The 222,888-nt window shown below is 41.2% G+C and overlaps 7 protein-coding genes and 1 long non-coding RNA gene across 28 annotated transcripts; 3 read left to right on the top strand and 5 right to left on the bottom strand.

The window, feature by feature from the left end:
* The first annotated feature begins 4,153 nt into the window (after window positions 1-4,153).
* Window positions 4,154-15,429, top strand: TAF12 (TATA-box binding protein associated factor 12). 2 transcript variants are annotated; one of them, XM_081335406.1, is made up of 6 exons: window positions 4,154-4,246; window positions 7,149-7,400; window positions 7,679-7,756; window positions 7,956-8,070; window positions 13,490-13,578; window positions 14,235-15,429. In XM_081335406.1, the coding sequence occupies exons 2-6, from the start codon at window positions 7,233-7,235 to the stop codon at window positions 14,268-14,270; spliced, it is 486 nt and encodes a 161-aa protein (XP_081191532.1). In that variant the 5' UTR covers window positions 4,154-4,246; window positions 7,149-7,232; the 3' UTR covers window positions 14,271-15,429. The 2 variants fall into 2 exon arrangements, with proteins under 2 accessions (XP_081191532.1, XP_081191531.1); XM_081335405.1 differs by lacking the exon at window positions 4,154-4,246 and adding an exon at window positions 5,706-5,930.
* A 3,717-nt stretch (window positions 15,430-19,146) lies between these two features.
* LOC308672205 (ras-related protein Rab-39B-like) lies at window positions 19,147-21,932 on the bottom strand. Its single transcript, XM_081334918.1, has 2 exons — window positions 21,532-21,932; window positions 19,147-19,597 (listed from the first exon to the last, which is right to left on the bottom strand). The coding sequence occupies exons 1-2, from the start codon at window positions 21,750-21,752 to the stop codon at window positions 19,174-19,176; spliced, it is 645 nt and encodes a 214-aa protein (XP_081191044.1). The 5' UTR covers window positions 21,753-21,932; the 3' UTR covers window positions 19,147-19,173.
* A 441-nt stretch (window positions 21,933-22,373) lies between these two features.
* RAB42 (RAB42, member RAS oncogene family) lies at window positions 22,374-29,327 on the bottom strand. Its single transcript, XM_081334557.1, has 3 exons — window positions 29,103-29,327; window positions 27,026-28,043; window positions 22,374-24,086 (listed from the first exon to the last, which is right to left on the bottom strand). The coding sequence occupies exons 2-3, from the start codon at window positions 27,289-27,291 to the stop codon at window positions 23,669-23,671; spliced, it is 684 nt and encodes a 227-aa protein (XP_081190683.1). The 5' UTR covers window positions 27,292-28,043; window positions 29,103-29,327; the 3' UTR covers window positions 22,374-23,668.
* Window positions 29,328-30,399: 1,072 nt separating this feature from the next.
* On the bottom strand, window positions 30,400-37,143 carry LOC308671983. 4 transcript variants are annotated; one of them, XR_014027320.1, is made up of 5 exons: window positions 36,570-37,143; window positions 34,246-34,324; window positions 32,033-32,121; window positions 30,945-31,029; window positions 30,400-30,573 (listed from the first exon to the last, which is right to left on the bottom strand). It is a non-coding gene; the product is annotated as an uncharacterized lncRNA (long non-coding RNA). The 4 variants fall into 4 exon arrangements; XR_014027321.1 differs by lacking the exon at window positions 36,570-37,143 and adding an exon at window positions 36,468-36,554; XR_014027322.1 differs by lacking the exon at window positions 36,570-37,143 and adding an exon at window positions 34,646-34,789.
* Window positions 37,144-37,519: 376 nt separating this feature from the next.
* On the bottom strand, window positions 37,520-50,575 carry TRNAU1AP (tRNA selenocysteine 1 associated protein 1). 2 transcript variants are annotated; one of them, XM_081334542.1, is made up of 9 exons: window positions 50,353-50,575; window positions 48,187-48,284; window positions 47,028-47,127; window positions 46,298-46,350; window positions 43,455-43,586; window positions 41,827-41,946; window positions 40,796-40,958; window positions 40,611-40,644; window positions 37,520-39,112 (listed from the first exon to the last, which is right to left on the bottom strand). In XM_081334542.1, exons 1-9 carry the CDS (start codon window positions 50,377-50,379, stop codon window positions 38,961-38,963), a joined length of 879 nt encoding a protein of 292 aa, XP_081190668.1. In that variant the 5' UTR covers window positions 50,380-50,575; the 3' UTR covers window positions 37,520-38,960. The 2 variants fall into 2 exon arrangements, with proteins under 2 accessions (XP_081190668.1, XP_081190669.1); XM_081334543.1 differs by having other exon boundaries at window positions 37,520-39,094.
* Window positions 50,576-50,653: 78 nt separating this feature from the next.
* On the top strand, window positions 50,654-64,896 carry LOC308672293 (CCN family member 2-like; the record flags this gene model as incomplete). The annotated part of the gene is made up of 6 exons (XM_081335100.1): window positions 50,654-50,913; window positions 54,765-54,944; window positions 57,149-57,362; window positions 60,173-60,415; window positions 62,453-62,682; window positions 64,585-64,896. Exons 2-6 carry the CDS (start codon window positions 54,879-54,881, stop codon window positions 64,894-64,896), a joined length of 1,065 nt encoding a protein of 354 aa, XP_081191226.1. The 5' UTR covers window positions 50,654-50,913; window positions 54,765-54,878.
* An 11,505-nt stretch (window positions 64,897-76,401) lies between these two features.
* On the top strand, window positions 76,402-179,448 carry EPB41 (erythrocyte membrane protein band 4.1). Of its 16 annotated transcripts, none has more exons than XM_081335089.1 (24): window positions 76,402-76,577; window positions 127,984-128,421; window positions 129,297-129,530; window positions 132,069-132,173; window positions 132,842-132,884; window positions 135,154-135,229; window positions 135,967-136,185; window positions 136,480-136,567; window positions 137,852-138,004; window positions 139,139-139,236; window positions 141,257-141,429; window positions 142,003-142,119; window positions 144,630-144,743; window positions 146,756-146,967; window positions 150,259-150,315; window positions 150,439-150,480; window positions 151,154-151,216; window positions 155,087-155,266; window positions 167,993-168,457; window positions 169,529-169,657; window positions 170,988-171,089; window positions 172,215-172,295; window positions 172,656-172,766; window positions 174,844-179,448. In XM_081335089.1, the coding sequence occupies exons 3-23, from the start codon at window positions 129,477-129,479 to the stop codon at window positions 172,749-172,751; spliced, it is 2,667 nt and encodes an 888-aa protein (XP_081191215.1). In that variant the 5' UTR covers window positions 76,402-76,577; window positions 127,984-128,421; window positions 129,297-129,476; the 3' UTR covers window positions 172,752-172,766; window positions 174,844-179,448. The 16 variants fall into 16 exon arrangements, with proteins under 16 accessions (XP_081191215.1, XP_081191210.1, XP_081191212.1 ...); XM_081335084.1 differs by lacking the exon at window positions 76,402-76,577 and adding an exon at window positions 76,714-76,729; XM_081335092.1 differs by lacking the exon at window positions 76,402-76,577 and adding an exon at window positions 117,639-117,946 and having other exon boundaries at window positions 127,965-128,421.
* Window positions 179,449-190,231: 10,783 nt separating this feature from the next.
* Window positions 190,232-215,931, bottom strand: TMEM200B (transmembrane protein 200B). The gene is made up of 2 exons (XM_081334519.1): window positions 215,828-215,931; window positions 190,232-192,252 (listed from the first exon to the last, which is right to left on the bottom strand). Exon 2 carries the CDS (start codon window positions 192,195-192,197, stop codon window positions 190,893-190,895), a length of 1,305 nt encoding a protein of 434 aa, XP_081190645.1. The 5' UTR covers window positions 192,198-192,252; window positions 215,828-215,931; the 3' UTR covers window positions 190,232-190,892.
* Between the last annotated feature and the right edge of the window lie 6,957 nt (window positions 215,932-222,888).

Here is a 222,888-nt window from a genome sequence, read left to right as displayed (position 1 = left end):
TTAAATATAGCTGCCCTCCCCCAGAGATGCAAATACCAAACAATAAAAGCAGTTAAAATATACATCAGTGCAGGCAACCCAATTAAAACAATCATTAATGGGGACAAACCAGAAGCCGCACAGCCACATCAACTCCAGGCCTGAGACCAGAACCAAGTCTTAGTGTTTTTCAGTGTCTTAGAAAGGAGGGTGCAGCCATATTTGCCAGCCTTCCAAGTAGATCATGCAGGAAATGCAAGAGGATAAGCTAATTCTATTTTATTGTGAGGCTATACAGGTAGTCCTTGATTTACAACAGTTCATTTAGCGACTGTTCAAAATTACAAGTATTGAAAAAAGTGACCTGTGACTGTTTTTCACACAACCGTTGCAGCTTTCCCATGGTCACATGATCAAAATTCAGATGCTTGGCAACCGACTCATGTTTATGACGGTTGCAGTGTCCTGGGGGTCACGTGATTACCTTTTGTGATCTTTGGACCAGCAAAGTCGATGGGGAAGCCGGAATCACTTAACAACCGTGTTACTAATTTAACAGTTAACAATTGTGGCAAGAAAGGTTGTAAAATGAGGCACAACTCACTTAACTGTCTCGCTTAGCAACAGACATTTTGGGCTCAATTGTGGTTGTAAGTAGAGGACTACCTGTATTTACAGAATCATCCAAGTCTGAAAATACAACTCCCACCATCACCACCTCTTTTTACCACCTGAAAAGTTAGCAGTTTCTTGCTCTGCTCATTATTCACTTGTGGGCTTCCCCTCCTTTTACCGGATTGCTCTCTAGGCAGGGTATCTTCCTTTCGCCTCCCAAGGACATTCCTAAAAAACATCACAGGGGGATGCTGGCCCAGAGAGTGAGGGCTGTGACAAGGAAGCAGATGAGAACGCTTATTAGAAGGACCTGGAGTATACCCACTCCGTTGTATTGCACGGCAGAAACAGTGGAGGATAAGGGGTCCTTCAGGGACCCCAGCCCTATGCCACGCATGGCTTTACAAATAGTGGTCAAATGTGGTTCAACAAGAGTTCCTTCCAGCCCCTGCCGCCATGTCCGGCACCAGGGACCGGTTACGTGGAGAGATTTTCCCGAGGACTGGGGGGGGCGTGGTTTTGTGTGCTGCCTGAATCCCGCAGGCAGGGCTTTGCTTGTTTGTGCGGACCGGTTGCTGGCATGTGCGGCCCGGTACTAGTTCATGGACCAGGGGTTGGGGACCCTTGCTGTAGGTAACATCTGGAAGACCAAAGACTCCCTTGCTGCACTGACAGTGTAGAATACTGTATTTCATGGCCAACATAGAGAAGTTATTTTCTCCCTCAGGAATTTTTTTTCCTCAATTCCTCAGACTAGTCTACAGTCCAGGAACACCCTTGTGGTCTCCAATACAAGTACTAACCAAGTCCAGCCATAGTTAGCTCAAGGCCAACAGATGCTGTTACCTCACTTAGTGTTCACAAAGATGCAGTCATAGAACTATTTGTTGACTTTGTCTGAGGCCAGCTAGCAAGATTGGAAACGGTGATCATGTGACCCTAGGACACTGCATGTCCTAAAGACATGACAAGTGCCCAGCACCCAATTTTTTATGACATTACTCTGGGGGTGCTGCAACACTGATAATGGTGAGGACTTGTCCCTTTGACAGTCATAAGTGTGAGGATTAGGGCTAAAGTCACTTTTCTCAGTCTGAAGTGGGAGGATGAATTATACTGGACGGTACTGGGTGAGATTCTGCCAGTCCCTCTCTCTCAGCCCTAGGAATGAGGCAAAAACAGCCTCCGAAAGCCACCGCTGTTATTCAGTCGCGCATGACTCTTTGCGACCCCACGAACCACAGCACGTCACCGCGGAACAACGCTGACGTTCTCATCCTCTGACGTCTCCCTTACCTTTTCTGCCTTTGATAATTTCCAACATCCGCACTCTTCCCATGCTTCCTGTCCTCATTTATCGTCCAGAACGAACTCAAGCCACGTTTAACAACGGACCAGGCCAAAATTGTTATTCAACAGCTATGAAGCGGGGAGCCGGAACAAGCGATTACCAGCTACCCCCCTTTGCAAAAATTATGCTTCCGAAATCTCTTGATAGCGATTCCGCACGGAAAGGAGCAAGCCGCAGCCACCCCTCTCCATGTGCTACTCACAGCAGAAGCCCTTTTTTAAGCGCGCGCTTGGCGAGCGCCGCTGCAATTTAATCCGCGACATTGTTTTAGATCACAGCGAGAAGGGTACCAAATTACAGCCACTCTAGTCCTCTCCACGGAGATTTGACTTAATACGTGTTGTTAACGACGGTTCTAAATCCGGTTTAATTTTAAAACACGGCAACATTTCTCTTTTTCTAGCTGATATGCAAATTAACGCGCGGAATTCTGGGTAGAAGGGCTGGGAGTGAGTTTTCGGAGTTTAGACAGACCTGTCAAATAGATTTAGCGCGGGAAGTGGAGGGGATTTACCTTCTCTAATTAATAGGCGCACCAGATCGGGCTGAAAAAAAATAAAGTGTCTTTGCTGGAATAAATCAGTTCCGCGGAAGTACAAGGCAATTCCTTTCAAAGTAAATCGTGTTCATCTATATTTGTCTCCTGGTGTTTTTTTTCACTTGAAAGTTGGCTTAACTTTAATGCACAGGGGGACCTTCCGAATGAAAGCTCGACTGCATTCGCACAATACCTTGACCCACGGCCGAATGGGCTCCACTTCTTAGATTCGTGGGGCTGGCTGCGCCATAAACCGATGGCATGCCTGGGCTGCATAACCAAAAGGGGCTCGTCTAGTTTGCGATTCAGTGGGTCGTGCGAACGCAGTTCTAGCTCATTTGGAATTGGAACCGCAATCTCCCTTCTCCAAATCTTGGGTTATATTTGAGGAATGCTGGTATTTCTAAGTTCTAAGATGGCGGCGCCTGGAATGGCTGCGGCTGCATTGGCTTTTGAAGGTGAATAGTTTTGGGAGGGATAGTAAGGGCTATAGGCCACATGATCAGGAAGATTTTAATGCATTTGAGCAACATGGTGGAACTAAGGTAACATATGACATACGACCGACAATCTTTGCTGGCCTGGTGAGTTTCTAGTTGTTTTGGAACTGTTGGTGAGACCGTTAAAAGTTGTTGGCGCTGTTTGAATTTGTTCTACCAGCAGCAAGATCTGACTGCTGGCCCAGTGATGGATTCTACTGCAAATTAGGGCTGTTTCCAGAGGAGGCAGAGGAGGAGAGGACCTGGAGCTTATGGGGCGAAGGAACTGGAGGAGGCTGTCGGCAGGCCCAGAGGAAGAGAGAGAGAGGCTTTTGGAGGAGTTGGTGGCGGCAGCAGCAGCGTACTCCAGGGGCGAAAAGAAGCAAGGCCTCTTTAAGGAAAGGGTGGAAGAGTCAGGATCAGAAAAAGGAAAGAAGGCGAGGTTGTCAGAATACAAGCGAATTTGAGGGCTAATCCACATGGAGCCCCATTTCCATCTGTCTTGTTTGCCATCGTTCACTCCCTAGAGACTAAAATGGACAATGTGAAATTTGAGCGGGCCCCAAACAAGGAGTATATATCGGAGGTGGTGAGCCTTTGAGAGCTGTATGCAACGAAATTTCATTTTGACGTATGCCGATTGGTGTACATTCAAAGTGACAATAAAATTGTCATCATTTATTTCCTTTTCCCAAAATATTCGTGCAAAATCCATCGGTTTCCCTCATTCTTCTCTCTTCTCTGTTCGCACAAAATGCTTAGCCTGCGGACCGAAGTCGGCACAATGCGCTGAAGAATAACTAACCCAAAGAAGTAAGTTCACCAAAAATAACTAATCTCAGGTTGCCCAAATGAACCTCTTAAAATTGACAGTTCCCCTGGACAGGCCCGTGCTGCGAGCGGGCAGTGCTGTCTACCGGGGCAGAACGAGAGTCTTCTTCTTCCTCGCCCCGGTTTGGCGGGGTTCGCTTCTTGCACAGAACAAGACGCTGAAAAACTTCCCCGCGGGCGCTTGAACTACAACTCCCGCTAGCGGCGGGAGTTGTGGCGCTTGCGCAGTCAAACCAGGGCCGCCCAACGATAGAAGGGCAGAAAGGGACTTCCCCCATTGGTGGATGAGCAGGCCAGTTGGCGCGCGGGCTGATAAAAGGGGCGTCTCCCGACACTTCCGTGGCTTCGAGGTCGTGACCCCGGAAGTGTTCTGTAGGCGGAGACCCGCTGAAGGCGAAGGCGGCTGGCTGCTCGGCTAAGGGAACCCGGACGCTATGAGAAGCTGAGACGCCGGTGAGTGACAGAAACAGCGTGGTGGTGGCCGGGAGGAAACCCCGCTTAAAATAAGGAGAAAAAGGAGTCGGAGATGGCCGTTTCCACGTTAGTGTTCGGCGTGGGCGCCATATCTAAGTGTAGCCCAAGGACATCCCCCCACGCACACACACACACACACACACACACACACACACACACACACACACGGACCTTGAGGTAGGCTGGCCTGAGCGGGGTGCCTGGCCTCCAACCTCCCGTGGCTGGCTGGCTGGTTTCGGGGGGGGTGTAACTTATTCACACGCTCACACACTGTCAGCCCGATACTCCAATACTTGGGTTCTCTTAAATCGGGGGTCTTCAAACTTGGCCCTTTTAGGACTTGTGGACTTGCAACTCCCAGAATTCCTCAGCCAGGCACGCTGGAAGTTGAAGTCCACAAGTCATAAAAGGGCCAAGTTTGAAGACCCCTGTCTTAAATAGACTTCCTGCCCTTTTCCTCTTGACTGCAAGCGTCCCCTGCTTTCGTAGGTCTTCGTTTTCAAACACCTGTATGTCGCCTTTTATCCTTGTGTATGTGTTTTGAAAAATAATAAATTGTCTCTTAGTGCAGGGAATTGAAGTCCACAAGTCTTAAAGTTGCTAAGGATGGAGACCCTTGTGTTAGTGCATTATTGTTATCGGTACTGTATTTTGTGGTAGTCCCATGTGTACACCTACTCAAGCAACGCAGTGTGGGAAGTCAGCTCCCCAGAGAAGGAAATATTAAAAGGGCAGGAAAATACATTTCCTAAAAAGAAGTTTAAAAAGGCAGAAAAGCATGCCCAGGTTTTCTTAATAGCCCCAAGTCTCCCTCCCCCAAGCAGAAACCAACTCTATAGAAATGCAGATGTAAACCATTCAGGAAGGTTGAAGCTAAGAAGACTTCTAAAATCTACATACCCTGCCCCCAGGGAGGTGGGCTGGGACAGACAACCAGCAAGAATCCTAGAGGGGCACACCTAGGCTCAGGATAGAATACGTGACAAAGGAAATACAAAGCTTGAAACAGGAAATAACTCCAGACAAAAGAGTATAAAAACCCACTACCCACATGTGCTCACTCTCTCTTTTCCTGTTGGATCCATCCTTCTGTCTGGCTTTCCTCTGCAATGAACTACAACCTTCTTCCCAAAGCAGTTGCCATGTTTATTCCCCGCTTGGAGGAACCATGATGAAGACTTTTCTTCGTACAGCACAAAACTCATTAATAATAACCAAAGCTGTTTAGTCACTTTGAACTTTTAATTACTTGATGAACATAATATCACCGAGATTGTCTTTGGGTAACTGCTGCTTTGATTTCTGTAAACTCATGCTTGTGTTGTCAATGATATCATATTGAATTTGGCAAAATGTTTGGAACAATAACCTCCAAGATTATAAGACCATTTTTAAAGGAGATGTAGGAGGAAAAGTCCTCTGTTCTGGTGGGGTTTTTTTGTTTTGCATATCAAAGTCTCTTGTTTTTCAGGCTGGAGGCAGTATTGCAGAATGCTCTGAAAGAATTTGATAAGTTTTCACAGCCAGGGAGCAACTGCTATGTAGGTTAATTCTGACTATTTACTTGCAGGAACATTTTTTTTCTTTTTTGAAAATGGCCTCTCCATTCAATGGCCCCACAGCAGTTTCTGATGTAATTAAAGATCTAGATACTCAGATAGCTGTAAGTAAATTGGCTTGAAGTGACCATTGCATGGCATGCTAGCATCATAATGAAAAGCTGAAGGTTTGTGTTTTTTTAATTTTAATCTTGCCAAGATTGAAATCTAATGGTAAACAAACTTTGCAAGAATATATTGCTTTCTTGTTAATTAACAATATAATATGATCTGTGTGTAATTTCTTAAGTCAAGACATTGAATATGAGACTAAATCTTCAGAGTCCTTGTACAAATTAGAATTTAGGTTTGGTTTATTATTCTATCAATCTCTCTGTATTTTAGCAATTCATTCTTGTTGGAACCATTGAATATTTTATAATTATCCCCTATCCAGAAGAACCTAGTTTTAACTTGGTTTTAGGACAACAGTTAATCCATGAATGATAAATTGGATTGTACCTACTTACTGTGCAAGAAACATAAATTGTGAAACTTTCAAATAGGTGAGATTGAAGAAAAAGCCAATAGTCTGTATGTGTATTTCTTTAAAATAAACCTGAAAGAAGATACGTCTTCCTGGGAAATAGATATTGAGAGAGCCACGCGAAATCAGAGAGAACGCTTTCTATGCAAACCAGTATCCTAGCACAATGTGAATGAGGCAAAGTAATTAAACTTTGCCCAGTATTGGATAGGAAAGAGAATCTAAAGTTTATTCTGGCTTTGAGCTCCATGCCCTTCCTCGCTTTCATAGCCAGCTCTTTTTAATGGCAGATGGGTTCTCCTTTGACAAGAAATATTTGATTATATTGAAAGCAGTTCTGGATTCTCCCTCCAAAACTTAGTATTATTGTCTTTTTATCACAGTGTGTTGAATAAAGTAAATGCATGATAATAAGAATCAAATATTAACATTGTAATATTCTAAATATTCTTTTGTTTATTATTCTGCTTGGATCTTCTTGTTAAAATTGAAGTAATAAAGATTATATTGAACTTGCTATTTTTGATTGTACACATACAGCATGGTTTGGTCTTGAAGTGGTGTTACAAGGTGCAGTGTTAAAGTAAACTAATACAGCCTGAGCTGTATTAATATACTACTAACATGGCTCAGGGGGAAAAAAACTAAGAAATGGGCTGTTTACAATACTTGCTGTATTTTCACTGATAAGTTGCTTTTCTTAGTAACAGGTTACTGAACTCAATTAACATGTCCAAGATACTGACATTTCAATCTACACCTTGTTTTTAATTTTGAGGCCTGTTTCTTCTTCTAGCTGGTTGGTTTGGGTCCACATAATCCAAAAAAGAAGCAAGATCTGGATAAGCTCTATGACCTCAAGACTAAAGCTCAGCAGATTATGAACCAGTTTGGTCCGTCTACCTTGATCAATTTATCAAACTTTTCTTCAATCAAAGCAGAAGCAGGCAATACTCCTCCTCATAGTTCCATGGCAAACAATACCTCTGTGGCAAAGATGCCAGGGACCCCCAGCAGTGGGGGGCGCCTCAGTCCTGAAAGTAATCAGGTAATTGTCCAGGATGTGAAATGTAGTCAGCACAGCTGGAGGGCTCTGGGTGGAGGTGGCTTTAGAGCAGGGGTGGGAAACTATGGTCCTTTTCTGACTTGTGGACTTCAACTCCCAGAATTCCTGAGTCAGCCATGCTGCTTTAGAGGATCCACTTAGGGGTACTATCGTATATGTTGCTGACTGGAAGTGCTTCTAAGCAAGATCTTTTGATTTTAACTGCAGAGAAGTGACTATAGCAGAATGAACCTGGTAAAATATGCTAATATTTTCTATAGATATTAACGAAGAAGAAACTGCAGGATCTGGTTAGAGAAGTGGATCCAAATGAACAGCTGGATGAAGATGTGGAGGAGGTTGGTCTTAGCTGAAATGAGCATCACAAACGTCTAAGCCTCTCTGATTAAAATGTGCCGTTTTATTCCTTCTAATTTTTCGCTTGGGGATGTGTGTCTGTGTCTTAAGAATGCTCTGTCAGTACCTTGAATTATCAGAAGAATAACCTTCTGAAACAGCAGCAGCCATTCTTGCTGATGCTGAATTCCATTTTGACAGATGTTGCTGCAGATTGCTGATGACTTCATTGAAAGCGTGGTGACCGCTGCCTGCCAGCTTGCACGGCATCGCAAGTCTAACACTTTGGAAGTAAAGGATGTCCAGCTGCATCTTGGTCAGTGCAAAGATATAAATGTGTCTACTTCATGATAGCTGCCAGCTAACTTTATCACTTTTGGATTGTTTTGTCCATAACCTGCAGAGCTATGTAACCTAGGCTACATTGCAGGAACAATCACTTTCCCCTCCAATTATGTTGATACTGTGCCATCAAGTTGTTTTTTTTTATTTATTTATTTATTTAGTTGCATTTGTATACCGCCCTTTCCCTGAGGACTCAGGGCGGTTTACAGGGAATTAAAAATCAAAACATACAAAAGTTAAAACCAGTTAAAAAGTATTAAATTCACCCTGTACACTAAAAGCCCCAAATTAAGATTTTCTCCTCAGCCTGGGCCCGAGAGCTCAAAGAGCCAGGTCTTCAGGCCCCGGCGGAATGATCGGAGGTCGGGGGCAGTTCTCAGCTCCACCGGCAGCTGGTTCCAGAGGGCAGGCGCTCCCACTGAGAAGGCCCTATCCCTGGGTATCACCCGCCGGCAATCTCTCACCGGCGGAACCCTGAGCAGACCCTCCCTGTGGGAGCGCACTGGGCGAAGGGCGTTTGATGCCGGCAGCAGGTGTTCCCTCAAATAACCCGGACCCAGGCCATGTAGGGCTTTATAGGTAATAACCAGCACCTTGAATTTCACCCGGAGGGCAACCGGAAGCCAATGCAGCTCGCAGAGTAGAGGTGTTACATGGGAGTATCGGGAAACCCCCATTACAACTCGCGCGGCCGCATTCTGCACCAGTTGAAGCCTCCGAGTGGTCTTCAAGGGCAGCCCCATGTAGAGAGCGTTACAGTAGTCCAAACGGGAGGTCACAAGCGCATGAGTGACTGCGTAGGGCGTCTCGGTCCAGATAGGGACGCAACTGGCGCACCAGGCGAACCTGTGCAAAAGCCCCCCTGGTCACGGCTCCTATGTGATCTTCAAAATTGAGCCGTGAATCCAGGAGGACGCCCAAGTTGCGAGCCCTATCAACGGGGGGTAACACCTCACCCCCCATCGTTAGAGGTGGAATAACTTGGTTAACCCGAGACGCCGATATGCACAGCCACTCAGTCTTGGCGGGATTGAGACGAAGCCTGTTTCTCCCCATCCAGACCTGAACCGCCTCCAGGCACCGGGACATCACGGAGAGGGCATCACTGGGTTGGTTCGGGGTGGAAAGAAAAAGTTGGGTATCATCAGCGTACTGGTGATACCCCACCCCAAAACCACGAATGATCTCGCCCAGCGGCTTCATATAGATGTTGAACAGGAGAGGCGAGAGAACCGACCCCTGAGGGACTCCACAAATGAGAGACCTCGGGGCGGATCTCTGCCCTCCTGTCAACACCGACTGCGAGCGGCCCTGGAGGTAGGAGGAGAACCACCGTAGAACGGTGCCTCCCACTCCCAACCCCCTGAGACGCCGCAGCAGGATACCATGGTCGATGGTATCGAAAGCCGCTGAGAGATCTAATAGGACCAGGACAGAGGAGCAACCCCTGTCCCTAGCCCTCCAGAGATCATTCACCAGCGCGACCAATGCCGTCTCCGTGCTGTGTCCGGGCCTGAAGCCCGATTGGTACGGGTCCAGATAATCAGTTTCCTCCAGGAACAGAGGGAGCTGATGCGCCACCACACTCTCAACAACCTTCGCCAGAAAGCGAAGGTTGGAGACTGGACGATAGTTATTTAAAACAGCCGGGTCCAAAGCAGGCTTCTTGAGGAGGGGTCTCACCACCGCCTCCTTCAAGGCGGCAGGGAAGACACCCTCCTTCAAAGAAGCAGTTATTACTGCATGGAACCAGCCTCGTGTTCCCTCCCGAGCCGCATAAGCTAGCCAGGAGGGGCACGGATCCAACAAACAGGTGGTGGAGCTCAGTCTCCCCATGATCCTGTCCACATCATCAGGGGAAACAGGGTCGAACTCAGTCCAGATAACATGCTCAAGACCGCCTGATTCCTCCACATCAGACTCTGCCCAGTCAGAGTCCAAGCCGGTCCGGATCCGAGCGATTTTGTCCGTCAGATGATGACTGAACTCCTCGGCTCGTCCCTGCAAGGGATCCTCCCTCACCTCCTGGTTAAGGAGGGAGCGAGTCACCCTAAACAGGGCGGCCGGGCAATTATCTGCGGACGCGACAAGGGCGGCAAAGTAGTTAGACTTCGCCGTCCTTATCGCCGCAAGATAAGACCTTATAAAGGTTCTTAACTGCAATCGGTCGGATTCGGATCGGCTGGATCTCCAACCGCTCTCTAGACCTCGTCTCCGACGCTTCATCTCCCGGAGCTCCACAGAGAACCATGGAGCCCAGCGGGATCTGCGCCGAGTCAGAGGTCGCATGGGTACAACACAGTCGAGTGCCCTGGTGGCAGCCGTTTCCCAGGCCTCCACCAGAGCATCGACTGGGCTGTGGGTAAGGGTGATAGGTATCGGCCCAAGCGCCCTCTGGAACCGGTCCGGGTCCATTAGGCGCCTGGGGCGGAACCACCTGGTCGGTTCCGCCGCCCAGCGGCGGGGGATGGCATGATGAAAAACCAGCCTCAGGAGGTGATGATCTGACCATGACAGAGGGGTGATGGACGGAGAACCCCCTCCCAGATCATCCAACCACTGTCCAGACAGGAACACCAGGTCGAGAGTATGATCCCCCTCGTGAGTAGGGCCCTCAATAACCTGGGTCAGGCCCATGGCTGTCATGGAAGCCATGAACTCCCGAGCTAACTCCGACGACCCCCCCAGTGATGGCAGGTTGAAGTCACCCAGGACTATAAGCCTGGGGAACTCCACCGCCAACCCTGAGAGGGTGTCGAGCAGCTCAGGCAGGGCTGTTGCCACACAGCTGGGCGCCAGGTATGTGAGCAACAAGCCCAACTGAACCCGAGGACCACATCTCAAGAGGAGGGATTCACTCCCGGCCATCTGGACAATGGTGGCCTCCCGGGGACACAAAGTCTCCCGAATAACCACTGCCACCCCACCACCCCTGCCCTGAGCCCGTGGCTGGTGCAGCACCCGGAAACCTGGCGGGCATAACTCGGTGAGAGGCACCCCTCCCTCCGAACCCAACCAAGTTTCCGTGATGCACGCTAGATCCGCACATTCCTCCTCGATCAGATCACGGATGAGGGGAGCTTTGTTAACTACGGATCTAGCGTTAAAATAGACCAACCTGAGCTCGGGCCTGATCACCCTCATCCCCGGGTAGGAGGGTGCTAACCGGAGGGTCGGAGCGCGCCACCGCTCGGAGATAGCGGGGGCGCGATCCCAGATGTTGATATGGCCCTCCGCGCAAACACCTGCTGCCATTCCCTATCGCCGTGGGGATTTGAAGCCCCACCCCCACATTCCCAGAACCAGCAGCCACCTCCCCCGACCCCGTCCCGTCAGGACCTCTAACAGGACCAGACTGAGTGCCGGTTAAAGATTCCCTCCCTCCCCCCCTCCCTCCCCCTCCCTAACCTCTTAAAATAACCGGCTAAAAATTTTATCAGGGGCCTCTTAGCATGTCTTGACTCGAGGCCCCTATCTAAGCCCAGCCACCTCTCGGAATCCCAAAGCTTGGGATCGTCATTAAGGGGAGTATGGAAACAGGCGACAGGTCGCGCCCATGAGGCAGGAACTGCCCTAAGGGCATACAAGTCCGCTTCGGAGTAATAATAAATCATACTGCGCTGGGATAGTCTTTTAGGGCAGATGTTGTGTCCAAAGGATCGCTCAATGATGGTGTATAGATGGTAAAAAAAAAGTCCAGTAGGCACATCTCCTAGTCTGCAAAGCCATCTCAGCTCTCACCTGAGATGGAAATCCAAGGGACAACCTCAGTCGTCCTCTCACTCCGGCTGAGGAGTCCAATCAGGAGCAGAGAGAGAAAAGGGGATCCTGAGCCAGGGCCACCCCAACTGGTCTCTCACACCAGTGAGGTGGTTACTGGCCAGTCCAAAACCGTCCTCCCACCACGGTCCGGTCCCAGCCACACTGGACTATCAATAGGAGGGATCTTAATTCCCATCAGGTATGGAGCTAGCCATAATGCCTGCCTGTCAGCAGGGAAAGTAAGAACAGGCAGGCCAGGCCTCTGTCAATCCTCGCATCTCCGGCCAGCGCCACCAGTCCGGGGGGGGGGGGGAGAACAGGAACATTCTTTCCCAAGCACCCATCCGCCAGTCCAGGCAATCTTCTAACGGCGGAGAGAGGCAATCCCAGCAGATGTATTAAGTCCGGGAATTCGCCAACATGTCCGCCGGGGCCGATGACCAGGCCCACCATCTGCAGCCACCATCCGGGAGGAGAAAAAGGCTCCGCGCCGCCAAAAACGGCGCCAGCCAGCTGATGATCGTAAGAAGATCTCTGACCGGTGGGGATCGTCGCCGCTGCCCCTCCGACAAGCAGAGGGTATTCACGGCAAACAGGCAGAGGAGGGAGGGCAGGGCAAGGCGTCCCGGACTTCTCGGCGCCATAGCAGAGAACAGCAGGTCGGCAGGCAGGCAAAGTCTCAAACGCCGCTAGTTCAAATCAGAAGCCGCTAGCTCGGAGGGGGGGGCTCAGCACCACAAAAAGCAGCGCCCAGCAGCTGTTTTAAGTCCCCCAATCCCCAAAGTCGCCTTGGCAAGTCAGCAGAAGAAGGAAGCAAGGCAAGGCATCCCGGACTTCACATCGCTGTCATAATGCTCAGCGCCATAGCGAAGCTCAGCAGAACGGCAGGCAGGCAATTCTCGAGAGCCGCCAGTTCAGATCAACAAGCTGACAGTTCGGAAGGGGGGGGCTCAGCGCCACGAAGAGCAGCGCCCAGCAGCTGTTCCACAGTCCTCCCAATCCCCCACAGTCCTGCCGATCCACAGTCCTGCCGATCCTCAGCAAGCCGGCAGAAGAAAGAGATCAGACAAGGCGTCCCGGGCTTCATGGCGCTGCAACAGCGTTCGGCGCCATAATAGAGCTCGACAGGTCGGCAGGCGGCAGTTCTCCAGCGCCGCTAGTTTGGAGGGGGGGGGCTCAGCGCCGCAAAGAATAGCGCCCAGCAGCTGTTTATTAACTCCCCCACCCCCAGAGTCGCCTGACCATACCGTGGGCCTCCCTAAGCGAATTCCTTGGAGCCCTCGAAGAGCGCCCGAAGCTTAGATTGCGGCCGTCGCCATCTTGGGCCAAAAAAAAAAAAAACCTAGTGTTCTTGACACCTAGTGACTATATAGAAAGATTTTCTCCATAATCTGTCCCTCAACAGTTCTGTCAAATCTTCCACTGGTGCATTTATTGCCACCGTAGCTGAGTTTGTCTATCTTGTACCCCACCCCACCCCACCCCCACTTGTGCATAGTAGAATATTCATTGCTTTCTAAATGACTGAACCTGCTTCTCATGGCTGTTTATTACTTGTTTAAATTGTCTTCTGCTTATGATTTTATTTCTTCAACTACAAACCACACCGATGCTGTTGCTGCCCCCAGAACGCCAGTGGAATATGTGGATCCCAGGTTTTGGCTCTGAAGAAATCAGGCCCTACAAAAAAGCCTGCACTACAGAAGCTCACAAACAGGTAAGGATCTCTTCCCCTCTCCCCCCCCCCCAAATAATTCACACCTAAGTAAAATGATGCTGTGTGAAGCAGAGGGTTCTACTGTTCAAATTCTACCTAGCCTTTTTTTAAAAAAAATCACAATGCATGCCTAAATCTCTCTTCTTAATTGTTTATATGATTTAACCATAGAATAAATAATAGTATCTTCTGAGCTACACTTTTTCCCCACTTAATACTTCATTGCGGTTCTATTTAAAAAAAAATTGTGGGGAATGTTGTTCTGAACCAGGACTGCCTACCCTGAAATTACTATTTTGACCTAAAAGGGAATAGGTAAATAGAATCTTTCCTCCAAACTCAAAGGGCAATTTTGGAGATATAGAATGATATGCCTTGGGAGTAATTTAAACTGGGCAGAAAGGAGAAGAAACCTCTTTAACTGGAGCCTTAATCAAGCTTGAAAACTCAATAGCTACGGGTATTCTGGAGGGATGGATTCTTGGGTGAATTGTAACATTACCTGTTTGAGTTCCATTAATCATATTCCTAATTTAACTTACCAAGTCTAATGGAAGTCATCCACACATCTCTTTCCCTCATCCCCCAAGGCCATCCACACTTTCCATTATATCAAGAAACCCATGTTCATGCTGTCTTTTTTCCCCCCTTTTCAGAGAATGGCATTGATCCGCAAAACTACCAAGAAATAACTCTGGGAAGAAATCAAAAAGAAAAAAAAGAGACTCTTGTAAGAGAAAAAAAAAGTCTGCCTCTGAAGCTGTGGAGTGTCCTTGAGGTCATCTGTTGGATAATTATTATTTTTTTTGCCATGCTTCACAGAGAAGCATATATTTTCACAGTGCAGCAATAAAGGGTTACTAGAGAAGATCTGCCAAACATCAATAGGTCTCCTCACATCTGTTCCCCCAAAGGAACTTATCTCGAAGCATAGACTTTTATTTTCTCCTCCTATGTGATACACGGTGTCCAGGATTGTCCACGGGATAAAATATATTGCTATTTTTGAGAACAGTATTAGAAGTGGCCATAGATATTTTTTTTCCTATCCCCCCCCCCCCCCACACACACACTTGTAATGTTGCTGTTCAAGGTATTTGGATTTCTTTCAGAAAATGAATGAGGGATCTCAAAAGAAGACCACAGTATTGACAGGAGTGTTTCAGTTGGAAGCAAATTTCTTTCCTTTTTATTTAACAGTGGCCTGGGGGCAAAGTTGAATTCTTTTTGTACCACAAGTCCTGTAAAAATGCAGTAGAAACAGATTTGAGCTACACAATTTTAAAAAAGCAGTCTTCTGGCATGGTTAAACTGCCTTACTGTTCCCAAGATAGTCTCTGACAAACAGAAGTTTGGGTACAATTTGTGGTTTGTTCCTTTTTTCCCCCTGTAAGTGAGTGAGATACACTTTTTGACTTCCGGGAGGGCTCTGCATTCTAAAAGCACACTTGGCACCCAGCATTTTACTGGCATAGAAGTATTTGCTGGCTCAGATATTGTGGTGCATTGTGAAAGCGACTTCACTATTTCTGGAGGGGAAGGTTGTTTCTGAAGCAGACTCTTGCCGAAAATGTATATTCTCCCATCCCACTTCACACTTGATAAGCTATATTGGAGCAGCCAAGCGGTGGGGGCTGTGCTTGGCCAAGACTCTGAATGGAGGGAACAGCCATTGATTTGGGTTCCCCATCCTCATTGTCTTTGGTTCTCTGTATAAGGTCTGACTGCATCAGCTTTGCGTTGAGCCACCCAACAGGGACTTTAAAGAAGAATCTGTGTAAGTTTCCACTAGTTGAAAATGTAACAATAAATGAATACCCTATGTATCTGCTTTTCTAAGGTGTCTTGTGAATTATGCTAAGGCGGCATCCACAGTTATTGAGTTCTTTGAATAAGAAAATGGCATCAACAAGCTAGGTCAGTGGTGGCGAACCTATGGCACGGGTGCCAGAGGCGGCACTCAGAGCCCTCTCTGTGGGCACTCGCACCATGCCACGGAGGTGGCAACTGTCCCTCTTCAACCAGCCGCCTGCTAATTCGCCGAGGTCCCATGTGGCTGAATGCATCCCGGCACGGCTGGTTTCCCTCCCCCACTGTCCCATCCCTCCTGGCCTCACATGCTCTCCTTTTCCCAGGCACGACCCACTGCATCACCTCAGCTGTTGGCCAACCATCCATCTTGGAGGCGGCTTCTTTGAACTGCTGGCGATTGGCTGCGGAGCCCCAGAGTGCGCCTGTCGAGGGGCCAGCAGGCTGTGGCTACTGACGGGCACTGTTGGCCCCCATGTGCTTGCTGGCCTCTGTGCGGGGGCCGATGGTGTCAGGCAGCAGCTGCCCCAGCCCTTGCCTTGCCCCATGGCAATGGCACCCCCACCCTGCCTTGCCTCACTCCACAGGATGAGTCCTGCCTATCGCCCCACCTGCCAGAGACCTCCTCGAGCTCCCCCAACCCTGCCCACCCCCCACAGGTGTTCCTCCTCATGAGCAACATTGAGGTGGGCACACCCACCCAATCTTCCATGACCACCAGAGCCACACCCACCCAGTGGGCCACACCCACCTGGCACCCAGCGATAAGTGGGTTTTGGGTTGCAGTTTGGGCACTCGGTCTCTAAAAGGTTCGCCACCACTGAGCTAGGTGGACCACAGTGCTTCTCCTAGTAGGGAAACCAGCTATGAATGGTGTGAAACATTCACGTTTCCATTCTTTTAGATCTTCCCTTTTCTCAGGGTAATGCTTAGTAGAAAGGGATATTAGCTCTCATTTTATCCTCAGAAACACTATAGAATTGAGAAATAACGAGCAGCCTAAAAGTAACTCAGAACTGCACAGGGGGATTGGAGCTGCATCTTCCCAAGACACAGTCCACTTCTTTAACCCAGTGTTTCTCAACCTTGGCAACTAAAAAAATACGTGGACTTCAACTCCCAGAATTCCCCAGCCATCACACTAAGGAAGTTGCCAGAGTTGAGAAACACTATCTTAAACCAATACAGCCACATGGACGTCTGCTCTATCTCATTGTTAAAACTGCCCATCTCACGTGGGCCCTTTTCTCTCTGCCTCTGGGATTAGCCACTGATCTACACCCAGCTTCTGGCTCTGATCAGGAGTTATTAACTGTGAAGACATTTCCATGTGACGCAGGAGATATATTCATACAGGGCTGTTGATACATGTCTGCTTGTTCATGCGATTCAATGGAAGCTGTAGGAGGCCACATTCATAATCCAGCTTCTAGTGCATTCTTAAGGGCTTTTTTGTTTTTTTTCATTGAAAAAAAGTTGATTAAGGAAAAAAAAGATGGAATAACCACTGAATGGGTTTAGATGAGCACATTTAATCCATCCAGGTGTATTAAGATAGAACTCACACCATTTCTGACCAGCAACCATGCTAGTGATATATATGTGTGGGCTGCACCCATGCACTGAAGTGGATTGTTTATTTTAAATGCACCTGCAAAATCTGTAAGGTGAAATTATTACTGTGGTCACAACAAATACCATGCTTCAGAGTCAATGTCTCCTAATCCTGATATCAATAACTTATAATGCCATTTGTCTTTTCCAATGTCATCTACTACGTAACCGGTAGATCTAAAACTAGGAATCCAAAATACAGCTGCAATGTCTTTAGTGTCTACATTCTTTGTTACTGAAAGCTAAATTAATTACCAATAAGAAGCATGGAAAACTCCTCTTTATGCCTGATTGAACCTGTGAATATTTTATAGTTGTGATACTTAAGTATATCATTTGGTACCCTAGGAAAGTACAAGAGCTTTTTTTTTTAAAAAAATATCAAATTGTCAGTACTTAAAAAGGCGAAGTCTCCTTTATACATTATTATTGCACTGCTGTAGAATTAAGCATGTTTTAACTTGTTAAGTCTGCAAAGTACTTCTTTCATCTTTAAAACTGTTGCGTGTACTGTACTTGTTGGAGGAGAACACAGGAAAATTACAAAGGAAAAGTGACAGTGTGAATGAAACAAGCAGTGCCACGTAATAAAAGTCTTACCTGGAAGAAATTTATTTCAAGCTGTGCTACTTTTCATTTGTTGCTCTGCTTGGCATTAAGAGGGCATCTTAATAGAGATAGCAAGTTTATATGACATGGCACCACCTGCTAGTTCTACTTCTTACTTTACAAAAGCAGAAATCAGTGTTCTCTTTTTTTCTAACCACATGATAAAGCACAGTCTAAAATCTGCCAGTTAAAGAAATTGAAGTAACTGAGTTGGTTACCAATCAGATTAGAAAGTGATATATGGTATTGGGTTTCTTAGATGATGCTTATGTTTGTCTCTTATATTTCAAGCTGACTCTTCACTGGAGTATCAGACACAGCAAATTTTGAAGCAGTGTAAGACTGTTAACTATAATTATACTGGGGACAATATATTGTCACTTGGACATAATGCTAACCATCCTTTAATGTCACAGACTAGTGATGCCGTGCAACATTGTGTCCTGTGTTTATCTGAAGGTGTGAATAGACGAGTACAGATGGAATTCATGAGGTTCACCCTAAACAAATCAAGGTTCACACTGAAAGATTTCAGCCAAGGTAGCTTGAGAATGATGAATAAATAATCACTGGCTCAGAAATCATTGACTAATAGCAATAGCATTATGCCCCATAGTGCTTTACAATGCTGTATGGGCGGTTTACAATATCAGCATATTACCCCCAACAATCTGGGTCCTCATTTTATCAACCTTGGAAGGATGAAAAGCTGAGTCAACATGAAGCTTTTTTTAAAAAAAGATTCTGTATTATCCCCACCACTTCAGTGACAATGGGTAGATTGGGAAAGGACTCTTACCACTGTAAGTAATTTATGGAAACAAATTTAATGAACATGATCCAGTTTTTCAAAGACACAAGATGTAGCTTCTGCAACAGAAAATTATTCTCAGCTCTGATGTGAAGTGCACCAAGAAGCTAGAAGTGTGAGGTAACTGCCAAGGAAAGACAAGCTGAGCTCTGACAGTGAATCCTCGTTTAGTGTTAGAGATATGCAGTGCTTTTTTTGTAAAAGAAAAAGGTGCCGGAACTCACACGTCATACAACCCGCCTTGCCTACCCTACAAGGTTCCATCCAAAAAAGGTGCCGGAACTCCGTTCTGAGCGTTCTATGAGAAAAAAAGCCCTGGAGATATGTATGGAAAGTTGATCACAGCTGCCACACCTAACTACAGTAGGTACCGTGCTCCATGGGTATCCCAGCTTGGTTCTTCATTAGTTCAACCCTAGCCTGGCAGCTACACTTGATCTCTTTTAAACACTTTCTCTACATTTGTGACTTGCAAGACTAAACGAGATTGTAGGCCTCTGTGACGGAGTCTTCAAGACTTGTGCCCACAAGGTAGGCTTACAAAATTTGCTTTGAGCTTTTTCTGCTCTGCAAACCCCATTGTGCACATATAAATCATATTTGACGACTCTGCAGATTGTGAGTACTTAAACCATTAGTCAACAAATCGTGGCTTCACAACCCACAATGTAGCAAGATGTATAAATTCTTTTGCAAAATTGTTAACACAAGAACATTGTCCCAGTGGCACAGTGGTTCTTGTCTTTAGTTAGCTAGCAGGAACACGTCTTTCTCTTTTCCTGAGCAGGAACCTTTGGCTGAACTGGCGATGGCAGTTTGGTTTTCACTCCATCCCACTGTGGACCAGGTTTCATTACCCCACTTTTCAAGGCTTTGTAGATGCCCAGAGTTAACATTTGGAAAACTGCCTCCACATTCCTGCTGCTTTTCGCCGAAGTCTCAATATACTTTGCTTCGAGGGAAACAGCCAGCTTCTCAGCTTCCCTTTGTTTCACCTTCCGTTCAGCCTCCAGATCACTCTTGTTCCCCACCAGCACGAAAACTGGGCAGTGAGGTTTGACTGTGTCCACCACTTCCTGGTGCCAGCTCCTGATGTTCTCAAACGATGCCCGATTGGTTAGGTCAAACATCAGGACACCCCCAGCTGCATTACGGTAGTAAGAACGTGTCACTGATCTACATCACAGAAAGAAAATTTGCTGAGCATGGAAACATTGCAAGAAGCCAGAAATATCTTAAATTAAAGCAGGGTTTTCCAAGCTGTACTTGCGTTCAACGAGAGAATAAGGACAAATCTATCACTTTCACCCAAATGGAGCCAGGAGCATCCATTTCTATTTTTCTTAAGGAAAGTAATTGCTTCCCAGTCAATGAAGGTTATTTTATTTGGCAAAAATATTACCTTTCTAATTTTATTTCCAGTTTAATGTTAGTGCTTTGTAAACATTAATTTTGCATTTACAGTATGCACTTTGCTGTTTAGTTACATTGCCTGGAGGAACTTTCTGGCACATTAATTGGGGCATCTATTTTTGTGAAATTCCAATAACTTTTAATATATACATTTGCATAATAAATACATTAGAATAAGCACAAGTCTCATTTCATTCATTCATTTTCCATCACTTGGCTGTCCTTCTTGATCAGGGATTCTAGATTCTCTTTTTGAACAAAACTCACAACTTCCAGAACCCCCAAAAGTCTGAAACCCCCTGAACTAAAGCATTCAGTCAAACTAATCAAGTTAAACTAAGCTTTGAGGTTCTCTGTTAATGTGTGAATTGTAATATTGCTCTGGTATTTTATGTTCCTTAGGGTGTGGTGGTAGAAATCTTACTCCAGCAGTGCCGTTTTTGGTATCCTTGGGAGTTTCTGACTGACTCACAGAACACCATCTGGAGCATAGAGAGTGAAGTAACAAGGTTGGTGGGGGTTTTTGTGGTCACACGAGTCATAGGGAGTGACTCTAGTTCCCTGTCTCACCTGGATACTTAGATTAAAGCAACTCTGAATGTAAGGTGAGGACTTCTTGTAAGGGAAAGAAAAAAACAACTGGAGTCTTTCAGCTCGTCTGAAACTAAAGAGCTTTGCTCTTTCCCTGGGAACATCTAATCACCAGACTGTTGCAGTTAGTAAGATCCTCATCATGGCGTTGCTCGTTTTATTCTTTTTGTTTTCCTCGCGTGTCCCATCTGTTCCTTTGTTTGCTTATTACTCACATTTACACAGCCACCCTTCTCGGAAACTTGACACTGGGAGGCGTACAATAAAAAAACGACCATAAAAAAATAACAGTGAAACATTCCATAATAAAAAGCATCAATACAGGTAGTCCTCAACTTACAGTCACTCGTTTAGTGACCAGCTGAAGTTTACGGCACTGAAAAACATGACTTGTGACTGGTTTGCACACTGATGACCATTGCAGCGTCCCATGGTCACGTGACCAAAATTCAGACACTTGGCAAGTGGCATGTACTTATGACTGTTGCAGTGTCCCAGGGTCATGTGGTCAATTTGCAACCTTCTGACCAGCAAAGTCAATGGGGAAGCCAGATTCACTTAACCATGTTACTCAACAACTTCAGTGATTCATTTAACAAGTGCAGCAAGAAAGATTGTAAGATGAGGCAAAACTCGCTTAACTTGCTTAGCGACAAAAATTGTTGTCGTAACTCAAGGACTGCCTGTACATTACACCAGAGATCCCCAACCCCCGGGCCGTGGACTGGTACCGGGCCGCAGCCTGCCAGAAACCGGGCTGCGCAAACAAGCGAAGCCCCATCCATGGGATGCAGGCAGTACACAAAACCACGTCCCCTCCGGTTTGTGAAAAAAACTCTCCCCACAGAACCGGCCCCTGGTGCCTAAAAGGTTGGGGACGTCTGCATTACACTGACTGTCTTCATACTTTATGAGAATCTAACCAAAAACAGTGCTGGGAATCTAAAGTTTTTACCCCTCTGAACAATTAGGAAGCAAAGCTTAAGCTTCCTTTCATTTGCAGGCTTCGATTCATTTCATTAACATCTTCCAAGGCGTGGAAAAGGCCCATCACTTCTGGCCCTTTGGCTGAGAGACCCCAGACCAGCCTGTCTCCCAGGACTTACCTGAACCGTTCTTGGCCCGCCGTATCCCAGAACTGCAGCTTGAAACGCAGGCTGGGCTCCATGTCCAGAAAGTGGACATAAAAGTCCACCCCCACCGTTTGGTTCATGGACTCCACAAAGACCCCGTCAGCATAGCGCTTCAGAAGACACGATTTCCCCACCGTGGAATCGCCCAGCATGATGATCCGGAACTGATAGTCCCAGGGGGAATCCACAGCCATTGGGAGGCTGTGGAAGAAGGAGAGCCTCTGGAAGCTGCTATCTTTTGTGTGCCTGTGTCGGTGTGGGTCTGTGGGCGTGCATGCGTGTGCACCGGTGGAGCACAGCGAGAAAGCTCATGCCGGCTCAAAATAAAACAGGAACACTCCCATCCGGGGTTCAACCTGGAGTCCCGAGCAGTGGAAAAAGTTCTCACCCAGGTAGGAAACTGGTTGAGACTTGTTTGAGATTAGCACAGGTAGCTGTTCTCCCTTTGACCGCCTGAGGCTGCAGCTCTCTTACTCCATGTTTGGGCAGGCAGGCTGCTCCTAAGGGGGGCAGGATGTGCACACTCTCCCTGTCCTGCTCCTCCCTGAAAATGGGCCGTGTTTAGCGAAGGCCAAGCCAGGCCAGGCAAGAACACATTTCACCTGCATTCAACAGCCTTCAACAAGGTTTCTTTTCTTTGAGGGACGCTAGTCAAAGTAGCCTCCTTAGGCAGCTGAGTGAACAAAAGCCTCCTAAAACTCAGAGGAGGCATGCTGGCTGAGGAATTCTGGGAGTTGAAGTCCACAAGTCATTAAAGGGTCAAGTTTGAAGACCCCTACTCTAAACCCTTGTTTCCTTCATTTCAAGAATTACACACTGAGAGATCATTTATTGTGATCCAGCATGGAAAAATGGCCAGTGAAGACAATGACAATAAACAAAGCTATACATATTATTATTATATATACAGTATATATACCATTTAAAAGGGGAAGTAAATGTTTTCACATCAGATATTTTCGGGATATTTTTTTTTTAAGTTAAGGAGGTTACATTGTGGAAATGAAGACTTCCTCAAAACATTTGACAACCATAAGATTCTCCCCAGTTCTACACAGCAAAGTAGAAAAAATGAATAATGGAAAGAAGCTGTTTCTAACCTGCAAAATGCAGAACAAGGCTGCACGATGGTGCTAGGATTAGCACAACGGTTTTTACTCCTGACTCAGCACTCAGCACTACATCTGTCTGTCTGCAATCCTTCTCACAACCTGTCCCTTCTATTTCGCATGAAACAAGCTAGCGGCTGGATAAGTGAGGATTTAAAAACGTATTTATTTGAGCAATCTGACCTAGTCTGATGGGTTAGGGTTGGGGTTTTAATATGTTTTTAATTATTGTTTTAAATCTTAAATTTGGGCATTATATTTAATCGTTTTTTAACTTTTGTATTCTGTTTTTTATATTTATTGCCCTGTACACCGCCCTGAGTCCTTCGGGAGAAGGGCGGTATAAAAATTTAATAAATAAAATAAAATAAATAAATATGGGACATGGGCCAGAAAACCTGTCCAGGTTGGGACTACGAGCTGCAATTAACAGGATGGTGATGTGAAAGTGGATCTCTTTCTAGGATGTAATCTGGATTGGTCACCGGGACCGGAGGTTTAGTCTTTCAAGCTTTTGGACTCGTGCTGGAGCCCATCCTCTCACCAGGAGTAAAGAGAGAAATTGGTGAGAGAAAAATTCCCAGAGGTTGGGCTTCAGCACGAGTTCAAAAGCTTGGAAGACTATAAACCGCCCTCTGGTCCCGGTGACCAACCCAAATTGGATCCTGCAACATTATCCTGGTGCATTGCTTTCATTTGTGATGTCTTTGTAGTTTTGATGCTAAAAAAACCCCATTTTTAGCTGAGAATTAAAAAAAACAATGCTCTTTTCTTTTGTATCTAAAACAACGGGAAAATAGGTCACTGATTTTCAACAGGAAACAAGATCTGAGATGAGATCAGAAAGAGTTCTGGAGGATGTAATGAAGTAGTTGGGGGTCACAAGTTGTGGATGGTCTCACTTGGGTAAGGATCAACCCAATGGATTAAGTCTGTGTTTCATCTAAGGAAGAATTCTATTCTGAGTAGCCAGTGTCCTGTAACATCCAGTTCTAACCGAGTTAACACTGGCATGCTTCCTTGGATGGCTTCTTCCTTTGCAGACTGCTTGCTCTCCTCTTATAAACGATTTTCACGCCATCCCAGCCTTCCTGCAGGTCAAACTCTTTGTTTCTCAGAGCCTCGTAGATAGCATTGGTGATGGTCTCGAAAGCCAGGTCTATGTTGGTGTCAGTTTTGGCAGATGTTTCTATAAAAGATGTGCCTAGAGACGTGGCCAAGCCTTCTGCTTCCTCCAGGGTGACCCTGTTCATTGATTCGAGATCACATTTGTGGCCAACTAGGAGGAAAATTACTTTGTCCATCATGTTGGTCACCTCGTTGTACCAATCAAAGATGCTCTCAAAAGACCTTCGATTGGTCATGTCAAAGATCAGCAGCACACCAACCGCGTTCCGGTAGAAAGACCTGGTGATGCACCTAAGAGGGGGGAAAAGGCCAAATTGATACATTAGCTTTTTCTCCAATATATCAGTTAATTAGAGCAGGGTTCTCAACTTTGGCAACTTTAAGACCTGTGGACTTCAACTCCCAGAATTCTTCAGCCAGCATGGCTGGCTGAAGAATTCTGGGAGTTGAAGTCTTCAAGTTTGGAGACCCCTGATCTAGAGGACAGAATTATTCCAGCAGACATTGATCTTTATTGTAATCTATAACAAGATATTCATGATAGGCTACTAATATTTTATAGGGTTTTTTATGTACAACCTTGCTTGACAAATAAATATCCTAAAATAACTCCTGTTACTGAGTTTCTAACTGTGGCCTGTAGAATACATGCTTTTCTAATAGCTATGTAAACTAAGCACTATCCTAAGACTTTTTATTATGTCTGTTATGCTATGGTTGTTATGTTGTCTGGGTCTATGACCTGTGATAAACATCCTACTACTGCAAGATATCAGAGCTATTTGTTGAGGCACTTGTCTGGATACTAACTGTTTCCTTCCATCATGTGCCCACTGACCTTGATCTGGAGTGGTGTTTGCAAAGCAATTTATTTTTTTAGATGTAAATATAGGTGAATTCTATTGAGATGATATACAGGTGATCCTTGACTTCTGACTGTAATATCAGTCTGCAATTTCAGTCGTAAGTCATGATAGTCATAAAGCAGGTCACCATGTGACCTTGTCTGATTTTATAACTTTTTTGGTGCAGGTCATTAAGCAAACCCGTTGGTTACTATGGAGTATTTTTTGCTGGAAATCAGAAGCAAGCACCGGTTCTACACAAGAATGATAGATTACAAAACTTAGTGTTTTATAATGCTTATAACTGCATGCTTCAAATATATCCAATAAGCAGTACACAAAGATGCTAATTGTAACTAATCCAGATTATATTACCAAAATTGCTGTATGTGTGTTATATAAAAAAAGTAAGTAATAGAAACTTGGCAGTATCTTGGTGTGGAGAGGGCACTGAGCCTGGGACATTGGGCATGCAAAGTCATTTGCTCCGGAGCAATGTCCCTGAACAGGTAGTCCTCAACTTACGACCGCAATTGAGCTCAAAATTTCCATAGCTAAGCAAGACAATTGATAAATGAGTTTTACCCCATTTTATGACTTTTCTTGCCACAGTTGTTAAGTGAATCACTGCAGTTGTAAAATTAGTAACACGGTTGTTAAGTGAATCTGGCTTCCCCATTGCTTTTGCTTGTCAGAAGGTCACAAAAGGTGATCACATGATCCTGGGTCGCTGCAACCGTCATAAATAAGAATCAGTTGCCAAGAGTCTCAATTTTGATCACATGATGGTGGGGACGCTGCAGTGGTTGTGTCAAAAAACGGTTATAAGTCATTTTTTTCAATGTTGTTATAACTTTAAATGGTCACTAAATGAACGGCCGTAAATCGAGGACTATCTGTAATCTGGAATATTCCTGCCCCTTCTTTAAAAAATACACCAGAACCAACTAGAATTGTATGAAAACAAAATTACTGTTCCCTTTTATCTCCCAAGGGGTAGTCCCACCAGTGTTTCACAACACAAACAGGATCTGTTGTTGTTAGTTGCGAAGTCGTGTCCGACCCATCGCGACCCTATGGACAATGTTCCTCCAGGCCTTCCTGTCCTCTACCAAAACAGGATCTAGGATCTCCTTAATGACCTGTGACAGTTCATTATCAGATTAGCTTAACCAGTTCATAGTCCATTACTCTGCGAATCTGATGACACAGGTTAGGTCTGTGAAGACCTACAAGTTAATAAATGGGATGTCTTTAAGATGCCCCAACATTGTGTTCTTTTGTCTTCTATCTCCCGATTAGCCTTGAAATCTCAGCTTCAATCATATCGTACACCTCCCAGGTTCTCTTTCTTGCAGCTGCTGGCCCCACACACCTCTTCAGATAACAGATGCCAGATGTAACCAGGAGGTGGGTGGGGAAAGTTCTCAAGGCCAAGTCATTGGGTGTGTGGGGGGGGGAATTAATTCATAACCAAAGCAGGAGTTTGAGACAGTCTTCCTAGGACCCTCCTTAATAAAAGGAGAACTACCTAAGCCTAAAGGGAAGGTGGCTGGATTATCGCATTTTGACGAAAAGGAAGTTATCTAGATCTCCATTTAAATCCTGGGGCAACTCTTAAGAGTGACAATTCCTAAGCTCCACGGTCAACATTCTTCACTGCTTACAGAAGGTCAGTCTATAAATCAGAACTTCAGAAGCGGAAGTCTGCAGTTTATTTGCTGCACAAATATTTTGTGCCTTCTGAGGTTGGTAGCTGAGAAATCCTGGTTTCTGAAGGAAAAGACGTAAGGTTGCTCACAATTTGCCTCCAGTTTCCAAGACCTTATCTCTGGGTTGGTTTACACTCCTGCTGATGTAGCCTGTCAGCTGAAGTTGTGGTCCTCAGCAGATCAGCCAATTTGCTTTTTAAATTTATTATGCATTATCTGGTAGATTGATATCGGTTTTCCTCCCGGAGCTCATAACAATCCTTTCCCATTTTCCCAACAACAATTCCAACAATTGAGAGAATAACTGGTCTAAGTGTTCACTGAAGACCTTCTGTGACTGGGGGAGGGGCTAGAATCTATGTTTCCTTGCTCATCGCCCAACAACTCCATAACAACATCATGCTGCTTCTCACTTTTGGAGCAACGTAAGAATTCAACAACATGGTGGAAATGGCTGGCCATTTTAGGTCTGTGGAGGTGCCAAACCTACCCTTGCTGAAAGGTACCACCCTCAGTGGCCTTCCATTTGTTCTTCTTCGGTTCTGAACGGGGGTTCCCCTTACAACTTGCCCAATGTTTTGACCTTTAGATATCCCTGCTCTGAAACATTTTGACTCGAGGGCTAGAATATTTCAATCTTGAATCATTTAGCACCCTTCTGGGCTCTCCTTACCTGAACCTTTCCTGACCAGCAGTGTCCCAGAGCTGAAGCTTCACCTTGATTCCTGGAGGGAGCTCCATCATCTTGCTGTAGAACTCTACACCCACTGTGGGACATGGGGTCGGGATGAAGCATCGCTCTGTGTATCGCCGCAGCAGAGATGTTTTGCCCACAGTGGAATCACCCAGCAGGAGGATCCGAAACTGGTAGTGCCAGTTGCCACTGGGTGCGTGGGCCGGCATTATCAGCCCCAATTTTGCCTCAGTAGATACTTCCATTGTGGAAAGGTTGACAGTGGGAGCAGGAGAGCAGTCTTGGCATGGGACCTTGAGAAGAACCTGATTATCCCTCCTCTGCTGATCTCAACAAAGTTCTGCTACTGACAGAAGAACTCTACAGGATGAAGATACAGAGGTCTCCACCCTCGAGACTCCCCCTCACACACACCAACTACTATCTCCTCTGGAGCCAAGAGACAAGCCAACCCACCTCTGAGGAGGAATTCCTTTCACTCCTCCTCCCTCAGCTCCACCTATCACATTCCCTTCTAGCTTGGCTTCTCCAAACAACAAAGGTGATCTGATTTCTGTTTTTGAGGGATGATTAGGGAGAAACGTGGATTGCCTTGGACATTATGTGGTTTTAGATTTTTCTTTTCTTTGATGTCCTGTTTTAACCAGAGTCCCCTTTGTGAGTTAGGCGGGGACAATCACTGAATATACAAACACACAAATCTGTTATTTCGGATACGCGTGCATGAGGCACTGTGCCTACTAGACTTCTCTAGAATATCATCTCCAAGCTCTCTGAATTGCTGCCATTGTGGAATAAAGTAGAATTCTGGGACCTCCCAGAAGAGCAGATTTCAAAGACCAGATTTAGAAGGCGGTGGATTCCACTTCTTGTAGAAATCAAGTTCATCAAAGAGGATGTAGATGTTCCATCCTGTAGCAGTTGGGCTTCTTGTTTGATTCAGAGGACCATGACCCAAGCCTGTACCGATGTGGTTTTTTTTTAGGACACTCAAATTCTAAAAGAAAAAAAGGGGAGAAGCTAAAGGAAATCTACCAGTTTTCTTCCCCTTTGCAAATGGACTGTATCACATCCCCCACACAGCTCTTAAGAACAACATGCAGTCTTCCTCTTTTCCTTTGCACGCCAGTCTCTTGAAAATCAGTCTTGCTGTTTTGTTATCTATACATTCTTCCAGGTATTAACTGATAAAACTATTCAGATTTGTAGTAGCTTAACGGAAGACCTTTCTGGAGGACTTTTGTTACTTACAACGCAGCAAACCTTCCTCTCCAAAAGCAGAGCTAATGCAGGACTGGGAAGTCCTCTTCGCCCTTCCCTGCTCTCCTTAGCTGCCTCCACGCTTATCTAATCTCTTCCCCTAGTCATGTGCCAGCAGCTCCTAATATTATGCATGAGGGCTAATTCACTCCCATCTCTTTTGCACATATAGGACAAAAGTCCTTGAGCAAGGGGGGGGGGCTCTTGCTTTTTCTTTCCAACTTGATCTGAAAGGCGTATCTTCCATCTAGCAAAATATTGGTAAAGCAATTTGGAAAATGAGTTTGCCAAGATCATCCAACACCTTCTTAATATCCCATGGTATCAGCCATTATAGATAGCCACCTCTTCCGATGACTGGAGAAGTTGAAACTTCATCAGCAAAGCGGGTGCATTTTTTAAGTTTTTATCCCCTTTGCTTTTTTGATTACTTGAAAACTTTCTCACGCTTTCGTGGCAGGGAACTGCATTACTGATTTTGACTAATCGTGATTATTCAGAGACGCACAGAGACTTTGGGAGACCAAAGTCCCCGTCTCTTCCTCCTTTCACAAAGCCACCATGAAGCCAATTTGTAACCAAGTGGGTTGACCTCGGCTCTTCCCAGCTTACGCCCCAAATCTGTAAACCACATCAAATTTCCTCATCCTCAAACTATACTAGACTATGATTTCCATCCTTGTCAATACCTCCAAAACTGAACAAAAATTTTAGCTTGGTTGCATTCTAACAAACATTCCTCTCTTCCTTCATTTAATGCACGGAGGGTATGTTTTAACCAATTTTGAATGCATACCCCTACTCGGCAGAGAATAACTTCTCCCTCCAGGCTGTAGAGTGGTTGCTTAAGTTTTCCCCAGCAGGCCTTCAGAGACACCCCACACATGCAAAAAAAAATAAAAATAAAAAAACCCCAACAACTGGTTTTGTTTCCTTCGTAACCCAGGTGTGCTGAATTTCTGTCTTGACATAGTTGTGAAAGGCATAGTCCTAAAAATAGAACTGACCAAACAATTACATCAGCCCTCCTGTTCCTTGTTATTTTCAAAATCCAGGTGATCTAAGGATCAACTGTGCATGGAAAGCATCAGGTATCATGTGTCTGTATGCGTGTTTTTTGAGGCTTTGGAATCACAAGGCATGGAGAAAAATGCTGGCAGGTTTGACACTTGCATCCATCCTGCCAGCGTGATGTCAGCTGTGGTTTATAGCTTGTACACTTTCTAAGCATGTCTAACCAACTGCAGTTTGTTGTTAATCCTTGATTTACAGCCACAATTGAGCCCAAAATTTCCATTGCTAAGTGTGTTAATTTTGCCCCATTTTATGAGCTTTCTTGCCACAGTTAAGTGAATCACTGCAGTTGTTAAATTAACATGGTTAAGTGAATCTGGCTTCTCAACTGATTGGTGTCAGGTCACAAAAGATGATTCATACGACTCCAGGAAATTGCAACCATCTTGACTGTCAGTTGCCGAGTGTCAGAATTTTGATCACATGACCACACGCTGCAAGTCTTAAATGTGAAAAACGGTTGTGCCGTTCAGCCCCACTGTAACTTCAGTCACTAAATTTATTTATTTATTTAATTGGATTTGTATACCGCCCGTAAGTCAAGGACTACCTGTATACATTCACATAAGCTGTCTTAGCATCTGTGTGAGACCAGCTATTTAAGCCATCCAGCCTGTATTGTTTGCTCTGATTTACAACCTTCTCTAACATTTATTATGCTGCTCACCTGCCCTATAAGGTGGGCTCTGGGTGGCTTACAAGTGATAAAACATCTGTAATCATGTCTTTTTTTCTTTTTGAAAAAGAACGATGCTTTAATTCAAACCAAGGCACACAAGAAATGTTCAAAAGCAAGCCCACCCAGGCTTCAGATTGTCTTCTGAACCTATTTCAATGAATAGTTGAAATACATTAATTAAAACTTGCAATCTTCAGTACAAGCCAAAGCTGGTTGCCAGTTTGGCTGCCAGGATTCATCTATCTTAGTTTATCATTCACCGGTGATTAAGATTGCCAGGATGCATTTATGTCAAGGAGTGGGCAAGGAGAGAGAACAAGAAGAATGCACAACACAGGGGGGGGGGGAAGACACAATCCTTTTAGTTCCACACAACTATAAAAAAGACATAGCTATTATCAGAAATTTTTTCCAAGAAGTTTCAGAAATTTCTGCTGGAGTTTTTTCCCATCTTCAGCAAGCCCTGGGCTTTTTCAACAGGCCTGTAGCAAATTCCAAGGAAATCTTTGAAGACCTAAAAAAAATTTTTTTTTTAAATTACCAAGTAGGTTTTTTCATTGCCCTCCTGAATCACTTCTACACTATCCCACTGTGTATGCGCCTAGTATCCCCTCTCTGTACTTCCGAATACTAGGTTAGAGAGCAAAGAAGAGATGAAAAGCTTTTGATTTCTGGAAACAAACAATGCCACCAACACCCCTGCCTCATCTCAGCCCCATATCCGCAGGATTCATCCAGCTGTCACCATTAGAAAATGTGTCATCATAGACAAGGCAGAGGTGGCGCAGATCTCATATGCTACACGTTCAGTTACTTAAAAACTGGCTACCGGGTATTACACTATGCAATACAGATCTACGATCAGCAGGAAGCACTGATATTTACATTGCTGTCGTTTGCTGAGCCGTCCACTCCACCAGATGGCCTTCTCCAGAAGAAAAACAGGTGGTCACCACATTGTCCTGTTCTCCTGTAGAAAGAATGTGGGCGCTGATAGTCAGTATACAGTTTTACAACTCATTTCCATAAAATGGTAAATTAAATGCAGTGCACGCTAATAGTAGGATGTTAAAATGAGACATGGAGGAAGGTAGCCTAAAGTTACTATATAGATAGTCCTCAACTTACAACCACAGTTGTGTCCAAAATCTTTGCCAAGTGAGAAATTTGTTACGTGTTACCCCATTTTATGCCTTTCCTTGCCCAATTTGTTAAGCGAGTCACTGCTGATCTTAAATTAGTGACACAGTTGTTAAGTCAATCTGGTTTCCCCATTGGCTTTGCTTGTCAGAAGGTTGCAAAAGGGGATCATGTGACCCTGGGACACGGCAAAATATCATAAATGGGAGTCAGCTGTCAAGCATCCGAATGTAAAACACGTGACCATGGCGATGCTGCGACGGCTGTGTGAAAAATGATCATGTCACTTTTTTCAATGCCGTTGTAACTTTGAACAGTCACTAAGTGAACTGTTGTAAGTTGAGGGCTACCTGTATTCAGTAAACACTTCTATTTAAAGATCCTTTGACCACTTAAAACCTAAGAACGGAAAAGCTGCAATAGAAATATGAGCATCGCTGCTCAAAGCAAATTCTAATTATTTCCCAGAGTACACCAACAAGCCAGCATCGCATTACTTTAGTTCTCCCCAACCTGACACTCTTTTGAAGAGTGGGGACTGCTGAATCTAAGGCGGCCCACTCATACCAAGCACACATTTATGCTTGAAGATGAATTGTGACACGTATGACCGTCTGTTTCAAGGCAGCCCAGTTCAATGCTGGATTCACCCCAGCAAAGATGTTAGGACCAGCTTGTTTTATTTTGCCTCCTTTTTGACCACGAGATCAGTAATTGGATCTGATGGGAAAGGGATAGGGAGGGTCCGGAATGCCACTTTCTTTTCATCCCACCGTCTCTCTGTATCACATAGAAACACCCCCCATCTCCATGAAAAGCATAAACAAGAGTACCTTGCAGGCCGAGCTGCTAGCCTCGACGGCTACAAGGGAAATGAGGATGACGGCATCTTTCCCAATCACCGAGCACTTCCAGACTGTAACTGAAACATATAAAAACACCCAACATCTGAATTAAAAACCATTCGAGATTGTCTGAGGAAAAGCAGGAATGACTGCATTTCATTAGGATTTTAAAAATCCTAAACGTAAATGAGCATTAGAGCCCCCATTTCTAGACAGTTACTATTAAATGAAAATACTACTTGGGGGGGAAAAAAGTCTCTGAATGAAGGCTATTCAGGTTGGCTTACGAACACTGAACAACATGGTTTGCAAGATCTTAAAAAAAAACAACCAAAAACCTCAGATTAAATAAGCCCTTAAGAATCATGGAAACAAAAAGAGAATAGAAAGAAGTTGAAGAGATTATGTTTCATGGGAACCATCTCTAGTTTATACAGAGAGAGAGAGAGAGAGAGAGAGAGAGAGAGAGAGAGAGAGAGAGAGAGAGAGAGAGAGAGAAGCAAATGAATTCCTCAAAAGTCTGCAGCAGTGTTTCTGAACCTCAACAGCTTTAAGTCCTCCTGCCTTGGGCAGGGGTTGGACTAGAAGACCTCCAAGGTCCCTTCCAGCCCTTTTGATTCTAAGTCCTCACAACTTTAACCTTTTATTTATTTATTTATTAGATTTATATACCGCCCTTCTCCCATAGGACTCAGCGGTTCACAAGGTTTTTTAAAACAATACAACAAATTACAAAACTTAAAAACAATTTGACCTTGAATAAAAACCCCAATTAAAATACAATTAAAATCCCAATTAATATTCTCAGCCTGGGCCAGAGAGCTCAAAGAGCCAGGTCTTCAGGTCCCGGCGGAATGAACGAAGGTCGGGGGCAGTCCTAAGCTCCACGGGCAGCTGGTTCCAGAGGGCAGGCGCACCCACAGAGAAGGCCCTCCCCCTGGGTGTTATCCGCCAGCACCCTGAGCAGACCCTCCCTGTGTGAGCGCACTGGATGAAGGGAACTTGATGCTGGCAGCAGGTGTTCCCTCAGATATCCCGGACCCAAGCCATTTAGGGCTTTATAGGTCATCACCAGCACCTTGAATCTCACCCGGAGGGCAACCGGAAGCCAATGCAGCTCGCGGAGCAGAGGTGTTACATGGGAGTATCGGGAGACCCCCATCAACCTTGCTCTAGAAGAGCATGCAAAAGAATAAAGAGGTGTTCAACCCTGTGGGCAGGTTAATGCTTCAGAGTGTAGAAAGGTCGAGTGACATCCTCAGCTACCAATGGCTGGGAAGTCAAAGTCCTTCTCGTCTTATTCTTGCATGTTGTTGGAGACCTTGTGGCTACTGGCTAAACCACAACTCTTGGTTTAACATGCCAACTCATTTTCTTGACTTGAACCAAGGAACTTGGGGATCCTCAAACTTTTGAATAGTGACTTTCTAAAATGATGAATTTATGCTAATCACTTCCCTCTTATGATTACTGCAAAGCAGTTATTTCACTGGGGTGAAGCTAGAGCGCCACCCTGGTGTTGTGCTGGGCCAAGAAACAGGAGACCGTGAATTCTAGTCATCCTTTAGGCAGGAGAGGCAACTAGATGGCTTTGGGCCAGTTGTTCTTTTATCAGTCCAACCTGCCTCACAAGGCTGATGTTGTGGGGAAAATGTCTGGAATTGCACAAAATAAAGATGAGTTGAACAGATTAGAATAGAATGCAAGATATAAACCTAACAAATAAAGCACAGAATGACTTTTATTAAGCTTTGTCTATCAGATTAAAAAAGTGATCACTGCCTCCCCACCTCAATTTGAGATCTCTCGAATTAACTAAGAGGAAGCGTATAGACCAGTATTTCTCAGTCTGGGCCATTTTAAGACAGGTGGACTTCAAGTCCCAGAATTCATATTGGCTGAGGGTGGGGGAATTCTGGGGATTGAAGTCCACACATCTTCAAATGGCAAGGCTAGAAACACTGGTCTAGACCGGGGGTAGGCAACCTTGGCTCATTTATGACTCGCAGACTTCAACTCCCAGAATTCCTGAGCCAGCCCAGCCCAGCTTGGAAACCTCTCCCTTTCCCCTCAGCATGGCTGGCTCAGGAATTCTGGGAGTTGAAGTCCACGAGTCATAAAAGAGCCAAGGTTGCCTACCCCTGGTCTAGACTTACATCGGCTATAACCCTCTGCTGAGGATAATTTGAAAGTGTTCTTACGTCAAGTCGGGATAGGCTTTTAAGAACAGCCATGTCCAGCTCCAAAACAGCAGTCCACCTCATCTCCTTTCCTGCTGAGCTGATGGGAAGAAAAAGAGAATTAGGAGAAGCCAAGCCACTACAGGACTCGGAAATTAGGCAGAGATTTATCTTAATGATTGCTTTTTAAATATTTCCAAGAAAAAAAATGTAAAAATTTGCCAATTGGAAAAATATAATTCATTACTACACCAGGTTTTTTTTTAAAAAAAGGATTATGTCCAAAACTATTACCATCTTTTATTTTTAATTTTGTTCTTGATATAACAAGAAATTACAAAGTATTTTATCTGCAGTTTCTTTCCTCGATTGCAGTATATACATCACCTATAAAGTTAGCTTCTATAAATCCAGAACTCACAGTCTTATGCTGCTTTGCCTTCAAACTACAAAATGCCACCAGTGAATATGGAAAGACATGTATTTTCCCCAAAATGTTGCTGAAGAGTTATGGGAGAATAAACCAAACAGCGACCGTCAAAGAAAAAATATTATTTTAGGCTCCTTTTTGACTGCATCAGCTACAGGTAAGACAGATGCAGCTTCGATAGGGCCATGTAAAAAAAAATGCTCAGCCTTTGCAGGTAAAACAGACAGGAAACACAACATGAGCTAAATTACCTCATTGTAAAGGCTACATTAACAGAATTTTGCAAGTCTGAAAATAGAAACTTCCTCACCACTTTTAACAGCCTGATCCATTAGGATTTGGCCCTTCCTAAACATTGCTGGTTAGGCATCCCGTTTACTGCTTTTTTGACAATTTGCTTTATGCATGATTTAAAACAGCGCGTTGGCTGGGGAATTCTGGAAGTTGAAATCCATGCATTTTCAAGTTGCCAAGTTTGAAACATATGGTTTAGTTTAGATCGAACTCGAAAAATGAAATAGTCCATTCTGCAAGCTGAAAAGCACCGGCACACAGCAACTGGAGGTGGGAATTGCAATCCAACACCTTCAGTGTGGAAAGCCAGATTTGATCTCAAGGCCCAGCTGAGCTATTATTAGCTCCTAGAAGAGTATATTTCTTAACCTTGGCAATTTTTAAGATGTGTGGACTTCAGCTCCCAGAATTCCCCAGCCAGCATGAACTCCGTTAATGGAGATAGCAATGTCCACTGCCTTGGTGGAGCAGTGGGCTAATGCCTCCTTAAGTAACACCAGCTGCCTGCAATTAGTGCAGGTTCGAGTCCCACCAGGCTCAAGGTTGACTCAGCCTTCCATCCTTCCGAGGTAGGTAAAATGAGGACCCAGATTGTTGGGGGCAATAAGCTGACTTTGTAATAATGCCGCTGGGGGGGGGAGCCCTAATAAGCAGGCATATACATAGAATGAAGGCTATTGCTAAGCACATTGATTTGTGTTTTAGATTGTAAGCTGCCCTGAGTCTTCGGAGAAGGGCGGGATATAAATGTGATTAAAATAAAAAAATAAAAATAAAAATAAAATACTACTACTACTACTACTACCTTGGTGGAGCAGTGGGCTAATGCCTCCTTAAGTAACACCAGCTGCCTGCAATTAGTGCAGGTTCGCATCCCACCAGGCTCAAGGTTGACTCAGCCTTCCATCCTTCCGAGGTAGGTAAAATGAGGACCCAGATTGTTGGGGGCAATAAGCTGACTTTGTAATAATGCCGCTTGGGGTGTGTGTGAAAGCCCTAACAAGCAGGCATATACATAGAATGAAGGCTACTGCTAAGCTTGTAAGCCGCCCTGAGTCTTCGGAGAAGGGCGGGATATAAATGGAATTAAAATAAAAAAAATAAATAAATAAAATAAAGGAAGGAAGCAACCTGGTGTACATTCCCGGGAATCTGAAAAAAAGATCTTTTAATGGCACCACTTAAACTACATCCCTAACCACGTTAGAAAAGCAAGCTGGCTGGAGGTCTCTGTGGGCCTGATAGAAGAATCCCCGTTTGAAGACCTTTTCTATGGAAGGCAGGATTCTGCCAATCTAAATGGGCTCCCGCAGATTCTGAGATGAAAAAAAAGGGGGGGGGTTGTATCTGGACGACCTCCTTTTAGATCTCCCACCGCCGAAGCAACGTGGACACGAGAGGGAAGCACCATTCTCCACCCAATTAGGGAATCTCGCGTGAGACAAATGGCAAGAAAGCGCCCAGACTCCGGAACCAAGCCCGCATTTCCCTTCTTCCCGGGGATATAGTATTCTCTTACTTTGAAATTAAGCGGCTAAACAGGAATCGCTTCGAATTAAATAAGAGGATGGCGATGGATGGAGACGCTTCGCCCCGCTACGAAAAAGGGAACCCTACTAACCTGCCTCTAGGTCTCCCGAGTACGGAAAGAACGCGGGAATCTCCGACGTCGCCTTTTATAGCGCCTGTAAACGTCTAATTCGATTGGCTCCTTTCAAAAAAAAAAGTCCCGAAAAGGCTCTTGGGAAATGTAGTTTCTCCAAATCCACGCCAGGCCAGCAGGGCGCACACACTTTCAAGTTCTTACGAAAAGATTTTATTATATCAAAAGAATGAACAAGGGGGAAAAAATGGATAGGCTTATTTCGAACAGTAGATTATTAACACTGAAATTAAAGAGAGAGCAACCCAGTTTGTTCCATCTGGGAAGGCACAAGCAAAAGAGCTGTAAAATATTTGACCAAATGGCTTGGAAAATCGAGTTTGTTGCCTCTTTTTTTGCCAACAGAAAAATTAGACTTTTAGCAACACATTTCAACCATCCCTTGCTGAAAATCAGGTACAAAATTCCTGCACTGCCAATTCAATGGATTCCTGGTACCTTATACACGCTAGGGACCTATTCAAAATATGTATGCCTCCTTAATATACTATAGACATATTTGTGGGTATTTGGATTACCTCTAACTCAGGGGTAGGCAACCTTGGCTCTTTCATGACTCCAACTCCCAGAGTCATGGACTTCAACTCCCAGAGTCATGAAAGAGCCAAGGTTGCCTACCCCTGCTCTAACTAGAGGAAATATTAAACTTCATGTTGGCTAAAGCTGCCATTTTGTGTCCCTGAAAACCAGAATTTGTAACCAAAGTGCAAAGAATATGTAGACTTTTTTTAAAAAAAAATTCATGTTCCATCTACCCATCATTGTCTTTGTATCTAGACAAGAATCAAATCTCAAATGTTCTGCTTGTGGATCAAATGTTTGAGATCTACAGCCTATCCACAATCCCGTGAAAGGACATGTATTCTGATTTTCAGATACAATATTACCTGATGTAAAAAAATAAATCATACAATTCAATATATGTTTACTTGAATATTCCATTTCACAGGTACACAATTTTTACAGGTTATTCTTACCCGGTAAGACTTAGTGACTTGCATAAATTTCTCTAAATTTCTGAATTGGAAATAAACCTTGCTGTAAATGTTCACCTTTTCCTTTCCCTGCAGAAATGAACTAGGTGGACATCCACTGGAGACATTAACACCCATTTGCTTTTAGCAATTTTCCTTTAATCTCACTACAATAAACGCAGTGTAGTCGTGGGATCATCCTATTAACAATACAACTTGTATAGCAACAAGCAAGACACTTCAGGCTGATATGGCCAGTAGTCATACCTAGAGATACTAAAAATGCCAATTATGAAACTGGCCCAGCATTGCTCAAAGCGTCAAAATCCCGGCCTTCGCTGCATCTTATAACAAAGATAATATATAAAGACAGCGTCTGTGTATTCAAAAGTGAGGGAAGCATCTTTTATTCTTCTTTGAACACAAGATTATTTATTTATTCAATATAGTTGCCCATCTCAATCTAATTCACCTGTAATCAGACACTAGGAACTTCTGTCAATAATTGCTGCATTTTAGTTCATTATCTTCATATTAAGACTGACTTTGAATTGCACATCAGTGCAACTCACGAGTGAAATTGTGGATTTTTTTCCTTTTTTTTTCCTAGTAGAGTTCTGAAGTCCTAGGTAGGAAATTCTGTTGCATCCTTTCAGTGGCTCCCAATAAAAATATTCTCCAGCTATGGAGTACACAACTAAAATTTCTCTGATCACCTTAGAGTCTTCATATTAAAACAGAATATCTGATTGTTTTAACAGAAGTAGCCTCTACATGCTTCAAAATAAACAGTTTGTACCACTTTCAGAAACTGCTAAATATTTGTCCAAGTTATTCCATCTGCTCCCTCAAATTTTTTTTCCATACCGCGGTTTTGCTTCAAAATCATTTCTACAGGTTTTTTTCAGCATATAAAAAGAAAGTGCTCACGGAACTGATCCATGAACTGACTCCTGATCCCATTTACCCTATGGAGAACGCACCTTACTGTGTAAAAGATACTTTTTTATTATTATTATAGTTGGAATTAAGATTTCCCATCTTTTTTTATTTAATTCATAAATTAGAACTTCTTGGCTAGGATAAACAAGTCTTGTCTTAGGATCAATATGGGGCAGGTGGGAAGGGAGAAGAAATAAAACTAAGTCCCCAAGTTCTAATTTCATCTCAAATAAGTGACCACAATCCCCCTCTGCTACTATCTGCTGCTCCACGAGTCCAGGAAGAACCCAAAGCCGTCCTCGGCATCCTTGACTTGAGAATCTGGAGGAGAGAGAGGGACGAGTCCGTTTGCAGCTGCAACTTCCATGCGCTTGGCAGGAATCCAAGGCCCACTGGCCCACGGCTCGGAGGGAGCACATCAGCAACACGGCAACTATACAGCTTGCAGCTCTGAAGAAGCACTGTCCAAAGGTTGCCAATGGCATTCTATCAAGGCATCGTAGAGTTCTTCGCTCTGTTCCATAAACTGCTTGTTAGCTTCACTCACATCCATCTGGGGCATCGGATCTGCCAACGGAAGGAAGCCTACATGAGTGAATTTTGGAAGACATTTGTGTGAGTGCTGAAATACAGAATTCTTTGTGGTTTGGGCTGTTGCATCTTGATTTAATAAGCTCCAATGCCAATTTTACCTGCACAGGCAACCTCTTTGAACAGTCTACAAAACCAGAACCTCCAACATTGGTTTAATGTTTTGTCCAAATTGGACGAAACAAAAAAGGACGAAAGATTTCACTGAACTTAGTGCAAAGAGTCTGTTTGCGTAAATAAAATGCCTGAGTATACAGCAACTGGGGAAATAAAGATACAGTTGTGAAAATTGGGCCATTTTCTATGTATTCATCTCAAGCACTGTAGCTTAGGAAATGATGGAGAGCTTTTTAATCCATTTGAGTGTAACTTTTGTTCCTCAAACTTTTGGAGCAAAGTCTTAGGAGAGTTACATACATATAGCAATATCACTTAGACTTATATACCGCTTCACAGCAGGGGTCCTCAACCTTGGCAACTTCAAGACTTGTGGACTTCAACTCCCAGCTGGCTGATGAATTCTGGGAATTGAAGTCCACAAGTCTTAAAGTTGCCAAGGTTGGAAACCCCTGCTTTATAGCTCTAAGTGGTTTGCAAAGTCAGCACATTGCCCCCAACAATCTGAGTCCTCAATTTACTAACCTAGAAAGGATGGAAGACTGAGTCAGGATCGAACTACTGGCAGCAGGCAGAGTTAACCTGCAATACTGTATTCTAACCACCCTGTCACCACACAAGGATGATGCAGCACAATCAAAAACACACTTTTGACCAACTGGGGTTTAATTCCCACTAGCAGTTCTATATTTGTAAATGCAAATACTTGTTGTGATTCAGGGTCAGCCTGTGGGTTCGGCAGTTGGGTCGGACGACTCAGAGGAGGAGGGGGGTGTTGAAGAGCTTGCTGAGGGGGTTGAAGATCTTGCTGATGAGAGCCCTCAGCCAGGCCCCTCCCACCTGGTCACGACGGAGACCCAGCTGTGTGAGCCTGACAGCGTGGATGAAGATGACCCACAGCTGGCCCTGTTCAAGGACGCCCGACGCAGGAGGCAGTCAATCAGGAGTAAACAGAGGAAGGCAATGGGGCACCTCGGAAGGAGGCAGAGAGAAGCCACGCCCTGAACTGTATAAAAGGGGAATGCATGGGAGGGCTGGTTTGCTGAAGGCAACCGCTTGAAAAGCTCCTGTTTCTTGGTTCGTGACTTGTTCCGTTTGTTTTTGTATCAATAAATTTGGCAGGCTTAATTCCAGCCTCTTGCCTTCTTGTAAAAGGGGTTGTCCCTGCCTTTTCTGCAGGGCCGGTAGCAGGCTGGTACGGAACAATACTTGCTTGGATTAGCAAATATATTTACTCATAATACATCTAGAGTATCCAATATTTCAACCTTTTCAAAGCTTTCTGCTGGCCCCAAAGTGATTTGGTTCGAATTGCCAAAGTAGAAAAAGAAACTAATATCTACTTCTAACGAGAAATTACAATAAGCAACCTTACCTTCTAATGCATCTTCACCCACTTCTTCATATGTCTGCAATAGTGAGAATTAAAAATTATAAAGGAATAAAAAAAATTGTTTACTTAGAAGCATTTAACACAAAGCTTTATGAAGACGTACACAAGATAAGGACTGCATAGTCTTGCTGTAAGGAATAATAATGCCTAGAAATCTTTACCCTCACCTGCATGGTACTCTGCGTGTAGCCATATTGTGGGTAGCTGTAGCTGTAACTCCCGGTGTTTTGATCATATCCCCAATGGGCATAATAGTTCTGATATTGCTGGTAGTATTGGTTATAGTTATAGTTGTACATGTGATTGTACTCCACCATCTTCAGCCGGTTACTTGGAAAAGAAACAAGGGTGGGAGATAAAGAGAGAGTCACTGACAAGGATTCTATAACATTTCTGAGCAAAATTTGATCTATGACAAAAATCCTGAAACTGCACTCATGTCATTCCAAGGCCATCAAATCTATATATTACTAAAATGTCTGTCTGTTTGTAACCTTCAATTGGATGAAACGGTGCATCATAAGGCAACGATTTTTGAATCAAGGTGCCTCAAATGGGCTAACTTAAAAGTTTGTATGCAAAATCTTGGACTCAGGCCTCTAAAGGAAATGAAATTTCAAGGATCTTCAGACCAGTTGTATTGGTAAAGTTGTACTCCTTACCGGCTTCCCACAAGCAAAGTCAATAGGGAAGCTGATAGGAAGTCAGAACTTGCTCCCATTGCTTTTTTTGTCCACCTGTGGCCATTCTGTTTATTTGTTTAGGTAAGGAAATATTACTGAAACAATGACTCAATGGGTCACAGGTTGTCCAGTAAATCATAACTGTATTCTGCTGAATAGTGTTTGTGGCAGCTTTATTCACTGCATCTCATTATCTTAGGAATAGGGAAGCTGTGACACTCCACATGGGCTGAAATATAGCTCTCAGCATCTTCGGCGTAAGAGCAGGTTGGCTGGCATTGCTTGGGAGTTTGAAACACCTGGAGGCCCACAGGTTGCCTGAATTTCTACTAAGGCTTCCAGTCAAGTTTATAAGGTGGCTCTCCAAGGAATCCATCCTTAAATTAATGTACTCCTCTAAAACTTTTTGGATCTTTTAGGAAGTCATCATGGCTTCCAACGTAAGGGCAGAACCATAGTGTATGACCCAAACGAGTGGAACTGCCGAATTAAGCCCACCTTCCATCTATACTTACGCTTTTGGTATGGCAACGCTCAACCGTATTGGCTTAGAACCAAGGCCGACAGCTCCCTGGCACTCTACTAGTGCTCTTTTTTGTTCCAGTTCATCTGAGAATTTCACAAAACCATAGCCTCTGTAAAAACACAGAATAAGAAACAGGAAGGTAAAAGGGAAGGCAAGCTTGCATGGAGTCTATGGAGATTCCCAATCATGCAGGTCATGGTAGGCTTGCACTTTCTAAGAAGATCTAGCACAGACATGTCAAACACAAGGCCCGGGGGCCGGATCCGGCCCATGAAGTGGTTTCATGTGGCCCGCGAAGCCATCCTGGAAACAGTGAGGGAACGGCCCCCACTGCCTTGGCCCTGGCCCAGAGACCCTCCTTCTGCCAGAGACCCTCAGATCTGTCCCACTCCTGCCCAGGCCCCCATAGGCACCCTTGATGCGAATGATGTAGAGCTGGCCACGCCCACCCAGTAGGCCATACCCACTCTAGCCACACCCACCCAGTAGGCCACGCCCAACCTGGCCATACCCACCCAGCCCCTTGAGGGCAACTGCAATGCTGATGCGGCCCTCAATGAAATTGAGTTTGACACCCCTGATCTAGCAGAACTATCTGAAGTGCTGTTGGCTTGCTTGTAACACTCATTTTACTATAAAGGGAAATATACGCTCCCTGGAGGCCAGGGGCTTCAAAACATGTTTTAACTTACACTTGATATAACGCAGAGGGAAAAATGACTATATGTCTATTTAGGAAATCATATTTATTACATTAAAATTTAATGACACTGAAAATGTGGTTTTTGTCTTAGCTTTTCAATGCAAATTGTCAGGACTATTCTCTCCTAAAAGGCTTAGCTTTCTTTTATAAAGGCTGACAAGATTCCCTCTATGAGGAATGGGCATGCAAGAATTTTGTTAGTCTAGACCAGGGGTAGGCAACCTTGTCTCTTTTATGACTCATGGACTTCCAACTCCCAGAATTCCTGAGCCAGCCATGCCAAGCAACCAAAATTTGATCATGTGACTGCGGAGATGCAGTCATCAGTGTAAGAACTGGCCAGAAGTCACTTTTTTCCAGTGCATTTGTAACTTTGAACAGTCATGAAACAAATGGCTGTAAGTTGCAGACTACCTACACCAGCATAGCTGACTCAGGAATTCTGGGAGCTGACGTCCATGAGTCATAAAAGAGCTGAGGTTGCCTACCCCTGACCTACACTAAGTACAGATACACGAAAGAATAGCTGCAAATGTTCTGAATAAAATAATCTGTGCGCTAGGATGGATGCTGGCAGGTTATTTTAACTCTGTTGGGCCACTGCAATGAATAAGCCCTCATCACACAGTTCAAAGAGACATCTACCATAATAAATAAAAAAGTTAAAGAGATAATAGTTTATACTGGACGGATAAACTACCGAGGCATCAACACTTTTACACATCTCTTACCTCCATGCCCTGGATTAGCATCTTAATATTACTTACAGATCAGTATAGAATTCCAGCTAAATCTTTTCAGATTTGTCTTAACCATCATATAGAAAGAAGGAGCATTTTTATACAAAGACAGCTTTGCTTCATCCATTGCAAAACAGGAGGAAACAATGCAAAGCACATGTTAGAAAAGCTCACTTGGAAACGCCTGTCTGATCCACGACCACTTTTCCACCCCGACATGATGGGTATACTTTTACAAAAAATTCATATATCATCCCGTCATCAACATCAGGGGAAAGATCCCCAACAAAGAGGGAATACTCTGGGCTGTGGAAAGAAAATAGAGAAAGAATAGGAATTGTCCAAAGGCAGCCGTCAACAAAACTCAATTAGCACCTGTGAATTATTTTTAGGAGATCAGCCAGGAATGTTCAAATTTGGGGTGGGGGGTGGGTACAATGGGCCTGTATTGATCTGAAATCCAGTGGTCGCATTTTTGCAGAATGATTGCAGAGCTTCAACATGTCCCAGCCCTAAAAAGGCAGCTGTGAGGCATATAACCAGTCAAAACACTGAGAAAGCTTTAATATTCAATCATATTTAACACCATCACCATCTAGGTTTGTTATAGTCACCCCCCTTGAAAAATCTGCTCACAGACATTCTTGGAAATAAAAGGTGCCGCTGGAGGCTGGTGTTTTGCTTTGCTGGAGGTCAGTTCCTACCAGCTTTTTTTAAAAGAGAATTTCGAAGTATTTAAGAACTCAGGCCAAAGAATCTGGTAGGTAGGAGATAAATGCATATGGTGCCCTCTGTAGTAAAAACAGGGAACTACAGGGAAGGAAGACAAAATGAATTAAAACCTATTTTAACTCGTGCGCCATAATTTTAAACTTTCTTTTTAAAAATGCAGCAGGAGGCTGTTTCCTTCTTTCTTTTCCAAGAAAATCAATGACAGTTGTAACCTGTAGTTGTGCTCAGTCTAACCAAAACCTTTAAGCCAGTATTTCTCAACCTGGAACTTTAATTTCCGGTGTTTTTGCTTCCTAGGGAATTTATGGGAGTTGAAGTCCATACACCTTAAGGTTGCCAACGTCAAGAAACACTGCTTTAAGCAACTGCTTAATTTCATTTTACATTCTCCTGTCTCTCGATATCTCCAAATACCTATTCAGAAACATACATAAGGAAAAAGGGCTACATTTATTTAGGCACTTGGGTGAAAAATATGCCGAAAAGTTCTCTTTGTGAATTTTCTTAAGGCAAACACTTCCCTTGGAATACCCTTTAGTTTTCAGTGTAAGTGTAAGTTGGAACTGTCCCCATGCGGTATCAAGGAGCTTTCTACCATCTGCTCTCCTGTGATAAGCAGAACTCCCAACAACTTTTCATGATCTGCCATAAGTACTTGTGCTTTATTATAGAAAGTTTCACTTCCTCTATCTTAGTTAACTTCTGAACATTAAATGATAATAGTTTTAATAACAAGATATGGAAGCTATTTTCATGTTCCTAAACCAGGGGTGTCAAACTCACCACGTCATGTGAGCCTTGGTGGAGCAGTGGGCTAATGCCTCCTTAAGTAACACCAGCTGCCTGCAATTAGTGCAGGTTCGCATCCCACCAGGCTCAAGGTTGACTCAGCCTTCCATCCTTCCCAGGTAGGTAAAATGAGGACCCAGATTGTTGGGGGCAATTAAGCTGGACTTTGTAATAATGCCGCTTGGGGTGTGTGTGAAAGCCCTAATAAGCAGGCATATACATAGAATGAAGGCTACTGCTAAGCTTGTAAGCCGCCCTGAGTCTTCGGAGAAGGGCGGGATATAAATGGAAATAAAATAAAAAAATAAAAATAAATGTGACGTGTCATGACGTATCGCAACTTTTTTCCCCTTACCGAAACCGGGGTGAGCGCGGCTTCTGCGTGATGCATCTGGCCCATGGGCCAGCAGTTTGACACCCCCTGTCCTAAGCATTTCATTGAATGGCAGTCTTTACTAATACCAGAAGAAACCATAAACAGGGCTCCAAATGCTTTTACAGTTCATAGAAACAGCCTCAAAGTTTATTGATGTTTCCACCACCCCACACCACCCAAATATAATCTAGACCAGTACTTCTCAAGCTTAGCAATTTTGAGATGTGTGGACTTCAACTCCCAGAATTCCTTAGTCAACATTTTCTCCAGTTTGGAAAGAAGAATGAAATGGCTTTTCTAGAAGAATGAAATGGCTTTGGCATGGCACTGCTTTTCAATGGACTAAAACACGCATGAACTAAGGGCTCAGTTCTTTTGGAATCCAGGCTATTGCTGCCATTGAAACTTAATAGTTTGCAGAGTTTGAAAGGTGCCACAATCCTATTTGATGCTTTAGCTAAGAAAGTGATTGCTGAGGCTGCTATCAGTTAATAATATGCACTGGATAATAGCAGTGTTAGCAACATAAGCTGGAAAAACATGTTGTACAACTGCCAGGGAATTTTCTTTCACAAGCAGGACCGAGTGCCAAAGAATTGAGGCCTTTGAACTATGGTGCTGGAGAAGACTCCTGCCAGTCCCTTGGACTGCAAGGCGATCAAACCGGTCAGTCCTAGAGGAGATCAACCCTGACTGCTCTTTAGAAGGCCAGATCCTGAAGTTGAAACTCAAATCCTTTGGCCACCTAATGAGAAGGAAGGACTCACTGGAGAAGAGCCTAATGCTGGGAAAGGTTGAGGGCAAGAGAAGGAGGGGACGACAGAGAATAAGGTGGCTGGATGGAGTCACTGAAGCAGTAGGCATGAGCTTAAGTGGACTCCAGAAGATGGTAGAGGACAGGAAGGCCTGGAGGAACATTGTCCATAGGGTCGCGATGGGTCGGACATGATTTCGCAACTAACAACAACAACAACAAGCAGGACCACATAACCCCACTGCTTGGGACGCTTGTGTGAGGATTGCCCTTCATGATTTTCTTAGGAAAAATAAGCTGAACATCACACTGGAGCCCCATAAAAGATAAGAACATGGACATGCTTCTCTTACGAGTTTAGCTTACCTGTTATCAGGCTGTTTCCCATATGTGGCATAGTTTAATTTAAAGCGCTTTGTCTGAAATACAAAGTAAAGATGCAAAAACACAATTTAAACATGACAGTTCAATAGAAATAACAACTACAGAGTTTTAAAAAGTAACTTGAGTTTTGCTACACTGTGATATATTTGTACACACTGAAACATGTTACTGTGATAAGCACCTTCCCTTACTATTCTGATTACTTTGACGGACCTAAACACATAACACCATCTTGTGCAGCAAGATGGGTGGAAGGTGACTTTGAGGCAATCACCAGGAGACTGCGAGTTCTAGTCCCACCTTTGGAATGAATATTGGCTAGGTGTCTTTGGGCTAATCATCAAGAGACTGTGAATTCTAGTGCCACTTTAGGCATGAATGCTGGCTAAGTGATTTTGGGCTAATTATCAGGAGACTCTGGAGTTCTAACCCTGTTTAGGAATGAAAGCCACTTTGAGTTGAGCAATACACAAAGAAGGCAGGATAAAATATATCTTGCCTTCATTATTTTTATACACTACTCAAATAATTCAAGATGGGAAACATACTAATACCCCTTCCTCTCCCTATTTTCCCCACAACCCCAGGAGGTGAGTTGGGCTGAGAAAGATGGGATGACGATTTAGAAATTCTAATGACTTAAGTGGGGCTCCCACACAAATGTGGGTGCTTAGGATTTAGCTCGGCTTTTCAGACGAGCTCCTTTACTTACAGGGGTGGCACCAGGAAGGGGCTTCCCGTTGATTTTATGTAAACATTTCTCTGCTGTGGCCAGATCAGCAAATTCTACAAAGCAATAGCCTGCTGGAATCCTGGAAGGAGAAAAATAGGTCATTCATTGCCTGTGTTTGTGCGGGCCAGTGAAAAATGTTGTGGAGAATAATGCTACCAATGTTTACTAGCCACAATAGCTATATATTACCTCCGGTGTCAAGGCAGTACGCCTCTCAAATCCCAGTTGCTGGAAAACACTAGCAGGAGGGCGCTATTGCTCTCATGTCCTGCTTATGAGTTTCCCAGAGGTATCCCCTTGGCCACTGTGGGAACAGAATGCTGGGCTAGATAGGCCTTTGATCCAGCATAATTCTTCTTTATGTTCTGTTTTACTGCAAAGTGAGAGATCAGGACTTGGCAATCATATCTCAAACAACGTGTCAATTATGTTCTGCAAGAGAGGCCATAGAGATGGCGACCAGGATGACAGCTTTTCCAGTAGTGGCAACCTGTTTACAGAGTGATGTTCTCAAGACAAATTAAGGCGGCATTCATATAGATACCAGACTGAAATTACATGCACTTGAAAAGGAATCATTCATCATCTGTCTCTTGATTGCTTTAACAATTTTGGCAGAAAAGTTTTTTTTTTTTGGGGGGGGGGTGCTCCCATTCTTAGAAAGGACTAGGAGAGGGAGCTACAATCAATCAGTGAAGAAGACTGATCTAATGGGCTGACTCTGGATAAGCATCAGGATTAATTAGCAGGGGACCACTTTATAGATGCCCCAAAGTCATAACATGGCTTGTTTAATTTTAGCCTAATGTGGAGTAGGAACCATAATATACCATAGTTTATGCTTCACATAGCAGTTACAATATAGTGGCTTATTCAATAAACCATGGTTAAACAGTGGTCTAGCGCAAGGTAGGAATTAAAGCAGTATCCAAGTCACACAATCTATAGATGGGTTTAAAATAACCTCTCCTTCCCACCAAAATATATGTATATCAATAGCCAATAAATGAAAAACAACCCAACAATCTATTCTGAACATGCACATCAACAGCCAATAAATAAAAAACAAGCAAATAACCCCATCAATCTATTCTGAATATACACATTAATAGCCAATAAATAAAAAACAAATCAATACCCTGTCAATCTATTCCGAATTATCTTCACACTCAAAACTAGTTGTCCCATAGTAGCAAAAGCTCTTGAAATGAAGTTCTCATCCATATAGGGCTCCAGCTAGAGAGAGAGAGAGAGAGAAAAAATAAGAGTAACATAATGCAGCAACAATAAGAATGATATAATTAAGTGCCATTTAAGAGATGCAGCTTGAATCTTCTTGCCTGCAGGAGGCTGTCTAAAGTTATCCAGGAGTACACCTGTTATTAGAACAAGCTTCCTGAAATGAAGCTGCTAAACTCTTTGAAGAAAGTGAAAGTGAAGCTGCAGTAGTTTTCACATTTCCATGCTGTCAAAACATAGCCCCAAGCAAATCAAATCAAATCTAGTGGAACGATGGAAGACCCAAGACATCTGCATGGCCCTCTACTTTGTTAAGCATGAAAACATTTCAATGATAGCTAAACCATCCACAACAGAGATGAAATTCTCTACCTTTGTGTACTGTCTTTTAAAAAATATCTAAAAGTAAGGGAATCACGTAGCCTGTCTCTGTTCCATGAAACAACCCATCGGTATTATAAAACCACTACTGAAATTAAAACTTAACGTGTGTTACTGAAATAAAAACCTTCTTCCTTTGTTGATGTCTTTACTTCCTTCTCCTTTTGCATCCCTATTTGAAACTGAACATGAAAGAGCTCTGTGCTACCTTGAAATCGAACACATTTATGTTGGCATTCATGGGCCACCTCCCTCATTTCAAAGGCACGAAGTGTTGCCGTAGGTGGAGGAGACTACAAACAGGATTACTTCAGGATAGCACTCTGTGCATTTGATGGAAATTGACAGATGGAAATTTGGCCAATGTGCAGATTTTTTAAGTGTTGTCCATGAGTTTTTGGTACGGCACCCAGTATGTTGATTGCACTGGGACCACCATGGTCTATTATTACTATTTAAGTTTATTATGGTAGAGATCCAGACAGTAGTTAAAGTATCAGGCTAGAAAGCAGAAGACATAGGCACAGGGTGGGTGAGTGACCATGGGCCAGTCATTTTCTCTCAGCCCCAGCAAGGCCTTGGTGGAGCAGTGGGCTAATGCCTCCTTAAGTAACACCAGCTGCCTGCAATTAGTGCAGGTTCGCATCCCACCAGGCTCAAGGTTGACTCAGCCTTCCATCCTTCCGAGGTCGGTAAAATGAGGACCCAGATTGTTGGGGGCCATAAGCTGACTTTGTAATAATGCCGCTTGGGGGGCCCCAAAAGCCCTAATAAGCAGGCATATACATAGAATGAAGGCTACTGCTAAGCTTGTAAGCCTCCCTGAGTCTTCGGAGAAAGGCGGGATATAAATGGGATTAAAAAAAAAAGGCGGCAATGGCAAACCACTTCTGAAAAAACCTTGCCAAGGAAGCTGCAGGGACTAGTCCAGGAGTCAATGCTGACTTGAAGACACACATATAGATAGATATACATGTCTCAGAACAGAACAGAATAACAGAGTTGGGAGGGACCTTGGAGGTCTTCTAGTCCAACCCTCTGCTCAAGCAGGAGACCCTATACCATTCCAGACAAGCGGCTGTCCAGTCTCTTCTTAAAAGCCTCCAGTGATGGAGCACCCACATCATTACGGCCACCCCTTTCCAGAAGCCTCTGGGCTTACGACATCCCCCCCCCAAATCAAAAGCCACAGCAAAGACAGGGCAAGCAACCCTGCCGCTGGGAGCCATCCAAGTTCCACCGGCTCTCCCGCTCTGGGAGCAGAGCCAGGATTTGGGGGTCTCCAAGACCACCCCCACCACCCCACCCCAGCAGAGGGGCGCCGTCCGGCTCTCGGGGGGGGAGGGGGCGCTTCTCATTCTTTCTCAAGATCCAACCACCCAGCGACGGGCAACTGCACGACTCCGGAGGGCAGCGAGCCCCATCTCCGCCTGGATCCGCGAGGAACCCCCCCTCCCCGAGAGGGTCTCCTCGCATCCAGCCCCTCGACGGCCTGCGCGGGCCCCGCGGGCCGCCCCCTCGGCTCCCGCCCCGAGGAGAGGCCAGGGGAGCGAGCACTCAGCCCAAGCTCTCTTCCCGCCAGGAGCTTCCAGGGAGGCGGCGGCGGTCGGGTCAGCCGGGCGCCCGCCCCCCTCCCCCGACCCACCCGCGGCTCAGCCCCGCCGCCGCCGCCGCCGCCACTCACGTCTCCCATCCACAGGCTGGCGGCCATGCTGCTCTCGCCGCTCCAGGGCGGCCGGGCCGAGGGGCGGGCGACGGGGAAGCCTGCCCCGCTCGACCCCGCCGCCGCCGCCGCTTCACCGCGCTCCCGCGCCCCCACCTGGCTCTCTCCGCCGGCGCGAGCCCGCTCCCCCTCCCCCCCTCCCGCGCGTCTGGGCGAGAGGCGGAAGAAGGCCGGAGCGGCGGCAGGGCCCCTCCCCCTCGGCGCTGCGCACAGCGGCCCCTGGCGTCGCGGAGGAGTCTCTGCACAGCCTGTGCTTCGGGGACCGGCTCGGCTCAGCTCTTTTTTTGCCTTCTTAGCCGGCCTGAGGGCTCGGTGGGGCCGCTCGCAGCCGGGTGGCCCGGCGTGGTGGGAAAGGGGCTCGGCGGGCGGGTTCAAGGGGTTAAGGGAATTCCCTCTTGCCCCGAAGCTTGGTTGACCTAGCGCCTTTCTCCATGGTGGGATCCGAGGGTAAGTACTGTCAGCTAAGAGAAGAAGAAGAAGAAGAAGAAGAAGAAGAAGAAGAAGAAGAAGAAGTCGTCTGAGGTAGGTTGTTTTATTACCCAAACTAGCACTGATAATGTTACCTAGTTTGGGTAATGAAAGGTCTGCAACGGGGGTCTTCAAATTTGGCCCTTTTATGAGTGGGGGACTTCAACTCCCAGAATTCCTCAGCCAGCGTGCCTGGTTCAGGAATTCTGTGAGTTGAAGTCCACCAGTCATAAAAGGGCCAGGTTTGAAGACACCCCCCCCCCTGGACTGCAAGAAAACAACCAAGTTCAGAGAGCACCGAGGACCTCATCATTTCAAATCTGAGCTACAAATATTCTCCTTTATTGGTTCTTTTCTGCTCTTTCCTTCTACCTTTCACAGTATTATAGACCACTCAAGAGAGTAAATTTGTAGATTAAATTGTTCAATGAATCCAGTCCAATCACTCAATCCAATCTAATCCACAATATTATATCTTAGCTGGTTGTACGACTGTGTTTGCATCACTTTGAAACCATCCTTTACAATTTGCCATAGAATTGTTTGGAACCTGGCTCAATATCCCAAAACAAACAAACTCACTTGGAATTCCAGCAACAAAGTTTTATTTAAAAAGAAGCGTTTGCAAAGGCTTGGTGAACTGAAACACACACACAGGAGTTCAGTCACACCTCCAAGAGCTGTTTGACACATTTTTATATCCTGCTCCGGACGCAGATTCCCCCCTCCCCTATCGCACTCAACGCCCCTTCCCTAATCATCCGAAAACTACTCCGGGCTGCCTAAAACCACTGTCCCTCCCATGTTCCAAGAAGCCCCTTTTGTACACATCCTATCTATCACCAACTAATTTTCTGTTAACAATGCTCTGCTGTATTTCCTCTGTATTCCCTCTGCTTGTGGTTTAGGTTAGCTACAACTTCTGCTTTTCTTATTTGTATGAAATTTACTTGTCAGAGTTTATGACTTTCAGGTGGCTTCTTCTATCGATCTTTAGACTCATTAGAAATTTCTGAATAATAATCTATTCCTTTCAGAATCCAAGGGCTGGAAGGGACCTTGGATGTCTTCTAGTCTTCAGAATGTATTTTTTACTGGTATCTCTGCAAAATACATTGCAACCCATCTCTAATATATTTAGGAAGAAATTGGGTTTATTGGCCAGATACGCCTTGACTAGGGGTCTTCAAACTTGGCCCTTTTATGACTGGGGGACTTCAACTCCCAGAATTCCTCAGCCAAACAACAGAGAAAATCAGTGGAAAGGTCAGGGAAAAGATGAGAGTCCTCCATCTGGATTATATTTACCGGTACATCTGTCTGGACTATATTTACATCTTTCTTGAACTTTTGAAAGAGAATCAATGAACCGGCCTCATGTGGGACTAGAACTCACATCTCCAGGTTTCTAGCCTAATGCCTTAACCAGTTCAAAAAACTGGCTCTTGTAATTACAGGTACCACCTCACCTTTAACCTAGACACAGATTGTTGTTTTGGAATTCCTTTGTGGGTCCTAGTCAGCTTGTCTTATAAATATACTTTAATCTTTTCCGAATGTTAATTACTTGAATTTTTAAGATTGCTTGCTTGCAGACCACTCACAGACACATTTTTTGTACTGCTCTTAGACTAATAAACAGACTGGGTGAATCTCTGCATTCTTGTGCCTAGGGGCAGGGAGGAGATTGTCTTAATGACTGTGGAAACAGATTTTACTTCTTAAGTTTCAGTTGCTGGAGGTTTTTTCATTTTAAAAAACCACCATTGAAGCTGATCTCTTCAGAGTGGATCGGTTTACAGCCATAAAATAAAATGTCAAAAATGGAAAATTCTGATAGCAATGGTGGGAATGGACTTAGAGAGAAAATGGCACCATTTCCCATTACAGCATGTAATCAAAAGCTATAAACTTTTATGAGCTGTCTCCACCTTTCACCCTCACATCCAAGACAGGGGTCTTGTAAAGTACTGGGCCAAATATTTTTCTTTCCTTGACCGTTTTTGGAAATGATTAGCATGGCTGGCTGGGGAATTCTGGGAACTGAAGTCCACATATCTCAAGGTTGCCAAGATGGAGAAACTCTGCCCCATGGCTAGTGTCATATGGGTTGTATTCTCCTTGATCTGCCTTCTTATAAGTCACAGGTGGAGAACTATGGCCCTTTTATGACTTGTGGACTTCAATTGCCTGGGTGTTGAAATCCACAAGTCATAAAAGAGCCATAGTTCCCTACCCCTGTTTTAAAAGAAAGTCAAAGGGACAAATACTGTATCCTGCAAATATTCTGCAAAACAACTAGTGTTAAAACAACACAGAAAAAATCAGTGGAAAGGTCAGGGAGAAGAGGAGAGTCTGGACTATATTTACATCTGTCTGGACTATATTTACATCTTTCTTGAACTTCTTTTGAAAGAGAATCAATGAACCGGCTTCTTCCTCCCCCGTCCACTCTCTCTCCCTTTTCTTTTATTCAGCTTTCATTCAAAGCAGATGGTGGTGTTGGCACTTTTGTATTTGTATCTCAAACAATTGTGGTGGTATTATCTGCCAGTCCTCCTGCAACCTGATCCCTTTGCTAGTTTGGCAGAGAAGGTATCCATATGGCAGCAGTTGGCTTTTGGTTGTTCCCAGGGTTCATTTAAATGATCCTTTTTAGATATTGCTTGGCTGTTGAGGATCCAGTGCTTTAGATCTGAGGTCCCCAATCTATGGGCCGCAGCCCACTACCGGGCCGTGGCCTCTTGGCCGCCGGGCTGCATGAGAAGCTGGGCAGTGCACACATGTGTGTGTGTGCTCACCCCCCCATACCACCATTGCCACAAGTGTTGTGTGGGCAGCAGCAGCCCCGCTAGTATTGCAAGGATGGCAGCAGCGCTGCAAGTGGCAGGTGGGCCGCGGTGAGATCCTCACGCGGGGGAGGCGGCACGATCCTCACGCCAGGGGGCGGCATTGCTCCAGGCTGCTGCGCAAGCCTCGCCCAGGGGTGGCGGCGCAGTCCTTGTGCCAGGGGCAGCATCACTGTGGGCTACGGTGTGAGCCTCGCATGGGGGTGGCAGCGCGAGCGTCGCACCGGAGTGGCAGTGCTGTGGGCCATGGCGTGATCGTGCTGGTGGTAGCATCGCCAGGAGCCTGGAGGTGGCAGCACCACAAGCCTCACACAGGCACCACCATAGCTGAGAGCCTTGCATGCATGCTCGCAGTCCCATTTGCATGGTGCACATGCTCGCAGCCTGTTTGTAAATGCGTGTGCACGTGTGGCCATATTCACGTTTGTGCATATATGTGTAAGGTGCCTGCCCCTCCCTCTCCCACTGGGCCGCCAAAACAAAAAAGTTGGAAACCTCTGCTTTAGATCAGCTGCGCTCCAACAAGCTTCCTCAGATGTACTAGGCTGCAAACCCCATCATCCCCTGCCAGCACTCCCATTCCTTCTGGGTGTTAGCTTGGTATTCTGAGACTTGGTTGCCCCAAACCTCAAGACCCCAGCATGAGAAGTGACTCTGGTTCTTATGCAGAGATGACAATCTTTCTCTATTAAGGTAGCATGCCATTCTCCCAGGGACAAGTTCTTCCAGGCTATGTGAAGGGATGTGCAGGGCAAGGAGAGATAGTGGGGAAGAGGGCCAAAACTGGATGGGACATCCATTCTTCTATGTCCATTCCTTTTTTTCTCTATATAAAGGTAATCCTTGACTTACAACCACAACTGAGTCCAAACTTTCTGTGGCTAAGCAACATGGTTGGTAAGTGAGTTAGATTTGGCAAGCGAAGTTGATCTCTCTTTCCTCTCCCTCCTGCATATATGTGGTGCTATGTGTACATGCCAAGTTCCGCCAGTAGTAAGAATTCTCTGGAGTTCAGAAAAAAATATCTCCTGTGCTCAATGTTTGGCTGTCTTCCAGATTGTCACTCAGTTGAAGACCCAGCCTTCTCTCGGAGGTCTATTTAAAGATGAGTTTGAGTTCATTACTGTTCAGAAGGCAACAGAGAGGGATGCCCAGAGCAGGAAGTTCAGGATGTTTGACAACTCTGGGCCAATCATTATTCTGACCTTCTTTTCATTGGCCCTCATACCTGGATGGGTATGTACTGTATATTTCTATGAAGATATAGCAATGGAAATGGGAGGGTGTAGACTTCTCAAAAGTGCTATTTTGAAAGGCAACTGGACTGGGTTTCTTTTTTCCCCTTGAGGAAGAAGAACAAAATGTTTCATTTCTCATCCAAGAAACTTCCATCAGTTGTGAAGTTGTGAAATTCATCAGTTGTGAACTGATGAAGTTTCTTGGACACTTTTGAGACAACTATGACCTGGATGATTGAGAATCTCCATTTCTTGGATATGATGAGATGTGGTGCTGGCGACCAGCTTGGCTGGCTTCAAAAAAAGTGCTAGACCAATACATGGAAGTTCTGGGAACCTGTGGCTATTAGTCTTGCTGTGATTGCTTCTGAAGGACATCTGCTAGGAGACTTGTGGGCTTCTGTGTGCAGTTGATTGGCCACTGTGAGAACAGACAGCTGGATGAAATGGGCCAGGAGTCCAATCCAGCAAAGTGTTGTTTATGTCCTTATGAAGAAGGAGCAAAGCGTAATGGTAGGCTTTTTTTTAATGGAAATTGATCCCTGCCCAAGCCGTCTTGATCAACCAAACTCCCCCCAATGTGGAATATAAATTCAAGAAATATGCTATTATTGTTGTTATTGTCATGGCATTGTTTTTTTATAATAGCATCATCAACAATGCAGGGTGTCTTACTATGAAGAAGAAAACAAGTCTTCAGGTGCTTAGGGCAGAGGTGTCCAACCTTGTGGACTTCAACTCCCAGAATTCCCCAGCCAGCCATGCTGGCTGGGAAATTCTGGGAGTTGAAGTCCACAAGACTTAAAGTTGCTAAGATTGTACATCCCAAGCTTAGAGGGTGAGGAGTCTAGGAAGCCTCCTTACAACTAGTCCATGTTGTTCAACTTTGATGTGGGCAGAAAACTATGTGTGTTTATTTCACTCAAAAGTCTTGGAATCTCAGAAATCCACTGCTGCTTCCAAACATGTGCTGCCCTTCATAGCCCATTCTTCAACTAATTCCCTCAAATGTGTCTATGAGAATCATCAGTTGGTCCTTGCCAGGGATGAGATGTTAGTTCATTCCCTGAGGTGAGATTGGTCTGCTTCACTGACCTGATGCAAGGGTGTGTGTGTGTGTTTGTGTGTGTGTGTGTGTGTGTGTGTGTGTGGTGGTTGCAACTAAGACTGCAGAGATGGAGCTGGATTCTCTTACACATTTGGACAGTAATGAAGTCATACGGAGCAGGAAGAACATTGACGTGGCTAATTTTCCCACCCTGAAAAGTTCACATTGACCTTGTCAATCCTATTACACCTTGTAGACTGAGCAAGTGAGACTAGAGCAGAGGTCTCCAACATTTTGGGCACCAGGGACCGGTTCCATGGAGAGCGATGTTTCTGTGGACCGGAGGGTGCATGGTTTTGGGTGCTGCCTGCATCCCGGGGATGGGGCTTTGCTTGTTTGTACAGACTGGTTGCTGGCATGCCGCGGCCCGGTATTGGTCCACGGACTGGGAGTTGGGGACCCCTGGACTAGAGCATTATAGAACACAGAAGTTGGACCCAAAAGAGGTGATATGATAGCAATATTCCAATATCTCAGGGGTTGCCACAAAGAAGAGGGAGTCAAGCTATTCTCCAAAGCACCTGAAGGCAGGACAAGAAGCAACGGAGGGAAACTAATCAAGGAGAGAAGCAACCAAGAACTAAGGAGAAATTTCCTGACAGAACAATTAATCAGTGGAACAACCTGCCTCCAGAAGCGGTGAATGCTCCAACACTGGAAGTTTTTAAGAAGAGACTGGATAGCCATTTGTCTGAAATGGTATAGGGTTTCCTGCCTGAGCAGGGGGTTGGACTAGATGACTTCCAAGGTCCCTTCCAATATCATCATCATCATCATCATTAAAGAAGAAGAAAAGATGGCGAGTCCAACTAAGAGCACCCAGACCCCAAATATAGCCGATAAAAGTCCCAACCACCCTAATTGGAGACCTGGGTGAACATCCAGATCTTCTGATCTTCTCACAACACTATTTGGATGTTTCATGTGGCTATCTGGGAGTCCCATCTCTTCTACCTCTTACTTTCTTATTGTAGCCACCTGCCACCCAGGAATTGCTATGCCAGTATCTGAGTGACATTTTAAGAAAAAGAAAAAGAAAAAAGATTTGAGCTCACTGTTACTCATGCACTGCTGGGTCTCTGTCTCTTTTCCAGGTGGCATCTCAGGCATGTTCCTACCCTTGCCAATGTCCCGCACAGAGTCCCCCCTGCCCTCTTGGCAACAGCCTTTCGCTAGATGGCTGTGGTTGCTGCAAGGTATGTTCCTGGCAGCTTGGGGAGCTGTGTTCGCTGCAGGAACCTTGTGATCCCCACAAAGGGCTCCACTGTGACTTTTCCAAAACCCAGAAAGACGGAGGCATCTGCTTAGGTGAGTAGTTTGCTCCTGTTCTTCTCCTTTTACAAGAGCCTAATTTGCACGTCACGGATAGCGATTGTTCCACCCCATTTCTGTGCTGGTCCCCCAACTTCCCCCTTTCTGGGGACCAGTGTGGAATAGCAATGAAGAAAGGGAACGATTGAAGATGTGGCCTTTCCCCCCAAGCTTTTGGCCAGGACAGGGTTGAATCAGGACTCAATAGTATGGCTGGTCTGGCACCTAGTGGGAAGAGTTTTGTTTTGCTCTTTTTATTTGTTGTTGTGTTAGATGAGAGAGATTGCGGGGGGGGGGCAGGCAGGCAGACTATGGCAAAGGAGGAGAGAGTGAAGAATTGGCTGTGCCAAAAACTAATTAGGACATTGATTGTCTATAACAGGGGTGTCAAACTCAATTTCATTAAGGGCCGCATCAGCATTGCGGTTGCCCTCAAGGGGCCGGGTGGGTATGGCCAGGGTGGGCATGGCTAAAGTGCGTATGGCCTGCTGGGTGGGCGTGGCTAGAGTGTGTATGGCCTGCTGGGTGGGCGTGGCTAGAGTGTGTATGGCCTGCTGGGTGGGCGTGGCCAGCTCTACATCGTTCGCATCAAGGGTGCCTATGGGGGCCTGGGCAGGAGTGGGACAGATCTGAGGGTCTCTGGCAGAAGGAGGGTCTCTGGGCCAGGGCCAAGGCAGTGGGGGCTGTTCCCTCACTGTTTCCAGGATGGCTTCATGGGCCACATGAAACCATTTCGCGGGCCGGATCCAGCCCCCGGGCCTTGTGTTTGACATGTCTGGTCTATAAAGACTGAATGTTAAAATAAGCAGGATATGTATAAGCTAAAAATTATTGATAAAGGTAAGAATGTTATTTTTATTTAATTGATATAACAAGAATGGGATTAAACACGAGACAGTAAATACTAAGGGAAAAAGAGAGGAAATATTTAATGTGGTAGTTTGAGACTTGTACTGAAGATACTTGTAGGTCACTGAATTATTGATTAACTCAGCCGCCGCATCGCTTTTTAAATGCTTAAATGTAACATTAGAAAATCAATAAAACATTAAAAAAAGAAGAAGAAGAAGAATTGGCTGTGCCTAGCTTTGAAAAATGGGAATACAATAGAAGGCAAAATATGATAGCATTTTTCAAGTCCCCTGAAAGAATATTGCACAGAAGAAATGTCTTCTGGATCACCCCAAGACATAGGGCCAAATAATGTTCTTAATTTACAGAATGGCAGATTCTTTCTGAACATCAGAAAAAGCTTCTTAACATCAGTTTAGTGGAGCCAACGGTGGGGGGGTGGTTTGGTGGGTTCCTTTCGGTAATGTTTTGCAGGTCAAGATTGGATGCTTTGATTTGGATTCCTGCAGAGAATTGGATCTAATGGTTTTAAGTGACCCTCCCCAATACTCTGAGGCTACAAAAAGCTTGTTCTTTGGTGGGCTTCGGTTATAAGAAGATAGATTTCATCTGCACTTTAAGGGCAAAAGCATTGTCCAGTTTACAGGTAGTCCTTGACCGCCACTGAGCCCAAGATTTATGTTGTTAAGTGAGTTTTGCCCCACTTTACAACATTTCCTGTCACAGTTGCTAAGTGAATCACTGCAGTTGTTAACTTAACCCCGGGTTGTGAAGTGAATCTGGCTTCCCCACCGACTTTGCTTGTCAGAAGGTCACAAAAGGTGATTACCTGACCCTGGGACCCTGCAAACGTCATAATATGAACCATTTGCCAAATCTGTGAATTTTGATCATGTGATGCTGCAACGGTCGTTTATGAAAAACGGTCATAAGTTACTTTTTCTACTGCTGTTGCAACTTTGAATGGTCACTAAACTGAACTGTTGTAAATCGAGGACTCCCTGTGCTGAGATGGATAATGGGCTGAAATAATTTTTTATGTTGTTTCTAGATATGATCTACAACAGTATTTCCCAGCATGGACAATCTTAAGTTATATAGACTTCAACTCCCAGAATTCTTAGCAGTGTCTATGCTGCCTGGGGGATTCTGGGAGTTGAAGTCCAATAGCTCAAAATTACGCCAGTTGGGGAATACTGTTCAATACACTTCCCGTTTCATTGGTTTTACAAAGCCATAATTCTATGTTTCAAGATTAATCTCTTTTAAAAGACTTTAGTGTGTATGCATTCTGTTCAGAGGGGGGGGAAAAACTCCAAATGAACCAAACCAAACTAAAGCAAGTATTCATTCATTTCCAATCAATGGGAATTTGAATGAATGGAAATGCATCTATTTTTGTTTTTATTGCTCTGCAGTGGGAGCATTATTTGGCATGGAAGAAGGAGAACTTTAGTTCATTCAAAGGTCATGAAGAGTAGCCAAAAAGAGAGAACATTAATAAAATTGTAAGTTTTATTTTGTTTGGATAAGTGGCAGTCTGCGTGTCCATCCTTTAGTACAGTATACTAAAAATGGCTACCCTTTGACATGGAATTTGGCAAGCTGGGGACTAATACACCGGAAATGTCATGCCATTTGATTGGAAAATACCAAAGGTTACAGACCTAAGAATACTCACTGGATTGTAATGAAAATGAAAGCAGAGAAAAAGAAGGGAGGAAAAAAACGATTAAACTGTCTAAAACCAAAGAACCACGTCCTGCTATTAAGGATGGATTTGCTGACATTCTACTGCTTTTATAGAAAATATGGCTGTATTTATAATAAAATACTCAGAGCTTTCCATTCTGTTTAACGCTACCCAGTGTAAGTGTGGTGATTGCTTGTGTGCACTATACACGCATTCTGTGTTAATCTCCCTGCTCACACATCCCTTTGTGTTCCTTCTCCAGCTCATGAAGGTTCCTCCTGTGTCGTGATGGGCAAAACCTATCTAAACGGAGAGAGCTTCCAGCCCAGTTGTCAGCTGCAGTGTATCTGCATGGATGGGTCCATTGGCTGCACGCCCCTTTGCGCTGGTGGGGCACGTCTCCCTCCCCCCGATTGTCCCTTCCACCGCTGGGTAAAAGCACAGAACAAGTGTTGCGAAGAGTGGGTGTGTGAAGGAAGCCGTCGAAAGACCCCTGACAAGAAAGGTACGGCTGGCGAGAGGGGAGAACTATGAACAGGGACCGAGAGGAGGCACTGTAATTGCTGAATCAAGGTAGATCTTATGGCTCTGTTGAACTCACCTTGGATGAAGGGTCAAGAGAAAGCCAGGGAAGCCCAAACAGTCTTGAGGAAGAGGAGAATGAGATTGTTTTATGCACTTAGGACTGGTAGAAGGGAGAGGATCATAAGAAGTTATAGAGTGGCCGCTTCCTGTGCAGAACTACGGTATTTGTCAGGGCTGGGCAATGTTGAAGGAAACCTGCGTCGTTGAACAACCTTAAAACAAAATCTTGAAACAGAGCCAGGAGCCTGCCCACCCTCTTCCAAAAAAGAAGAAAAGGGCAAATGAAAAGAGCTCTTCAAGAACAAGCAGAGCTGTCCAAAAGTTGTTTTTTCTTCTTCTTCTTCTTCTTCTTCTTCTTCTTCTTCTTCTTCTTCTTCTTCTTCTTCTTCTTCTTCTTCTTCTTCTTCTTCTTCTTCTTATTATTATTATTATTATTATTATTATTATTATTATTATTATTATTATTATTATTATTATTATTATTATGTTGGAAGGGACACTGGAGGTCATCTAGTCCACCCCCCTGCTCAGGCAGGAAACCCTATACCATTTCAGACAAATGGTTGTCCAGACTCTTCTTTAAAAAAAAGGAGTCCACTAGACAACAGAGAAAAGGGAAGGATCATCAGTCAGAAAGTTATGTAAACTCTTGGCTGAATTCATACACCATGTTAATGTATACAGTATAATGTGATTTGCTTGGATTTGGTTTAATGGACTCCGTTGAGTTGCATTGATACGTCCAGAGCATGACATAGATTTACAACCTGACCACCCAGATATTCTTCTCTTTACAGTCAAGAGAATAGCTTTCTCATCAGTTCAGAGATTTTAACAAAGACGGGAAAAAGAAGCCTTAATTAGCTATTGAATTGAGTCCTGAAAATGAAAACGTCCCAGCTGCTAAGATTTCTCTAATTTTATTTTCTTCCCTTCCAATAATTTTGTTGAAAGAAACCTTAAGAGACTCTTGCTTTGGGTTGAAGAAGCAGTTTGGCGGGTCAAATCCCGAGTGCCGTGTAGCAGAGTGAGCGCCTGTTACTCGTCCCAGCTTCTGCCAACCTAGCAGTTCGAAAGCACGTAAAAAATGCAAGTAGAAAAATAGGGACCACTACGGTGGGAAGGTAACAGCGTTCCGTGCGCCTTTGGCGTCTAGTCATGCCGGCCACATGACCACGGAGACATCATCGGACAAGCGCTGGCTCTTCGGCTTTGAAACGGAGATAAGCACCGGCCCCTAGAGTTGGAAACGACTAGCACACATGTGCGGGGGAACCTTTACCTTTTTTATTTACTCCTTAAAACATGGGTGACAGATGAAAGCTTAGTGTGATGCGTGAACTAGTCCTGTTTTCAAACAAGAGCAGAACAGACAGAAGTAATTCAGGCACACACGCTGTTTAGTGATTTAAACATGACATTTCTGTATATTGGTGCCACCACTGCGAAAACCCTACCACATCTCTTGTACTTAATCTAGTGAATTGGTGTAATGAGAAGAGAGCCTCTGAGACTAATAATAGACATTAAAAATTTTGGAGTAGAACAACATTGTCGCCAGCAATCTCAATGACTTTTCAGAAAGAGATATTTCAGTATCTGTCTCTTGCTGGACAATCCTTTAAAATTCCTCTGTAAGTGGCCAATCTCCCATATGTGTAACTAATTTCTAATGCTGTTCCTCTTGGCCATAAAGTGGATTTTTAAAAAAATATTCACCCCCTCCAATATGGTGCATTATTGCAGGATGAGATGAAGCCAGTGTGGATTTAATTCAATGAAAGTCAAGTCTTTAAATCAGTCTTCTTCAGCTTGGTGCCTTTCAGATGTTTCAGGCTGCCACAGCTTGGCCAAATGGATGAATGAGGTTAAGGCAAGCTGTGTGAAAAAGAAATCACATCTCTTTTACTTTTAATTTTTAGAATTTGCTCATGGAAGTTCTTTTTGCCCATCTCAGTTTACAGGAACAAACTTGCCGAGAAGCATGAGTTAAAGCTTAAGTCCACACTGAATAACCTTCAGGTGAACTGCTTGGTGCAGACCACTGAATGGAGTGCCTGTTCTAAGACTTGTGGGATGGGCATCTCTTCCCGTGTTACCAATGACAACCCTCAGTGCCAATTGGAGAAGGAGAGCAGGCTGTGCTTGGTTCGATTCTGCAATGCCTCTCTGGACAGGAGCATCAAGGTACAGTGGAAATTGAGTGAAGTGGGTGCAAGTGTCAGATATCAACTTCTTCAAGGGGATGGGAGGACAGTTGGCGGGACCAGAAATGATTGAAAGAAGCTGGATAATTTATGTCAAGAATCTCCTGAGATTAATAGGCTGAATTGAACTAATTTTCATTGAGGTGGCAAATATATCTGATTGTGCATTACAGGGAGGAGCTGGATGGCTTTCTTGGACCTGGGGGAAAAATGGCAGAATATGGGCGGGGTTGGTTTGATGGGGGAAGGGGCCAGCAGTGGCATCTTGATAGTCATGGGCAGAGGGAGGGACATATGACAAAAGACAAGGCGGTATCTAGTACTAATTTTGCTTTTCAACTCTCTGGGCTGAACCCCACTACCTGGTTGTCTGATCCTCAGTGGGCCTACCTCAGGCTGCTTCTGCTTAAAGCCTAGTTAGCCTGTAATAAAATACTCATCATTCTGGACTTTATCATATCTCCATGTTTGCTCCCTAGCATAAGAATAAAGGCCCAATTGATTGGTCATCCCAGGCACCTGATGAACCCTATTGATTTTCAGAGGACACATCCCTTTAGGACTTGGTGAATGGTTTGGCCAAGGTCTTAGTCATCTCTTGGAATGAGAGGGGGGCAACAGCCTTGGGTTGAATTGTACCTGTTGTATTCATTTTAATTAGATCAATTGGAAGAGGTTATCAAGGCCCCTCAGTCCAGCCATTGCAGTTTCCAGATTAAAACTTCCTTCACAAATTCTGTCCAGCATCTCCAGCAAAAAGGAAGCTGGAGCTCACGTCTTAGTATGTTTTAGATTTTTTGTAGTTATACATTCTGAAAGATCCTGCAGAGGATGATGGGTTTTTTGCATAATAAACATTTTGTAACTAGAAAACTGAGCTGAGAGAAAATGTGCTTTGAATTGTATTTTTCATATTTATGCCCTGCTTTTCCTCTTATTAGTTCAAGATAACAGTGTTATGGTGTAGATGTTATTCTCGTGATAAACCCATAACATGGCTGAACTGGTTGAGTGGTTCAAAGATCCCAACTAAGGACAGGTAGTTTACAATAGTCAAGGCATTTCTGGTTTCTGGTACTGTAAAATAAAGCATTTTCAGAACCTTGGAGAGCTCCATATAGGAATACAGGTTTGTTTTAAATTAACTGTGAAAATTGTTGTTTTAGCATCTGTCTAACACAGGGGTGTCAAACTGCCGGCCTGCAGGCCGGATGCATCACCAGGAAACCGCGTCCACCCCATTGCCAGCAATGGGGAAAAAGTTCCGATACGTCGCACGACGTCACATGAAGTCGCGAGTTTGACATGTCTGGTCTAAAACCTTAAAACACTGCTTCTCAATCAAGGCCAATTGAAAATGTGTAAACTTCACCACTGAGTGTAGATCACCATCCTCCAGACATTTTATGATTTTTTGCAGTTGAAATCCTGACAACATGTGTTACATACCCAGAAAGATTTCACAAAGCTGTTCGTTATCTGGAGCTGAAATTAGTGTTGATGGTCCCAGTTCCAGCCAAAGTTTGAATATAGACGTGGTAGTCCAGGCAAGACAGTTGATGTTTCCAGAAAGGCAGCTTAAAATCCGCAGATGGAAAAACACAAGGCCAGATTCTCACACACATTGTTTTTCCACTCAATTGCTGTAAAGCGTTGTCCCTTAAACTAAAAGGTCCGGCTTTCACCTGATCATCTCTGGTACCAGAGCCTAGGTCCTCACAGTTGGATCTGCCTGGAATCACAGCTCAATCCTTCTCTCCTTCTTCTGATGCAAAGTCACATATGACAGTTTGGATGGTATGATAACCATCAGGTTGAAAAAGGCCGGGATAACTCAGACCCCATCCAAGCTGACCCATATCTGTTTTTAATTTCTTTTCAGAAAGGGAAGAGGTGCCTGCGAAACCCTAAATCTCGCGAGGCAATCCACTTTCAGTTCACCAGCTGCACCAGCATCCACTCCTATTGGCCCACATTCTGTGGCAGCTGCACGGACAATCGCTGCTGTACGCCACGTATCACCACCACAGTGAAAGTGGAATTTCGGTGCCCCGAGGGAGAGTCGTTTGTTCAAAAAATGATGTTCATCAAGTCTTGCTCTTGCCACTATGACTGTCCTGCAGATAATGATGTCTTTCTGGCCAGTTACCACCGGTCAATGGTAGGGGACCACTTCAAACTAAAGAATCAGTAATGCTGGATCCTGCCCCCACTCTAAGCCCAGCAGATTGAATGTATCTAAAGATGTATTTGCTGATCACAAATGATCCGAGAGGCTTCACGTCCAGAGATGAGTAACGTATATCTGGCGTGCTGCATTCTAAGGGCTAATCTACTTGATTCTCCACCAACCCCCAACCCAATCTTCTCTGAAGACCCAGATTCCATGTTCTTTCCCCTATGAAGTATGGAAAGCACATTGATGTGTCCTATCTACATTTGGTTGCTGAATTCTATACTAGCAGTTGTGCTATATGAATGCCTATCATCAGCTCTTTCCTTCACATAATCTTGGTCATGCACAATGAAGCCCTTCAGAAAAATGTTAGCTCACAATGGCCTAGTGTCCTCTTGCTGCAGATGTTGAACAAGCATGCAGAAATATGTTCAGAAGCTAGTGAAGAAACATATTCAGAAGCTAGTGGCAACGAGAGATTTGGAAAATCTTGAACGATATGCATATGTAAAAAGGTTTGATCCTACAGAATGCCTGATCTGCTGAAAAGCACTGATTTGGACAGCCTACATCTCTGCAGTGGATTCCTTCATCAGGCTATTGGAAGATGTGCATTGCAGTCTTGAAGTGATTTCCGATGACGTTTGTTCTTAGTGATCACACAGTCATTCATAAAATTGATCCAGAGAGTCTTAGCTTTCAGAATAATGGAAGAACAAAGTTGGAAGGGACCTTGGAGGTCTTCTAGTTCACCCCCCTGCTCAGGCAAGAAACTCTAGACCATTTCAAACAAACGGTTGTGCAATCTCTTCTTAAAAACCTCCAGTGTTGGAGCACCCACAACTTCAAGAGGCATGTCATTCCACTGATTAATTGTTCTAACGGTCGGGAAATTTCTCCTCCGCTTGAGGTTGCTTCTCTCCTTGGTTAGTTTCCATCCTTGATTAGTTTCCTTCCATTGCTACCACTTCTCAGCTTTCTAGGTTTTCTTACCACAGTAATTTTCCTTTCATTCTTTTTTCCCTTTCCCATATGTACAAATCCGTTAAGGTGAAACCGAAGAAATAGCTTGCTTAAACTGTTAGTGCTGCTATTGCCTATGGATTGTTTGCAGGATGTAATTACCTCCTGCATTTCCACCCCTGAGTATCTCTAATAACTCTTTGGTTCATTGCCCTTTCAAATATTGATAATTAATTTACTGTCCCCCACCCCTAGCCTTTATATAATTAATTATAATGAACACTTTTTGCTATGGATCACTTTTATTTATCCCTTTTAATACAACTTTATTGAATTTTCTAAAAGTATAAAATACAGCCAGAAAAAGCAAAACGAGGGGTGCAGATGAGAAGTGGGAAAAAAGTATAGAAAAAAGTAACTTCCAACTTTCTTTGATAAAGATACAAGCATGAAATATAATGATGCTTTGAACTAGAGTAAACCATAGCACAGTACTTCTGTAGTCATAAACAGTTGTAATCATCAAATCCTGAGGTTAAAATTTCATTTTTTTTCAGTTTCAAGCAAAACATCTGAAAACATGCAGAAGTGAAGTTAGACAAAACCATTTTTTTAACAGAAGTCATTTCTGCTAACTCCATTAACTTCACCATCCATCCTTCCATTGTGTGTATTTTTATTTCCTTCTTGATGTTTTTCTTCTCTATTTAGAATCTCAGTTCATGATTCAGATGGGTCAGTTCAGGATAACTGTGCTTGCTGCACCTCAAGATGAGAGTATTGAGATCTTTTCAAATTGGATCATTTTTTCAAGCTGATCCACATGGCTGGATTGAATCAACAAATACAAAGTGGATTCTGCGTGGTTTGCACAGGTTTATTTGCAACCATCTGCATCCCATACACAGCCTGGGGAACAAGCATCTGTTGTAAATTCCTAGAAACACCAAGGGGATCTCAGCAGACCGTGAATAAGACAAGGACTCTCAAGGTGAGGTGAAAAGCTTAAGATAGGATGTTGCTAGTACCAAAAATTAAATTTGGGAGTCATTAGGGAAGAAACAGGCAACATCCTCCCCATGTCGTATCAGTATTAATGCTGGGCAGAGTTTATGTTTTATTTTTTTAACATTACCAATGTTAATGTTCTCAAACTACTTACGTCATTTATAATCTGAACTCAATTTTCTTAGTGATTCATTCATATTCTCCCTCCCTCCCTCCCTCCCTCTCTGAATCTGTTGGATATGCTTAAACTACAATGCATGTAGTATCATCACCAGCACTGTCCGCTAGAGGATGCTGTTCATTAATGCTTAGAAATCCCAACTGTATAAGAAATACACCCTCAGCTTGTTTGTTTTTAAACATCTCCCAAGAGCCAATATAAAACCCAAATACTTTAGCAAGTTCTAAATGATCCGAACTGTTCCTGCAGAATAAGTAGCCCTGTTGCTGACTTCCTGTCTTGTCGTATCTGCTTGCAGGCCAGTGGAAAGGCAGACAACCAACCAAAATCTAAAGCCCCAAATGTTGAGCTTCAAATGGCCACAGAACAGATGTGCAAAGCAGCTGCTTGGTTGTTGTGGCCTGAATGTAAGCAGGCTTTAAGGAGGCTTAGCAGCTTATGGACTCTACTCCATCAGCGTATCCTGCTAGAGTGCCAAGCCTTCCGTGCTTTAAGCTGCAGTGCCTGTAGAAAACAGTATTCTGATAGGCTGATGTTGGATGAGGTTATGGAAGACCTGGAAGAAGATATATTCTTGGTAGGTCCTTATTTAGAGCCCTCCACCCCACCTCTTGAATGTCTTGATGCTGTTGCTATTGTCTGTTTGTTCTTAACTTCCTCCGAGCTGAATTGGTACAGTGGCAACCAGGCAGGTTGGCTCCATTAACACAGTTGCTGATAAAATCTGTAGTATTTCATTTCCACACAGGGCAACTTGAAGCCCCTATGATGCCCACAACCAAGACACAACAGGCCTTGTTCCCTTCTGTTCATGTTTATTAGCAACTGGTAAACAGAGATGTATTGCTTTTGACTTTGTAGGAGCAGACTGCCTAACAGCTGGTCGTGAACTAACCCAACTCAACTTGGCAATCAGGAACAACTACATGACTTTCCATGTTTCCTTTTCCTTTCTGATCTTTTCCCCCCCTTCTGGATTCTGTCCTTTGAATAAACCAGTAAATACTCCAAATAAAGAAAAAAACAGCAAGCAACACAGGGAGAAGAAGAGATGAAACCACCCCAGAACATGTTTTCTGTTGCAGCAGACCAACCACATAAGAAGCATTAGGTGCTTGGTTATTTTCTGCCCCTTTGAGACCTTGGCCACCAGGTGACAGTGTTCACTTTGCTAAGCAGAGCAAATAGCAGTCAAGAGTATAAGGTTTCAACTCCATTGAACTGAATTTAACATATTTGTGAGAAGGTATACATAAAGACACATTAGAAACAGCCCTGCATATAGGAAGGGCAACAAGCTCAACCATTCATCCACTGGTTAAAAATAAGAGGTCCTTGGTGCTCTCTGAGTTTGGTTGTTTTCTTGCAGGTTTTCATTATCAAAACATGGTAATATCATCAGTGCTCTGGGCACATTACCTAGGTTGGGTAATGAGCCGTCTGCAAGAAAACAACCAAACTCGGAGAGCATCAAGGACCCCTCATTTCAACCGTGAGCTCTAAATATTGTCCTTTACTGGTTAAAAATAATTTACAGCGTCATGTATGGGACACTTGAGCAAAATGGTAGATAACAATCCCAGTATGACCCAAGTGGCAAAAATCCCATGTTGGATTTTTAAAAACACTTATTCCATGCTATCATTTATTTATTGCATTTACCTCTCACCTTTCTTTAGGAAATTAAAGCATCACTCATATACCCCTCTCACCTTTTTATTCCTAAAACAACCTCCTGAAGTACATTTTGCTGAAAGAGTAATTGACCAATATCGTCCAGGAAATTTTCATGGGTGAAGATAGTCTTCACCTTGGGTCTCCCCAGTCCCAATCCAATATTTTAACCTGTTTGCCTTGGAAGTAAAAACCCAATGAGTCCAATGGAGCAAACTAAGGCATTTTCACTGCTTACTTAGTTCTAAATGACTGAACAAATTGTTGTACAGTAATTAAATCATATCCGACTCTTTAGATACATGGATCATAGTCTGCCAGGCTCTCCTGACCTGCACCGTCTCCCAGGGTTAGCCCAGATTCACATTCCTTACGTCAATGACACTATCTGACCATCTCATCCTCTGCTGTCCCCTTCGTCTTTTGCCTTCAATTTCTCCCAACACCAGAGTTTGTTTTTTTCTTTTCTTTTCCTAATGACTTCTCATTTGGTGGCCAAAGCATTTGTGCTCCAGTATTTATCCTTCCAAAGAGCAGGGTTTTATTTCCTTTAGGATTGCCTGATTTACTTATAGCTCTACACTTTTCACCTAGGCCATAGAAAGTCAACTCCGGGTTTTGCTGCTGCATTGGGCGAGTGGGGAGGGAGAGCTTGCAGCTGTGGCTCATCATTCATGTGCTTTGACATCCACCCCGTTCCATTCCCTGTAGTTAATTATAAGAGAGAGGACTTGGTGGCTTAAGCCGCCCAGCAGGAAAAGTGAGCTTTGCACGTGACTTGTTCCTGCAAGCAGCAGTCAACACACTGCTTTCCCGATAGCCGTCCTCCCAGCCCCCCATCCCAGCCCTGGGCCCCCCTCCAGGCAGACCTATCATTTTCTTCCAGGTTATCCTTCTCTGCATGTGTGTGCTCACCAGATGGGGCCCATCCTGGGTGTGCCAGCTGCTTCTGTAAGGATAAGAGAATCCTTTCTCGGTATTTAGTCCTGAACCCTAGCAGAGCCAAGGGACTTATCAGCCGAGCCCAGCTAACTCTTGGTGGGGACGACAAAGGTCCAGTGTTCAGGCAGCCCTTGTGACATTTTGCAGTTAAAATAAGGCAAGGTAGAAGTGGGAAGTTTCCCCCCCCCTTCCCCCCCCCCAGAGATCTTCAAATGGTGGACCTGTTTGCCAGGGGTTCTGACTTTGCTGAATTAAAAGCAAAGAATTGTTTTGGGGTTTTTTCCTGGCAAAATTCTAATTTTTGCAGAGAGTTCAAAGCAAAATTCAGTCAGTAACTAATTAAGGAACTGAATATACAGTAGCTCTAAGGCAGTGTTTTACAAACTTGGCAATTTTAAGACGCATGGACTTCAACTCCCAGGGAATTCTAGAAGCCCATGGGTCTTAAAGTATCCTAGGCTGAGAAACACTGGTCTAAACTGACTGTAATCCTGCATTAAGCAAAGGACTATTCTGTCCATAGTATCATGCTGCACCAAAGCCTGTGTTAAACTAATTAAATTGTTATTTTTCATGTGATTGAGATGGGTCAACTGGCTCCATTGACTGAAGTTTTGTCTTGGCTACACCCGATTTTGGAACACACATTCTGAGATTATTACTCAGAAAACAAGGATGACCTTCTAAACATTTTACCTCTCTGTTCTTTTCCAGATCAAATATTTGTGATCATAACTGGTTATTCATAATCCGGTAGGGACTTTTTAGAAGCTAGGAAAGGTTATTTCACCTGTAGGGTGTTTTTTTTACTGTTTTATTTAAATAACTTTTTCTATACTCATCTTTTTAAAAGTGGAATATAAATACAAAAAGCAATTTTAAAATAAAAAATAGAATTACAGCAACCTATGGAAAACACATGGGATAGGAAGGCCAACACTAAAAGTTGAATTTTTAATAAAGGTACCTTAATAAAGATAAAAAAAATATACCAGGATTTAGGACCTGGCATACTGCAGAAAGTGTTTATATTTTATTGTTTCAAAGTCAGGCATTTTAATCCTGATGATTTACAGTATTGTAATAGTTTAATTTTTGTCTTAACGGCTTTATTCAAAAAAGCATGATTAGGCAAATTGTAGCCTAGCCCAGTTATATAGTTAGTGTAATTCTCAACACTGCTGAATAGAAGTTAAATGACTACATTGATTTTGTAATAAAGGAAATTACAATTAAATTGGCCTTTCAGCCAGTAGTTTTAAATTAAGCACTATTCCTCTAATGCAGGGGTGTCAAACTGCCGGCCCGTGGGCCGGAGCGTCACGGAGAAACCGCGCCCATCCCATTGCCGGCAATGGGAAAAAGTTCCGATACGTTGCGCGACGTCACGTGACATCGCAAGTTTGACATGTCTGCTCTAATGCAACAGTGGATTTGATTTCCAAGACTACAGTCACCAGACAAAACACGAAGTCAGCTGCACAATGCTCTTATCTAATGCCATACCAAAATCTATCTTCTTTTTTCCTGAATGTTTATATAAACTGGGATAAAGTTTAATATTATTTTAATGCCATCAGAGACAATCTCTAAAACAGGAGTCTCCAACCTTGGCATCTTTAAGACTTGTGACTTCCAATTCCCAGAATTCCCCAGCCAGCATGGGTTGAAGTCCACAAGTCTTAAAGTTGCCAAGATTGGACACGCCTGAACTAAAAACAGGAAAAAACTTGACCGAAGAAGCCTGCTTTATAAGGTATGTTTGAAAGCAGGAAAAAAGGGGAGTCTTGTTAGATTTTTCTTGAAGAGGATATTCCACAGCTGCATGCCACTTCTGCTTAATTTATGATCTGCAGTGCTATGCAACCACAGAAAACAGAGCTGAGTGCCTGGAGGCTTAGTTAGCTGTGGTAGGGGTGTCATGCCAACAGAGCCGAGAAATCAGAAGAAAAAAAAAACAAAAAACCAGCCTGCAAAGGGAGCTGAGATTAATGAGGACAACAGCAGTCTTTTGAAAGCAAATACACTGTACATATTCCAAAACCACAGGATAGATTGGGCTTGAACAGGTACTGTTTTACAGGCCAACCAAATCCTTCCCTCTCCCATAAAAAGTATATCAGGTAATCTTTGACTTATCCCCATTCATTTAGTGGCTGTTCAAAGTTATTGGGGGGGGAAAAAGACGACTTTTTTTTTCACACGACAGCATCTCGAATGAATGAATGAACCTTTATTGTCAAAGTACAGCCATGTATACATTGAGATTGGCTGAGCCTCCCTTCATGCCCCCCCCAACTTACAGTGACACAAACCCTCCATCTTATTACACCATGTGAGCTAATTGCACAACACACCGGCCTCACAAGTCAATCATGCATAAAGTTTATAAAATTATTTCCCGTTCAAAAGCCTAACAGCCCATGGATAAAAGTTGTTCTTCAGCCTGTTGGTATGGTTGCCTATACTCCCGTATCTCCTACCCGATGGTAGGAGAGTAAAGAGGTACCGACCAGTGTAAGTCATCCCTGAGAATTTTCCTCACTCTTCCAAGGCAGCGAGCCCTGGCGAGGTCATCCAGTGGTGTCAGGGAACAGGCCACAATGTCTTGTGGTGTGCTCACCACCCTCTATAATACTTTCCTATCCGCAGCTGTCAGGCCAGCATACCAAACCACAATACAGTGCGAGAGGACGCTCTCTATAGTAGACTGGTAAAAGAGGGTCATTAGCCGTTGTTCTACCCTGTTCTTCTGCAAGACACTCGACCATCGATACGTATTTATAATAGTTGCACTGTTCTGGGGTCATGTGATCCCCGTTTCTAACCTTCCCAGCCAGCTTCCAACAAGCAAAGTCAATGGGGGAAGCCAGATTTGCTTAATGACTGATGATTCATTTAACAACTGCAGTGGTTTGCTTAACTGTGGCATGAAAGGTCATAAAATGGGGCAAAACTCACTTAACAACTCTCTTGCTTAGCAATGGAAATTTTGGGCTCATATACCTGTATAAAGATTGTGATAGAGCTCAGCGGTTCTTCTTGCAGGCGCTAACTGGAACAAAGTAAATGGGGCTGCTGTGAATATATTTACTGTAGTATGTTAAGATTGGCTGTCCGGGAGCCAGTGTGATGTAGTGATGAAAGCACCGGATTAGGAGTAGGAGGGAGGGAGATCCCGGTTCTAATCCTCCCTTAGCCATGGAAGCCAGCTGGGTGACCTTGGGCCAGTCTCTCCCTCTCAGCCTTTGTCTGGGTCACACACAATAGAAAGCTGGCAGACAGCAACCCTCCTTGGCACGTGATTCATGATACGCTTCAGAATTAAAGGAAAAACAATTGGACCCCTTAACTAAACCGGACAGAGACTAAGACACATAAGTTAAAGTTGAAGAGTTGGTTACTTATCACCAGGTTTCTTTATTTGCGCGAAACCTGGAAAAGTGAAAATTGATAGTGCTGTTGCCTTTAAAACAGCAGTCCCCAACTTTTTCAGTTTGGTGGTCCGGCGCGGAGGGGAGAGGGGGTGGTTTCATGTGAATGGCAGGCTTGTTTGTGTGAGCGCACAACTCCATTTCTGTGAGTGGTGAGTGTGCCTGCGAATTAAGCTTCGCGCACGAATGCCAACGCCAGCCGCTTGTGCAATGGGAGCTTTGCCTGTGAGTGTAAGGGTTCACCGTTCACATGAGTGCCAGTACCTGCCACTCACGCCCACTCTTGCGTGGCACAGTTCTGAATGGGCCATGGTCCAGGGGTTGGGATCCCTTGTTTTAAAACAAAGCAAAGGTAGTCCTTGACTTACAACAGTTCATTTAGTAACCGTTCAAAGTTGCAACAGCACTGAAAAAAGTGACATATGGCTGTTTTTCACACTTACAACTGTTGCAGCATCCTCCATGGTCACGTGATCCAAATTCAGACACTTGGCAACTGGCTCATATTTATGACTGTCTCACTTAGCAACAGAAATTTTGGGCTCAATTGTGGCCATACGTCGAGGACTATGTGTATAAGTACCTCAGCTCATGTGGAATTCAAGTTTCTATGGGGTTATTGTGCATTTTATCTTCTTGCACAAAATAAATGGAGCATTTTATTACAATTAATAATTACATACAGCTATAAAGGACAAAAAGGGACGCAGTGTCTCAGTGGGTTAGGACGCTGAGCTTGTCGATCAGAAGGTCGGCAGTTTGGCGGGTCGAATCCCGAGTGCCGCGTAGCAGAGTGAGCGCCTGTTACTCGTCCCAGCTTCTGCCAACCTAGCAGTTCGAAAGCACGTAAAAATGCAAGTAGAAAAATAGGGACCACTATGGTGGGAAGGTAACAGCGTTCCATGCGCCTTTGGCATCTAGTCATGCCGGCCACATGACCACGGAGACGTCCTCGGACAAGCGCTGGCTCTTCGGCTTTGAAACGGAGATGAGCACCGGCCCCTAGAGTTGCAAACGACTAACACGCATGTGCGGGGGAACCTTTACCTTTACCTTTATTTTCTTGTTAATTAACAATATAATATGATCTGTGTGTAATTTCTTAAATATGGGACTAAATCTTCAGAGTGCTTGTACAAATTAGAATTTAGGTTTGGTTTATTATTCTATCAATCTCTCTGTATTTTAGCAATTCATTCTTGTTGGAACCATTGAATGTTTTATAATTATCCCCTATCCAGAAGAACCTAGTTTCAACTTGGTTTTAGGACAACAGTTAAAGCAATGTTTGCAGTTGCCCAGGAAGGGAATTACCAATGCTTTTGCTCGAAAAGGGTTTGCTATGGTTTGGTTCAGTGTTTCTCAACCTTGGCAACCAGAAATCCGCACACCTTCAAGTTGCCAAGAGTAAGAAACACCGATTTAACTAATTGCCCTGCTTGAGAAGGTTTCTGATTCAAGTCTTATGCTTCTCAAACAGAGAAATAATTACTTTTTTTAAAAAAAAAATTCGATCTGTTGCATAAACATCCAAAGGATGGCTTGAATGTATGGGGGGAAAAAACAAGCATAAAAGCTATTTTACGCAGTGCGATGAAAAGAAACTTGATAAAAACCATAAATCATAAAGATAAGCCGGGATTAAGAAGGTAAAGCAACCAAATTCATCATCTTTAACAGATGAAGGCTCAGTTGCCACACACCATGCTGTCAACCGATGACAGCAGATGGCAGGAAAGCTGGCATAAAAAAGAAAAAGGGGGGGAAACAATATTGTAAGCGAGAGGGATTAAAAAGTCCCCCCACCACCACAAAAAACCCCCCAAAACAAAACCCAACAACCACCCGGCTCCTGATTTTGCCCTCACTTTGACGACGGACAGGGCTGTGTGCTTAGCCCCTACCTGTACTCTTTATACACTTACGATTGTGTATCATCTAACCCAGGGGTCTTCAAACTTGGCCCTTTTATGACTTGTGGACTTCAACTCCCAGAATTCCTCAGCCAGCTTTGCTGGCTGAGGAATTCTGGGAATTGAAGTCCACAAGTCATAAAAGGGCCAAGTTTGAAGACCCCTGATCTAACCCATCCACTGCGATAATCAAGTTCGCAGATGATACAACTGTGGTGGGTCTTATTACAGGTGGGGATGAGACAGCATACAGGGCGGAGGTACAAAAACTATCCATATGGTGTAGTAACAACAACTTGCACCTAAACATCGGCAAGACGAAAGAGATGGTGTTAGACTTCCGGAGAAAAAAGGAGGAACCTGCCCCACTTTACATCGGAGAGAACTGTGTAGAGAGAGTTTCCTCCTTTAAATTTCTGGGAGTCTACCTCTGTGAAGATCTAACCTGGAAAGTTAACACAACCCAGGTGGCTAGAAAGGCCCAACAGAGGCTTCACTTTCTTAGGGTCTTGCGGAAGAACAGGGTAGAACAACAGCTAATGACCCTCTTTTACCGGTCTACTATAGAGAGCGTCCTCTCGTATGGTATTGTGGTTTGGTATGCTGGTCTGAGAGCCGCGGACAGGAAAGTATTACAGAGGGTAGTGAGCACAGCACAAGACATTGTGGGCTGTTCCCTGACACCACTGGATGACCTCACCAGGGCTCGTTGCCTTGGAAGAGTGAGGAAGATTCTCAGGGATGACTCACACCCTGGACGGTATCTCTTTACTCTCCTACCATCCGGTAGGAGATATAGGAGTATAGCCAGCCGTACCAACTGGCTGAAAAACAGCTTTTATCCGTGGGTTGTTCGGCTTTTAAATGGGATATAATCTCTGTGAACCTATGCAGAATTGACTTGGGAGGCCGGTGTGTGGTGTAGTTGGTTCACGTGGTGTGGTAGGATGGAGGGTTTGTTGTCACTGTGTGTTGGGGGGAGAGAGCAGGGGGGGGGGAGGCTCAGCTAATCTCAATGTACACATGTTGTACTTTGACAATAAAGGTTTATTATTATTATTATTATTATTATTATTATTATTATTATTATTATTATTATTATTATTATTTATTGTTGTTGTTGTTGTTGTTGTTATTGTTGTTGTTGTTGTTATTATTATTATTATTATTATTATTATTATTATTATTATTATTATTAACTCCGTTTCTCCTTAAGAAAAATGAAAACAAACCGAGGCTTGGCCGCTTCGCCTCTGACGTCACGGCTTCACCTGCGGCACCCGCGAGGTCCGGGAACGCGGCGCCCCTAGGGAAATGAAGGGCAGGACGGCGAGCCAATGGCCGCGGCGAGCGGTGGCCGAGGGGTGGGGGTGGGGCGTGGCCCGGCCGCTGGAGTGACGTCAGAGGAGGTAGGTTGGCACCCAGGGCAGGTGAAAAGGACTCTCCGGAGCGGGAAAAAAAAGGGGGGGGAAAGCGCGGAACTGCGGGCTTTTCCCCGCCTCCTTTAAAGGGGCGAAGAAGTCCAAACTTTCCCACGGCCGTCGGGCTCGCTCCGGCCTGCTTGGCAAAGAAGCTGCGGTGCAGGTAAGGGCAGATGGCGAAGGACAAGGTGGGATACCGACCCGGAGGACTGGGGGAGTTTTGCCCCCTGGAAAAGAAAGAAGGATGCGGAAGATGGCATGGGGATCAGAATGCGGGGGGGGGGGAAGAAACGTTCTCCCTTCCAAGTCTTGCAGGTGGGAGAAAAGGGGGGGGCGCGTGGAAAAGCGATTCCTTCGCCCTCCACCCCTCCCACCCCCAAATCTGGCATTTCGTAGATTATTGGGGGGGGGGCCCGCCCGCATAACTGCAAATTTAAAAAAAAACCGGTGGCGGGGGGGGGAAAGAGATATTAGGCTGGGTGGGATTTCCCCGATCTGAGGGTCAGGCTGGCTCCCTCTTAGGATTAGACCCCAGAGTGTTATCGAGCGGGGGTGCAAACACGCCACCCTTCGCCATCCCGGGGAACTTGTTAACTCGCGTAACCTGCTTTTAATTTTCTTCCTGCCGATGCTGGAATGACTTGGCATTTTGAGCGCCGGGGTGCGGTGACGTTCCCGGTGCCGTTAATCAGCAGAAAAGTGCTTTATGGGGCGGGGGGGGGGTGGGGGGAAAGAAAAAGAAAAGAAGATTCCGAGTTTCTAATGGACGGGGGCAAGGACCGGTGCCTGCGTTTCCCCTGCCTCTGTTCCGGCCGTGGTAGAAGCCCTGTGGCAAAAAATAAAATAAAATAAAATAAAGTCGTGAGTCTGGGGGCATCTTTTCCAGCTGGTAATTTGTAGGAAGTGGCACCAGCTTTGCCGAACTGCAGCTCACTTCATCAGATGCATAGAGCACTCCGTGGCGTTTGATAAAAAGAGCTGCAGCCTATGAACGCGTGTGCCTCTTCCTAAAATTTCTCAATAGGAAAAGATGCCACCAGACTCCTGATTGTTCATGCCTGCTGATCACAAAAATGTTTCTTCTCCCTTCCCTTTGGGGGGGGGGAAAGGCTGGGAAGGAACAGCTGTTTAGCTTCCAAAATCAGCTGATTGGGGTGCCCCATCTCCCAGCTCTTACTGTTGCCACTGCCATCACCATTGTTTTGATTGTGAAAGGTTTATCCCTTGTCGCTCTTGAGTTTTATAAATCCAGCAAATTCCAGCCGAGGAAACTAAATTGCATCAGGTTTACCTTGAGGAAATTCTCCTGGGGAACATCTGGTCTCTTGGAACCTATGCCAGAGCTGGGTACATTTTGTTGACTGGCCTGGAATTCAGCAATCTACAACAGGGTAGAAGGCAAAACAAACTTTTCTTACAGGAGACCTGCCATCCCAACCTTCAGTGCAGGTTCAAGGGCTGAGTAGCTGTAATACCACAACCGGGGACAATGAATGATAAAAGCCATCTTGCAAAGAAACTCATTTGATTATTAAACAAATGCATATGGTCACCCAACTCAAACATATGTGACTTCCCTTGGTGACTTAAAAAATCACAACGTTAATATAAATCCATAAAAAACCCACTTTATGGCAGCAGCAATGCAATATTTATTAATTAAATCTGGTGGGGAGCAGCCTGGGGCAGAAACTAAGAAGGGATCTTGATTTTTTTGAAAGAAACAAGAAATGCTAAGGGTGATTGTCTCTCCAGCACAAGCATTTAGAATCCTGCTTGAGTCTGATGTGGCAACCTCCCTTTAAAAAAAAAGACTTCTGTTACTTTAAAAATTAATGGTAGTTTGGTAATACAGCAGCTTTGTTGACTGGTGGCTGCTTCATTGCATATGTGTAATGTATCCTTAGCTGGCAAGTACTCTACACCCCTAGATGGAGAGAGTTCTCTCAAGTACTAACTACTAATCACGGAGGTGGGATCGTGGATTTGACAACCTCAGGGCAGAACAACCCTGAAACTTAGGAAGCTCTGCAGACCGATTTTTGCAAGGCTAGAATGTGACAACTTTATGGTTGGTTGCACATGGCTGAAGGATCAGTATTCCTAACTAGGTCTCATAATTCACAGCAGCTGCTGAGAAGTGTTCTCATGTAGGAGATACAGGCAGATGTTTAGTCCTGAAAGAATGCATGGCTTGCTTACGTGAGATTGGTTTGGAAGTTCTAATGTTGGATATTGGAACTGCTTATTGTGTAGTTACTGGCTGTCATTTGCATAAGGAGCTTTGCAAACCTGGGATATTTTAATTGGAGCTTTTCCTTCTCAAGCCCTGCTCTATAGATATTTCTCTCTCCTGTGCATTCTGTTTCTTGTTCGTCTCCATTTTTTTTGCTTTTAAAAGATGCAAAAATTCCTTCTCAAGAGAATATGAAGTTAAGAGTATGCCACTAGCATGTTCCACTAGGTTATTTTTTCCCTTGTGTTTTGCCTTATAATTTGAGAACTTCCTCCTTCTCTTGTTACTATTTGTATTACTCCTACACTTTCTCGTTACTCGTCCCAGCTTCTGCCAACCTAGCAGTTCAAAAGCACGTAAAAATGCAAGTAGAAAAATAGGGACCACTACGGTGGGAAGGTAACAGCATTCCGTGCGCCTTTGGCGTCTAGTCATGCCGGCCACATGACCATGGAGACGTCCTCGGACAAGCGCTAGCTCTTCGGCTTTGAAACGGAGATGAGCACCAGCCCCTAGAGTTGGAAACGACTAGCACGCATGTGCGGGGGAATCTTTACCTTTATCTACACTTTCTGGCTTAAATTGTGAGGATGCTAACCCTATAGCATACCTTGTATACCCTGGAGTTTTGCATATCAATTACCTATTTACTAATCTTTGTGCCAATTTTAGTAAGGGGACGGTTATATATTCCCAGAATGCAGAAATTGTATTTTCTTTTTACATTTCTGTTGCACAACAAACATAATCCTAACCAGAGCTGGGTTAATCAGAAATACCAGGGATAGCAGGCAACAGAGGAAAATAGGAAGGATTGTCTGAATGAGGCAGCATGAATTTTAAACGTGACATTGGAACTCTTCAAGGAAGCAAAAGGTCTTGGACTGGCTTCCTATTTAATTTTTCAAAAACTTTTTGTAGCATCAGGGTCAGTCCTGAGATGTGCTTCATCAGTTGTTATGGTTCAAACCCTGCTGCACAACCACACCCAGCCCTGTGGAAAAGCATGTGTAGGTTACATCCTAGGGATTCTCAAGGAAATCACCAGACTTCATTCACACGCTTGGGCAAGGCTGTGGTTTGCTTACTCGTTTTTTTATGTTTATATATTTATATATTATAATTTTACATTCCCAGACAGAATTTAAAAAAAACAAATTATAGCTAATCTTATATGACTTGTAAATCTATGATTTTTAAAAAATCTAAAATGGGTCTGCTTAACAATCACCACATTCACTTAACAACTGTGGCATTTTTTAAAAACAATTGCAGCATTAAGAACCACTGCAAAAACAGTTGCAAAATCAGCCACGGTCACATGATGACCTGCTTAATAACCGCCACAATTTATGACTATAAATTATGGGCTCAGTTAGGGTTGTAAATCAAAGGCTAGTGTATTGGGAAATAAGAGGTAGTGGTACAGTATGTATTTGCTGGGAGGAATCTCAAGATTTTGCAAAAGTTAGCCATGCTGATTAGAGAAGAAGATGCTAGCAGATCTAGATGACGCCAGATAATGGAATGATACAGTGCAATTTTGCTGTCAACAGATGGGAATAAGATTTTGCACTCTTGATTATCAGACATTTAGAAATGGAACAGTTTAGACTGGAAAAAGAAACACATTAAACGTGGAAAGATAAATCATGCAGAATTATCAAAGAGCAATCCTGATCTTTCAGCTGGTCCTTTATATTTACTTCTGAAAATACTTCTGCTCAGCATGTCTTCATTATAGAACAGTGTTTTCAAATTGGCAACTTTAAGATCTGTGAACTTCAAGTCCCTGAATCCCACAGCTGGCTAGGGAATTCTGGGAGTTGTAGTCCACACATCATAAAGTTGCCCAATTTGAAAAAAATTGCTATAGAATTTCTTACCCAACAAAGCTGCTAGCAAGGGGTCAAACAAAGCTAAGGATTCCAGCAGAGAATAATGGCAGGTCACCTTGCTTGGCCTTAAGTCCTTCACTCAGTTGTTTCTCTTGCAAGCCTAGCATCAGGTTCTCTGAGACTGCGGGCTTTTGATTTTAAATTGTAACTTAAAATCCATGTAATCCTATTCTTGTTTGTTTAGAAGTAAATCCTGTGGAGTTCAATGAGACTTATTCCCAGGTCAGTTTTTATAGTAGGCCGGGCTGACCTATGACTCTTCATACTTGAATTCTCTATCATTTTGATGGCACAAATACATGCAAGCTGCCCTTTAAGCCTATCACAAGAGCTTATCCTATTTGGTTTAGATAAATATTTGAGTAGTTGGGGCTGCTTTTTTGGTGGGGGAAAAATGGGTTGTTTGAGAGCTGCATAGGGAAAGTGCACAGCTAACAGACATCATAAGAAATGGAAAGCTGAGATTCTTGGCCTGCTGTTCCCTGGGGGGAGCATTTAAAAAGCATTTGTAGGGATCAGAATTTTTTCCCAGCTTTCACAGTTTTCTTTAGGTTGAAAATTGAGGAAGAAATCACTGTTATTTACATTATAGTCACCTCAAAGTGACTGTTTTGGCAAAAAGAGGAATTTAAAAGCCCCGTTGAGCGGGGATATTATTGAATTCGTACATCAAAAGATTTCAGATGATCCCAAAAGGTCTCGTCAAAAGCAGTGAGTTTTAAACACATTACAGTTGTTAATATTTTTACTCTGGATCATGTATAATCTGTAGCTGTCCCTCTCTTTCCCCTCACCCCACCCCACCACAGTTTAAAGCCTACATCAGTCCAGCCCCTCTATGCATCTAATGGTGAGCCACATGAAAGCTTAAGTTCTCAATGAAACTGGTTACAGCAGTCGGAAAAGGCTGTACCAGATTTCGTCTGATTTTTGCCATTCTTATTTAGTAAGCACTTGGATAAATATGTTTCCAGGGGAATATTAAAAATTTTGCATCAGAAATGCAAATGTCAAAAAAAAAGAAAAAAAAAGAAAAGATGTTTTGGGGAAAAATGCTAAGCAAATTTTGACAGAAAAATGCTATCTATTTTGTCTTCTTAGAAACTTTGAGAAAATTCTGGTTTGGCTCTGACAGTGCTGATTCATCAGCAGTTTTGACATTGCCAGTTGAATGGGCTGCAAGTTGCTTGGAAAATGTAGCCTGGCCAGTAGGCAGACAGAGAGGGGTGGGGTGGGGGGAAGAAGCTGGGGAATTTTTAAACACATTGCTGATGGATGAAAGAGAAAGAAAGAGAAAGAAGCAAATAACTTAGTCATTATCATGTGGCTGCTGATGTGTGCAAATGGATTTCTGTTTAATATTCTTCAAAATGGGAACCGCAACAAAAAGTTGCAGTTGAAGTGCTCCTCTTTTTTTGGCTAACCAGACACTTGTACCTAGCCAGACTCAGCATTCCGTAATGAGGAAGCATGCTCAGTTCTCATGAGCTTGCTCTTATGAAAGGGAAGTTAAACCCCTCCCCCCATTTTAATTTCCTTCTTTTTATTTCTGCAAACTCTGACGTTCCTCTGATGGTGCTGATTCTCAGCAGTTTAGTTCACGTGGCTGCGAAGCATAAATTTTCGGTGGTCTGGGATACTGTAATAAAAATGGATATTTCACGATTTGAATTGTAAGGTGCTTTGTGAATGGCAAATGCAAACCCTAAACTTCAGTTTAACTTGCATTGAAGTATAGCAATGCGTTCCTGAACGTTGGGACTGATGCTTGTATCACCTTTTAAGCTTGTACAAGGACCTGTTTGCATATTAACAGGAGCACAGCAGCTATGCCCAGTTTATCAGAACCAGCAAATTACTTGGATCTAAACATTACTGAACGCTGCAATGCTTAATACTGGCTGCATAGATCCAGTTTTCAACAAGAGACATTCTTGCTGGTTGAATCTCAGCCTTTTAACCATGGAATTAGTCAAATGAACAACATTGCCGTTTAAATTGCTAGCTCTGAAGGAGAATACCCTCTCAAAGAAAAGGAAAGAAATTGGCTGTGCTTGATTACTTACCCCATGTGCTGAGGAAATAATAACAATAACAATAATAATAATAACAACAACAACAATAACAACAACAACAACAACAACAACAACAACAACAACAATAATAATAATAATAATAATAAGTAGTAGTAGTTGGAAGGGTTCTTGGAGGTCATCTAGTCCAACCCTCTGCTCAGGCAGGAAACCCTATACCATTTCAGACAAATGACTGTCCAGTCTCTTCTTAAAAACTTCCAGTGTTGGAGCATTCACCACTTCTGGAGACAGATTGTCCCATTGGTTAATTGTCCTAACTGTCAGGAAATTTCTCCTTTGTTCTAGGTGGCTTCTCTCTTTGGTTAGTTTCCATCTGTTGCGTCTTGTCCTGCCTTCAGGTGCTTTGGAGAATAGCTTGACTCCCTCTTCTTTGTGGCAACCCCTGAGATATTGGAACACTGCTGTCATGTCCCCCCTCGTCCTTCTCTTCATTCAACTAGACATACTCAATTCCAGCAACCGTTCCTTATATGTTTTAGCCTCCAGTCCCCTAATCATCTTTGTTGCTCTTCTCTGCCCTCTTTCTAGAGTCTCAACATCTTTTTTACATCGTGGTGACCAAAACTGGATGCAGTATTCCAATTATGGCCTTACCAAGGCATTGTAAAGTGGTATTAATACTTCATGTGATCTTGATTCTATCCCTCTGTTAATGTCTATGCTAACCCTTCAGACATGGTGCCAATGCTGGGGAAGGGGCTGGGAGCATTTGAAAGTCTTACTATCACTTCATTTTCTTTCCAGAACAAGGGGAATTTGACTGTCAATGCTCTGATGTTCCAGCGGATGATATTAGTTTAACACCAGGACTGCACTGAATACAGATAGTCTTCAATTTACAACCACAGTTGGGATTAGAATTTCATTGCTAAGTGAGGCAATTAGTTAAGGGAGTTTATGCCTGATTTTATGATCTGACTTGAAGAGCTGTGGTGGCGCAGTGGTTAGAATACAGTATTGCAGGATAATTTTGCTCACACTGTCAGGAGTTCGATCTTTGCTCAAGGTTGACTCAGCCTTCCATCCTTCCGAGGTCGGTAAAATGTGGACCCAGATTGTTGGGGGGCAATAGGCTGACTCTGTAAACCGCTTAGAGAGGGCTGTAAAGCACTGTGAAGTGGTATATAAATCTAAGTACTTATTGCTGTTGCTATTTACAATCTTTATTTTATTTATTTATTTATTTATTTGTTTTTATATACCGCCCTTCTCCCGAGGGACTCGGGGCGGTGTACAGAGTAAGGTAGTTATACAGTTAAACAATAGTAAAAGACAATAGTAAAAAACAAATGAAACCCCAAGAGCTATCAGGCCAGGCCGGACTGCTGGAACAGGTAAGTTTTTAAGTCGCGCCGGAAGGTGCGCAGGTCGGGGGCCATCCAGATTTCGGTAGGCAAGCAGTTCCAGAGGGTTGGCGCACCCTTTGCCATGGTTGTTAAGCCAATCGCTGTGAATTATGCAGTTGTTAAGTGAATCAGTCTTTCCCCATTGACTTTGCTTGTGAGAAGGCCGCAAATGATGGTCACGTGACCCCAGGATGCTGCAATCATTATAAATCCCTGCCAGCTGCCAAGCAGTTGAATGTTGATCATGTGACTGTAACATCTGATGGTCGTAAGTGTGAGGACTGGTCATAAGGCAAAAAAATTAAGTACCATTGTAACTTTGGTGGTTAAACAAAAGGTGGTAAGTCGAAGACTTCCTGTATTATACATTATAAAGGTAATCCTTGACTTACAACCATTTATTTAGTAACCATGCATCTGGGAATGGGGATGCTGTGATGATCATAAGTGTGAGGACAAGTCATAAGTCGATTTTTCCCCAGTGCCATTGTAACTTTGAATCCTTGCTAAATGAATAGTTGTAAGTCAAAGTACCAGTACTTCACCACCAGAGGATGGTGGTTATCTGCTAACAGAGCTCCTCTTTTGACTTTACCTATTTATTTATCTCTTTGACGTGTGTTGCTGCCTATCATATGCAGCATAACTCTGAGCAGCTCATAATCAACCATAAAACAATAAAAGCTGTAAGAAGCATAAAAGCCAACAAAGAACTTCCCGTTGACATCCAGCACAACTCATCCCCAGACATCCAGAAACAATATTAAAGGGGTTCCCCGAACCCCATTCTCACCCTGTATCCTAAGACTTGTATGAAAAGCCATTCATGGGTCATGGGAAGGCCATAAGGATGGGGACCTGCCGAATCTGGGATCAAAGTCAGATCTTAAAGGCTTTTCAGAACTCCATATCTCACCTTATTGCAATTTAGGGGCTTGTGAGCATTTTAATTTGCACTGTTGATACAACTGGAGGTGTCCAACCTGGCAACTTTATGACTTGTGGACTTTGCTCCCGGAATTCTTCAATCAGCATGGCTGGCCAGGAAAGTCTGGGAGTTGAAGTCCACAGAACTTAAAGTTCGCAAGGTTAGACACCCCTGAGATACACTATCGCAACAACAAGATTGGGGGTCTGGAGCCCATAGGCAAAACTTAGTACAGTCCAAATTTACACTATGTTAACCAATTAATGCAATTTTTCTCTCTTCCCCTTTAGCCGTTTATCTATTTTAATTTTGTTCAAATGTCCAATGTTATATCTTGTTTTTGTTATATTGGTATAGTCCAGGGGTAGGCAAGCTTGGCTCTTTTATGACTCGTGGAATTCAACTCCCAGAATTCCTGAGCCAGCATGGCTGGTTCAGGAATTCTGGGAATTAAAGTCCACGAGTCATAAAAGAGCCAAGCTTGCCTACCCCTGGTATACAGTAGTCTGTATCAGTCAATGTTATAAATAAGCTGTATTATGACTACCATAGCTGAAAGGCAACAATATAACAGGATACTAATAGGGTTAGTTTGTAGTTTAATTGCAAGAAAATGAAACAGATAATCTTAGAATGTAAATAAATTATTTAAAGAAAATTCAGCATATTTCAGCTCAAAAATCTCGGCTTTTGGGACCTTTTGTTCCAGAAAGTAAATAAGCCATTTTTAGAGGTTTAATACCTACCATTAACAATATAGCCATTGCTAAGTTTTATTATTATAGAATAAAATAAGAACACAGTGGCTTGTGTTGTTAGGATGCTTGGTTGTAGATTAGCGAGCCCCCATTCTAGATCTGAGTGCTAAAAAGAAGCACTCAGGGGTTGCCACATACAAGGGAGTCAAGCTATTCTCCAAAGCACCTGAAACAATGGATGGAAACTAATCAAGGAGAGAAGCAACCTAGAGCTAAGGAGAAATTTCCTGACAGTTAGGACAATTAACCAGTGGAACAACCTGCCTCCAGAAGCTGTGAATGCTCCAACACTGGAAGTTTTTGAGAAGAGACTGGACAGCCATTTGCCTGAAATGGTATAGGGTTTCCTGCCTGAGCAGGGGGTTGGACTAGATGACCTCCAAGGTCCCTTCCAACTGTTGTTGTTGTTCTTGTTGTTATATTTATTTTTTTATTTACATTCCCTGAACTCCAAATAAATCTGTTTTAAAATCAGCAGTAAAACTATTGGGCGTACATGTTCCTTTAAGCCAAATATTTCTCAGTTCCTGTTTTATGTGCATTAGTTCTGGTAAAGAGAATGAATCCAGATAACCATTGACCATTTTTATTTTCTTGTTTTGGCAAAATATACTTAGTAGACTGGTTTGGCAACTGCTCTGAGGCTGCTTTTATTGTAGCTTTTTTATGTGGTAAAAGCTGACAAGTGACTCACTGGGCCAATTGAGTGGAACAAGTTAATTAGTTACAGGAAAGGCCCCAAATCAGTGTGTATAAAAGTCCTTGTGAAAAATCAGTGGAATATTCTAAGCAGCCACACACAATTGAATGGTTGCAATAAAAAGAAGTACAACACATGAGCTTGGGATGGGCCTAAATCAGGAATGTAGCGTTGTGGGATCAAATATGATTTTTCTTGCTTCAGTACAATTGCTGTTTTTTCTCCTGGGACTCCTTATGGATAGGCTGGAAGAGGTGGTTCCTCAATTTGTCTTTTCTCTAAACTCAGAATATTAAGATTAAGGAAGATGGAAGGCAAAGTGGAACCCAAATGTGGATGCTCCATCACTGGAGGTTTTTAAGAAGAGACTGGACAACCATTTGTCTGGAATGGCACAGGGTCTCCTGCATGAGCAGGGGGCTGGACTAGAAGACCTCCAACTCTGTTATTCTGTCCTGTTAAAATCTCTTCTGAATGAAGGCAAATATTCGTGTCCCAGGATATTGTTGCAGGATCCAATCGGCTTCTTGGAAATTCTCTCTCACCAGAATGAGAGAGAAGTTTCCTGAGGATGGGCTCCAGCATGAGTCCAAAACCTCTGCTCCTGGCTGACTGACCCAGATTGGATCCTGCAAATCTCTTCTCTTCCTCAGGGCAAAAAAGCTTTTAGAAAAATTCTTGGGCATTCCTTACTCTCCTGCTGAGCATTATTGTGCAGTCTTGAACTGGTCTGTCATTAAAAGCAGATGGAGCCAAGAACAAAGACCTGGGACAAAATGGAATCAGGGCTTTAGTTTGCAAAAGTAATCGAAACCAAATACCATTAACGTAAAGTTCGTAAACCATTACTGTACATTTAATTTAATTTCGAGATCTTAATAATTTTTCCTCCCACTTAGTTGCGTTACAGATATGATTTTGGAAGGGTTTTGCAATCCCAAGCAAAGCTTTGAAGAAACATAGGCAGCTTCTTGAGTGTGGATGCAGTCCTAGGTTGCATCAACAGAGGGACAGTTTCAAGATCAGGTCAAATGATAGGACTGCCTTTTACTGCCGCGGTGAGTTTCTGCACACTTGGAGTACTGCATCCGGTTCTGCTCACCATGATGCCAAACAGATGTTGAAGACCCTCGAAAGAGTGCAGAGAAGAGCAACAGAGATGATAAAGAGATGTGTAGGCTAAACCATAGGATGAATGATCAAGGTAACTAGGTATGTCTAGGCCAGGGGTAGGCAACCTCAGCTCTTTTATGACTCGTGGACTTCAACTCCCAGAATTCCTGAGCCAGTTGAAGTCCATGAGTCATAAAAGAGCCGAGGTTGCCTACACTTGGTCTAGTCCAGGGGTAGGCAACCTCGGCTCTTTTATGACTCGTGGACTTCAACTCCCAGAATTCCTGAGTCAGCATAGCTGGCTCAGGAATTCTGGGAGTTGAAGTCCACGAGTCATAAAAGAGCTGAGGTTGCCTACCCCTGGACTAGTCTAACAAGGAGAAGGACTGGGGATGATATGATAGCAGTCTTCTAGTCCTTGAAGGACTGTCACAGAGAAGCAGGGCTCAACCTGTTCTCCAAAGAACCTGAGTGGAGGGCCAGAAACATGGGTGGAAGATCATTAAAGAGAAAGACGTGGTCATTCCAACCTTAATCTCAGCCTGCTGTCTATTTGCAAACTTCTTTTAAAATCTGTGGCTAAAAGGGCTTAAACTTTTTTAACAAGCCTTTTCCACAGGGGAACACGTTCTTTTGCAGTCTTCTCCCAAGGGGTGCACTCTTTTGCAAATCCTTTTCCTCTTAGTAACATCTTTCTGTGCATTATTTCCCCAGCCTGTTCTGTTTTGAATGTCAGCTTCTGCTTGCTAGGTGACCTTGGGATATCTGAGAAAGGCCGCGTGTTGTTTGAAATAATAGTACCGCTTTATACTGCACTAGCAACGCCACGCTTGTATCGTTCTGGTCCTCACAATTCAAAAAAGATGTTGAGACCCTGGAAAGAGTGCAGAGAAGACCAATGATGATTAGGGGACTGGAGGCTAAAACATATAAGGAACGGTTGCTGGAATTAGGTATGTGTAGTTTAATGAAGAGAAGGGTGAGGGGTGACATGATAGCAGTGTTTCAATATCTCAGAGGCTGCCCCAAAGAAGAGGGAGTCAAGCTATTCTCCAAAGCACCTGAAGGCAGGACAAGAAGCAGTGGGTGGAAACTAGTCAAGGAGAGAAGCAACCTAGAACTAAGGAGAAACTTCCTGACAGTTGGAACAATTAAATTGCCTCCAGAAGTTGTGGGTGCTCCAACACTAGAAGTTTTTAAGAAGAGATTGGACAGCCATTTGTCTGGAATGGTATAAGGTTTCCTGCTTGAGCAGCGGGTTGGACTAGAAGACCTCCAAGGTCCCTTCCAACCCTATTATTCTATGTTCTATGATTTGGATGGTTACTGTCAAGGATTTGTGACATTTGCTCTTATTGTGGTATGTTAAGTGAAGTTTATACTCAAATAATGACTTGGTAGCCCCACTTAAGAGTCCCTTGCAGATGGAGCCCTGTGGCTGCTATTACGCAGCATTACAGAAATTACAACCAACCATTTAGCGACTGTTTGAAATTATAGCAGCACTGAGAAAAGTGACTTATGCCTGGCCCTCACCTTTGCAGCATCCCCACGATCATGGAATCAAAATTTGGGCATTGGCAACTAGCATGCATTTACAAGGGTTGCAGCTTCCCAGAGTCATGTGATCACCATTTGTGACTTTCCCAGTCTGCTTCTGACCAGCAAACTCGAGAGGGGAAGCCAAATTTGCTTGATTCACTTAACAACTGCACTGGTTCGCTTCACAACGGTGGCAATTAACCAGTGGAACCACCTGCCTCCAGAAGCTGTGAATGCTCCAACGTTGGAAGTTTTTAAGAAGAAACTGGACAGCCATTTGTCTGAAATGGTATAGGGTTTCCTGCCTGACCAGGGGTTGGACTAGATGACCTCCAAGGTCCCTTCCAACTTTTTATTATTATTATTATTATTATTATTATTATTATTATTATTATTATTATTAATGTAAAATTGAGTGTGGATCATTTCATCAACCATCTTGCTTAGCAACAGAAATTCTGGTCCCAATTGTTGTAAGTCGAGGACTACCTGTACACAGGAAACTGCTTATGAGAGAAACCCAAGCTGCCATGCTTAAAATGAGCAGATTAGTATTATTTTGTTTAGGGCAGTATTTTTCAACCTTGACCGCTTTTAGATAGGTGGACTTCAACTCTCAGAATTCCCCAGCCTGCATGGAACTTAACCTCCCAGTCTCTTAAAGTTACCAAGGTTGAAAAACGCCGATTTAGAGTAATGCTTGATTCTCAGCAGGGTATACGAACACCTTAGGCTGGATTTGCGTGATAAAACAGCTGCTAATATCGGCCTGTTGGGAAGGAATGCTCAGATGCCTTCCAGGAAATACATTTTCCAATTACTGTATGAATGCACAACTCCCTGTTTGCATTCGGCTGCCTTGCATCACACCCCGTCCTTAAATTATTTTCCCCCCCACTGCTGGCTGATCAATTCAAGGCTGGCCTTTGCCAGCTGGCAGCAGGTTGAAAACCAGCTCCAGTTTCCTTGTTTGCAATGGATTTGGGGGTGTTTTCACACAGTGCGGAACCTGAAAGACAGGCTCACCAGCTAGGAGTGTTGTTTGCCAGTTGCCCAGTTTTCAGAGTTGAGCAAACTTCCTGGATTGACTTCCAAGTCTGCTTTTCAGAACCGCCGAGGAGAAAGGAGCAAACAGCAGATTTGTTTGTGTGGCTGGGTGCCACTAAGCCTAATCCTTTTCTCAAGGAGACATTGTTGGTTTCTGGCCATGAATTCTCAGCAATTTCATGCCCCTTGGCAAGGCTCTGTCCTCTCCTAGCTTAATGCGTGTGTTGGTGAGTTTCAAGCTGTTTGATCTTCTGAGAATCTCAACTTGTCCGAGCGGCAGACGAGTCGTGTGCATAGGATAATTTCAATTTTTCCAGAGCACTTGAAGAACTCTTAGAGCTAATCGAGGAGGGAAGAATTGAAATGAGATGTCTTCAGGGTAGAATAAAAAATAAATAAATTAAAAGGCACAACGGCACCCGAAGCTTGGCTTGCACCCAGGCAACGCTTTGATTGTAGCGTTGTGAGCAGTACAGATGATCCTCGACTTTAAAAAGTTCATTTAGGGACCGTTCAAATTCCTCTCTCGATGGTGGTCATAAATTGAGGACTATCTATATTTAAAAGATCCTTTTCACTGGGGAAAAAATGAGCCAGGTGCATCCTGTCTCTTCACCTCAATGCCTCCAGGGCCCGGAGAAACCCTAACCCTTCAAAGATAAAAATGGTCGAGCCTTGCTTTCTTCCTTCTCCAACTGTTACAAACAGCCTGGCATAGCTGCAGCTAGTCCTCAACTTACGACCACAATGGGGATCAGGTGGTTAAACGAGTCATGCCTCATTTTTGCCATGGTGGTTCAATGAACAACTGCAGTTGTTAAGTGAATCACACAGTTGTTAAGTGGGTTTGACTCCCCCCCATGGCTTTGCGTGTCAGAAACGGTCTGGGAAGGTCACAGGTGTTGGTCGCATGACGCCAAGATCCTGCAAGTGTCGTAAATCCCTGCTGGTTGCCAAGTGCCTGATGGACATGACTGTAGGGATACTGCCGGGGCTGTAAGTGTGAGGACCGGCCATAAGTCACTTTTTTCCAGTACCATTGTAACTCCAAATGGTCGCTAAACAAATGGTTGTAAGTTTGAGAACTACCTGTAAGCAACAGCTGAATCTGCACAGGTAGGTCCTCGAGTTACAACCACCAATTGAGCCCAAAATTTATGTTTGTTAAGCGAAACATCCGTTAAGTGAGTTTTGCCCCATTTTACAACCTTTCTTGCCACGGTTGTTAAGTCAATCACTGTGGTTGTTAAGCTAGTAACATGGTTGTTAACTGAAATCTGGCTTCCCCACTGACTTTGATTGTCAGAAGGTCGCCAAAAGGGATCACGTCACCCCAGGACACTGCAACCGTCATAAATATGAGTCAGTTCCCAAGGGTCCGAATTTTGATCACGTGATCCTGGGGATGCTGCAGTGGTCGTAAGCGTGAAAAATGGTCCTAAGTCACTTTTTTTCACTGCCGTAAGTATGAGCAGTCACTAAATGAACTGTTGTAAGTTGAGGACTTACCTATATTGCCCAAACCTTTTTGATTCCCTCCCTTTTACAATTGAATCTGTTAGTGGGCTTCTAGCTTCTAGCAGTTTTATTCCTTGTGTTTTCTTAATGGAAGTCCCTTCCTGCTTCTTATTACATAACTAAAACCATCTCCCATGAATCAAATGCAAGTAAATCCTCTTCTTTGAAGCAATTTCCCATTCAGTTTGGCTGAGTAGACCTGAAGAGATCGCAATTGCTATTGGGTGTCCCTGACTTGGGATCGGAGCAAGAGATTTCAAATAGAAATACGATCTCTGTGTAGATCGTATACATGCATGCGCTTTCAGCAATCCTTTGTGATCCCTGTTTTGCATACGGCAGGATTTTTTGTGGGGTAAGAAATACACCTCGGTAACCCTAGGAGAAAGCAAGATCCAACACAACTGAATGAAAGTGACAGTTAATTAATTTGCCTTGACATTTACATAAAATTTAAATTAAGTGTAGTTAATATGATTGCTCCCAAATCATCTAATTACTAATCTTCTTGTAAAACATCAAATATTTGTTAGCAAACTTTTGCAGGGGTACTTGAGGCTTTTAAAGAGCACAAGCAGAAATGAATCCTTACATTGTGCATCTCTCTTTGGGATGGCATCTGTCTGTTGATTCTGTAAAACACTAGGCAGATAAATTGTTCCCAACCAATAAAACACAGACGCAAAATTTTAAATACAGAAAAACAAAATCAGAAACAATTAAACATGAGAACAGGGTATCCACCAAGTTCTGCAAGCTATAACTATAGCTTTTATAGTCCACGTAATCCTTTATATATAACCGAAATGAAGCCTGCCCGTTCTGGTTGTGTGTGTGTGTGTGTGTGTTGTAATCATCATAAAACAGGTCATCCAGGTGAGCGATCTGATTTTATGACCTTTTTGGTCATAGTTGTTAAGCGAATGCAGCAATTGTAAAAGTGGTGCCCCGAAGGTATTAAACAAAGCAATGATTCACTTAAGGGCAGAGCTTTGCCAAAAATGAGAGTTCTGGTTCTTCAGTCAAACCATAATTAAATGAGGTCCCGTAACTAGGGGACATTGACATTGCTATTGCCGAGTGCCTGGCCGCATGACCACAGAGGGGGCCCAACCGTCGGAACTTTGAATCCGGGTCATCCTCTTTTCCAGTAAGTCGAGGACTATGTGTAAGTAGATGCCCAAGTTAGGCAGAAGGAAAGCGGTAACATCTTGATCAAAAAGACAACTCAAATATCTAGCAGCGGGATATGGTGCTATGTAATAAAACAAAAAAAAAGAAGCATCTTTTTGTTTCTTTTTTTAACTAACTTTTTCCCTTTAAAAAAAATATTAAGGCCAAGAGCACAAGGCTAGCAGGGAGGGGTCGCCTTCCGATAAGTATTGATTGTGATGTTGACATTTTTCACATCATTCCTGCTGGGTTTTGTTTTTTTTCCATTGTGTTTCATTCTGTGGCTGGGTGGGAGTTCTCAGGAATGCCTGCAGACCCCCGCCCCCTTTGAATCTGATACCTATTCTTAACCTTTGGAAAGACCTTGCTTTGATCTGGCTGATACAGCGGAAACACTGGCTGACCTTTGCCGCTGAAGGAAGCATTTTTCCCTGTTTCAGGGGGGGGACTGGATGGCTTGATAAGGGTGATAATGGAAGTGTATATTGATCAGACTGCAGCCAGATCAGATGGAAGCAGGGGGCCACATTAAGGGGAGGGGGGAAGGATTGCTAGGCTCCAGAAGCAGCCCTGAGCACTTTAGAATATTAAGTTTTCTGGGCATTTGCTTTGCTGAAGAAAAAAAAAGCCATCCGTATGATTTATGAGGAGGGAAATCGATGTAAGCCACCGAAATAGGTCAGGGCCATTACTTGGGCCAGAGAAAGCCAATTGTAGTGCTGCTTCATTTGCCTTGAAAAGGTCAAAGGGCATCAGGGTGATGGCGCACTGGAAGATAAGATGGACCTTAACTGTCCAGAGATATGATGCAATAGGAATGTGTCTGCTCTGAAACTGATTTGAAAGAAACACTTTGGGACTTGATATGAAGCACAGCTGCTCCCTGCGGATCATAAAAGCAACCAGGTCCTCTGACAAGCCAAGTCAATGGGGAAGCTGGATTCACTTTAACAGCTGCAGTGATTCGCTTAACAATTGTGGCAAGGAAGGCCGTAAAACTGGGCTTAACAAATGTTTCACTTGGCAGCATACATTTTGGGCTCGGTTGTGGTCGTAAGTTGAGGACTACCTCCAGTTGCATCATTCAGATCAGGGAAGCTGGTGTTGGGGTTATTCAACCGAGCAGCCACCCTCTCTGCAGCCAAAGGTTTGGATGCATTTGTCACCCTAAATAATAATCCTCTAATCAAGAATTGCTCTCCAGCAGAAGCTCGGTTCATTTGCAGCCTTAGACGTCGACGTAAGCACGGGCGGAATGTGACCCACTTATTCGCCCCACCTCCCGTCCACGTTGTGCTGTAATGTGACTTGCTGCAGCTGATGTTGTGTCAAGTACACGTGTCGGTGGGGAGAAGACAGATTATCCCTCCTGTGGTCGGCTAACTTGCAAGCAGCTTGCTGCTTCTGGAAGGCAGATGGGCATCTGCTTGGGGATCCCCTCGGAAAGTGGAGAGAAGCGAGCCAAATAGCAAGGCTGGTTCCTACGCTGTGGCTGGGCTGATGTCCAGAGCCAGGCCGTAGTGGATTTGGCCATGGGTTAGTGCAGGAGGTGGTGCTCTTTAAGATGCCGCCACTGCCAAAAGAATGAATGAATATCACCAAGGACTGAACGGGACTTGGATGGGGGAAGAAATAAGCAGATCCCTTTTTCACAAGGACTTTTTTTTTTACTATATATCACGTTTTATCAACAACAATAACATGCAAAACAGAGAATACAGAAAAACATACATCCAACAGTAGTAACAACAAATTGCGTACAAAAAAGAGGGGGGGGGGAAATGGTCCAAACATCAAATAAGTCTCACATTGAACATACAAAAACGAAACGAAACAAAACAAAACCCACTGGATGCTGGATGCTGGAAAGAAAATAATAATAATAATAATAAAAAAAACCCTGATAAATTCTCCTTCACTTACATAATGGGTCTACAAATAGTTATAAGCTTTCTCATCCTTATTTAATGAGAAAAATATATAAACAAATATTTCAGATGAGATCTCTCTATCTAATCCTTTTTACAATGTCTCTTCAATCTATAGATCAGGGGTAGGCAACCTCGGCTCTTTTATGACTCATGGACTTCAACTCCCAGAATTCCTGAGTCAGCATAGCTGACTTGAAGTCCATGAGTCATAAAAGAGCCGAGGTTGCCTACCCCTGATCTATAGAAAAGGGTCTCAATTTCACGCTTCCTTAATCCTCCATAGATGACTTGCCCAAGCAAAATAGAGAGCAAGGCCCGGAATAAGTTTTGACAGTAAGGTAAAGGTTCCCCCGCACAGTCGTTTCCAACTCTAGGGGCCGGTGCTCATCTCCGTTTCAAAGCCGAAGAGCCAGCGCTTGTCCGAGGACGTCTCCGTGGTCATGTGGCCGGCATGACTAGACGCCAGAGGTGCACGGAACGCTGTTACCTTCCCACCGTAGTGGTCCCTATTTTTCTACTTGCATTTTTACGTGCTTTCGAACTGCTAGGTTGGCAGAAGCTGGGACGAGTAACAGGCGCTCACTCTGCTACGCGGCACTCGGGATTCGACCCGCCAAACTGCCGACCTTCTGATCGACAAGCTCAGCATCCCAATCCACTGAGCCACTGTGTCCCATTTAGTTTTGACAGTATCCCTGACTTATGTTTAAAGAAGTTTAAATTAAGTTTCAAAAATAAAAAATCTAAAATACAAAACAACAACACAAAAGGAAAAGGGGGATGGAGACAACAGAGAAAATTTTTAAAAGTGACTTTAAAACCCCCCACTAAAAAGAACATGGGGGGAAAAATTACTTCCAACTCTCTTTAGTAGAGATGTAGTTAAAAAACAAAACAAAAAGGAAGAGCGAGAACTAAAAATATGAGATATACATACCAAACAGTCAAATAATAATAATAATAATAATAATAATAATAATAATAATAATAATAATAATAATAGTAAATGACATTATAGTCTCTTACTCTAAATAAAATATATAACCCATAAATGCATCGTAATATCAATTCCAGAAACACACATAATACTGCTAAATGTTTCTATAGTCAAATATCTATAATAAGCCAACCTCTACTTTAAATTTAAACAGATACACAAAAGCTTAAAATAAAAGGTGTATCTATTAAGCTCCAACAGTACACAACGTTTCTGTAATCAAAACTTATCTAATCATCACATCCCAAAGTAAAACTTTATTTTTATCTTTATCAAGCCCAAAGTCCAAACATGTTTTTCCACGTACAAAGAAAAGCAGTCAAATTATTATCTTTAATCAAAGCAGTCAAATTTCGCCATCTGGGACAGTCCAGTCACTTCACGATTCATTCATTGTGAGGATTTGTATATCAGCATTTCTGCCTTGTCTGTGCGATTTTGATCAGGTGGTTAAAAAAAAAAAGTTTGCAACACCCTCTCTGTTTGAAGATGCCGTATGATATGATGCTGGTCATGTGTTTAAACAGGTTCCTCCAAGCTGAAAAGTCTTCAAATTTCCCTTAAAGCTTCTTTTGCTTTCTTTCCAGAGTCAAACTTGTTTTCCAAACCCAGAAATTGCCTTTTCATTCTAAGGAAATTACCCATTTGAGTACATTGATCCATTTGCTTTCCTGCGTCTTTCCTTTTTTCAGAAACAATGCCAAAATTTGGGATTTCAAAATTGGACTACATTATAGATCTCCTCGCCGGGAGATCTGCATGTGAGAAGACAGTGAACAGCATGAAAAAAACAGGCTGTGATAATAGTTTATACTGTATGAGGAATTTTCCGGGACGGGGGAAATAGTGGGCAAGAGGGAAAAAATGTCAGCACCTTTTTCAGCTTAAAGCCGGCATGCTCAGGACATGCAGCCCTGGATAGGTAGTCCTCGACTTACAACAATTCATTTAGTGACCATTCAAAGTTACAACGGCACTGAAAAAAGTGACTTATGGACGTTTATCACACTTACAAACATTGCAGCATCCCTGTGATCAAGATTTGGACACTTGGCAATTGATTCCTATTCATGACGGTTGCAGTTTCCTGGGGTCATTGATCCCCCTTTTGTGACCTTCTGACAAGCAAAGTCAATGGGGAAGCCAGATTCGCTTAACAACCGTGTTACTAACTTCACAACTGCAGTGATTCCCTTAACAACTGAAAGGTCGTAAAATGGGGCAAAACTCGCTTAACAAATGTCTCGCTTAGCAACAGAAATTTTGGGCTCAGTTGTGGTCGTAAGTCAAGGACTACCTGTAATGCAGTCCCACAAGATTGCAAAAAAAAAATATATAGGAAGTTTGTTATTTATATACTTTAAACTATATTATATATTTTATATGCAGTCCCAGACAATTCTTTTTTATTCCATGAAGCCCAGGCAAGCCAAACGTTTGGACACCTGTGGCTTAAAGTTTGAATATACTGTAATTGGTCTTTGGGACATAATAGTCATAAAATATAATTATAGAAGGGATAAATGTAATCATCAGAATACAGTCATGAAAAGGGTTGAATAAGAAGAGATGGATATTTATCAGAAAACTGATGTACATGAATAGCAGGAGGAGCTCTGAAATCACAGTCACAGCTTTTTGGGCCATAATCCTGTAGATCAGGGGTCCCCAACCCCCAGGTTGTGGACCAGTACCGGGCCATGGTATGCCAGCAACTGGGCTGCACAAACAAGCAAAGCCCCATCTATGGGATGCAGGCAGCACACAAAACCACGCACCTTCCGATTCGTGGAAACAACCTCCCTCCATGGAACCGGTCCCTGGTACCCAAAAGGTTGGGGACCTCTGCTGTAAATGCTCCTGAGGCCAGCCAAGAAACTCTGTCAAATCTATGGCTCTGTGGCCTTTAAACCATTTCCCAGGGAGGCCCTGAACTCTTTGAAAGTGTTGCTGGGGGTTTCCAATGAGAACTAATAGCTGAAATGCACCTTGTCTATTTTCAGCCTCTCTGTGTGTGACAGCATTAGGGATGGGCTTTCAGATACCTACAACATGCCAGCAATGTCACTGGTGTCCTTGCTCCCAAGCTAGCTTTAATAAATACTCGCAAGGGATCTTATGCTGACTCTAAATGTACAGACCCCAAAACGCTCAGTATTATCCCCAGCCTAAATAAACTACCTGGGCATTATCCAGAGATCATGGACATTTGGGTCCTTCTATCTTCTGGCCAATGGCAAGAGATTCTGATCCCAATAGCGGTCATAAGTCAAGGACTGCCTCTGTAAATTAGTAGCAATTCTTCCTGGTTTCGGGAAGGCATGTTCTCAGCCCTAGCTAGAAGTATGGGAGATGGACCCCATATGCAAAGAAGATGCCCTGTCACTGGCTGATATTTCCCCCGCCCCTAAAGAAATAGAAACCAAGGAAGTCTTTAGTTTGGGTGATTCTGTTCATCAGATCCTTTTGCTTGGACTTAGCACGTCCTTGTCGTTTGTAAGCTTTGGCTCAGGGTTTGATATGTAGTGCAAAACCAGCCAGGGGTGCTTGATGCTTATTTAGGAAACATAGTTAAGCAAAACATTTCCTAATACGTTATGCAATTTAGCTCTTGGATAAAGGGCTGATATAAGAAGGAATGTAGGAAGCTGTTTTTGTTAACAAAAGTGACTTCTTCTAGACAAGCTGTGCCTCGTTTTGAGATTCCCAACTAGGAGTCCTGCATTTTAGAGCAATTCAGTCGTTCTCTTCCTTTTGATGCAGTTACTCAGAAGTAACTCCTTCTCCACACTGTACCATCTAAGCAAGCATGCTTGGGGTGGCAGCCATCTGCACCTTTGTGTGTGGTGTGTGTATCTGTGTGTGTGTGTGTGTTCAGTCCTGTGTTTTCTGTTTTGATCCATGCCCGCTGGGACCTTAAGTAATTAATATCCCAAATGGTGCCATGTCTCATTTTACACCAGAAGGGACCTGGATGCAAACTGAGCATAATTTCTTATCCCTTTCATTGTTCAGGCCCAACCTTTGTGGACACTGCCGTGCACATGATTGCCTTCCTTTCTCTCTCTCCCCACCTCCAGCTCTGAGAAACACACACACACACACACACACACACACACAGCTTTGGGTCTTTTCAGCATGATAAAATCAACCCATTATTTTGCCCCGCAGCAGGACTTGTCCCAGCTGCAAAGCTTTTGTTTACAGTAACTTCGTGGCCGGATGCTGCCCCAACCCTAATAGTGCTTAGGTAAGTATTAAAATTGTCGACGGATTAGGAACTGGGGTTGGCCAGCACAGCCATTCACAGAGGATCCTGGCTTTACTTTTTTTTTGCTTTTATTTTCTTGGTCCTGGATCCCTTTTGTCTGCCCTGCTTTATTTCTTGATGCTTACTGGGAGGCGGCAGAGATAAACCATTTGTCATGATGATCTCTTCCCTTCGCCAACTTCCAGGGGCACCTGGCCATCCCCAGTGGGTTGAATGAGGAAACTCATTTGTGCAGCCATGTTTAATTCCCAGGATAGTCTAATCTCTGGCACCATCTGTGTCCCCGCCTGGATGGAGGAGGCCAGAAAGCTCTTGGGATTTCTTCCAAGAGGTGAATGTCAAGAGGGTTTGTTTATTCACTGTCTGTCCAGATAAGATCCCCAGGTCAGAGGAGGACAGTTCTGTTTGCTTTGAAAGAGCCGCTGAGCCGGATCTCAGCTAGCCACAGAGCCTGGCTTTCAGTAACACGCCCAGAGGGGAAAAACGGGGCTTCAACCAAAGCAGCAAAGAAACTTTTCCGGGGCAAGAGAGCCCCAAAAGATCTGTGGCTCCTCCGCTGTCAACAGTCCCATGGTCTTTTCCTCCGGCAATAGCAGGCTTGGCGACCTGCAGGCTTGGCCACCTGCAGGCTTGGCCAGCTTCCTGGATGCGATGGTGGCCTGTAGCGTTGGTGTAGGATGAGAGTTCGTTCTCCAAGCTTGTGGGTTGGTTTCCCAACGTTTTGTTAGCAGGCTGGGTAACATCTTCAGAGGAAAATGAATTCCTTAAATTCCGCTGAATATGTTACCAAGCTTGATAACAAAATGTTCAGAAATCAACCCACAAGCTCGGAGAGCAGACCTCCGCTCTCACAACAGTTTGTTTCATGACTGTTCGAAGTTAACAACAGCACTGAAAAATGGGACTTATGGCCGTTTTCCACACCTACGGCCATTGCAGCATCCCTGTGGTCGCACGATCAAAATTCAGACACTCGGCAATTGGATCGTATTTATGACGGTTGCAGTGTCCCGGGGTCATGTGATCACTTTTTGCGACCTTCTGCCAAGCAAAGTCAATGGGGAAGACAGATTCACTTAACAGTCGTGTTACTAACTTAACAACTGCAGTGATTCCCTTGACAACTGTGGCAAGAAAGGTCATAAAAGGAGGGGGGAGAATTCATTTAACATCTGTCTCACTTAGCAACAGAAATGTTGAGCTCAATTGTGGTCATAAGCCGAGGACTACCTGTACTGTAATTTTCTTGCATTGCTTTATTTTGAGGATACGGTACCTTCTGCCTTTGAAGCAAGAGGTCTCCAGTCCCCCTGGCAGGGAGAGGTGGGGTATTGCTTGAACGTAGTTCATTGTGCAAAGCACCACTGAGTCTTGGTGGTGCAGTCCTGCAGGCTACTTCTGCTGACTGCCGGCTGCCTGCAGTTTGGCAGTTCGAGTCTTACCAGCTCAGGGTTGACTCAGCCTTCCATCCTTCTGAGGTTGGTAAAATGAGGACCAAGATTGTTGAGGGCAATATTCTAACTCTGTAAACCACTTAGAGAGGGCTGTGAAGCACTGTGAAGCAGTATATAAGTCTATGTATTGTTGTTGCTATTTACAATCTTTCCATAGTTGTCAAGTGAATTGCTATTGGTAGTGTTACTTTACTCCAGGGGTCTTCAAACATGGCCCTTTTATGACTTGTGGACTTCAACTCCCAGAATTCCTCAGCCAGCGTGCCTGGCTGAGGAATTCTGGGAGTTGAAGTCCACAAGTCATAAAAGGGACAAGTTTGAAGACCCCTGCTTTATTCTATCTAATGATCGAATGGTGATCCCTGATCCCTGGTTTACTAACAAATATTACTGTTCTTTGTCTTCATGCAATTGTTGGTCCATGGGGAAAGCTGATTTCTTCCTTTGAGAATAATTAGTAGAAGTTTCACGTTCAGGGGCTGAGGACACCTCTTGTTGGCCCAAGGGATGGCTATTAGCTCTTCACTGTTTGCAGGCTTTCTCAGAGCATTTCACTGCATAAACTGCATTCAAGAGACGTTACATTTAAGTCATCAGAGTTCAAGGGAAGTCATAGCTTCCTACAGCAGAAGTGTCCATTCTCCTGCTTAGTGCAGAAATCCATATTACTGCATCCTTGAGAATTGGCTTTCCAGAGCCTGTCTGAAGACAGCCAGCAAGGAAAACTGCACTTCCTCCATAAATCATTCAACTACGCCCTGATGAACTGATGTTGCGTTAAGAAACATTCCTGACATTAAGCCAGAATCTGTGTCCCTTGCTATTTTCTGTATTATGCTATGTCCTGTGTTCTGGAACCAATTAGAAGATTTGGATCGCCTTTTGTATGCCATCCTTTCAGAACTTCGATGGAGGTGGTTATCACCCTTTGGGTGTCTTCTCTCAAGGTTAAACATATTCAGTCCCTCCTCTCCAGTTTCCAATTCTTTTATCAAAAGCCTTCCAAGATAACTCTATTTTAACCAAACTTCTGCAGAATTTGAAATCTACCTAAGAAGTGAAATTACCTCTGAAAATGGGAATGTCACTTGGTAGAATTACATGTGTAGAGACACTGGGCGCAATCAATTTGAAAATATTTCTACTGCAGTTATTTATTTAGAAGATTTGTATTCTACTTTGCTTTTATAACAGAGTTCAAATTCCTAGGCTTCTCAACTGTCTTTTGCCCACAGTGATTAATCTTGGTGGACTTCAGCAGCATTGTTGCCAGGTCTTTGTTGTCCTAGGGTGAATGGCTCCATCATGGCACACCACATGATAAGCTCACATTAGAGTTGGTACAGTGTGCAGATCCAGCCATTCTCAAGAGAAGTCATAATTGAAACAGGTTCTTTGGACCTGCACCATTGCTTTTATCTTGCATCCTGGTTTTGCCCTCTTGGGTTCTTTCCATTGGCTTCATCCCAACAACTCCTGGCTTGCCTCAGATTGCTACACACAGAGAGTCAATCAGGAAGCAGGTGCATCACCAATGGGATTGTGGCGTCTCCGAGCTCATTTAGAATCCTGGTTCATCTGTTGTGATGGTAGACAAAGCCACATGGAAGAGGCCAGCAGCTTAATGTGGCTGGGTTGGCTGTTTTATTTTATTTATTTACGTATCTAATTTATATAGATTTGGCTGTAGCCTTCTATAGGCTGTACCTAGGAGGGTAGAAGGCTATACAGTTGGATGAGTTAGCATGCCAGTTTTACTTTTGATTCATTTTCTCCCTTTTTTTCTTAAAAGTTAGGAGGGACAGCTCCTCAGCAAAATTCCTACCAAGGAAATACAGTAATTTATAGACATATCTTCATATGTCACTCATTTAATTTCTGTTTGGTATAGTCTTCTTTGATCATATTTATAAACGTATGCACACACAGGCACATACATACATATAAATATATAATTTTTTAAAAAAGGATAGTCCGGTATCTCTCGTTGGGTTTTAGTAACATCTCTCTGGAACATTTGAGTCAGTGTTCACTCCTGACAACTAGTTCATACAGCTTTCTTGGCAAGATTTTGTTATTGCCTCCTCCTTACTGGCCCAAGTTCCTTTGTGTTTAAAGAAGGATTAGAATTCATGGTCTGCTGATTTCCAGCCTGGTGCCTTAAGCACGCCACCAAACTAGCATTCTCTGGGACATCTAGTTTTTTTAAAAAACACACACACAAAGAAACAAAAAACAAACATAAAACTCTTTCCGCTTTAAGAATGCTTGTATATATGACTGTTTTTCAAAGCTATATTGCTTGGCTAATAAATATATTGCTTCTCTCACTTTTTCCCCATGTATTCTACACTGATGGATTCTGATGAATTACCTATCGGATTCCTGCAATTGGCTCCTTTTTTGGTGAGTATGAACTTTGTGAAATTCTTAACGAGTTGAAACCACTGTTCCAGAAGCAAAGGCTTTGTTTAGTCGCACTTCTTTATTATTATTATTATTCAGTTCTTCTGGTTTACGTTGTTTAGTCCTTCCTTTCCAATGTAACTGAATGCTTACTGGATTCATTTTTTTATTTTTTTATGGGGTAGAATTCTAGCAAGTAGTTTGTTATTCTACAGCAGTGGATATTTTCTGTTGAATGTTTTCTTATGTAGTTCGTTCCATATTATAAATCATATTTTTGAAAGGGAGAAGTATGTAGTAGAAACATTAATATTTGATCGCTGATTTGCATCATGGAGATTTATATGAAACCTGCCCAGAAAAAAGGAATTTATATTGGAAATCTTTCTTGAATTTCTGTTGTAAATGTAAGTGCCTTATTTATGAGTTACATACCGATGCTTCTGTTTAGCAAAGACAACTGCTCCCATTTTTATTCAGATGTCAGCTGCCTTGGTTTATTCTGTTTTGTTCCAGGTAGGTAGGCTTTAGGATTGCAGCAAAACAATGCTGAAATTCTTCAGGTTCTCCTGACTTTTGCGGATTAGGGAAGAGGCACCTGAGGATAAGGTTAGTGGTGAACTTGAGTTGAACAGATTAATAACAGGCACTACGAATATAGAAGTTTTATTGAACTCTATTCACAAGAATCTGGTCAAATCAAGTTCAACACTAAATTCGTACCAGATAAGGGTCAGTGAAATTCAGGAGAGGTTGGACATATAGTGCTTGTGGGAACGCAATGACTCTAAGCTGATGACATGTTTAATTCCACCCCCCACCCCCCAGCTCTGCCTGCTCTTCTCCTACAGGCACTGAATTGAGGGGAGGAGTGAAAGGGCTCATTAGCCATGAGTGGCTTGTGGAGAGGAAGCGGCTGAAGGGAGATGCTCCCTAAAACTTTGCAGTATTCATCCAGTAGTTGTGTAGTGAGTGTTTTGTCTGGTGAGATTCCTATCTATAGGCGAGTGACAATAAACTTACTACACTGATCAGTTCTTTGAATTGTTTCCGGTTTCTTGTGCCTGATAGAAGATGACAAGTGTTTTTTCCTGTGGTTGGTAATCAAATTGAAGAGATTTGTCAGTTTCAGCAACAAGGGTAAATGCCTTGTCAGTTTCACCTTGAACCTATACCTTTAGGGAAATACTAGCAGGTGCCCCAGAGTTTAGGCAGGGACACGGTCAAAGTGAGGTGGATTTTCTTCTCTGACAGCAGCATGAAAGGGGAAGCTAATGAAACAGATCTGAGTAGGTTCATTCATTCAGACTTTTGGATTCTTCTTTTGCCAAATTTAAAGTAATTCCTTCCTCCACTAAAGAAGTGAGAGGGAGGCATCTGTTTTGTCATATTTATATCTTTCTTCTGTGGAATACAAAGTGTTGTATGTAAATTTATTTTTGGCTGCGCCAAATAGATCTTGTGCTGTTCAAGGCTAACTGGATCTGGATCTATTTAATTTCAACGAGACTGTAGTATCTGGTGCTTTCAGTCTGTTCTTTGGAAGCCCCGACCTAGTTTGCTGATGTGGAATTAATCCATTTGAAAGGGCTTTCTTTTGGACTAAGTAGTAGTGGGAAATGAGAATCTATGATATAACATGATTTGTTTGACTTATGGCCCAGCATGCTGGGTGAACCCAGATGCTGTGAATTGCAAGTCACAGTTGCTGTCTTCCAGAGCCCTGGTGGCACAGTGGTGAGAATGCAATATTGCAGGTTAACTTTGCATTCCACTGCCAAGAGTTCGATCCTGACTGGCTCAAGGTTGACTCAGCCTTCCATCCTTCTGAGGTCGGTAAAATGAGGACCCAGATAGTTAGGGACAATATGCTGACTCTGTAAACCTTTTAGAGAGTGCTGTAAAGCACTGTAGAGCAGTGTATGTCTAAATGCTATTCAGTAGCAAACCACGATTTGTTAAACTATTAATAATTGGATGTCTGAACTGGGCCAGAGACACCATTCAATTTTACTGCCCAAGTTCCTCTGTGCATTTGTTAAATTTCTTTTCTGTATGCATATTTGAAGGAGCAGCATAATGTGCCAGTGCTGAATTTCAATACTAGAGGCTTGTTGCATAACCTTTCCATGTTTATCTGGAAACAGAAGGCTTAGCTGGATCAACAGATGGGCTTTACTCATTGAAGAATGCTGTAGAACTTAAAAAAACACTAACTACCATCCTGTTGATGATGCTAATAATACAAAGCATGAAGGTAGTGTTTCATTGCGAGAAACCTGACCACAATTGATTTCCCCCCCCAAATGTAGTTATTATTTAATTTATGCCAGTTTTTGACTGGTAGTTACATAGATATACATGACTTGTAGCTGAAAAGAAATCTTAACTCTTTACGTTAGGGAAGTGAGAGTTCTTTGCTTTCAGCTTTGGGGAACAATGTACTATATACAGGGACCACAAATCTCTGAACCAGCATTTTCTGCCTAGGAGATTTTCACATGTGTTCTACTACAACTCCCATCATTAGAGCCATGGTAGCACATTGGTTAGAATGCAGTATTGCAGACTAACTCTGCCAACTGCTAGCAGTTCAATCCTGATCAGCTCAAGATTGACTCAGCTTTTCATCCTTCCGAGGTCAGTAAAGTGAGGACCCAGATTGTTGGGGGCAATAGAGAGGGCTGTAAAGCACTATGAAGTGGTATAGAAGTCTAAGTGCTATTACTAGTGCTATTACCAGGGCTTTTTTTGTCATAGAACACCCAGAACGTTGTTCTAGCACCTTTTTTGGGTATGGTAGGCAAGGCGGGCTGTATGACATGTGTGAGTTCCAGCATTTTTTTTTACAAAAAAAAGCACTGGCTTTTTTACCCATAATGCATCAAATCCTGTCTGGGTGATTTGCTGTGGAAAGGCTTAGATTCTGTTTGTTGTGATTGGCATGATAATGAATTATGCAGAAGGAAGCTAGCAATGGCCTCCCTCCCTCCTTCCTTCCTTCCTTCCTTCCTTCCTTCCTTCCTTCCTTCCTTCCTTCCTTCCTTCCTTCCTTCCTTCCTTCCTTTTTGTCTACTCTGGATGGTGAAAAGAAATATAAATAAACTAGCTATATCAATCTTTTAAGAAGAAACAGGGCTGAAAAAAGCCACAATATCAGTTACTCATAAAAACCACACCCACACCAGAGTTCCATTAGCATCCTGTCCTGTGTTCTTGGGGGGAAAAGCCTTCCAGAATGCCAACAAGGTCAGGGCTGCCTCCATCTCAGCACAGAGGCTATTCCACAAGACAGGTGCCTGATGGAGAAGGTAAGCAATGCCCCCAAAGGGACCCACACTACTAGACATAGTAGAATGGGCAGAAATAGTTGCTATTGACTGTTTCTTTACCCCAGGCACCATGGCTGTGGCATCTAAAACAGAGGCACACAAGTAATGGTTGCCATGTTGTGTTCATGAGACAAAAGAGAAAATACATTAAATACAAAGGAACGTCACATCAGTTGCATGCCGTCTCCATTGGCATACTATCTCAGTTACCTCCATTAGCTTTGCTCTGGCCTGCCCACTGCACCCTGAGCGCACCCACTAAAGGGACTGCTAAAGTTCAAGAAGACTTAAGAAGCAAAACAAAAAACAAAAACCTCATCGGACCACGGAACTTGCAAACATTGTTTATGAACAAGTGCACGGATTGCAGCCCAGATGTTTTTCTTAGAAGAATCAGGTTACGTCTTGCCAAGAAGCACGGCTCCTTCCTCTAAGGAAATATCTGAAGTCAACTTTCCGAAAATGGAATTACGGTAATGGCTTCTAGAAAGGACAGCTTTGCTTTTACAGCTTTGCCAGTCTGATAATGAATTGAAAGGATTTGGTTGTGGTGCTAATGAGGAAACAACCTAGATCCACAACGACAACAAAACAGAAGGGAGTATCTAAAATTTGATCAAGGAAAGCTATGATTGACTGGAAAAGATCTCAAGTCACTAACTGGGGTCCTCTGGCCACGGGACCTTCTATTAACCATTGAAATTACCGGTAATCCTTGACTTACAACAATTCATTTAGTGACCATTCGAAGATACAATGGCACTGAAAAAGGGGACTTGATGACCATTTCCCACACTTTTAACTGTTGCAGCATCCCTATGGTTACGTGATCAAAATTCAGATGCTTGGCAATTGGTTCATATTTATGACATTGCAGTGTCTTGGGGTGATATGATCACCTTTTGAGACCTTCTGACAAGCAAAGTCAATGGGAAAGCCAGATTCACTTAATAACCGTGTTACTAACTTCATAATTGCAATCATTCAACAATCAAAGTTGACTTAGCCTTCCATCCTTCCGAGGTAGGTAAAATGAGGACCCAGATTGTTGGGGGCAATTAAGCTGACTTTGTAATAATGCCGCTGGGGGGGGCGAAAGCCCTAATAAGCAGGCATATACATAGAATGAAGGCTACTGCTAAGCTTGTAAGCCGCCCTGAGTCTTCGGAGAAGGGCGGGATATAAATGGGATTAAAATAAAAATAAAAACTGTGGCAAGAAAGATCGTAAAATGGGGCAAAATTCACTTAACAACTGTCTCACTTAGCAACATCAAGTTTGAGCTCAATTGTGGCCGTAAGTCGAGGATTACCTGTATCTTCCTGTCCAAGGAATATAAATGGAGCACCATGGAGAGTTTGCCTTGGTAGAAAACTTATCTTGCCTGGGACTGTAAAACATTTTCTCCAAACTTTGGGTTTTTAACCACTTCACAGCTGTCCTTTGGGAGTTGTATTTTTTTCTTTGCTGAGCTTTGAATGTGAATTGAGGCATTATTTATAGCTACAGGATAGAAGTCTTTTTGCTTTTCATGTTCCAGACCACAAGAGGCAGACAGATTCAATTCTCATTATTTTGTCATGATCTCTGCAGTATTCCCCCCCCCGCTTTTTATAAAATAATCCATATAGCAAAGAGACATTCTGGGTTACCCTGTTTGTTTTGGTAGGAATTGAAGGCAAAAAGACGTTTCAAAGCAAATTTGAAAATGCCTTGGTTTCAATATACTCAGTTACGGGCCAGGTGGAAAGACGACCAGAAAAATGGATTTACAATGACTGATGAAAATTTGATAAAGCAAATCAGGAATCAGGGACCAGCACATATCAAACGGATATATCTTGCATTGATAGAGATTGACTCAGAAACAGAGCTTGTTAAGGATTGTATGATAAAATGGGCCCAAAATATCCAGGAAGTTATCACAATGGACACATGGGAAAAGATTTGGGTGAGGAACGTAAAATTTACACAAGCTCAAAATTTAAGAGAGAATTTTTACAAAATGTTTTATAGATGGCATTTAGATCCCAAAAAGCTTGCAAGTATGTATCCGAATTATCAGCCTAAATGTTGGAGGTGTGGTGATGAAGATGCAACATATTTTCATATATGGTGGACTTGTAAAAAGGTTAAGGCTTTTTGGATAAAAGTCTGGTGGAACATGCAGAAGATTTTTAAACAGAGGATAAAGTTTTGTCCGCAATTTTTTTTGTTGGGAATAATTACAGATGTTACAGTTGTGGACACCAAGTTGATGTTGAACTTAATTACGGCGGCAAGACTTTTGATAGGCCAATACTGGAGGAAAGAGGAACTGCCGACCATAGAGGAGTGGACTTTAAAGGTTTCCGACCTGGCAGAGATGGCGAAGATTTCGGCCTATTTGAAGGATCATTCGCAAGAACGCTATATTATGGAATGGAGAAAATGGATTGATTTTATCCAGAACAAGTATAGGGTTAAGAAGTTTTATGTAGCATTTGAATAAGTCTTCTTTCGTTTTTTTTCCTTTTATTATTTTAGTTTCTTTTTATACATATTTAATATTATTATCATTTGTTTTATCTTATATAAGCTAGAGATTGATGGATTTTAGAGTTTATAATTGTTAGTATATGATTGTTTATGATTGCTTTTTATATATATACCTTGTATTTAGCTCTGGGAAGTCGGGGGGGGGAGGGGGGGAGGGGGGGAGGTAGGGAGGGGGGAGGAGGGAGGGGGAAGGGGGGATTTTTAAAGGAAAACTGTATTTTAAAACTTTTCAATAAAAAAAAAATTAGTTTTAATATAATTATTTGGTTGATACTTTGGACCGAAAAGAAAATGACCATGCACTAAAAAAATCAACTAGGGGTTATATGTACAACTTTCCTCTTCAGTGTTCTGACTTCTTTTATATTAAATTATTAGGTATTGCAACTGGGCAAGGTTACAACCTTATTGGTCAACCTCTGCTAGTAGATTTCTCGGTTTAAATAATGAAGTTAGCAAGTTGTGGGCTTTGACTTACTGTGCTCTATGAACAGAATTAGTGAATGACTATTCTAAAATTTGCTTTAGGATAGCAAACCAGACTTTGAAGCTATTGTTTTTTATTGACTTATTGATTGCAATCCAGGAACAGCATGACTGCAGATGGACATGGTTTATTTCTGCTTTCTGGGCTTGTGTGCTCCTTTTATACTCCTGATTCATAGCAGTGCAAACTAGCAGTTGCTCAATAACGGGGGAATACTTTTTTTTCTGAAATTACTACAATCAATAAATGTATTTTACTTATCTGCAAAATTGAGTTTGTTTTATATTTGTTTTACTCAAGAAGAGATAAATAAATAAACAGACAGCTGATTGTGATATGATTTGGTATCAGCTGTTCATTCTGGAGCCCATGCTGTAAGGCATGAGTTTACTTCTGGCAATTAGAGTGCTCACAGCGTACAGAGGATCAAAAGTTTGTTGTTCCTTATTTTGGATATGGATATGCAAAACTGTGGAGTGGACACCAGGCTGGATGGACATACTATATATATATAAAATACAGTGTTGATGTGGATTTTTTCTCTCTCAGATTTCTAAGGTCATTTTTATCTAAATCTCCTTTTTGGGTTGTATGCCATATTATGAAGCTGGCCTATGTTATACCAGGGAGCGAATCTGCCAGCCAGCTACAGCTCCTGAACCTCAAAGGCCTCCAATAATACAATACTGGTGAAGTTTAAATATGAATTATTAAAATGATCAGTACATTTACTTCAATAGGTTGCACCCCAAGTTTTGGATATTGTAGAACAAAGTGAGAATTCAATCTGGTCCATGAGTTGAATTCAGTCCCATCAGATGGAGTAAACCATATGGAAAAGGAGACCAGATTTAAAACAGCCTTCTGCAAAAGCCCTGCAGTCTAATGTCATCCATTTGTCCATGAAGGAAATAAGCATGAGAAAAAAACATTTCTAAGTGTGATAAGAGATCAGTCAGTTGATGGTATTGACTAATACAACTGTGAGGTTTTCAAAAGATAATTTATCCCCTCTAGCAAAAGCAATAAAGAATCTTTAATAAATTCACTGCTACTTTAAAGGCTCATGAATTGCAAAAGTTTACAAAAATTCTCATTAACATGCCACAGGTCTGTGCTTCTATTTTTAGAAAACTCATAGTTGAAAAATAAAATAGTTTGTATATGATTTTTAATGATTACCATGCTTCACATTCAAATGTTCAAAGGTTTTGAAGTGGTATAGCTTGCCTGCCTCACTCTACTTGTTCATAGGTTTCAAGCCTATTTGGCAATTTAGTACCTTAAGAGGTGCTCAGCCAATTGTCAATACCATAAAAGTATACTGGTTTGTTCAACTAATCATGAGCAATCATGGGAATGCCACATTAACGTAAAATTGAATAATGCAAATGTATTACAAATTGTTGTCTCTGGGCAATGGATTATGTAAGTTAATCTCAAGCAAATCATTATATGGCAAAAAGAAGAAAGGTTATCTCTGAGTCCAAGGCATAATAGGTCTGTTTATTTTATGCATATATTTGGGGCATCTCAGAATTTGACAATCAAGTCAATGGTAGTGGGGGTTTTTTTGTGTTGCTTGTACAGAATTTTGGTTGCCTTGTTGTGGCCTTATTGCCTTTTTTGATAACAACCTGCAGACACCTTTGCCTATATACGGTAGAAGGTAAAATGGGACCCAGCATGGAATAGCTATCATTATCTTTTCTCTCCCGGACTGGCCTTCAGATATAAAAATGAAATAATAAAAATAACTCAGTATTTCTGAGGAATATCTCTGGGGAAATAAAAGTCTTCCAATGTAACCTAGATCAAGCATGGCTGTTTTGCATTTTTAATGCTCAGTCTCCCTCCTTCCCCCAATTTCTTGGAAAGCCTATAAACTTCTCTGGTCTCCCTGCCATACGCTCTAATCCTTTCACCTCTCTCTCCTCTTAATGATTATGCCAGGATCACCACTGTAAACATGTCGTTTCAACCCTTCACTTAATGACCAATGTTTGTTTTTGTGCTAAATGACAAGTTGAAAGAATCTAAGATGCGGCAGTTACGCCTCCTCAAAGGGCATCCATTCAAGAAGCTGACAAGGGCTGGCTGTCTTTAATGTAGTCAAATGTCTTTATTTTAGGAAATCTTTCTAGGAGGCCGCCATTATTAATATGCATGACCAGGAACATTTTTTCCCCCATAAAAGGCCTTCAGCACGTGGGGGGCTGCATCTGCGTGTTTTTCTGCAACATGAGTGGTCTATTGTTAGCAACTACCACCTCCTGGGCTGCTGTCTGTGCAGGAGCCCCAAGAGAGGAGGGAAAATGTTTTGAAATTCCCTGAATGGAGAGTTTGCAGCCAGCTGGCTTTGGCACACAGACCGAGGTGAAAAGAGGACTTTTTTCAGACTTTCTTTCCCTTTTGGCTGCTTTCTCTTCCTGGAAAATAAGTGCATTAAACAAATTAAGCAAAATAGAATATAATCATTTGCACGTATTATTTACATGTATTATTTACACAATTATCAATGAATAATAAAAATATAGAAACAAAGATTAAATTAAATTAATAATATTATTATCTATAGCCCCCAGCTCCTTCGTGGAGAAAAGACAAATAGACTGCCTAAAGCACTGATAGTGTTTTACAGTTATGTATTATTTCAGACATTGATTATGCACATCAAAATAAACATGTGCATAATGTAATAGTGTAGGATTAAAATTAATAAACTGGAGAGTAATGGATTAGATCCAGAATACTCTCAGAATCATTTATTGAGCAGAAGTCCACTCACTGTTTCTTGCTCATAGGAAAGGAAGCAGTTGTCCCCTTTCTTCTGCAGCCCTATTACTGTATAGTGAGACCATATCTGTTTCACACATCTTCCATGGATCCCTCCAAAGCTGATTTTCTTTTCAAAGAGTGTTGATATCAAAGTAAAGAAGGACGGAAGATAGTTCCTCCAACATAAAGGCATTGTTGAATGGAAGATCTTTTAAAGATTGAAGAAACTCTTCTGTTGACAAGTGACTGTTGACAAGTGACAAACTCGAGAATAACAAAATTGTTAACGCACTAAAATACATTGTATTAGTTACTTTTAAACAGAGACAACAGTATATGAAATACATTCCAAAAATTACCCTTTGGAAAATATTTGTCCCGTCTGTCTGCTGGAAGCTAGAAGCAGCAGCAGACAAAAATATCTTGCATGTACCTGCCATAACTCCAATCATTGGTTGACCTGGAGCAGAATGATTCTCTGGCAAGAAATCTAAGTATAATACATTCTTAAAAGGACAGTGTTTAGTTTCCCTTCCAAAAACATTTACTTATTTTCAGGCTTGGCAAATCTCTCTTCTCTGTAACATTTAAATGCAGGGATCACACTTGTAGCATATTTAAACTTTCAAATGTAGAAAATGTCCCTTTTAAAGGACTTCTTACCATCTTCATGGTGCAAGAGGCAACGTGGATTTTGGTGCACTAGAAAACAAAAGCCATTTCTTCAACTGCTTTAATCTGGTCCTTTTAAAGCAAACTTTTATTTTGGTTTAAAAATGGACCAAGCTGTGTAGTCACACAATTCTACTTTGATTGTATTATATATTCTTATGCTTTCAAATAATATTTTTAAAAGGGATTCATGATCTGCTTGATCCCCCTGCCGCCAAGGTCAATCTGAATTTGATTCCTGGGAACTATAAAGGCAATCCATGTAGGATTTTGGCAACAACATAAAGTGATTTGCCATTGCCTTCTTCCAGGGTATTCTTTTCCATTGACTTCTTGGCCTAATCACCAGGACTGGGATTGCCTGCTAGTCTTCAACCCAAGCATTATTTAGCACTTGCCCTGCTGAGCTTTGAGATCAACTCAGCGCTACAATAGAAATAGCTTCATGCAAAATTCTTGGATTATAATCCAGGTCCCCGACTGTGAAATCACATATAAAGGTGGCATTTATCTACTGTTCCTTCAGTGAAATTTCTCAAGCGCTCCAGTTACAACGTTGGCAGGCATGTTACAAACTACTAATAACGCTACGCAAGAGGTACTCAGTACCACAGAGTTCATCCTTTAAATATCTCTTATACAAGGCTGTACAGTGGTCCTCGACTTACAGCCACAATTGAGCCCAAAATTTCTGTCATTGAGACATTTGTTAAGTGAGTTTTGTCCCATTTTATGACCTTTCTTGCCATTGTTATTAAGTGAATCACTGCAGTCGTTAAGTTAGTAACATGGTTGTTAAGTGATTCAGGCTTCTCCATTGACTTTGCGTGTCAGAAGGTTGCTAAAGGTGATTGCATGATCCCTGGACGCTGTAACCATCATAAACATGAGTCAATTGCCAAGTGTCTGAATTCTGATCACGTGACCATGGGGACACTACAACAGTAGTGGGAAAATTAGTCATAAGTCACTTTTTTCAGTGCCACTGTAACTTTGAATGGTCACTAAATGAACCTCTGTAAGTCGAGGACTACCTATAATTGTAAATATAATATGTCAAAATAGAAATTCAGCTATACTTACTTTGGATCAATATACATAAAGTTGCACCTTTCATATCTAGTTTAAAGACATCCATATTGCTAAAGCTGTGCTTTTGAAATATTGAACTGGTTTAGAATAATTGCAGATTATTTGAAAATGTTGCAGTGGAAAGGCTACAGTGAGGCCATACCTGTTTTGTTGATTAGAGAACACTGCAGTGAGGTCCTGTCAATGTCACTTGCTTAGATATTTGAGAATGTAGTAATGAGTATAACAGTTATGGGGTCAAACCTCAACCAGCAAACTCAGGTTTAAATCCACACTTGACCACCAAATTCATTATGTGATATTTGGCTAGTCACTTGCTCTGAGCCCAAGATTGTTTTAGGTGGAATAAAATGGGGGGAGGTCTCCAAATAAGCATGAGACAAAATATGGGATCTACATGCAGTATATAAAATAGTAAATCTAAGGCCTGTTCTCATATTGGACAAATCTATAGTTTATTGATTTTGGTTTTGGCTTACTGTCTTGCGTCAACCCAACCATTATATACTTTGATTTATAGATTACTGCAGTATGCAAAGCCAGTATGAGAGATTAAGCTTCCCTTGTATGTAAAAGGAAGATTAAAAGAACAATATGGAAAGGATATTACAATGGAAAAGAATTCTAATTCTTTTCCATTGTAATAACCTTTCCATATTAAGAATCCTGGAATTTTTGTTTTTTTAACTCTTGTGCGTAGTAAATGGCATGCTGTTTATAAATATTGGTAAAGGTGTTAGGAAAAAAGAGATCATTGGGTTGCAGTGTTGATATGTTCATGGAGGTGGATGTGTATTAGATGCATGTGTAATAATACATGAACTTTCCCCCCATTTTTCGTGAAGCAGAAGCCATGGATGTTTTAATGCTCAGTGACTGGGAGTAAAGTATCTCCTGTGCTGTGACACATACTACAGAGAGCCACCAGGTGCCTATGATAAGGGGATGCATCCTTTTCGTATGTCACCAATGTGAAAAATGCAGATAGCCCTTGCCTTACAAGTGTTTGTTTAATGATGATTCAAAGTTGTAAAGTGATTTACAACCTGTAGTTTCATTTATGATTATTGCCCCACCCCTGTAGTCGTATGATCTCAACTGTGACACTTGGCAATCAGCTTGCATTTACAACCAGCTGCAGCATCCTGCAGTGACAAAGCACCCATTGGGGAAGCTGGATTCATTCAACAACTGCATGATTTGCTTAATGGCCAGCATAAAACTTGTCAAATCAGGTCCAACTTACTTATGACCACAACTTGTGACTGTAATTCCAGTCCCAATTGTAGTCGGAAGTTGAGGACTACCTGTACACAGTTAAAAAACTCATGCAACACCTTTTGCTGCTATAGCAGGAAGGCCAGCTGCATCTCTCTTAAGCTGCCCAATGTGTGTGTGCCTTTAGTACAGCACTCTTCAGAGCAAATATGTGATAAGAAGCTGTTTTTCCCCCATGAAAGCCTTATTTTACAACTTCCTCCTTCCGTTGAGCAAGCTAGTGTTTCAGATTTATGACTTTTTAAAAAGGCATATGCTAAACTTAAATATGTGGAGCCGTTATTGCTTGGTGTTTAACTTGTGTTATGATGCCATAGCAAAGAAAGCTGTAGATATTTGTTTCAAGGAGCTTGCAGAAGTAAAATGCAATAGGAGGGAGGCTCTGCTTCTTTATAGTATGAAGCACTGTTGACATTGTAGTTGCTCCCCAAGATACTGGTAATCCTTTGTTTTATAACCACAATTGGGATTGGAACATCTGTCAACGAGGTAGTTATTAAGTGAGTCATGACCAATCTTTTGCTGTGGTTTTTAAGTGAATCTGACTTCCCTCATATACTCCGGTAGGAGATATAGGAATATAGCCAGCCGTACCAACAGGCTGAAAAATAGCTTTTATCCATGGGCTGTTAGGCTTTTAAATGGGACATAATCTTATGCAGAATTGACTTGGGAGGCCGGTGTGTGGTGTAGTTGGTTCACATAGTGTGGTGGGATGGAGGGTTTGTTGTCACTGTGTGTTGGGGGGGGAGAGCACGGGGAAGGCTCAGCTAATCTCAATGTACACATGTTGTACTTTGACAATAAAGGTTTATTATTATTATTATTATTACTTTGCTAGTGGGAAAGCTGACTGGAAAGATCATCAATGGTGATCACATGATCCATGATGCTGTAACTGTTTTAAGTACATGCTGGTTACCAAGCACCCAAATTCTTATCATGTGACCACAGAAGTGCTGTGGAATCAGTTTTAAGTGCGAAGATTGCAAGTCACTTTTCCCACCCATTGTAACTTCCAACAATTGCTAAACTAATGGTTGCAAACTTGAGGACTATATGTAATTTGTCATGTTGGGTGTAGCAATATTAGGCATTAAGTCCTTACTATCAAGGCTACCAAATGGTGCAAGATTGCATGAGGAATTCAGGACCGATGCAATTAAAAGATCATTTTCTCATAGAATCCAGCACCATTTGGCAGCTTTGATAGAAGGTACTTAATCAAACCTGACGTGCGGCAGACAAAAGAAAGGATTTCACAGAATACACGGTAAATGGATATAGGATATATAGTGCAGATCACCGAGTCGGCGAGGTGACAGGTTTAACAAAAGCCAAAGAAATGGAGCCTCCACATTCAGGGGCAGTGTACCTCTATGCCAAATGCTTGGAAAAACCTTTTTTTTTAAAAACAAAACAAAACAGTAGGCCGACTTTTGGGAGGGAACGGTTTGCTTCTTAAACCTGAATCCTTCACTAGATAATCACCACCTTTTCCCCTTTGGGGTCGAGCGGACCCAGCAGCTCAAGGGCTTAGTTTGAGCTTTGAGCTCTCTGGCCCAGGCTGAGAATTTTAACTGGGGTTTTATTTTCAGGGATAATTTAATCTTTTAATTCTCTTTTAACTTTGTATTTTATATTGATGTGATTTTAAAATGCCCTGTAAACCGCCCTGAGTCCTTCGGGAAAGGGCGGTATATAAATCTTAATAAAATCGAAATCTAAATCTAGTGTTAAGGCGTGCGGAGACTGCCACGGGAAGCTGGATTAATCGAGTAAACCGGGGTTCAGCTTCTCCTGCAAACGCCAAACGCTTTAAGCTGAGCTGCTTTTTGCATCTGACGCAGCGCTTGAGCCTTCTTCTCCATTGGATGCCTCGCTCCCTTCGTCCCCTCAGCTCTTGCTATTATTACACCTTGTCAGCCCCGCCTTTGGATAAAGACGTCGGGGCCGACGAGCCATTGTTATCTTCCTTTTATTTTATTTTTTTTTGGGGGGGGAAAGAGAAGAAAAAGCAGGTTAAGCCCCCAGGGCGACCCACAGAAAAGGCCGCAACTCCCATAGCGGGAATGGAAATTGGGAGGGGGGTGTAAAATAAGAGAGCGCGCCTGCGCGCGCACCTTTTTCTCATAACTGACCCAGATGGCCGTTGGGAGTCATTTATTTTGAAGAGGGCGCGAGCCACACGCGCGCGCGCTCTCTCTCGCTACCTATCTACCCCCCCCCCCACACACACACACACCCCGCCGCGGCCACTGCCGTCTTTCTCATCCTGCGCGCTTGCGCTTTTTTTCCTCTTCGCCGCTGCCGTTCCGTCTGCCACGAAGCCTTCCGCGCGTCCCGCGCTGCCTCGTCCTCTTCGCCGCCACACAGTCTTCTATCTCTCTCTCTCTCTCTCTCTCTTTCTCCCCCCCTCCCCTTCTCGCTCCGTTTGGTTCCCTCCCTCTCCACTGCCGAGAGCCAATGGCCGAGCTCCTGAGGAACTCCGCCTTCTCCTCTCCGCCAATAGAAATTTACTACTATGTTATGGGGCGCGGGGGGAGGGGGAGGAAAGGAGAGCTTGGGTGAAGGGGAGCGGGAGCGCGGTTGAACGAGAGCCAGCCGAGCGGCGAGACCGTCTGGGGCGCGGGGGGGGGAGGAGGCGGGGGCGGCCTTCAACCACTGCCGGCGCCCTCGCGAAAGGCTATCGGCCTCCAGCATCCCCACCTGGGGAGAGGCGGCGACGCAAGCGGCTTCCGTCCTGCGCCCCTTTTCTTCTGCTTCCCCGCTTTACCTCAGCGAGGTGCGTCGTGCTGGCCGAGAGAGAGAGAGAGAGGTTGGCCGACTGACTGGACGGCCGAGGGACCGGAGAAGGCGAAGCGCGAGAGAAGCGACCGGCTCTTCCTCTCTTCCCCCGGCAGGGCGGGGCTGCTGCCGGACGGCCCCGCGAGGCGCTCAGGTGCCGTTGGCCTTTTGCCCGGGCGGTTTGAAAGCGGCGTCTCTCCCTCGAATGAGGTGCGAAAGGAGCGTCCGGCTTTGGTTGCGGTGAGGGGTGGCTGTGGCGGTGGGGCAGCGAAGGTGTGGGACGGAGGAGAAGGGGGTGCATGGCGAGCCGGGGCTGTCTTGGGGGGGGGGGGAGAAGAAGAAGCGTGTTGAGCAGCAGCAGCCGCCGCCGCCGCCGCCTCCCGGTCAGAGGATGGGAGGGGATTATGGGACGACGGAAAACGGGGTGACTCAGTGAGGTGAGCGCGTTGGGATTGAGGAGCGCGCGCGCCAGTGTCGTCGGGCGGCGGGGGTGGGGGGGGGTGGGGGGGAAGAGAAAGAGAGACGAGGTTGAAAGATTAAAAGGGCGAGCTGGCGGGCGAGCTTCCGCGTTAGCCTCCCGCTCTCTTCCCCTTCCATTTCTATCCCTGGTCAGTTGGCTGGCGGGGAGACCGTCTCTCAGATCTTGCATCTTCCCGGGGTTTCTTTTTCTTTTTCTTTTTGTAATGGCACCAAAGGTAAGAGCGGTGACAGTTTTGAGTTTGCGGGGGGGGGAGGGGCCGTCTGCAGTTGTGTAAGCGTTTTGGGGAGGGGGGGAGGAAGAGAGAGACAAAGCTGATCAGGTACAGGAAATCTCTTGCATGCTGAGAGGAGGTGAACGCCGTTCCTTGGAGCTCCTCTTGTTGTTTCTGACAGTAACCTCACGGATTTCAAAATAAAAAATGATAAAGGCCTACTGATACCCCTGATTAAATATTTCCGTTTAACGTTAATAACTGACGCTAGATTGCTTTAATTGTCATACGTCTTAGTCCTAAATGCAACGTTTTGTTTGTCTCTTATTTCGGTTCTATATGTTAAAGAGGGGGGGGGATTTTGCAGATATGTCTTACTGTAATTTAGCTTGATTTCTTTTTGTTGTAAGTTTTTCTAAAGGTCAAAGGATCCTATACCAGATGTAAGATTTTGAAAAAAAAACTTGTTCAATTCATACTGTTCAATGAGATAACAGTATGAATTCTTTTTCATTTATGATAAATTTATGGTAAATAGGATGGGTGATTCTTTAAGCAAGATTGTGATAGTTGTACAAACTTTAACATTGAGATGGTATAAGGAACTGCAACCAAGTTATATTTTGTGATTGGTTTTCTTGCATTTACAAGTATTGTTTTCATTGCAAAACCATATGTTGGTTACTGTAATAGAAACTATTCAGTTAAAAAGTATAACCTGGGAAGTATAAAAATCCCAGATAAAGTCAGTGACAAACCACTGGTAGTTACCAAAGGTCGTGAAATGTTTTGTGGAGTCACCAAGGTTTAAGCTTGTATACCTATGTATTGCAAATGATTTTGGGCACAGGATTAGTTATGTTAATATAATAGTAAATAAAGTACTTCAGTTGCTTTGTGTTGTTTGTAGAAATGTTAACAACCCCACTGGATATACTATTATTTAGCTGTTATTATATAATAAATATTCCAGAACTGAAAGAAGCTTCTTGGATTAGAAGCAAAATGTTTTCATGGAAAAAACAGTCCAGTTGCCTTTTGAAAAGCATCTTTGGGACAACCATGATCTGGATGACTGAGAATCTCCATAAACGCTCCAGTCAAATGTTAAGAGCATAATATGATTTGTAGCTTTCACTTCACTTATATGCCTTGAACACATTTCACTTATGTTGGATTTAAAGCTTATTCTTAAATAATTTAACCTTAATTTGGTGAAGTATTTCAATTCTGATTTTAGGAAAGATTCCCCTCCCCAAACAGTGGGTAAAAAAAATTACCCAGTTTGTCTTAAGTTCACTGGCAGTGTTATCAGTTGTGGCAGCTGTCAGAATTTTGTTTAATGTTGTAATTCTGGGTTAATAAGAGAATTCCAACTATCGGCTTTCAACACTACAACTGTATACTAGTAGATGATTCAATATTGATTAGGCCTAACCTTTTATAAACAACTTTATGAGGCTTTGTCATAAATATAAAATTAGGAGAACCGGAATAAGTTTAAACAGATTAGGGATAAGTAAATATATAGTGCTTGTTATCAGTAACTTATCCTTCAAGGTAACTTATTTGTTATGTGTACTTTAATACTCTTTTGAAGATACCAATAAGAAATTGCATAATTAAGGAACTATGTAAAAATACTTTTTTTTCTTACTATAAGGTACTAGGGCAGGGGTGTCAAACTCTCAATGTCACATGCTGTATCGTGACTTTTTTTACATTGCCGGCAATGGGGTGGGCGCGGTTTCACCATGACGCATCCGGCCCTGTACTAGGTCATTCCAAATTCAGAGGCAGCAATATGAAAAAAAAAAATCTCATATCTTCCAGGACAATGAGAGCTACTTAAAATTCTTTGCCAAAGACACAAATGATAGAGTTGGACTTGATAGCATTTAATCTTGACAGACGATGACTACTATGAAATACAACTTAGTTGCATTTGTTCATGCTCTAATAACATATTTTGACTATTTCAGTGTGTTACAGTAGGTAATTGGAGAGCATCTGAAAACTTCAATTGCTACAAACTGGCTTTCTAACTGGAGCAGAATACAGTGATCAAGTCACTCCAATATTTACACTTTGGTACTGGTTGTCAAATTATTTACCAGATTTGATTGAATGTATTGGTTGTAATCTTTAAAGTATTTGCTCCCCTTAGGAACATACTACTTGCCAGCTCCTTTTAGAAAGGGTGTCAAGTTACACCTTTAATATAGGTTGTCCTCAACTAAGCAAGAAAATTGTTAAGTTAATCATGTTTCCCATTTTACAACCTTTCTTGTACAGGTGTTAACTAGGTTAAGTTAGTAATGCAGCTGTTAAAGTAAATCTGGCTTCCCCATTGATTTTGTTTGTCAGAAGGTTGTAAAAGGTGACTCTGGGACACTGCAGCCATCATAAATACATGCTAGTTGCCAAGGTCCTAAATTTTGATCACATGACCATGGGAATGCAGCAGTGATTGTCTGTATAAAAATGGTCATAGGATACTTTTTCCAGTGCTATTGTAACTTTGGTCATTAAACAAATGGTTGTAGGTTGAGGACTACCTTTACATATTTTCTTATATCTGGTATTGGTTTTTCATGGCCCCATGTTTTTAATTACTAGATTGTAGTTGCGGATTTATATTAACTTTTTGATACATCACATTAGCAATTTGAAGAAAGTAGTATTGAATTTAAGTCACATTGATTTTCAATCTCAGTACCAGTTTTTTTGATGGTCAGGGGTATTGGAATGTTTCAGGCATACACTTAACTCATATACTTCAGTGCAACTTGTCTGAGAGTTAACTTACATGTTTGACATGATGCTGCCACTGCCTCATGCATTATTCTTAGCACATGCATTTTGCTGATGGGCTACCTATCTAGAAGAAGCAGTAATGTTAAAACAGCTTTCTAAGCAAACAGTTTGTAAAATTTCTAGTACTAGAGCAGGGGTGTCAAACTGCCTGCACATGGGCCGGATGTGTCACACGGAAGGTGCGCCCACCCCAGCTCCAACAAGGGGAGAAAAGTCACAATATGTTGCGATGCGTCACGTGACACGGTGAGTTTGATACCCCTGTACTAGAGGAAACAAACTGGTAATCTATGAGGAAATAACACTTTATTATTCTGGTGAAATGGAAATAAAGGGTTAACTGCTACTCATTAGGCAAGCAGCCAAAATGCTAAGGGAACTCGAGTACAGTTGACTATTTGATATAATAAGGGGAAAAAGGAGATAACCATTATAATTTATAAATAAGCAGAGAGAGGTTTTGTTTGTAAAACTCTTAAAACTATATACCGTATTCTGAATTTCATACAAGGTTATTGTTGAATGGAATTTTAATTATTCATAATCATATGGCTCTCTGGCAAAATGAAAGGCAGAATATAATTCAGTTCTCCCCTTAAAAATAAGATACTATGTTATCAGGAAACAAGGTGATAGAGGAAGTAAATTTAGTCTAGAACATCTTTATGTTTGTCATTTTGGGATGCTGGCACTGAGATTTTCAAGTATATTCTCAAAATAAACTTACGGTACATGAAGAGACCTGATTCATAAAATTACCAAGAGTCGGACAAGACTAAATAGGTAACAGCATAATCATCTGTGTACTTAAGACCTTACTGAAGAAAAGAGTTCTGAGCTGTGAAGTTTGTTTGCTTCGTTATTAAACTTGTTACTTATTGCAAGCAACACTGTCTGGCATCTTCTGCAACCGTTTAAATTGTTTTCTATGATATCAAGAGCAAACTTTAAACATAATCCAAATATCTCCTTGATTATGCAAATGTTATTAAAAATGGATATAAATGATATCTAATATTTATATTAGAAAAATTAGTGAATACTGGCCCCTTGTCACCATAAGAAATGGTAGAAGGTTTTAAAAATCTGAATTATAGAAAATAGTTTATGGATAAATTATTTAACATTAATGCTTTGTTATGAAATGGGAAGGATAACTGAACGGCTCAGACCATTGATACAATAATTTTATCAGTGCTAAACCACTTAACAAGGTTAAGGTTAAAGTTTCAAACTATATTCTAGGAAATACAGTTGAGACCAGAATTTCTGTTGCTAAGCAAGGCAATTGTTAAGTGAGTTGTGCCTGATTTTATGACCCTTTTGACACAATTGTTAAATGAATCAGTGCAGTTGCTAGGTGAATCATACGATTGTTAAGTGAATCCTGCTTCTGCCATTAACTTTGCTTATTGGAAGCCAGCTGGGAATTTCACAAATAGTGATCACATGACCTCACTAAGTGTTATATTAAATAGCTAAATAGCTATTTAATATAGCTATATAGCTATATAGCTATAACTAAATAGCTATAAATAAGTATTTAATAGAGCCTGATAAATGAATAATAGAAATGATTTTGTGTTCTATAAATACATTGATTAAATCTTTATAGAGAGCCAGTTTAATGTCGTGGTTAAGGCATCAGGCTAGAAACTGGGAGATGTGAGTTCTAGTTCCGCCTTAGATTTAGATTTAGATTTTATTAGATTTATATACCGCCCTTTCCCGAAGGACTCAGGGCGGTTTACAGGGCATTTTAAAATCACACCAATATAAAATAAAACCCCAGTTAAAATTCTCAGCCTGGGTCAGAGAGCTCAAAGAGCCAAGTCTTCAGGTCCCGGCGGAATGAGCGTAGGTCAGGGGCAGTCCTGAGCTCCACGGGCAGCTGGTTCCAGAGGGCAGGCACACCCACAGAAAAGGCCCTCCCCCTGGGTGTTATCCGCTGGCAATCTTTTACCGCCGGCACCCTGAGAAGACCCTCCCTCTGCGAGCGTGCTGGACGAAGGGAACTTGATGCTGGCAGCAGGTGTTCCCTCAAATATCCCGGACCCAAGCCATTTAGGGCTTTATAGGTCATCACCAGCACTTTGAATCTCACAAAGCCAGCGACTTTGGGCTAGTCATTTTCTCAAGACTAGGAAAGAGGCAAACTACTTCTTAAAAACCTTGCCAAGAAAACCACAGGAACCTGTCTAGACAGTCTCCAAGAATCGGACACAATATTACTATTGTACATTTTCTTTGTAAATTATCAGCTTCCAAAGATAAACGTAATTGTGTTGCTTCATCAGTAACGGGTGTGGTCTAACATTTCAAAGGTTAGGCATATTTTTACTTCCTGTTGTCTTTGCTACATTAACTGTCATGTTTAATACTCAAGAGGCCAGTTTTCCAAATACAGTTTTCTAATGAAAAGAAAAAAATTGCCTTAGCTAAACATAAAATTTGTTTATGAATATTTATAGATATAAACATCAAAACCCTTGTGGTCATCACTGGAGGCTTTTAAGAAGTGACTGGACAGCCATGTGTCTTGCTTGAGCAGGGGGTTGGACTAGAATACTTTCAAGGTCCCTTCCCACTCTGTTACTCTGAACATTCTGAATGTTAATTCAATAGAACGTGTTTAAGTTAATTAACCTGAGTGACAACTAGACAACAGCTGAAGATGAAGATGCTTTCATTGTAGCATAGCTAGAGAAAAATTATATAGTGGCAGTATGTGCTATTGAATATAAAATGGCTCAATTCTGATTGGATTACTTTTGATAAACATTTTTTATCCTTTAAGAACCACAGAATCTTTATTTTCTTGAATAGATCTGTACAGTAGTAAAACACCATTATATTTTGCTGTATTAAATATGCAATATTATACTACCAGAGATGTTCAATATTTGATAGATAAGTATTTATAATATATAATGAAGGAAGTGTAATAGAATAACTGGCGGGAGCCAGTATTTTATTGAGACATTCTTCATTAACCTGATTTGTATTAAAAAAAAATCTCAAAATGGAGAATTCAGAAGAGTAAGAAGAGAAATACACTACAGTGAACAACCTCCATCAAACCAAAGTTTACACTATCAAAACCTAGCATCTTGGCTACTAAGTGTGGCATGAATATGGTATCTAAGAGAATTTATTCTAGACTGAGCTACTATTATATTAATATTATTAATAGGGGTCTTGACTGATGTTGGAGTGAAACTGAGGAACATAACACCACAAATAGAGCAAAAATATTTCTTCAGATTTAAGAGCAATTTGCTTTCCACCTCTTTACATTAGCATCATTCATTCCATAATTTAAATAATTATTTCCCATTTTAAAATCTGAAAAGCAACTTTTTAATCTTATTTTAATTTCAAAATAGAAAAGTAAAGAGCCCTTTGATATGGTTTAGGAGGTTTAAAGTTCAGAAAAAAGTACAATAAGGATATACAGGTAGTCCTCGACTTATGACCACAATTGACCCTAAAATTTATGTTGCTAAGTGAAAAATTTGTTAGGTGAGTTTTACCCCATTTATGACTTTTCTTTGCCTCATTGGTTAAGCGAATCACTGCAGTTAAGTTGGTAACACGGTTGTTAAATGTATCTGGCTTCCCCATTGACTTTGCTTGTAAGAAGTTTACTAAAGGTAATCACATGAACCCAGGACACTGCAACTGTCATAAATATGAACCAGTTGTCAAGCATCTTAACGTAAATCACATGACCATGAGAATGATGCAGTGGTCATAAGTGTGAAAAATGGTTAAGGCCACTTTTCAGTGCCATTGGTCACTAAATGGTCTGTTGTAAGTCAAGTACCTGCAGTAAAATAGTTGTGCATGCCTCTCTGTATCTTTCAGGATTTTTCCTTGCGTTTATTTGGAAAATGATGTGATATAATGTAATTCTCAGTAAACCATGGAGACATTCATTCACTTAATTGAAACCTTAGGTGGAGTTTGTTTGAAAGATACATATCTCACTAATATACCAGTATAAACAACTCTGCAAACAAACATTGTTGTCTTGTGTCCATATTTAAAATGGGAAATATCCCTCCTCCTGGGGATTATGTTGTTTACTTTTTTGAAAAAACAATTATGGCCTTAGCTGCACGTAAGCATATATCTGGTTCTCGACTTCAAAGTTTGAGTGGTAGAGGGATTTGTAAAAACATTCTATTTTGGCTGGTATTCTCCCAAGTTGTTTTGGCATATAGCCCAAAGTATAACTCAGTTTCTCAGTTTTGCACAATATAAACATATTTGTATTAAACACAAGGTGAAAGGGAAGGAGTCAGCATTACAGCTATGGTTGTGTTAGACAGGATAGTATTCCAGAAATGGTTTTTAGCTTCTACATTCCTATGTAATTTCTAAAGTATAAACAAACAGCATTCATTCTATACTATTATAGTTCTATATTACTTTCAAACCGCTTTTCATGGAAATCACAGATAGATTATTTAACTATAACATAGGAAAATAAACTTTGGCAACTAATGCAATTGGATGAGGTTGGAATTTTACAGGTCTGAAGAATGAAATTGCAAACATTTTTATTTGAAATAGTTTTAGGACATTGGAATTGAAATCTGCAATGTATTATATAGTAAGCCCTCCAGTTGCATGATATCATGTATGCTTTTACACTAATAAAAATGTCTACTGATTTCAAGGCTAAAATATAAAATTTGAAAATCTACCTTTTTATCCCCATTTAAGTGGCAATAGTTTAGTTAGATGCACATGGAGCTATTTTGTGCCACATCTGGAGAAAAGCTCCAGTTCAGGACTGAAATTTGGACTACATTACAAGACAGCTGCCATCATTATTGAGTTAATATTTGTGAAACTCATAAAAACTCTAAATATTTTATATAGGTAATTACTGTAATTTACATATAACCTTATTTTTCTATATAGTTATGCTAAACATGGTATCACTTGATAAACTAGCCGCTTTCCAACAAAATCCTTTCTTTAGAAACCTGAAAGATAATCTGTTTTCTTCTCTCCCCTGAAATATGTATAGTTTTATATAGGCAGTATTGTAAAGCTCATTAGATTTTAGTAGCACTCAGTATGATCGGATAAAATTACATTGCTTAAAGGCATACAATGTTTGGTAAAGGGAAAAAAGGGTTGGGTTTTGTTTAGCTTTGCATATTTTTTAGCTTTTATTGTTTGAAGCTCTTCTGTAGAACAAAATGAGAAATAGAGTAGTTGATAGAATGTATTCAGATATTTTCTCTCCTGTTTTGTGGAACCAATTTCTGCCTTCTGCCCTAATAGCTTTGATCCAAAAAATGTTTTCTAGGCAGGTCTAGACCTCTTATGACACATAGTAAAGGTGTCCATGAATTTCCACTTCAGTAGCTGCAGAGGCCAATATAATGCTTAATCTTTTTAGATTTTTAAGAGCCTTCAGACTAAGATATGGAAGTGAAAGAACACCTGATGTCTCATTCTAACCTCCATAACAAGATAATAAAGCAAAGAGGCAGCCAGGTGGATATGCCTTGTTTTGAGGGATGATTTCTCAGAATAAAGTATTGTGGAAAGAATATGTTGTTACTTACCTGCTATTCATCAAATCAGTAGAAATAGTCTTCCTTACTTTCTCCCTGGACAAATACAGTAAATTCTTAAGTCATTGATTACCTGTTTTGATGAACTCTTAATATACCTAATACTTCCCGAGGTTTGATAAACTTGTTTGGCATTTGTTTATTCACAAATGGTTACTCTCCTTTCAGTTTCTTGATTCTGTTGTATTTTCATATCACATTTTGATCTGGACTTGAAGCTTGAGTGTGATTTTTTTAAAATAATATCAATTACTATAATTTATCCCCATTTACCTAGTGTATTTGAGTCTAATAGGAAAGAAGATGAAGGAAATCTACATTTCTTGTTCTTTTAGATATATTGATATGTATTTCTTCCAGAGACATAATTATCTTGGATTTTCCCCTCTATCAAAGTTAGCAGGAAGAGGAAAGTAATGACAGAAATAAGATGGTCAGAAATATGTGCTTTTGTTGTATAACATTACCACCCAAACCTGATTTTATTATAGGTAACATAATTCAGTAGTTTTCAGATTGTCTGTAAATAGGGAATCCAAGTGTATTAAGTTTTCTTCTGAGGAATTCTGTCTGTGGCAAGAAATAGTGGGTTTTGTAATATCGAACACCCAATTTACATGCCTTTGATTATGGCTCTTTCACTGTACTGTTAGTATACTCATTTCCCTAGGTGTTAGTGAACCATCTTCAAGTAGACTGTTGTTTTGTTTTATAAGTAAGAAGCATTCAGAAAGCCTTGAGAGTAATCCACATAGTATACAACAAAGTTCTCAAAGTTAATTTTGGCAATCTTGCTTAAGTCTTCAGTTTTAAAATTTTGCATTGGATTTTATTTTTTGTACCTGATAAACTGAATATTGTGATTACAAAGAATTCACATCCAGTTTATTAAAAATATAGTCGACACCTCAACTTACTGAAATGATGCATTGGAAAAGAATTTTTATGAATTATAAATGTTAGTATTTTTTTCCTGGATTAAGAAAAAGGAGGTAGTACAAAACAGAAAAATGTGGCTTTGTATTAATATTTCATGTCTTCAATTTTATTTTTTTTCTGCCACTAGCAACATGACAACTGAAAAGAGTTTAGTGGCAGATTCTGAGACTCCTAAACAGCAGCTCCCAAAAGAGGAGGAGGTGGTTGCTGAACCTGGTCCCCAGGAATATCTTCTGGAGAAAGCACCCGAGGGGGATAATCCATCCAAGAAGAAGCTGAAAGCATCCAATGGTGACACACCCACCCGAGAGGATCAGAGTAAGAACAAAGAATGCAGTTCTGAAACTCGTGGCCTGTCACGCTTATTTTCATCACTCCTCAAGAGGCCCAAATCTCAGGTATCAGAGGAAGAAGGCAACGGGGCAGGAACAAAAGAACCTGGTGAAGAACACCAGAAAGAGACTGATATAGAAGTTGATCTTGATGAAGAGATTTTGCTGAAAGCCCCAATAGCAGCTCCTGAACCGGAACTTAGGACTGATCCATCTTTAGATCTTCACTCACTCAGCAGTGCAGAAACTCAGGTAAATATCATGTAAATGTAATACGTTCCAGCTGCTTAGATTTCTAGGGAGATTCCTCTTAATATTCTTCATATGACCTTAATTTAATATAGTTTATTTAGTAATTTAGTTTAATATAAATAAAACAGAACATATTTTTATGGGGACTTTCATGAGTTTTATTCCCAGGAAAATATAAATGCTCTATTACACTAATATTGAAACTGCTGTACTGCCTTCCAATTCCAATTCAAGGAATTAACAGGGCCTTCCAGTCCCAATTCAGGGTGCACAAAGTGTCACAAAGCTTGTGTCAAAGATACTTGCAGTTGTCCCCATCCTGTCTTAAATTCTGGCACGGATATATCTAACATCCACAAAATGTCTGCTTTTCCAGTGATCGAGCCATAATTGAAAACAAACTGCCTTTTGAGTTGAGGCATGCTGCTCATTTGCATACGGATTTTAGATACTTTTTATGGTGCTGCTTTATAGTTTTTACTGATTATGTGGGTGCCACTTAGAGACATTTGGCAGTAGGCAGCATGTACATTTGTAAAATAATTAGTCCATATTTTACAACTTTATTTTGAAGAAGTTTGTTTAGGTTCAAGTTGTGAAATGTTTCACATCTTTAAGGTGTAATTTATGGAACAAGGTATTTTGTTACATTTTAAATTATATTGGAAAAGCTATATAATGGCATTTAAGTTTAATACATGTACATGCATGCGTGCACGCACATGCACACACAAACACATATCAATCAGCTAAAGAGTTTCCTGGTTTTAAAATGTTTTACTTGTGAAGTATTTAAGTAATAAAGATTTATAAAATACTAATATAAACACATAGGAAAATGTTTTATTTATGTTAGAATATTTTAATGATTTCAGCCTGCTCAAGAGGATAGGAGAGAAGATCAGGACCAAGATCTAGAGGACATAAATCTTGAAATTAAGGAAGAAAAAGAACAGGTGGAGTGTTCCAATACAGGTGAAAAAAAAGAAAACAAGGGAAAGGTGGAAAAAGAATTAAAGAGTTCTTCCAAAACTGTAAGAAGACTCCGGAATAGCATGCATTGCAAGATTACCTTACTGGATGATACAATTTTTGAGTGTTCGGTGGATGTAAGTATATTTATATATTACTGATTGTTTTTCTGAATTGTAACTATTATGGAGGGGGGGGAGGAGAATGTGATTGGCCTGATCGAGTGTATCTTTTTGAAATGATATAACACCCTATTTTTCCCTATAGTAGCCTAAACAAATCCACCCTATCTTTAAATTACAAACTTCATTTTTTTAAAAATTGCATTGATAAAATAACTGTTTGGAGGAGCCACTATTTTATAATTTGCCCCAGGAATTTGGTTAATTTTTTTTAGCAATCAGTGGCTTTTTATGTTTAATATGTTGGGAATGAATGACATCGGGTGTAAGGCAAAGTGACTTAATATTGGTATGGAAGGAGCTGATTGGAACATACTACAGACGTCTTTGAGCCTAGCTAAAAACATAGTTGTTGCACCTTTAAAGCTACGGATAACAGAAGTTGCATATGATACACTACCTTGTCCCTTTTGCTTGACTGTTGCACAGATTGGGAATTAAGTATTACTGTTCCTTTTAAAAGTTCATTGATATTTTGAGTCACTAATTAAATCTAAATGCATATTTATGGCCAGGTTTTCTGTATTTCTATAGCTGATTGAGCAAAGTCATTGTTTTAATTGACTTTACATGTTTTAGTTAGTGTATGAATGTTACATTATTATATAGTGGTATTAAAAATAGTGCTATTAATATTATTTTACCGTTACTTTATGTGTCTGTACCTTTGAAGTGTAATCTTTAATTCTACATGTAGAGAATGGAAGTTGAACAAAAACGCCAATTTGGAGATTCTTTTTTCATATGGGAGGCTCAGTGGTAAAATCGTGATTTCACTGTCTTACATTCCATCTGTATCATCTTTGATTAAAGATCCTAGGTTGAAGTCCTTGGAGAACTGCTACTAGCAGAGAAGACAACAGGCTGATTATTTAAAGCAGCTTTTTATATCCTTTCAGCCTGACATCTGTTTGTGAGCTGGGAGGGAAAGGCTTGCTGATGCTTGAAGGAAAAAAACCACCCATCAGTGCCTCAAGGAATGCTCCTATATTGATTTATAACCTTTAGACTGTAGTGGAAACTTACAGTTTGGCCATCAGCCAAAATCAGGTTTATGAAATTGTGGAGAAATACAGATGAAATAAACCACCCATAATTCAACTATCTATTCTGTCCATTTAACTATTTTTTTAGTATCAAGTGATTACTAGAACTTCCATGGGTTTGTTAAAAATAGGCTGTGCCAAATAAGTCATTTTTATTTGCTTTGCCAGTTTACAGTGGCAGTTGTGGCAGTCCCAATTGCCATTGTTAGGTGACTCCTGCAGAGTTGCAGCATCCTGGGGTCATGTGCTTACCATTTGCAATGTACTGATGGCTTCTCCAATGACTACTTCTTAGAAGTTAGTAATGAAGATAATCACTGCTGGTCCCATGACTGTGGGAAGGTGTGATCCTCATAATTGCAAGTAGGTCGCAACTGCCCAAATTGTCCCATGACCACTGGAACACTGTGGCAGCCTGGTTGCAGCTATGAGGACCTGCCATAAATGACCCTTGTTCAATGCCATCATCACTTTGAATGGTCGTTGAACAAGTGATTGTTCAATGTGGACTACCTATAGATGGAGTGTGCTTAGACTTCAGTAAGGCATTTAATAACATTAATGATATATATATTGGCTGCCTATCTTACCACAGGGTAACTCACTGCAAGATTCACAATTGGTTAAATATCTGTACCTAATATGTGAAGAAAGGTATGCAAAGTTAGGAGAATTGCTAACATTTCAGAAGATAGCTTCAAGGTTCAGAAGGAACTATACACTTGAATATTGGCCCCTGTCCAACAAATGCTGTTCAGTGATGAAAAATGTAAGGTTCTGAACCTTAGGTAAAGAAAACAGGTACAAAATGGGTGGTACTTGGCCAAACAATAGTATTTGTGAGCAGCATTTGAATGTCTTGGTAGACCATAAATTAAGCATGAGCCAAAAGAGCCATGTAGTCTTGCGTGGCATTAACAGAATTATAATGTCAAGATCATAGAATTGATTATTCCACTCTGCATTACACTGGTCAGACTGCACCAGTGTAGTGTAGATGAAATTACAATTCCCGTAACTTTGATGTGGTCAGACTGCATTTAAATTACTGCTTTAATTTTTTGTCACTACAAGGCAAGATGAATGCTAAGGAACTAGAATACAGAGAAAAGCAGCAAAGATAGTCACAGGCTTAGACACTGTATTATAAGAATTGGATATGTTTAGTTTAAAGAAGAGGAGTCTAAGGAAACATAACTGCAACCTTCCAATACTTTAAATAACTATCCCAGGGAAGAGAGTATAGATAGTAAATGATTAACAGCTTTTATCAAAGAAAGACTTGAGTCTCAAGTATGCTTGTATGCCCATTCATGAAATATTTATTCATTCATTAATTCATTTATTTATCTCCCCCACCTAGGACCAAAGCTAAAAATAAACCTTTACTATAATTATCTGTAATTCTGTATAGAAAAAATGCCAAACTATTTGTATTTTTCTACAGAAACATGCCAAAGGACAAGATCTTCTTAAGAAAGTATGTGATCACCTCAACCTTTTGGAAGAGGACTATTTTGGACTGGCCATATGGGATACCCCAACATCTAAGGTAAGAAAACTTTACACAAAAATATTCTTAATAGGTCATTGGAGGAAATTAATTTGCTTAAATTTGGTGGAATGGTGGGGAAGAACTGAATTTTATTGGGAGAACAGATGATAAAATGCATGCAACCTGACATTGCTAAATTTGTAGAAATTGGCTCTAACACAGAAAGGTACTAAACTGCATAATGCTGCACATACTGGTAGAAGATCTTCTGGATAGATCAGTACCATGGACAGCACCTGTCTCCAATGGCTTCTGAAATTTCTGAGCAGGCCAATGTACTTGCACATACTATATCTACATATATAGATGGAGAGCTTATATAATTGGGGAGGGGGTAGTTGGTAGTTGTGTTTTGCTTCCAACTTGAAAACTGTCCAAAAATTTCCAGGCTTGTAAAATTGGAATTCTGCAACAATTAATATTGATAGTGTGTCTGTGTATTTTTTTTATTTTATTGTTTCTTTATATTTCACTTTATTATTAGAAGATCATTTAAGATCATCAGGAGTTATGTCAATATCTTGATTATGTTAACGTTAGTAATATTTATAATTTTATTCTATTACTATGCTAGTTTTGTGCTGTATTAATGCAGCAATAATACATTTTCACATGATGTTATTTTTCAACATTTCAGATGATAAATATTTACTGTTTTCTTATAGACATGGTTGGATGCTGCCAAAGAGATAAAAAAGCAGGTTCATGGTAAGTGGATTAAGACTTTTTAATACAGTGATATGTATAAATAAAAAGACATCTGATATCAGATTCCTCAAACAAGTAGCTGTTAAAAAGGTTCAGGGTGAAATGCCTATGGATCATCCATAGAGTCATCAAAAAGTGATGAAAGGAATCAGCAAATATATTAGTAAGATCTGCTTTGTAGTTTATCAAGTACAGTAGCTTATTTCTTAAAATTCATTCTACTGTCCAGGTAACTTGCAGCTATAATAAACTGTGAGGTCTCACAGCAGGGTGTTGGACTAGATGACCTCCAAGGTCCCTTCCAACTTATTATTATTATCAGTGCTTTTTTTGTAAAAGAAAAAGGTGCCGGAACTCACACGTCATACAACCTGCCTTGCCTACCCTGCAAGGTTCCATCCAAAAAAGGTGCCGGAACTCCGTTCTGAGGGTTCTATGAGAAAAAAAGCCCTGATTATTATTATTATTATTTGTAGCTTTGTCGCTGGGTTCACCCATCACAATATACCTGGTTTGTTTATCGTTGGCTTAGCTTATTGTGTGAATGCAACAGTAAAAGGGTGGTGTCGCAAATTGGAGGGGCTGGCTTGCAGACACGGAGCAGGAGCCCAGTCAGAACTTGCTCTCATTCTATCTGGGCAAGTGAGCTGTGAACTAGTCCAAAGAAAGCAAAAGAAATATAGTTTTAGAACAAGCCTAGAGCATGAAGTATTAGAACTCTAACTTTATGTGCACAAAGCCATGATTTCCATGCGCAAAGCTGGGTTTCTATCAGTACACATTTTTGCTGTGCCAGCTTTATACCCTGGCATTTTATTGAAGGAAACTAAAAGTTTGTATTTATCATACATTTTGAATGTATAAGCTTAGATTTATATATTAGCTAGTACTTACAACAGTGTTCTGTAATAGACAGTCCTGTTTGGCACTCTACTTGCTTGGGATCAATTATTTCCTCATTTACTATCCAGATATAGACTCTGGTGTATAGATACCTAGCATATAATTTGCTATTGATATTCAATAGGCTAATTAACCTATAATTAGGTGAGTCAGTCTTGTCATGCTTTTTTACATAAGGAAACAATTATTGTTACCCTCAGTTCTCTGGCATCTTAGCTGTGCAGTTAATATATGAAAAGAGAGAGGCCAGTACTGGTGCCCATCAGAGTTATATTTAATTAACTTGGAAGGAATACAGTTACAACCCCGAGCTTTACCACACTTAAGTTGATTAATAATATTTTTTACTTCCTTACATATTACTGGGGGCCGCTGGGATAGAGGGATAAAGCCACATCCATCATGTAGGTGTCGTCGTGAGAATCATAATACAAGGCTTGCAGATAATATATGCAGGTATTGAAGGAAATACACTGCATTTGGGTGGCATCGTAGGAACAATTTGTCATAATATACCAGGGGTCTTTGACTTTGCAGCTTTGATTAGCTGTGACCATTTTTTTTCTTCTGAACAAGGGTTTTCCCTCCCTTTTTGAGCAAATAGTATAGTTTTAGTCCCCAAGATGAGTGGTGGCCTAAAGGTGAAGATGCTCACCTCCCATTTAGAAATTTAAGAGATCAATCCTAGGCAATGACAGATGGCTCTCTATCAGGGTGTAAAGAGAAAATATCTGCTGTGAACACCGCATAGGCATCAAGAAGGTCAACCACCCAGTAAACACTCAGTTCCATTCAGTTGCCCTGACTCCATTCCAAATAAAGGGATTAGACTAGGGTTGTAAAAAGAAAAAAAAAGTACAATTTTAGCAGCAATGTAGCATTTGTTAAACTAATTCTTGGAATGGTGACCCCCTCCAGTTTGGATTGGTCTTTGTTTTCCTTACAAAAGATTGGTGTCTATGATTACAAGCCCATGATATACATTTAGTTGACTCCTTGAATGTGATTTTATTTAATTTTTGGGAATTGAAGTTGTGATATTATAGCTGGTAGGCATAGGATTAAGATACTTTTTTAAGGCAGAGAGATTCTAGGTTTGTTGTTTTATTGTAATTTATTTTTGGTCTATAATACACTGGAGAAATTTTGCTTGGAATGTTTATGTTTATAATTTGTTATTTCCATATCTTCTGAGTGAATTATAGCAAAACTGATGGAAATGAATTCGGTCAAGGAGGAATGGAGATCTTGTGGTTTCCAGATCCCTTCCAGTGTCTGTTAGCTCTTCAGTCAGTTGAAGATAAGAATGATGATTTAATAATTTGCAGACTATTGCAAATTAACCAAAAATCTCACTTAATTTCAGGAGGTCCATGGATTTTCACTTTCAATGTCAAGTTTTATCCTCCAGACCCAGCACAATTAACAGAGGATATAACAAGGTTTGTGATATCATTAAATCACTATTTCTTAACCATGACACCTTTAAAGATGTGTGGATTTCAGCTCTTCCCTAACCAGCATGCTGACTGGGGTATTCTGGGGATTGAAGTCCACACATCTTAAAGTTTCTAAGATTGAGTAAAACTATTCTAAACTAATAGAAAATGCATTTCAAAGATTTACTAGTACGAAAAATAACAAACATAAAATCAAAATACTTGGTTTTGGGTAATGCATATAAAAGATATGTATATAAATATAAATAAATAAAATATATAACAGAAGCCTTAAACTGCAAGAAAAGATGTAATGAGGACACAATTATAGGGGAATAGGTAAAACAGTTTAATGTGCCCATCAGTCTTGGAAGACAGATATATGTAGTGTTATTGGTGAACTTGGCTTCATTATACGTGTCCTCCTTTTTTGAGAGAGAGCTCTATTTTTGTATTCTGACAATTCATCATCTTCACATAACAGAAGAAAATAATAATATTCTGCTACATAATGCTGATCTTGTGCTTATTCCGTAAGGTAGAAAGTGAGCAACCTTATCTTTTATCACGTGTATGCCAAAAACAAGTAATACTTGGTTTTAGGAAGCTTTCTTTAAAACTAAAATGATTTTCAATCCATCTGGTGGATTTTTTAGTTAGTTGCAAGTGAAGAGGTGCTTTGCTGGGTATTGATGCAATTGAATCTTTGAATTCCTTGGTATGATGTTTGTATTTTGCAGGTATTATTTGTGTCTCCAGCTAAGAAAAGATATTATTAATGGGCGGCTTCCTTGCTCCTTTGCTACGTTAGCTTTGCTGGGTTCCTACACAATCCAGTCTGAGTTAGGAGACTATGATATAGATCTACATGGTCCAGATTATGTCAGTGAATTTAAACTGGCCCCAAACCAGACAAAAGAACTAGAAGACAAGATCACAGAATTGCATAAAACATACAGGCAAGTATTACACCTGTCATTGAACAAGTGTTGTAGTATGTGTGCATGTGTGTGTAGAAATATGATTATCTTTAAAACATGGATACAGTGGTAATTATTGATTTCACTTAGGTTATAATCTATCATTATAAGTCAAAGTAAATTATTCCTGAAAATTAAAAATTTAAATAAACTTAGTATGTTGGGTGAACTCAACCAACAGTGAACAGGTTTAATTAAATTTCATGGTTCAGTGGACCCAGGACACCACCTAAGTGCTGCTAAAATGCTATTTTGGCACCTATTTGTTTATAGATCTATGAGTCCAGCTCAGGCTGATATGGAATTTCTTGAGAATGCTAAAAAGCTGTCGATGTATGGAGTTGATCTTCATCAAGCCAAGGTAAGAGAATATATTTGTTTATAATATTTTTATATGTTTGACTTATATATCACACCCAATTGCAACTCTGGTTGGTAAACACAGGATTAAAATCAAACAAACTGAATAAGCAAAATAAGAAAGTAAAAACGAAAGTAGTGGTGAGCAAAAGCAAGCCCAATTCCAATAATAATACAAATAAAAACTTACTGCAATAGATTCACCTAACCTCCAGATTCCATGTCTGAGGAAAGGGCCAGAACTTCAAAATTTTTAAAATACTAGCAGGGTTTGGCGTTCTCCAAATGTAGGGGTATAGCATTCGAAAGAGCAGGTGCTGTAACAGAGAAAGCTTGCTTTCTGGAACCCACCAGATGGCACTATTTAATAGGCAGGCCCCAGAGTATGGGAGATGGGAAGAATCTGTCTTTTTACACACTCTGAAATCCTGCGCATAATCTAACGATACTAATTCTAGCACCCATCTGCCTATGCTCTTGAGTGTTCTAAAGAATGTAGAGCTAATTCAGAGAAGGATGGTTTCCCAGCTTTGCCAGAAGAGATAGAGTTGGCCCTTTCCATAATGCTGTTCTGTTTTTATGTTGCTTCATGTACAAGCAGTAAAGTCCAGAATTAAATTTAGGAACTTTCAGAAGGGATTTTGCCCTTAGTGAAAACACTGAAAAATGACTTGACAATTATGAAGAGAGAGCTTTTATTTATTTATTTATTTTGGGCGGGGCGGGGGGAGATATGCTTGAATGAATGCAAACAATTGTGTCTGAAACTTGTTGGATTTTGTTGGATCAAGGCTAATGTAATAAAAATATGGAACATTTAATGGAAAACTGTATTTGAAGAGAGCATATTACCAAGGTCAGGATTTTGTCAAGAGAACAGTATATAGAAGAAATTAAAAATAACTAGTGCAGAAGTCATGGATAGGGTCAAGCATTTTTAATGTTTAGGAGACTTCTGATGAGGATGGTGTGTTAGCACATCTCTGAAGAAGCAGAAATGATATCATGACTATGACTGAAGTACTGGTGAATAGACTGGTACTATGGAATCTCCCTGGATAAGGGGAGGATGAGACATAGCCTGATTGAGAGGAAGGAGTAAAAAATTGGTTTGTTTAACTAAAGTTAAACAATGTCCTTATCCTTTCCTTTTTATCTCTTCCACTTTCACTTTTTCTGACTTTAGTTTGTACAATCTTTTATTGTTTTTTATTTTTCAAAATATTTTTTTAAATGTTGCAATAAGAACATATGAGTATTATATCCTATTTTCTTTTTTTCATAGGACTTGGAAGGTGTAGACATCACTCTAGGAGTCTGTTCCAGTGGTCTTCTTGTCTACAAAGATAAACTGAGAATCAACCGTTTTCCTTGGCCCAAAGTGTTGAAGATTTCTTACAAGCGCAGTAGCTTTTTTATTAAGATCCGGCCTGGTGAGGTAGGTTATGGGGTAATTTTATTTTCATTCTAATTGAATGTATTTGTCCTATCTTAGAGAAATATTAAGGATAAACTATTTTTCAAATAACAACTTAATCCGGATGCTGAACAAAAATCTATCCACAATCGTGCATATCTTGGTGGATTATGACTTACTTCCTTTGATGCTTCTTATAAGGAAATGTCTTTGGGCCTGGGTTGAATAGTGCAGATGGTTTTATATGTGGCTTTGTTGATTAGAAGCTCCTAATTTGTTGTGTTTCATTTTATGTTAGATATACTTCAATCTACTGTATATCAAATGAACATCTCTTGGATGAATTCAGAGTTCTTGCTATAATAAGGATGTGGATATTGCTATTAGTTATATTAGGTTTGAAGAGTAAAAATTCATTTTAGATTCATATACATATATATGTTCATGATATACATATTTCTATTGATAATAGCATATCTTACCAGTGTAGATGTGTTGTCAGCATTTAAAAAATGTGTCATCTTGTATTGACCAAGCCATGCTGTGATTTTAATGTAAGATCATATTGCTTTTTTCTGCTTTGGGAAAATGTTTTATAGAAATGGTATTTTTAAACAATTTCAGTTAGGTTTGTATCTATTTTAATTCTAATGAAAGGAGTAACTTTTCATAAGCTATTTGATTTGTTAAATGGTAAAAATGAAGTATTCAGTTTCCTATAACAGCTACTTTATGCAGTCAAACCATTATAGTTTCAATGCAGCCACATAGCTGAAATTTTTTAAAAATGATTGTTAGGGTTTTACTTTGTTTTCTATATTTTTACTTATTTCTTCCCTCCTCCTATTTTTCCCACAACCATTGTGTGAGGTGAGCCAAAAGAGAGTGACCGGTCCCTTTCTTCCCTGTTTTATTTTTTCAGGGCTTTTGCCCGTTTCCCCATTGTTGTTTTTTTCATTTCCTTTGTAATTTGCTTTCTTTAGTTGATGGTGATTGGATAACTTTTTCAATAATAGCTTAAATTAAATTAAATTTACTGGCTTTGTTCTTAATGGCTATTTCTCTTTAAAGATTCAATTTTAAAAATGTAATAAATAGTTTAATCCAGTGATAACTTCTGTGCCAATCAAATTTGCTCTATACTATTTTCCATAGCATGAACAATATGAAAGTACTATTGGATTCAAGCTTCCTAGCTATCGAGCAGCTAAGAAATTGTGGAAAGTCTGTGTTGAACATCACACATTTTTCAGGTTTGCATTTGTTTTTTTAATTGCAGGCTAATTAAGAAATGGGTGTTTCTAAATCCACTTCTGATCTGAGTTGGATGAGATCAAATGTGGTCTCATACTTCAGACCTCCAAAGTCCTAATTGGCCAATGACTAGTGGTAGCAGGTGGCTTTGATTTCCCAGTATTTGTCTCTGAAAGTAGGTTAATATCATTAGCAAAGACTCTTCTTTTGTCCTCACAAGGGATGCACAACTCATCCCAAGCATGGAACAGCTGGTATTATTAGTCCTTGTCCTAATCAAGATACAAATATGGTCGGTCCTCATTGACTACTTGTTCAATGACCATTCAAATTTACAATGGTGCTAAACGAATAGCAGTTACAACTGATCCTCATACTTAATAGCCACTGTAGCATCCCCATGTTCATGTGATTGTGATCTGGGCACGATTGTGCCATTGCAGTTTCCGGCTGTCATGTGATCATGATTTGTGTCCTTTCCCACGAGCTTAGGACTAGCAAAGTCAATGGGGAAGCCAGCAGGAAGATGCAAGTCACTGTTACATGAAGTCCTCAATTAGCAACTCATACAGTCCTGCTGGAGAAGACTCCTGCGAGTCCCTTGGACTGCAAGGCGATCAAACCGGTCAGTCCTAGAGGAGAACAATCCTGACTGCTCTTTAGAAGGCCAGATCCTGAAGCTAAAACTCAAATACTTTGGCCACCTAATGAGAAGGAAGGACTCACTGGAGAAGAGCCTAATGCTGGGAAAGATCGAGGGCAATAGAAGAAGGGGACGACAGAGAATGAGGTGGCTGGATGGAGTCACTGAAGCAGTAGGCGTGAGCTTAAATGGACTCCAGAAGATGGTAGAGGACAGGAAGGCCTGGAGGAATGTTGTCCATAGGGTCGCGATGGGTCGGACACGACTTCGCAGCTAACAACAACAACACAGTCCTCAATGATGGCAACTGGACTGTTGACTCTAAAAAAATGCATTCATGATTTTTTTTTAAAGTTTTAACATAAGTAGGCAAAGACTACCTGTATTTCAAATTATTTTGCCTATTTATAGAATGAAATGGAACTTCTGTTACTAACATGGAACAAAAAGCAATTGCTTCAGGCAGAAGTGGATTGAATGGTGGGTGATGGCCACCATAGTCAAGGAAATAGTCAAGGAAATTAGTTGCTAAGGGGATGATTGGGAGGCTTGTTCTTTATTGCTGAGACCACAGTAGAATGTAACAGGTGCAGAGGCCAGTACATTGGCAGTAGCTGAGGGGAAGAGCACAAATCTTTGAATAGCATAAAATTGTTATCTATATTCATAAATGAATAACTAAATGTAAACAGTCAGCTTCTCTCATAATAAGAATGAGCTAATTTGTATATAATGATTCATTACTTCAAAATATACAAACCTGGAGGTAGCCCCTGTTTCCAAAGTTTCTCTAAATAAGAAAGCTTTCACTAATCAGACCAATTATCCTGTACAACCTAAGCTGTCCTCTTGAGAGTTCTTCTTCTATCAAACACTTGCCTCTTTTAGCTAAGCATAGAAAACTAGAAAGGGGGATACTTTAAAATCTCTTACCCAAAGCCCAGAATTTAATATAAATTGTGCTTATTTTATAAGGAGAAGATATAGTCCTGTGCAATCTTACACATGGGGAATTTAATGAGAAATTCTCTTATTAAATCAGTGAAGCCAAATCTGTAAATATATTTTACCAATTGGAAAACAAATTTTTAGAAAACAAAGAAATGTAGCAATCACACATCCCACAAAATCTCATTCCGATCTATATTTACCTTTAAAAAGTAGAGTGAATTCTGGTAATTTGTTACCTCATAGCTTCACAGACAAGAGTGTGCCTTGGGGTTCCTGCTGATGGATGTGAATGGCACTTATAGGGGAATAAAATAATGATACAATTAAGATAGCACTCACTGTTGAGTGGCTGTCATTTTATTTGAGTTGGAATCATATCCCTGGGTTGTACATTAATAACATTAGAATATGCATGTATCTTTTAGATTAACGTCAACTGAAGCGCTTCCCAAGAGCCGATTCTTGGTGCTGGGTTCTAAATTTCGCTACAGTGGCCGGACACAAGCTCAGACCAGACAAGCTAGTGCCCTGATAGATAGACCTGCGCCACAGTTTGAACGAACAGCAAGTAAACGTGCTTCTAGAAGCCTTGATGGTGGTGAGTACCCTAAACTCTCTCCTCTTTATTATAAATTCCAGTCTTAAGTTGGTTCTTTACGGATACTACTGAGTTGGATTTCAGTAATATTTTTCTTAAATGTGTAGTGTGTGATTAAAAAGTGTTATTAGATTCACATGGGAAGTTTGGAAAAAAAATGTGGAGTTGAAAACTGACATCTGATTCTTACCATACCCTGGCAACTCTGTTATTTTGCCACATTCTGGGGGTCATGAGGAAATAACTATGATCTCCTATGTGACTCATTGTTCCTTTTATGTAACATGAATGCCTCATGAAAAGACTTCCATGTTGGTGACATAACATGAAGACAAACAATTTTAAAACGTTCATAAAAGTAGCTTTTAAAACTTCCTTAAACACTTAACAATGCTTAACAATAGCTAACAATTGTCAATTTTAAGAACCATTTCAAATTTGGAGCTAATTCTAACTGAAGGCAGATTAATATAAAATCGAAGAAATCAACAAAGCAGTTAAACTGAAATTTAGCAACTTTTTTTTCTATATACAATGTTTTGTATATTCTTAACATGTGCACAATTTCTTCAGCTAAACGTGGCTCTCAAAAAATTCAGTTCAAACTCGTAGAGGAGGAGAAGCAGGAGGATGTGTTGTTGGTTGGGGTTCCGGAATCAGAACCTGTGGAACAATTTCAGGAGAAGCCAGGTATCACTGTGGGTAGCTCTGATTCTCTCTCTGTCCCTGTCTCTGCGGTGCTTTTTCTATCCTTTTGCGAGCGGAGACATCTTACCTGATTCTGAAATGCTTCACATGTTCTGGGGTATATTTTTCCTCCCAGGAAATCCACCCCCCTCCAATCTCATAAAGGAATAAAATGAGTTCTCGATGATTGGAAAACAAAGCCCTTCCTGTATATTAATACTTAAATTCTTGCATCAATAATAGAGCCACAAATCTCAGTTGCTTGAGAAAATAGTTTGGATCTAAGGTGTCAGATGAATGAAGGAGAACCACTTTCCGTATTCGTTATTATAAAAAAAAAACTTTGCAAAAGAGTTGTTCAATCTCCCTGGGCAGCTGTATTCTTCGGTATGGATAGTTTGTAAGTGCTGTGCTGGAAATCGGCCCCGAGGTCTCTCATTTGTGGAGTTCCTCAGGGGTCGGTTCTCTCGCCTCTCCTGTTCAACATCTACATGAAACCGCTGGGTGAGATCATTCGTGGTTTTGGAGTTGGGTATCATCAATATGCCGATGATACCCAACTTTTCTTTTCGACCCCAAACCACCCCAGTGATGCCCTCGCTGTGATGTCCCGTTGCCTGGAGGCGGTTCGGGTCTGGATGGGGAGGAACAGACTTCAGCTCAACCCTGACAAGACTGAGTGGCTGTGCATTCCGGCATCCCGGGACATTCAAGATGTTCCATCTCTTTCTATGGGGGGTGAGCTCTTACCCCCCGTGGATAGGGCTCGCAACTTGGGAGTCCTCCTAGATTCACGGCTTACCCTAGAAGATCATGTAGTGGCCGTGACTAGGGGGGCTTTTGCCCAGGTTCGCCTGGTGCGCCAGTTGCGGCCCTATCTGGACCGGGATGCCCTGTGCACGGTCACTCATGCGCTCGTGACCTCTCGCCTTGACTACTGTAATGCTCTCTACATGGGGCTTCCCTTGAAGACCACTCGGAGGCTCCAACTGGTACAGAATGCGGCCGCGAGAGTTGTCTTGGGAGTTTCCCGGTACTCCCATGTTACACCTTTGCTCCGCGAGCTGCATTGGTTACCAGTTGTCTTCCGGGTGAGGTTCAAGGTCTTAGTTATGATCTTTAAGTCCCTACATGGCATGGGTCCGGGGTACCTCGGGGACCACCTGCTGCCGGCTTCAACTCCCCTCCGCCCTGTGCGTTCCCACAGAGAGGGCCTCCTCAGGGTGCCTCCGGTCAGGGAATGTCGACTGGCGGCCCCCAGGGGGAGAGCCTTCTCTGTGGGTGCCCCGGCTTTGTGGAACCAACTGCCGGTGGAGCTCCGGACGGCATCGGACCTCCGAACTTTCCGTCGTGGTCTGAAGACCCATTTGTTTGAATTGGCCGGTCTGGCCTGATGGGGGAGCTGGGTTTTAAATTGTCATTTTAGATTGCATTATTGTTTTTAATTGGGCACTGATTTAATCTTTGTTTTAACTTTTGTATAGTATTGTATTTTTATTTATATGCCCTGTGAACCGCCCTGAGTCCCCAGGGAGAAGGGCGGTATATAAATTAAATAAAACATAAACATAAACATAAACAAATGTCATTTATACAATCCTAAAGTTATATTCAAAATTAGGGTATCTTTGGGTTTCTTTTACTGTAATTAAAGCATTATTTTTCATGAGGATTTCATCGTATTTTTAAAAACATTAAGCTTGTCTATAACAGTATAATCTGGCTAGGAAAGCTGTACAAAGCAAGTTAGATTTCTTCCGACACACATTTCAGAGCATATTTAAGGCATTAAATTCAGTCTCAGTTCTGCTGCTTTCACAATGCTTTTTTATTTTGTCATTCTTAATGATAAGACATATTTAGAGCAATTTGTTAAATAGCTTATTTTAATATTGTTCAGATGCAGTAGGATTATTCTTAGATATTTTCTGTTGTATAATTCAGATGTCTAGATTTTTGAGAATTGGTATCAGTTTCTGCATATATTATTAACATTTCATATTATAAGACTGAAGAAATTTAATGGGAGAGTAGTATCCTTTTATAAACAAAGCAGGATACTACATATACAAATGCATACCCCTCGTTCTTCTGGTGTGTTCAGGTAACAGAATGGTGACAGGTTGCAACCTTCAAAATTGTAATATGTTAGAACAGTGATATTAAATTTGCATTCTATAGTTTGTACACAGTAGTACTAGTAAATCACTTATCAAATTGGATAGAGAAGGCAAGTAGAACAGTTAGATTGTTTATATTTAGACCTAATCTAAAGAGAGATTGCAAGCTCATTTCATATCTTCGAAACAGTCGCATCTTTTTTAGAGCTGAATGACTGCTTTAAATGAAAAAAAAATACAGAGCAATGTGTCTATGCATGTATTTACATGCAAAAATAGCTAGACACAACTGACTGAGCTTGGAAGAGGAGACAAAATTCTGTGTACAAGTTTGCTCCTAGTAATTCTCTTTTAATTCTTTGAAGTTTTAAACTGCATTCATAACTTTTATAGCTATACATGTTCTAGACATAAGTACAATAAAAGAAGAGGAGAAAGAAGAAAAATCAGTTGTGCAGGATCTAGAGCCAAAATCGATATTACTTGAAACTATTCAGGAAGAGTCAGGTATCTCAGTAACAACTTATATTTTGTTACTAATATATTTTCGTTAGTGACTAATATTCATTCTTTATGATTTATCTAATCATTCACTAAACTTATTATAGCAATCAATACTTACCAGTAGTATGGCACATAATGGGTAAAGGAGGGCAAGAGGAGAAGGGGACGACAGAGAATGAGGTGGCTGGATGGAGTTATTGAAGCAGTAGGCGTGAGCTTAAATGGACTCCAGAAGATGGCAGAGGACAGGAAGGCCTGGAGGAACGTGGTCCATGGGGTCACGATGGGTCGGACACGACTTCGCAACTAACAGCAACAACAATGGGTAGAGAACTCTAGGAAGCTTAATATATTTATATGATAGACTTGAAATTGTGAAAGGGGGCATTCATAATTAAAGTTGCTCTAAAAGAGTTTATATGAGGTTTAGTCTAATTTTGATAGTATGCATGTGTTTTGCACTGTTTTCCTCCTTTCTGGAACATTGTCAGTGTGAATGAGCATGAACTATGAGTGGTAGCATGGGATAGATCCATACTGAGGGAAAGGAAGTGAAGTACAGATAATCCTCCACTTATACCATTTGTTAGTGACTGTTGAAAGTTAGGGGTCCTTAGCACTCTCTGAGCTTGGTTGTTTTCTTGCAGACATTTCATTACCCAAATTAGTTAAAATGATCAGCAATAATAATGTTACCTAGTTTGGGTAATGAAATATCTGCAAGAAAACACGCATGGAGAGCCCCAAAGACTCCTCCTTTCAACCCTGAGCTACAAATATTCTCCTTTATTGTTCAACGTTACAGTGGCACTGAAAAAAGTTTTTCACACTTTGCAGCAACTCTGTTATCTCATGATCAAAATTTGGATTTTGGTGATTGGCATGAATTTATGACTATTGTAGTGTCATGGGTTCACTTTTTGTGATCTTCCAGCAAGCAAAGACAGTGTGGAAGCCAGCTTCATTTAACAACCATGTTACTAACTTAATAGTGATTCAGTTAACACCTGTGGCAAGAAAGGTCGTAAAAAGAGGCAAAACTCAGTTATTGCTTAACAACGGAAATGTTGGGCTCAATTGTGATTGTAAGTCAAGGAGTATCTCTATATACATTTGGGAATTAGGGAGACTTTAGTAGTGCCAGTTCAGCATTAAAGAACCAAAACAAAATATGGAAGAGAGAGTATCAAAGGTAATTTTTTTAGCTTGAGTAATATCATTTGACGTTGATCAAGTGCAGTATACTTGATTGATGAAATGTGTACTCCAACTTCAAATTAGATTTTGAAAATGTCAGACTTGAGGCAATGTAGTTTTTGAGATAACATTTTGAATAGTAATGAGTGTGTGAAATAAATTAATACAGAAGTAGCATGAAGTACTATTGCTGCTCATTCTTCTGCTGCCTTTAGTTTTCTTAGGACCCAGTCTGAATTTATTGTTGTATCTTGGAGGTGATATAATTTATGTTGTGTTTCACTGTCCCACTTAAGAGAAAGAAAACTGTTAAAGACTATTGTCATGTATTTTGGGCTTTTTCTGCACTATTCTGCACTATTCTCACAACATAGGACATACAGTAACTGAAACTTGCTTTTAAAAAAGCAGCCAGTATTATGACTGGGCCACCCTTTGAAACAAAAATACTTTTAAAAAACAATATTTATAGCTGATAAGGATTTTATGTCCTGTCAGTAACTCAAGTGATCTTGTTTTGCATTTATCACTATGAGTAATAGCAGTAATTAGGTGATGATATATTTCCTGTGATAATTATTTTCAGCAGTTACCTACTTTGTACAGTGACTCTTGAAATAAAGCTTTTTACATAGTGTGTTGTTCACTAACATTAATGTGTGGCTCTTGGTGGTATTAAATGTTTTCCTTAGCATTATTTAAAATAAATTCTGCTTTAGACATGCCAATTGCTTTGCATATCTTTCTTTTGCAGTGTTGTGGCTTTCTTCTTGATTCTGTTCTGTACTATAACTGATGATATATCTATTTCTGCTTAGCAGTAGCAGTGGTTACACCTGATAGAAGCCCGCGGCCTACATCTGCACCAGCTATTGCTCAGAGCCATGTTATTGAGCCAACTGTACCAGCCGTATCTGTCAGCAAAGAACCTGCAGTTCTTAAAACTGAAAAGGAAACAGTAAAAAAAGAAGTAAAACTTGAAGGAACTTTGCAAGATAAAGCCAAAACAGAACCAGCGGAAGGATTTCAGGTATGATGGTCCACCATTTTTATCATTATTGGTAAAGATGGTTTTGTTTGTTTTAGAATAAAGTAAGAGATTGATCCCACTCAGAGCTAAACCACTTAAATAGGCAGCTGGTAAAAGTATTTATCGCTTATTCTGGTTTTGTCCTCAGACTGAAGGTGAAAGGGCAAATTACAATGATTTCCAAGCACAGCTTTTACAACCTAAGAAAGTTTCAAGTCAAACATTCTTCTGGGTTTCCTTATAAACAACTCTATTTTCTTAAAGTTGCTTTTACTTATTCAGTGGGTTAGATTTTGTCTCTCTATTTCATTACAGATTGCTAAGAGACTTTGTCCTGATTACATAGATTGATTTATTCATTTGATTTATTATGGGTGCTAACTCCAAAAGAATCCAAATGTTTAAAAAGTCAATACAGGGCTTAAACATATTTCTTCAAAAGTATGGCTTAGCTGCAGTTAGCTAATTCTTGTCATTGATGCAAGTGAATTCAGAGTTTGGAATAGAGCTACTGATAACCATTATTAAGAGTGGTTTCTTTATCATGCAATGTGTTAATAATAGGAATCAATAGGAAGGGATAAGTATTTAAGACATTTTCCAACTATATGCATATAACTTTCAATAATACTATAAAGGACTTGCTTGAGAGTTTCTTCAAACGAAAATCTAAAAGTTATATAACATGCATTGTGTTATGCCCTAAATATGTGAAATAAGACATTATTTTAGATATATTACCTTTGAATTAGGATCTAAAGAGTTCATTATATTCATTGTTATTATTTATTATTTATTGATGGGATTTATATCCCGCCCTATCTCCTGAAGGACTCAGGGCGGCTCACAATAAAACATATAATAAGTGCATAAATCAAGATAAATGAAATTGAGAACATCAGTGCAATAAAAAATTAGAGAATTTAAAAATGAATTAAAAATACTAAATATAAATTAATTAAGATGCCTGTCAGTCTAGGTCAGCTTGGTGGAACAGGTGTGTTTTGAGGCCGTGGCGAAAGGATTGGAGGTTTTGGGCTATCCGAAGCTCAGGGGGGAGCTGATTCCATAGGGTTGGTGCTCCCACAGAGAAGGCCCTCCCCCTGGGGGTCGCCAGCCGACATTGCCTAGCTGACGGTACCCTGAGGAGGCCTTCTCTGTGTGAGCGTACTGGACGATGGGAATTTGTTCCCGGCAGCAGATGGTCCTGCAAGTATCCCGGACCTAAGCCATGTAGGGCTTTAAAGGTAAGTACCAGCACCTTAAATCTCACCCGGAGGGCAACTGGTAGCCAATGCAGCTCCCGCAGGAGGGGTGTAATATGGGAGTATCGGGAAGCTCCCATCACAACCCGCGCAGCTGCATTCTGCACCAGCTGAAGCCTCCGGGTGGTCTTTAAGGGCAGCCCCATGTAGAGAGCATTACAGTAATCAATACGGGAGGTAACGAGTGCGTGGGTGACTGTACGTAGGGCATCTCGGTCCAAAAAGGGGCGTAATTGGTATATAAGACGAATCTGGGCAAATGCCCCCCTAGCCACGGTTCCAATGTGATCTTCAAAACTGAGTCGTGAATCTAGGAGGACGCCCAGATTGCGTGCTTTATCAATGGGAGGTAACATCTCTCCTCCTATAGTCAGAGATGGAACCTCTTGGACTAAACGAGATGACGGTATGTACTATGTATTATGCTAGTAATGTTTTATTATCTTGCTCTATATTTTAACTCTTATTTTTGATTGATTTTTCATTGTGCCCTGAAATTTCTTACATATAAATTACAGTAATTGGAATGGATGCCTGTGGGTTTTCTCTCTTCAAATTCCATTCTTCAGACTTTAATAGAGAAAAAAATAGAAAACCTATTCATAATCCAGACTCCAGCATGAAAATGTCTAAAATAATATATTAAAAATTAATTTTGGTTAAATAAACTCCTCCTTGATTTTATTGCAGTTAAATCCTATATTCTTAAATTTAAAAATAACACCTGATTGGTTTCAGTCGGATTTACTGACAATGAATGTGTATAGTTCAGTTCGGCTAATATCTTATTATATTGTATTAAAGTTGACAGTTGAAATATAGTCTGCCATTGCTTATTAGTATTCAGCAAGATTTTAACATTTTAATGTTGGTTTTAAAACCTTGGACTGTTTAAAAATGAAAAAAGTGTGCATTCTCTCCTATCTTTAATAGCTACATAATTGATTCACCCAATTCAAACACTGAACTTGCAAACATCTTTAAGAAACATGTAACCAAAATGTATGGCTAAGTCAAACCAGTGTATAAACAATAGATCCTTTTCTCTGCATATTGATGCTCTTGATAATCAGTCCTTACTCTGACCAAAGCCATATGTGTAAGAACAAAGGAATTCAGAATTGATAGATTTCCCCTGCTGGGACCTTCTTTCTTCATTCTTTCCCCACTTCTATTAGACACTTTGTGTAAACAGTTTGGTTTAACATTCTTTTATTGTTTTTCCTATAGCTCAAATGTGTTGCCTCTGTTCATCTTATGCACTAAGTTTTTTTGGATTTCTTTTTCTGATTAGTGTCTTCTTATCTTGGCTGCTTCTGCTCTGATACCTTGTTTCTCACTCAGCTGATGTTCTACTGACTGTTTTATCTCTTGGTTCCTTGTTCCAAACCTGCTACCCTGCCCTGTGCTTGTTCTCTGTTACATTGGTCAAACCGGCATAATTCTCTTTCAAGCAAATTTTTCTGTAAGGAATGGATTTCAATCTAATCTGTTTCTTGAATTACTGCTCCAAATCACCCCAATTCATTTAAAACAGGGGTCTGCAACCTTGACAGCTTTAAGACTTATGGAATTCTGGGAGCTGAAGTCCACAAGTCTGAAAGTTGACAAGGTTGCAGACCCCTGAGTTAGAACATACATTGCAACAAGAATCAAGTTAAATACAATGTAGAGATTTTCTCATGCTTCTTGTAATTTTTAGAAGCTCATCACAGCCAAAAATAACAAGAAGAAAAAGTTGGAACAGACTTTTTGAAGTGTATAGCTGTATGAAGTATTTTAAGCCTTTACATATTTATACTTGTAATAAAATTGTTTTGAAAAATTCAAAATGCTGAATAAAATAACTATACGGGACTAACAAACTGTCAGTATAAAGTATGGCGTTTATTTATGTCTTCATAAGAGTGCATGTTAATGCATGTTTACATAATGCTTCAAAAACAAACTGTAGTTTTTGAAGAAATGCTATCTTCAAAACACTATTAACAAAAAATGTTTTTGCCACTTGATTTTTTTAATGTAGGTGGGGAAAACGCATATCAAAATGTCAATACCCAGCACAAATGGCGACCAAAATCAGGTTTGTCTGGTTAGGTTGCTTTGTTTTCTTTAAAGAGAAAAAGGGGGGAAAAGGCTAAAACAAATCCAAATAAATGTACCCATTTTTTTTGTCTTTTTTTAAAAAAAAACTATCATAAAACAGCAACGTGCAGAAAAAGAGGAAGACCCGATAAGAATGAGGAAGGTTAGCTGTTTTTTTTCACTTCCATCGAAACAATTATCATATCACTCATGCATATGCAACATATTTTTAAAAAGACAATATTTTGGTTTCTTCCTGTGCTTTTATCAGTTGATGCTTGTTTTTTATAAATAAACAAAATCAGAATTAGCCAAAGAATTAGTAAACGTTTCTTTAATTATACTTCTCGTTTGCTAACTATTTTGCACAAAACTTTCTATGAGGAGTCAACAATTTAAGAAGTAAAAAACAAGTATTACTGTAATAGAAAAAGCAAATAGATGTATTTAACTTTTGAAATATGTATTAATAAATACTAGTTCAAAAATGTTTTTATGTACATTAGAGAGCCAGGAGGACGCTTCCACTGCTCTGCATAGCTATTGTGTCTCTGTGGAAAAACAGCTTGCAGAATGATGGAGTCATGATAACTGTCTTTTTAAAAAGAACCCATTACATTTTTTCATCATTCATGAGCAGGACCATACACATTCCTCATATTCTCCACGTGATCTTAATGATTCCGTACACTATGCCCCATTCGCAAATCATTGCTCTATGAATGTTAGTTTAACCTTTTTCGTTTTCCAATCTGCAAATACCTGCAAGAACAACCTTTTTAATTTTTGTGTGTGTGTTTTTTTTTGTTTTGTTTTTCCCCCCCTTTCTTTCACAGAAAAGATCAAAGAGACTAGATGGTGAAAACATTTATATAAGACATAGCAATTTAATGTTGGAGGTTTGTATGACTTTGAAGCTTCTTTCAGTTGCATTTGCCTGGACCACTACATTCTTTGCTAAACTCTCTTCGCCTCTGCTGTAGCATTTGTGTTTTTGGGGTGAGGTGTGTGTGCATGCTGTTGCATGACTTCATTAGGAATAGGCTTTTGCATGTCATAATAAACATGACATTATGCAACCATTTTTCTTACCTGTTTACATTGTTTTCTTGGTATCTGAAAATATGTGATTGGGATCATTCTTCACTTAAATGTATTTCTAAATCACAGCAACTCATTATTACACGATTTATGCATAACAGTCTCCAAGCATGCAATTATATGACTGACACAAATAAGCAAGGTTGTCTGTTGTATTTTGTGATGCCATTCTGTAGGCTAGAATCCCAGAATATTTATATAATATTGAGTTCAATCAGAGTAGCAGACTTGCCCTGATCTTCAGATTTAATTTCAAAGCCTTTTCTTTTAAGCTTTTCAGGTTGTCTTCGCTTAATGACCACCTCATTCAGCAACTGTTTCAACTTATAATGGAGCTTGAATGAGTGGTATTTACAGCTAGTCCTTATACTAAGATGCTCACTGAGTATTTTTGTCACATCCCACATATAGGTAGCATGTCTTAAACTATCTCTACTTCTATCAATGCTGTTGATATCAAAACTACAATGGTTATATAACTTCAAAGAAGGGGAAGGGGAAAACTAAACTTGTCCATAGTTAAAAAGTTCATGTAGTTGTTTCTTCCATCTCAAATGTGGCCAGTTTCTCAACAGCATTTAAACAGAATAATTCCTCCCCTTTAAATTTCCCAATAAGTTTGAAAAGAGAAAGTAGAATGTCATCATTTCATTCCTGATGTGCAAGATCATTTACTTTATTTAAACTGAATTGGCTTGATATTTCTTGTCATTCTAAGTGATAATTTTCAATTTCTTTGATTACATATATGAGATTGGCTGCCTTCACTGCATTTTTGCCTCATTTGAACATGATTTTGAATATAGTGAACATTCCAATCATATATTACTGATACAGGAGAATGTGTGTTTCTTATACTGATTCTGGTTTTGTGTGTTACTATCTTTTAATCACAATTTCAGAAATAGCATAGGAGATTTTTGTGGAGTGTCAGGATTTTTTTAATGTACTAACTAATTTATTTCGTACTATATAGCTTTGAGTTTGCTATAATGCAGAGCTTGGGGCAAAATTAATCTGGTGTGTAATCTAGTCAACATAGGATGATCTGGCAAGAGGCAGTGAATATTTCATCTATATCATTTTAATTCTTCTATAAGTCAGCTTTTTAATTTCTTATCTACTCTTGGCAATTTTTTAATCCAAAGCACTTACCTCTTTTTTGTAGTAATTTTATCATATCAGGTTCTGGAATAAATATGTAGCCCAATGACACTTTCTAATTTGTTTTCATATATTTAATTTGACCCTAACTGTATTGTTGAAAATATTCACAGACCATCATCAATCAGATTGATTGTAATAATTGCCCGCTATTCTTTTTCTTTCCTTTTTTGATTCTGTTTATGAAGTATTTGGATTGTTCCAATCTAATTCTAATAAATAGAAAAATTTTGGTCCAGAGAAGCCAATCATAAAGTTATATACTTCAAACAATAAGATGAAGACAGAGAAATTAAAAGTGCACTAGATACAATTAAACTTTGGTATATTTTTCAGTCATTTTAAGATTGCAATATTCGTCTAATACTTAAATTGCCACACTATCCTTCAAAACAGTAGCATAATTGATATTAATTTACAGGTAGTCCACAATTTACAACCATTTATTTAGTGACTGTTTGAAGTTATAACAGCATTGAAAAAAGTGACTCATGGCCATTTTTCACACTCCTGTGGTCACGTGATCAGAATTTGGATGCTTGGCAACTGGAATGTATTTATTGTAGTTGCAGTGTCCTGGAGTGATGTGATGACCTTTTGGGACCTCCTGACAAGGATAGTCAATAGGGAGGCCAGATTCACTTAACAGCCATGTTCCCAACTTAACAACCAGTGATTCACTTACCAACTCTGGCAAGAAAGGTCGTAAAATGGGGAAAAACTCACTTTACAACTGTCTTGCTTAGCACTTGAAATTTTGGTCTCGATTATGGTCATAACCTATGCTCTTTTGTTTTCTTAATATTGCAGTAAAGGAAGGATGACTTTTCTTTTTATATAATATTTTTGAAAGGTCTCGTATTTTAACAAACCATTTGTTTTAATTCAGACCAGGTTTTTTTTTTACTGAAGATAGTAAAATAAAATACATGAAAATATAAAATGAATAATGCTCCTATTCAATAAAACTTTAAAAATTAGCTGAGTTATTAGTCTTAAAAACATTAAACATAAACAGTATAAAATGGGATATAGCCTTTTTATATACTATGTTGCACAAATATTTTTATATTGAACATTGAGTTTGATTTTGAAATAGAGAAGACTGAAAATATCCCAGAATTTGCAGAGAGGTAAAATCCAAGGATTTTTCAAATGAAAATGTGCGCAGTTCAATTTTATTGTACCAAGCAAAGATTTTTCTTGTTTGGGAGTACAAAGGTCAATTTTCTTTAAAAAAAAGACTAGTTATTACAGTGCAAAGCCATAGAATCAATATGTATCTTCTGAAGATACATTTGTCAATCTGAGGAGTGGCAGCATCAGGATAGAAAGGCTTTCCTGAGCTGTGCAGGCTGCGTCCAATCCTTGTAATAAGGTCACGGGCTGAACATTTTGTGATTAAATACCTTTTCCCAAACATGCGTATATGTACCCATAGACAAACCTTTCTTGCAGATCCACCAGCATATGAGTGATAAGCTTCTGAGATATGGATACTAATAAAAACTATTAACTCTCTAATCTGAGTTATGAAACGGTGTTGTCCAAATGGGATTTTTTCATGTATTTTATTAAAGGTAAATCAAGTATATGAAGTAATGAAGTCATATTATCCTGGATAATGGTAACCAAAATAACTGATTAGCTTTGTTCCTTTTTTGCTCACTAAAATGGCTTTTCCCACCAGTGAATTTTATACAATAGTCAATTATGTCCACTTAATTTGGCAGTCTCATTCTTGTTTTTTTTCCTGCCAAGGGTTAAGCTTAGGAATATTGATCAATGATTAATCTTTGTGGATTTTGGTATCAATACTGTAATCACACGGATATATATCACACCAATCAGTTATGTCTGCAGCTGGTAAAAGCCTTTCAGATATAAGATTAACAGCAGGCAAAAAGGCACAAGAGCCAAATTCTATGACTGAGTTTTTTCCCATGACAGGCAAATTGTATCTTTTGGCTTGTGTGTTTGTGTGTGGATTTTTTATTTGATTTCCAAAACAGTGCTTTGGAATGTGGAGACATATATACAATTAACCACATCTTTTCCCATGATTGTGTAGCAATTCTGGAACATAGCCACACTGTCCCAGGAAAAGAAGCATCTCCTTTAAGCATTTGCATATAGACACTACTTGATACACTTGTGCATGTTCTGAAGCACCTTCTTGGAATCAACTCCAAAGTATTGAATAAATCTAGACTCTAATAATATCTGCTGAGTGTTGGAAATGTAATATAGGTAACTGTTCTAAAGGTAGAAAATTGCCACTCCTGAAATAATAATTGGAAGTTTATTTTTGTTAATCTAATTTAAAAATGTTGCAAATAATGTTGAGCTTTATTTGGAATATCCTGCACTAACCAGTACATTTTATAACTCTGAGGGGAAAAAGAAAGAATTGACTAATTTTCTGCAGCATCAAGGGAAGCTATAGATTCGCTTCAGTAAAACTTTCTGTGGTTTGTGTTGGATTTCCCCCCCTAAAATAATAGGATCTAGATAAAACCCAAGAAGAAATAAAGAAGCATCATGCTAACATCAGTGAACTGAAGAAAAACTTCATGGAATCTGTTCCTGAGCCACGGCCAAGTGAATGGGACAAACGCCTCTCTACTCATTCTCCTTTCAGAACGCTTAACATCAATGGACAGATTCCCACAGGAGTAGAAGGAGTGAGTACTTATATGAAGCACTGATGATTTATTTGGCTTTGATCTTCTCTAAGACCACTTTTTAATTCTCTAGGAACTGGAATTCCTCTTTGGGGAGAAAGGCAAACAAAAGATTAAGCAAAACTGTTTAAGTGTTTCATTACTCTTTCTTGTATATTGGATGAGCTATTAACTTTTTTAAAGCCAGTTTTCTGTTAGGTTACTGTGGAAATTGGGGTTGGAAATCTTACCATAAAATATTATGGAGAGAGGAAAGGGGAGAGAGACACACAGAGAGAGATTTTAACCTAGCCAATTTCCATGCCTAAGTGAGAATTAGATCCTGGTTCTTTCTTCTCCTAGTCCAGAACCTTAGCCACTATACCTCTGGTGGGTGATACAGGGCAATTAATTCCCTCTTCCCTAGACTTGGAAATTGAAAAATATCTATCTGCCAATCCACCCTGAACCAGCATGGTAGCTTATGCTCTTTATCCTTCAGTAAAAAAGTCCCTGCTGGGCTTGATTTGATATGATAATATTTATTTAATTATGAAATTTATAGACTTCCCCAATCTGCTATGACTCTGGGTGGCTTACAGAATACAACCATACAATAAAATACTATGAAATACGAAAATCATCAAACACCTAAAAAAAACCCAATCATTTAAAAAAACCAAAAAGTCATAGAATCATCACCAGCACTAACCCAAATCTTGAGGATTGAGCCAGGTCTTAGGGCTTGTTTAAATAGAGTCAGGGTGAGACTCTTAACAAATCTTGGGGGAATGGTGTCCCAGAGGCAGGTGCCACGAGAGAGGAGCATCCCCTCAATATATTATAATAAAATACAGTGGCACCTTGGTACTTTTTAATTGGTTCCAGGAGGCGGTACAAGTACTAAAAATGAGTACCAAATAAACCCGCGTGACTAATATATGATCCTTTGTTTCCGCTGGAAAGGGTAGCAAGTCATGAGGCAACCAATAGTGACAAATTCTAGCTTGCGTGTTGAGTACCAAACAAACAAGTATCGGGACAAAATGTTCCTTTCAAATTTTCATGTCAAATTGAATTTTAAAACAGTTAGGTACCAAGGTACCACTATACAATATATAATAATATTGGATAGAAGGGTAGATGGATACATACATACATACTAAATACTTTTGGTACTAGACAGTTTGCATACGTGCTAGTTATGTATGTAGTGTTATGTCTCAGTTATCACTTATTGTCAGTAGAGGGCATTTAGTTCACTGTAAAATTGGAGTAGTAATTCTGTATTGTTGAAAGTATTAGAGTATATTTTTGCATTTTTACAATAATTACTGAACTTGGCATTACACTCTGCAGTGTAATTGTAGATATGTTGGATTAAACCTGAATAAATATTCATTAAAAATACAGATAACTATTTGTTATGGTATTTCTATGCTCTGGACTTGGAACATAGCATTGCTTTGAACTTCTGATTGGCAGTGTATTAAATACATCATATATACACATATACGTCTTTTGGAAACAAAATGAAAGTCATAGGCTATTGCCGCCTTTTGGGATTTTTTGTAAACCTAATATATTTGACAACCTTGGGATTTCCTGATGGATTTAGCTTTTCAACATGAGCTGTGTTTTGCTGGGTGAAAAAGAGGTGAATTTAATAATAGTTTTCTGCCTGTGCCATAATAAAGTGCATGAGAACTCTTATAAAAAATAGCTGTTATATTAATATGTGAATTTTTCTCCAGTCATTATAGATGTAATAATAATTTGTGCTTAATTTAAATGTAGATTCAATGCAGTAGTCACTATTTTACCTTTAAACCATCTAGCATTGTTTTGTTGACTTGCTTTAAAATATCCTAAATTATTAAAGGTATGGGAATGAAGAAATTGAGAGGAAAAGGGTTTGATTTTGCAGCTGATTGCCTTTTTGTTGGAAGATAGAAGTAGCAATTGTTTAATTATTGTTAGTAACAATCCAAACAGCATGGAAGACCTTTTCATGATTAGCTCCTGAAGCTCTGATCAGAGTAAGATTGCTAAAGAATGCTATAAAGTTGACTATATAAAATTTTGTTCTGATTATATAAACATGGAACGAGAATAATGTATATTTTCTTATATGAAAGTTACTGTAATTTTAGGGCATTTCAGAAGAATTACATTTCTCAGATCATAACTTCAATACTTCAGATAATAAGTATTAGTGGACTTTTCATTATAATTAATTTTAATACACAGAAATCTCCAAGTGTCTTAACTTGCTTTCTTAAACAGAAGATACATTATGATTATTGGTCATAGGAATTTTCATTTTTTAATTTAACCTTTGTAATCTTAATAGTCTATAAACTAGGATTTAGTTCTGGTTTATTTGTCTGTTTATTAGAAATACAACTGAATTTTCCATACTTTGTACATGTCCAGGTCAAGAAAGCCACATTTCAGCCCTGTGAGAGACAGGTCTCTGGGCCAGAGGTAAAGCTGCTGTTTTAATACATGCTTCCAAAGCAGATTTTTGTTACTGCATTGGTACTGGCAATCCCAAACCCTCAACAGCAGCTGTAGCATTGTTTGGGCTGCCTTTTCAGTAATGCCATCTCTCACAGCCTTCTGATCTAACATTTTAAGTGGATTTGCAGTGCTGCAAGCTTTTGCAGCTTTTCAATTGCTTCTTTCAGCGCATGGCTGGTTGACAAAGTTGCATGAAGATGTTGCCGTAAAGTTTGAGAGAGAAAAATTATGAAAGTGTAACTCTACCCTGTTCTTTTTATGTTGTCTTCCTCTCTTTTCATGTTCTTTTAATTTTCATGTTACTCTTGCATACTTTATCATTTCATTTTGCTGCCCAGTCTTCCAGCTACTTTTTCCCTGATCTCCATTACTTAGGGGTGTGCAAAGACTCTGTCCCCAAATATCAGATTGATCAAAGAAGACTGAATCAGCTGAGAGAGCTTAGAGCCAAATTTTTCCTGTCCTAGATAGCAACTTTCATTTGTCATACATGGAAAAAGAAAAGCAACTTCAGAATGCTCCAGCTTATGCTCAGTTTTCACATAATACTGCAAAATACTATTCATATTTAAATAGTTTACATGCTGATGTCATATACAAATAAAAAAAGAATAAAATTTTGTTCTTTGTAATCTTACTATTAGAAATGCACATTGCATTGTCTTTGTTTTTAGGAAACTGAATAATTTGCACCTTAATCACAGTGTAACATGGAGGCAAACATGGTATCTTCCATGACAATACTTTCTTCAGTATTCAAACAATGAAGTTTGTGCTATAGTTGAAATATCAGATCTAAGAAACAGTACAATTTTGAATTTCAGTATAGCATAGAAAGTCACAACTAATATTTTGTATGATATCAGTTCTGTTTGTAAAGCAACAGTATTATTATTACATACGTAATTCTATACCTTAACACTCAAAGATGTATTTAACCGGTGGATAAAGTTGATTTAGTGTGAGTTTCTGCACACTGTTCTATTAGTAATTCAAAATTTGTTTAGTCGGTCAGAAAGCAGCTAATTTCTCTGTGGAATTTGGTTTCCACTTTTTAAGATTAACAGAGGAGTTAGTTGCCTAACTGGTACAAAACATATTTTGCTGTCATTCTGACAATTTCTATAATTTGTCCTTGCATATCCCCAAGTATCTTTTGAGCATTTTCCATCAGTCATTTTGTTCATCTCTCTGTCTTTCTTGATCTCCTACCATGAAAGCAGACACAGGAACACCTTCTGTTAGTGCAGGATGAAGATTATATTAAAAAGCAAGAGAAAGTTCCTGAGGGAAGTTTACCCCATCGAGCAACTGAAGAAATCCAGGCCAAAATTTCTATTCCAGTTCCTGAGGAGCAGAAAACACTCAAAACATGTCACCTGTATACTAACATTTTTTCTTTTCCACGCTTTCCTTTTCTGATGTCCTTTTTGGTGATCCTTGCAATGACTATGTGGTGGCTGGTTTTTCTGTGATTAAGGAACACGCAGAGGCTTGTATGAAATATCAACAGAACTCTGCATCCTTCGACTTCTGGCTAAAGCTTCTGTCTTACTCTTTCTATTTTATTCTTGACTGTATTTGTATTTGTAAGAGACAACAGGGAACATCAGGCAAATTCCATTCTGACAAATTTTAACATTGTGCAATCCCTAAAAATCAGATTGTGTCAATGATGTACTTGCTTGGATGGCTTCTCTCATGTTCAAGACTCTTCATGTCTGCATGTATTAGTATAGGCTTGCTGTTAAAGTTGGATGTTGACCACAGGAGTTTGTAGAGGGGGGTAAAAGCAGTAATCATTGGAAAAAAAATTCCTTCAGTATACCTGAGAACACCTGTTATAGACATTTTTAAAGTTGGGTCTATTTCCAACGTGTTTCATAATGGATTCTATATACAGCTTCCATTTAAAATTAAACAGAATAATGTTTAATTATAAACCAACATGATTTAATTCCCTTGGTATTATAAAATAGATTTTACATCTTGCTATTAAAACACTTTTCACACCTCTTGTCTTAAAGCAATTTCTTTGGGAAATGTGATTTTGTGCATCAATATAATGTAGTCGGGTGAATTATGATTTATTTCTGGGCAAGGATAAAGTGGACTTGCACCATATGTTGCCTCACATTAATTGTAAGGGTAGCATATTCTTTCTGTGTCTGCCTATGTATTCCTAGATGCATATTTGTGAATCATGTATCTTCTCTGTATGATTTTATTTAAATGAAAAATTGTAACTTCTAGTTGCTGTTGAGATTGGGTTAGAATGGTAGAGAGCCAATAACTTATTGAAATAGTAATCTATAATTTCAATTGCTCTCTTATCATTACTTTAATTTTTTTCTAAATTTTTGTGTGCTTTTCTTTTTTACAGAATATGTACTAAATTGTTTTGTTTTTCCTGCAACACCTGTCTGTATGAAACTAGTATGTTCTAAATGTGTGTGTACTGTTTGATGCATGATGTTCCTTATACTATTTGCAGTTATGTTAACACTTAACTGAGCATTATTTTAGGTAGAGGTTTTGACGTCTAACTATATACTCTGTTCATTTAAATCTTTGCATGTTGCTTAAAGTTTGAAACATTCAGATGTAAAGATAGTTATTTGATATCCAATTTATTGGTATAATTTTAAAATATAAAGTTCTGATTTTGACTCTTCATTACTGCATTATGCAAACATAGATGAATGGATTTTATACTCCTAGAATAAATTGAGGACAGCTTTCCAAATTTTTTGAGGGCAGAATTACAGTATTCAGCCTAAGCAGCTATAAACTTGAATCTAGAAAGAAGGAGTATGACAAATTACTGAACAAAGTTTTAATATGAGTGAAGTTTAAATAATGTGATATTTTAAAATTAATCTTTAAAATGTTTATTACTTAGAATTATGTATAGTTTTGTTGTATGTGCAAGTGCAAGGTACATATGAGGTCTTTATCTTTTTGACAGTTTTGAAATTTAAAATTCTTTCAATTATGCAGTCATGTCTATATAGATTAATATTCATCCTGGGGGAAAAGCATAGGTCCACTGATTTCTGGATATCTTACCTGCTTTCAATACCATGGGCCATGATTGTCTTTTAAAGATGTGGATTTGAGCCACTGCTTAGATAGCTGTATTTCTCTATATACTGTTATTTTCTGATAGTGATGTTATTATATTGTTGCTTATAGAACTTTCCTGTATTTTTCTGTATAGCTCTGTTTTGTCTCCCACATCACCTAAGACCAGGGGTCCCCAACCCCTGGACCATGGACTGGTACCAGGCCGTGGCATGCCAGCAACCGGTCCACACAAACAAGCAAAGCCCCATCCACAGGATGCAGGCAGCACACAAAACCACACACTTTACGGTCTATGGAAAAACCTTTCTCCATGGAACCGGTCCCTGGTGCCCAAAAGGTTGGGGACCTCTGACCTAGATATTGGAGTGAAGGCCATCAGTCATAGTCAAAGAGGTGAAGCAGTATTTGCAATATACAAACCATGTAAGATAAACCACCTACCATCAATGAGTCATTGAAAGAAGGTTTAACTTTTAACCTTTATCTTTCTCTGCATGGATTCACATTTGACTCATAAAGGATTGCATTTACAGCTAGCATGTGGTGCTAGATCCATCTCTGTCTTTGGATGCTTACATAGTATCAATGACCATGTGTATAATGATCAGTAATCTTAAGGCTAGACTACTTGGGACTCTTCAGTTGCACCAGAGTTCTTGAATTGTAATACATTGGGACCCATAGAATATGTGCAGTTGCACTGTTTTTAAATCTATTTCTGAACAGAAGTTTGAATTCTGCCTTCCATACTTTGGGGCTTAGTTGTTTTAAGGATCACTTTCACCCACATAAATATGATCAAATCTGATGAGATGAGATGGGTAGTAATCATATAATGGATCTTCTTGCAGATGTAGCTATGGAATGGAATTTCATTATACTTGTAGCTCTTCTAATTTGTATAGGTTTAAGAATAATTAGTGATACATTACTGCTTATCTCTGTTTTTCAAGTGTGCGTGTTTGTGTGTGTCATTTTTTATGTTTTACTTTTTGATATTTTTATTTATCCTGATATACCACCAGAAGAGCTCCCGTCAAAATATTCCTAAATTACCAATTTTTTTCTGAAAGTAGAATATAAAAGCATCTTCATGAACAAGTCAATTAATTGTTGTACACTAACTACCCCGAGTCACTTTTTGTGAGATGGGCAGCCATATAAATTGGATAAATAAATAAAATGGACACCACAAACTTTTATGTTAGGTTATATAAGGACATTTGGTGAGTTCAGGGTGACAATGTTTTTCCCTCTTACTACTTTATGAACTATGGCAAGGCTGAGAAGATATTTGGGTGAGTTCCAACCATAAATTACTTGGTTCAGTTCTTGATTATTTATAAACCATTGAATTAAGTATATGTATTTTTTTAAAAAAGCCCACATTAGGCAAAAATAGATCATACAGCAAGAGAATGGCTAATGCATAGGTTTGGATCAACCTGCATTTAGTGATTGAGTGGGCAATTATACCAAGGGTTCTTTTCTGTTTTCTGTATCTTATTTATATGTATGGATTGTTATTCAGTAATAACTCGGGGTGGACGCGGTGGCTCAGTGGGTTAGGACGCTGAGCTTGTCGATCAGAAGGTCGGCAGTTTGGCGGGTCGAATCCCGAATGCCGCGTAACAGAGTGAGCGCCTGTTACTCGTCCCAGCTTCTGCCAACCTAGCAGTTCAAAAGCACGTAAAAATGCAAATAGAAAAATAGGGACCACTACGGTGGGAAGGTAACAGCGCTCCATGCGCCTTTGGCGTCTAGTCATGCCGGCCACATGACCACGGAGACGTCCTCGGACAAGCACTGGCTCTTCGGCTTTGAAACGGAGATGAGCACCGGCCCCTAGAGTCGGAAACGACTAGCACGCATGTGCGGGGGAACCTTTACCTTTAATAACTCGGGACAATCCTTTTACTTAATTATCAGTCAGTAGCTAATCTTGAAAGGAAAAACTTAGGCTCTATATAAGATTTTAGAGAGCGATGTAAGTATGTAGTAATAAGGAAAGGGTTGATAACTTCAAAAGTAGTGGAAATAATCATTATCGCTAAAAAATCATCATTGCAATAAGAACACAAAATATCAAGAAGAATGATTTTGATTCACACAACCAAACTTCTAATATTCATTTTAAGGTTTCATTAGAATTATCTTTTGTTTATCCTGATTATTTTGAAAAGACAGAAGCATAATACTCAATTTATTATTGAGTAATTCAAGTTTTAATATCCATCTAGTTTGCACTTATAAATTAATGGTAGCCTATTGCTTTTTTAAAAACTTTTGAAATATACTGTAAGAATGATACAAATGAAAACAAGTTAAATTTGGAATGTTATCTTTGTGCTTCATAATGCTGCTTTTTAAAGTTTATTGATCCTTTTGAAATGTATTATCTTTCACTAGTTGGTCTCTGGAAATTCTTGCTGGTGAGTGTAGTATGTTACCAATTGTGCATTTTAAACATTTTCAATATAGCTGCTTCTGTACATATTTTCAGTATGGGGATAATCTAATATTATTGTTACATTGCTTGAAATACCCATAATATCCACTTGTTAAGGAAAATTCTTACAGAAGATTATTGAAAAACAAAATAATTTTAAGGGGATTATCCCTGATTGCTTACACTATGTATTAGTTTATCCCCTTCTTTTTTTATTTGAATGATATTTTAATATAGATCCTCTGCCTGATCCAAAAACCTATCAAGAATTGCTGTCTCCATTCACAGCAGTGTCAACAATGGAGCTATTAACAAATTAGTAGAAGCTTTTGAGGGGAAATTTGTAACTTTTGCAAGTTAATATAGGAGTTATCTTGAGTCACCTGTTAGGTGGTTCTGATGTTCAAAGATACACTAAAAGCAATCCACAATTTCATTGCATATTTTCTTTAGCAAAAAGAAATTCAAGTGAGACACTTGAATTTTGAGACCATAATTATGACCGTACTTACCAATTGGTTCTTAAGCATTCAGTACAGATTCATTTGTGCTAGTAGACTTATGAGAAGACTTATGTCCTTCATACAGCTGGCCTCTTAAGGTGTTCTTTTTATCTCAGCTTCCTTTATATTGTAAAGAGGGCTTCCCAAAAATAACAGGGTGCAACCCTCCATTATTTTTATTTTCCAAGAATGCCTCTGGGATATATGTGGGGTTCAGAGGCATTATGGGAATTACACGTAATGCTTGAGCTGGCACTTGCTTTACAGCATGCTAGGGTTTTTTTTTTTGCTATTTTTAAAAAATTCTTATTAAAGAATTAAAATCAGATTAGTTGGTGGCAAGAAGGACAATCTGCAGGCATATTGATGGTCTTCACCTAATAAACTGCCTATTACAGCTGTGTCAGGAGCAGCCTAAACAATCAGGTCATTTTAATCAATGTAGTAGTACTCTTTCTTAAATGAGATTTTTTTAAAAACAGTAATATGAAATACAAATAATTAAAATACAAAATATGAATAGAAATGTCCAGATTAAGTCTTACACTAATAGAATAACAGCGTTGGAAGGGGCCTTGGAGGTCCTCTAGCCCTGCTCAAGCAGGATACCTGTACCATTTCAAACAAATGATTATCTAGTCTCTTTTTCGAAACCTCCAGTGTTGAACATAGTTTTGTATGATCTCTTTGAATATCAGAGTAGAGCTCCTATCATGAAATACAGAAGTCTCTTTCCCATTAAATTTATCGTTAATTCCATTGAATTACACACTTAAAGGAACATTTTCAGACTTTTCTGAAAACCACAATAGAACTCCTTATGGAATGTGGGAAAGAGTATTGAGTAGCAGGGGTTAATACAAAGGGAAGACTGGCAATTCCTGATGTAACAAATCTGTTTACTGTAAATATAAAAAGACAGGACATTTCCCCCAAAGCTACATAACAAGAACAGATTCATCCTATCAAATGGTATGTGTCCATCCCTCAATTAATTTGCATGTGGCTAAATTTCTATAGCTATTATGTTTTGAAAGTGAGTGTGCTTGCTTTATAAATAGCATTTCCAGTCAAAATTATAGTTATGGTAGAGTATTCTTTGAACTTGAGAAACTATTTCTAGTATAGTTAAAATGTTTGTGTCCTGCATTTAAAGTCTGTCAAGGACAAGTCTGATTTCTGGCTGATTGAAATATTACAGTCAGTGTACCATACAACTTTTCATCAAGGGTTGGATATATTCGCTGCCTGAAGTTATTTGTAAAAATAATAAAGGCAAGATACAAATCAATAAATAAAATATTCTTAAAATGTCAAGAATCTTGAGAAAAAGTTTCTGATTCAAATTAATACTTCTCATAATGAGTTGCAAAAAATTATAGGCAATAACTAGCCCTGATGAAAATATGAAAAATGCCAAGGCAGTAGCATGCATCAGATACACAACCAATAAAGCTGAGTTTGGAACATATCCCCCAAAACACTGACATAAGCTTTTCCCTCTGGCACAATATGTCTGTCTATGTGCCAAAAGAAGTGGAAGAAGTCATCAGAACTAAATGTTGCAATACAAGTAAAAGGTCATATTTCAGTGGAGAACCCAGGATAGTATCATGTTGTCTGCTTTTTATCAAATTATCAAGATTACTGTTTGGTAAACAGGTTTTTTACCCAATAATGTAGGGGTTGTTTTTTTAAAAAAAAATCCCAAGATACTAAAAGCTAGATGATGTACAGTTCATGGAATAAGAAGATTCAGATAACAGGTTTAGCATAAAATTAATGTTTAAACATGCCAGTTCACAACTGTTGATTCATCCCTTCTAATACATGTTGATAATAAGGTGCCATTGAGTTGCTTAATGTTGATCATTTCTTTAATCTGAGGCTCTGTCATCTCTAATCAGAAAAGAATGAGTGTTTAAATTACTGCCATATTTTAGGTTTGCTTCTATAGCTAAAAAATGCAGAAATGGCAGATTATAGATTAAAATACTTAGCTCAGATTACTTACCAGGGGTCATATTCTGATTTGGTGGGGGGGTAGGGACAGATAATATCTGTGTTATAATATACTTTCTGTATATTTGAGTGTGATATCATGACACAAATACAGAAGGGCAAAGCTTGCATCATGCCATCATAGTCTTTATTCATCATTTTGCTACCATGATGGATAGGACCAGACACCTTTGCTAAGAATCACCAATAGTTACTATGTTCACATGTACAAGTATGAGTTCACATTTAGCATTCAGTCTTGCTGTTTGTCTCATCCAAACAGCTCCACTATTTGAATATTTTGTCTTATCAGATACAACTGCTGATATCAATAGTCTCTATACATACACTACTATTTGACAGAAGCAAAAAGATTTTTGAAAACAAAATGTTGCATGTACTGTTTGATCTCTTTAGCCAGCGTAGAGTTCACCACCTTAATTTAGACAAATAAGTGATTGTTGAAGTGTTTTCCCCTTATTTGGTTGGCTGTCATTTTCCCTCATTGAATAAGGCAAATTTTTAGAAAATGTTCATAATCTGTTATTGCATAATCGTTTACACAAAATTAGTGATTTCTTGTCATTTCCAGTCAAAATTGTACAAAATTTTACTTTGTTGTAGAATATTTCTCAGTCTTTGGATATTTGACAAGCTTTTTATAATGGTTTTTTTAAAAAATAAGATTCCATCCCTTGCAGCAAAGTCACATCATTCATTACAAATATGAATTCCATTAATTGCCTGTGGCTTTTCACTTAATATGAAAAGTTAGATTTGTAAATGAGTTTCCTTTATTACTGGGTTTATGAATTTCTGGCTTTGCCCACACATCTTATCCTATTAAAAATATTTAATCTTATTCCGTGGGTGATTGGACCAGGCAAATTTTCTATACTATTTCTAACCTTGAGCATGTTTTCATCCTTGTCTTTTTGTCTATTACTATTTCTTTTCTCAAGTTGTAATATAAGGGCTTGCTGAGATTTATAATGATCTAGTTGAGAACTTTATAATATGTGCACGACAGAAGACAGTATAGCATCATCCTTGGTGAAATTCTCTGGCTTGGTTCTGATGCTAGAGATAAGAAACCCTTGCTTTCTATTAGGCTGATTGGATTTCTTTGTTTACCCAATGCTGTTACTTATTTTACAATAAAAGTTGAAAATAGCATGCAAAAGTTTCCTGTTTGACATTTGCAGTCAGATACTTTCAGGCAAGCAACATAATTGTAAATATATAAATAATGAGGTAGCTTCTGATCATCTCTTGATGCCTGGGATTTTCTTGTCATTATATCATTTGGATCATTCTTATAAAAGAGTCAGTACTCTTAACTTGTGCTTTGTTGAGAGCTTTAGCAATTAAGATGGCTCCTAGTTTTATGTATGAGAAATCCAGCTTATATGTCATAAAAATCTGTTGTTTCCAAAGGAATAGTTTAGAAATTTCCTCATTTCTCTTTGAAATGTCAAAGACCTATAACTTCAGGATGGACAATGTTATTTTTAAGTTATAAGAAATTGAAAAGTGTGTTTAAGGATCCTATTCAGCAATGTGAAAGCATTATTTATGTGCTTATGTTTTCAAAACTTGAGCTTTCAGTATGATAGATCTGTGTTTTATATGTAAGCAGTGAGGGTAATGTGTTGTGTATATTTTCCCAGTGCACCTTATAGCAGTTTAGGACAGGAAGGAGAGAGTGGGTATTCAGAAATAATATGGGTAGGGCAGCCAAAGCTAACACCCTCCTTCCCCAGACTTACTCCACTTTAAGATGGCAAATAGCAGATTGTGTCGGTTGCCATGATCTCTGAACATCCAGCTTCTTCAAAAGTAGCAACATTCTCCTGCTGGCAGGAAACTGGTTGATTGGTCCAACGATCCTTAGTTTATTGAAAGTGTAGTTGTTATTACAGAGAAAGCTGCAGTAGCTTTGCCCACTTCAGATTTGGAGCTAGACCAGGACTACTTGATCTGGACTGTGCGCTACTGTTATTGCCTGTCCAAGTGGCTATAATATAGCCTTTTAGAAGGCACTTGAAATATTCATCTTTAGCTATTGCTAGTAGTGTACACGGGCTTTACTAAGTCTCATTCTAGAATTTGCACTGTTTCTAGATGAAGTGCATTCTATTCCTAATTCTTTCTGGCTTTTTTTGTGTATTCATTTCTTTTTAGAGTGTGCGTGACTGTCCCTTCAAAGAGGATGCAGAGGATGTGACAGAGGGGAAAAATATTACCTCTCACTTTGAATGGGAGGTCTCAAAGCATTCAGTAGGCTTTAGTGAGAGCCAAATGTCAACCACACTGGAGTCTACACAAATTCATGAATCAGACTCCTTTTCAATAAGCAGCAAGGAGCAGAAAGAGGAGGGTGCCACTGCTCTTCTTGAGAGCAAGGAAGAACTAAGGTGTGAAAAGGGATTTTACTCAAATATGGAAAAGGAAGCTGAGGATTCTAAACAGGCTGAGGTGGAAATATCTGTAATCCCTGTTTCACCTCCATTGTACCTCCATGAGCAAGAGGAGGAAGCTTGTGTTGAAGAAACAAAATGTATCTGCGAGCCACTTAGAAAGCTAAATGGAGAATATTACAATCCAAATGTTGATCATGAATTTCCTGCTCTCATTCGCTGTTTCCAGGTAGTAAATGTGAACACAGAATATCTTTTGCAAACGCCTGTGCTACATTTTCTCAGTCACTTTGCAAACACTGGAGCAAGCATAGCTTTACATATCCATGAAGAAGGATTACGTTTTGATGTCCTGGAGTAATTTCCCAAAGCTAACCAGTTATTTAATTTCATACTGTCTATATAAATTATTACTCCCTTCTTCATCCTTATCTGAAATAGACATGTCTTAACTAAACAAATTTTTCTTGATTTGTGCAAAGAAAGGGAAATACAAAAAGCTAAGGATGTTTTATATATCAGAAAAACTACTAATTATCAGTACTGATGTTTTATTCATTATGACAATAACAAAACAACTCATAAGGTCTGGAATCAACAGATTTGGAAATACCACTTTCCTCCAGCTTATAGGGTTTTTTTTGCTTGCCTGCTTCAGTGTTCCTTATTAATCCCATCTGCTAAAATACCTAAATATGTAATCTGATAATAAGGTGATACTTTGGGTATGCAAAGGGATATGATGGGCATGTGGTCCTCTTACTAACATTATGTTCTCTTTGAGTTAATTATCAGGTGGTGGCTGGTTTTTCTTTTCCTGTTACTCTTAATTCTTGAATATCCATAAATGTTGATTTGGCAGTGATTTGATATAAACTGGTGGATGTCACATTTCAAACTGCAGTTGTTGCCTATGCACTCTCTATAGGTTTCCTACGTTCAATTTAAATTCAACTAGTTTCTGAATAAATAAATATTGTGGCACGTCAAAACTCCTGATATTCTTCCTACATGGTACAGCACATATATGGTAGTATATACGTAGACATCTGTCATTAAACATTAATATGAATAATGAAGTGAATCTGTTTCCATTATTTGGCCAATCAGATCTTTAAAAATCATGTGGAATCATTGCATTTCATTGTAATTTTCACAATTCTGCAAATGAGTGCAAACAACATAACAGTTGTAATGTATAGTTGAGTTCATGACACATCTATAAGTTGAACGTTGGAATTCTATTAATAATACTGATACAAGGTGACTAACTGTACTTTACTTTGAAACTATTTTGTAGCCCCCCCTTGTGAAAACTCAGACCGTTACCATCTCTGATGTGTCTAATACTGTGAAAAGTGAAATTCCAACTAAAGACGTTCCTATTGTCCATACAGAGACCAAGACTATAACTTACGAAGCTGCACAGGTAGGCTGCTTCACATCTAACGGTATGATGTTATTGTAATATTTCGTACGATTGCTAGAAAATCCAAGAAGTTTCATTCGTAGTTCTTATCTAAAAGACTTTAAACATTTTATTTCAATGGGATGGTTTGTTTCCTGCAGGGAATTCCACTTGTGACAATTGCTGTGAGAAATACCATTATTCTTATCAGAGAAAGTCATGTTTTTCTGAAACAGAATTGCATGCGCTCCCCCACTGTGGTCCATAGAGCTCATTCTGGCCATGATTGCTGAAAAACTGAGAATACGGTCTTCCAACCTATTGAAGTGGGAAACAGATGAAAATGATAACATAAGATCTAAAAGGGTGTACCACATTTACAAACGCTTTCTCCAGAATCCTAAAACAGCTCTGCTTCCATGCCTGATGATGCCACTTTGTGGCTATACGTTTCCTGAAAAAAGCTTTTGAGTGTGGTGCCTGAACTAGGAGAATTAGGCAAATCTCTGCTGAGAGCTGAGCTGGCTTACACTGTGTTGAAGGAGATTTATGAGTATATTGCTCTCCAGAATCATTTGTGGACAACTGCTGTGGATCCTGGAAACATAAGTAATGGCCCCTGACTAAGAAAAAGATATCTGTCATCTTGGGTAGTTTGTACTGTTAAGTAGAAATTTCCCATGTATATTCTCACTAAGGTAGCTTGCATGTTGTTGAATGGTACCAGAAGGACGTGTGGGAAGCTTTTTTCAAAAATCTACACAAAGATAGACTTAAGGGGAAACCATTTTCTTATTAGTTTTGTGGCTGCAAAGTGCTTTCCATTTTTTTATTTTTGCCTGAGGCAAATATGCTTGGTAAATCTGTGCTCTCAACCTAAATATGTAAGTGGATGCTTTGGCAAACTGTTCTCCTTTAGACAGGAAACTATGTATACATTCAACAAAAGGAAATTTGTTACTGCTTTGAAAAAAAACAGTATTGTTTTCATTGTATAGACAGGAATGGAATCTAATAATTGCTACATTTATTACCACAGGGAGCTGAGCAGCTTTTAATAACATATCCTTGAGAAGATGCCATTGTACGAAGTTCCTGTTTGTAAACTTCCTATTGGCATCTAACTGTGTACTGGGTGGGCTGGATTAAATTGATATGGGTCTTGACTGATCCAGAATTTTGTTGTTAGTGTCCTACCGTATGCAGTAGTTGATTAATAATGTTATCTCTTTTTCATTTATAAGCAGTTTTTCAGTTTGCTACTTTTTTGTGAATATCTTGTTTCCTGCCAAATGAGTTACTCACTGTAGGGCCAGGAAGTCATTTATACTTTGATGTACTTCTGCCTTAGATTGATGACAGCAGTGGGGATTTAGATCCTGGAGTTCTCCTTACTGCTCAGACTATCACTTCAGAGACTACCAGCAGCACTACAACCACACAGATAACGAAGGTAAAACCAGTACTAAACAAGTATTAAGTCTCATTGACAAGCTGCAATCATGTCAGAAAATTAGATACATAAGTTTCATTTTCTGTGTCTTAGTAATCCACATAGGATTGAGCAGTAGAATGAACAGAACACAGAAGCACCATTTTGTTATAAGGCAGTGTTGTTGCAGATTGGAAAAGCCTGCGTTTTGATGAAAATTGTGGTTGTTAGAAATCATGTGTAAGAGAAAGGAAATGAAATAATATTGTTTTCAAGAGAAGGATCTTGCTGCCTTGGCTACATAAAGTCCCTTCCCTGGCTACATTAGTAGTTAGAAAATTGCAGTGGGCTCAAGTTATCCTTTAGATTTACAGCTTTTGATTACAGTTAATGAATATAAAGTGAGCAAACAACAATACACTAAAAACCAAAAGGTATGACTTACTATGAGTTACAAATGCTCTCTTGAAAGTTTTGTTGCATGCAAAGAACCAACCTGTGTTGATACTTGAAACACTGGCATTTATGGTGAAGTTGGGAAAACCTGCTTAGCCAGTGTCAGAAATCACAGAGAGAAAAAAAGTTAAATGTATCTTGTGATATGGAGTCGTAAAACATGGCTTTGCCTCAAAATATGTTTCCCATTAAAATTGAATCAAGGAAACTTCAGAGAACTTGATAAATTTGAAGGTTATTGCAATTTTTCTTAGAAGCATTTTTTTTAGTTTAGTTTGAACTTAGTTGAGTTCTGACTAAATACTTTCTATTTCCAGACATATTAAAAAAGAATGTTATAGTAACTTCACTTTTAAAATCATTTTATACTCTTTATAATCTAATTTTATATTCTATAAAGCAACTTTCCTGTGATTTGCAAGAATGAGACATTTGGTTCACCATTATAAATTTTCAAAAAAAATTTGAAAATGATGAAATAATTGAGAAGAAAAATTCAAAAGATGATACAAGTTTACAGTAGTGCTACCTATGAACTAGATTTTTATTTAAAGGTAAAGGTAAAGGTTCCCCCGCACATGCATTCCTATTTAATAAACTGATTACATTTCTCTTTTAAAAATAGTTAAAATTTCTGTAAGTTTTATCATTTTTAATTATAAAATGTTAATATTTGTCTTCTTATGACAGACCGTAAAAGGTGGAATTTCAGAAACACGAATTGAAAAACGAATTGTCATCACAGGAGATACAGACATTGATCATGATCAAGTAAGAGACTGTAGTGACTGTTGTGATTATTGATAATGGAACAGGATTTTTTTAACAATATGAGAGTAACTTCAGATTCTGAAGTTGTTTTTGAAGTAATGAAAGTCTTTTAAACTCAGTTCAAATGTTTTTCTAGGTGAGAACAGATAAGATACCATTCACAAACAAATATACAGTTAAAATGAAATATAAAACACTGATAAAATATTGCTTTGATAACACTAACATAATTTTCCTCAAGTGTTAAGCTTGATCATGCTGATTGTAAAATCACAGATTGTGTGTGTGTGTGGGGCAATCCCTACAAATTAAGTTGAGGCAGCACAGAAATAATGTGTTCTTTATATTGTTGCTCTTCAGGTTTTAGTTCAGGCCATCAAAGAAGCTAAAGAGCAACATCCAGATATGTCTGTAACCAAGGTCGTTGTTCATCAAGAGACTGAGATTGCAGAATAAATAGTTTATTACCAGGTAAGTTTCCTTTTAGCACTACTTCATAAAGTATTAAAACTTTAGTCATAAATGAAGATTGTTACTAGGAGTCTTAAATATGCTTCCTATTCTTAATATCTCAAGTTTAACCCATTATAGTAAACCTTTACAAGCAAAAACTGCTTCTAAAATATACATATATTAGGGGCAGAATCCAGCCATAATAGAAGTGAGAATGTTTATAATAGTAGCCTGTTTCTGAGTCTGTGAATCATATCATAAATACCCTTCTTCCACTAAAAGTGGTAGCAATGAGTGTTTAAGATTAAATAGGTTGGGTCTGCAGAACATAAAACTTGCAAGTATCATGTCATATGTTATTTCTTGCTGCCTGCCAGGTCTTGTTCCTGCACTATTATAAGCAGTCCATTCACTACCAAATGGCTGAGAGAAACCTATAGTAAACTACTTGAAAAGAATTGGGTGCTGCCGATATTGCCATTAGAAGCAGTGCTGAGCATGCTAAAGGGGGGCCAAGTTTCAACTTCAGCAATGACCTTTTTACCTTCTTCCTATTTTTATTTTTTTTATATAGGTCTAATAAACTCCTAATTTTTCATATCATTATTTTTTAATGTGTACTTTAAGAAAGGGCAACTGGAGTGACCTATTCAAGATAATAAAAAGACATTAACAGTCGCTTGAGTTGTTCAGCTCTGCAGTAGACCTCTCAATCATTGTGGCCATCCATTGCAAGTTATCGGAAACTTGTAGAGAAGTATCCTCTGATAAAGCTAAGAATATATTAATTATTCATGTTCTTCCTGGTGCAGTGCTCAGATAATGTGCAACTTGGGAATGAAACCTCAGCGCACCATTTAATTTGAGAAATTGTCTATATGTTTCTTATGGATTATTTATGCTACAGATTTGTTTCACCTGACATCTTGTTTGATGGTGATTTAGTTGTACATAAGGACCAGAATAGGAGTTTTTTTAATAGCTTGGAGTATTTTCTCTCCTGTTTCCTTTTGATCAGTGCTAATGTTTCTCAACAAGGCACCACTTTTTGAGTGAGCTATCTTGTCAGCATTTAAAGCCTGAGAATTGTTTCATGCACAAGTGAACAAAACTGGGCACTTATGCTTAGAAGCATTCTTAACTCCATGTATTGACAAAGCATCATGTTCTGATTTATATATTTAGGTTTTAAAACTATTGTATGTTATCCATGGAAGAATTATCCTATGGTCAATTTAGGAAACCTAGTTTTGGGGGAAAAAACAAAGTTTTCTGGATTTTGAATATGCATTGCAACAGACAAGGTTGCCATTTCTGAGCAAACATCTTGACAAAAAGCCTCCATTTATGTAATAGAAACCAAAAATCCTTGGAGGCTACCTTCAGGCACGTGGATTTTATGTATTTTATTTTTTTAATGATTGATCATTATGGATACTTTTTGTCAAATATTTATTTCACATAGCTATAGTAGGACTTACACTTTACAGCCATCTCTGAGCGGTTTACAGAGTTAGCATATTGCCCCCAACAATCTGGGTTCTCATTTTACCGATCTCGGAAGGATGGAAGGCCAAGTCAACCCTGAGCTGGTCAGGATTGAACTCTTGGCAGTGGGCAGGGTTAGCCTACAATACTGCCTTCTACCCACTGGCCACCATGGCTCATGGATTTAGCTTTTCATAGAAAATGTCTTTCCTACTATGTCACGGCTTTCTCACTTTCATTCAGCAATCACATATTATGCTGCCCATAATATGGAATGGTCTTTCTATTGTTGAAGACTTGCTTATTTGTCCTGGCCTTCCCTTGATGGCTTCTACCGACAGCTAAGCCTTATTATTAATAAACTGAACCAATGATATCTTATTATGGTAGTTTAGGCTTTTTGTTTATGCATTGTATGCTTTTGCATTTTTGTAATTTTGCTATAAAAAGCTTAAACTTTCCAGTGAAGATGAATATTGATTATTTGAAAATATTATATAATTGATATATAACTGATGCCCATTTACAGAATATCAGGAGTTCACAAACATTTTTGTAAAATACTAAATGTGTGTCCATTTTCATTAAGGAATTTGTATCTTCCTAGGTGATGCCTGTTTCATTCTTTGAAGGCCACCCAAGATCTACCAGCAGAACTACAAAGAAACTTTCGAACACCATGACCTCAAACTTGCCAGATTTATTCTCAATTACACATTTTATCATTTATTGTTAGGAAGTTGTGCTTTTTGATGTTTACTTGGGATTCTCTTTAATACTATATGTCCCTTTTCATTGTTTTTAATATTGTGACCGACAATTTGCCATATTTTACATGTGCTGATGTGCTTTTTTAAAAAAAAATGACATTTTTTTCATTTCCTTTTCCTATGCCATTTTCTGAATCTGTATTATGATGTCAAAAAGAGTACACAGGGCTTATCAAAAAATGTTGCCTTTAAGTGTGATGCTGTTCACCTTTCTGTTCCTCAAGTAGCTTGCAATCTCTCCTACCTTTTGAATAAGTTAAGTGGCATATCAGTAACTTAGAAGTAGCCCCTCTTGTCAGAAAAATCACTGTATGCAAAACTTTAATTTGATTGACTGATCTATAAAATGTCCAGAGTATCCTAACCAGAGCATACTTTGCCTGTGGATTTCCTTCGCTTTTGTGGATATGTCTGTCTTTAGCTGCTTGAACATATCCAGAGGTTGTGGTGTTTATATAAGTAATTCAGTAGTTGCCTAGGTTCAGGGACAATGGAAATTGCTTTTTATACTGTGAATTGTAGAGCTTTTAAATGAATTGTGGTAAGGCATTCAACTCTCATCTGCTCTTTTCTCTCCCTCCACCTTTGTTTTGCTTTACAGTCCTTAGTAGGTGTTCTTTGTAATTCTATCTGCTGTTTAGCCCCACTAAGCTATGAGACTAAGACCCTGAACACAATTAAGTTAGGCTATGATTTATCATGTTGTTGTTTTTCCTCCCCCATAGTCATTTGTAGGTTTGGGTGGAGGGTTTTGTTTTGTTTTTTGTTTTATTTTTTGTGCAGAGGGGGGCAAGAGGCAAAGATTTAAAATCATACCTTTTAAACAAAAGCTAAACTTAGAGCTCTGGCAATATATCGGGATAAGGAATATAATTCCATATAGTTGTTAAAGACAATCTGGCATTCCTTTCATGAAGATGGTATTGAAGGCTATCAGAATAGGGACCTGTTTCCTCAGTGAAAAGTTATCTGGAGAGGGAATATATGAATTTCCATCAGACAATACTTTTTGCAAGAGAATCTTGGGGGCAGCCCTAACCACAGTGCACTGGTGTGGTATCTCTCTCCCTTGTTTCCTTTAGATCTTTTAGAATTCCTTATAAAAGAACTTTCTTTCCCTCAAAAACAAACAAACAAACAAGAAATCATGAACAGAGGTTGTTGCACTTGGTAAATTACACCATTAGCTTTTTCACTATTAACATTAGAATGAAAGCGTAGAATTCAGCATTGGTTGCTGTCCTCAGCCCCCTATTACTACTACCTAAGGCAGGGGTAGGCAGCTGACTCAGGAATTCTGGGAGTTGAAGTCCATGAGTCATAAGAGAGCCGAGGTTGCCTACCCCTGACCTAAGGAATATGTTCAGAGAAAGAGCAACAAGTAATTTATGAAAGGGGTCAGTTTGGGAGTTTTTTTTTAAAAAAAGATAATACACAGATAGGACTACTCTTTTTTAAAAAAAATACTTCACTTTTCTATGAGTATTGCAATTTGCATGTTCAGTGATTGGACTCCAATTTGAAATTCCCGTAAATTTCAAAAATAGGCCATTACCTAGTTGGATAGTTCTTTTTTCCTAAAATATGTGAAGGCTCTGTAAAGATAACAACAAGAAACAGCTCTACCTTTTTCTTAGAAGAACTCAATTTCCGTAAATAAAAGCTTTCATTTACTATTTTTCATAATGCTACTTGTCATATTGCATGTTCCTTTCCTCCTCAGATGTGAGTGGATTTTGATTAAAGAGTGGATTTTGATTAAAGAGTATTTTAGGACTGGAAGATTTAAAGATAGTGCTATGCGAAACATTTTGAATACAAAACATCCCATTTGAGCTTGAAACCCTAATTTTACATTCAAAATGAAGTGTTTGTAACATTTTGAAAGTGTTTTGAGATGGAATGCTGTTTGATCAATTTTGCTTTACTATGCTCTGGACATTACATCATGTTTCCAATGAATGCTGATTGATGCCAGAGGGAAGCCCATCTGGAAACAGATTCTCTCCCCCCCCCCCAGCCGGGAAATAAACAGGATTGCGTTGTAATAGTATTAATGAAAGTAATTGTGAAAGCAGTAGAATAAGTAAGTTTCCTAACAATATAACACTGAACTAGAATAAACTCTGGGCGCTTAATGTGTTTATTACAGAATTAGCTATTTATTGTGGTAGACAAGTAATTGGTATACTTTGGTGCAAAATATTAATATTTCTGCTGCTTTTACTGATGTTTTATTCAAAAGTATAAAGCAGTTTTGAAAGAATTCTATTATGGAATTCTATTACTCACAAAGCTTGTATTCCGTAGGGTTTCTAAGGACAAGTTTTGCCCTTTCGCCAGCTGTAACAGCATGATTTTTATACACTATGGATAGCTAGCCAATGATGTTCTGCTCTGTTTAGCTGACTCTTGCATGGAATGTAAATCCCTCATTAAAAGATATTGCCTCTGCATAACAAGGGGAATGCATGTCAGATTGCACCTCTTCCTGGCCTTTCCATCTGTTGCCCTCCCATTTTCTACCGCCTTAACTTTTGACCTCCATTTTCATTCATGCAACAAGATTAATTTCATTGATTCACCATTTTTGTGTTGTGCGATAGATGACACCCAACTTTTCTTTTTCGGATTTTTAGCTTATTTACTAAAAGTATGTAATGAAATCTGAGTAAGTGTTGCATTAGACTGCAGTAAGGAAGTCCAAGGTGGGATAGTATATATCTGCATTGTGTAATTTCTTGCCTCTTTTTTACAATAGTCAGAAGCAAAACAATGTTCATTTAGCAGTTTGTGTAAATATTTAGGATTATGTTTTCCTAGAAATTACTTAGAAATATGTTAGTTTCAAGAAATGCTCAAAATCACAGGACACATGTGAGTGGAAAAGATGAAAAACTATTCTATCAGATAAAAAGATGAGTTGCAACTGGGCAACAAGACATATCCCAAAGAAAAGGGTTATTCAAATTTTCTTTTTTTATTTTTGTTTCTATATATTTATTAGCAAGGCAACTTGAACTCAGGAGTTTAATAAAAGTTCTGCTTTCCTACTCATGGCCAGATCTAAGATCCCCACCTTCCTTTGAGTATGCCTGAAGATAAAAGCATTATAAAGCAAGAAAAACTTTACATTTTTGCAGATTAAGTTGATTTACATGATATACACCAGGGGTGGCAACTTTAAGACTTGTGGACTTGTGGCTGGGGAATTCTAGGAGCTGAAGTCCACAAGTCTTAGTTGCCAAGGTTGGATATCCCTGATATACCTAAATGAGTGTGCTGTTTTCATGTTAATGTTACTCTGCTTCTGATTATTGTAATGAAACATTAAAAAAAACTTAATAATATGCATATACACGCCTTCCTTTGACTGGCAGTCTAACTGTGCAACAACTGCTGCCAGCTTTTATTTCCCATTGTCCATAAACTGTAAAACTAAACTTCATAGCAGCAAAGGCTGAAAATGTTTAAGCGTCTTCTTAAACCTCTTAGGAATCCTGGGGCTGCTGCCACATAGTAATTATTTTCTTTTCTGAAATTCCTTCCTGCATACAATGTGGATCCACAGTGTTTGCTGCGAAGGGGGTTTCTGTTTACCATCTGAGCTTAAATATTGGCCCTCTTGCTGGCAGCCTTTGTAACTGAACAAGAGTTGTGAGTTTGTTTCCTCCTGGCTACTTATATCCCACAAGTGAGCAATATTTTATTTTGTATAGCCAAGCATGCTGGAGAAATAAAAAAGGAGCTAATAAATCCTTTTAAAATGCATTTGCCAAGCTAATTTAAGTTTCCATAGCAGACACTTTGAACTGTCTACCATTGACAATAGGGATTTTCATGGTTTGAGAAGGAAAAGCATTTGTAGGCTGTTTGTACTCACAATCTCAGAGCTGCCACCATCACCTTAACAGATCCCAAAATAAACCAGCTTCTAGCATTCTCATTTTCTGGGGACCAGCACTGCCATTACTGGAGCAGTAAATAAAATATAGTCTATTTATTTATAATGATGAAATGACTATGCTCCCAGTTATTTCCTTCCCCATTTATGAGATTATCTAGAAACTATCTTAACTGTATAGTAAATGGAAGCTATTTATCTATGAATGTGTGTACAGAAGGAAGAGCAGCAGTATCCAAATTGGTCAAATTAGAAGGGAAAAAATAGGTTTTCATTTGCCAACTATTAAAATACAAATTAACTTTGGGGACTCAAGAGGGTGTTGGGGATTCATAAACTGTGATTTTTTTCCATTTTCATATAAGGGGCAGTTTTTTAAAAATGTATTCTAATGGGGGGTTGGTTCTCTTTTTTACACATTAAATCACACTATTTCACTGCAGATATGAAGGAGCTTTGTAAATTTTTTAAAGACAATTGTATAGAATAGTTCATTCTTTTTAAAAAAAATAGGAACAGAATAAACAATTAGCAAATCTTTATAGTTTATGTAGTTGTTATTTTGAACTTTTGTAGTTAAAGGAAAATTAGATGTAGCATTTAGATATGTGTTCAATCTTGTATTGCATTTTTCAATAAATTTTCAGGTAAAAAAATGATGCTCTTGTCATTTATTAAAGCAGGGCTTTTCAACCTTTTCACCGATTGTACTACTTGATAACCAACCAACCCTCCCCCCCATTTAAAGTTGCAATTGCACTGAAATGACTTGTGACCATTTTTCACACTTATGACCATTGTAGCATGCCCAGGGCCATGTGATTTATATTTGGATGCTTGGCAACTGATTCATATTTATGATGGTCACAGTGTCCCAGGATCATGTAATCTCTTTTTGCAACCTTTTGACAAGCAAAATCAAATCTTGGCTGCTGGTGGCCAAGTGCTAAGGCGGGACTTCCTTCCCTCCCTCCTTCCCTGCCTCCTCCTTGCTCATTCCCATCTCCTTCTGAAGGAAGAATTTGAACACACACAAACCCATATTTTCCCTCTTCCATATATTCATCAAACAAGGAAAAGCCTCCAGAGACAGAAAAGACAAGCTGCTGAGGGAACTAGCTTAAAAAGACACATTCCCCTTTAAGAATTAGCTACTGGCTAGAAAAGAAAGTTAAAGAGCCAGCAGCTGGCACTTAAGGAAGAAAAAAAAATGTAAGTACTGGCTGCCAGCTAAGGCAGCCTCCCCAAATGGCTCCATTCACAAGTAAAGGAATGCTACAGGCAAAATCCATTCAGGAGAAAAATACTTCAAAATCCGTTGCAGCAAAACCTAACAGCTAACAATAGCAGAGCAATAGAAGCTAACACAGAAATGTCAAACACAAGGCCTGGGGGCCGGATCCGGCCCGCGAAGTGGTTTCATGCAGCCCGCAAAGCTATCCTGGAAACAGTGAGGGAACGGCCCCCACTGCCTTGGCCCTGGCCCTGAGACCCTCCTTCTGCCAGAGACCCTCAGATCTGTCCCACTCTTGCCCGGGCCCCCATGGGCACCCTTGATGCGAATGATGTAGAGCTGGCCACGCCCACCCAGTAGGCCGTACGCACTCTAGCCACGCCCACCCAGTAGGCCATGCCCACTCTGGCCATACCCACCCGGCCCCTTGAGGACAACCGCAGTGCTGATGCGGCCCTCAATGAAATTGAGTTTGACACCCCTGAGCTAACACGAGACATCAGCCATCAGCGAAATAGAAATTGCTAAACACTCCTTAAGAACCCAAATCCCAGAACTTCAAAGTCACAAAAGCACATAAAAATCCTTCCACTCTGCATCTCCCTCGGTGCCTCACTTCCAGCCAATGCTGCCTTTCTTCATTGCTGCCTTTCTTCATTCCTCGTGGAGGATGACCCCTTCCCCGCTGCATTTCTTGCCTGTTTGTTGCTGCCAGCACAGATGGCTGCCACAGAAGTTGTAGATTGGCTCATGGCCGGCCTACTTGATCTCCTCTCCCCCTCCCCACCCTCCTCCTCCTCCTTTCCCTTTGGTGCAGCTACAGCTGACTCCTCCTCCTCCCAAGGCTGACTCTTTTTTTCTCTCTCCCTCTCCTGTCCAAACTGCCTCCTTTTCTAGCCTCTCCTGTCTCCGCCCCCATCCTCCTCCTTTCTCTTCCGGGTGAGCCGGAAGTGCCAATCCTGGGGCCTTTGCCTCACCCCAGCCAGTCTGCAGCTCCGGAGGACTCTCTCACAGTAAGTCCTGCACTGCGCTGGCTCATTCCCTCCCCCACTACACTTGGCTGGGCAGGGACGCGTACCACCTGCCATGTGCTAATGTACCACAGGTGGTACACATATCACTGGATGAAAAGCCCTGCAGCTCTACTTTGCCCAGATTATCTGGATTGTAGTTTCTGAAATATGTCGGCTGAAACTTCAGTTCTTCTGTTTGGTTCATACGTAGCCCCAAATGCCTAGTTTAAGTAATGTTAAACCATGATTTTACTGTGTAACTTTAAAAACAAGCTGTTGTTACCTTTGCACAACACTGGTTGAGCTCACGCACTCTGGTAAGCCAAACTCTTAGTTCATGTTGTATGAACCCAGCTTGGTAAGTCATGTTTTATCATTTTGAGAATATAACTTTTGATAGCAACCTGTGGAAAGAGCAATAGTGAGCATTGAAACCTCCAGCCAATCTGCCTTGTGATCATGAGAGTCTTGTCATCTTGCTTCAAGTAGACCTCAACCCCCTCGTATGTCCTTAATGCCCAGGAAATTCCAGAGTCACAGGAAAAGTTGTCCTGCATTAGAGAAGGGGAACTTTCATGGCTGCAGGCTCTCTCCTTTGTGTTCATTCGATTCTGAGTATGACCATGAGGACCTCCAGGATAACTTCTCAGGTATTGATCCTATCAAGTGATGTGCAGTTATATTGCAAATAATGTTTGCTCTCCTTTGCATTCTTCTGAATGGAAAGCTGCTTTTTTGTATGCAAGTTTTTCCATAACAGGATGCGGAGTCAGAGAACAGTCCAAAATCTGTGTCTGCTGTTTTGAGCAGTGACTAGGTGAGTGAGTGGCCCATTCATGGAATGTGCTTTATCAGCCTCATGTTTCAGTCTGGTGTGTCTACAAGTCGGGGCTCAAATAGGAAAGTGTTTTATGCTGCGGCATCAGCAGAGGGAGCCTATTCCCAACTTTGAAAGTAACCATTTGTCTCCTCAAATGTTTTCCAGATACATTGGAATTACAGCCCCTAAAATTCATCTCTGTATTTTTTTATATCTATTTGGCATTTATAAACCTCTGTTTTCAAAAGAGGAATATTTGTGTTCAAAGGAAGAAATGCAAATAGTCTGCTAAAATGTGTTACATTGTACCAGAATTATTCAAAACTGTTGCACCATAAAATTTAGCTAGTAAGAATTTAAGAGCCAAAACATATTATCATCATTTCTAATATGCTTCAATGTTAGGAAATTACTTTTTAGAGCTCAATGAAATTTCATTGCCTCAAAGTAAATTTGCTATGGAGAATTCCTACACACACACACACACACATAGACAGACACCCATATAAAAAAGAAGCTTCAAGTACTTGACTGAATAGATTGTACAATATTCAGTTTCCTGATTGTATGCAATTTCTGGTGTTTGGTCCACTTCACTGACTTTGAAATATAATTAGTGTCTGTCTTGCAATATATTCCATCTGGATTGTAATTTCATATCTTGCTGCAGTGATGAAATAAGACCCATATCTGCGTCAAGCAATGTTAGAATTTAAAAAAATAATTTGCTTACACAAAGATTAAATAATAGTGGAGGGAATTTTTATGAAAGATCAAGATACAATAGAACTACACATCATTAAGCTTAATGATTAATATCTATAATTGGCTTGGATTCACACGTGGTGAATCCATAGCTATAGTTCATAGTTTTCATAATGTGCTGGATGGGTTCACACAATATAGCATCAGGGTAATTTCACTGAGGCAAAGTACAACGGAATAAGCCAGCTGTTATGTCAATATCCTTCCAGTATATTTTGGATTTTAGTTTAGCACTAGAGTTGGATGAGAGCCAACTTGGTGTAGGGTTAAAGCATCAGGCTAGAAAGCAGGAGACTGAGTTTGTCTTGCTTTAGGCACAAAGCCAACTGGGTATCCTTGGACCAGTCATTTGCTCTCAGCCCTAGGAAGGAGGTAATGACAAATCACTTCTGGAAACCTGTCCAACAAAATTTCCAGGACTTGTCTGTGCGGTCTTTGAGATCAGAACAAAAAAAACAACCTTGTACAGTTAAATGCTGCTGGAGAATTCAGGGGGTTGAAATCTACACATCTTAAAAGTTGCTGAGTTTGAGAAACACTACTCTAGAAACCTGACTTCCTTTGTTAGTACCTCTGGGAAATACACCTTCCCATTACCTTATAATAGACTGCATTACATGTTATAATACAATCAAAGCAACCATTTCCCCCTTGTTTTGATAAGTCTGGAAATGCCCTAACACGGGTCCTGGCTGAGGAATTCTGGGAGCTGAAGTCCACAAGTCTTAAAGTTGCCAAGGCTGAGGACCCCTGCCCTAAACAGAACCAACGGTTCCCTTTTATAAAATGGGAATCATAACCTGAGGATCTAGTTGGCGGAAGGCAGAAAGGGGCTAACTGGGGGCAGGAGCGGTGTTGGTGGAGATACTCTCATCTACCTCAATAATACGGCCATCCCTAGCCCAGTGCCCTCCATATGACGCAAGAGCATAAAAATAGCAGCGCTGAATCCTGCCAAGGGCTTCCCAGATGTTTGTTTCTCCTAGGAGCTATCCAGGTATCTCCAGGATGCTCACCATCTTTAACCACCCTTCCATTGGTATTTGGGCAAAAGCTGCCACCAGAGTGGAAATCCGTCTTCACTCACAGCTCTCATTAGACCTATTCCCTATGAATTTATGTAGTCTACTTGCAAAGCCAAGTTAATGACCATCCTCATATCTCATGCATCAACTAACTATGGATTACAAGAAGAAGCATCTTCTTTGGTCTATGTCCTTAGTTTACTCCTTGTGTTTTCAAACCAGGAAAGGAACTGATGGGTTTCCCATTCCCCGCAAGACTTTTTTAAGCTCTTCTATACTGTATGTCCCCAGCACCACCACGTTTTCTAAGCTAATGAGCCCCATTGTGCTTATTCTTTTCCTCCTAGAAAAGTATTTTTGAGTTTCTCATTATGTGGGTTGCCCTCTTCTACTTTTTCTTATGTTCTGTTGTCTCTTTTTCCAAATGTAGCAACGGGAGCTGCGTGCAGTAGTCCTGAGGGTGATGATGCACTGCCTACTTAAATATTTCTGCTCCAATGTGCATCACTTTACACTTCCTTAAATGGAACCACATTTACCATTTGTTTGATAAAAGTCAAACATTTTAAAGAGAATCTTCTGGAGCTCTTCACAATTACTATTGGATCTCACTGCCATCCATGAATTTGGCTAGCTTACTACCCACCCTTAAACTAGGATCTAGTATGACCAAGTTAAAAAGCACCAGTCCTAACACACAGTCTTGTGAGATTTCCCCCCTTGAAAGGGTTATTCTTTTATTCTTACTTTTCTTTTTCTGCAAGTTAGCAATTCCTAAAAAGACAGATCTTATGCCATATTTGAACTATAACTGCCATACTTTCTCACCAGCATGGCCAGTGGCCATGTTAGGGATAATCTGAAGATATCCATAGAAATTATCCAGGGCTTGGATCCAGAAATCCAGCAGAAAATCTATTTTTGCAGTGTCCTTAACCTGATATCTGGACAGACTGCAATAGCAGAATTCATTTTCTGCTATGTGTTTCATGTTGGCCACCATTCTAAATCAATTCATATGTTAATTTCTTCCAGATGCTGCAGGAACTGTACCTGACAGGATAATGTGCCTCACATGAAAAGCAGTGTCATGTGCCCGTGGGCTGGACGCATCATCTGGAAGCCACGCCCACCCCATTGCCGGCAATGGCGAAAAAGCTCCGATACGTTGCACGATGTCACGTGATGCCGCGAGTTTGACATGTCTGTGCTAGGGCAAGAGTTTCTCAACTTTAGCAGCTTTCAGGTGTGTCAGCTTTAATGTCCAGAATTCCCCAGCCAGCAAGGAGTTGAAATCCACACATCTGAAAGCTGTCAAGGTTGAGAAATGCTGCCCTAGGGCAAGGTCACAAAATTCAAGATAGTATTTCAATATTTTGTTGATATCCTGTAGACACCCCCCTGTGACAAAGAGACTGGGTGTTTCACAATGTACTGCATTTGAAATACACTCATTAGATTTTACCTAGTCATCTTGCAAGGGCAGGTGGGTAAGTTACCTTCTCGGATCTCATGCAAACCCATCACATTCGACTGAGTAACCGCTGTTGCACTTAGCACATGGCACCAACGTAGCTGTAAATGAGCAAGATTTACAGTTTGGAGCACTTTGCGACTCAGAAACAAATGACATAACCAGAAGACCCTTTTCATACCCTTTTCCAAAACAGACTGTGGAGCAATTGAGATAGCTGATCCTCCCACCGCTCCACCCCGGGATACACAATGGGAGTGAAGAAGGAGGCTTAGCCAGACCTCAACTATTTCATTCCTTGGCTAACATCCCAGCAGATGCCGATGTTTTGATGGCCCCACTTGATTTGACCTCATTATTGATTCCGAATGATGCTTTCATTGGCAGCCTGTCCAGCGGGTTAAACCAGCTATGGAGTGTCGAGAGTTCCCTCAGGCTTTGAAGTGGGATGCAAAAAAGAAGCATAACTCTTACACCAGCCCTGATATCCCAGCCTTATACTACAGATGCAAGAGTGGAAGGAAAAGTTTTATGGGAAAGAAATCAACTTTGCCTTCTGGTTGGGAAGGGAACACTCAGGAAATCATACTTTCCATTCAAGTTTTAAATCAGGAAATTTGGGCATTGCATTGGTGGAGAGTGGAAGGTTAAGAATTGCTACTCAGGCCTGCAATAGATGTTCCTGTCTGGATTATACCTGTTCCAGATATCAGCCGTTCATTGCATTGTTTTCCATTGCATTCAGTGCAATGCATCGCGTCGCATCCAGTGGTGGGATTCAAACATGCGAACAACCGGTTCTGTGCGTAGATCCCACTTCCGGAAGTCCATCCTGGGCCTGGGCAACAATAAAGTAGCTACCGGTTCTGCCGAAGTGGTGCGAACCGGCTGAATCCCGCCACCGATTGCATCCCATCCCGTTCTCCTTTGAATTTTCTCCAGGATATGCAAAGAGGTATAAGAGTGAAGAGAAGAGGAATAAAGATGATAAGGGATCTGGAGGCTAAACAATATGATGAATGATTGAGGAAACTAGGTATGTCTAACCTAAGAAAAAGAAGAGCCAGGGGTGATGTGATAGCTGCCAAGTGCCTGAATTCTGATCACATGATTCTCGGGATGCTATGATGGTCGAAAATATGAGGAGCAGTTACAAGTCACTTTTTTCAGTGCTGCTGTAACTTTTATTGGTCACTAAATGAATGGCTGTAAGTGAAGGACTACTTGTATTCCAGCAGGAAGAACCTGTGCAAAGTGGGCGGGGCTAAACAGAAAAATCCACCTTTTTGTCTGGTCTTCCCTTTTCAATCTCTCTTCCTGACGCCTCTCTTTCTCTCTGCATAGCTTTTTCCTCCCACTGAGTAGGAAGAGGCTGCTGGAAATCTGGTATGGACTTTGGCAAAGGATGTTTCACCCATGAATTAAAGGGGTTCTCGTGGTAACTCATTTTCTGGGGACAGAGGCAATGTGTAATTTATTTATGTAATAGAAGGGAATATATTTAGACTTCTGGCATTCGGTGATATTTACTTGACCATGTAACCGTGGTCAAGTTTCAGCCTGCAGTATTTTCCCACGAAAGAGCAGTGAATAGGGCAAAGATGGCAAAAAAATAAAAAAAAATAGTGTCCCGTTCTTTCCTTTGAAATCAGGCTCAAAACAAAAGGATGTTTTGGGGGTTTTTTTATACATCCCTGATGACAGTTAACTGAGGACATGGCAAAGAATCTTGAAAATGCAAAAGGAATGTAGTGAGAAGCATTCAGAATTCAAGAAGGAAAAACGTAAAGAGAAGGAAAAAAAAGGCATTTTTATTTATTTGTTTGGTCTTAAGTTTAGATCTATAATAACCTGATATCTGATGTGGTTGATACCACAGGAAGAGCAGCAGCATCTGGAAAGGCCTATAGTCCAAATAATTTCATGTTTTCCCATCTGGAAATGCTTGTTGGATGAGATTGGTCAGAAGGAACTCTCAAATTTCCTGAGTATTTCCATCCTCTTGGAATGTCCTTCCTTCCTTCCTTCCTTCCTTCCTTCCTTCCTTCCTTCCTTCCTTCCTTCCTTTTACTTGTGGTGCTAAAGGGAAACAATTGCACCCAACAGCTCAACCAAATGGATCACTAGTAAGATTTAAATTTTAAATCTCTTTACAAACATTCATCTACATTTAAGGCCCAGAGCTTTTCCCCCAGCCCATTCTTCAGATGAGGCAATACAGAACAAACAAAACAATACAGAAGATCATCTGCATTAGCAACTGTGCTCAGTTCTGGGAAACTGCTGCAGACGGAGGCCTGTTTTAAGCCATAAAAGTTTTTATTCTTTCACTCTCCCAAAATAACATCACTGTGACGTTTTTCTGCAAATCTAGCTTTAATTCTAATGTTCCTCCAAGGCCGCGTGTGCAGCATTCCCTCCTTCAGTTTCCTGCACACCAACATTCCTAGGAAGTCAGGAAGGGAGCTGTTGGCCTAAAAATCACTGTGTGATCACAATGACTGTCATGAATACATACATACCAGTTGCCAAACGTCCGAATTTTGATCATGTGACCACAGGGATGATACACGGGCTGTGTGAAAAATGATCCTTTTTTTTCTCCAGCGCCGTAACTTTGAACAGTCGCTAAATGAATGATTGTTGAGGACTACTTTTATATAATATTGTTAAAGTATATAAATGTGTGTGTGTGTGTGTGTGTGTGTGTGTGTGTGTGTGTGTGTGTATGCCAAAGACACCAGCCTGAAGATGACGAGTGGGACCTCGTTGAAATGTCGCCAAGACACCCTCAATCCTACACGGGAAAAGACCCGAATACATACCTTTACCCGTGAAAATCTACGAAAACACACACACACACACACACACGTGTGTGAGTGTGTGTGTGTGTGTGTGTGTGTATATATATATATATATAGGTAAAGGTAAAGGTTCCCCCGCACATGCGTGCTAGTCGTTTCCGACTCTAGGGGCCGGTGCTCATCTCCGTTTCATAGCCGAAGAGCCAGCGTTTGTCCGAGGACGTCTCCGTGGTCATGTGGCCGGCATGACTAGACGCCAAAGGCGCACGGAACGCTGTTACCTTCCCACCATAGTGGTCCCTATTTTTCTACTTGCATTTTTACGTGCTTTCGAACCGCTAGGTGGGCAGAAGCTGGGACGAGTAACAGGCGCTCACTCTGTTACGCGGCACTCGGGATTCGACCCGCCAAACTGCCGACCTTCTGATCGACAAGCTCAGCGTCCTAACCCACTGAGCCACCGCGTCCCTTGTATATATATATATATATATATATATATATATATATATATATATATATATATATATATATATATATATATATATAATCACATTATTAGCTGTTCAGGCTCTCAGGCGGCCTGTGGACCATGGGCTGGACATGCCTGCTTTAAAAGATGGATTTTTTTGGTTTTTGTACCTTCGACTCAATCTTGACTTCTAGCAACTGCCTGGAAAAAATCCCTGACATTTTCTTGGCAAGGTTTTCAGAAGTGGTTTGCCATTGTCTCCTTCCTAGGCTAAGAGAGAATGACTGGCCTAAGGTCACCCAGTTGTGCCTAAGGCAGGACTAGAACTCAGTTTTCTGGATCCTGGCCTACTGACTTAACACCAATCTGGCTCCTTTTTAACAGTTTGGGAGCCCAATACTTAAGAAAATATAGCTCTCTCTATAAACCTAACACTAGGTTTTGTGGGATGGCTCTGATCATAGGATTATAGGGTTTCCTGCCTGAGCAGGGTGTTGGACTAGATGACCTCCAAGGCCCCTTCCAACATCATCATCTTCATCATCACTATTATCCCATGGTTGGGAGAACAGTGCCATGTGGATATGAGATTCTTCTCTAACATGATGCTCTAACTTTGGAAAGCCTTCCTCTGCCGCCCTTGTTTGCTTTTATTTTTACTCTGGCATTCAAGATTTAAGCATCCTCTTCTAGCTGTGTCCAGCTGGTCCTTATTTAAACAACTCCCTCTTATGCCTCTCTTCATGTGTTATGGCTATTTTAATCTTTTAAAGTTTTGGTTCTCTTCAGTTCATTTTAGCGTTTTCTCCCATTTATGGACTGCAATCCATCCTGAAAATTAAAAGATTAATGAAAACAACAAACAAACAAAAAAACATAAGATGAGATCGCTTGAAAAAGATTATGGCATCACTATCCCAAAGGTGCTTTTTCGAAAGGCAACAGGACTTTCTTTGTTTTCCTTGAAGACGTTTCGCTTTTCGTCCAAGAAGCTTCTTCAGTTGTGACTGAAGAACTTTAACTGAAGAAGCTTCTTGGATGAGAAGCAAAATGTCTTTAAGGAAAAGCAACGAAAGTCCCATTGGCTCTTGAAAAAGCACCATTGGGACAATCGTGACCTGGATGACCAAAATCTCCATAGACAAATGACAATACTAATTGCTTGGATTTAAATAGTATGAGACACTTTAACAACCCTATTGTAGTGGGCAGTGGTGGGATTCAAATATGTGAACAATCAGTTCTCTGTCTGGATGCAGCTTCCGGAAGTCCATTCTGGGCCTGGGCCACAAAACATTAGCTACCGATTCTGCCAAACTGGTGCAAACAGGCTGAATCCCACCACTGGTAGTAGGCTATGGAAGTGGCCTTGAAGAAGATATTCAACAACTGTTCAGTAAACAACAGTATAGTCCCCAAAGCGGGGATGGAAGTGAGGACACTCAATAGAGTTGTCAGTAAAATTTGGAGACTCTTTCTTGACATGGCCTGCTTCGAAGGGTTTTAGATACTCCCAATAGTACTTCTTCCAAAAGGCAACTGGACTTTTGTTTTTGTTTTTTTTTTCTTTGAAAACATTTCACTTCTCATCCAAGAAGCTTCTTCGGTTCGTTGATGAGAAGCGAAATGTTTTCAAAGGGAAAAATTACTCCAAGAAAGTCTAGTTGCCTTTTGGAAAAAGCATCTTTGGGATAACCATGACCTGGATGACTGGGAATTCTCCACAGACATTTTACACACTCATTGGTTCCCTAAAAATAAAGCACATAAAGAAAAAACACCAATTAACTTGTAGGATTTTTTTTAACTTTAGAAACCTCTAGCTTCCAAATGATGAGATCAGCAATACAAGTGTATTCAAACTGTCTTTAAAAGAAAAATAAACTAGTATTCCTAGCCGAGCATTAGTCAGGAACTGTAACTGAGCTTCAAAGAACTGAGAAACTTGCATCCCTGTATAAAATGATTTTTTAAAACCAGGGGGCATCGCTTTAGGATTTCTGAAGTCAGGCTATTTTTCTGACTTCCCTGCAGCCCTTATAAATGCATGGTTAGCAGCCCAGTTGTGTGACATGGAACTTCAGGCTCACGGACCCAACCAGGGCTTGTGGTCCTACACAGACGTACGCAACCTGGCATGTGCAGTTCATTCATGGCAAAGTTTTTCACACTCAATCAGACTTTTAGTTAAGGCAAGAAACCGCAGAGCCTCGGGAAGAAAGTCCATCCTAAGTATTTCTCCATTGGCAACAGACCTGGGCTGATGAATTAAGCAGCCAGCATTGCAATGCTCCTTGCAAATACGTTATCAGCCTGCCCTCTCTTGACAATGCCTAAACTGACATAGCAAAGTAACACAGCTCCCTCTAGGTGCCAGATCAAATGATAGGACCTGTTTTCATAGGGATTTCCTGGGATAATGAAAGGCTCTCCCCCTTCAAAAGCTCTTTTGATGCTTCCAAAAGCCTATCGGAAGATTCTCCTTGGCTTTCCAGTTTTGCATAGTTGAGTAGGTCAATGTGGTCCAGCCTAGGCCAGCTCCTATGTTTCCTTTCTATGCTCGGTGCCACCAATGCCGTTCTTGGCTGGCCAAGATCCAAGGATTTAGAATGACCTGAATTTGGGAACGCTCTCTTTGCACATTCATGAAATTTATCTACCAAGGTGCCTGAGTGGGGTGTGCTATCCATATCAATAACTATGTGGCTGCCTTTCAGTGTGTCCTTCCTGGGCACAATGCGGTTGCATCCAGGCAGAAGAGCCCACGAGAGTCTCCGTACCTCCTCCCTCTCCTCTGGCAACCTAGAATTGCCTTCCAAGTCCTGGATACCCACCCGGGAAACACTCTGCTTTTCGAGAAGACAGTTATTAAGCTTGATGAGAGGCAAAGGCAGGGCACTGACAGCCGTAGATAGGACCGACTCTGCTCCGCGAGCGAAGGAGAAGGCTCCGTTCTCTGGCAGGGCGTTGCTGCAGTCAGAATGGACACTCAAGAGGGACAGCGAAGGTGAGAGGCTCTTGTGATGGAAGAACTGGGTCGTGGTTTGGAGCCTGCTGGAATTGCAGCTGTTGACCCATTTCTTCACAGGACTGGAGCAAGATTGGAAGCCACTGGAAGAAAGGTCCACCTCGTAGTAGCCTTCTACACATTCAGCATTGTCCCTGAGGGTGGATGAAGTGGTCCTTCTCCTCTGAAAGTAATCACTTGTTGGTCCCGTGTCCTGTGGAAAATTCAGGCTCATGGAATAGAGTTCCTGCTGCATCAACAGGCGAGTTTCCATATCTCTGTTTTCGTACAGCAAAGTATTAGCGCAGATGAAGATGAAGAGTCCCACACCCATGACAACCGGTCCAATAAGCTTCAATTTCTCACTGTGAAGGAAGGGGTGGGCTTGGGGAGAAACCTTAATTTCCTTCCTGATGTCTCCGGCAACACTAGAGTTCCCTGGCCTACCACTTCCAGACTTTGTACGGTGAGGCCAATATCCAATCACAGCAATGGTCATTCCCACTAAGACCACCGAGATGCCCACCATCACGAAGACTCCTGAGGCCGAGCGCATCCGAAGCTGTCCCTTCGCCACCATCTGCGGGGAGGGCTTGCGCCGAAACCTGCCCCTGTGCCATCGGGAAGGACCCGAGGATCCTGATGTTTCCTTCTCCGAGGTGTTATGGGTCTTCATAGCTTCGGCAACTTCAGTTATACTGTCAGTTCCTCTTGGGTGGTCCACAGGTCATCTTAACAATAGTGAGAGAGGGAGAAAGAAAAGGGTTAAGAAGAACAGAACACAGAACATAGATTAATAGGTTCAAGGTCTTCTAGTCCAACCCTTTGCCTAAGACTTTATTCCATGTTGGACAGCATGAATGTAGTTGGAAGGCTGCAATTCATCTAAAAAGTAAGGCAGGGGTCTTCAAACTTAGCCCTTTGATGACTTGTGGACTTCAACTCCCAGAATTCCTCAGCCAGCGTGCCTGGCTGAGGAATTCTAGGAGTTGAAGTCCACAAGTCATCAAAGGGCTAAGTTTGAAGACCCCTGAAGTAAGGGCTTTCCTTACCAACAGGCAGCTCCACCTCTAAGCTCCACTACTGACTCAGATAGGGTTATACACAGAGGTGTTCTCATCTTTTACAATGTAGAACATCTTCCAGCTAGGTTGATAAGAAACCAGAGGCACGTGTTCTTTGCATAACACAGCCTCAAATCCGAGAAAAGGGATAGCTAAGCTCTGATCAACAACCAAACTTTTAGTGAATTAACAGGCTAGATTGGGACTTGATAACCTGAATTTCAAATCCTGATCCAAACCTAACTCTTCTTGGCCAGCTTAGGCAACCTAGGGGTAAATGCTTTCTAAATTTGGCAATTAATTTACCCTAGTAGAAAGACCCATCCACACTTTATTGAGGGTGTGAAAATATGTCCTTGAAAGCCCATTTTCTATTGTGGGTGTCCCACAAATCTTTTTTGTGGTCTTCCACATCATGTTTGCTCCTTGTAGGATTCGGAGGCCAAAACACTTGCTGTTTTGCATTATCTCAGCCCTTTGTATCTGTCCTACATTTTTAAAAAATGGGTCTGAGCTCAAGGTGAGTTGCAGCCTGCCACGTTGCTAGAAACATGATTTAAAATTAATCAGCAATGCACTGAGCATGCAAGCAAATCCAACATAAATTCTTTGTTTTCATTTAATCATTTTAAGGTATTATCTGTCTCTGGAAAAAGACATTAAGTGAACAAGCTTTTTAATGACAAATGTGTTCTTGTCCCAAACTGTCAAATTCTGACATCAAGAAAAATTATTGGAAGAAAGAGAAATAAAGGGATTTTTAAAAGTTCACAAACGTGAATTATTTATTTATTTTATTTATTTTATTACATTTATATCCCGCCCTTCTCCGAAGACTCAGGGCGGCTTACAAGCTTAGCAGTATAATGTACCAACATTATGTAATCCCTAAAGATATAAAGCAATACAGATGTAGCTATAGATCTATTATCTCGCATATGCCAGATATTTCATAAACCGATACATTTTGGTTGCTGCCTAGTTGCTTTTATTCCCCAAATAGCCTATCTATTTAATTAATATTTTCAATATTTCCAATCTGACAAATTATATAGGTAGTTCGCGGTTGTTTAGTAACTGTTCAAAGTTACACCGGCACTGAAAAAAGTGACTGATAACCATTTTTCACTCTTACTGTACAACCATTACAGCATGGTCACATGATCAAAGTTTGTCACTTGGCAACTGGGCTCATGGTTGCAGTGTCCTAGGTTCACTTTTTGCAACCTTCTGACCAGCAAAGAAGTTAGATTCATTTTACAGCCATGTTACTAATTTAAACATCCGGATCTTGGATCTCCTAACATAGGCATCGACATCACAGAGAAAAATTTCTGGAATGAGCTGTCTTTCTTGAACTTTCCAAGAACTCAAACTCTCAGCTAAAAAAATCCTCACATTCAAAGTTTCAAGATGTCAGTTTAAGAGTTTAATATTATGAAAACAACCTAATCCATCACAGTTCCTAAATAACCACTTGAGACGCTTCCGTTGTTCAGCTCATGAAAAGAGAACTAGGAACATCCCACGATGCCTTACCCAGGTTACATATCAAATGTAACTCTAGTCCCTTGGAGGTTCATATTTCTAGCAAAAACGGCAGACTGCAAATCACCTTGAGCTCCTGCCTTGTATCACCAGACCCACTTTTTAAAATAGGACAGATACAATGGCCTGGTTTAGAGACAATGAAGGCCAGCACTAAAGCAAACTGAAGGTCTACCCCAAGAGAAGACTAGACAATATCTTGGAGCTTCTGGATGCCCCTCCTGCAGTCTGGAGGGGGTCTTGTGAGTGTATTCACACAACAGTTGCAGGGAAGAATGCTCTGCAACACCCCGCCTGGTCACATGGAACAGTGGTCTGCAGGGATCACCTCTTTAAGAATGCCTGCATCCCACCATTCAGGTTGTCTTTCCTTAACCTAGTCAGCTCAACATGGTTTCCAATCAAATGCCTCTGGGAAGTAGGTCATGCATGCAACTATAGCCTCCTATAGTTCCTCAGCAACTGGAGGAGATATAGGAAGGCATATGACACTGAAGGGTAGACTGTAATTAAGAATATGTATTAACCACACACACAGCATCTCCTGGGAACCATCTTAAATCAAGCACATCTTTTCCTGGAGTCCTGCACTGTGGGCCACAAACAAATCCAGAAAAGATGCAGCTACTTTGCTGGGTATGCGGTGGCCTAAGAAGTTAAGGTTGGTAGTTGAAGACTACTACAAGCACTGGATGATAGAGTAAGCTCCCATTCTTGCCCCAGCTGCTGCCAACCTAGCAGTTTGAAAGCATCCAAATGCGAGTGTATAAATAATTACCAATTTGGTGGGAACATAATAGTGTTCCATGTGACTCGGTATATATTGTAGTCATGGCAGCCACATGACAACAGCCTCTCAGGAGGCTGTAGGTTCAATCCTAAGTAGCAACAGATATTTATCTTTGTAGGGCACAGACTCCACATGGGCATCAGGAAGGGCATCTGGCCAGTAAATACTCAGCTTCCTTCAGTTGCTCCTTCTCCAGCCCGATGCAAGGGATTATAGCACTGTTCATGATCGCAGCGGGAGACAAATTGGATTGATAAATGAGGTCTCAAGCAGAGACTTCCTTGGATCGCCTTCTCTCCCACCTCCCTCGTTTCCCCATGATCTAAACTTAATTCCATCTGGCTGAAATGGGAATGGTTGGGTAAAACTTCCAAGATCCAAGATGGTGTTGCCAGAGTCTGGTGACAAAATGTTTGAATTTTGACAGTGGCATTTTGCTCTGGGTCTCTCCTGCCTATCGTGAGTTAGAATGAAGGAGAAAGGCCTATAGGTGTGAAATCATTTGAAACCCTCCCTCTTAATCCCTTCAACCATCCCCAACGTGGATAGATTGGGTCCCTCGCTTTTAGTGATCTCCACATAACACTGGATAGCCTCCTATGGACCTTTAAAAGTTGGGAAGCTAAGTTATGTTAGGACATGGCTTTCTGGGGGATTTCTGGGAGCTGAAGTCTACATATCAGTAGAGTGCAGTGGAATGGAATGGAATGGAATGGAATGGAATGGAATAGAATAGAATAGAATAGAATAGAATAGAATAGAATAGAATAGAATAGAATAGAATAGAATAGAATAGAATAACAGAGTTGGAAGGGACCTTGGAGGTCATCTAGTCCAACCCTCTGCTCAGGCAGGAAACCCTATACCATTTCAGACAAATGGTTGTCCGGTCTCTTCTTAAAAACTTCCAGTGATGGAGCACCTACAACTTCTAGAGGCAAGTTGTTCCTCTGATTAATTGTTCTAACTGTCAGGAAATTTCTTCTTCAAGCCGCCAAAGTAGAGAAACACTGGACCAGAAAGCGCATCTAGATTCTGAACTCCCATCGTTGTATACATTTTAGACCTCACGTGGAAATCCAGTAACTTTTCATCAAGGGAGATCTGAGTGACTTATTGAGTCCCCTCTAAATACAAGCACTACCTGGATAAGCTTGGCATAACTTGCTTGGTATGGCTGCCAAATAGGATAGCGAAACTAATGCCGATCCTAATTTTAAAAGGAATGGAACAAAGCCATTGGGGACTGTATAAGAATTAGTATCTCACTGGATGCCCTTCACATGCATTGGGACTGTAACCCACTGGGAATTCTGGAGACTGAAATTCCAGCAGACTCAGGAAGACACAAGGTGGAGAGACAGATTTTAATGGAAAACAATTCAGGAATCATGCAGACTTTTTTTTAAAAAAAGTGGTCCAAACTGTGAGGTAGATTTAACATGACAACTATTGCTAATATTCTTTTATCTGGAATTAAGTACAGCTAAAAAAAGCAGAGCAAGACAGAACGTAACTCAGAGCTAGAGAAAGCTACACTCTATGCAGAGTTCAAAATCATAATGTTATTATTAGAATTCTCAAGAAAGGTTACATAAGCCCATATAAGTCTATGTGTCTGTTTAAGAAAAAAAAAGGTTCCAGGACCCTGACACTATTACTGAAGTGGACTGATTAAGTCCACATTTTGGCAGAAGTTATTTGACCTTTCTAAATAAAAAGTTACGGCATTTGCTTCCAAGGTCAGCTTATGATTCAACTGTGAATTCTGTCCATCCTTATAAACTGTTCTGTGTTGCCCTGTGGCATTTTAATTCACAGAGCAGGGAGACTCAGATTAGCGACAATTCAGAATGACAAATGCTACAGAAATGGAAACATTAGTGACATCCCAAAATATACTGAAGGTTGCTTGGCTCTGATTTTAATATTTAAGAATGCCCTCTCTCTCTCTTTGTGTGTGTGTGTGTGTGTGTGTGTGTGTGTGTGTCTGTCTGTCTGTCTGTCTGTCTGTAATAGATATACTTGGAGATTTTGGTTAAAGTTCAGATAATGGAACTTTGGATGGTTTCTCTATGATTTTACTAATAAAGCATTCTATGTGTGTATGGATATGTATACATATGCTATGAGTCAATCAATCAATCATTTATCTATATTTGAATAGGATGAGTGCAAGCACCTGTACAGATTTATCAACCATGATTTTGTCAACTTCCTTCTTAATGCCACTCAGTTAGTAGCAGCGTCCACTTTTTGTAGTAACAACTGACACAACTTGCCCTGCAGTCAGGAGCTGGAGTGATAGGCAAACATTGGAACCATTACCCTAAGGAGCTTCCATTCTATGTACGAGCTCTATATCCAGAAAGCAAACTTAACATTATGGGTAGTCCTCAACTTACAACAATTGAGCTCAAAATTTAGGCTGCTAAGCAAGGCAGTTGTTAAAGTGAGTTATGCCTCATTTTATGAACCTTTTTTGCCACCGCTGTTAAGCGAATCACTGCAATCGTCACATGAACCATGTGCTCATTAAGCGAATCTGACTTCCCCATTGTCTTTGCTTGTCAGAAGCTGGCTGGGGAGATTACAAATGGTGATCACATGATCCCAGGGCAGCACAACTGTCATAAATAGCTGCTGTCAACTGTCCAGTTGGGGAATCCAGAAGAAGAAACTCCAGAGACATTGTTTTTCCAAGAGTACAAAAACTTTACTGAATAAACTACATTGGCACAGAAGAAGCAAAACCAGCTCTGGGTTTCCCATGCACAGTTAATCCCCCCCTTTTCCTTATGGGCCACTCATAGTCCAAAATGTCCACCAATCATGCCTGCCCATTTTGTTCTGAGAAACGGTCTGCAAACAGGGACATCTGCTTGGGGTGACCTTGGGATGCCAGCAATGCCCCATGTTGCTGACGGATGCTTGAATACCTCCATCCATTGCAGTCCAACCACACATACCCTCCCTATTATTGTCAAGCTATGAGTGCCTGAATTCTGGTCACATGGCCAGGGGGATGCTGCAACGGTCTTAAGTTGCAAAGCAGTAATAAGTCACTTTTTTTGAGTGCCAATGTAACTTTGAACTATCAGTAAATGAATGGTTGTAAAACAAGGACTACCTGAAGTCTGCATTCTGTCTCTAACCAGCATCATGAAAACTGAAATACAGACACACACACATCTCCCCACCCCCGGCTGACATTTTTGGCATAATGTTGAGCTTTTTTTGTTTCTTCCCATTTCTTTATGGCAATTGCCTGGCTAAAAACCTGTGAAATCTTTTAGGTCGTTTGGGTTCCTTCTAAAAAAAAAATCAGATCAGGATTTATTCATTTTTATTTTTAATCCCCCAGCCAGCATGGCCAGTGCCTTTTTTTATTTACTGTATGTCATTAATTTCTCTTGGAACACAAATGTGTTTTCAGAGACAGACATGGAAAACAGACATAGTTTAATTTTTGCAAAATGGGACATGATGAATTGATGAGCTGACCAGGCATTGCACCCATTCTTGTACCAAACGCACCAGGTTTAAATTCAGTGGTTGACAATGTCATGTTTCCTTGCTCTTTAAACTCACTTGCTGCAGAAAATGGATAGGTCAAAGACTTGCGACAATAAACTCGCAAATTCCCTAAAGGCCATGATCTTATAACTGGTACTAATTAAGGAAGCTATTAATGGGACAAACCCATGTTGTTTGCATGAAATGTTCCAAATCAGGAACTGGATTAACCAGCTTCTAGCAATCTGTGGAAATAGTTTCCTGACTGCCTCCAACACTGCCAGTTTTATGCTATTATACGAGTTCAAACAGACCTAATTTCTTGCACTGAGTGAAGAGCTCACACATCCCGCATTAAGCACTGACCAGCCTCTGCTCAAACGGCAGGCTCACATCCCACTCAAATCACAAAATCAGTCTTCTTGGCAAGCTCCTTAGGCTGGCAAGATGCTATTCCAAACATTAAACGCTCTGAAAAAGAAGGCCATTTCCATTGCCAGAGGAAAGCTAGCCTTTATTTTCTCTCTTCTTTAAAAGTATTTTCAGATAAACCTGGAAGCTGGCTATTTAGCACAGGAGACAGAGGGAGGCATTGCTGGGAACGTGTTTGTTGCTTAGCTGTGTGTTTTCTGGTCGTAGTGATTCCTGCCTCGCTTTGGATTGACACCCTGGCTGGACTTGAATCATGCCTTGGAAACTCTTCTTGACTCGTGTGTTGTGGATTTCAGTTTTGCCTGGTGGATTTATTTTGTTTGAGAAACTTTCAAATGCTTTGTGGACTCTTTGGCCATTGCTCTGTGGACTAACATTGGTCTGCTCGTGGCTGGACTTAATTGGGACAGTTCTGGGGGTTTTGGTGAAGAGAATTGCTGGAGAATATTAATAGACTCACTAAACCACAGTTACGTGTGTGAGAGTGAGCGAGCGGGTCAGCACACTCGGTTATTAAGTGAATTTGATTTCCCCATTGATTCTGCTCGTCAGAAGGTCACAAAAAGTGATCACACAACCCTGAGACAGTGCAACCGTCATAAATACATGCCAGTTGCCAAGTGCCCAATTTGATCAGATGACCATGGGGATGCTACAATGGTCGTTAAGTGTGAAAAACAGTCATAAGTCGCTACTGTAATGATGTCAGTGCTGTTTTAACTTTGAATGGTCACTAAACGAATGGTTATAAGTCAAGAAGTACCTGTAATCACTCTCTGAAACTTCTTCTACAATTGAACGTAGCTGGACAATGGCTGTACTTTCTGGAGAGCTGAGAACTGCAGCGGGCAGGGGCAGCAGGGTAGAGTGGGTAAAGTCGTACCACGCCTGTGCACACAGCTGGGATGTTTCCCTTTTCCTCCCAATTTGGGAGAGAGAACTTGAATTTTTAAAACTACTGTTATTAGGACTATTTTTAGACTGAGCACTCCTGGGAAACTACTGGCTTTTCCCACTGCAAAAGGATGGGAAATGTTGGCACTGACATTCTGTAGATGTGACTGGAGAGATTTGGGGTGGGGGCAAAAAAAGGGATCTGAGCCCTTCTATTGATGCATAAAGACCACAGTGCAAAAGACTAGAATCATGTGTTCCACATAAGGTGTTGGAATTCAACATTGCATGGACCAGATTTTTGGGCCTATAAGGCTATTGATCACTGGGTGCAACACTAAAGAGAGGTAGCAATATATAACATGCCTCCCATTGATTAGAGCAGTGTTTCCCGACGTTGGCCTCTTGAAGATGCGTAGCGTTCAACTCCCAGAATTCCCTTTCTGGGAATTTTAGCCCATTGTGTCTATCAGGTTTCTGCAAAAGTAGAATTCATCGGAGGACATAACTCAGCTTCCCAACTTCCAAAAGGACTACAAGAGGCCATCCAGCGGTATGCTGACATGGCTGACTGGAGAATTCTGGGAGCTGAGGTCCACACATCTACAAATGGATAAGACTGAGAAATATGGGTTGGAGTGATATTCTCAGGGCTTTCATTGGTGAAATACATTCAGCACTTAGCCAACTCCTTCCACCACTGCCACAAACACACCCCAAAATAGCCCTGCAGGTACTCCAGGAGTCTCGACTCTAAGAAGCTGCCATAAAGAAAAGGGGGTCAAGCTATTCTCCAAAGCACCTGAGGGCAGGACAAGAAGCAATGGATGGAAACAAATCAAGGAGAGAAGCAACCTAGAAGTAAGGAGAAACTTCTTAACAGTAAGAACAATTAACCAGAGGAACAACCTGCCTCCAGAAGTTGTGGATGCTCCAACACTGGAAGTTTTTAAGAAGAAACTGGACAGCCATTTGTCTGAAATGGTATAGGGTTTCCTGCCTGAGCAGGGGGTTGGACTAGAGGACCTCCTAGGTCCCTTCCAACTCTGTTATTCTGCTATTCATCCTGCCCACAAAGGGTACTAGGCTAAGCAATGGGGATAAACTAACTTCCAGATCCCATGTCACATCATTTGTTTCCTAAAACAGGAAACTTTTTATTTGCAGAAGTCTTTGGCAACAGCTTTTTGGGGTCACCAGCACAGCCTTTTTTCTTTTTTGCTCATGTGTCTGGAAAATTCCACCTTCTGCATTGCTGCATTATTCTTGTATTTTAAGATTAAACTGGGGGGGGGGAAGAAGGAACAGCCAAACAACAGTGCTTTTCCTGCTTGCGACTCACACGGGCCCCCTTCATATATATCTGCATTACATAGTGCAGATTGTTCTCGGTTACTGGATTCTTTGCTTACAAGATCATTTTTTTTTAAATGCTTGCTCAGCGCAGCCTCTGCTTTTCTGTTTAGCGTTAATACTCAGGCTTAGGAGTCAACTTTAAAATGACTAAATGCTCTGAAATGCCATCTGTAACTGTAGCAGGAGTGACACATTTTGCTGTGAAAATACAGAGAAAGTACAAGTACATAAAGAAGCAGCCTAATGAGTACATAATTTTGATCTTTTTTCCCTGCCAGACTAACTTTCTACATGCAAGGTCTGGAAATGGTAAAGATGGCTCCTCTCCCTCAGCAGGTGCAAACCACCAGCTTCTGTCTGAAATTAACCATCTCAGCACAAATCTAACTCACCATTTTAGATCATAGAAGATCATATTGGAGTCGTGGCTAGGGGGGCATTTGCCCAGATTCAAATACCAATTGCGCCCTTTTCTGGACCGAGATGCCCTACGTACAGTCACCCACGCACTCGTTACCTCCCGTATAGACTACTGTAATGCTCTCTACATGGGGCTGCCCTTGAAGACCACCCGGAGGCTTCAGCTGGTGCAGAGTGCAGCTGCACGGGTAGTGATGGGAGCACCCCGATACTCCCATATTACACCCCTCCTGCATGAGCTGCATTAGCTACCGGTTGCCCTCCGGGTGAGATTTAAGGTGCTGGTACTTACCTTTAAAGCCCTACATGGCTTAGGTCCGGGATACTTGCAGGACCATCTGCTGCCGGGAACGAATTCCCATCGTCCAGTACGCTCACACAGAGAAGGCCTCCTCAGGGTACCGTCAGCTAGGCAATGTCGGCTGGCAACCCCCAGGGGGAGGGCCTTCTCTGTGGGAGCGCCAGCCCTATGGAATCAGCTCCCCCCTGAGCTTCGGATGGCCCAAAATCTCCAGTCCTTTCGCCGCGGCCTCAAAACACTCCTATTCCACCAGGCTGACCTGGACTGACAGGCATTTTAATTATATTTACAATTTTTAATTTATTTTTAATTTTAATTTATTTCACAGATGATTTCAATTTTATTCTTATCTTAATTTCTGTACTTATTATATGTTTTGTTGTTACCCGCCCTGAGTCCTTCGGGAGATAGGGCGGGATATAAATCCCATTAATAAATAAATAATAAATAAATAATAAATAAATAAATTTTACCTTATTTCCCTTTGTTGGTATTAAAATATATTGCAGCAATGCATGGAAACACCCCCGCCCCCCCCTCAGCGCTAATTAATGGTGGATAATCAGCAAATTTAGAGATTGTGGGGTTACTCTTAGGTCAAGAGCACCTTTTGGGGGGGACAGGTGCGTGTGAATGAAGCACAAAATGGTGAAGCAGGATGCATTCCCCCCCCCCCCAAATTAAAGTGCATGTTTCTATTTTGGAGGAAGCAGCTGCTCCAAGAAAATAAAGATGGCAGAAGCAGAAATGGTTCCTAAAAATGTCAGGTTATGCTCTGTGCACAACTGCAGCTCAATCTATCTTGATTGGTCTGTGCTTAGTCTTATGGATTTGCACCAGTTCAAAACCTTTAAAATGGATACAGGCTTCCAATGTGTTGTGTTTATCCAAAGGTAGCACTACCAAACAAATCTCAAGTTCTCAAAGTAGTAAGCAATATTGGGGCATCCTTGTTTTTTTTAAAATTGGCAGCTTCTTGATTAGCCTATTGTTTCCTGTTTGATTGCTCTCAACAACACACCCCTAACGGACAGGGCAAGCTACTGTATATAAACAGAGAGCAAACCTCACACCCTCCATCACTGAAGATGTTACCTAGTTGGGTAACAAAATGTCTACAAGGCAACAAACAAACTCAGAGAGCAGAAGGACCCCTCATTTCAACCCTGAGCTACAAACATTCTCTCCTCTAATGAAGGAGGCTGAGGGGCCGGAGGCTAAAACATATAGGGAACGGTTGCTGGAATTGGGTATGTCTAAATTAATGAAGAGAAGGATGAGGGGTGCCATGATAGCAGTGTTCCAATATCTCAGGGGCTGCCACAAAGAAGAGGGAGTCAAGCTATTCTCCAAAGCACCTGAAAGCAGGACAAGAAGCAACGGATGGAAACTAGTCAAGGAGAGAAGCAACCTAGAACTAAGGAGAAACTTCCTGACAGTTAGAACAATTAACCGGTGGAACAACCTGCCTCCAGAGGTGGTGAATGCTCCAACACTGGAGGTTTTTAAGAAGAGACTGGACAGCCATTTGCCTGAAATGGTATAAGGTTTCCTGCCTGAGCAGGGGGTTGGACTAGATGACCTCCAAGGTCCCTTCCAACTTATTATTATTGTTGTTATTGAATCCAAATTTGTTTCGTTCAAAATGTGGCTCAGTTTCACTTCTATTAAATCATGGTGGGTTTTAATAGGACTGTAATTGTACTAACCGTTTCCTATTTTTCTACTTGTTCTTTCCTGTATGTGATCTTATTTTTTATAAACCTCTTTGGGAAAGGTTTTGTAAAAGAAAGCCTATCTACAAATATTTTCAGTGAAAAGAAGTAAAACACAGTCCTGAAACTGGACCGTTCTCAACTATTTTCATTTCTTTATTTGTCTTGGTATTAAATTAGTTGCCTGCCACAATCAAACAACTCTTGCTGGCTTACAATGCATCCAGTCTGGTGCTCTCTGAGCCTGGTGGTTTTGTTTTGCGGACGTTTCGTTATCCCACTAGGTAACATCTTTCCATACTTCAGCCCTGAGCTAAATTCGGTTCTATTGGCACTGAAACATCTACAGTACAGTATTATATGAATAACATAAAGATCAAACTTGAAAAAGAATATACCGGTATATGTAATAATATACTGGGGGGGAGGGAAGCTACAAAATTAATCCCCCAAGAAAAGCAATAAGGATGTCAACAGCAATCACCACAATTCTAACACTCTTCTGTTTTTTTAGGATTTATTAATGAGTGGGAGTTGATCGTATCTGGAAGGATCATATTCTAGAAATCTGCACTTTGACTAAAATGCAGCAGCACAACATTTCCATCCCCTTTAGTTCACGTAAGGGGTGGGTGGGTAGAGGACTATTAAAAGTTTCTTCAGGGACTTTCATGTCAAAACTGGTGGGAGAAGATAGTCTTAGAGTTAAGGTCATACCCGGCACATTGAATTGCATTTTTTGGCCTTTATATAATATAGTTTTATTTTCATGGCAATATTCCATTACAAACATTCAGCAATGCAGAGACCACATTTACTCTTTTCTTTCCAATAAAATGCAGCAGCAAACTTAGCTGCCTCCAAGAATCTGGTAAATCTTCCTCCTTATCTTGAAATTCAGTGTCGCTTTTGCTATTAGAACACGCTTAACCTATATATTTTATCTACTTTTAAGCAATAATCCTAAGAACATGGAGAGCTAAATCCTATTCAATTCGTTTCCAAGTAAAAGATAGGATGAAGCTGTCAATTTCATGTATTATTTCAAGTTTTGCAGAAATGCTCGGCTGAGATTTTTGGATGTTTCCGAAGTTGAACTAGATATTTATAAGCCCCATTAAAAAGGCATTTGCTGAAGCAGTAGATCATACACAGAAAGAAAATGAGAAAACTAGCCTAAATAGAAGACAGGAGACAAATTTAACAATTAAAAAAATATCACTTCTGCTCACCTAAACTGCCTTTTTTGGAATATGTTGAAGAATTCATGAGTTACAGCAGGGGTCCCCAACCTTGGCAACTTTAAGACTTGTGGACTTCAACTCCCAGAATTCCTCAGGCATCCTGGGAGTTGAAGTCCACAAGTCTTAAAAGTTGCCAAGGTTAAGGACCCCTGAGTTAAAGGACAGGTGGACCATCACCTTCTCCAATCTGCCCCCAATCCAACTTAACACAGCCCCACAAGATAGATCAGACTAGGAAAAGAACTTTCTGGAAGGCTAAATTTACTTTTTTTGAGATAGGCTACAGCAGAGGTAGTCCTATGGAGCCTGTACATTATGACTGTAAGTTGCGACTTATGATCTTTGTTTTGTGGTGGCTATTACATGAATTACCATGTTCATTAAGTGAATAAGGTCGCTAAGTAAATCCACTGTTCACTATGGGGCATTTGTGCTGAAAACCGGAAGTAAACCCCAGTTTTCAGCAAAAATGTCACAAATCGTGTTCATGAGACCACAGGATAGTACAAACAGCTGTATATGTAGGCCAGCTGTTGAGCACCCAAAACGTGGGGGAGGGAGGGGGATAGAGGTGGCCATTGGAACTTCAGAACCAATAATAATAATAATAATAATAATAATAATAATAATAATAATAATAATAATAATAATAAAGTTGGAAGGGACCCTGGAGGTCATCTAGTCCAACCCCCTGCTCAGGCAGGAAACCCCGTACCATTTCAGACAAATGGTTATCCAATCTCTTCTTTAAAATCTCCAGTGATGGAGCACTCACAACTTCTGGAGGCAAAGTGTTCCACTGATTAATTGTTCTCACTGTCAGGAAAATATCTCCTTAGTCCTTGGTTGTTTCTCTCCTTGATTATCCATTGTTTCTTGTCCTGCCTCCTGAACAGTTCCTGCATATCACCATCAAGGTCATCTTTTTTTTACTCTCTTCAATGCCCTGTTTTACCATCCTGAGAAAATCTTACGGTTACGTTTACATACTGATGTGGCTTTCAGCAGCATCCATGACCCTCCTTTAAAGCTCCAATTGTGTGGAATTTTACCCCACTTTATGACCTTTCTTGCCACAACCCTTAAGTCAGGGGTCCCCAACTCCCGGTCCATGGACTGGTACTGGGCTGTGGCATTCCAGCAACCGGTCTGCACAAAGAAGCAAAGCCCCATCTGTGAGATGCAGGCACCACACAAACCCATCCACTTTCTGGTCTATGGAAAAACCTTTCTCCACGGAACCGGTCCCTGGTGCCCAAAAGGTTGGGGACCTCTGCCTTAAGTGACTGCACTTGTTAAGTTGGTAACATGGTTGTAAAGTGGATCTGGCTTCCCCATTGACTTTGTTTGTCAGAAGGTTGCAAAAGGGGATCACATAATCCCAGGATACTGCAACCGTCATAAATATGAGTCAGTTGCCAAACATATGAATTTTGATCACACGACTGTGGGAATACTGCAATGATCGTGTCAAAAATGGTCGTAAGTAACTTTTCCGGTGCTGTTGTAACTTCAAACAGTCAATGTGACCTGTTGTAAGTTGAGGACTATCTATACTATACTGTACATCAGACCATACCTTTATTGTATCAGTTGGGTTCACACACAATGGGTAAATAAAAAACACTAAATACTTTTCAAACTAACCATACTTCAATTGTTGTGTGAATGCAGACCCCATGTTTTAATTGGCTAAAAATCTTTGAATACACCCTACAAGTGACACATTTCAAAATTCTGCAGCCTACAGGAGGCTAAAGAAATAAAATGAATGTCCAACTGCACAGTCAGATGTAAGAATCACTCCTGGCTTGAGAAACGCTCATGCCCTTAAGCAAGGAGGTTAACCTGCTTTGGGGCTGGATTTTCAAATCCCTGAGCAAGAATTAAAAGCAGCAATCCAATTATGAAAAGAGTTTCTCTTTACATCTTAAGGATTTTTAGTTAAGGCTGTTGCCCTGTCCAGGTTTTCTCCAGAAAGCTTATAATCAATATCATATTTTTAAAATGAAGCCAGGGGATAATATTGCTTTCCCTCCGCCAGGAGAAGGGAGGGGCTGATTTTTTGGCAAAATCTCTATTCCTGGCACTTACCCAGAAAATCTGAACCCTCCACCCCGCTGATGGGGCGCTGGGGGGGAGGATAAGAAAATGTCCCATTCCAGTTACGTGTGCTTTTCATCTATGGACTGTTATCAGCTGTCTATCATCCATTACACTACTTAAATAAACAAAGCCCAAACTCCGAACCATTTGTAATCCATTCCAAAATCTTGATGAATCACTTCAAGGATCTGTTTATAGAACATTAACAGTTTAAAAACCAGTCCATCCTCTTTTAACTGAAAGCATATTTAAAATTAAAAAGTCTGAGTCATCTTAAATTGCACAAGGGACTTCCAGAAAGACGGGGCCAATATTGACCATAAGATTGTTTGCGTGACAAGCATTTTAATTTCAGTGCAAGCGATCAGTATTGGTCCAATTCAATTCACTTGCGGTCTCATGAGCACAAATTGAATCAAACTGGGCTAATACTTAAAAAAATTCTGTGTTTTGCACTGGATTGTAAGTGCCTGTTACACTACAATCTTAGCACTACTGGAGGAAAAAAAATCCAATAGCTTCTAGACTTGGTATATAGAGCTTAACTGCTGTCCTCTATAGCAGGGGTGTCAAACTGCTGGCCCGTGGGCCGGATGCATCATCAGGAAAGCACGCCCACCCCATTGCCAGCAATGGAGAAAAAGCTCCAATACGTCGCGCGACGTCACGTTACGTCGCGAGTTTGACATGTCCACTCTATACTTTTAAATGCAACCCCAAAGGAAGAACAATGGATGACATTTGTGACAAACAGTGATGCTAAAGTGAAGACCATGTCTCTGCCATCATGACACAAAGGTTGCTATTATCGACTTGCATCCTGACATGTGATGCACAGATGTGACCCACGGTGGTGCATTGTTTAGAATGCGGTATTGCAGGCTAATTCTGACTGCCAGGAGTTCGATCCTCACCAGCTCAAGGTTTATTTATTTTATTTATTTATTAAATTTTTATACCGCCCTTCTCCCGAAGGACTCAGGGCGGTGTACAGGGCAATAAATAGGTTGACTCAGCCTTCCATCCTTTCAGAACAAACTTCTGCAAGCTGGCTGGGGAATTTGGGAAGTTGAAGTTCACACAGCCTAAAAGTTGCCAAGGTTCAGAAACCCTGGTCCAAAGACGGCCATCGTGATGGCGGGTGCTTAATAGTTCATAATGAACAAGAATGCATCCGCTTTAACAGCAACAACTCTAGAATGGGAACACCGGCAGCGTATTCAGATACAGCCTTTGCTCTCTGACATTTCTGTGTTCTCTCTGAAGCATTGTTGGGGTGACATTATTTTCTCTATGGAGTTGGATACTAGCCACAAGTCGTCACACAACTACACTCAGCTCTGTGGCAGAGGTGGACTGGAAGAATCGGGTGGGACAAGAAAGTGAGATTGGGCTCAGCTCAATTGGCTTTCCGTCTTTTGACACCTTCTGCAAGATTTTTAAGTAACGTCATTCTGAAAACTTGTACATAAAGGTAGTCCTCAGCTTATGACTATAATTGAGCTCAGAATTATAGTCAGGCCGGTCACTAAGTGGGTCATCAGGTAACCAACCCAATTTTACAACATTTTTTTTGCAGTAGTTCTTAAGTGAACTCCATGCAATGGATGGAAACTAGTCAAGGAGAGAAGCAACCTAGCACTAAGGAGAAACTTCCTGACAGTGAGAACAATTAACCAGTGGAACAACCTGCCTCCAGAAGCTGTGAATGCTCCAACACTGGAAGTTTTTAAGAAGAGTCTGGACAGCCATTTGTCCGAAATGGTATAGGGTTTCCTGCCTGAGCAGGGGGTTGGACTAGATGACCTCCAGGGTCCCTTCCAACTTTATTATTATTATTATTATTATTATTATTATTATTATTATTATTATTATTATTATTATTATTATTATTATTATTATTATTATTATTATTAATTTGGTTGTTAAGTAAATTGTCTGCAACAAATATTTTTTTTGCCAGAAACCAGACATAAACACCGTTTCCCAGGAAAAAAAAAGTAAATTGCAGGCACATCAACTGTGGGATGCTGCAAACAATCATAAGGGGGACAACTGTCACAACTATCCAGTTCATGGGTACCCCTTTTTTTTGGGGGGGTGTCTGTGATAACTTCAAACAGTTGGTAACTGACAAGTCGTAAGGGTCGAGGACTATCTGTACAGAAATGCATTTCAAATAGCTGGTAGATTGCCCTGGTCTTTACAACATCAGCTACAGACTTGGCGATCAAGGCAATAGAAGCTGTACAGTCATGCCAAAAGCAGGCAGCTGGAGAACTTACAGCTTGAATCAGAAACCAAACAGAAAATCTGAGCATGATCACCAATCCAATTCTTAACCTTTCTTTCTGCTCGTGTAACGCTGCCAACTTCCCCCTGCTTCTCAATTTCTGCTTTCCCAGGGCTGCCTTTCTTGAGACAGATGTTTTGCAACTGCCATCCCTTACGATACCCATCGCGTTTCCTATTACACTGTAATGGACTCATCTGGAAGCAATAAAGTCAAGGAAGGTGGCTCCACGAGGACCCAACTGAATCAACGCTTAGTTTTCCTCCATCTAGCCTGACTTCCATCTGTTCTTCCTCCTGGTGAAAATGTTGATCAGCTGTGGTCCATCTTCCTCTGGGTTCGACCTCTTTCTGAGTCCAGGTCCACCAGCTGAAGATATGCCACCAGCTACAGCGTCTCCTGGACTCAGCTTCTGGAGCCTGCAATGTAGTAACTCTGAAACTTTCTGGAGCCTTGCCAGATTCCTGCTAGCAGAGCTGAAGCCAAGGAAGAGCAATGTTCGTGTGTGACTTAGTGTGCCTCCCCGAACATGTGTGTGCATGTGGTTTTTAAAAATAGAATTCCCTTTCATTGGAAGCCGTAGGGGAGAATCATTCTATGCCAGCTTCAGGACTGGTATAGATTACACACCATTTTGGCTGCTGAGGACCAAGAGGACCTCAGATGGAGAGTCCTTCACTCCTTCTACAGCCCCCTTGGCAGCCCCTCCATATGACTCCTCATGTCTAATTCTGTTGCTAGACTTCTGAATACCAGAAAGGACCCCACTGCAAATCCAAGCTGAAGACTGGAGGAATTACAACGTCAGGTTTTCGACTTCCCAAGCCAGCAAATCTGAAGAGGGGGAACATCCATTAGGCCTATTACCTTTAGTTCCACCATTGCATTTTGAAGACTGCAGCTGAGAAGGAAAGATCCTTCTTAAAAGATACCTTTAAAAAGGCACTTTAATCTCAATGGGGTTTGTTTATTTCCTTCCTTCCTTCCTTCCTTCCTTCCTTCCTCCCTCCCTCCTTCCCTCCCTCCCTCCACATTTTAAGAAAACTGAAGTAATTTCTTCTCAAGCCTAAACACAGATTGTAAAGCTTTTCTTTCAGACTTCACCTTTCTGAGCACTGGTGATGCAATTCTCACTCACATATTGATTACAGATGATTCACTGATACCCATCGATTCCAAAACAATACAGGGACAGCAGCACCATCAGGCAAATGCTGTCATTATATACCTTGCATCCCCATATCCAATGCCAGTATGCATGTCATGGCATTGCTGTGGAGACAACATCCTACTTGGGTTGCCATCTGCTGTGCCCCAGACACCTATGCAGGAATGTATGCCTAGCAAAAAAGTTGCCTATCAAAACGAGTGTTTCTAAAAAGTTCCTAAAAATGCTTCAATTGGTAAAAGAAATGGTAGGTAATCAATTTCTTATTCATTACATATGACAGAACATCTTCTGGATCCGGAATTAAAATGCTGGACCCTAATTTTACTTGAATTGTGGCATCTCACCTTTACACAACTGTCTACCTTAAATATTGCTGAATTTAAATATTGTTGGATGTTTACAAGCATCCATTTCAAAGCCCTTTCCTCTGTTATTACAAGAAGATACCTTAATAGTTTGCCTCCAGTTTGCTGCCTCCTCCCTTATAGCATGGAGAAAGTTGAATCCATTGCATGCAAGCTATTACGCTGCAGTTTTTATCTGGGTTGACATCAACATTTAATTTTTCCTTTTCTAGCAACAATTCCAGGGCAATCAGATGATTGCTCTGTAACTGTCCTATTAGCCTACAAAAAAACTTCCAGGTCATTATTAATGTCTCTAACATTTGCTTCTTAGCGTCAAGAATGAGGCAGAAGATACGTCCCAAAGATCGAGGTCTAATCTTATAAAAGTGGCTTGTTTTTTTGCCCTTCTCTGTATGTCTGTTTGGCTTCAGGCCATGATAAAAATTTATTACAGCATATGCAATTAACATGGAGCAAAAACCTGCTCCTCCCCACCTCTCTTCCGTGAAAGACAGGGAACAATGTACAATTGTGCCGGTTGCTAATTACTGAGCTGTTTTCATTTCCCCAGACTTAAAGATGACTAATTTAACTCTGCTTTTCCGTCAGATAATGAAACCACAGTCTCCCCTAAGCAGGTGGTCATAAAACAGATTGCACCCTTCTCTCCACCTTCAATTCAGAGTGATGCAGTTTCTACCAAGGTTGGAGAAACTCAAGCATTGTCCTTTCACAATGCATCTTCAGAAATAAGAAGACATTTCATAATACTCAAGACTTCTTTGATCAGCTAATGGGTAAATTACATATGAAATGACTAAGCAGCTCTTTGGAACATCTTAAAAGCATAAATCTGTGACAGACAATTTTGAAAAGTCTTATATTGGAAGAATGTGTTGAATTGTTATCATGAGGCAACAATGGGTCCAACATCCTATTAATATCCTATTTATATTAAATTGGTGGATTCTATCTGGCAGACAAAACCTTTCCCCAAGTCCGATAGGTGGGAAGCTACACAACAACTCCACAAAATTTTCTAGTTACTTATCTAACCTTTTCCAACCTTACTGTCCTCCTAATGTGGCTTCTGGCGAGTTGTAGTCTCAACAACATCTGGAAAAGGCTGGGCTAGACTTGTAGTCTCATTTCTAGATAGTTTCTCAAGTGATTTTGTAACAGTTTTCTGCAATCCTCTTCCACACTTTTAATACAGTGCAAACATCAAAATGAGAGGCCTCTCAAAATGCAGTTCTGTGGCTTGGAGGGAAGCGATGCTTAAAAATAAATTCTTCCTATGTTCAATTATACACAGACCAACTAGATCTCAAAGAACCTGCCAGGATAAATTTATGGGGGGAAAAAGGTTGGTCCATCATCAGCTATTTTTATATTAACATGTCTGGGAGTAGAACAGAAGAGAGAAACTAAATTTGGTTTGTTTAACAGATTCTTCCAAGTCTGGGAAAAGAAACAGAAATAAAAATAATTCACATACTAGATCAAAATGTTAATGCACAAGCATATTGAGGATTGCCAGATTGATTCATTATGAAAAATGTAATGAACCAATAAATAAACAACATATTAATCTGGGTGAATAAAAGCTGTACTAAAATAAGCAATTTTATACTTAGCTAATAGCTGAAACTGCAAAGACCAGCAAGCTCTAGTAATAAAAGTCAAGGAGACATAAAAAAATGGGACAAAATGTAAATATAAGGAAGACCAGATTAATAATATGTATAACAACTAGGAATTGAGAATTCCTCTTCTGCCTTTTAAAGTCAACAATCAACAGTAAAGGATCAACAATCAAGTAATACACCCCAGACTAACACTTGGTAGAACAGTCATAATGCTTTGGAAAAGGTACTCAAATGCTGAGGTGGGTCATACATGCAAAGCATTAGAATCACGCAAGCCATGGCATTCGGAAGTGAAAGTTGGACTTTGAAGAAGCAAAGGAGATGATCTTTGATCTTTTGTGTTGGAGAGGGCTCCTGAAATACATCCAAGAAAACAAACAAGGGATAATCAAACAAATCAAATCAGAGTTCTCACTCAAGGCACAAATTACCAGACTCCAATTTTCCTACTTTGAACACGTTATGTGAAGACCTGGCTCTCTAGAGGAGGTTCCAAGGCTGGGGAAGAGGGAAGCAAAGAGAAGAAGACAACCAGTAAGATGGAAGGGACCCATTTAGAGTAGTGTTGAGTGCATCTTTGGAAGACCTGAAAGACACGGTTAGGGACAGACTGCCATGAAGAAAATCTATGTGGTCTCTTAGGAATTGACAATGACTTGACGGCACATAGTCAATCAAGCAGCCAAAACTGAGGAAGCTCTAGTAAAGTCAAGAGGTGTCTTATTTTTGAGCAGGTTGGCTTAGTTGTATGCTAAGCTGTTTGATTAGCTTCTGAATTTACTGATGGACCAAGTTTATGTAACAACATTTGCATTGGGTTTGTGTAACTCAAAATTAATGTATATTTTCCTTTTGGGGGGGGGAATTCCATATGCTCAAATTACAATTCTAGGCATATTTATTCTAGAGTAAACCCCATCAGATTGGTGGGCTTCCTTTGGAGAAACTCTTAATCCAAGCCATTTGGTTAACACCTAGCAACCCTGATCAGTTTAGGGGTTAATTAAAAGATGCCAGGTGACAAACCTGGGTGATGTTATGCCCATGAAACCAGAGCTCCACCCCTCTGGTCCAGCAAGAAGCAACACTGTCCATTACTGGCTCTTGCTTATAAATAAACATCAACAGGACCGATTGCAACCTGAAGGATATGTTTCCCAGTGCAAGATTCAGTGATGCTCATTTCACAAAGCAATTAGGCAAAAAACTGCAAAAAAATAAATCTAATTTTAATAAAACCCAAACAATGGAGACTGATCCTACCATTTAGTGCAATGCCACATAGACAAGGGGGTGGTGTGGTGCTTATAATAGCATCTACATCGCAGTCCTAAAGGGGAATGAAAGAGCATCCTCTTATGACAGCCTCCTTGCTGTAGGCAAGGTCAGGAATTGAAGACAACAGCCAGTGGGGAAGGGATTTGTTGGAGACGTTGAGTTTACTAACACCTTACCTACTGATTAGTTCTTAAAAACATCTTCACACATTCTCTAATTTTACACAGTTCTGATGAGACTGGACTACACATCCCACTGACTACCCCACGCACCTGTGGGGCTGAGGAACACCAATAAGCCGTTCCTCTAGCTTGGCTCTTCCTGGATACAAATAAACTGTTTTACAGATCATCTAAGTTCATCTACTGAAGTACAGGCAGTCCTTGACTTGTTACCACAACTGAGCCCAAACTTTCTGTTGCTGAGACAATTGTTAAGTGACTTATGACCTATTTTACAACCTTCCTTGCCACACTTGTTATGTGAATCATTGCAGCAGTTAAGTTAGGAAAATGTGTGTTAGGTGAATCTGCCTTCCCCATTAACTCTGCTTGTCAGTAGGTCACAAAAGGGGATCACATGACACACACACACACACCCCGGGACACTGCAATTGTCGTTGCCAGTTGCCAAGGGGGATGCTGGAGTGGTCATAAGTGTGAAAAACGGTCATAAGTCACTTTTTTCAGTGCCCTTGTACCTCTCTGAAGCGTCACTAAATGAACTGGTGTAAGTTGAGGACTTACTGGATACTGGATCCGCACTTTACACAAGGGCATGGTTTGTTGCACAAACTACCTTTTGAATCAGGGCAGTCTATTAGCCCAGATGTTAGGTGTTAAATTTCAAAAGCCAGATTGGTTGAGTTGACATGAAGCATGTACGGTATATTTTGAGCTATATCCAAGCTGGGCAAAAGCAGGCACCAACTTATCCTGTTTTATTGTTCTTCATAAAACTTTTCTAAAAATACAGAAGGAAGGGGGGAGGAGGATCACGTGTGCAGCTAATTTTACTCAGTTACTACTCAAGACGCTCTTGAACCTTCACCCAGCACATCTCTTCTCCCTTAGAGATTGTAAAGCCTCTCTCCCCACACTGAAATCCCTTTGATCAACCAGGACTGGATGCTAGCCAAACGCCTTCAACTCACGTTGCTTTCTCCTTTAATATCCTTGCCTGAGACACAGCCTCCTCTTCCTCCCACTCTTTTAAAGCCATCAACTGTTAGAAGCACTTCGGAGCTCCCACCAGACTCATAAAAGTCCTTTAAAAAAAAATAAAGCAGAAACTGTCCTGGAGCCAAACATCTGGATGTATTAATTTAAATTCATCATTACCACTGTTCCAATTCACCATCAAAAGAGCAAAGCGCAGGTTTTGGTGGATTTAGGATCCTCGTAGCCTCTTCTTGAAAAACTCTAGGGAACAGCTCAAGACAAGGATTCCTACGGAAGGCAGACAGGGCAACTCCACGTTTTGTCTTCAGCTCTCTAACCTTGGCTGAGCCAAACAGGGGGGGGGGGGGGGAAACCGCATGTAAGAATGCAAAAGACGTGCTTTAATTTATCAACTTAGCAACTGAGATGCTGTAGCCAACATAAGTCCCAATTCCCTTTCTCTTTTCATCTTTCTGTTTTGCAATTTATGGCACGTCTCATAGAAGTTTACTCCAAACCACGGCAAATGCATTTCATTTCTTTTCCAAGCGTAACAGCATCTCTGCTTAAATCAACGCACAGCACATCGCAAGAGGGTTTGTACTAAGTCCCCAATTCCCAGACTGGCTCTCTTCCCACTATATACTTTCAGGATTCTCCGTTTGGGATGGTTGTGGGAGACACAGTCAGTTCTAGGAAAGGACAGGCCGTTTTCTTCCCTCAAGCACAAGTTAAAGGCTTTGCTTAGATGCCACTGGGAAGAAGTTAAGAAAGAACAGAATAACAGAGTTGTGAGGGACCTTGGAGGTCTTCTAGCTCAACCCCCTGCTCTAGCAGGAGACCCTACACCATTTCAGACAGGTGGCTGTCCAGTTTCTTCTTAAAAGCCTCCAGTGTTGGGAGCACCCACAACATCTGAAGGCAAGCCGGTTCATTAGGCAGCACACAAGTCAGCAATCCTGTTCACCTACCTCAGTGCAGGTTCTCAGGGGGAGAGAAAATGCCTTTAAAAAACAACTTACCATCAGCAAAGGACTCATCCACCACATTTAATTTGTTGTCCTCTGATGTCCTTCCCTGCCCATTATTTTCTCAACTCATGGGGTTTCCTCTCCCAGAAGAAAAGCCACTGTAGCTTCCCAGCTTGTTCCTGGACCATCTGAAAAACAACAACAAGGCACATCAGGAAAGGTGGGCTGCAACCGGTTAGGACCACAATTCCAATCTTTGCAAAGAACCTTTTGGGAGCGTTAGAGACTTCTGAGCTGACATCACAAGTTTCCTTGCAGGGCAACCAATTACAAAAGGGTGTGCGTGCAAAATCGAAGTCACACTGATGTTCCCCAGACACGTGGTTGGCTCTCCTCTTCTGTCTCCGCCAGTCCTTTCAAAATGAAAGGTCTCCTCGTGGCTTCCTTACCCCCACACGCTCCAAACACTCCAGGAGGAGGGCTAAATTTCTTCTGGCGGCGGGGGTGGGTGGGCTGGGGGCAGGGGAGCGGGGTTGGTAGTCGGGGGGTCCTGCCGGCCATCCTTTAAAAGGGCTGTCTGGGGAAACGGCTGGGAAGGAGAGATTCTGCTCCACACTTGTGGCGCATCTATTCCTCAAAGGCAAATTGCAGGGGATAGATAGTCTTTGAGTTTCTTGAGCTGCGGGTCCTTTGAAGGGGTGCCCCCCCCTCTCCCTGCGATTTCTCAGCCGGCGGTCGCCCATCCCGTGCTCGAGAAGAAGGGGAGGGGGCCGCAGGGCTAGAAACCCTCCGATCCACCCACCCGTCCCAGAAGAGAGAGAGAGAGAGAAAGGGGGGGGGACCTCGGCTGCAAAGCAGAGCAAAACCGCCCGCCCGCCCTCCGCGAAAACCGCGCCACGCGCTGCCAAAGGAAGTTGGATCGGAGCGCGTGGGGAGCGAGCCCCCCCATTCCCCAACCATCTCCCCCCCCTCCTCCGCAGTTACCTTCAGCCCAGCTCTCGGGCTCCCCACAGTCTCGGCCGTCGCTCCGAAGCCGGGTTGCTTCTTCTTTCCCCCCCCCCACCAGCTCTTCCCCCCTCCCCGGCAGAGAGGCGCCTCCCGGCCGACCGCGGCTCGCCAACCCCCCCCGGGCGCCTCGGTCGGTTCCCCTCCGCCCCGCGCAGAGCAAGATTGTCGGAACGGTAACCCCCCACCCCACCCCACCCCCAATTGGGGCGGGAAGAAAACTGGGGTGGGAAGGCGCGAGCGCCGCGTTGCAGCCCGCCAGATCCCGCCAGGGAGCCGGACGGGAACCGTCTTGCGCCGTCCGTCCCTTCTTCCCCGGCGCGCTGACTGGCTCGGCTCCTCCGCTTTGCTTTGCGCCCAGCCTGGCTCGGCTCGGCTCTTGCAGCCGTGCGCCCAGCCCTGCCCAGGGACTGGGCTTCCTGCTCTCCCCCGCCACGCCGCCCCCGTGTCCCCCCCCTCTCCGCCCCGGAGTCAGACTGGCTTCGAGCTACTTTGGCTAACAGGCTTGTGTGTGAGGTGGGGGGGGGAGTCGAAAGAGCCCGCTCGCTTCCGGCTTCTCACTTTTTCTCACCAACTTGCTGGGAGAGAGTTGCCTCCCCCCTCAAAACGGAGGGTTTTCCAGCGTAGGGGGGGAAAACAGAACATTAGTGTGGGAACTTGAAATATCTGATTTCAAACCGGGCTAAATAACAACAATAATAATGTTGGAAGGGACCTTGGAGGTTATCTAGACCACCCCCTTGCTCAGGCAGGAAACCCTATACCATTTCAGACAAATGACTGTCCAGTCTCTTCTTAAAAAGCTCCAGTGTTGGAGCATTCACAGCTTCTGGAGGCGGGTTGTTCCACTGGTTAGTTGTTCTAACCGTCAGGAAATTTCTCCTTAGTTCTAGGTTGCTTCTCTCTTTGGTTAGTTTCCATCTGTTGCTTCTTGTCCTGCCTTCAGGTGCTTTGGAGAAGAAGAAGAAGAAGAAGAAGAAGAAGAAGAAGAAGAAGAAGGAGGAGGAGGAGGAGGAGGAGGAGGAGGAGGAGGAGGAGGAGGAGGAGGAGGAGGAGGAGGAGGAAGGGACCTTGGAGGTCATCTAGTCTAACCCCCTACTCAGGCAGGAAACCCTATACCATTTCAGACAAATGGCTGGCCAGTCTCTTCTTAAAAACTTCCAGTGTTGGAGCAGTCACTGCTTCAGGAGGCAGGTTGTTCCACTGGTTAATTGTTCTCACTGTCAGGAAATTTGAAGGTGTAAAGTGTAAAGCCTAAAAATACAAGCGCTTAATGCTGAGGGGGGGAGGGGGGCTTCGCACGACCCGCTATCTGCTAAGGCATCCTTCGTGGCACCAGGAAAATACAGGGGACAGGTCAGCCGTCTGGATTCTGAAGCCCCCACCGGCTGGCCGCATTCCTGGATAACCTTGTGTGAACTGAACCCCCCGCAGCATCACCTAACTGCGGGTTTGGTAGGATCACATTACCTGCATTTCGGATGGATCGTCAGCTGCCCCCGAAATCTGCAGAGGGATGAGTGTGTGTTTACTTTACAAAAAAGCTCTCAAGTTCAGAGATTCACAGCTGGCTGAAATAATAGCCTTTTAGGGTTTTTTTTCCTTTTTCTTTTCAAACAGTGAAAACTATATTTAAACTGCAGGCCAAAGTAGGGCACCCTCACAGAACAAAGAAGTTGATTTTTCTCCTTCTGCCTCAAACTTCTTGTTTATGGGGGGGGGGGAACTTGGGCACCTCCTTATCCCCTCCTTTTTTCAGAGCCAGAATCCAGAGCCCCGTTTCTTAAAGCCCTCGCTGAAAACACGTTCCATTTCTTCCTCTTTGTGGAAGGAAGCAAAACTCTCCTGCCGTGAGACTTGAAACAAATGGAATATCTGACAACACCTTGGAACCAAACTTTTAAACTTTAGTCGCTCGCCCTGTCAAAGAAACATTTTTTAAACAATGCAGATTAAAGCTGAACATGGTGGAAGAGGATAATGGCAAAACCAAACCAACGAAGCTGAATGTGGCAGTGAAAATGTCAAGGGCCTTGAAAACGTTAAGGACCCGAGAGCTGGGGGAGAAAACTCGGGAATGTCTCCCTTCCTTAGTGCCCCAAACACATATTTATTTTGTTTAGTGGTTAATCGGGGACAGTTGGGGTATTGAGTGTCTTCTGTAGCAAATTGGAGGATGTTGAATCAGTAACACATGTGCTGATGTCATCGTACAAACATCACTGCAACATACCTCAATCCCAATTTTTGGTACAATACATAAACTGCAGCTTATGTGAATTGGATCATTTTTTCCCCAGCATTTACCTATTGCATCATGGATTTGGATCAATAATCAACTGGGTCGTGATTATTAGTCAATGACCAACTGGATCATGATAATTGGTCAATGATCAATTGGATCCTAATTATTGGTCAATGACCAGTTGGATCATGGCCATTGGTCAATGATCAATTGGATCATGATCACTGGTCAGTGATCAATTGGATCGTGATTATTGGTCAGTGATCAATTGGATCGTGATTATTGGTCAGTGATCAATTGGGTCATTATTTGATCAATTGGATTGTGATTATTGGTCAATGATCAATTGGATCGTGATCATTGGTCTGATCAATTGGATTGTGATTATTGGTCAATGATCAATTGGATCATGATCATTGGTCAGTGATCAATTGGATCGTGATTATTGGTCAGTGATCAATTGGATCGTGATTATTGGTCAGTGATCAATTGGGTCATTATTTGATCAATTGGATTGTGATTATTGGTCAATGATCAATTGGATCATGATCATTGATCAGTGATCAATTGGATCATGACCATTAGACAGTGATCCTTGGCTAATGAGCAATTGGATCATGTTTTTTTCCCAGCATTTGCCAACTTTTTTCTCCCGCTCAGACCCTGATGCTCTCCATAGGTTTCTGCCTGTCGGGGGAGGTCACTAGCATGGACACACTCCAGGTCCCATCAATTAAGCAGGGACACTTTTCAGGACTGGGAATCAGGATCGGTGCTGCCTTGTGGAATGGTCTCCTCCAGCCACCCTTGAGATCCTGGATATTGCTCCCCATTTGACTTTCTGCAAATTGTTAAAGACTCAGATGGCTGAGCCTCTTCGATTTTCTTTGATATATATTGTTTTCTTTTTAAACGTTTAGTGTAAGCCACTGAGAACCATTGTGAGTTGGGTGGCCTTGAAATTGAAATAATAAATAAAATAAATAACACCCACATCCACCCCAGCCGGTTCCTTCTCTGACTGGAATCGGGCCATTTCCCCTTACATTTTTCACAATCTGCATGATGTATCCCTGTCCTGGATTACAGCAGATTGGAAAATTAAAAACGGCAACTGTTTAGCACCAATCCCTGTATTGTTTCCAGAGGAGGGTGGAAACTCCTCTCCCGTGTCATCTTTTCCCTATCAAGCGACCATCGCTTTCAAGAACTGCCTTGCTGAAATCTCTTTGTCTCCTCATCCACTCTCTTGCCCACATGGGCCCTGGGAAAGTTTAGTCCCAGCCAGATTGGCAAGTGCTTCTTCCCTCACCGAAACTGGATTACAAAATGCTTTTTTAAAATTGTTATATTTTTCACGGAGCCCAGAAACTGGTAATCTCTCTGGTTTTAGCAGATGCAGCTGCTTAGCACCAATGCAGAAGGTAAAAGGAACTCAGGCGTCCCCCAATGAGTTGGAGCTACAGCTCCCCAATTTTCCAGACAGCACTGCTGATCCATAGAATAGATTATTTTACATGATAATAATAAACTCAGAGAAGAGCAACAAAGATGATTAGGGGACTGGAGACTAAAACATATGAGGAACAGCTGCTGGAATTGGGTATGTCTACTTTAATGAAGAGGCGGGCGAGGGGTGACATGATAGCAGTGTTCCAATATCTCAGGGGCTGCCCCAAAGAAGAGGGACTCAAGCTATTCTCCAAAGCGCCCAAAGGCAGGGCAAGAAACAACGGAAGGAAACTAGTCAAGGAGAGAAGCAACCTAGAACTAAGGAGAAACTTCCTGACAGAACAATTAACCAGTGGAACAACCTGCCTCCAGAAGCGGTGAATGCTCCAACACTGGAAGTTTTTAAGAAGAGACTAGAAAGCCATTTCTCTGAAATGGTATACGGTTTCCTGCCTGAGCAGGGGGTTGGACTAGATGACCTCCAAGGTCCCTTCCAATTTTATTATTATTATTATTACATGCTGGCCAATGCTCCTCGAGTATTGAAAATGGAGAGGGTCTCCTTGGGAATATTTGATTGATTTACTCCCTGCTCTAAAATTCACATGCAGACAACATTGTTTGCATTTAGCACTACAGTTTTTCAAGTGCAACAATGCAATATCTGCAAGAGACACAGTCTTGGGCCAAGAGTCAAATCACCAAATTTGTTTGGATTGCAAACACATTAAAGTAGAGCAATTCATATGTGTTCATGAGAGCCCATTTGGTCTAATGGTTAAGTCACCAGGCTAAAAACCAGGAGACTCTGAGTTCTAATTCTGCCTTAAACATGAAAGTCAGCAGGGTGGCTTTGGGCCAATCACCAGGAGACTGTGAATTCTATTCCCACCTTAGGCATGAAACTGATTGGATGACTTTGGGCCAGTCTTTCTCTCTTGGCCCAACCCACCTCATAATGTTGTTATGGAGAAAAAATGAAGAGGAAGGAGTATTAGGCATATTGGCTATTTTCAGTTATTTATACAAATAATAAAGGTGGGATATAAATAAATAAAAATTATATACAATGCCAAACTGATATTAAATCTTGCCTGATAACCGAGCTGGATTTGAGGCCTCAGCAGCATCCACTGGTGGGGGGGGGGGCGCGGCGGACATGGTGTTGAAAAGAGCATTGCACCCCTGTAATGCAACCCCATCCCTTTGGTACACACATTCTGTATGAAAGGAGGGGAGCTTTCCCTGTGATGGTGCAAGGCTTGTGCAGATGCTCGTGACTTCTCTTTCCGCAAAAAATAGTCCCCAGATTTCAGCAGCTCCAAAAAGGTTCCACACCCATTTGCACTATTCAAGTGACTCCTGGGGCACGGATAACCTCCGAGGGGTCTCCGCGACTCTCAGAGAGAGTGCTAAGGAGGGCTGCAAGGAATACAAATCCTTCCATTCCCCACCATTCAGTCAGAACTGAAGAAGCTTCTCGGATGAGAAACGAAACCTCTTCACAAGGTATAACAAAGAAAGGCCAGTTGCCTCTTGAAAAAGCACCTTTGGGACAGCCATGACCTGGAAGACTGGGAATCTCCATAACCATCGCCTTGGTGGAGCAGTGGGCTAATGCCTCCTTAAGTAACACCAGCTGCCTGCAATTAGTGCAGGTTCGCATCCCACCAGGCTCAAGGTTGACTCAGCTTTCCATCCTTCTGAGGTAGGTAAAATGAGGACCCAGATTGTTGGGGGCAATTAAGCTGACTTTGTAATAATGCCGCTTGGGGCGTGTGTGAAAGCCCTAATAAGCAGGCATATACATAGAATGAAGGCTACTGCTAAAAGTTTGTAAGCCGTCCTGAGTCTTCGGAGAAGGGCGGGATATAAATGGAATTAAAATAAAAAATAAATAAATAAATAAAATATACAGACACATACAATCCTTCTGCTTTAGGGCCTATCAGCCCTTTGCCTAATCAGACTTGGATGCTTTTTCTTAAATAATTTTATGAAACATGAAATGGAGGCTGGCTTGCTCTGGGCTATACGGTCAGCCCAGGGATCCTCATTCTTTCTTTCCAAGAACACTGTTCAGCTCCATCTGGGCCCCTCATTTTTCTTTTAAAAAATGTCTCGACCGGCGCTCTTAGTTTTTCATTTTCCTGCCCTGGGCTTATTTGGAACAGTGCACTCATTTGCTGTGATAATAGCTCGTTCCACATCATTTCTTTGTACTTACATAATTGGGAGCGTTTTAAAATGTTTCTTTCTCCTTGCAGTTAAAACACAAAACCAAGCAAATCATTGCAAATCTGATTTAAGGATACAGGGACCGTTTCAGTACGTGTAGTTTTGCTTTTTTCCTGAAGCAGCTTGTAAGCCAACAGAGAAGGGCCGTGTAGTGTGAGGGATATTTCTTGAA

This window comes from Vipera berus, assembly GCF_964194415.1.
Source record: "Vipera berus genome assembly, chromosome: 9".
Lineage (NCBI taxonomy): Eukaryota > Metazoa > Chordata > Lepidosauria > Squamata > Viperidae > Vipera > Vipera berus.
Note: the sequence above shows the minus strand (reverse complement) of the source record. Positions and strands in the feature narration are given on the sequence as shown.

Coding starts and splice junctions, on each gene's coding strand:
- TAF12 (XM_081335405.1), top strand. CDS start 5,862: ATGGCCTCTCCATTCAATGGCCCCACAGCAGTTTCTGATGTAATTAAA. Junction 5,931..7,148: donor ATCTAGATACTCAGATAGCT/GTAAGTAAATTG, acceptor TTCTTCTTCTAG/CTGGTTGGTTTGGGTCCACA. Junction 7,401..7,678: donor TCAGTCCTGAAAGTAATCAG/GTAATTGTCCAG, acceptor TATTTTCTATAG/ATATTAACGAAGAAGAAACT.
- LOC308672205 (XM_081334918.1), bottom strand. CDS start 21,752: ATGGCTGTGGATTCCCCCTGGGACTATCAGTTCCGGATCATCATGCTG. Junction 19,598..21,531: donor GCGGGCCAAGAACGGTTCAG/GTAAGTCCTGGG, acceptor TCTGTGATGTAG/ATCAGTGACACGTTCTTACT.
- RAB42 (XM_081334557.1), bottom strand. CDS start 27,291: ATGGAAGTATCTACTGAGGCAAAATTGGGGCTGATAATGCCGGCCCAC. Junction 24,087..27,025: donor GCTGGTCAGGAAAGGTTCAG/GTAAGGAGAGCC, acceptor CCCCCCTCTTAG/GTGCATCACCAGGTCTTTCT.
- TRNAU1AP (XM_081334542.1), bottom strand. CDS start 50,379: ATGGCCGCCAGCCTGTGGATGGGAGAC. Junction 43,587..46,297: donor GGGAAACAGCCTGATAACAG/GTAAGCTAAACT, acceptor TTCTTTCCACAG/CCCAGAGTATTCCCTCTTTG. Junction 41,947..43,454: donor GATCAGACAGGCGTTTCCAA/GTGAGCTTTTCT, acceptor GTGTTTTTACAG/AGGCTATGGTTTTGTGAAAT.
- EPB41 (XM_081335099.1), top strand. Junction 128,422..129,296: donor TCAGCAGTGCAGAAACTCAG/GTAAATATCATG, acceptor TAATGATTTCAG/CCTGCTCAAGAGGATAGGAG. Junction 136,186..136,479: donor GAATTGCATAAAACATACAG/GCAAGTATTACA, acceptor ATTTGTTTATAG/ATCTATGAGTCCAGCTCAGG.
- TMEM200B (XM_081334519.1), bottom strand. CDS start 192,197: ATGAAGACCCATAACACCTCGGAGAAGGAAACATCAGGATCCTCGGGT.